Here is a 288,358-nt window from a genome sequence, read left to right as displayed (position 1 = left end):
TCAGAGAAATGCAAATCAAAATGACCCTGAGATTCTACCTTACACCAATCAGAATGGCTAAGATCAAAACCTAAGGTAACAACACATGTTGGAAAGGATGTGGAGAAAGAGGAACACTCCTCCACTGCTGGTGTTATTGCAAACTTCTACAACCATTCTGGAAATCAACTTGGAGGTTCCTCAGAAAATTGGAATTAGGTCTATCTAAAGGCCCAACAATACCACTCTTAGGAATATACCCAAAGGATGCCCTACAATGCCACAGGGGAACGTGTTCTACTATGTTCATAGCAGCCTTATTTGTGATACCCAGAAGCTGGAAACAACCCAGATGTCCCACATTAGCAGAATGAATACAGAATGTGGTTCATTTAAACAATGGAATACTACTTAGCTATTAAGAACGAGGATATCCTGAGTTTTGCAGCAAATGCATGGTACTAGAAAAATATCATCCTGAGTGAGGTTACTAAGACCCAAAAGGACATGCATGGTATGTTCTCAGTTTAGCCAAAAAGAAAGTACAGAATACCCAAGATACAGTCTACAGAACTCAAAAAGGACAACAAGCTGAAGGGCCCAAGTGAGTATGTCTCAGTCCCACTTGGGAGGGAGAAGAAAGTAACCACAAAGTACAAGGAAGGGAGAAGTCTGGGAGGGAAAAGGGATGGGGTAGAGGGGAACATGATCTGGTATTATGTGGAGGAAAAGGACTGAAGCCCTGAGGGCCAGTAGAAAGAATGAAAACAAGTGACCTTCGAAGGAAGACGATTAGGAGGACCTTCCAGAATGAACCAGAGACCTGGGAAATGAGAGACCCAAGACTCAAAGGGGGGACCCTAGATGAAATGCCCTACAGTGGGGAGAGGAAACTTATTGAGTCCACATCCAGCAGAAAGACAGGGCAACAAATGAGGGATGGGGTTGCTATCCCACAGTCGAAACTTTGACCCATAATTCTTCCTGTCTGAAAAAAAAAATCACAGGGATGGAAGTGGAGAAGAGCCTGAGGAAAAGAAGTTCCAACAACAGGCCTTAAATGGGATCCAGCTCAAGGGGAGGCCCCCAGACCTGACACCATTACTGAGTCTATGGGGCACTCACGAAAAGGGACATATAGTGATTGCCCTCTGAAAGACCCAACAAACAGTTGAAAGAGTCAGAAGCAGATATGTATACCCAATCAATGAACAGAAGCTGCTGACCCCTGTGGTTGAATTAGGGAAAAGCTACAGGAGGCTGAGGAAGAGGTCAACCCTGTAGAAGGACCACCACTCTCAATTAACCTGGACCCCTGAGATCTCTCAGACACTGGACCACCGAATAGGCAGCATACACCAGCTGAGATGAGGCCTCCAATGCATATACAGCAGAAGACTGCAGGGTCTGCATGTACCTAACCCTCAAGAGACTGGCAGCCCCAGGGAGTTTTGAGGTCTGGTGAAGTGGTTGAGGTCAGGATATCGTCATGGAGACAATGGAGGCAGGGAGGATGTATGGAAAGTGGAACAGTTGGAGAGTGGACCGGGAGGGAAATAAAATCTGGAGTGTAAAGGGGAAAAAAAACGTTAGCATGTTTTTAAATTAATGATTGTCTTCTCTTTTTTCTTAGTGATTTCTCTTGGTTATTTTCTCATAACAAGGATAACGATGAAGCTGCCATAGATTTTCAGCTAGAGAGAATATTCAATGGTTAAGAACCCTTACTGCTGTGTCAGAGAACTGGAATTGAGATATAGGCTCCATATCAAGAAGCTCACAACTGAGTATAATCCAAGTTACAGGGACTCCAGCTCCACGGTGGCCTCTGTGGTACTCTCCTAACAAAGTTCACATTCAAGTGGGCATGTGTATGCACACATGCACACATACATACATATTTAAGTAATATAAACCTTTAAAAGGAACAAGAGCCTACCACAAATTCTAAGACTTTCTGTCTGCCATTTTATCAATCAGGACCCTGCCAGAAAAGAACTAGCATCCTTAAGAGCAATTGAAAGGAGTCAAATTGAGAAGCCATTTATACATGTGAACCAGGCTGGTGGGATGTCATCTAGGATACTCCAGTACTCTCCTGTGAGTACAGTGAGAAGCTACTCCTATCCCAAGTTGTTGAAACATAAGAAGAGCAGAGCTTAACAACATAGAGGTGACAAGGGGCGGTACCCTTCCTTAATAGACATTAACAGTTAATCCACAGGGACCAAGTACTTTCATTCCATCTGCCAGTTTTCTGATGGTTCATCCAACTGTGCAGTTCAAATGAGCCAGCAGCTAGCAAACCAATCCGTGTAGTTCTCAGTCAGGTTTTTTTTTTTTAAATTGGACTTTTTAAATTTACATTTCAAATGTCATCCCCTTTCCTGATTTCCTGTCCACAAACCCTCTATCCCACCCCTCCCCTCCCCTTCCTCTATGAGGGTGCTTCCCACCCACCCACTCCTTCCCACCTCCCTACCCTTACATTGCCTTACACTGGGGATCAAGTCTTGGCAGAACCAAGGGCCTCTCCTCCCATTGGTGCTCAATAAGGCCATCCTCTGCTACATATGCAGCTGGAGTCATGGATCACTCCATGTGTAGTCTTTGGATGATTGTTTAGTCCCTGGACTTTCTAAGGGAAAGAGTAGAGTAGGAAACGGTGAATTTGGATTTGGGGGCCATTGAATACCTAGAAAAAAGGGAGGTTCCAGACTGCCCTCTCTCCTCTTATATTTCTGAACTCTCCCTGTGGGTCCTGGTTCTCCTATCACTTGTAAATGCTGTTATAAGATAGTATTTGTTCCAATAGATTCTACAAAATTTTATATATATATATATATATGTGTGTGTGTGTGTGTGTGTGTGTGTGTGTGTTTTAAATATGTTATATATTGTTATATATTTGTTACAACATCAAGAGTGATAGAGCAAGAACATAAAATACGTTATAAAATATTTTGTTATTTTTATAAATCAAAGTATTTTCAGACTGATTGTCACTGAAGCATTGTTTCTCTTCACATAGAAGGCATTAATGTCTTGCGAGGACAACTATAACACTCTACATCAACATTTTAACTTTATTTTGCCACATGCACATGGATATTGTCATGATAAAGTTTTGTAAATCACAAACCATTGTTTTCCCTTAGCATTTATATTGAAGACACATGCTATACTATCTAAAAGCTTTAACAGGAGCATTACAAATTTAAATAGGGTAAGGGAACATGAGGGAAGTTAAAGACCTGCGAACAATCAAAGAGTTTATATCATTAAAATACTGGTTTTCCTGGCTCTTGTGCGTACAATTTGGTATTGTGGACATATTTGACCTCTGTTCCTTAAACAAATTCAATAAATACACCAGCTTTTTCTGTTGCTTTGAAAAAGGGTCACTCTGTGTAATACAATCTGCTCTGGAATTAAGAGTCCTCCTGCCTCAGTCTACCAAATGCTTCAATCACAGGTGTGAGCCTCCAGGCCCACTTGCTCCCACTTGCATATGTGCATTCTACTGTCTCTGGTTTTCTGAAGATCCCTACTACTATGGTAGGGCCAAGATTGCTGAATCTTTAAATGCATATCAATTCCATTACAATGCAAGAAAGAGCTTCAAAGGGCAAAGCTTAACTCTGGCAGCACTTCACTAACATTTGTTTTCTTGGTTGCTGTTTCCAGTATCAGCCATACAATAGGTTTGTAGTTGCCCATTGTGATTTGAATCTCTATTTCTTTCATCTTCAAAGAAACATAGCCCATATTTTTCTATTCAGATGCCACTCTTACTTCTTTTTTCCTTTTTCTTTTTTTATTGGTTATATTTTTTATTTACATTTCAAACGTTATTCTCTTTCCTGGTTTCCTATCCATAAGACCCCCCCATCCCCTGCTCCTCCCCCATAAGGGTGTTCCCCCCAATCCAACCCCTACCCCAACATTCCCCTGCACTAGAGGTCCAACATTGCCAGGAAAAAGAGCTTCCCCTTCCACTGGTGCCCCAACAAGGCTATTCTCTGCTACATATGCAGTTGGAGCCCTGGGTCAGTCCATGTATAGCCTTTGAGTAGTCGTTTAGTCCCGGGAAGCTTTGGTTGGTTGACATTGTTGTTCTTATGGGGTTCCAAGCCCCTTCAGCTCTTTCAATACTTCCTGTAATTCCTCCAACGGGGGATCCCAGTCGCAGTTTCCTGCTAGCATTCACCTCTGAATTTGACATGCTCTGGTTGTGTCTCTCAGGAGAGATCTATATCTGGTTCTTGTGAGCATGCACGTCTTAGCTTCATCAATCTTATCTCGTTTTTGTGGATATATATATATATATATGTATATATATATATGTATATATATATCTGCTCTAAACTTTGCCTTCTTATCCCCTCCTATGGATACTTTTGTTTCCCCTATTAAGAAGGAGTGGAAGCATTCACATTTTGTCAATCCTTCTTCTTGAGCTTCCTGTGGTTTGTGGATTGCATATTGGGTAATTCAAGCTTTTTGGCTAATATCCACTTATCAATGAGTGCATACCAGGTGTGTTTTTCTGTGATTGGGTTACCTCACTGAGGATGATATTTTCTACTTCCATCCATTTGCCTAATAATTTCATAAAGTCATTGTTTTTGATAGCTGAGTAATATTCCATTGTGTAGATGTACCACATTTTCTGTATCCATTCTTCTGTTGAAGGGCTTCTGGGTTCTTTCCAGCTTCTGGCTATTATAAATAAGGCTGCTATGGACATAGTGGAGCATGTGTCATTTGTTGTATGTTTGAGAATCTTTTAGGTATATGCCCAGGAGAGGTATAGCTGGGTCCTCAGGTAGTGGAATGTCCAATTTTCTGAGGAACCTCCAGACTGATTTTCAGAGTGGTTGTACTAGTTTGCTATCCCACCAACAATGGCAGAGTGTTCCTCCTTCTCCACATCCTTGTCAGCATCTGCTGTCACCTGCGTTTTTTTATCTTAGCCATTCTCACTGGTGTGAGGTTTTTTTCAGGGTTGTTTTGATTTACATTTCCCTGATGACTAAAGATGTTGAACCTTTCTTTAGGTGCTTCTCGGCCATTCGATATTCCTTCACTGAGAATTTTTTGTTTAGCTCTCTAGCCCATTTTTAATAGGATTATTTGGCTCTTTGGAGTCAAAATTCTTGAGTTCTTTGTATATTTTGGATATTAGCCCTCTATCAGATGTAGGATTGGTAAAGATCTTTCCCCAATCTGTTGGTTGCTGTTTTGTCCTAATGACAGGGTCCTTTGCCTTACAGACGCTTTGCAGTTTTATAAAGTCCCATTTGTCGATTCTTGATCTTAGAGCATAAGTCATTGGTGTTTTGTTCAGGAAATTTTCCCCAATGCCCATTTGTTTGAGACTTTTCCCCACATTTTCTTTTCTTTTAGTTTGAGTGTATCTGGTTTGATGTGGAGGTCCTTGACCCACTTGGACTTAAGCTTTGTACAGGGTGATAAGAATGGATTGATCTGCATTCTTCTACATGCTGATCTCCAGTTGAACCAACACCATTTGTTGAAAGAGCTTTTTTTTCCATTGGATAGTTTTAGCTCCTTTGTCAAAGATCAAATGACCATAGGTGTGTGGGTTCATTTCTGGGTCTTCAATTTTGTTCCACTGGTCTATCTGCCTGTCTCTGTACCAATACCGCCACTCTTACTTCTATTCAAGTCTTTCACCCACTTTGTTGTGCTGATGTAGCGATGATAGTAGATGTTTCTAGTCTTGTTTTAGGCAATTTTTGTAATATTCCCTTTTTACAAATCGTCCATCACCCATACAAATGGGAGATATTTTCTACCCTTGTGTGTCTAAATTTCAAATTTTAACTACTCTATTTTAATTGTTTCAATCTACTTTGTTGCCCCATTTACCTCCATCACTAGTAGTTTTGGTCTAGGAATTAATATGAAGGGACCCCTCAGTGGCAAACAAACTTGAGTAAGTGTGAGGAGATGAGTTCAGATCTCCAGAACTCCCAGAATCAGAGTACAGTACTTTGCCCTTCTAGTCCCAGCTATCCCATATCAAGATTAGAGGATGAGACCAGAGAATCTCTGGAAACTTACCTAGTAACTAGCATGGCATAGTCAGTGACAAACACAAGGCCCTGTCTCAAATAACTGAAACCCAAGGCTGTCTTCTGTCCCTGATGTGTGAGCATATGGGTCACTTTAATTACTTTTTTCTCATTCACTAAGGGTGTAAGGGTACATTTCATTTTTGTTTTCTACACTTATTTGGCACATATTGAATTTTTAAAATGTTCTCTCTCTCTCTCTCTCTCTGTGTGTGTGTGTGTGTGTGTGTGTGTATGTATGTGTGTAGTATGTGCATGTTTCTGAACAAATGATTTTTTCCTCTGTGTGTACTTGTGTATTCCTATGCCAATTGTTTTTTTTACTATAGCAAATGTTAACTAATTCATAAAATTGGATATTTTTAAGTCTTTTTACATGTTCATTATTCCAAGGTTGCTTTATTGTCACTATTTAATTAAAAAATATATATCATAGAAATAAGTTTGTCAGTTTCTATGTTGAAGGCATTTTGGGACCTTTATTGATATTATTGATTGGAAATAATTGCATTTCTGCTAACATTGTCTCCATTTCTTAACCAAATACTTTTTAGTATGCTGTGTAGTTAACCTTTACAGTGTTGAAAGATTCGTGGACTTTATTAGTAAGCATATTTTTATCTTCTGTATTTATATGTGTGAGTATGTATGTGTGCATGAGTCTGTGTGTACACATGCACATGGGATGTGACTGCCTATGAAGGCCAGAAGACACAGACCTTCTGCAGCTGGAGTTATAAGGCAGCTGGGAATGCCAGGATAGCACACTGGAAATTAAACTCCATTCTTTTATAAGACTTTCACATTTAATTAACCCTTATGTCATCTCTCTAGTCCCAGTAAATATATATTTAAAACAAGCTAAGTATATTTTTAGGATTTCTACATTTTTCAATCATGTAACATTATGTAGAGGAGGGGAAATTTCATTCTTGTGTTTTGTTTTCTTTTGTTTTGTTTTTTGTTTTTGTTTTTTTGTAAGCAAGATAGAAGTACTTTTAGTTCAGGTATACTTTGGAAATTACCCTTTGCCTTCCACATAAGCAATGCCACCCATTAGTAAACAGACATTTCTTTCCTATCGTTGTTTTTTCTCTTTTCATTGTAATGATACATTGACTAAGCATTACATTTAAAAGACTAGAAGTTATAAATACAGAAACTTCCCTCTTTTTCCTTAACTTTTAAAATTATTTATTTATTTATCTACAACCCAAATGTTGTCTGCCTCTCAATCCTACCTCCCAGAGTTCCTCTCCCCCATGTGCCATCACTTTCACCTCTGAGAGGGCAGCACCTTCAACCCCCCTTCCCCTGGTATATCAAGTCTATATGCGTTTTGGTTGGTGGCTAAGTCTCTGTGAGCTCCCAGGGGTTCAGGTTAGTTGACACTGTTGGTCAGCCTGTGGGGTTTCCATCTCCTAGAGGGTCCTCGATCTTCCCCTAACTCTTCTATAGGGATCCGATGATTCATAATTCAGTATGGAATATCTGTAAGATTTTCATATTGAACATTACTTTTGGTATCTTATTTTTCTGATGTCATACTTAAAAACGACAGTAAGTTTAGTTAATTACTGAAGCATTCTTATAATTTTGTTCTTGTTTAGACTGTTATGGTAAAATAAATTGTCAAACTCTAACATTGTCAACTGAATTTCATTCATGAAAAATTGTACTCTTTATTGAAATACAATATGCATATTCGTGCTGTTGAACTTGATATTGCAATGAATTGGCTGTATTTACTATGTGCAGTTGATCATGGGTGATTTCCTGAATATATGGTACAAACTTGAGGCTACCTTCTCACTTTTTGATAATGCACCATTGTACATAATCATTGAGAATCTTCTTTTGTTAACCACTGTCTTGAATCGTGATAATACATTTGTTTTCTTTTGGTTTTGGAATTCAAGAGCACGACAGAATTGCTCAGTTGGCAAAGTTATTTGCGTATAAGCAAACTGACCTGAATTTGATCCCTGTAACCCAGGTAAAAATAGGAGAGACAATAACTACCTGTAGGTCTTTATCTGAAGTGGAGTCTTGTGAGATTCCTTACATCAACATTGGGGTGTCAACTGCTGTTATCATTGTCTAGGTCTTTAGGTGAGCATATTTTTAATATTTTATCATTATTAATATTTTATGATTTCATGGGTTCAGGTTCCCTGTCATATATAGAGGAGGCTATTTTGGAGCATATACCATGATCATCTGGGTCTTACATTTTCCTTCTTCAGTGATAGTCCCCGAGACTTAGGTGTATGAGTTTTACTCTAAATGTATCAACTAGCACTGGGCAATACATAGACCCTTGTTCTGTGCAATTTGACCAGTTATACAATTCTAGGATAGTTTTCCTTTGATGCAAAAGAAAACTTCTTTGATGAGGGGTTTAATACTGTCTTAGAAATATGGAAGGAAAGAGAAGAAGAATCAGTCTTCTGATTTTACTCCAGGAAGTCATCTCCAAGCATCCAGATTCCCCATAACAGATTATCTAATACAAAATGTTCAGCCATAAACACACACATACACACACACACACACACACACACACACAGAGTGTGTGTGTGTAAGTACGCATACATGCATACAAACCACTAAATGGTTTCAGCTGGCTGATTTATGTGCATATGTATGCATGTGAGTATACAGTTATAATAATTAAAGAAGACTCAGTCATCAATTTGCAAGGGAGTCTAAGGATGCAGCAGGAACTGAAGGGGTAAGAGTGTGCAATGCACTTGATGCAAATACACTACTTCTGTATGACGTTATAAGGATAAATAAAATTAATTGTATTTTATAAATATATAAATATATAGTATAATATAATATAATATAAATTATATTATGTAAGTTATTAGGATAAATAAAATAAATGCAAAAAATAAAGTGGAAGAAAAAAACTAACTCCACAAGATTATTCTCTGACCTTATATGATAAGACCAATAATAATAATAATAATAATAATAATAATAATAATAATAATAATAACAGTAATAATAGATACGACTATCTGGCCTTGGAAAATTCTATTTATCTGAAAGTAAACACTTCTATGCATTTTCAGATGTGCATGTGATATTTTTATTCATACAGAATATTCTATAGAGTTCCAGAAAATGGAGGTTTTTAACGTCAGGATCTCTACTTCTAGCAGTTCAGCTATGATTAAATGTTCTCTCTTTTCCAATTTCAAGAAAATAATATTTTTGTTCTTTATGCTCACTACCATTTTAAATGTTTAAGAGATTAATGAGCATCATCTCCTCATGGCCTTCGTTAAGACATGTTTTACTTTTTAATCTCCCTTCATAAATCTATCAGAATCCAGTCTTTAATCACTCTCACTACTTTTCTCTGAACTTTATCCAGTTTTTCTGCATATTTCTAAGATGGTGACCTCAGAAATGAGTTCTGTAATCCAGGTGTGAGTTCAGCATAGTCCTGAAGAAGAGTCTGCCATTTCCATACTTTATGGCATAAGTTTTTAACCAAAGGAGGGAACCCCATTTGCTTGCAGCTGATGTTTAATGATTTTGTCTACCGTGATTTGACAACTGTGTTCTTTCACCTCCTCCCTCTGACCTCTACGTCACTGTTGCCTTTTGTGCCTCTCAACACTGTTTATAGGATGTCTACTAGCACATTTTATGTCTGCCATCACGTCTATCTTTATGTTTTATATAGCAAACATAAAAGAAAGTAAAGTAACTGTAACAACCTTTATTAGTAATTTATATGTATTAATATCAAATAAATAGTAACGAAGACACTATTATTATTTTATCATATTCAGGGAGGAATCAACAGAAAATTGAGTAACATTCTTCATCCCTACTTACTCACAAATAATTTTATGGGCTTTTAAAAGTACACTTAATGGAGAAACAGCTGTCTCATAAAAAGATAGTCTTATTTGCTTGCTATTCACAGTGCAATGATTTCCTTTTGCTATTAGGCCATACTCCTAAAATTCTTAACATCTTGTACATAACCCGAGAAGCACCACGAGAATGGGATTTTGTGTCTCTGTGTTACTGTTACATCCCTAGGGCATAAGTGGGTGTGTCAGCTGAGTCCGGATTTTCCAGTCTCGACTTTCTTCCTAATCTTTAAGCTCTGGCTAAATTCACTTTTTACTGTTCATTAAACACTGCAGTTTGCCCTAGTTTAGCAATTTTGTCACTCTGGCTGCTCGTCTAGTAAGAAGTGTATTCCTGTCACTCTCTAAGTTAGACATGTATCCATCCATCCTTACTCAAATTTTTAGCTTCCCAGAGAAACCTAAGAGTATATAAGATTCTTTGTTTGTCATGTTGAAAATGTTGACTATGTACTTTTCTTTCCACTTGTTTCCAAAGGCATCACCATATCATAAAATTTATTACAGTAGGTTTATTAAGCTATAGGAATAGAAAAACTCTGTAAGTTGATACTAATTAATTTCCTTCTGCCAAGTTCCTCATGAAGCATAGATGACAGAAGTTTTCCAAATTCTCCTGGTCAAGGCAATTCATGTCCTGTTTGTTTAATATAATTTTAATATTATAATTAATAATTGATGACTCTTAGTGCCATTAATACATTTCCATGTTACTGATAACATACACATTTTATTTTGTGTGTTTCTCTCTGAGTCCTTAACATCCAGAACAAAGATCTAGCAATAAAAAAAGATTTATTGCTTATGAAAGTAAATCAACATGTTATCAAGAGAAATGAACATTCTAATGTGGGGTTTACAAAGGTTATGACCAAAAGGTTGCTTTCTTCATCAGCTACCTTCTGTTACACATCGAGTTATTACAAGTTGAGCAGCTTAAAACCATGTTTACTCTCACAAAGCTAGCTCAGCTGAGTTTTCTATTTAGAACTATACAGGCTGTAGTTGAGAGTTACATTTCCAGGTTTCAAGGGAAAGTTTCCAAACTCCCCTACATTTCTTGCAGAAATCATTTCCCAGTGCTGATAGAACTTAAGACCTCCAACGTATTTCTTGTTATGAGTCAGAAATCCTTTCCTACAAATCTAAGGTCTCCTGCGATTCTTTGAAGTTATGTGCTATATGAGTATTTTTGACATTCTCTCATATTTTATTAAGAAAGCAAGCAGAGTCCCTAGAGTGAGTGCATTATCAACATAGCGTTTGTAGTTTCTGAGGTGATTCCAGTAGTGGCTTCCTTCTGCTTTTCTGATTCAACTCATTAGAAGCAGTCACAGGTCCTGTCTATCTATATTAATGGGAAGAAACTGAACAATGGAGGACAAAGGTCATGAAGGAGGAAGAAGGAGGCATTCAGAAGTAGAAGTGTTACTATAGGAAAGAATAACATTAATTTATGGGGTAAAGAATTTTTTAAGTTCATTATTGACTATACCAGGTTAGGTAACAGGTGGCGCAGAATTAAAGAACCTATCCCCTGTGTCAGTCACAGTTGCCTTTAGAATTGTTTATTCAGTAGTCCTAGTAAAGAAAGAAACTGATGCACTTCATTTTTTTCTCATGTGATTTTCATGGGATGGATAGAAATATATACTTTTAATAATTTAACACAATATCCACTCACTGTTTCAATTTACTTTTACTAAAATAATAGCCTTTTAAATTTTATTGTGTTAATTTTCTTTTTGTAGCATTAACAATAGGTTTAAGAATTCAATATCACATCTTTGTTTTCACAGAAGGAAGAGTATCTAGACAAGGGGCATATCGTCTTCAGGGTTTTTATTACACTGGATTGTCTGGTAAAATTAACAAATTAGAAGAAATAAACTTTGGCAAGAGATGCCTGACTTGTTCACTCTAAACTGAAACAGGGATTCTGATTTTACTCAGATTCTTGCTCCTTGTGCTTATCCACATTAAATGAATAAAAAGAGCAGAACTATTTACAGCATGACTGTTCAGATGTCATCAGAGCGATTGGCTTTGTACCATTCTTTACCACAAAACTTTTCTTGTTGCATGCATTACTCTCGAGTCTAAAAAAAGGTTAGAACAAAAAATCAAAACAAAGTAAAAATCAAGAAAGTAGTATGTCTTTGACTCATTTAGAATTGATAGAACAAGTCTATCTCTCTCTCTTTCTGTCTCTCTTGCTTTTTCTTTCACTCTCATCCTCTCCCTGTTTCTTTTCCTTCTTTCCTCTTCTCTTTCTCCATCAAGGTGTCATTATTTATTTAGATTTATTTAGCCTAGTAATCATTATTGTTTGAACTGGCCTCAAACAATACTCTCAATTTTGACTAACAAGCACTCTATGTTTATTAAAATCACATTTTAATAACTACTTTATTTTTCTGGAGAAATTATAGAACACATAATAATATTCTATGTGCTGAAGTTGTGGCTTATTTGGTAGAGTACTTGCCTAGTATGAATGAAGTCCTGGGTTCAATCCCCAGCACCTGTAAATCAGGCATAGAGGTACACAGCTATTAGTCCAGCACTTGGGGAAGAAGCAGAGGGCCAATATTCACAGTCACCCTTAGCTATATACAAGTCTAAAGCAAGTGTTGAAGGCAAGACACCTTGTCTCCTGAAAATTCTAAACTCAATGTTTGGTCCTTTTTATGCTTTCTGTTTCTCTAAAAAACGTGGTATAAAAATCCTCATTCTGCTTTCCTACACTTAAGCCAAGTAAATATTTGTACCTTATCAGAACTGGCAAGGTCTGAAAGCAAAGGACTATTTTGCAGTGAAACCAACCAACAAAGAGAAAACCACCATGATAATTCCAGCCACACATATCAAAGAGTAAAAGTTTGTAGTAAGAAATTTGAACTTGAACCTAATATGTTTTCAATCATCCTGCCAGACCCTGTTAACATTCACCTTGACTATTAGGTATTTGTGAAATTTTCATTGGCTGGAGTAAGTTGATAACCATGTGCTAATGAGCCTGTCACCTGATCAAGCTGTGCAGGTCAGCAGATGAAAAGGCTTTGCAAAGCCCAGTTACTATGTGTGTTTTCCATGGTTGAATTAGAAAGCAATGTTTCATTTGCTGTTTTGTTTCTTTTCTTCTTCTTCTTCTTCTTCTTCTTCTTCTTCTTCTTCTTCTTCTTCTTCTTCTTCTCCTCCTCCTCCTCCTCCTCCTCCTCCTCCTCCTCCTCCTTCTTCTCCTTCCCTTCTCCTCCTCCTCCTCCTCCCCCCCCCCCCCCCCCCCCCCCCCCCCCCCCCCCCCTCCCCTCCCCCCCCCCCCCCCTCCCCTCCCCCTCCCCCCCCCCCTCCTCCTCCCCTCCTCCCCTCCTCTCCCTCCTCCCTCCTTCTTCCTCCTCCCCCTTCTCCCTCTCCCTCCTTCCTTCTTCTTCCTCCTCCCCCTTCTTCCTCTTCCTCCTTCTTCTTCTTCTTCTTCTTCTTCTTCTTCTTCTCAAGGTGTACTTCATCTGTTTTTATATCATTATGAAAACAGACATTGTTCAAGAAGAGCCCTGTTTAGGCAACATTCTGTGCTTTTGACATGGTGCTGAAGCTCCTGTTCTACACCTGGTGATTGAGTGACCATTGCACAGTAACTTCTGTTTCAACGTTGGTGGTTTTTAGTTTTGTGTTTTTTTTTTTGTGAATTTGAGTTCCTAAAATGAACTGTGAATCATGGAAGATGCCAGAACATGGATCATGCAAAGATCCTTCCTTGCCTTGTGGTGGGTGACTTAGAGAGCTTCTTTCCATAAAGGAAGAGCTGACTGTGGCATGGATTCCTGTTGCCCTTCGAATAATTCCTCTTAGGAAGATGGTTGATTGCACATCTCTTTGAGTACACTATTCAATTCTTATCAAATTTGCAGCACAGATGATTTGCTGGTGTGTGAAAAGAAAGCATTACTGAATTATCATAAACAGTCTAGCTCTTCTGAACATTGGATTATACTAATGCTGTCTTCTCCTGTTCTATTTTGTAAAATTTGATTGTTTCTCCTACTGAAATAGAAAACTGCTACTGTCATTAATTTAAAATCAGTGTTTGGATTAACAACATATTTTGTTCCTTTGCTGCCTTAAACAATGTGATACTATGAGATCCCCACCCAACAAATTAAACTATCAAGCCAGACACTTGATTAAAAGATTTTTTTGTTATCAATGGTCTTGTATTTTCCACCCCTATTTTCTCCAAGTCTCTTTTACTTATCCATTTACCATCCCTCATCAACTGCATTTGCCACCGCCTTTAACAGCATCTAGAGTGGCACTCTGTTAGCACTGAAACCTCCTTTCAAAAAGTCGAATAGAAGAGTTCTGTTTAGGAAATCATTTGAAAAATGTCAGGAGCAAGCCTTTGCCTGTCTCCCCAGTGCTCTGAGCAATGCCAGGTACCCTCGCTGTGGTTCCCTAAGCAGACCACAGATTCAAGTACTGAACTGTAGACCCTTGTTCAGTATCCCCCACTGAAAGTCAGAGTAAACAGTGGAGATCAAAATGGCTTTTCTGAACTCGCTTTTCAGCATGTTGAGCCACCACTATGGAATGTTTGGGATTCTATTAATACAGAAGCTTTATAGCTTTAAAAGAAAGTATGCTTTCAGTATAAAAAGGTGGCTGCTGTATTTCCAAGTGGTGAAAACGGTAGAGAAATTTGGTCTAATTTATAGCAATGGAGTGGATAATAAATTTTGTTGTAAATAAGTAAGAGACTATTTTATAAACTCTAATTTGAGAATATATGTTTAGATATAACATTATAAAAAAGGAAGAAACACTAATGAACACAGGAAAGTGCATTTGTGAATCCATATGAAGTCTGTATGCTCTGGGGGTCCTCAGATAGATTATTTAGTGTGTTCAAAAAGCCTGATGGACAAATGTGATAACATCATCAGTTTTGTAGAATTGTTCAGTTAAAATTATAGTTCTGATTAAATCTATAACTACTCAAAAAGTTTCAGTAATGCACTTGATCAGTGAAAAGTAGCAGTATTAGCTTATATGCTTTCTTTTATTTTACTTTAATCTGTCTTTCTCTCTTTCAAGACAGGGACTTGGGTGGCCCAATATGACCTTGTACTCATTGTGTAGCTGAGAATGACTTTGACTCCAGAACCTCTGGCCTGCACTTTGCAAGTAGTGGAACACCATGCCTGTCCTATTTTGCATTGCAACGTTCCTTTCAGGCATTCACCCCTGGAACTCTCAGCCCTATGAAGACTGCACTTTGCCTGTATAACCTTTAGCTTACTTAATATAGATTGCAATGCACCATTCTGCTACTCTTACTTCCCTCACCAGTCTCTCTGGCTTCTTGATGGACAATCCCACTTACCCCTGGTTTATGGGCTCATAATGTCTGAGGCAGAGGTTTGCTTTGAATCTCATCTGTTGAATAAATATTGGGTCCAAGTCAAGGATTAGCCAGGATTACAGGCAAGCAATTGACGGAGAAGGAAATAGAGTCCTAATCTTCCCTTTATCCCTCTTTCATTGCACAGGCACACTGGCCACCCTTGAGCAGATGTGCATTTCTAAATTCGGAAATAGTAGAAGATAAAGTCAGGCATCACAATAGTGTAAACAATAATATAGGAACACTGTGTAAGAGAGTTCTGAATGACATGCCAAAAATATTTGAAAAAGTCACTTTCAGACTTCATTGATTGTGGTCCATCAACAGAGGGTGAGAGATGAAGCTGAGAGTAAAATGCTCAATATTTGAGGCACTAAGACTTGAGTTTAGATGCCTACCACCCATGCAAACCCTAGTATGGCTTATCTGTAACCCCAGCACTTGCACACACTCTAGCCAAAATAATAAGCTCCAGTTTCAGTGAGAGACTGTGTCAAATAACACAAAGATAGATAGATAGATAGATAGATAGATAGATAGATAGAGATAGATAGATAGATAGATAGATAGATAGATAGATAGATAGATAGATAAGGTAAAGCGCAATATAGGATGACGCAGATCCAGTTGTGGTCTCCAGTCACATATTCATAGGTTAGTTCAGTTCCATGTTACATGAATAGAGTGCACACACACACACATACACACACACACACACATACACACACACACGTGTGCATGCATGCACGCACACACACATGTACGTGTACACACACAAACACACTTACACACACCATTAAAAAACAATAATGTGTTGACAGAATAATTAAAAATTTAGTTACAATGGAGTGAGTGTATAAGCATTTTCTTTAACCCATGATTTGAGTTATATAGGTCATGTGGATGAAGCTCAAAGCCATTGTAATTGACTTCAGAAGAGAGAGTGCTGAACTAGGGTTGAGTCATTGCTTAAAATAATTATGATAGGAGAAAGGACGTGACATTTTGTGGTACATTCCTTAAATTCTCATGCCAAAACTTCTAGTTGCTCATTCTGTAATGTTAGGCACTATGTACTCTTTCTACATCTGAGGCACAGAGAAGAGGACACAATGAACCAGTCTATAACATTTCATCCCAGAAACCTAAATATAGTCAAAACAGTAAACGTGGCTGGGAAAATGAGTCAGCATTATTGGAAACATAGGTGGAGTCTTTACACAAAGCACTAAATGTCAAATCATCTTTCTTCTTTCATGTGGAGTAACAAAAGGTCAGTGCCCAGATTCTTTGTATCTTACAGTACCATACAATCTTGGCTACTCTACATATGTTCAATTTGAGGAAAAAAGTAAGTGGAAATTATATATATATATGTATGCTTTCTTGTCTCAGTGTTAGAGAGCAGGTAGGCATTGATTTATTTGTTTTCTACAAAGCTCATAGTTCTTTCCAGAGTAGAAGTGGCTATGGATCTTCCTTTGCATGATGTACCCTGTTTGTTTATCTTAGTAGTTAATGCTTGCCCTTCCTGCAGTTCAGTGTTTCTCTATGTTTAATGTCTTCCACTGACTCACCATTACCACATCTTTTCAGTTTTATTTGATTTTTTTCCCTCCAACAAGACTTATTTTCCCTGTGATTCTCCTCCCAGATGAGGATGTCCAACTGATTAATGTCACCTGAAGCCTTTATCATATTAGAAGCAGACAGAAGACAAATCATTTGTCTTTGTCCATCACGTCTCCATGATGGTTAATGCTATCAGGAATTCCAATGAGGCTACTCAGACAGAAATGAAAGGTAGTTTGGGCTGGATTGGCAAAGCTAGAAATACCGTCTTGTTATTAATCACGAAATGTACATCCTGTTTCAGAGTCTTCTTTTTGAACAAGTGTTTGTGTTCACTCATATTAATTTCCTATTTCCTTTCCAACTGAAATAAAATGGCTGACATTAGCGACATCAGGGACTAGCAGCTGGAGGAAGACAGAGAAAACTAAGCCACGTTTCTTTCTCTATCACTTATTTTTGGTGTGTCAACCTTATGTAATAGAAGGAAAGTACCTGAGCGTAACGTCCATCCATCTAAGAGTCTCTAAATCCACTCTTCATCAAACACAAGCTTTCATAAAAATCAACAAATGAGCATGTAAATTCGGTGGGCACGCCCATTTATCATTACTTTGAAAATAACTACGGTTTAGAAATCCTAACCAGATTTACATTCTTGGCTACAGAGAGCCAGTTGGAATGTCTAGCCTCAGAAAGCCACATTTTGTTCAGTTATTTCTATCTCATGTATTTAACCCACAAACTGAATGTAGTTGAAAACAGCAGCAAGTCTGTTTCAAATTAGATGATACACTTGGGATCATAACAAAGATTGCAGAAATAGTTCAGAGACAGAGCGCACTACTTAGAAGTGCAAAATCGGAAGCACTCTAGCAGGGGTTACCTTGAACTTCCAGATACTTTTTAAGAGAAGCTTATAAATATTCAAAAGTCTTAATTAAAAACATACTCAAATGATTTTGAAATCAAAATGTCATATTTAATTTATAAATGCATTTGTGAATGGTAAACAACAATATTTTCTTATACTTTCTAAGGATTCAATTCGTTTTTTTACCTGATGGGACATGCATTATACATTTGAATGTGTATATGCAAGCCCTACCACAAACTACACAAGAACTTTTTCCCACATGGTATAAGTCTGAGTTTAAAGTAAAATATTCTTCAAAAACAAAAAAGAAGTAGGAAGTTAAGGAATCTAGTAATATAATTCTCTGTGATGTGCCAGTCAGCTAATTTTAAAAGAGTTAAAGTTTAATTGGGCTTGATCCTCCCCATGAAAAAAAACATCAGAGAGTTCTCCATGATTCAGAATAAAAGAATCAAAACCAAAAGTAGTGGATCATACCTATCTTGGATAACAGAGGAACAACACTGGAACTGGAGACTCAAAGTCTCAGAGACCTAAGGCTGTTAATAAAAGAAAATCATCATAAACTCCCCTTAACCCGTTAGCCATCTTCATGTGGTACTTTGCATCAATTTAAAAAAAAAGGGGGTTAGGGATACAGGGCTGGCAGGTCTCTGCAAGTTTCCCTCAGTTTGCACCCACATTGCTCTAGGAAACAAGCCAAGGGGACATGCATTTGTGTAATGGAATGTGGATTTTTCCTCTCCTCTTCTGTGGCTTCTTTGTGTAGATGTTGGCTACCATTGCTCATAAGTGAAATATCACAAACGCAATACTATTAAAGACATATAAATAAATCACAGTTTTGACTGAACCAATGTATTACATGTGTAATGGGAAGACTCCCATTGGCTATTTGGAAGTGATCCAGAAGTCTTTGTTGCTTATGGTGGATCATCTAAGTTTAGCTTCTTAACTTTTATTATTTTTAAATGTATTCCAACCATTCACATAATTCCCCTCACAAGGTATGGTCTTCATTATATACTGGGACAATTATTTTTGTTGGATCCCATTTATTTCATATAGATGGACTATCAGACCATACTAAAGTAGTTGGCACAAAACTAAATCCATAGAACTGTACTTTCTTATACATAAAAATTCTTTCTGTGACCTGATTTCTGCACATTACAAACAGATATGACTGCATTTTTCTAGAAGTCAGATAATCTAGGAATTCTGCAAAATGTCTAAAACCAGCAATGTTTTGGAAGTTAATAAATCCCATATGTTTTGATAACATGTTTACAATTGCCTTAAGGGTTCTAAAGTTCCATTTTTGAGACTCTACATAGCAGTGAAATAACAAAACAAAACAAAAATCTGGAAACAAACTATTTTCTATTCTAGAAATATTTTGATTGATCAATGAATAATATATTACTAAAATACATATTTGTTGAACAAGAAAGAGAAGAATTTTCATGAACAATAATATTTGGAGCGAATAAGAAAATCAAAAGGGAAAGCCAAACTCTGCAAGGTTAAATTCCTCATTTTAAAATTCATTGTATTTGTCCCTTTTGTAAGAGTTTTCATAGTGTGTCCATTAATGTTAACATCTAGGTTTTTATTAAGTATTCATTTTGTCTGATAAGAATTTACAAAATATTACATAAGGGTACAGAAAAATCAACTTAATTGAGTATTACCTTCTTTTAAAATGGAGTCTGAAGAAATAACTAAACCTCTAAGGTACTTGTCACAAAAAACACAAGGACCTGAGTTTGGATCTCATATACAAAGCTGGCACAAGAGTAAATGCTTGTAATCCCAAGACTAGAGACATGGAGATAGGCAGATCCTGCAACTTCCTGGACAATCAGTATAGCACCAGGTTCAGTAAGAGGCTGTCTCAAATCTAAAGTGGATAGCAACTGGGGAAAATATCTAACATCAACATCTGGTCCACATACTCATATGCATGTACACAGAAATATTTTCTCGTATTACTGGATCCATGCATACTTCAAGTATACACAAGAACCTTGAAGGTGTTGATCCAGATGAGAGGAGCAGGTATTGGGGAGTAGAAGGATGTGTGTGTGTGTGTGTGTGTGTGTGTGTGTGTGTGTGTGTGTGTGTGTGAAAATCTATTTTTAATAAAAGGAGGGGAGAAGTTCAGGACTGAAAGAGATATATGCTGCAGCCTGCACTATCAATGAGAAGAATCTTCCAGAGCAACTACTATAATCCAGGAGGAATAAAAATATGTGAATTTGAGAGATCATTAGGATTAGTATAACCACACATGGAATTAAGCTTTTCTTTGTTTTTTGTTCAAAGCTGTCTAAGGAAATATTTGAGAGAGTGTTCACTCTCTGTTATAAGTCAGAATACATGGTCTATAAATTTCCATGAAGTATAATATATCCTTGGGATTATATTGCTTTTTCCACTGTCTTCTAGCAGGTATAAACCCAGAAATATTAGGTACAGAAAAATCAGAAAATTTACATAATAAAATACGGTGTCACATAAATGTTCTAAGATTATATTCCTACAAAATAGTCATGAGTTGCATTCATATAAAGGACAAAATAAAAATTTCGCCAATTCAACTCCTATAATTATTTTGTGCTTACTGGCCTAGTGTCTATCTAGACTGTCTGTGCGTAACATTGATTTGTGGAGTCTTAGAAAGTTTTTCATTTCAATACAGTGGTCATACAAAGTGTATGTCTGTGTACCAGAACAATGATAAGTACTGTTGTAAAAGGCATGATCCTTTCAAAAACTGCTCCGCTATCAAATGGAGAAAATGTCTTTTTAAAGTCTAACGTGAAGCAGGTGAATATTGCATGAATGTTCAAATGATATGATGCTGTGGCTACAGGTCTGTGAGAAGTAAGAAAGCATCACAGGAGAAATGTTTTGGAATCGTTAGGGATGCCCAGAAATTACCTTAAAGGAAATTGTTTTCAAAGAATTGATATAATGAGATGTTCTCTGAAGAAAGGAGATGTCAGAGAATAAATTAGTCCATATGAATTTATTAGAAAAACCTAGAAGAATATAAATGTGCATATTTAGTATCGGGGTACTAGGGCTACACAGAGATACTGTAGAAAAATAAAATCAAAAACCCAAATGAAAATGAAAGAAAAGTTAACAGATATGTGAATTCACATCTGAGTGGGTTTCCATGAATTTTTTCTGAGCAGGATATATTGACTAGGAAATTCTCTGAAGTACTCTGGATAGGAACAAGAGTACCAAAGCTCAAAGGAGGTGCTTTGAACCAGAATATAAAATATGACTCTAAACAAATCTTTTGGTTTCTAGCTTCATTGTTACCACTTAATATGTGGACGGGGACCACCCACCCACCCTGTAAAACACACTCTAAAGTGTTCCACAGTGAATATTTCTGTATCATCCTTACTCCAGTTTTCACAAAATGCCAGTAACTGAGTGTAAAGAAACAATCAATATATCAAGTCTTTCCACTTACAGAATCTGATATATGTTGTTTTTGAATGATAAATTAACTTGAATTGCTATTATATATTATTTAGAAATTATTGTGGAATTAATAAAAGCTATACTGTGAAACTAAGCATATCCTTTATCTCTGAAGAGAGAATTGAAGCTGAGCTTGGAAGCTATGCTATCGGAGAGCCTGTTTTAAACATGCAGGCTCCATACTTTTCTCCTTTGGATGGTCCTACAGGAGCTCAGTAAGCACAGCCCTGGTGAATGAGCCTCATTATCACTGGTTGTGCTCTTTCCTGGCTTCTCTGCCTTCATTACAGGGTCAATTTTGGAAACATAGCTTTATTCAAAGCTACTGACTAATTTGGTCTTTGGCCAAAATACCAAACATTCTTCCTGGGAGCTCAGAGAGCTGAAAACAAAAACTTCAGAAGCCTGTTAGGTCGCATAGGTACTGTGTGCTCAGAATTCCTGTAGTCCACATCTCTACCACACAGATGAACAGTTGTTTAGTTACCTCATAACTGCTCTATAAATGTGTAATCACTCATTAGCTGTGGGTGACATTTCATCATCTGTCCTCTGTGTCAGACATATTTTCTCAGATGTAATGTTCACAATGTTGTGGTGAGGACAGTGATTTAATACTTACCAGTCTTTTCTGAAGTGTTCGGGAAGAGACTGCCTATTTATCTTCCACTGGGATTTTTTCCTCTCAGTACTGGGTTTGAACTCAGGACCTTGTGCATACTACGAGAGTGACATAGGATTGACCTCTACCCTAGCCCTCTTCTGTTAATACACTACTTTTGAGAAAGATAGCTGGAAGAATGGTTCAAGCTGGCCTTGGATTTGCTCTGAGGCACAAGCAGACCTTGAACGTCCTCCAGCCGAGCTTCCCTGGTAGCTGAGATTGAAAGTCTGCACCACCAGGCTTGGCTCACTGTGACTTTTGGCTCCATAAATTGCAAAGAAATGTTGAGTCAGGCAAACTTCATGTAAATGAATTGGCAATTTCTGAAAAGCCTTCTGTTCACCAGCAGAACTCACTTTTATGTCTCTTTAGAAGAAAATACACAGTTTAAAAAGAGAAAGACGCATGGTTTCTGGAAATACTCTGATGTGCATGTGCTTGAAGGAGGGAAGGAGGAACTTGCTACATATTCTGTTTTGATTGATGGCCACTACCTGCCAAACTGCTTGATATCTACAGGTGGCATGGGCCTTGCAATTTAGTCAGACATCTGCTTTCCTTAAACTGTGTGAAATAAGTTGGGCACGATATTTTACACTTTTAATTCCAGCAAATGGGGGTCAGAGGCAGGTAGGTCTCTGAATTTGAGGCCAGCCTGGCTTATGGATCAACTTCTAAGATAGTCAGGGCTACCTGGAGAAACCCTGGCTTAGTGTGTTCTTGGTATGGGAAATGTAATCTGAACATGACCAAAGAAGAAACATAAAGACTAACCTGACACAAATTCTTCACTACACACTGGTGCCCTGCTTGAAAAGTGTGCTAATTTAATGATGTCAGAAAACTCGGGTAAGAAACCAACCAATAGTGGATTTGACATAATGCTTAATATGAAGAAAACCATGCTTAATGTTGATACAGTGACCAAGAATCTGAGACTAGATAATCCATGGATGTACAGTAAAACCAAAACTGTTCATCCATTAAAGAAGATAGTGATAAAATAAATCCTACATTCTGCTGTACTCATAGATCATGCCTAGTCCAGATACCACTAGAAAAGCTTCCTCCCACAGAAGATAGGATCAAAATTAGAGACCAACACTGGACAATATATTCAACCTTAACATCATATCATATCCCTCCCCTCAGGACTCAATAGATTCTAGGAAGTGGAGACTGTCAGATACAAGAGTCAGAGGGGCTAGAGGACAGGAAGGAAACAAAGCCTTCTAAATGCAGCATGAACTCAAGGTTAAGCCAAAGGATGCCTCAATCCCACTAGGGCAGGAGAAGATAGCAATCATGAGAGACACAAGGAGGGAGCTGGGTGAGAGAGGGGACAGGGAGGGGAATAAGGGAACATGATCAGGTATTGGGGGGCGGGGGATGGCAGGAGTAAAGCCCTGAGGGCCAGCAGAAAAGAATGGAAACAGGAAACCTTAGGAGGTAGAAGGTAGGGGGACCCTCTAGAATTTACCAGACACTTTGGAGGTAATAGAAGCTCAGGACTCAAAGGGAGGACCTTAACAGGTCCCAACAGTAGGGCAAGGAAACTTGTAGAGTCCACTTCCAGTAAAAAGACAGGGCATCAAGTGAAAGGATGGGGCTGTCATCCCACAGTAAAAACTTTGAGCCAGAATTGATCCTGTTAAAAGAATTGCAAGGACAGAAACGGAGAAAAGATGGAGGAAAAGTAGGTCCAGTGGCCAGCCCAACTTGGAATTGTGATTCCCCAGACGTTCTTTTATTGTTAAGAATTATTTTCGCTATCCTGGGTTTGTTTATCCATATGAAATTGAGAATTGCTCTTTCCATATCTTTGAAGAATCCACATACACATAATATCACTTACAACAGCAAATATAACAGGGAATCTGACCAATATTCTTTAAAACTCTTATTACTTTCTTAACCTAAGTCTTTATTTTTACCAATCATGGTATTTTCATTAATAACTTTTTAAAATTATAATATTTGTTTAAAAGAGTAAAAAAGTACTCTGTATCAAGTATTTACATATTTGTACAATTTGGAAGCATAAATTTAGTTTCAAAATCTAGTTTAATTTCAAAAACGGAGCACCCCAGAAGCAATTTACTTTCAGTTGGTCAAGCCAGTATTATATTTGTAAATAGTTTTACCTCAAGTATATATTAACTCTCCAGCCCTGTTTCATAACATAGTTAGAAAGGATCTTGAACACTTCTATAGTGATTCCATAAAATATCACACTTGTTAACTATGTTGACATTATGTTAATTAAACGAAATGTGCAGGAGTTAGAAACTATGTTGACTTGTTAATAACACATATGTACATCAAAGGATGGACAATAAATCCAACCAAAATTCAACAGCCTTCTACCTCAGTGAAATTCTGAGTTCAGTGGTGTGGGGCATGCAAAGGTATTCTAAGATAAAGGAGAAGTTATTGCACCTGGCCCCTCTTACCATCAAGAAAGAAGTAGTCAATAGGCCGGTCTATGGCCTTGGTATCAGCTTCTGTCTCCACGATCTGTTGCTTGAGGTTTCTTCCCTGACCTCCTTCAATAATCAACTGTGATATAGAAGCATAAACCCTTTTCTCCCCGAGTAGCTTTGGGTCATGGTCTTTCACTCATCACAGCAATTGTAACCCTGAGTAGGACAGTTATGTTATATTGGATATTTTATAAAATGTCATTATTATTAATGGATTAATCCATTTAAATTCATCAAAATGACCTTGATAAGACCTTTTTTCTTTTTTGCAATGCAATGTCTTTACAGCTAAGGAAGTCTACAGTTAATATTATCTGTCGTGAAGGGAAACGGATACCAGAAATACAGCCCAAATCCATATTTTTCTTTCTTCAAAATGCACATTTTCAAGATCTTATTCTGCCTAAACTGAAGAATGTGTAGCCTTCACCCCTGTGGAGGAACCTCTTGACAAGTGATCTTCCTTTAGAAGCTCTACTCACAAACCCTTTCATTATTTCCTTAAAATTTAAAATCTTGCTTATGTTTACATGGTTTTGTCAATGAGAAAAAACAGAAAAATATAGTATTGATAACTTTCAGTAAGTGTTCACTCAAAAACAAAAGAAATTAAACTAACAAAAATATCAAGTAGTGATGATTTTGCAACTGTCTAGATTTAAAGAATTTTTGTTTTCAGAGTCATTGTATTTTCCCATCTTAATGAAATTCATACTGTGAGATCTTGGAATAGAAACTTTCCTAGACAAAAGCATTCCTTTCCTCATCAAACCCTGCAGACAGTCGTCCTTTAGACTTAGAAGTTTGGCTTTTTGAAGATACCCTGAATTTTGGGACAGATTGGTGATCAATTAAATGCTTAGATTTTCAACCCTTACTAGAAAACCCTACTTATACCCTTATCTTTGTGGCAATGACCTTTGACATTACTAAAGCCTCTGTAAGGACACAAGTTTGAGAATACAATACATTAATCTTTTAGGTCAAATATTATGGTACAAAGCTCAAAAAGTAAGAGAAAATAATCTACCAAGGAGAGAGCATCTTGCTGGCCACTGTATTTCTCTACTGTTGTATGTGGAAACAACTCTCATCTTAGAGAAATATTCTTAATAGCCATTAATAACCTCTAGATTTCATTATATATCACCATACTTTTAGAACTGAAGATAGTTTTGAATAGCCTCCTTCTTTTCTCTGCCTACAGGATGATGGCAGCATCACAGTTACTGTCTCTCTCATCTGAGAAACTAGAAGCACACATTTTCCTTGATATGCCTAGTGTATAAAATAAGACAGTATGCTTTATCGTGCTTGTAGATTCAAACTGAAAATGCAGGTGGATGGGGGTGAGAAAGTATTCACAAGTGGGCATTCCTTTAGTTACAAAAGAATTCACCTCAGAATCTAGCAATATTTATCATTGGTTTTTTTGCATGTAATACTTTTGAAAATTAAACCTTACAGATCAAATCCAAAAGAAAGGGTCAACATACAATTATCCATTGAAAACGACTGCAAAAGAATTCCAAGCAAACCTTTACAGCGAGAGATTTTATTTATTATTGCAATGAAACTATTCATGGTAAATCTGTAGAATGCCTTATAGAAGACATCTGTGAAGGAACAGAGAAGCACTGGAGTTAGAGCAGGAATCTGCTCACTGTGCGGAAGACATGTGCAAACCTGGATAGCATTGACAGTATTTACCTTATTCCTAAATCTGTGTGAACTATAAGACAACTAAGATATACTACGCAAATATTTCCACATGATATCATTATTAAAGGCAATATTCCTTCAAATGACATAATTACCTGCAATCTATAATTTATTTTTGAGTGAATATTGAACTAATTCCAATATAAATTACTTCTTTTCAAAGGACAAAATTACTGTTGATTATGAAATGGTTTGTTTCAATCACTTTCTTTAGTCTCAATATACTGTGAACATGATGCCTAATCAAATTATCCCCTTGGCCCACTTCATTTTCAGCACTGGCCAGCATATGCTCTCAGCTTCAACTTCTACATGTGAATTTACAGCCAATTGTATGCTTCTACTTTGTTATATTTTTAATTTTTTAACCTGCCTACCATTTAGCGCCCACACGACACTGCATGGCTGAGAAGGAAACAGAGGCTTAATAGCCAAAAGTCTTATGACAGAAAAATAATCATAAAATTCCTAATGATATCCAGAGAGAGAGAGAGAGAGAGAGAGAGAGAGAGAGAGAGAGAGAGAGAGAGAGAGAGATATCCGTGCCTAACTAAATCACCATCAGAAAGGTTTCTGCTAGCCCCTGACAGAAACAGATTCAAGAGACCCATAGCCAAAAATTAGGGAGAAAGAGCTCAAATTGGAAATGGGGAGGAAGAATTGTAGGAGCCAGAGGAATAAAGAACACAGGAGAAACCAGCCTCCAGAATCAACCAAGCAGGGCTCACAAGAACTGAAGCAGCCTCCATGGGACCTGTATGGGCCTGTGCTAGGTTCTCTGCATGTAGGTTACGGTTACTAGCTTGGTGTATATGGGACTCCCAACTTTGCGAGCTGGAGCATAACTGACTCTATCCCCTGTTCTTGGGACCCATTTCCTCCAACAGGGTGGCCACTCCCATCCTTGATACAAGAATTTATGCCTCATCTTATTGACTTGTTACATTGTGTTCAGTGGATATCCATGGGAGGCCTGCTGTTTTCTGGAGGAAATGGAGGAAGAGTGGAACTCAGGAGAAGGCTGAGGAGGAGGATACAGGGAGGGGGCTGGGAGGAATAGAGGGAGGGGTAATTCTGGTCAGGATGTGTTAAAAACTGAATTTTTTTATTTTATTTAATCTTTTGTTTTTACAATCCAGATTTTATTCCCCTCTCGGTCCACCCTCTGATTATTCTCCATCCCATACCTCCTCCCGACCCTCCTGTCTCCATGAGGATGCCACACCCCCTACCCCACCAGACCTCTAAACTCCTTTGGGCCTCCAGACTCTTGAGGATTAAGTGCATATTCTCTGACTGGACCTAGATCCGGCAGTCCTCTGCTGTATAAGTGTTGGGGGATGTCATATCAGCTGGTGTATGGGGCCTGGTTGGTGACCCAGTGTCTGAGAGATCTTGGGGGTCCAGGTTTATTAGGACTGCTGGTCCTCCTATTGGGTTACCTTCATCTCAACTTCTTCCAGTTTTCCCCTAATTCAACAGAGGGGTCAGCAGCTTCTGTTCATTGGTTGGGTGCACATCTCTACATCTAACTCTTTCAGCTCTTTGTTGGTTCTATCGGAGGGCAGTCTCTATAGGTCCTTTCTTGTGAGCACTCCATACTCTCAGTAATAGTGTCAGGTCTTGGGGGTCTCTCTTGACCTGGATCCCACTTTGGGCCTATTGCTTGACCTCCTTTTCCTCAGGCTCTTCTCCGTTTTTGCCCCTACAGTTCTTTCAGACAGGAATAATTATGAGTCAGTGTTTTGACTGTGAGATCCCTCACTTGATGCTCTGTCTTTCTGTGGGAGGTGGGCTCTACTAGTTACCTCTCTCCAATGCTGACATTTCCTCTAAGGTCTCTCCCTTTGAGTCTTGAGATTCTCTTACCTCCCAGATCTGTGGTACATTCTGGAGGGTCTACCCACATTCTACCTCCTGAGGTTGCCTGTTTCCATTTCTTTCTGCTAACCCTTGGGGCTTCAGTCCTTTCCCCCTACACAATACTTGATCATGTTCCCCCTTTTCCCTCCCTGTCCACTTTTAGACACAGATCCCTCCTTCTATCCCCCTTGTGATTGCTTTATTTTCAATCTCAAGTGGGATTGAGACTTCTTCCCCTGGGCCGTTCTGCTTGTTGGCTTTGCTTTTTGTTTTTTGTTTGTTTGTTTGTTTGGTTGGTTGGTTGGTTTGGTTTTTTGTTTTTGTTTTTGTTTTTTTTTTTTAGTTCTATGGGTGTTCTGTATATATCTTTGGCTAATATTCACTTATAAGGCTGCTATGGACCTAGTAGAACACATGCCCTTGTGGCATGGTGGGGCATCTTTTGAGTATATTTCTAAGAACTGCTGGGTCTTTAGGTAGATCTATTTCCATTTTTCTGAGGAACCTCCACATTGATTTCCAGAGTGGTTGCACCAGTTTGCAATCCCACCAGCAATGGAGGAGTGTCCCTCTATCTCCACATCCTCGCCAACATGTGCTGTCAGCATGTCCTATTGACTATGCCTTTGCCTTACAGGATCTTTCCAGTCTCATGTGGTCCCATTTATCAACTCTTGATCTTAGAGTGTAAGCCATTGGAATTCTGTTTAGGAAATTGCCCCATGTGCCAATGAGTTCAATCAAGGTTCTTCTCCACTCTCTCTTCTATTAGATTCAGTGTATCTGGTTTTATGTTGAAGTACTTGATCCATTTGGACCTGAGATTTGTGCAAGGTGACAAATATGGATCTATTTTAATAGCACAGTTGATTGAAGTTGCTTTCTTTTTTCCATTGTATATTTTTGGCTTCATTGTCAAAGATCATTTGTCCATAACTGTGTGGTTTAATCGCTGGGTCTTCAATTCTATTCCATTGATCAGCCTCTCTGATTCTGTACCAATACCATGCATTTTTTATCACTATTGCTCTGTAGTAGAGCTTGAGGTCATGAATGGTGATTCCCAGTTGTTCTTTTATTGTTAAGAATTGTTTTTGCTTTTCTGTTTTTTTGTTTGTTTGTTTGTTTGGTTGGTTGGTTGGTTGGTTTTCTTTGTTTTTTGTTTTTTGTTTTTTGTTTCCATTCCAGATGAATTGGAGAATTGTTCTTTCTATGTCTTTGAAGAATTGTGTTAGTATTTTGATGGGGATTGCATTGAATCTACCATTGATAGGAGGTCATTTTCACTACGTTAATTCTGCCAATCCACGAGCATGGGAGATCTCTGTATTTTCAGAGATTTTCTTTGATTTCTGTCCTGAGAGATTTGCAGTTCTTATCATAACAGATCTTTTGCTTGTTTGGTTAGAGTTACCCCAAGATAGTTTATATTATCTGTGGCTATTGTTCAGGGAGCTATTTGCCTAAAATCTTTCTCAGACTGTTTATCATTTGTATAAAGGAAGGCTACTGATTTATTTGAGTCAATATTATATCTGACTACATTGCTGAAGTTGGTTATCATCCATAGAAGTTCACTTGTAGAATTTTTGGGGTCGCTTATGTATACTAAATTGTCATCTGCAAATAGTGTTACTTTTCTTTCTTCTTTGCCAACTCGTATCCTCTTGATCTCCTTTTGTTGTCTTATTGTTCTAGCTAGATCTTTGAACACTATATTGAATAGATATGGAAGAGATGACATCCTTGTCTTGTACCCAGTTTTAGAAGGATTGTTTAGAGTATCTCTTCATTTAATTTAATATTGGCTATCAGTTTGCAGTAAATTACTTTTATTATGTTTAGGTATGGGCCTTGAATTACTACTCTCTCCAATACTTTTAACATGGAAGGGTGTTATATTTTCTCAGATGCTTTTTCTGCACCTAAGGAGATGATCTTTTTTTTTTCTTTGAGTTTTTTTATATTCTGGATTACATTAATGGATTACATATTGAACTAACCTTGCATCCCTGGGATGAAACCTTCTTGATCATGGTTAATGATGGCTTTGATGTGTTCTTGGATTTGGTTTGCAAGAATTTTATTGGGTACTTTTTCATCAATATTCATAAGCAAAATTGGTCTAAAGTTCTCTTTTTTGGTTAGGTCCTTGTGTGGTTTATGTATTATAGTAATTGTGGCTTCATAGAATGAATTAGGGTAGTGTTTTTTCTATTTCTATTTTATGGAATAATGTGGGGAATATTGGTATTAGGTTTTCTGTGAAGGTCTGGGAGAATTCTGAACTAAATCTGTCTGGCCAGGGGCTTATTTTGGTTGGGAGGTTTTTAATGACTTCTATTTCCTTATGGGATATGGGCCTGTTTAGAAAGTTTACCTGCTTTTGATTAACTTTGTTATGTGGTATCTGTCTAGGAAACCATCCGTTTCAACTAGATTTTCCAGTTTTGTTGTGTATACGCTTTCGCAGTAGGTAGGGTCTGATTTTTTTTTTTTTAATTTCTTTAATTTCTGTTGGTATGTCTCCCTTTTCATTTCTGATTTGGATACTGTCTCTGGGCCATTTAGTTAGTTTCCCTAGGGGTTTATCTATCCTGTTGATTTTCTCAAAGAACCAGCTTTTGTTTTTGTTGATTCTTTATATCATTCTCTTTGTTTCTATTTGGTTGATTTCTGCTGCTATGTTTGACTATTTTCTGCCTTCTGTGCCTCTTGGATATGTTTACTTCTTTTTGGTCTAGAGCTCTCATGTATGCTTTTAAGTTGCTAGTGTGAGATCTCTCCAGTTTCTTTCCCAGGGCACTTAGTATGAATTTTCCTCTTAGCACTGCTTTCATTGTATCCCATAAGTTTGGATATATTGTGTCAACATTTTCATTAAATTCTAGGAAGTCTTTAATTTCTTTCTGTCCCCGCCAGCGGGGACCCAGTTATTCAGGGTCCCGAAGAGGCTTTCTACCTGTGGGCCAAATGAGGGTGAAGAGAAGAAGGAGACCAAGCAAGACTCTATTGTCAAGGTCTCGTTTATTGAGAGAAATGTACAGCATATAAAGCTCTGAGGCAGGAATAGAAGCGGGAACTGAAGCTTAGGGTGGGGGAGTTTGGGAAGTGCCCAAGGATATAAGGTGAATCACTACACTGCAAGATATCCTCCTATAACAAAGAGGCAACAGTCTTCCGGGGACATGTTCTTTGAAAAGGTCGAACCCTTCTTAGGAATCTGCTCAGGGACATCCAGTGTTTTGCTCAGGCTGAAACATCCTGTCATTGCTCCCAGGGTCTTCCTGGGAGAGGCTTTAGTTCAACAATCTCATGTCTGTATGGCAATCATTTCAAGGTTGAACCTCTGTGGCCATGCAGCCCAGAGTCACGTAGCCACCTTGAGCTAAACAGTCACAAAACGGCCAGGCCCGAATCCAATATGGCTCACTACATCTTTCTTTATTTCTACCTGACCAAGTTATCATTGAGTAGAGAGCTGTTCAATTTTCATGTGCACTTTCTGTTGTTTTTGTTGTTACTGAAGACCAGCATTAGGTCATAGTGATCTGATGGGATGCATGGGATTATTTCAATCTTGTTGTATCTCTTGAGGCTTGTTTTTGGCCAATTATAAGGTCCTTTTTGAGAAGGTACCATGAGGTGCTGAGAAGAAGGTGTTTTCCTTAGATATATGCTAAATTCATTTCGTTCATAACCTCTATTAGTTTCACTGTGCCACTGTTTATCTTCTGTTTCAATGATCTGTCCATTAGTGAGAGTTGGGTGTTGAAGTCTCCCATTATTATTGTGTGGGGATCAAGATGTGTTTTGAGCTTTAGTAAAGTTTTTCTTTTTTATGAATGTATATGCCCATGCATTTGGGGCATAGACGTTCAGAATTGAGACCTTCTCTTGGTGGATTTTCCCTTTGATGAATATGAAGTGTTCTTCCTCATCTTAATAACTTTTGGTTGATAGTATATTATACTGTATGTTAGGATGAAAACTCCAGCTTTTTTCTTGTGAATATTTGCTTAGAATACCTCTTCTACTCTTTTACTCTGAGATAGATGTCTGTTTTTGTTGTTGAAGTGTGTTTCTTATATGCAGCAAAATGCTGGATTCTGTTTATGTATCCAGTCTTTTAGCTTATGTCTTTTTATATGTGAGTCGAGTCCATTAATATTGAGAGACATTAAGGAGAGATTGTTGTTAGTTCCTGTTATGTTTGGTTTTGTAGGTGGCATTATATGCTTTGGCTTTGTTGGGAGGTGATTAATATCTTGTATTTTCTATGGTATAGGTACCCTCCCAGTGTTGGAGTTTTCCATCTAGAATCCTCTCTACGTCTGGATAGGTAAATAGATACTATTTGAATTAGTTTTGTTCTGGAATATTTTGGTTTCTCCATCTATGTTGATTGAGAATTTCGCTGGGTATAGTAGCCTGGGCTGATATTTGTGTTATCTTAGAGTGTGTGTGACCACTGACCAGGCTCCTCTGACTTTTATTGTTTCTGTAGATAAATCTGGTGTAATTCTGTTAGGTCTACCTTGGTATGTTACTTGGCCCTTTTCTCTTGCAGCTTTTCATACTCTTTCTCTGTTCTGTGAATTTAATGTTCTGATTATTATGTGACAAGAGGGTTTTCTTTTCTAGTCCCATTTATTTGCTATTCTATAGGACTCTTGTACCTTTACAGCTATCTTTTTCTTTGGGTTGGGGAAGTTTTCTTTGATTTTGTTGAAGACATTTTCAAGTCCTTTGAGCTGGGGATCTTTATTCTTCTCTTTTCCACTATTCTTAAATTGGTTTTTTCATTGTGTCCTGAATTTCCTGATTGTTTTGGATTAGGAGTTTTTTATGTTTTAAATTTTCTTTGACAGTGTGTCAATATCTTCTACATCTCTCTTCTATCTCTTGTATTCTGTTGGTGCTACTTACATCTGTAATTCCTAACCTCTTTCCTAGGTTTTCCATTTGCCTCCTTTTGTGTTTTCTTTATTGTTTCTACTTACACTTTTAGCTTTGGGATTTCTTTATTCAATTCCTTCACCTGTTTGATTTTTTTTTCTTATATTTCTTTAAAGGATTTATTTGTGTCTTCTTTAAGGACTTCTACCTGTGTTTTCCTGTATTTCTTTCAATGAGTTATTTATGTTGTCCTTAAAGAACTCTATTATCTTCATGAGACAAAATTTTAGGTCAGCCTCCTGATTTTCACGTGTGTAGGTGTATTAATGGCTTGTTGTGGTGGGAGAACTGGGTTCTGATGATGCCCATGTGTATTGGCTTCTGTTGCTTATGGTCTTGTGCTTGTCTTTTGCCATCTGGTTATCCCTGGTGTTTGCAGGTCTGGGTGACTCTGTGTGGAGCCTGCCTCACCTGTTCCTGAGTTGCTTCAGCTCTCCTGGTAGGCCTGCAGCCCTGGATGCAATAGACCTCCTGTGAGGCCTTCCAACTGTGGGGTTTTCAGAGGGGCAGAGAAGCTGTTGATCTGTTGCCTTGGCTGCAGCAGATCTCTAGGGAGGCCTTCAGATTGTTGGGTCTTTGGAGGTGCAGTCAAGTTATTGTCCTATGTGAAGCTGTTCTCCAGGGAGGTGGGGGAAGGGTGCTACTGATCGTGGTTTCTGTTTCCCTGTATACAGAAGAACTCCAGGAAGGATTTCAGTTTGTCGGGTCAGTTGCCATGCATGCTGAGGAGTCCCTGGGAGCAGGGGAGTTCTTCAATATATCCTGTCAGTTGCCCTGTGTGCAGAGGTACTCCTTGGATGCCTTTAAGCTATGGTGTCTTCAGAGGAGCAGACAAGCTCGCAATCAGTTGCCCTTTGTGCAGTGGATCACCTGGGATGCCTTCAGTCTGTGGTGTCAGTTTTCCTGTGTGCAGTGGATCTCCTATGCTGCTAGTTGCCCTGTGTGCTGATCTCCTGGGATGCCCCAGGTTGTGGGGTCAGTTGTCCTGTGTGCAGTGGATCTCCTGGGCTGCCTCAGGCTGTGGTGTCTTCAGGGGAGCAGACTAGCTAGCATTCTGCCCCAGCAGAAAGGACTGGTCAGAAGCGAAGTGGAATTCACCAGGCAGGGGTTTGGGAGGATCCTTATTAGATGCCCCAAGTACACTGCATCTCCTGGGATGCCTCAGGCTGTAGAATCTTCATGGAAGCAGACTAGTTATATCATTCTGTCCCAGCAGACAGGACCGACCAGAAGGGGAGTGGAATTTGGCCTGTGTAGCTGTTGGTGGGTGATGGGTCACAAGTCCACTGGGCCCTCAATGGCAGCAATGAGATTTCTGGAGAGTTCTTACCAGATCCTCTGAATGCAGTTGATCTCCTGAGTTGCCTCAGGCTGTGGTGTCTTCAGGGGAGCAGACTAGCTAGCAGTCTGCCCCTGCAGAAAGGACCAGCTGGAAGGACTGAAATATCTTAATTATAAGATTATTGAAATACATATAAACTGTAGAGAAGTCACATGTACTTTTCTTCTACTTTCACCAGTGGTAATACCTAATTTATTTAATTTGTTATACTATTAAAATGAGAAGATTATCATTAGAATTATCATTGTAAACAGACTATATAATATTTTGAAGATTATTATTTCAATTGCAAGTTTCTATTACAATTCCACTACTTTTGTTCATTTGCTGTTATTTATTTATTTTGTATGCATGATGTACTGTGTGTGCTCTGTATCCATGCTAGTACATTGAGGCTAGGGGACAAGTTAAATGTTTTGCTTTGTCTTATTCTTTTGAAAAGGATCTCTCAGTGAACCTTGTTTGGCTGACCAGCAATGCCCAACATTCTGTATTCTGTCTCCTCTCCCAAGTGCTGAGATTACAGTAATTCATGGCCATAAGTAGACTTTTACCTGGGTGCTAGGGATTCAAACTCAGTTCCTTCTGCTTGTATAGCAAGCATTTTTAACCTCTCACTCATCTTTTCACTCCCAGATTTCACTTCTTTTCTTTCTTTTAATATTTGTATTCTTTTAAATTAAAATATAATTACATCATTCTATATTTTCCTCCCTCTAAACCTTCCCTCACAAACTCTGCTTTGCTTTCCCTCAAATTCATGGCTTCACTGCAGTTACACACACATGTATGTGTATATGCTACTAAATATGTTAATACAACCTGCTTAGTATATATAATACTGCTTGTATGCATATACTATCAGGGCCAGCCACTTGGTATTAGACAACTAATTTAGGTACTTTCCTTTCTATTTATTTATTTTAATGAGTAATCTTACATGAGTACTTCATTATATATTTAGTAACAGTTTATTAAAATATATATTTATTTAAAATGTAGCTTTGTATAATCACTATAAAAATACAATAATAGAGTTACCACAGAAAAAATAGTTCAATATTTCACATTGTATCTGCAGTCATCTTTTCCACAAACTTTGTTTCTAATACTCCCAACAATCAATCTGTTTACATCTCCACAATGTCATTAAGAGTGAAGAATACTATGTTAATGAACCTGTATGGTATTGATCATTTGAGGTGGATATTTTCACTCAGAATAATTTCTTTGAGATCTGTTGGATTTTCAACATTAATTGTTTACTTGCTTATAGTACTGTATAGTATTTCATGACATGGATATACACTATATATTTAATTAATTTTGATTATTTCCTATTTTGGGGTTATTTAAAATAATTAACCTTGCACACATATCATAGTATAGATACTTCTTGATACTTTTTGCTCTCTGAGTTTAAGACAAGACAAAATAAAGTGACTTGGACACAGTTACCACTAGATTCCATGTGTCTGTGTTTGCCTTACCACTCATTCTGCCCAACTTTGCCTCTCAAGAATGACTAAAGTTTAGTTCCAGCTCGATTCCTCCTGGCTGTCAGTATTAAAAGGAGACCATGAGATGCCAATAGTGACGAACAATCTTAGCCTTATCCTATTGTAAGCCTGTGAATTGCAACAGTGACTGAATTTATAAGACATCCACAATGGTGGAACAGTAGCATTTGTGAAAAATCAACAACCTAAGGCCCAGTGAAGCAAAGGAAACTGATTAGAAGAAACGTGAGGCTAGCTAAGTTTCCATGGCTGGAAGGTGGTAGATCTTAGAGGAGAACCCATTACTGTCATTTACCTAAATTAATACAATTTTCAATATATTCTCAATGCATATCCTTATATCCAATGATACATGTAGCTTTGTTGTCATCACAGGATCTTCACTTTGCAGCAAATAGAAACTATTAGGCAGATCCACATCTGGACAAAAGCCAGGGAATAAGTGGTCTTGGCATATTCAATCCCAGTTTTCTGTATTTGCAATGTATCCCTTACATGGGGAAAATCACAAATCACAGAAGAGAAGGCAGAATGACTGTAAGAGCCACAAGTCCAGGATGCCTCTCGTTTAATAATATCTCTTGCAAAAGAATCCTGTTTTCTGATACACATTATAATGCTTTGATCCTGGTAAACAGCCAACAAATACACATGTAGTGAGTGAGTAGTTACTATAGTCATAAATAGTGTAGGTATAGCACTACACATTTTCCCATTATAAGAACTGTTAATCCCTGCTATATATAGTGGTCTTTATCTATATTTTAGCACATAGGAGACTGAGGCAGGAAAGTAACAATCTTGGGTACATAGCAAGACCCTGTCTCAAACAAACAAACTTGTTAATAATTGAAAATTCTGTATTGAACAATCTAGGGGCATAGAACTTTAGATATCAGAATATTTTGAAAGTTATTTATTTTTGATCTGAGAGTAAAAAGAGATGAGACAGAGTAGTCCCTGTGTCTACTAATAAATAATTATAGGCCCTTGGGCAATAGATTTGTTTCTCTAAGTTTAGTCCTCAAAACATCTTTTAAATTGAACTGTAAAATGTATTGTTCAAATTTCTTCATTTGAATTAATAATGAATGCTTTGTTGTATAAAGATGTTTTCCACTAGACTTCATGAATCTGGAAAATATCCAGAGTATTTCAAAGTTGTAACTTCTAGCGTCTCTGACTAAATTACTGGGTCTTGTGTTGGTTCATTGTGGTGAGTCATGGTGATGTTGCTTTAAATACTTAAAATTAAAACAGACATTTTCTGCACTTTTAAAATATGTGCACTGAAGAAATGTAACTTGATAGACCATAAAGTAGCTACGAGCACTTCAGCTCATATATGTTTTCATCCTCACTTCATACTGTGGTTGCATACCCAAGGGAATGTCGTAAAATGTTTACCATATGTTAGGAACAGTATGCTAGCAGCATCAAGTATGCTAGTACAGGATCCTTAAGAGCACTGTGGTTGTCACTGTGCTGCAGATCATTTTCCCCCTAGACTTGTGGTAGGAATTCTTTTAAACATCCCCACTTTGGGTGGAGCTCTATGAGGAGTTTCAACTAAAGTGTTGCTAATAGAAATGCCATGGGATGTCTGGACTTAAGTATTTATTTGTGGAAAATCCCTTGACTTCAGTTAATCACACCTTTTAATATAGTTGTTTCTCCCTCCACCTGTGTCACAGTCACCAGATGTGATGGAAAGTCTAGACAACCCATGACAAATATAACCAAAGTAAAAAAGAACTCTTCTGTTTAAACGCCATGAGGCTTGTATATCATTGCAGTCTAACCAAGACAAATATTATCTATCTCACTTTAAAGATGAAAATAACTTCCATAGCTGGGACTAGCTGAGGCATAACTCTAGTCTGCTGCCAGATTTGAGCCTCTCATGCAGACTACAGGGTCAGCCTGTACTCGATATCTCTTTTCTCAACTCTTGGACTTTGAGGAATGTGGCAATAAAATGACCCCTAATGGCATTCTGCGATAGTCATAGATCATGCTGAGTCACCATCAGAGGAGTTTCCTCCTGCGGTAGATGGAAGGAAATACAGAGACACACATTCAGACAAAGTGCAGAGAGTGAGAGACATTGGAACACTTGGCTCTAAATGGGATGCCTTTATTAAATCTCTCCACTCAGGGTTCAGGTAATACAGAAGAGTTGGAAAGAATGCTCGAGCCAGAGGATGGAAAGACACTAAGGAAACATAGCTTTATAGACACAGCAGGAACATCACACATATGAACTCGTAGAGAACTTGGCACCATGCACAGTGCCTACATATGTCTAAGCCAGATGGGGTTCTGGTGCTGATAGAGAAAGTGGAAACAAGCCTCCATCCCTAACCCTGGAACTCTTTCCAATTGATAACCACTCACAAAGGATAAAATTAGTTTTCTGTAGTAGAGTCTCACTGGTTATACAAACAACACTTAAGGGCTGGCCCATGGCCAATCCAAAATGAATTCAATGCTAATGTGTGTGCGTGTGTGTGTGTGTGTGTGTGTGTGTGTGTGTGTGTGTGTGTGTGTACTAATGCTTTGATGCTTTGTCTGGGCTCTTTTTTTAACTTTACAGGACATTTGCTTATATAATGGTTTTTAATTCTGGGTCTTTTGGGGACTTCATGTGACTGTGAATGTGTGTTTCTCTCTGTGTCTATGTGTAGTCCTTGTGCTTTTACTTTTCCTTTGACTCTCTTTTTTTCTGTTTATTTGTTTTTTAGCTTTCCTATTTATATTTGTTTGCTTTTTCTTTTCTTTAATGTGATTTTTTCTTTTTTAGATGCCTAAGCATTTTCTGAGAAAGAGCAAGAAAGGGCATGGATTTGGATGGGTATGTAGGTAGGAAGGGGAGAGAGGGAGGGAGAGAAGGGAGATGGTAGAAAAGGGAGAATCTGGGAGGATTTGGGGAGGGACTGTAGTCAGATTATATTTCATAAAAATATATTTTCAATTAAAAGAAAGTAAGTCAGATGTTTGATATTACCGAAAAATACAAAGGCATTTCTCAAAAAGTACATTAAAATGTATAATTTATCTAAGACTTAATTAAGCTCATAGCTCTGCCACTGTGAGAATCTGCATAAGAAGTATATTGGGAATTATGCAGAAGCACATTTCATGGTTTTGATGTTGCATAACTTCCAGCTGCTGCCCATATGAAGGAGTCTCACAAAACAATGGCAAACACATAAGAGAGGACTCTGAAGAAGTATGTAAGGTTTGCCACTTGAAGAAACTCAAGCTATTTCTATGTCTTAAAATACACAATAAACCTTAATATCAGTATTTTGGTTACAATGTATGATTTGGACTCTTTTTGCTTAAACAAATATTTTCTTTAATGGAGACATATTTCATTGTTGTTTTGATTTGTTTTCTATTAAAATCAGAAGTTAGAAAGAAAGTGCATTTTTTGTGGTACATTAGTTAACTTAGTTAATACACAGACTGTATTCATTTTATGTTAATGATGCTGGTTTGAATAAATTAAGATCCTGTTTTTACTTTACCTTGCAAAGTAAAAATGAAAACCAGAGAATATTTTACAGACTTCTAAAAGACACAGTGATGAATCAAATTTATGTTCTCATTTAGTTTTTATAACTATACCAAGTATATGTGTTTCACTGGTGTTTGGTGGGTTTCGGGTGCAAAGATACATTGATTTTTGCATTTTCTAGTGCCAAAAGCCACTAAGGACATCTCAACTCAAAATATAGTCAAGAGCCCAAGATGATGAACTATAAAAATGCTAAGTAATCAAGGTACCTTATGTACAAGCCTGAAGACCTGAGTTGAGATCCACAAAAGCCATGTGACATAATGCACATATCTGTAATACTGGTGCTCCTACAAGGAGATAGGAATTGGAGACAAGAAAATCCCTTGGAGACAGAAGTCAGCTAATGCAGTATATGCAGTGTCAATGAAACCATATATCAGAGAATGAATCATAATTTGAAAGTTCCACTGACACCCACTTGTGCTCCGGCCATAAACGAATATCCCCAACAGTTTCCACACAAGAAAATATCACAATTTTAAAATTAAATGTTCTAAAGGACTGAAAGAGCTTGAAGTGGCTTAAGATTCCATATGAACAACAATGCCAACCAACCAGAACTTCCAGGGACAAGCCACTACCCAAAGACTATACATGGACTGACCCTGGGCTCCAACCTCATAGGTAGCAATGAATAGCCTAGTAAGAGCACCAGTGGAAGGGGAAGCCCTTGGTCCTGCTAAGACTGAACCCCCAGTGAACGTGACTGTTGGAGGGAGGGCGGTAATGGGGGAATGATGGGGAGGGGAAGCCCTTATAGAAGGGGAAGGGGAGGGGTTAGGGGGATGTTGGCCAGGAAACCGGGAAAGGGAATAACAATGGAAATGTAAATAAGAAATACCCAAATTAATAAAGATGGAAAAAAAGATATAAAAAATAGGTTGATAAAGGTTGCAGGAAGAATCATGCTGAATTAATAAAATTTTTCTTTGATTCAAGTTCACAATGAGTCCCATGAAATACATAGAAAGATCAAAATTTTAAATGGATTCTATCTGGATGTGATCTGGAAAATGTAGAAGCCAATAATATTAGTACAAAAGGAGCATATATCAAAATCACAAGATCCCTGCCCTGAGACCTCCATCAGGATTGTGGCTAAGGCAGGTAATGCCATCTTAGGACACAGAACAACAGCATCTCATCTGTCTTAAGTTATCGAGGTCCCTCCACTGTGGGCTAAAGATAGTGAGGTTCAAAGACTTGCCTCTCAACAGAGTAATTTCAGTGGCATGTGCAAGGTTTTATAAACTCACTGTGTGAATTATGGAATGTGCTAGGATTGTTGATATATAGTATGAGTATGGACAAAGACAACAACTTCATAAAATGCTCAGTACTCAGGCACAATTCAGGTTGCAGAAACGCAGAAACAGCTCATGAAAGCAATCTACCTTGGTCAGCAGTCACGACCTTGTGGGAAATTTTTAAGAGGAGATCCTTGACTTAAGGGGAAAGTAGGATGTGGGGATGAGTTGCTGAATCCTTCTTGGGTCTCCTTTTTTACTCAGCAGATAGGTTTTTATTAACTCTTGGGACTCACCTCTGTTCTAAACCTTCCCCAAGCCTTGATTTTTTGCCAAAACCATCCAAATGATAGAAATCTTGTCTGTGCACTTTAAGTCCAAAGTGGATAAGGTACTTAAAAACTCAAACTAATAGGAGAAAAACTAGGGAAGCATTTGGAACACATGGGCACTGGAAAAAATTTTGAACAAAACACCAAAAAATAGTAATTTTCAAATGTATTATTAATTTACATTTTATATCTGATTCCAAGTAAATTCATCATTCTTCTTAAAAAATAAAATTAAATGTTCTAAAATTAATATGGTTTCTAAACTGATCAAGAAAACCCTAGCCTACAAAAATCTTACTGATTTTTGAAATGAAATTTCATTTAACTAGTATTTTAAGATTTAAAGAGTATAAAACATTATAAAATATTATTCAAATTTTTCTTTTGTCTTTCCTATAAGCATCAGCTGGATGTTAGGAAGAATATTAAAAATAAAACATTATTTATATCTTCTATTTTTATAAATTTTAAAACAAAAGGCCCTAACCCTCACTAAAAAAAAGGCATGTATAGAACATACAGGAAAAAGTAGATTGGTAACACTTAGGATATCTATAAATGAATATTGTAAAACATCAACTCTTAAGATGAAGGAAATCTAAATAGTATGTATAAGAGAGAAAAATAGATGCTACTAAAAACAACTGTTGGATTTCAAAATAAGCCACAAGTAGCTACATTTTATACTTGGAAACACAAGAATGTGACATTGACTAATATTTAATATACATATAGATATGAATAATAATTGATGCACTTTGTTACATGGCTTGAGGAGTTTGATAGTGATCCTATAAGAAAAATAATAGTTCAATGAAGTGTGAAGTTGAACATACACATATCTTATATCCAGACAATGTCTCTCTTCTACTGCTGTTATTATGGACAAACTGAAAAGCAGTTTCTGAAATTATTGGAGTTTAGATAGTAGAACTAAAGCCCAAAGAAAGAGAAGTTGATCTCACACTCAAGTTTAAAAGTATTATCTTGTCTGGACATATTTAAAGCACAAAGTTCCTATGGATATAAAAGTCACAAACAATGTGATATTCTGATAATTTGTTTCATAACTTATCCTAAAAATTTTGAAAATCACACTTTTAATTAGATGTATAGATATGGGCTCTATAAATCCATGTAGATTATGGAGTCAGAAGCTAAATTTTCAAATGTATTGCTAACCTTCAGCAGTCAATGTGAATTGTCAATTGGAATGTACCAAAGTAGATTGTCTAAGGTAATGACTTTTCTTACATCACCCATTGACATTGACTACAAACCTCTCTTCCCCCTCTCACTTTCACTCTCTGTCACATGTGTACATTATAAAAATATCCATATATTTTTAATTTACTCTATTACTCTTTTCCATTGATTTTTAGAACGTAATATTTTAAATGTCTCTCCATCTCTCCCAGTGTCATCAGATGCTTATTTCACTGACAGACACATGGTCATAATTTTTTCAAAATAACCTTTTTCCAAAAGTTCTTAAGTTAGGATATTCTTCATTTTGATAGTAAGTTAGGTCTTCTATATATGACCATTATAAAAATCCATAATACAGAATGAAGAGAGGAGTGTATGACTTACTTTCTCTTGATTCTTGTGATTCAAAGAGGGAAAACATCTTTTGGGTATAATGACAGTACATCAAAGTCATCCAATATGCATGAGTTCAATGAAGGGATTATAGTGTAAAAGGGAATTCTAAAGTAAGGTCTAACAAGCCTATAATTTAGGGAGCACACAACAGGACACTTAAAAGACTGGTTTACTTATGGTAGACCTATTTTAAGTTTTGATCCAACTATACTACTTCTGCTCATATATCCCAAAGAACTATGTTTTACTTCAGAGACAGATGTTCATCTCTGTTCATGGCTGTACTTTCACAAAAGCTAAGGTTTAGAAATAGCTTAGATGTTCATTAACAGCTAAATGGATAATAAAAATGTGATATGTGTATACAGTAAAATTTTATTTAACTGTAAATCAAAATGAAATGAAATCTGCAGGTAAATAGATTAAACTGGAAAACCTTATACTGTGTGAAATAACAGGGTACAAGAAAACAAACATTGCATGTTTTCGATGATATGTGGATCCTACTCTAGGATATTTATTTAGATTTGTGTGTTCAGTTTGGAAGTCAGGAAACTAAAAGAACTCCAGTTGGTGGTTAAGAGAAGAAGTATCTTAAGTGAAGGGGATAGTAGAACACAGAGCATGTTAAGGGAAAAGATAAAATAATGGGGACACAGATTTAAGTGTGAGAAGGATTGGAGGGCAAGGAAGAAGAAGGGTTAGAAGGAGGGATCTTATAACAATGATGTTTGAATAATCTATGTATGAACTTCCTATTTTCTGAGTCTTTTATGTATGTATCTCTCTCTCTCTCTTTCATACACACACACACACACACACACGTAAATAAATGAGTTGTCATAAATGTCTCTCTTCAAGAAGTCACAGGTGGCCAAATAAAAAGTACAGCGTCAGGTTTTGGCTACCTCCATTTGAGTTGTTGGTCAGTATTCCAGGTGTTCTTCAAACAGTATAGGCTATTGCCACTGTTCTTGATGACAGGATATTGTTATTGAAGATCACATACTTTGGTCACAGGACATGGAAAAATTAAGGTAATTTTGACCAAGAAGTGTCTTGTCTGATGGCCTGTTTTCATAGTAGTAGAAGGTGCCATGCAGTCGTGTATGAGGGAAAAGTCAACAATCTCACTTAGTTATGGACCTTAAGAGGTAGAGCAATGACCAGCTTGGAAACATATGACCATAGGTACAATAGTGGCACAAGCACTATGAGTGTAACCAACTACTTTGCTTGTTTTTAAGGCCCACTCCACAAGGGAAAATGAAGGAAATGCATGCCTGATGCTGTAAATCTGCCCAAGAACTGATGCATAAGAGCCAGTAGGCCTCATAAGTGAACATACTATTATTTTGGTAAAGATGAATAGTATCAAACTTCCTTATAGAATTGAATGTCTCTACCAATAAATCAGTGGAGATCTCAGAAGAGAAGTTCATTGTACATGGGGTGGTGGTTAATTGAGAAATCTAAAACTGGTCGATGTATGTAGAGTAAGATTGAGTAGAACACAGTACTAAGTGGGACATCTGTATCTACCTTCTTCCCACAAAGTTCAGGGACCATTGTGGAAGTGTTGATGGGAAGATTATAAAAGTCAAAAAATCAGGGGAAACTTAGACAAAACAATGTCTCCTAGACATGACAGGACCACTAAATTCATGAATTCACAATAGCTGTGGCTGTCTTCATGAGATCATGACAGTCAAGACTCATTAAGGAATGAGGACAGGACTCTAATCCACTAACATTCAGCTGAGGGACTGCAAGCAGTTGACTGCTGCAAACAGAGGAATAACCAGCTTTCTTTAGGAGCATGGTTCCTGTTAAAGTTGTTATACTCCATTGGATATTTCCACACCCATGGGCATATGGGCAGCATAGTACATATTTGCTCAAGTATGAGTTTTTTTAAAGAAAAGGGTTCATAAAGATGGGAGTTGTGTAGGAGAGGGTTTAAGAGGAGTTGTGGAGTAGGGAGGGATGGTATGAGGTGAATATGGTAAAGTCTTATTCTAAGCATATATCATAATAGCCTCAAAGAATTAATACAAACAATATGTATATAAAACAAATAAAAGCGACAAATAGATCTGTCATTTAATTCATTCTTTTTTATAATTTAGGTATATGTATATGTAACACTTCTGTTACATGAATTTTGTTATCTCAGAGACAGACGAGTTTCTTCTCTGGAAAGTAAAGTAATTAGTTCATTGAAAGCAACATAATTGCTCTTTCCTCAAGCACAAGAATACAAAATACCTGTAAATAAAAGGCCTTATGCTTTTAAACACACACCACTCTTGTTTCCTGTAACACAGAGATTTTCTTATTTTGTTGCTGTAAAATTATTGTGGTGCGCTAGATCTGGCACCACAATGCCCCAAGATATCTGTTAGATATCTTGGCAGAAACACATTCCAACTCTGTGGTGGCCAAGTGTCTCTGCCTCCACCCACTCTTCCAAATTCTCCACAAGAAAGAACGAACAAACAACACAATAACCTCTGATCCAACTGATAAGATATAATTGCCCATCTAAACATACAAAGCCCTATATAGACTCATCCTTTAAGCTTCTCTGCTGTCCCTCCAGTCTTCCATCCCCCCTGTTCCAATCTCCTCCCCTTCCCTCAAACTTTTCTCCCACCCATCCTTCCTTCTCATCCAATGACAGGCTTCATTCTGTCCTGTACCCGCTCTCACCTAAATGACATCCTACATTATTTAAATTTAAGCTTAAAAAAAGTCAGGGTGGGTTTTTAAGTATCATTGCTGGTTATATACTTATCAAGTATTATTATTTTCATAGACATAGAGTTGAGCCTTTCTATGTATAATGCTTGAGAACTGTTATGGAATTTTATATTTGTAGACTGTGAACCATTTGCATAAGTGAAATGAGGACTTTGGGGAATTGGCCCTAAGACAGAATACATAATTTACACGTCATGTATATTTTGTTGTTTCTTAGATTTATATCCTGCAGCCAATTTTGCCCAACTATTTTAGGTTGTTTGCCACTACTAGAGTTCAGAAGGACAATTTTACATTAAATAATAGGTAAGTCCTCAAAAAAGTATTGGATATTAAAGAATTTTTAATTTGGGCTTTTCAGATTCAAGATGCTGAACCTGCATTTAATTAGATGTAGGTCATTACCTCCATGATAATGAAGCGCTACCTACATGGCTCACCAGCCTTATAAGTAAATTTGTGACTCAGTGGTTTCTATGCAGCCATAGGTTTAACTTGCACACATATGTACTTTGCATGAGGATTGTTGGTTATTCTAAGCAATGCTGAGCTCTGCTTCTTAGATTCTGCTGGGCTTACCTTCTTGATCTAGGATTGAAAGATACACGAGCCTTGTCTCGATTTCAAATGCAGAGGCTGGGAATAATTTATTGAGTAAAGAGTTCAATGCATCTCTCCGATGACTTACATAATTGGATCACCCACTATTTTTTATCCAAGTCATGTGGACAAGTCAGTCTCCCTTATGACACATGGTCCATCTGAGCAGGAGCAATTCTTTTTTACAGGAAGAATGGACAAATAGACATGCCACTATCTACTATGCCAATTCAATTCAAGCATTTAGAATGAGGTTTGTCAAGTAAATGAATATTCAATGAACGTTACTAAAAATTGATCTAACCAAGGAAATGCATAATATACTAAACAAGAGTATGTCCTTATTTTAGCATACATGAAAGCTTTGTAGTGAACTCTGAGGATACCAGTAGTTTTAGACAGCCCTGGATTCAAATTCTCCATTTGTGGGCAAATTCTTTCTTAAGAGTGTTCCTTCTGAAGAAACATTTCCAGTCTAGTCTTCGTAAATTCTCATTACAAAATTGTTCTTCCTCTGTGTCATAAAAGCAGGCAAACTTCCACTCATTTAGAATCTTTACAGCCACCAAGTCCAAACTTCTCTAGGATACCCAACAAAGTTGTGGCTGCTCGTCTAAACAAGGGAAGGTTTGTTTCATGAAAACGAGAATTATCACTCTTTTCTACTTTGGTGTGGTTCTCTGCTATTATCTGTTTTTGTCTCACTTTCTCCCATAACTATCTATTTTAGGATTAGCCTGAGGTTTCCATATGCATGTGAGTATTGATGCACACATTTTAATTGAAATAATCTTTACCTTAACATAAAATTAAAATAAATAACATCTGGTGTTTTTAACAGAAAACAAAATAGATTTTGCTCATTGGTTTGAAAGTGAGTACTGACAGACTTTGTGAATTGCATGATATTGGAGAATTGTGTTGTTTAGAGAATGAGTTAAATATATTACTCTGGGAATATATGGATGTACAAGATACATATCCTTCATCGCTTTCCAGATTTTTAAAGAGAAATTTATATTAAAATTTAACAAATGGTCCACAGTTTTTGCAAAATTCCTTAAGAACATATGTAATCAAAACTATTTCACTTTGAAGTAGAATGGGGGGTAACAACACTGAAGACATCGTCTTTTTAATTAATGATTGCACAAAAGGCTACCCCTGTAAACTAACAAAAGGCTGTGGCTTACAAACCTCTAAGGTCTTCACACACAAAGACAAACTGCTTGGTTTTGCGATTGATACCTTTCAAGGCTTTATTTTGATGAGATGTTATAAGAGATAGTTATCCAGTTACTGTAAAATAATCACAGGAAACGCAGTGTAATGATAAGGGTCTAGGGCCATAATAGCTATTCTTTTGCACCTAAATTACGTAGTCACAAGTCCTTCAAGAAGTTTCCATTCACACATGCCAAACCACAACTGAGGAGCTGCAGAAGCTTGTTCTGAGGGTGTAAAGTCAATCATTCCAGGGCTAGAGTGACGGAATGGTTAGGCTCAGCATCAATTGTCGTAGTTATCAGAACCAGAGACGTGACAACTACACACAATGTCTGCAGCACATAGAAACATAAAGAACTGTTCGAGCTCACCTATTTCTATCAGAAGAACCCCACTAAGCATTTCAGTATATATTCATTTATAAGAGCATTGACCAGCTGGATTACTTTACTCATATATTATTGAGTCCACTTACATAAACTAAAATTGCTTGCTGAATTCTGTAAGATTGTTGCTATCTACATACAATCTAAGAAACATGGCATTTTGATCTGTAGTTGTCAGGCTAACTTGAATTTGTAATAGTTTTCTTTTTTTTTTTATTAACTTGAATATTTCTTATATACATTTCGAGTGTTATTCCCTTTCCCGGTTTCAAACATCCCTCCCCCTCCCCTTCCTTTAGGTGTTCCTTTTTATTGCCCTCCCCCAACAGTCTAGTTCACTGGGGTTCAGTATTAGCAGGACCCAGGGCTTCCCTTCCACTGGTGCTCTTATAGATATTCATTCTGTGAGGTCAGAGTCAGGGTCCATCCATGTATAGTCACAGTGGAAGCTCTTTGCTTGGCAAAAGGGGTCTCGAGCCCTTCAAGCTCTTCCAGTTCTTTCTCTGATTTTCAATATTCTCAGTTCTATACTTATGGCTACTCCACCTCCTTTTTTTATGTTAATATCATATTACAATTTTGTTAAAATATTTAATCTTTTATAGCACATTTGGTTAAATTGCTCAATGATAGCACAATGCTCAATATTGAATTAAAAAAGGAAAACTTGCTGCTTTTGAAAATTGTGGTTCAGAGAAACTTTATATGAACTGTTATTTCTCTTGTTGGTTTTTGCTCCTTTTGTTGTTACTCTTGTTTGTTTGTTTGTTTGTTTGTTTGTTTGTTTCTGGAAAGTGAGATAACTGGCACATCTATCAAGACAGCAAATCTGTATGTGTTTCAACACAATATCCAAATCAGGTCTCTGTTAAAAAGATGGTATTGGAATAAAAGCCAAAACAATACTCAGTAAAAGAGATTATGCACCTTAGCAGGTATCCATCTGAGCAATGGAGGTTCGAGTGCAAATGTGTGGCATAAGTGACTCAAAAGACCTTCACAGTTCATCATGCTATCATAAAGAAGCTAGACAATATCATATGATACTTTATACCTAGCCAGTTAGCAAATATGGTAAGTCTAACATTGTGTCAAGTGTATCTGGGTTAGTCTCTAAAGTGTCCTGTGAGTAGTTAGGATATATTGAAGTTGTCCTTGAAGATAAAACAAAACCAATGAATGTAACGAGTAAATTATATTGAACTTAATAGGTAATGATAATTTGCTAGGTAACCAACTCCTTTTTAAATGTTGAGAATACATCAGTAAATAAATAAAGAGTTTAGGTGAATATTGTAAACATATTAATGGATATAATTCTTCAATTTTCTACACATTGCCATTCTCACCAGAAAAAAAAGAGAAAGAAAACTCAGAATCATTGTTTTAAAAGATTTCGTCTGACTTTAATTTGTTCTTAAATAGTGTCTTAGTTAGAGTCTTATTGCTGTGAACAGACACCATGACCAATCCAAGTTTTATAAAGGACAACATTTAATTGGGGCTGGCTTACAGATTCAGAGGTTCAGTCTATTATCATCAAGGCAGGAGCACGGCAGTATCCAGGCAGGCATGGTACAGGGGGAGCAGAGTTCTACATCTTCACCCAAAGGAAGCTGAGAACAGACTGAGCATCTTCAGGCAGCTAGGAGGAGGGTCTCCAAGCCCACCCAACAGTAACACACTTCCTCCAACAAGGCCACACTTTCTAAGAGTGCCACTCCCTGGACCAAGCATATGCAAACCATAACAAATAGTTCTGTCCATTTTTATTTTTTTCTAATTTTGTAGAATCAGTATGTCTACACTTGAAAAAACCCCAAGTATGTAAAAATTGGGTTTTGGTGTTTTTATTAGTATTTGAAGTTTTTTTTAAATTTCAATTTTCACAAGGTATTTTCTAGTGTATAAACACTCATGTCATATGGTTGAAATTGAAATTTTATATAAATGTTGCCAAAATTATTTGAGCTCAGAGTGATTCTCAAATGTAGGGTTTTTTCTAAAGAGATATGTTGTGGAAGCTCAACCCAGAAAATTAAGAAGTGAGATTTATAAGCCAAACAAGCAAAGTACAGGTCATGCTGGAGTGACTGCAGCTAGGGTATTTGGCATACTAGGGCATCTTTCATGAATTGAATGCTTCTGATTGATGTTCGTGTGTGATGTTGTGTGTGTGTGTGTGTGTGTGTGTGTGTGTGTGTGTGTGTGTGTGTGTGTGTGTGTGTGTTTAACTTAATGGAAACATATCTCTGAATACATTCTTATCTATGCTCTATCTATCCATAACTTACCTTCTATATTTCTGTAATTTATTATCAATCATATATCAACCTTCTATCTATCATTTAACTGTGTGTTTCTAATTGAAAATGAAGCCAGGAGACTATTTGTTATTTAGAAACTCAAAGAGCAGAGATAAGCTCATACATTTAATTAATCAAATAAAAGGACACATCAAAATCAGAGGGAGAATAGGCTTCCCTTATGATAGAATCTGTCACTTAAGAACTAGATATTATCTTTATTCTAATTGTCTAAAAAAAACGAGTTGTGAACTAAGTTACTTTCTTTGAAAAATATACCAAGAGAATACTATTTATGAGAGCCTCTAAGGAAATTATGAGAAATGGTGTTGGGCAATTTGTTTCCTATACTTTGTATGTGATAATCACATGTTGTCTGCTGCCTGCTATACAACTTCATGGGATTCTGCTGACCAGGCATCTTAGGGAAAAATTCAGAACCCATTAAAGAAGAGTGAAAGTCCTCTGAAGGTGAGGTTTTCCAGAACAGCCCATTAATTTTGTGGCAAAGATTACCATCCTGTGTCCAGAGCTTTGTTTGCCTGCAGTCAATTCCTGTGGTTCCCACAGTTGGCAGGCTATCAGAAGAAGCAGGAAAGACAGATGCTGGGCAGCACTAACCGGCAGTCAGCAATAGCAGCTTCACATGTTTGAAATCATGTTGTGGTTTTTTCTCCTTGATTTTTATTGTCTGTTTGGACTACAAACTTGCCACTCTTGTGAAGCAGTGTTCCTTAACATCACACTGCTTTAATACTTCACTCTCTTGGTAAGTGATATCTAGCTGGTTTTCTCATGAAGGAACACATTGCAATGAAACTTAGGAAAAAGTCATAGCTCCTGTGGAATTCTCTCATCTCCCCTCTTTCCTTACCTTTTTCTGTTCTCCATTTCTTTCTTCTTACCTCATCTTTTCTTGTTTGTTTGTTTTTTAATGTGAGACCATACTTTACTATGTAACCAAGACTGATTAGCATTACCTCAATATGTAGCCTAGGTTAGCCTTACACTCACAATGATCCTCTTCTCTTATCCTCCTATGGGCTAAAGACTGGTTCATCCTGAGGGTGTCATTTGCTTGATGAGAAATAATATTATCTAGAGCCTAATATTTTGTCTTAATTTCAAGCCAACATGGCATATCTCCTTGCCATAGATGCTGGCCAAATATATAAAGCAAATGTTCAGAAAGAAAAGGAAATTGGTTTGTTATAGCACCAAGAGCTGGAAATTATCATTTTATTGTGTTATTTCCCAAGTCTGAATTTCCACAGTGAAACTCAGTCTGTGATTTTGAAAACCATACATAGCAGAGTCTTTGATGTTGACATTGACTCAATAATCTGATTATTTTGCATACAAAAATTTTTCAAACTATTTTCTGATCATGGTTTCTATCTTTACCATATCCCACCAACCACCTCTTACCAACCCAATCTCTCCTCTCTCTCTCTCTCTCTCTCTCTCTCTCTCTCCTGCAAACAAATGGACAAACAAACAAATATCAGAAGATAAAGGAACAAAAGACACAAGAAACACACAAATTAAAATATAAAAACACAAAATAAGAAACCACACTGTATGAAAAAAAGACCAGTAAAACAAACAAACAAACAAATTGCCCAAGCAAAGCAATATGAGACAAAAAAGATATAGAAAAACACCATTAATTCGGTTCATGCTTACCAAATAGTGCTGAACATGGGCCTAGTAAAAGCCATATACAGCAAACCAGTTGCTAACATTAAACTAAATGGAGAGAAACTTGAAGCAATCCCACTAAAATCAGGGACTAGACAAGGCTGCCCACTCTTTCCCTACTTATTCAATATAGTTCTTGAAGTTCTAGCCAGAGCAATCAGACAACAAAAGGAGATCAAGGGGATACAGTTTGGAAAAGAAGAAGTAAAAATATCACTATTTGCAGATGATATGATAGTACATTTATGTGATCCCAAAAGTTCCACCAGAGAACTACTAAACTTGATAAACACCTTCAGCAAAGTGGCTGGGTATAAAATGAACTCAAATAAATCAGTAGCCTTCCTCTATACAAAAGAGGAACAAGCCAAGAAAGAAATTAGGTAAATGACACCCTTCATAATACTCCCAAATAATATAAAATACCTCAGTGTGACTTTAACAAGCAAGTAAAAGATGTGTATGATAAGAACTTCAAGCCCCTGAAGAAAGAAATTGAAGAAGACCTCAGAAGATGGAAAGATCTCCCATGCTCATGGATTGGCAAGATTAACATAGCAAAAATGGCCATTTTATCAAAAGTGATCTACAGATTCAATGCAATCCCCATCAAAATACCAATCCAATTCTTCAGAGAGTTAGACAGAACAATTTGCGAATTCATCTGGAATAACAAAAAAACCAGGATAGCTAAAACTATCCTCAACAATAAAAGGACTTCTGGGGGAAATCACTATCCCTGAACTCAAGCAGTATTACAGAGCAAGAGTGATAAAAACTGCATGGTATTGGTACAGAGACAGACAGATAGACCAATGGAATAGAATTGAAGACCCAGAAATGAACCCACACACCTATGGTCACTTGATTTTTGACAAAGGAGTCAAAACCATCCAATGGAAAAAAGGTAGCATTTTCAGCAAATGGTGCTGGTTCAACTGGAGGTCAGCATGTAGAAGAATACAGATCGATCCATGCTGATCACCCTGTACAAAGCTTAAGTCCAAGTGGATCAAGGACCTCCACAACAAACCAGAATCACTCAAACTAATAGAAGAAAAAGTGGGGAAGCATCTCAAACACATGGGCACTGGAGAAAATTTCCTGAACAAAACACCAATGGTTTATGCTCTAAGATCAAGACTTGACAAATGGGATCTCATAAAACTGCAAAGCTTCTGTAAGGCAAAGGACACTGTGGTTAGGACAAAATGGCAACCAACAGATTGGGAAAAGATCTTTACCAATCTTACAACAGATAGAGGGCTTGTATCCAAAATATACAAAGAACTCAAGAAGTTAGACCACAGGGAGACAAAGACTACTATTAAAAAATGAAGTTCAGAGCTAAACAAAGTATTCACAGCTAAGGAATGCTGAATGGCTGAGAAATACCTAAAGAAATGTCCAACATCTTTAGTCATAAGGGAAATGCAAATCAAAACAACCCTGAGATTTCACCTCACACCAGTGAGAATGGCTAAGAGCAAAAACTCAGGTGACAGCAAATGCTGGTGACGATGTGGAGAAAGAGGAATACTCCTCCATTGCTGGTGGGACTGCAAACTGGTACAACCAGTCTGGAAATATGACTGGACGTTCCTCAGAAAATTGGACATTGAACTACCTGAGGACCGAGCTATACCTCTCTTGGGCATATACCCAAAAGATGCCCCAACATATAACAAAGACACATGCTCCACTATGTTCTTAGCCTTATTTATAATAGCCAGAAGCTGGAAAGAACCCAGATGCCCTTCAACAGAGGAATAGATACAGAAAATGTTCTACATCTTCACAATGGACTATTACTCAGCTATCAAAAACAATAACTTTATGAAATTCATAGGCAAATGGATGGAACTGGAAAATATCTTCCTGAGTTAGGTAACCCAATCTCAGAAAAACACACATGGTATGCACTCATTGATAAGTGGCTATTAGCCCAAATGCTTGAATTACCCTAGATGCACAGAACACATGAAACTCAAGACGGATGATCAAAATGTGAATGCTTCACTCCTTCTTTAAAAGGGGAACAAGAATACCCTTGGCAGGGAATAGGGAGGCAAAGTTTAGAACAGAGTCAGAAGGAACACCCATTCACAGCCTGCTCCACATGTGGCCCATACATATACACCCACACAATTAGATAAGATGGATGAAGCAAAGAAGTGCAGGCTGACAGGAACTGGATATAGATCTCTCCTGAGAGACACAGCCAGAATACAGCAAATACATAGGCGAATGCCAGCAGCAATCCACTGAACTAAGAATGGGACCCCTGTTGAAGGAATCAGAGAAAGGACTGAAAGAGCTTGAAGGGGCTTGAGACCCCATATGAACAATGCCAACCAACTAGAGCTTCCAGGTACTAAGCCACTTCCCAAAGACTACACATGGACTGACCCTGGGTTCCAACCACATTGGTAGCAATGAATAGCCTAGTAAGAGCACCAGTGGAAGAGGAAGCCCTTGGTCCTGCCAAGACTGAACCCCCAGTGAATGTGATTGTTGGGGGGAGGGTGGTAATGTGGGGAGGATGGGGAGGGGAAGCCCATATAGAAGGGGAGGGAGAGGGGTTAGGGCGATGTTGGCCCAGAAACCGGGAAGGAGAATAATAATCGAAGTGTAAATAAGAAATACTGAATTTAATAAAGATAAAAAATAAAATAAAATAAAAAGTGTGGTTAATATACCCAGTGAGACTTCATTGGAGTAAACAAATATGTTTTTGTAGAGGATGCCCATTGGAGATAACTTCTTGGTGAGGGATGAAAGTCCATGTCCACTTCCCCGTTAGTACTGGAACCATGTCTAGCTTGAATCTCTGCAGGCCCTGTGTACGCTGCACAGTCTCTGTGATGTGCGTCACTGCTGTCCTGTCTAGAAGACACTGCTTCTTTGGAGTTCTCCATCTCCATTGGTTCCTACAATGCTTCTGCCTCTTCTGCAGTTCTCTGGGCTCAGAGGGAAGGGAAGCGGATGATGAAGAGATTCCATGTAAGACCGACTGTTCCCAAATCTCTCAGTCTCTGCACATTGTCTAAATAATCTTCTGATTTTTTTATATGAACATTGCTTAGTGCCCTCTCTCAGTTTCCACTTCTGTCTTTGGGTTAAAAGATGACCTTACTCAGGCTTTTCGTGTTCTTTTGTTGGGCATGGTAGAGAAACTTGTCTACATTTTCAAACAGAAGTAAGACCCATAGTGTCTAAATATATCTTATGGAACTGAGAGCTCTTCCCCAGTAATGCCCAATGCCTCTGGATTCCAAGATCTACTGGATTATATGGTATAAAATGTTTACTTCCTGGATTCCTCCCTGTAGAATTAGGTTTTATTTTCCATTTATTTTCTGACTTTTAGGAGCTTACTGACATGACATGGTTCTTCCATGATCCTCTCTTTTAGCCTTTCTTGGCTCTTGTCTGTATACTTCTCTGATTCCCCTTGAAATCAATATGCAAAAGAAAGCACAGCTTATGGACAAAGATGCTGACAAGCATTTTTACCGAATATGTTTCTGGATGTTGCTAGTGTTTTTGTTTGTTTAGTCCCTGGAAGCTCTGGTTGGTTGGCATTGTTGTTCTTATGGGGTCTCAAGCCGTTTCAGCTCTTTCAGTCCTTTCTCTGATTCCTCCCATTCTCAGTTCAGTGGTTTGCTGCTGGCATTGGCCTCTGTATTTGACATATTCTGGCTGTGTCTCTCAGATCTATATCTGGTTCCTGTCAGCCTTCACTTCTTACCTTCATCCATTCTATCTAGTTTTGGTGGCTGTATATATATGGGCCAAATGTGGGACAGGCTCTGAATAGCAGTTACGTCAGTCTCTGTTCTAAACTTTGCCTCCCTATCCCCTCCTATGGGTATCTTTGTTCCAATTTTAAAGAAGGAGTGGAGCATACCCATTTCGGTCATCCTTCTTGAGTTTCATGTGTTCTCTGCATCTTGGGTAATTCAAGCATTTCGGCTAATATCCACTTATCAATGAGTGCATACCATGTGTGTTTGTCTGTGATTGGGTTACCTCACTCAGGATGATATTTTCCAGTTCCATCCATTGGCCTACGAATTTCATAAAATCATTGCTTTTGACAGCTGAATAGTATTCCACTGTGTAAATGCACCACATTTTCTGTATCCATTCCTCTGTTGAAGGGCATCTGGGTTCTTTCCAGCTTTTGACTATTATAAATAAAGATGCTATGAACATATTAGAGCATGTGCCCTTGTTATATGTTGGGGCATCTTTTGGGTATATGCCCAAGAGAGATATAGCTGGGTCCTCAGGTACTGCAATGTCCAATTTTCCAAGGAACATCCAGACTGATTTCCAGAATGGTTGTACCAGTTTGAGATCCCACCAAAAGTGGAGGAGTGTTCCTCTTTCTCCACATCCTCCACAGCATCTGCTGTCACCTGAGTTTTTGATCTTAGCCATTCTCACTGGTGTAAGGTGGAATCTCAGGGTTGTTTTGATTTGCATTTCCCTGAAGACTAATGGTGTTGAACATTTCTTTAGGTGCTTCTCAGCCATTCGTCATTCCTCAGCTGTGAATTCTTTGTTTAGCTCTGAACCCCATTTTTTAGTAGGGCTATTTGTCTCTCTGCAGTCTAACTTCTTGAGTTCTTTGTATATTTTGGATATAAGGCCTCTATCTGTTGGAGGATTGGTAAAGATCTTTTCCCAATCTGTTGGTTGCCGTTTTGTCCTAACAACAGTCTCCTTTGCCTTACAGAAGCTTTGTAGCTTCTGTATCTTAGAGCATAAACAAATGGTGTTCTGTTCAGGAAATATTCTCCAGTGCCAATGTGTTCAAGATTTTTCCCCCACTTTTTCTTCTATTAATTTGAGTGCTTTTGGTTTGATGTGGAGGTCCTTGATCCACTTGGACTTAAGCTTTGTACAGGGTGATAAGCATGGATCGATCTGCATTCTTCTACATGTTGACCTCCACTTGAACCAGCACCATTTGCTGAAAATGCTATCTTTTTTCCATTGGATGGTTTTGGCTCCTTTGTCAAAAATCAAGTGACCATAGATGTGTGGGTTCATTTCTGGGTCTTCACTTCTGTCACACTGAATTATCTGCCTGTTTCTGTACCAATTCCATACAGTTTTTATGACTATTACTCTGTAATACTGCTTGAGGACAGGGCTGGTGATTCCCTCATAAGTCCTCTTATTGTTGAAGATAGTTTTAGCTATCCTGGGTTTTTATTATTCCAGATGAATTTGCAAATTGTTCTTTTTAACTCTGAATAATTGGATTGAAATTTTGATGGGGATTGCATTGAATCTGTAGATTGCTTTGGGTAAAATGGCTATTTTTACTATATTAATCCTGCCAATCCATGAGCATGTGAGATCTTTCCATCTTCTGAGGTCTTCTTCAATTTCTTTCTTCAGGGGCTTGAAGTTCTTATTGTACAGATCTTTTACTTGCTTGGTTAAAGTCACACCGAGGTACTTTATATTGTTTGGGTCTATTATGAAGGGTGTCATTTCCCTAATTTCTTTCTCAGCTTGTTCCTTTTTTGTGTAGCGGGCGACTACTGATTTGTTTGAGTTAATTTTATACCCAGCCACTTTGCTGAAGATGTTCACCAGGTTTAGTACTTCTCTGGTGGAAATTTTGGGGTCACTTAACTATACTACTATATCATTTGCAAATAGTGATATTTTGACTTCTTCCTTTCCAATTTGTATCCCTTTGACCTCCTTTTGTTGACTGATTGCTCTGGCTAGGACTTTGAGAACTATATTGAATAAGTAGGGAGAGAGTGGGCAGCCTTGGGTACTCCCTGATTTTAGTGGGATTGTTTCAAGTTTCTCTACATTTAGTTTAATGTTAGCTACTGGTTTGCTGTATACGACTTTTACTAAGGTTAGGTATGGGCCTTGAATTCCTGTTCTTTCCAGGACTTTTAGCATGAAGGGGTGTTGAATTTTGTCAAATGTTTTCTCAGCATCTAATGAAATGATCATGTGGTTCTTATCGTTGAATTTGTTTATATAGTGGATTACGTTGATGCATTTCTGTATATTGAACCATCCCTGCATACCTGGGATGAAGCCTACTTGATCATGATGGATAATCATTTTGATGTATTCTTAAATTCGGTATACCAGAATTTTACTGAGTATTTTTTGAGTCAATATTCATAAGGGAAATTGATCTGAAGTTCTCTTTCTTTGTTGGGTCTTTGTGTGGTTTAAATATAAGAGTAATTGTGGCTTCATAGAAGGAATTCGGTAGTGCTCTGTCTGTTTCAATTTTGTGGAATAGTTTGGATAATATTGGTATGAGGCCTTCTATGAAGGTCTGATAGAATTCTGCACTAAACCCATCTGGACCTGGGCTCTTTTTGGTTGGGAGACCTTTAATGACTGCTTCTATTTCCTTAGGAGTTATGGGGTTGTTTAAATGGTTTATCTGTTTCCTGATTTAACTTTGGTACCTGGTATTTGTCTAGAAAATTGTCCATTTCCTCCAGATTTTCCAGTTTTGTTGAATATAGGCTTTTGTAGTTGGATCTGATGATTTTTTGAGTTTCTTCAGATTTTGTTGTTATGTCTCCCTTTTCATTTCTGATTTTGTTAATTTGGACACACTCTCTGTGTTCTCTGGTTAGTCTGGCTAAAGGTTTATCTATCTTGTTGATTTTCTCAAAGAACCAACTTTTGGTTCTGTTGATTCTTTCTATGGTCCTTTTTGTTTCTACTTGCTTGATTTCATCCCTGAGTTTGATTATTTCCTGCCTTCTACTCCTCCTGGGTATATTTGCTTCTTTTTGTTCCAGAGCTTTTAGGTGTGCTATCAAGCTGCTGATGTATGCTCTCTCCTTTTTCTTTTTGCAGGCACTGAGAGCTATGAGTTTTCCTCTTAGCACAGCTTTCATTCAATCCCATAAGTTTGGGTATGTTGTACCTTCATTTTCATTAAATTTTAAGAAGTCTTTAATTTCTTTCTTTATTTCTTCCTTGAACAAGTTATCATTGAGTAGACCATTATTCAACTTTCTTATATATGTGTGTGTTCTTTCTTTATTTTTGATATTGAGGAATGGCCTTAGCCCGTGGTAGTATGATAGGGCCCATGAGATTATTTCTATCTTTCTGTATCTTTTGAGGCCTGTTTTGTGACTGATTATATGGTTAATTTTGGAGAAGGTACCACGAGGTGGTGAGAAGAAGGTATATCCTTTTCTTTTAGGATGGAATGTTCTATAAATATCTGTTAAATCCATTTGGTTCATAACTTCTGTTAGTCTGCCTATGTCTCTGTTTAATTTCTGTTTCCGTGATCTGTCCATTGATGAGAGTGAGGTGTAAAATTCTCCTACTATTATTGTGTGAGGTGCAATGTTTGCTTTGAGCTTTAGCAAGGTTTCTTTTATGTATGTAGGTGTCCTTGTATTTGGAGCATAGATATTTAGGATTGAGTGTTCATCTTGGTGGTTTTTTCCTTTGATGAATATGAAGTGTCCTTCCTTATCTTTTTTGATGACTTTTGGTTGAAAGTTGATTTTATTCCATATTAGAATTGCAACTCCAGCTTTCTTCTTCAGACCATTTGGAAAGTGGTTTTCCAGCCTTTTACTCTGAGGTAGTATCTGTCTTTGTCTCTGAGGTATGTTTTCTGTAGGCAGCAAAATGCTGGGTGCTCATTACGTATCCAGTCTGTTAATCTGTGTCTTTTGATTGTGGAATTGATTCCATTGATGTTCAGAGATATTAACAAATAGTGATTATTGCTTCCTGTTATTTTCATATTTGGAGGTGGGATTGTGTGCTTCTCTTCTTTTGGTTTTGATGCAAAAAGATTACTTTCTTGCTTTCTCTAGGGTGTAGCTTGCCTCTTTGTGTTGTGCTTTGCCATTTATTATCCTTTGTAGGGCTGGATTTATAGAAAGATATTGTGTAAATTTGGTTTTGTCATGGAATATTTTGGTTTCTCCATCTCTGTTAATTGAGAGTTTGGCTGGACACAGTAACCTGGACTGGCATTTGTGTTGTCTTAGGGACTGCATGACATCTGTTCAGAATCTTCTGGCTTTCATCATCTCTGGTGAGAAGTCTGATGCAATTTTGATAGGTCTGCCTTTATATGTTACTTGAGCTTTTCCCTTACTGCTTTTAATATCCTTTCTTTATTTTGTGCATTTGGTGTTTTGACTATTATGTGACGGGAGGAGTTTCTTTTCTGGTCCAATCTATTTGGAGTTCTGTAGGCTTCTTGTATGTTTATGGGCATCCCTTTCTTTAGGTTAGGGAAGTTTTCTTCTATGATTTTGTTGAAGATATTTACTGGCCCTTTTAGTTGAGAGTCTTCACTCTCTTCTATACCTATTATCCTTAGGTTCGATCTTCTCATTTTGTCCTGGATTTCCTGTACATTTGAACTTTTTTGGTTTTACATTTTCTTTGACAGTTGTGTCAATGTTTTCTATTGTATCTTCTGCTCCTGAGATTCTCTCTTCTATCTCTTGTATTCTGTTGGTGATGCTTGCATCTATGACTCCTGATCTCTTCCCTAGGTTTTCTATCTTGAGGGTTGTCTTCCTTTGTGCTTTCTTTATTGTTTCTATTTCCATTTTCAACTCCTGGTGGTTTTTTTCATTTCCTTCTCATCTTTGGTTGTTTTTTTTCCAGTAGTTCTTTAAGGGATTTTTGTGTTTCCTCTTTAAGAGCTTCTAGTTGTTTACTTCTGTTGTCCTGTGTTTACTTAAGGGAGTAACTTATGACCTTCTTAAAGTCCTCCATCATCATGATAAAACATGATTTTAAATCTACATCTTGCTTTTCTGGTGTGTTTGGATATCCAGTGTTTGCTTTGGTGGGAGAATTGGGCTCTGATGATGCCTAGTAGTCTTGGTTTCTGTTGCTTGGGTTCCTGTGCTTGCTTCTCCCCATCAGGTTGCCTCTGGTGTTAGCTTGTCTTGCTGTTTCTGATGGTGGCTTGACCCTCCTGTGGGCCTGTGTATCAGCACTGCTGTAGATATGTTTTCCAGTTTTTTTTCAGCCAGTTATGGGAATAGAGTGTTCTGCTCTGAGGAGTGTTGTCATTCCTGTTGGCTGACTTTCTGTGGGGGAACCAGAAAGGCCCTGCCCCTACTTCTCCTAGGTCCCTGTACACAGGGGGCACAGATAGAATAAGGCATTTTCCTCCTGAGTCGGGAATGTGGGCAGAGAGTAGTCTCCTCTGGTTTCACAGGAGTGTCTGCCCCTCTGATAGTCTAGCTCTCCATCCCCCATGGGATTTAGGTGCAGGGAGCTGTTTGACCAGTTCAGTTCAGAACCAGGTGCCTCTGGACCACAGGGCTCCTGCAAATTGACTGCTCCTATATTCCTGTGTCCAGAGGCACTATGCAGTTTCCTCTTGGGCCAGGGATGTGGACAAGCATGGGCAGAAGTGGCAGTCTCTCCTGCCCTGCAGTCTCAGGGTTGCCTACACTTCTGGGTGTTCAGCTCCCTCTCCCATGGGATTTGGGAGCAGGGAGCTGTGGGCCAGGATCAGAGAGGTCAACCAAATTCTTCAAAAGCCCAGCCATATCCACTTTCCAAAACATAAGAAAAAGTGGTCTGACCATTCAAATGCTATTTTCACTAACTGAATATAGCAGAATATGTTCACTGAAACTTTCTGTGTTTCTACCATGTTCAGAAATCTAAGTGTCTTCTCATTAATTATGTCCAACAAGTTACTCATTTGTGGAAAAGGGAACTAAAGTCAGATTCACTGACTTCAAGAAACCTGTGTTTTGCACTTGTGATTGCTGATCCTCCAAGTTATAATCTAGGTATAAGTTAATTGACTGTGAGCTTAAGCCAGAATGCAGGGTAAAACCAGATTGATTTTAAGTTAGCATAATTAAGTTTTGATTGATGGAGAATTCCATACATGTACACAATGTACATTGATCAAGTTCATGCCCATCCCTTCCACTCTAATAACCCTTCCTACCATCATTATGCTCTCTAATTTCATGTATTTTATTTCTTTATTTGAAACCATTGAGTTCATTCAGTGGTATCAATAAGAATGTGAGTGTAGGGCCATCTACTAAAGCATTGATAGCCTCTCAGAGTCTGCATCCTTGAAGTTGACTATCTCTCCAGCAGACATCATTGCCAAAAGCTCCTCAGAAAAAGATGGAATTTCCTGATCATCCCTTATCTCTTATCTAGGATTTTGTGTGTGTGTGTGGGAGAGAGAGAGAGAGAGAGAGAGAGAGAGAGAGAGAGAGAGAGAGAGAGAGAGAGAGAGGGAGGGAGGAGAGAGAGCGAGCAGGGGTTGGGTTTTATGTAGGTATTATATTGGGAAGTACAGAGTCACTGTTACTATCAATCATGTGCAACTGACCTTTCAAACCCTCAAACCATCATTTTGCTTCAGTTAGTCACTACTGTGGACTCTTAAGTATGTCACCCCCTGTTCTGAAATAATACCTGAATCTTGTTAGGGACAGATGTGATGTAGATGTCAAATTTAGGGCTGAGCATTCCTTAATCTTGTATTTTCCTTATGTCTAGCAATTGTAGGCTAGTATGCTAATCATAATCCACTGTAAAAAGAAGTTTATCTAATAAGAGTTTAGAGATGCACATCTCAATGGATCTGATATGGTTTTAAGGAGTTAGTTTAATACCTTGTCCACTTAGCTCAAAATCACAGTAGGTACTCCCTGGGGGTCCATATTCTACCAAGCCTCAGAATTTTGGCCCCATTAATAATGGCAAGTATGAGTTCTGTCTGATTGAGTGGGCCTTAAATCTATAAAAAAAATGACCGGTTATTCACATAATGTCTTTCTTTCACTAGTGAGTATATTTTGCTATGCCAGTTATGGTGGGTCACAGTGTTCACAGCTAGATAAGACTGATAATTACTTTTTCCACTTATAGCATGCTTAGAATTTCCTCTCACTATGAAAGCTAGACACTGGAAATGAAGCTTCAAAGTAATACCAACTTAATTTCTCCATGTTCTACAAGTAAAGCATATGCTATCTTTACCAGCAGGGTTTTCTTTTTCCAGAAAGATTCAATGTTGATCACTAATACAGACTCTACCCTCTCAACATTGGGAGCCATTGTCATTGCTCTTGGTTGCTCTCAAGTTTATTTTATTTAAATCTTTTATATTTATTTATAAAACATATTCTTTCTTCATTATTCTATCTCATTCCATGTATTTTATATTTGCTTCCCAGATTTCATATGAGCTTAGTTTTTTTTTATACATTTCGCCTTTTCCCCCATGGTATAGACCTAAATTCTTATGCTTGTAATAAATATCTGACAGGATGGTATAGGGAATTTGATTCCTAAAAAGGTTTACTCTGTGGACGATAAATTACATGTTTATGAATATAAAGTGAGTTAACATTGTCAATTTTCCCTTCAAAGCATCTCTTGAATCTAAATCATTTATCTTCATGCTTCGCCACCATTTACCTCTAAGCTCAAAATCTCTCGGATGTACATTCTTTTGTTGCTCTTTTAATATCTCCAGAAACCCACAGGGGTCTGTGTCTAATTTTTCTCACACCTCCAGCAGGGAAAAGTGCTTGAAATGTAAACATAATCTGCACATTGTGTCTACAGCTTATTTCTGTCTTCTCTCTAGTTCACCTTCCAGGTATAGGCAAATTCACTTTTTAAGCCTTTTAAGACAGAACTTGAAAATTAAAAATAAAAACCACTCAACAAAATTTACCTGGAAACTTAGAGGTGACATTCTGAAACTGTAGAGCCTTGCGATGAATTTTTCACTTCTCTGTGCACTATATATTTATGTGCTTATATCAACCAAACTAACAAATAGATTGACAGGTTATTCTTCCAATTTAAGACAGATTAGATTATATTAAAGGCAGGTTTATTGAGAAATTGCTCAGATGGCCCTAAGAATTGAGTCAGGGGAGACTACATGGGGAAGGGGTTAGGGAGAGGAGAAAGAGAGAAAGGATGTGTGTGTGTGTGTGTGTGTGTGTGTGTGTGTGAGAGAGAGAGAGAGAGAGAGAGAGAGAGAGAGACAGAGAGACAGAGAGAGACAGAGACAGAGACAGAGAGAGAGAGAGAGAAAGAGAGAGAGACAGAGACAGAGAGACAGAGAGAGAGAGACACAGAGAGACAGAGAGAGGGAAAGGGAGAAGAGGAGAGGCACAGAGGTAGAGCATGGAGGGAGTGATAGAGGGAGGGAATGGGGAGAGAAGGGACATAGAGGGGAAGAGAGTAGGGGGGTAGGAGGGTAAGAAGTGAGAAGGGGGCAAGCAGCCTCTTTTATACTGAGTCAGGCAAGCCTCGCTGTTGCCAGGTAACTACAGGTTGGAGCCTAGAAGGAATGGTAACAAGAGAAACTGCACAGATCTTGGTAGCCAGAAAGAAGAAATAGAGAACCTAATATCCTTTCTGAGGATGTGTCTTTGGAGACCTAATGTTTTTAAACCGAGTCCCTCCACTTTAAATTTCCACCAACCCAAGTAGTAACAAAGGCTGGTATCCCATGAGAACATTTTCTTTTTTCTAATTATTATTTTTTAATTGGATATTTTCTTTATTTACATTTCAAATGTTATCCACTTTCCTGGTTTCTCATCCATAAACCCCCTATTCCCTTCCCCTTCCCCTTCTTCTATGAGGGTGTTCCTCTACCTTTTCCTACCTCCCCACCCTGACATTCCTTACACGGGAGGGGGAGGCTGTCCAGCCTTGGCAGGACCAAGGGCTTCTCCTCCCATTGGTGCCCAGCAAGGCCATCCTCTGCTACATATGCAGCTGGAGCCATGGGTCTGTCCATGTGTCCACTATTTAGATGGTGGTTTAGTCTCTGGGAGCTCTGGTTGATTGGCACCGTTGTTTCCATGGGGACGGCAAACTCCTTCAGCTCCTTCAAACCTTTCTCTAACTCCTCCAATAGGGACCCCATTCTTGGTTCAATGCTTGGCTGTGAGCATCCACCTCTGTATCTGTCATGCTCTGGCAAAGCCTCTCAGGAGATAGCTATATCAGGCCTCTGCCAGCACGCACTTCCTGGCTGGGCTTGGTGACTGTGTGTTATGAGCCAGTTCCCCAGGTAGGGCAGTCTCCGGATGGCCCTTCGGTCAGTCCCTGCTCCAAACTTGTTTCCGTATTTTCTCCCATTAATATTTTTGTCCTTCCTTTTAAGAAGGAACGAAGCATCCACACTTTGGATGTACTTTCTCCTGAACCTCCTGTGGTCTGTGGACTGCATCATTAGTTAATCTGAACTCTTGGGCCAACATCCACCCATCTGTGAGTACATACCATGTGTGTTCTCTTGTGATTGGTCACCTCACTCAGGGATGATATTCTACAGGTTCATCTATTTGCCTATGAATTTCATGAAGTCACTGTTCCCAATAACTGAATGTACTGCAGTGTGTAAATGTATCACAACTTCTATCCATTCCTCTGTTGTTGGTGGGAATTCTGGCTCTTCCAGCATGTGTTCTTTCTGTTATTATAAATAAGGCTGCTACAGTGAACATAATCAGGAGCTTGTGTCCATTTGTTATATGTTGGACCATCCCTTGATCAAATATGATTTTTGCATGATGGGAGGGTACAGTTTTCATCAGATTCTTCAGGTAGCACTATGCCCAATGGCCCCATCCAAGGACCTCCAGACTGGAGGTTGCACTTCAGCCTGCAACCCACCAACAATAGATGAGTGTTCCTCTTTCCCCACATTCTCACCAGCATCTGTTGTCACCTGAGTTTTTGATCTTAGCCATTCTGACTGGTGTGAGGCAGAATCTCAGGGTTGTTTTGATTTGCATTTTCCTGGTGACTAAGGATGTTGAACATTTCTTTAGGTACTTGTCAGCCATTCGATATTCCTCAGTTGAGAATTCTTTGTTTAGCTCTGTGCCCTATATATCAATAGGGCTAGTTGATTCTCTGGAGTCTAGCTTCTTGAGTTCTCTGTATGTATTGGATATTATCCCTTTATCAGATGTAGGGTAAAGATTGTTTTCCAATCTCTAACCCATAGCACTCTTGCCTGTGACTTTCCAAAAATTGTTTCCATCTCACAATTCAAAAATACAGTTAGTCCATGTTTTGTTGGGGACACTCTCTCACCAGCCCTGTCCCCTAGCTAGCAAGTCTCAAGGCATCAAGAGGAACAACCCACAACATGAGAGGTAAAGAATGAGACTTGGACAGTGCCATCTTTATGGGTTCTGGGTTGTAACCTTCAAGAGACAAACCTCACAATTTGCTTTTTTTTTTTTTTTACATATTTAAACATAGTAGAATTGTTTGGGCCTCTGTTAAACTGAGCTAGGGCCTAAAGGAAAGATCTGTGGTGATAAGCACAAGAAAATATTTTATTACTAGAAGACACAAAGTATGGAGGCTGGGCAAGGGTTCTTTCCTAGTGATACATTCCATTCCCTGTAGGATTATGGCCTAAATAATGCTCAGGTTACAGAGTAGTCAGATGGAGGCTGGCTCATCTTAGAATAACAAAAATCACCAGTTTGAAGACAAGTGTTCAAATCCGGATAATTAGCATCATTCATTTTATCTATTGAAGAAAATAGGTCCCTGGAGTTGACAATTCTTGTTTCTCTAATGCTTACTCTAAGCTGTGCTTCATATGATTTTCCTCAGAGTTCTAACAATGTAGAGAATATTTGTGGCAATCGTGACACTCTTTCTCCCTGTCTCTGTCTTACCTGCTCTCCCCACCCCTAAGCACACATGCAATCCATTGCAAAACATTGCAAGGACACAGTGTAACAGAAACTGTCATTTCTCATTAATAGAAATACAGTGATATACACATGGAAATACATCCTCCACCATTAAGCACTGGAATCTCCAGAAACTGTGGCCCAGACTAAGTCTGTTTTCTCTTAAGGTATTTCCGTCAAATGTTTTTGTCATAATACAGGTTCATAAGAACGTAAGGCTATGAAGAAGAGAAGGCATTAAAGATCATGCAAGAAATGTCAGACGCTCGTGCCTCAGTGATGCAAACTAAAGAACGATAACAAACAACAGTCACTCACAACAGCAAGTCCTTAGGTAGACAAAACAGTCTATAAGTATAAGAGAAACTACTCTAAACCACAGGATTGCCAGAGGTTAAGACAGAAATAGAACTCAAAAAATTAAGTTACAAATCCCCTTCCCTAACCACTAGTGCCACACCCTTCCTACAGTGCGTGTAGTGTGAAATAGTTTTTAGGTTTCCATTCATGCTTGTAGGCAACTGAAGGAGGGTGGAAAAAATTAAAAACAGACTCTACATTACAAATTCATTTTTCCTTTCCATTTAAGGACCTTGAATCTAAAACAAAAATAATGTCAAAGATTTCATAGAAATTAGAGTCCAAAAATGTAGTTATAGTTTAAAAGATCCTCTTTGAAAACACACTGCAGCTGCTAAAACTAAGCAAAGAAACTGTTCTGCTGAAAGAGGACATTACAGCTTTCTACTCCTGAGAAGTGCTGAGACATTAATAAGGACTTTATTTCTTCAGACAAACCTTGACAGCAGAAGATTATTCAAAAGATGAAGCTACCCTTGCTGCTTCAATTATATTAGAGTATTAATTGGCTGCATGCTTTCATTTTTCCAGTGTAAAGGTTTATTGGTATATTTTCATGCAGAGAATTCAGAGGTGAAAAGAGCCTGGAGTCTAGAGACCTAGTAATTCATGAAAGGGCCTCTTTTTTCCCCTTCTATTTCCTGTTTTCCTACTCCTTCCCCGAGCACAAGTCAAGCTCAGAGCGACACTGTGCTACAGCGAGAATAGCTGAAAGCGACATTAATTATTGTATTTATTTACTTTTTGTCTTTTTTGGGTGGCCTGCCTGGAGACAGTAATGTTGGGCTAGCGGTGCTGCCTTGCACATGTGCTAAGTTTAATTTCTTTTCTCTGACACAAATGATAGTTTAATGATACTAATTTCAGTTAGACAGGAGATTTGACTCCTGAAGCACAAATTGGAAATTTTTGTCCAACTCAATGCCAAGCATTCAAAACAAGAATTTTTGTGGCCATATATTTATCATGTATTTAGTTGGAGACAGGTGGTTACGTATACAATTTTGAATTTCAGCATCGTGCCATTTAGTACATACCATAAGAATTCATTTTGTTCACAAAGACTGAAATTGCAAAGTGTTTCCGATGTTACTGGATGACTATCTTCTTAAAACATGTATTACACTTTCTCACATAGGTATGCAGTAAATTAGTCGTAGATTCTGATGAAATTTCTCTTTTAAACAATGAAGTCTTTTTAGACTAAATACGTGTATTAAAGAGATTTTAATGGAGTAAACTTGTGAGTAAGGCGAATGAAACTGAAGAGTCATGAATAGAAGTATTCAGAACATCATGAGTCTGAAAAAACGGGTTGTTTTAGGGTACCCATGGCTTTCCCAGAGTTCACGCCTAGACTAATTTACTTTGGTATTTCAAACCTCACATTCTTTTCCTCACCTCAGACTCTGAGCTCTCAATTCTTCTTTCATAATTTTAGTCTTTCGTGTCTCTTTGAAATGCAAAGTTTCCAGAAATAGCGTATTAGTACAAAGAAGGAAGTCAGTTTGCTTTCATCATCAGACCTCCCCCCCTCCCACATTTCAGTTTGTCTCATAATAACTGATCTTTAAAGCTAGGAGATCAAATTTGCAGGCTGGCTGGAATTTTCCACATTGCTTCCCTGCTCAGGTTTTAGCTTTGGTAACCACTCTACTTTGTTAGTTGTAAGGCTTACACAGATGAAAGGAAACATTTCATTCTGAGATTAAGTAATTTTCAAATGCATTTTAAAATATTCTGGTGTTATATTTTATAACATGTTGACAAATGTCTTCTGAGCATGGTCAAAGACATTGGACAAGCAGGGTGCCATGAAAATATAAACTTGGTAATGGTATGGCTTTTCTCTCCCCTTAAAAAAATGTTCTAGGAGGCAATGCAAGATGTTCCCTATAGTCAATTTTCAGGGAATATTTGTTTAATATTCCAGAAAATTAATCAGCAAACATTTTTCTGACTTTGCAAAGCAGACGCTTTGAGAATGTAGCTCTGGTGGCTATTAAGAACAGTTTTCACACAGTCTTAAATTTAATGAGAATATGTCAAATTTTGAAAATCTAGTTAACTGAATTTTTGAATAATGAGTAGATCAGTTACTGATGTTGGACAAATTCACTTCTATGACATTTATTGGTGAATTGAATTGGATTTATCTCTTGAAAGCCATGTTGCATAACTTCTACCATGGTAAGTTGTTTTTGTTTCATGGTTTAGATGCTTGGAAAAACATAAACTTAATTCCTCACCACACTTTTCTGCACACTTTAGTACATGAGAAGTAAAGGAATTACTTCCTTTTGAAATACTATCTTATCCATTGACTGTATTTGAATGAAAACCTTAAAGAAATATAATTGTTTTATATCCTATTTTCTCATATTTTTCTTTGATGTTTTCAGTCCAATATTTTCATCTTTGAAGTTGTTAAGGCAAATCAGAAAGAATGATTTTTCTATTTTAATTCAATTAATTTGTTTTCTATTAATTAAATCTGGTTTAGATAATTTTTGACAATTTCTCAAATTCATACAAGCCTCACCAAAAACTCATACCCCACCACCACTCTATCATCACTTCTTACTCACAAATTTCTCTCATACATTTGTGACTTGTAGAAGAATTTTAATCCAGCAACATGAATGCTTTGACTGGAATACAGACACATCCTTAACATTCACCTTTAATCCCAAACAATATAGGTAAGATTAGTTTGCAGAAGGAAGCAACCATGTTTGAAAGTGACATTTAATCGAGGGACAGACAAAGTGTGAAGAGTTGGAGAAAGATTTGACAAAATGAGTCAATACACACAACTCTCACGAGAACAACAGAGGGAAGAGTCTTTCTTTAAGAGCACATAGAGTCAGGGAGACAGAGTCAGTCAGATCTGTTCAGTCAGTTCAGTTCAGTGCAACGAAGTTGAGTTTCTTCATGAGTTCATGCTCTATAATGCAGGCCAACAAAGGCAGTTAATGCCAGAGAATAAGTGGGAGCCAGTTTAGAACAAATTGCCAGAGTTAGTTTGAGGTCAAGCAAAGCAATTAAGTGAGAAGTCGAGAGAAGCCAGATTGAATCAGTCAGTTCAGAGAAGAATTTGAGCCAGACTGGCTGAGTTGGACCAGACTGGTTGAGAAAGAAATAGAAAGGGTGAACTGATCCAGCAGTAAACCTCTGAGACAATAATTGCATCAGGTAAATAAAAGTTACTTTTACAATGAAGATTCATGCTGTTTTTTGATCCACAGAAATTAAGCAGGGCTGTCTGTGTGGTCATTGGTTTGGAGTATCTGTTGGAACCTGGCAGGCTCAGCAATGGGGACATAAGTAAAGGCAATGAATCTCTTCTTTTCTCATAGCCACTATATAAGAGGTAAAGAGCGAGCCCTGTGAGCCTCACTTATTGTTGGTAGGGTGGGCCTTGTTGGTAGGGTAAGTAGTGTGTGAGCCCAGAGCACAATTTTATTACTCCATCATGTTAAAAGTGGGTATAAGTGTGGAAGTTCCAGAAATAAATGTATTCTTAATGCAGCATCACATCCCATGTTCATTCCCATAAGTTTCCATCATAGTCTACAGCATTTTTCCATTTCTCCATTAAAAGCCCATGGCAAAGTGTGTGACACAAGACCTTGATGTCACTATGAGCAAGTGGACTTCAGGATTTCCACCCAGTGCAATTAGTAATTGCTAACTCCAGTGATTAAGCTGGGATGTACTTTGACCCCAACAAAGGAGGTGACCTTAATTTACACTGTAAGAATGCCATAAACTTTTAAGTATATTCATAAAAGAAATACGAATATCTCCTGGTAAAATAATTTAAGTATCACCATATTTGATTTATATCCAATAAAAATATACTTCTCTTACCCTGAATCTAGAGACACATTTAGTTTTGAATGAGATCTTTGTGGACTTACAAAGATCATTTTGTTTAGGACTTTTTTTGAGTCTCTGCTGGGATCCAATTATGTAAATTAGCAATTCTCTTAGAAAATGCTAAGTATTTAACATAAAGTTTATAATGTTTTGGTAAGTAGTTGTGTGAGGATTTTAAGGATATCTGTATTACACACCAGTAGTATTTTAAAGGATATTTGACAGGATTGATTTATCCACAGGGGTAGAACTTTTTGGTGTATTCTAATGCCATCTCTACATGTAAGTCACAAAGTTCTGAAAATGGTTATGATGGAATGTAAGATTGTAAACATTGGAAAGTATATCATAATGTCTTACTACTTTTCTAACAGGTTTGAACACAAAGAATAGGTTAGTTTTATAATAGAAAGTTCCCAAATCTTACTGACCATGTACGCTTTTATATATATATATATATATATATATATATGTATATATATACATATATATATATAAACACAAATAAATCCCATTCCTTGAATGCATGGATGGAACGACATGAATGGAGAGACATTCTGAAGTGTGGGATGAACAGGATAGAATGTGGTTGGTGCACCTATCTTTTCATTTCCCCAACTCTACAGCTCTCTCACTGTTCTCTGGAGTCTCATAGGACACCCATGCTGTGGCCTTTCTGCTTATGGAGCTCATGGTCCCTCAACAATCCTTCTCTCCATCTCTTCTATGATCAGCAAGAATGCTATGCAGTCAAAGTTGCACATTGCACACCATTGCCTTTTGCTGAAATTTTAGGCTACTTTCATCCACAGAAATATCATATTGCCTGATATTATTCAGTTTGTTGCCTATCACACCATTGTGCAAGATCCCATGCCTCTCCTTCAGGTGTCACTCAAGTTTAATTTCTATCTAATGGCCATGCAGGAACACCCATTGCCATCTATCTATAAGTCATGCAGATTGAACTAAGATTATATCTGTTCTTTTGTCTGAATTATATCAATATGCCTGAGTTATTGAAATTAAACTATACCTACTATACCTACATGGATTCTTCTTTCAAAAGAGAATTTACTTAAGCCAAAAACAAACAAACAAACAACAACAACAACAAAAACCAAAACAATGACAAAAACCAAAAAATTCCAAAAAACAAACAAACAAAAAACCTATGAACTTGCTAATCTGAATATTTCTTATTGGACCATACACACAACCAGTTAAGTGCTGGTTAGAGATTCATAGAACATGTATAACATTCATCAGCTACTAATTTCAGTTAATGACAAAAAAGAAAGGAAATATTGAAAGCAGCTAACTCATGACAAGGTGCGTTAACAGAACATGCAGATCCTTAGTTTGAATTTTTCCACATTTTATCCAATTATTTTAGATGCATACTTACTAAATTGCTATTTACTCATCTGTTGTTAATATCTGATATATTTTTGACCTTACATTTAACTACTTTTATATAAAACTATTTCTATCTCTCTCTCCCTCTCTCTCTTTTTTTCCATTGGTTGGTTTTTTGAAACAGGATCTCTGTGTGTGTGGCACTAGCTATCCTGGAACTCATTCTGCACACCAGACTAGCTTTGCACTTATTGAATCTGATTCTAGATTTCTTAGATTAAAGGCATGCATCACCACAACCCACTTATAAATAGAAGTTTCTCAGTTTGTAGTCTATAATAAAAGAGAGTTGATTATTAACATTGATAAAACAATTCTATAAGTCATGTAATCCATAAATTATTTTTTGCATAAAATAGGCAGCATTGAGTCTACTTGAAATCTTATAGTTAGAAATTAAGAATGTTACAGTATAGCACATCAATATAATAAGGAATTCAAGACTAATGGCGACAAGTTATAAAGGTAAAGAGAAAATGATGGATAAGTGTAATTGACTAATCTCAATCATGGTATAGGAAGAACATTATAGAGAATACTAATAACACAGATAAGTCACAGGGAAAGTGTAAATTTTAGGAAAGAATACATGAACTTTCATTTACAAAGGTTTGGAAGTCAGGCATGGTCATATGTACCTATGACTCCAGTATTAGGGAACTAAAAGAAGGAAGATCAAGAGAACATCCTTGACTACACAGTGAATTCTCTACCAGCTTCATGACTATGTATAACCAACCATCCCTAACAAACATTGTGAATCAACAGGATAAGCATTTCAGAAAAATAACTGGGCAGTAGTTGCAAAGAGGAAGCAATTTTATAACTGAAAATACTCAAAGAATCTATGCAAAGCTCTAGTGCTTGTAAATTCACTGCTAATTAACATTGGTAAATTAAAACAATAGAGAATTTCTCTCTTAGCAGTACCAATAGACACGTGGCATACCTACTTTTGTTGTGAATAGAATAAACAGCCCTTGCTTACATAATTAAAGTAGAAGCTATATTTTCATGTCTGGGAAGTCTTGGTAAAACAAATGCCTGATAATCTTTCCTTTAGACCTATGACTTTCAATTGTATAAACATGTTTCAGTTAAATACGATTTAGAGGGGAAATTAACAAATATGAATCAATTCTGATACATGGAAATAGTAGAATACTGTACAATAATTGAAATATCATTGAAGAAAATTGATAGAATGGAAAACTATGTTGATTAGTTAAAAAAAAAGAAAAGGAAAAATAGGTCAAAGTAAATTTCAGAACATCTTTCAACATTCGTTTTAAAATACTTTAAAGTTTAATATATATAGGCATAGAAACAGCATTCTAAGGGTCACACTAAAAGTTTAACAGAATCTGGAATTATAGGCCATTTTTACCTATCTATCTTGTACTTATGTATTTTCTATGGTAAGTAAATATACTTTAATCACTTGAAATGTTACTTCAGATAAGCAATAGGATAAGTGCAAAGGCAATTAAGGAAACAGAGCCTCAGTAGTCCACTGGGATTCTGAGAGTGTGAAGGTGTTAGGAAGCATGTTATTTTCTTGGTCAAAGAGCAAGGCTCTGAACGTTTTACTCAGAAGTAAAGGTTTCTTTGCTGAATCAGTATTGTAACACTGTAGTTGTTAGAAAAGACTCAATAGCCTTGCTGTTATCATTAATGTGATAAGAAACTTTATTTTTTTTAACCTGCACCCTTTAGGTTCAAAACTCTGTGTGTAATGTATGCATTTCTGAAGTAAGAAGAGAGAAGAAAGAAATCTATTTTCTTCTGATCTCCAGATAGAAAGTGATTTGTTTATTCTAGACATGCAGGACAATTATTGTAACCATAAACACATCACATGCTAAATAGATATTAACCATCTTTTGAAAATAACTTTTCTGAATTACACTAAAAGTAGTTATAACCAGAAAATTTAGTCAAAAGAATTCTGACTACTAATAACATTTTCATGCAATTTATTCTTATTAGTCATTCAAAAATAGAGTGATCATATATTAGTCATTAGACATGTTTAAAACCTATTTAAAAAATAGGGAGAGCAGATATATATATATATTACAAATGCTGTAAGTAGGAGATGGAAAATAGCTTCTCTACAGGAATGTGACCTATAGTAGGTTGTCTAGCACCACCGAATATCTGTATCTCCATGCATATACAAGTGACACTAATAACACATGGTGGGTTTTTTCTATAGAAAAAATATAAAGAACATTTATATTAATATATTATATATTATTATAATAATATATTAATATATTAATAAAAATTAACATTTTACTTTCCAAAATACCAGAAAAATGAATAGCCACATCTAGCATCTTAGAGAAATTGTATTTTGATTATTATTAACCTATAATTAAAATAAAAGCCAAAGATGCATGGAAATGTGGTGTAAAAACTAACCTAACTTTTCTCAATAATTAAGTAGCCAATATGGAGAATGGAGCAATTTCCCATTAATTTTATTTGAATTGATTGAAAAACTAGGACATGTATCTAGAAAAAAGGATGATGTAACACCACACAGGGAATGTAGATATCAAGAAATCATGATAAGATAGGGATATCTTGGAAACCCAAGTCCTGGCTCTCTTATTTGAAGAGTAGGAATATGAAAGAGCAAGAGAGTACACATACACCCTAGCCTTGGTCTACCCTTCTATGGACCTTACCCAGAGTCATTTACTTTGTCCTTAAATGAGAATTATAATGAAAATACCAGGTCCTTATCACAACTAATTTATATTTTCTATGCTGAAGTACAGAAGCTACTGTACATTAACCAAGGTACATAGTTTAAGACTCCAGAACTAAGGCCTTCTAAAGATTTTAAAGCTAAACATTATTTCAGTAAGAGGTTGTCAATACTGCACTATCATTAAAACTCTCATTAAAGGCAAAGTGCACAAATAGATCTGAGAAAAGGTTGCACACTCACTCCCTGCTCCATTGGCTATTTCAGATACAGTATTTTTGTGACTTTGGCTTTGGGTATCTGGGTGTAGCCATTGATCTCATGGGACCTTTCTTTACATCTTATTGGAAAGACAGTTAAGAATTCATTAATAAATAAGTATGTATTTAAACTTTATTGCCTCTCCTCTTTCTAGTTTAAGAAGAGGAGGATTCTATGTTATCTGGACATTCTATATAAATACTACATTGATTCATAATATTGATAATGTTGTATTAAGCTAAGTAACCATGGAGTTAATTATACTGAAGGTTTTGATAAGGCACAAATGCATATGATGCGCAAGTTAGAGAATAAAATGTAAAAATTGAGATATCACATATCAATATGTTACATTATGTCAACTATATGCTGAAATACCTTTAAGTGTAAGAAAGAATTACACATTACATCAAGGATGATATTGAACAGGAGGTGTATTCCATAATATGAATATTGAACTAGTCTATTGGTGATTTGAAAGACTCTCTTAGCTTTGAATAGAGGAACAAGAAAAGGCTCTATAGTGGATCAAGGATCTGCTATCTAGAAGTCCTTAATGTATTATAGTATCAACAGTGCCAAAAAATTTCTGTGAGAATTTTATGAAATGGATTATCAAAGATTCTAAAACTACTGAAATAAGAATGGAGTTTAAATCTGTTTTGTGGGCATGAGAACTTCCACCATGAATAAAAAAGTATAAACATAGAAAAACTGAGACTGAGGCCAGCATCTGTAATTAGCTACCCTGGGGTTAACACAGTAAGCATAATGTAAGCATTATGGTGAAGAGGCTGTGTGTAGGTGCAGGATATAAAGCTATCCATATTCAGGATGTCGAACCATGTCAATATCAGTGCTGACTGACAGCACTGATATCATCATTCTAAGAAATGCAATGGACTTTTTTGACAAACCCATGACATTATACAGTTGGCTACCTTTCACACTGCCAGCCAATCCCCTTGACTATAGCTCGTCACTACCACAGGTATGACTTTGTCTTTGCTATCTTGTTGGGAGCGATGCCCTTGAAGCCCTCCATTATTAATGTTATTATTATGGTTAGAATTAAGTATGACTGGGTTCATGGAAAATCCCCAGCCAGCTGCAGAATACTAATACAAATCTGGTGGTCAAAATAATAATAATAATAATAATAATAATAATAATAATAATAATAATAATAATAATAATAATAAACGTCAAGATAACCAATGTGATGACTTGTAACCTTTCTGAAAAACCAACATCCTGCTGACTAATAGATATGACAAACCTGTGACCTTTCTGACAACCTGTCAACATCAGCCTACTCCCTGACCACATGAATATTGTGTCCTTGGCCTGGGTAAATGTTTCTTACTTTCCCCCTCCCTCTGTTACTCATGTAATGGTATGAATTCAGCCTTGGGGAAAAATAAAATTGTTGCCTTGATCAGACTCTTGTCTTGGCGTCCTTCTTCATGTTTCTTGTCCCCCATTCTCTTCCAGGTACCATCAGGACCCATCGCTTACACTACCTAGATTGCTTCCACCTGATTTTAATGTGCTTGATCTATGAGATCACTAAGAGCACATTAAATTTGGCCATAAAAATACACTTTAGTAGAGTAAATAAAATTTACTTAGCAATAAGAACATGGTATGGAATCTATTGTTCTATCATGTATTATATGAACAGCTTTTGGCTTGAGAGAGTGATGGAGTAATTTTGTAAATGTAACAACTTGGAATTGACCTCTGATGTACCATTAATATATACTAATATAGAGATATAATTAACAACATATCAATATATATTAATATATAGGCTCCAGCAATGTTTACATAGTCAGTTTCCTAATACAATATACTGATACATAAAATGCTATATAATAACCTAATATCAACTATACTAATGTTTATTGAAAATTAGCATAAATGATAAAATGAATTTCATTATAAATATGTTTTATGCCTTTAATACATAAAACTAGCTTAACATTTTTGTATTTTTCTATTTTAAACCAATCTATTATAATTTGTTTTGTTTAACCTGTGTCTGTGGCATAGACATATCTTTAAATCCATCTTATATTCTTTTAAAGCATTATTATTAAAGTTACATATATTAATATATGTGGGGCATGCACATGTCACAGCACATAGGTGGAGATCAGCAGACAAGTTTGTAGAGTTTTCTCCTTCTGTGTCTATATGGGTACTGAGAATTGAACTGGGGTCATTATGTTTGTGCTTCAAGCTCCTGCACTTATTGATCCTTCTTGCTGGGCCTAAAAATTCATTGTCATACTTTTGTTTATATTTTTAAATTTTGTTCTACTGAAAGAATCTTCAAGCTTTCAGACTGATGTTATGTTCTTTCTTCCAACTACCATTGTTTGGCTTTGTTTTTCAAAACGACTATGATATAAATCTAATATTTGTATAAATAACACAAACACATATTAAACTTTAAATGGGTTTAAACTCTATGTGTGGGTTTATGTGGATAATGTCAATGGTGAATCTTATCCTTTTGGACAAGACAAGATGGAACCCAATAATAAAGTGAGATTTATTCTTTCTTACCTCTGAAAGTGAAGAATCTGCTGTCAGCTCACAGGTCTCCATAGTATTAATAACTTTGTGTCACATTTTCATTAATAATTATCCCAGTCTAATGTGATATTAAAACTATAGACTCCTTTCCACTTTAAGACTAGTATGAAATATACAGCAAGAGAAAGACAACTAGGTTATAACAGAGTTTCTATTCTCTTGCTGCCCTACCCAGCAGTTATTGCTTTTTGACTTCAAAGGAGAGGAAAGAGAAGGAAAATATTTTATATAATTGAAAGTTGTCAATCTTGCCCTAGTGATCAGTAATTGGCTGATTATTATTGGCATTTGTAAGTGGGAGTAGAGCCTTGGCTCTGGACCCAGCCCCCATCACAGTTGGCAGATTGACTCCCAAGAAGACACATCCAGGTTCACAGGGGAGAATCAAAACCTTGACCCAATACCCAGCAAACCTGGACCCCTGCAACACAGGAAAGCAGACTTATTGCCCACATGAAGACCTTAGCTTCCCAACTGTATAGGAGCAGAGTCCCTGCACTGGATCCAATCCCACAGGGCCCATACCCAAGTTGAAGCTCAATTCCCATTCCCCAGGTATTTTGAAACATACGGGATCACAGGATCACAGAATAGCAGGCTTACAGGTTCCAGGCAGAGACAGGGAGGCCAGATAACACTAGAGATAACCAGATATTGATAGGTAAGCTAAGAACATAAGCAACAGAAATCAATTTGACTTGGCAACATCAGAACCCAGTTCTCCCACCACAGCAAGTCCTGGACACCCCAACACACCTATAAAGCAAGATTCAGATCTAAACTCTCATTTCATGAAGATAATAGAGGACTTTAAGAAGGACATAAATAACTCCTTTAAAGAAAAAGAGGAGAACACAAGTAAACAAGTAGAAGCCCTTAAAGAGGAAATGCAGAAATCCCTTAAAGAAATACAGGAGAACATAATCAAACAGGTGAAGGAATTGGACAAAACCATTCAGGATCTAAAAACGGAAATGGATTCGTTAAAGAAAGCAGTAGTACAGAGCAATGGTGATAAAAACTGTATGGTATTGGTACAGAGACAGACAGATGGACCAGTGGAATAGAATTGAAGACCCAGAAATGAACCCACACAGCTATGGTCACTTGATTTTTGACAAAGGAGCCAAAACCATTATCATTTTCAGCAAATGGTGCTGGTACAACTGGAGGTCAGCATGTAGAAGAATGCAGATCGATCCATGCTTATCACCCTGTACAAAGCTTAAGTCCAAGTGGATAAAGGACCTCCACATCAAACCAGATATACTCAAACTAACAGAAGAAAAAGTGGGGAAGCATCTTGAACACATGGGCACTGGAGAAAATTTCCTGAACAAAACACCAATGTCTTATGCTCTAAGATCAAGAATCAACAAATGGGACCTCATAAAATTCCAAAGCTTCTGTAAGGCAAAGGACACTGTCAATAGGGCAAAAGGGCAACCAACAGATTGGAAAAAGATCTTTACCAGTCCTATATCTGATAGAGGTCTAATAGCCAATATATACAAAGAAATCAGGAAACTAGACTCCAGAGAATCAAATAACCTCTATTAAATGTGGGGTACAGGGCTAAACAAAGAATTTTCAAATGAGAAATATCCAGTGATGGAGAAACAACTAAAGAAGGTTTCAACACTCTTAGTCATAAGGGAAATGCAAATCAAAACAACCCTGAGATCCCAACTCACATCAGTCAGAATGGCTAAGATCAAAAACTCAGGTGACAACAGATGCTGGCAAGGATGTGGAGAAAGAGGAACACTCCTCCATTGTTGGTGGGATTGCAGACTTGTACAACCACTCTGAAAATCAGTCTGGCAGTTCCTCAGAACATTGGGCACAGTACTACCTGAGGATCCAGGTATACCAGTCTTGGGCATATACCCAAAAGATGCCCCAACATATAACAAAGACACATGCTCCACTCTGTTCATAGCAGCCTTATTTATAATAGCCAGAAGCTGGAAAGAACCCAGATGCCCTTCAACAGAGGAATGGATACAGAAAATGTGGTACATCTACACAATGGAATACTACTCAGCTATCAAAAACAATGACTTTATGAAATTCATAAGCAAATGGATGGAACTGGAAAATATCATCCTGAGTTAGGTAACCCAATTATAGAAAAACACACATGGTATGCACTCACTGATAAGTGGATATTAGCCCAAATGCTTGAATTACCCTAGATGCACAGAACACATGAAACTCAAGAGGGATGATCAAAATGCGAATGCTTCACTCCTTCTTTAAAAGGGGAACAAGAATACCCTTGGCAGGGAATTGGGAGGCAAAGTTTAAAACAGAGACAGAAGAAACACCCATTCAGAGCCTGCCCCACATGTGGCCCATACATATACAACCACCAAACTAGATAAGATGGATGAAGCAAAGAAATGCAGACCGACAGGAACCGGATGTAGATCTCTCCAGAAAACAGCAAATACATAGGCAAATGCCAGCAGCAAACCACTGAACTGAGAACGGACTCCTATTGCAGGAATCAGAGAAAGGACTGGAAGAGCTTGAAGGGGTTCGAGACCCCATATGAACAACAATGCCAAGCAACCAGAGCTTCCAGAGACTAAGCCACTACCCAAAGACTATACATGGACTGACCCTGGGCTCCAACCTCATAGGTAGCAATGAATAGCCTACCTAGTAAGGGCACCAGTGGAAGGGAAAGCCCTTGGTCCTGCCAAGACTGAACCCCCAGTGAACGTGATTGTTGGGGGGAGGGCGGTAATGGGGGGAGGATGGGGAGGGGAAGCCCATATAGAAGCGGAGGGGGAGGGGTTAGGGAGATGTTAGCTCGGAAACCAGGAAAGGGAATAATAATCAAAATGTAAATAAGAAATACTCAAGTTAATAAAGAAAAAAAATTAAAAAAAAGAAGTTAATTAATGTTCACTCATATATGATAAATGGTATCATAATAGTTACAGTTAAACAGGAAGAAGTCTTTTGCTAATAGTCATTTTTCTTTTTCCTTTTTTCTCTTTTCTTTCTTTGTTCGTTTCTTCCTTTGTTTATTTGTTTGTTTCTTTTTTTTTTACATTCTCACAAAAACTCAGCCATATCAGAAGATAGAGACTCAGCTGGAGAATTGTCTCCATCAGATTGGCCTGCAGGGAAGTTTACAGTTTCTAGACTAGTGATTGAAGTGGAAGAGTCCAGACTACTATGGGTGGTACCATTTCTGGGCAGACAGCTCTTGAGTGGGTAAGAAAAAAACCAAGGAAGCCATGAGAACAAGCCAGTAATCAACATTCCATCATGGCCTCCACTTCAGTTTGTGCCTCCAGGTTCCTACTTAAGCTCCTTCTCTGACTTCTCTCAACTCAATGGTAGATTTTGATGGGGCAAATGTAAGACAAACCCTTCTCTCTCTCTCTTTCTCTCTCTCTCTTTCTCTCTCTCTCTCTCTCTCTCTCTCTCTCTCTCTCTCTCTCTGTTACTTTTGTCAGTATTTTAACATAGCAACAGAAGACATAGTAGAGCATGGTTATAGAACAATATATAGGGAGAAGGGTTGTACAGCTCCTGTCTTCTGTCTCAACTTGTATTCCTGAAAGGATGATCTGTAAAACAAATGACATTACAAAAATAAAAGAAATAATACAGCCAGTATAAAGTGTACATCAATTTTTGTGGTACCTAGAATATTCTTCTTGAAACCAGGAAAATTTAGGACATGCTTTATTTTATATAATCCCTTGTGCCTCTTAGTGTGTTTTGTTGTGGTTGTTAACTTCAGACAAACTAGTTTATCTGGGAAGAGGGAACTTCAATTGAGAATGCATCTATATCTGATTGGCTTCTAGGCAAGTCTGAATTTTCTTGATTAATGAATGATGTGGAAAGACCAAGCCCACTGTGGGTAGTACCATCCCTGAGCAGGTATAATAAAAGTAGATGAGCTTAAAAAGCAAACCAATAAGCATGATTCCTATATAGTTTCTGCTTCAGTTCCTGCCTCTAGGATCATGTCATGACTTCATCATCAGCAGTGATCCATAAGCTAGAGAAACCCCTTTCTCCTCAAAGTCAGTTTTAGTCAGTAGTTTATCATGGCAACTGAACAACCTATCTTGGATAGTTATCAACTAAACAGTAAAGTTTATAAGCACATCATCTCAAAAAGTAGAACCTCCTATTCAGATAAAAAAATGCTGGAGAAAAATTGTCACTATGACTATAGAATCTTATGTAAGAGTCATTAAAATATCATTTTCCCCTTTGATACGGGGTTTTGTAAGGGAGCTGTGTGAGTCTCAAACTTGTGCAGATCTAGACATAGTCCTCAAATACTGGGATCATAGGTATAGGTATGTGCCAAACAACCTCCTTTCCACAACATTTCAAAAATAGTCTCAGCAAATATGCTACTAGCTGAACCAACCCAATCAATACAAATACAGATGAAAAGGAAAAGAGACTGCAGAAAGCATACCTAATGAGCTGCACATAAAGATAACTAAGAACTGTATATTTTAGGAGAATATAAGCATAATTCAGGAAGCTATACTCAGAACTAAAAAGAGTAAAATATCAAAATTTCACTAGATAACATCATTGGGTTAAAAGGAAAAATATTTCTTGCTTTGAGGGGATAAAAACCAGACTCTTGCCAATTCAGCAGATGCCTGGCAGTTTCTGCTGGATCATGCCACCATTGCTGATTCATGTTTCCTAACCTAATATGACTGAACTGGACTGCTGTTATCCTGACAAATGGAGATTGGAATCGTTTCAAAGAACTACTTCTAAACAGGTCCACACCACTTTGTCCTATTTAGCATTTTTCTCCCTTACCTTTGGATGGTGGGATAGAAGGGAGCTCTAAGCGTTTGAGAACACTTATTAAAAGTAGGTTTTGAAAAATTTAAGCCTACAAATAGGGCTGAACTTCAAATTAGTCATTTCTCTATTTCAATGAGAATGTCCTGTGGAGGAGCGATAGCTTGCCTTTTGAGTTTGTGCTTTTTTGGATGAACAAAAGTGTAATGGTGGTTTGAAAGAAAATGGTTCCCACAGGATTACAGGGAGTGACACTATAAGGAAGTGTGACCATATTCAGAGTAGATGTGGCCTTGTTAAAGAAAATATGTCACTAGGGGATGGGCTTAGAGATCTGAGTGACCTGTGAAGCCTGGCCAGTGTGCCTGTCACTTCTACCTGTAGATCCAGATGTAGAACTCTCAGCTACAGTTCCAACACCATGTCTGCCTTCATGACACCATGCTTTCTGCCATGACAATAAGGGACTAAACCTCTGAACTGTAAGCCAGTTCCAATTAAATGTTTTCTTTTGGAAGAGTTGCTTTGGTCATGGCGTCTCTTCACAGCATTAAAACCTTAACTAGAACAAAGAGGATCATTTCAAACCTTACGTGTGTGTGTGTGTGTTTGTGTGTGTGTGTGTGTGTATTAATTATTCTCAAACTTTGTAATATTATATCAAACAGAATAGTGTTTGAAGGGAAGGACTCCGGGGGCGGGGGTAGTGTTTGCACAAGTAGCCAGAATGATGGCTGTGCTAAATCACTTCAAAAGAGAACTAGTGGTAATTGCTCCTACACCTTCCTGTATACATTAGTATTTTCCTTCCAGTGAACCACAGCTTGCCTCATTATTGGTTTGAATAATGTAACAGAGGTGAGACTGTATCACATGTGAGCCTGCCTCTAAGATGTCCAAATGTTCCAAGCCTATTGTCTTATATCCCTGAACAAACACCTAGGATGACCATCTAGCTGGCTGTAGAAATTCCAGTCAGAATTCAGCATTTCTAGCTTCCTCAGTTGAGGCACTAGTCATGAATAAATCCATCTTTTATGTCAGCTGTAGCCAGCTCTCAGGTCCTGCTGTTGTGTGAAGGACCCAGGCTGATTTTTCAGTTCCCCCACAACAGTCCAATAAAGCCCAACAGACCTATAGAATCATGAGAATTTAGTTTAAGTGGTTGAAGTACTTAATTATAAGTTGGTTTGCTTTGCTTCAGGATAATTGACATAAGATGCTAATGGCATTTCATTTATAGTTGGGGACACTGGAATTTCCTCAGCTGTAATTTCCTTACACAGTAGGTCATTCTTATCTAGCTGAATGCCAATGGACAACTAACTTAGCTTTTGTGTTTTATAGTACATTCTCAGACACCTTTGTCAGCTCCTTCTTTCCCACAGAAATTCCCCATGTTCTTTTGAGCATAAACTTTTCAAAAACTATTTCTCCTGAAAGTGGGGGATGATACCATCAAGCGGCATTTCCTAGACACTGTCTGGGCTTCTCTTCCTCCAGGGCTTGTTATTTGTACATGCTGCTACCAGGGTCTTCCTGATCCCACATGCTCTCTTCTTTTCTATTTCTCTGACTGTGCCCTAGCATTTTCTCTGGAGAACTGCAATTTTCTCTCATGCTGACTGCTTTTCTTGAAAAATACCCTTTTATCTTTGTCCTAACCACTGAGATTGTGAGGAATACAATCTTCTCTGAAGTCAAGACACAGTAGACTATCTTAGCGATACAGCTGGAATGCAAGTTAAAAATGCCCATATGTTAATACTCTATAGAGTAAGGACTAAGAGACATTCCTTGTGAATCTCGAGTTTAGTAGAAAATTACTCAGGTTTAAAAATATATATCTTTTCTATTCTGCAGTTAGAAGCTAAATAAAACACACATTCTATATATTCATTCCAGCCCCATATATCCATTACCCAAAATTTGAATTGTATTTACTTTAATTTGGGTATTTATTTGAATTTGATATATATATATATATATATATCAAATATATATATTTGTGTGTGTGCATGTGTGCTTGTATATCAAAAATACATTTGATTATCAAGTTATTAAAATAAAATTATGTTCTTATAATTCCAAACAAAGTTCCATTTAATACCTACAGAAAGGAATTGTTTCCTGGTAGTTAATTAATGCAATATTAAACATTTACTTCCTTGAAGATAAGTAAAGTTATAGGATTCGGGCCAGTATAAATATTTATACATAGTATGCTGCATAGATAATTCATGGCACTGCTTCCTATGTTGCCTTAAACATACTGTGTTAACACAATAAACAATTTTTATTTGTAACTCAGTGCTTGAAACCTTAATAGGAATCCTCTGATATTTTCTTCCTTCCATTTGAACAGTCAATTAAAATGCTTGCAACACTGCAGTTACAATATGTTGAGTAAAAACAACAAAGAGGTACTTGGCAGTGGTTATCATTGTGTTCCTGTGAACATATGCACAACCTACACAGAATCTGTATGTTGGGCAGGAGGACATTGGGGTTTTAGGGTATCGTAATGGGAAGAACTAATATTTATGATTCTTTTTCTGCTCTGATACTTAATTATTCCAGTAAACTTTGACCAATGCAATGTCAAACTGTTAAACTGTCTCAATTGTCCTCGTTTGGAAAGTACTGTTTCCATATGACACTATGTGGGACTAGCTGTGATAATTATTTTATATGTGTGTTAGAAGCATGGCATATGGCATCCTGAAATGATGTGTTCACATATGTCGTTGAGCAATGAGCTTTCTTACTGTGCTTATGTAGATTTGTTATTCAAGTGCAGCATGGAGATATGACCTGTCATGTTTTTGACTGACACAGAGTGTAAAAATTAGTATACCCAGAATTTGCAGGCAAGGTGATTCATGCTAACACTGAATGTTTTACATTGGTATAGGTACCCTGTTAGAGTAGACATAACCAACTCTCAGGCTGTAGTTCTCAAAGGATTTGTAAAATCCAAAGACAGGAAATAAGGTTTGTGTGTGAAAAAAAGAAAAGTACTGTTTCCTAGGTGGATAGTTAAATGGCAGGATCTCCACAGCACTTAGCTATTACAGTACTATTGTTCAAATCTAAGCCTCAGAGAGAACGAGACAGTGATTACTATATAAGAAGACATAGTTCTCTTGAACAATAGTAGAAAAAAATCAAACTAGCTCTTTTGTGTATCATGGAACATGTTTAAAAGGGATAATTATTTAAATGTCAGCAAACTCTTAGGACAGAAAATGAGAAATGGAGATGACATTGAAGATAAAATGAAGTTTCTGTTCATGAAGTTTGTATTATGTAACGAAACCGTTTTCAAACACTTGATGTCATATCTACCTTCAAATTTAGTGGTTTAGATGAGCTCACACTACTTTTTGATTTTGAGAATGTTCTAGTTTCATGAAATATTATCGGATTTCTTCTTTAATTTATGAAATCTTCCTTAAAATATATTAAATGACTAGAATTGACTTCAGTGATTTATTATGGACTCACATGAAACAATTTTACAATCCTGTAAATGAGTAAAAACTGAAGATAGATTCTCACAAAAAATTTTCTTTTCACTGATAACGTTAAAACTTTGTGGCCTTTTTATTTAATATGAATATACTTCATAACAATTGATTGGCTGATTGTGTGCAGCTGTCTATATGTGGACTTGAGCCTGTTGTGGATCATGTGGGAAGATCAGACAAGTTACAGAAGTCAATTCTCTGCTGATGATCACTCTTAGGTTGTCAGAATTCATACAAGGTACTTAATCTTTTCTTTTCACCTCACCGGTCCAAAGTTATGTGTTCAATTAGATTCTCACATAACACCAAAGCTTTAAATGATTCTGACATTATGTTCCCTTTACTATCAGAATGATAGACTTACACTGTCAGTTATTTTAGTATTTAATGTGTAAGGCATGAACTATATTCTAAAGATGCATCTTTTAACATAGCAGAATTAATGAGACTAGAACTGTGCAAATTCAAATGAGTTTCACATGTTCCATCTGTTTCTGTATTCCTAATTTGAACTTTGAATGTCCCAGATCTTAAACTTAAAAATGAAAGCATTTAAGTTGCTATTTTTTTTTACCTCATGAAGATGTTATGAAGATTAAAGAAAACATTAAGGACTTTTCAAAAATATTATACTTACAATAACAAATGTCTTCCACTTTTGATAAAAGAAATCTTTAAGTTTAAATGTTACTTTGCAAATTTGTATGTCTATATGTGGTTTCCAGTCTTTGCAGGATAGATTGTAAAAACTTTTGAAATAGGATCTATTGTTTGTCCAGCATTTGAATGTGCAATAATTTGACCATACTGGAACTGGAAGAAGATATATTATTGGGAGGAATTTTAAGCACCGAGGAACTGTAAAACAAATTAAGTTGAAGTTATTCAATACAGATGTTTTAAGAATCAGATTGATTTCAAATTTTTAACCATATTTACCTGTTCACATATTTATCTCATATGTGGTATCTGCTGGGAAACATATAAGAAGGAAATTAAATACAATAGACTAATTGAATATTATTCACAAACTTTCATGTGATTCTTCAGGTTTTTGAGCATATTTTTAAGGTTTAAGAAGTATTAATAATTGCTTTTATTTATGTAGTTGTAATGAAACCAATAGTTGTCTGAAAATACATTGTTTTTCGCACAAGTTAGCAGTGCTGACCAGTGACATTGTTGGACAAAGTGTGAAAATAAGACAGAGGCAAAAGGGGGAATTTTTTTCTTTCTAATTTTAGTGATCTACTTGGCATTTTATGCTGTTTGTTGTTTATGTAATGAAATATTATAAAAGAAAATACCCTAGGTTATCACTGCCTACCAAATGAAGATTTTAAAATGTGTCTATTTTTATTGGTTATTTTGTTTATTTACATTTCTTTTTTATTGGATATTTTTTGATTATACTTCAAATATTATCTCCTTTCCAGGTTTCCCCTCCAGAAACCTGCAATCTCCCCCTGTTTCTATGAGTGTGCTCCCCCATCCACTCACCCACTCCCTCCCACCTCCCTGCCCTGACATCCCCCTACACTGGGTCATTGAGCCTTGACAGGGCCAAGGGCCTCTCCACCTGTTGATGCCTAACAAAGCCATCCTCTGCTACATACAGGACTGGAGCCATGGGTCCATTGCTGTGTATTCTTGGGATGGTATTTTAGTCCCTGGGAACCCTGGGGGTCTGGTTGGCTGATATTGTTGTTCTTCTTATGGGGTTGTAATCCACTTTAGCTCCTTCAGTCATTTCTCCAACTCCTCCATTGGGGAACCTGTTTTCAGCTCAATGGTTGGATGTGAGCATCTGCCTTTGTATTTGTCAGTCTCTGGCAGAGACTCTCAGGAGACAGCTATAGCAGGTTCATGTCAGCATGCACTTCTTGGTATCCACAATATTGTCTGGGTTTGGGACTGTGTATGGGATTGATCCCCAGGTGGGACAGTCTCTCTGGATGGCCTTTCCTTCAGATGCTGCTCCACACTTTGTCTCCATATTTTCTCCTGTGAGTCTTTTTGTTCCCCCTTCTAAGAAAGCTGAAACATCCACACTTTGGTTTTCTTTCTTCTTGAGTTTCATGTGGTCTGTGTATTGTATCTTGGGAATTCTGAGTATTGGGGCTAATATCCACACATCAGTGAGTACATATCATATGTATTCTTTTGTGATTGGATTACCTCACTCAGATTGATATTTTTCTAGTTCCATCCATTTTCCTAAGAATTTCATGAATTCATTGTTTTTAATAGCTGAGTAGTACTCCATTGGGTAAATGTACTACATTTTCTGTATCCATTACTCTGTTGAAGGGTATCTGGGTTCTTTCCAGCTTCTGGCTATTATAAACAAGGCTGCTATGAACATAGTGGAGCATGTGTCATTGATATATATTGGAGCATCATTTGGGTATATGCCCAAGATTGGTATACCTGCATCCTCAGGTAGTATTGTGCCCAATGTTCTGACTAACTGCCAGACTGATTTTCAGAGTGGTTGTACCAGTCTGCAATCCCACCAACAATGGAGGAGTGTTCCTCTTTCTTCACATCCTTGCCAGCATCTGTTGTCACCTGAGTTTTTTATCTTAGCCATTCTGACTGATGTGAGTTGGGATCTCAGGGTTGTTTTGATTTGCATTTTCCTGATGACTAAGAATGTTGAAAGCTTCTTTAGGTGTTTCTCCACCATTGGATATTTCTCATTTGAGAATTCTTTGTTTAGCTCTGTATCCCACATTTAATAGGGGTTATTTGATTGTCTGGAGTCTAGTTTCTTGATTTCTTTGTATATATTGACTATTAGACCTCTATCAGATGTAGGATTGGTAAAGATCTTTTCCCAATCTATTGGTTGCCCTTTTGCCCTATTGATAGTGTCCTTTGCCTTACAGAAGCTTTGGAATTTTATGAGGTCCCATTTGTCAATTTACATTTCAAATGTTATAACCCTTTCCAGATTCCTCTCCAAACTGCCATCCTATCCTCCTTTTGCCTGTATCCATAAGGGGGTTCCCTCACCCTCCCACTGACTTGTGCCCCAGAGTCCTAGCAGTTCCCTACACTGGGGCATCAAGTCTTAATGGGACCAAGGGCCTCCCCTCCCTTTAATGCCAGACAAGGCCATCCTCTGCTACATATGCTGAGCCATGGGTTGCTCCATGTGTATACTTTGGTTGGTGGTTTAGTTCATGGGAGCTCTGGGGCATCTGGTTTGTTGATAGTGTTATTCTTCCTATGAGGTTGCAAATCCCTTCAACTCCTTCAGTCCTTCCCCTAACTTCTCTGCAGGGGTCCCCCTGCTGAGTCCAATGGTTGGCTTCAAGCATCCATATCTGTATAGGTAAGGCTCTGGCAGAGCCTTTCAGGAGATATCTATATTAGGAGCCTGTCAGCAAGCACTTTTTGGCATCAGCAATAGTTTCTGGGTTTGGTGGCTGCATATAGAATGAATCCTTAGATGGGTCAGTCTCTGGATGGCCTTTCCTTCAGTCTCTGCTCCACTCTTTGTCCCTGTATTTCTTTTATAGCGGAGCAATTCTGGGTTGAAATTTTGAGAAGGCAGGTGGCCCCATCCCCCAGCTGGTGGCTTGCCTAATCTCTGGATATGGTCTCTACAGGTTCTCTCTCCCCGTTGTTGGGGATTGCAGCTAATGTTATCCTTGCTGGGTCCTGAGAGCCTCTTGCTTTCCCAGCATCTGTGGCTTTTGTTGGCTCACTCCAGTTCCTCAACTCACATTGCTACGCACCTTTGTTCAATTTCCTGACCTTCAGTATATCTCCCCAGTTGCCTCCCATACCAGATTCTGCCCCCCTTTCCTCTCTCTCTTCAAAATGTGTCTATATTTTGAGCAAAATTTCCCCCTAAAATATTTTCCATTCTTTCAGAGTCTCATATGCATGTCCAATATACCATGGTGTGTTTGCTTCATCCAAAATACCTTGTAAATAATCCCATTTAACGATGCTAAAATTCTTACATAACCAAGTCCTGGAATGAAACTGACAACTCTCAAGTTTAATCAGAACACCCACCCTTAAGTAGAAAATCAGCATTGTAGGTCAACAGTGGGGTATTACCCTTTGAAAGGTCATATGGTCGACAGAAAATTACGATGCTGTATTTTCCTTCTAATGATGGAGATGTTGGCACTGTTCTGTCATTTTGTAAGCTATTTCATTATATGTTTGAACACTCACAAATTCCCATGATAGCCAAAGATCATAATAAATCCCAAACTCACTCACAAATGACAAAGATTGTTCTGTAAAGCATTTAAAAGAAAAAAAAACATGTAGTAATCATTTAGCCTGAGTCAGTTCTTTTTCTTTTCTTCCCTTCTACTGTCAATTAGAAAACTAGGAAACAGACCTCTATTACCTTCCAGTCAATGCAGTGTGTATGTGGTGTGTGTGTGTGTGTGTACACAAAGACTATAAGGCCATAAAATCTGTAGCAGGGGTTACTGTTGGTTTTGGGCACCTCTTAATGGTGTTGAGAACTGAACTTTGGTCCTTTGGAAGAGCAACAAATGCCTCACCATATGTTCAGCCCCACTAAAGCGACTTAAATAATGAAAATATTAAGGAGTTGAAACGTGCGAGTGTACACAATCAAACCCTTTGCTTTTTGAGGGTTCACTTGCCCTTGATTTTACATTAGACCTTTTCCGACAGTGTGGACCTGCACTTTCTCTCAATTGGCTCATCCAATGTTGCAAATGTTAAGTGTTTGTTGGAAAATTCTGATGGAAATTGGCCTAAATTTGAGTTCCTTTGAAGTTCTGTGAACAATTTCATAGTAAAATGACAAACAAAATACTCAGTTGCCATTGTGAGTTCTTGTGAGTATGTTATGCTATAGAAATAAACACCACTGGTCTCTCTCAGTACCCACTTCCTACAAGACAGTGACCCAACTGTGAGAGCAAAGGAACTAACTGCATGTTCAAGAGACTAAGTTCGTCCACTCATGTAAGAGCAAAACTATAAAGAGGATGACAAACTACCTTTTTTCTCTCCTCAAATAAATGACCTGAAGTCCAGAAAACAATATGAAAGTCTAACCATTAGATTTTTAAGAGAAAGACCTGATTAAAATCACTTTAAAAATATTTCTGAAAAGTTCTTGTTCTCTTAGTAATTAGTAAAATATGGTAAAACTGTAGAATTTTTTAATTTTTGTCTGGATATAAGTGCGTGTATTTCTGTGTGTATATTCCTATTCCTCTATTAAAACTAGGGGTGTGTGTGTGTGTGTGTGTGTGTGTGTGTGTGTGTGTGTGTATTCCTATTCGTGTATTAGAACTAGGAAGTTAGGGCATATATAGAGATATAGTAGTACAATATTTGTATGATATACAAGGGCCTGATTCTGTTTCCAACACCGCAGGAAGAAAAAGGAGGAAGGTTAACACAGGGTCATGGAAAAAGCAGAATGAATGCCAAATGTTTTAAAAGATGACATGCTTTTATAGCATCTACTTCTTTCTGTAATTTTTACCTATTGAAATTTAAGGGTTATTGAATAGCTCTCTACCTCTGATTTAGCACTGTTTGCATTAGGACACTGATCTTGGATATTGTGTCTTTAGTGTCCGTGTTATTAAGGTCTCAGTACATGAAACCTTGGCTCTGAAACAGGGATTCCTAGAATTTTTGAGGACATTAAGGAGAAGCTGTGGGTTTTTCCCAATATTTAATAAAGATCCATGGATTCTGAAGATTATCTAAGACATTCAATTTCCTTGTCTGACTTGTTAATCCGCAATTAAAATTGCTATATTGGTTCTCTTATAAGGCGATACAGTTAAATTATTTAAAATATCATTGTAAAGTCAGTAGTTATTCTTTTTCTGGCTTTACATGTTTTTTAAATGAGATGTACATAGCAGAATTTATGGTACAATGTTAATAACATGCCTCAAACATGTCTTCATTGTCACAATATGCGAGTATATTACTAGCTATGCTTCAAACCTAAGACGCTGCATCAATGAAACTGTCACATTCTATTATATTTTGAATGTTTGCATAAAGAATTAGCAGTGTCAGGCTGAAAGGTCACCCAGGAAATAACTCTACTGGACATTTCTCAGCGTGAAGCTGAAGGCAGCTTGGATGGATCACTCTGGATTCTCCCTGTTTGCTGCTTTTATCCATCCTTTCATTGAGTTCATCTGAAAGTCCATGGGCAGGTTTCTGGGAGACACACTATCTGGTGGTTAGCTACAGGCTAGAGAGGTTAGACATAATTACACCTTACTGTGATTCCAGTATGCTTCCTTCCAGACGCATTAATTCAGACCCAGGTTATGGCTAGTTGGGTAAAGGCCAGAGGAATTCAGACCACAGAGTACAGACGCATAAGACAGCAATAAGTCTATTCACTCAAGACATTTTGCCTGAAAGAACCCTTTCACAAGCAATGAGGTCTGAGATGCGAGCAGAGGGCAGTGCCTGAATCCTTCTCACCTAGAATAGGACCATGCCACAGAGCTCTCAATACACAGGAGAGTGAGGGAAAAATAATTTAGAGCACTAGATATGTTGCCGTGAGCTTTGTAACTGACCAGCTCACAGGTAAATATTCCTAAATTAATATGTATTCATTTCACTGTTTTATGTTTAAGTGAAGACCTGGAAATGATTTTTACATGCAAAGAGAATTGGGCAGAAAAGGCAAGTATAAGAGAAACCAAAAATACATACACAATTTCCATCTAAAAGTATGAGGCATAAGAAAGGTGCAGAATTACTTATATTTTCAACACAAGATCTTTAACTTGGATTTAGACATTCCAGGTTCAAATACCACATGTTGGTAAACTATATTGGTTAAATATGTTAATAGATGAGGTTATGATTTGAAGAGCTCGCCGTTGGCCCCATTTCTCTTATAAATGGCATCCCAACATTCTGCTGGCCTCATTATGAGAAATAAGTGGCTCTTTTTGCTTGTTTTTTAGTTTGTGCTTCAAACTGTGATCTCAGAGAAACTTCATGATTAGGAAATAGTTCTTTGGTGCAGAAAATGGCATTTATATGGAAATATTTCTAGTTGCTCTTCATATATTCCCCTTCCTATTTTTATCAATTCCAGCTAGTTTGTCAACCATTAAACCATATGAAAACATTTTATATGGTCCAATTATTCCTATTTTAATGAATCATTTAAAAAAGACTCCGTGGTTTAAAGATTAGCATCAAAAACGAATGGAACACGCAAGCTTGATAAGTTTAATTAAAGGCTCTAAAGTGTTGATATGACTTAAACACTCACAATGGGTCCTGGTTTCTAGTCTCTGTTGAAAAAATAGTATTCATTCGAAACATCTCCATTGAGTGGCTAATGTATGCTGCTACACAGTTGGACGCTGTTCCTACTTCTGTTGATTGCTGGATATTGGACGTGGCCAGTTCAACACAACTGTTGAAGAGACATGTTTCAGAAATTATTAAAACCAGAAAAGACAATCAAAAGGGTGGAGTAATTCAAATATGCGAAAACTGACCAGACACTCTAATGTGTAGATATAAGAGAGATACAATGAGGAGGAAATGGGTTTCTTAGAAACATGTCACTCTTGTTAGGCTTTCCTTGTGGAGTGACCAAGTTTTCAGACTTTAGGCTCAGGGTCAGAACCAGTAAAGAAACGACGCTCTACTGGTTAGAGTTCTGCAGATAGCTTGCCTGTCTTCTTTTCCTTCTGTTTCCCTTTTATTCCGGTATCAGGATTTTCTGGGAAAGTAAATGACAGATCCCTTAATTTGTGCTGCCATGGGTTCCTGCTTTCTCCAGCTTTCTCAGAGAGAGGCAAGCACCTTAGTGAGCTCTGAGTAGCCTTCGAACATTTGCTAAGCTTAACTTTCAGCTCTTCAACTAGATTTTGCCTACAAGATGAGGATTTTGATCTTTAGAGTTCTTTCATGACACCTTTCATTAGTCTCTGGGTGAAATTATTAGTAAAATACTTTTGTGCCGGCAGCACAGAGCCCACTGGTTCCTGGTTCTGTGGCTGCCTTAGGAAGTAGGGCTTTTGGAAGGGGGATAAGGTTACCGCTGCCAGTCCAGGACTCCAACTGTGGGGCCAGTGGAACTCTGGCCTTCTCCCCTCTTTCCCTTCCCCCCTCCGAAGAAAGAGGGGCTCCCAGACGGTGCAAGTAGAGTACTTGGTTTTTACTGAATACAGAAGCTACTGGAACATCCCGTGTGCTCCAGGGCTGTCCTGCAATTCCTTTCATTCCCAAAGTGCAGGAGCCCAGCATTGGTCCCGCCTAACTCCCTCCCATTTCTTTTCGTGGATTTGGGGAGAGGGGAGGAGAGGGGAGATGCAGGGTGGCTGGTGGGCTGGGCCTGCAGAAGTCTGGATCCTCCAGGGAGAGACTGGGCGGGCTCAAGGCTGCGGGGAGGCCTGTGATTGGGTATGACCTTCAGTCGGCTTGTCAGTTTCGCGGGCACAGGGGGCGGGGGGAGTGGGCGGAGGAGGGGGCTGCGCGAGCCTCTTGTCCAGCCCACCCACAGCATGAAGCCTTTAGTGGTGCTCAGTGCTTTCAGCTTTTTTTCTTGAAACCCTTCATCTACCCTCAGTCTGAAGGCAGGGTCAGGCGTAGGACGGGTCTCAGGGTCGCAGTCTTCTGCGGGCCACCCCAGAGGGAGAGGAGGGGGCGAGAGACAGGAAGGAAGCAAACCATCAAATTGAAAAAAAAAAAAAAATAGAGCCCTTTGACTTTTTTTTTCACTCCCTCTCCCTTCCGGATGGCTGTGTAGCAAACGTAGGCGACACCTTGGAAGGGACGAAGTTGGTGTGCACTGGCAATTTCGTGGGTTCACAGTTGTGAGCGCCGGGCTTGGAGATGGAGCCCTGGTCCAGGTGGAAAACGAAACGGTGGATCTGGGATCTCACCATCTCAACCCTCGTCTTGACTTTTCTCTTCCAAGCCAGAGAGGTCAGAGGAGGTAAGTAGAAAAAAAAAAAAGTTTGGGGAGGGGGGGTATTGCCACCTGGCTTTCTTCTTTTGGTGCCCTTCCCCCTTGTCTTCTCCCTACTTCTTTTAAATAAAATCCAGATTGTTGCTGCTACCAGGTTAAGAATGGAAACTGGACAGACAGCGAGATGGATGTAGGCGGGACAGTAATGGGCAAGGAGGTAGGTGGTAGGATTAAAAGATCTGTCAGGCACCCAGCAGACAGAGAAAGTCAATCATCCCTTTTCATTTTCTTTGCAAAGAGGAAAAAAAAATATTACCTTGAACAGGAAGGCAGTCGTATAAAGCTAGAGCTTTTGTTTTGAGAACAGTCTTTACTCAGAGTCCTCTGTCCTTTGAACCAATCTTTGTGTTTCTTCTGGTTCTAAAGGGAATATCTTTTGAAGGGTGAACTGAGGAGAAAATACAGAGAAAGAGTATAAAGTGAACTGTGATAAACTTCTTTGTCTGCAAGGAAGTGAAAAACGGTCTGTTTTTACTTTGGGGGATATGAGAGAAACCAAGGGGGATGAAGCTAGAAGATTGGGAGCACTTTGTGTGTGGCATTTTGAAATGCTTCTCAGTGGAACACATTTCACAGATGATAAAGTGGTGTTCAGGACTGCTCCGGGCCGGAGGCGGGGCAGTTTCTCCTGATGTTTGGCCCCCTTCTCCTCTCCATGAAGCCTTCATCCTCAGTCTCTTGCCCCCCTCAAATAGCTCCTTCTTGCAGGTTGGACATACAACTCCTTTGGAGGGTGATGAAAGTCTCCAAGCAAATGGGGTTGGGGGCGGACGACTAGAGAGTGGGAGGAAGAGGAGGGGGCCTGGGATGGGAGGAGGAAGGTAAAGAAAAGTTCCTACGTGGCACTACCAAATATTGAATGGCCAGACCTGTGTAGCTGACTGTAGCCCTGTCAGTACCGGAGGAGGGAGAGCGACTTCACTCCTCCCTCCGCCTGCCTCCTCCCTCCCCTGCCCCCGCCCTTTTCCCGAAATGGCATCTGGCTGCTGTGGTCCCTTAGGCGCTGTAGACTCGGCTGGCAGGAGAAAGCCCTTTGAGTTGGTGAGCCAGAGCGATTCACAGTAGAAAACAAGCTTTGTCAGGACTGCAGAGAGAAGCAGGGGAATAGGTAGGAGAGGAGAGAATGGGGGTTGGAAATGCCAACCCAACTCTGAAAGCACAGGTTTAGTAGAAATCTGAGCCTGGCCTTTGGTCTTGCTGCCCATATCTGAGCTCCCTAAACGGAGTTAGCACATCGGGGGCCCAGCCCTAACTTTGGTTCTGATGCTTGGGGACTTCACACTCCTCACGAGTAGACAACTTCTCATTCATTCAGTGATGAGCTCTGGTGAGCCTATGCCATAGAATGGCACAAAATTCTAATTTTGTAGTGATTTAGACTACTTACGTCGATTCATTTCAACTTCAAGGATAAATATAAGCATCTTTGAAAGTAGACTACTTCAAAAGTTGGCAGTTTACTTCTTGGTATTCTGTCGCCTGTTGGGTTGGGCAGTTTGATCAGCAGTTCTGCCCTCTGCTGGTTTTCTACAGCAAAGGAACTTCTATTAGTGATGCTGAAAAATGTCACTTGCCTAAGGAATAATAGATTGCTGTTTTATCCCAGCTTGTCCACATACACGTATATTTTAGTGACAATTATTTAAAGGTACAGAATCTGAGACATTCTGTAGTGATTACCCATATATAGGTAACCTGAATGCCTTTTCTGCCCCGAAATAATTTACTTTTCTTTTCCACATTGGGGTTTCCAGCCAATCAAATTTCTATGTTTTTAGGCTCTGATTTTCTATGTGCACTCTTAACTACACATACTTTTAGCAAATATCTCAATACTACATCACGTACACTACACAAAATGTTTCCTATTGCATAAAACTAAAGAGTATGAGAAAAATGGAAGCACAAGGCCAACTTATTTCTAATGAAATATTTTGAAAATTGTAGAAGCCACTAGACAGCTTCATGGCAAGGTTTGGGTGTTTATTTTTAAGAAGTTGGCAGGTACTCACTATATAGTGGAAAACTACTTTTTTAATTAATTCAATCTTGTAGGCCTTCATTCTTTAAACCTGTTAAAATTCATAAAAGAAATAATAGTCAATAAATGATTAAAAGGGAAACACCCTCTCAAATTCCCAATCACCACAGAAGGAGAAACTAACTTTGTCTTTAGTATTTAGGATTGTAGCTGAAGGGCTGAGTGAAATTTAACGTGGCTTTCTAAATGCAAGCATCTTCTTCTAGTATTAACCTGACTTAATGGGTTTCCCAAAGATGTATGCTTCCATGATTTAACCAGAAGAAAATTTAAAGGGGTTGGGGATTTAGCTCAGTGGTAGAACGCTTGCCTAGGAAGCGCAAGGCCCTGGGTTCGGTCCCCAGCTCCGAAAAAAAAAAATTTTAAAATGGGCTGCTTTTTATATAAAATTATAAAACTATTATAAACTTGGTAAAATATTTCATAATGAAGTTAGACTCTAAAAAAACAATGCATACAAGAAGGTTTTTGTGGATTTTTTGGAAGAGAATAGATTAATGAAGTTGGTTTTATATATTATTTTACTTTGAAAATACCAAGAAACTTGAAAGTCTTCAATACACGGTTTCTACTATGATTTCACACACACACACACACTCACACACAGTCTCACACACTCACACACACACTCACACACTCACACACACATACATATGCACACATACACACACATATCCACACACACACTCACATACACACACACTCACACACACTCACAAACACACATACATATGCACACATACGCACACACATGCACACACACACTCACATACACACACACTCACACACACACTCACACATACACTCATAGACACACACACACGCTCACACATACACACACACACACACACACACACACACACACACACACACACACACACACACACAAGGAGAAAGAGATGCCGGGAAATGCTGTTATTTAAAGAGTATCCATTGACGTTAACTTTTGTTTTATTTTTGATATATTTGCCTATGCTTCATCTCAGGAATTCCAGGATTAGTCCATAACTTACTATAAACAGGGCCTGGGATTTATGTGAAATTTACAGTTACTGAGCCATGCCTGAGTTAAAATCTATACCTTATTGTGTGGACTTGAAATGACAATCTCAAGAAAAACTGTCTAGCGCTTAATACTGTGACTGAACTAAAAAGAAACTAATTATAATGGCTTTCTGCCTTTACCTGTTAAGCCAAATGTGTGTTGTGAACTGTTGATAAGTTCTAAGAGGAATTTTAATGGCTTGCCAGCAATGGGTAGCCAGTGCAGGAGAAGTGCTGTTTTGAGTGCCCGGGATCAGCAGGTGAAATGGTGCTGGCTCTCACAGTGTGCTAATTCAACCTATGAGGAACTCAAACTTGTCTCTGTAGTTCTTCAATTAGAATAATTAAAATAGCAGGTCTACTCTTGCTAATAAGTGCAGTATTTGGTAGGATAATTAATATCGTGTCTCTTAATAAAATGTGAGAGCTCATGAGTGGAACCTTTTTGCGTGGATTATACATCAAGGATTTGTTGGGTTGCTGCGTATTTATTTAGTTAACAAGGGTTCTTTCATCTACTGCCTGTTTGCTTTAGTACCATAACTTATAATTTACAACAGTTTGAAACAAGGTTAAGTAGAAATGAGGAATATACGTAAAAGACAGCATGCTTGTTTATGGTTTAATTTTTCTGATTCCTTATTTTTTTCTGATTGTGACTAAAATCAAAGGGCAACATTGTTTAAATTATTCTTAAAACACAGCAAGGGAAATGACACTGAGTTTTGTATTGGGTGGATGGAATTTATTTTCTAAAGTTTTTTTTTTCCTGACAGAGATTTTACTCATGTTAACTTTTTAAGCCTCTAGTTTTGTTTTTTTTTTTTAATCATGGTGTATTTTAAAAAGATTTCAAGAGTGTTTTTTAACAGACTGACTTATTTAAAGGAGGAAAAAGTGCTCAGATAAGATTTCTCTCCTGAGAATTCTAAGGTTAGAATTTGCAGAAAATGCTAATCAGTCCTCCTAGTGCATTTTATCAAGAGGAAATGGAGGCACGAAATGGTGCTTTTTATATAATCCTTCTCCTTAGGAAATTAAATGTTGTAAAAGAGATTTTTGAGTGTGTAGGATGAAACTATATAATATTGATATACATTTATTTTATATATATCTCAGACTTGATGACATGGCCAAGTCAATGTGATGTGCTGGAGTTTTCATTAGCAAGAAGGTACTTGATATGATAGTGTAAGAAAAGTAGGTAGAATGCATGCATTTTAAAATTTCAGTTTTCTAAGTTTGGAGAACAGCAATGTCTTATCATTTGATCATGAACATATTGCTAATACTCCTAGTGAAGTGAACATCAGCTTACCAGCACTGGAGTGCTATTAAATAATAGTAATAGAAGGCATGATTTTAAAATTTAAATAACCCAAGAATGTTATATATACATATTTGTATGCATGTTCATGTATGTGTAATATATATGTAATATATCATATATACATATATTTTTTCAAATGAGGGTATGCCCTTTCTGCTCTTTTCCTAACAATTCTAATCATATAATATATATCATATACATTACAAGGCTTTTATCTATGTGTCAGAATAATTATGTTGCACTTTCATACATGTTAATCATTTTCTAAATATATTGTTGACTTTAAAAAATAAGAGAATGTGGTAGATAAGATTCAAATGAAAGTTTTTATTCTGGATTGCTAAAATAGTTGAAACTGTAGAACTAGCCTTTAAATTGAGAATAGCTGTGCAATTAATTAAGGAAAGACTGGGCTTGAGTGGGTGGCCATGATGTCTGCTGAACTCTGTATTTCTAGTGTCACATGAGTAATTGTTAGCAAGTAAGAAAAAGAATAAGTTGTTGCAACATTAAGTTCAAGAAATACTGTCTTCAAGAACTTGCATATTTTCTGAGTGAAGGATTGTTCTTTCTTTCAGGAATCAATGTTCCTAGGGATCCAAGTCTGCTACAATGGAAGGGTTCATCAAGCGTCCCTATAATATTATTAAATAGTACTTAGGTATATGAGGGTCATAGTCTTAATTCTAAATAATTTTGAATAATTTATTTTTAGGTACTTTGAAGGCAGATTTCATTGTATTGAAAGCATGCTGCTTTTTTCCCTCTAGTCTCCTATGGAGAAGTAATTGAGGGCAGTTTATGTAACCATTAAGAATTCAAGCTGAGGGCTGCTATGTAGTTCTGCCTTTACTTCCCTAATTTACTCCTGGGGAAATGTGACCTAGGCTGAAGTGGAAAGAGGCAACTTGATCCCTCCCTCTCCGTTTTCCGCCCTCCTTCCCTACTTCTTTTGCTTGCTTGCTTTTTTTTAGTATTTTCAAATTATAGTAGTTTTAGTTCCTAGGAAAAAGGACAGAGAGAGAGAGAGAGAGAGAGAGAGAGAGAGAGAGAGAGAGAGAGAGAGAGAGATTAGAAATGTCACAACCTTCCTTAGATTCTCTTACTTCAGTCTATTTAAGTGAGATTCAGGGTCACTTCCTGTATCCTCCCTAAACTGAGACTTTTAATTTTCTTTGCAATTTAATTAAAAAGTGTATGGTTTTTCTTTTAATTTAAAATCATGTCTATATTATTAGGAGGCACAACCGTAATATGGTTTGATTTGTAGGGGTAAGAGGTTTTCTCTCTAAAATTATTCTCTGATTTTCAGTTGTGTCAGGATAACATGAATAATGAATGCTAGCTTGCAGAGAAGATGAAAAGACAATTTAAAGTGATTTAGAGAGTAATATCTATTGATCAGTTGCAGGCTCTGGCTTACTACTGACTTGGCTAATGGTTCTTTAGACATTGGCTGATCACCAGACCTACCGTTATCTGGTAAAACAAACTCATTGCTTGCCGCGTGTGGAATTAGAGACAGTGCTATTAGTTTAGCAGAAAGAACTCGGAGAAAAGAAAGGTTATCGGATTTCAGAGTAAGAGAGCAGCTTAAATACAGCTTGACAACTGAGAACTAAACAAACCTGTGTAAAAGTGCCCTAGCACAATCTACTTATGCAATCCCCTCAAACGCCCCTCTTTTCTTTTCTCCCCCGCCCCCTTAAAAAGCATTTCTTTCTTATTTTAACCAAATTTAATTGCTCTTGAATGGCCCTGGACTGTTCAACAAATGAAGGTCCCTATTCACAGAACCCGAGCTCATAGAATATCAGTAGAGGCTTCCTTCCTCTGTCTCACTGGTAAACTGACATCCCGGCTTCAGGGAGCGAACCCTAGACGGCAGGCATGTGCTGGTTGGCTTTGCTTCCTCGCTGTGATTTCACATACAACTTCCTGAAAGAGTGACTGCCAAAAAGAGCCCTAGTTGCAGTTTTGGACAATGCTAGCAGGAACTCTACTGCATTTTCATACCTGGTGGTCTTATCCTCTGCAGGAAAACAATAAAACTGGTGTTTGCCTTCTCTCCTTAGACTGCAGTCTAACAGATAAGTCTAATAACCTACAGCCTGCTGTCATAATTCCTTTGAAATGTTGATGGTGACTTATTTTCATTGAGAACTAAAGTGACTTTCTAAATGACTTAGTGTTGTATAGAGTGGCCCTGCGTGTCCAGCCTATGATAGAGCTTTCCTCATCTTTCTAGTCACACCCTCATTGACTCTGCATTTGTGCCATGGTAAGGCTCTTGCCTTCATTCTCCATGTTATGGATTTGGTTCTTTAAATAATTTGTCTTCTTCTTACTCATCACAGATGTCTCAAGCCTTAACTTAAATATCACAGAACCACAAAACTTTCCTTCAGATTTTCTAGCCCATATAATAGTGAGAATTGACACTACATACTTGCTTGTTACATACCATGCGTGTTGGGTGTGCATTATGCAGAATCTTTCTTCCTTATGATCCATTTCCCAGGAACAAACTGACATAAAAGACCCAGATTATCTCTGAGGTAACTGGAAAACAGAAAATAATTATAAATTGTCTACTCAAGTGTCAGACATGGTCTTGTATCAAAGTCTTAGCATTTGTCTTGCCTACTTCAGTGGGTATTTCCTGTGTTTCTTATGATTATGGTGCACTGATGCCTAAAATTAATGTGCAAATTTACAACATGTCAACTGTATGAATGCCCTGAGCGTCGCAAAGGGAACTAAAAAGAGCTCTTGCTAAACTACCATCTCTGTCTATGTTTCAGTTTAATGCTCTTACTTGTGTTCAAACCTAAGTCACAAAGTTTTGGGAAACCTAACAAGATTGCTTTGGAAGCTGTTGAGTGTTATTTTGGTTCTCACTAATATAATAAACTTTATCTGTTAGGTTCATGATCTGATTGGTTTACTCAGCTAACAATGGCGCTCAGTGATTTTCACATCTCCTAAGCTATAGCAATAAGCAAGAAGACATTTTCAGGGAATTGATGGTTGTGAACTGGTTTATTACCTCCAGTGTACAAGTGTCACCCCATAATATTCAAAAAGATCTTTTGAATATAATCAACATTAGGAATACAGAAAAAGAAGGACTATCAAAAATTGAAACTCGTTATTTTGAGATTCCTCATGTGCCAGTTTTCTTCCAGAAGTTGCTGTATAACTAATAAGTGGTACAGTTTATTTGTGTTCCTGTTCTCTATCATGGTGATGGAGAGAATGTATGTATTCACAATCTGGTTTGTAGCTATCATCCTCCATCATCCAGAAGACTAGAAGAAGATAAAACGTTAGTTGTTAGTCATGTGAAGTGTAAGTGCGAGGACTTTCTCATGTAATGGTCAGCAATCAGTATATTGCTCCTCTTCCCCTCTTCCCCCACCTTCTCTTTCTTTCTCTATTCCCCATCCTCTCTCATCACTTTATTTTCACTGCTCCCTCCCTCCCTCCTTCCTCCCCTCCTTCCCTTCCTTCTTTCCTTCTTTTAGGAGACAGGGTCTTTCTATGTATCTTACTGACTTGAAACTCACAATGTAGACAGGCCTCCAGCTTAGAGATCCACATGGCTTTGTCTAACAATTGCTGTGATTAAAGGTGTGCATTACCATGTCAAAATATCTTTTCATTGTTTGTCTGTCTGTGCATGAGAGGACATCCTAAGCTATTATTTTTAAGGCTTCATTCATCTCAACTTTGAACTCCTACCCAAGGGTCTCTTTCCAAGGAGCCTAAGCTGGCTGGGAACTCCAAGTTATCCACTTGTCTCCACCTCTCTCTTTGTGCTAGAATTATAAACACATACCACCATGTTTTGCTTTTTCATGGGATTCTGAGGATTGAGTTCAGGTCCATGGGTTACAAACATGGACGTCATCACCCTGGTTGTCTGCATGGCATTTACTATTCATATATTCATTCTACAGTAACAGATACGTCAGATCTTGCTTCCAGTATTTGAAAAATCATTCCTCACAGTCAATCCAAAGATGTCTCTGAACATCTTCAGCTACTGATAGTCTCTACTGTCTTTGTGCCTATAGCTGGCTTGAACACCTAGAGCGATATGTTTGCTCTGTTGGTGGTCATAAATACTTTTTCTCCTTGAGTATTAAAAAGGAAACTTCAATAAAACATTTGTTATTAATTTGTCTATAAAAACATTTATTATAGATATTTGTTATAAATGTTCCTGCCCTCTGTTTGGCAAATTATTGGGGATTAATTGGCTTTACAATTAATTGGCTTAGCAATTAGAAACAGTGGTTTGTCTCTATGTAATCAATTTAATAAAATAAATCTTTCTTTGAATTATAAAAGTAACATATATATATACATATATATACTTATAGTTATTCTACTAAGAAACATACTCAAATAAGACACACGGGAATATTAAAGATTAATAAATGAAAATATTAAAGGTTGATAGATAGGCAGTCACATAGTTTTAGAAGACACACATACACACATATATGAATATAGATATACATTCACATATTGCTATCTGTTGTACATGTCTGTTATACTGAAAGCAGTAAGTAGACTATCAGTCCGTTTTATTAAGCATGGCAACAGAACCGGGAAACGGGAAAAGGAAATTTGAGGAAAGGTTGTTGAATAAAGCGGAGGTGTTGACTACAACTCAATAATCTGGAAACTCAGATGATTTTCTATGTTCTCATCTACAGATAGCTATAGCAATTTATAGAATTAAATAACCTTTGTGATTTATAAATCGGGAACACTGTATCTTATAGTTGTTACACATTCTCAGATTGTAATTTTCATTCATTTCTTCACCATGCATTCAATTCAGTTTATGTAAGCTTGTGTGGTATGAGAAGGTAGAGGATTCAGTCTACCCCAAAACATCAAGAATTAAAGTTATTTCCATTTCTATGTATAACTGCTGTGTATAGATGCTACAGCTACAGTTATAGGCACTATGCCAGGAGGTGTTATGGTGGGGTATGTGTGTCACTCCAATGGTGATAGTGAAAAGATAAATACATTCCATCAATTTGTTCACTTAACAAATACATATTAAATCTCTATTGTGTTCTCATGCTATACTAGGCTCTAAGATGATTCATTGATCATAAATTTAATAAATGCATCATCCATTGATACACGCTCATGTCAGTAGCTAAGAAAACATCGCAATCATAGAATCAGTGGTCTACTTGACAAGGCAGGAATCAACCAGTAGTCACATACATAAATGTATGACAATAGTAATGGTATGTGGTATGAAGCACCTGTGCAGAGATGTGAAAAACAGCATAGAAACACAGAAAGGCCAAAGGAAGACAGTTGAGAAGTAACAATTTAGCACCAAGTAACCAAGTGAGGCTATTCCCAGATGTGACATGAAAGCCCAAAACAGAAAAGTAACTGACGCTACAAAGGACTTCAAGGCTACAAGGAAGCCTTTGAAACCAGGCATTGTGCAAAAAGGCAGATGACATGGCTAGGGAGGAAGTGATGTGAAACACAGACACAAGCTCTTAAGCATGTACTTTCCTTAATATTTCCTCGATAACTCTGAGTGCTGCATAGAATCATGTAACTAAACAAAACTTTTTAACTTTTGCTAAGTTTTGCAGGGTCAGTGAACACTGGATATCCGCGCATGGGTCGAGAGCCAGTTGCTTGCTACTGTGGGGTCAAACAATCACGGTAGAGGGGAGACATTGCTTTCTTGGTAATAGCTGGACTAATAAAAAGCCACCTAGGATTCTCAACAGTATTAGGTCTGTTTTGAAATCACACCTCATATACAGTTGCATCCATAATGGACCTGAAAATATAAGAATTAATAATTTAAGTTTGTGCCTAGACATTTATAAAAACTCTTTGTAAGACAAGTAACTTATATCTCTAAATCTTGTGAGATTTTTCATGCAGTCACTCATATTATAGAATCATTATAGCATACAATTACAATAAGGTTTTTAAAGAATTCCTGAAAAATTATACCTTTAGGCCCACTTTGATATAAAGAACATCTTATTTATTATAAACCTTTGTTGTGTTCCAATGATTTCCTGCAGGTGAAGTTATATTAGTATTGTTTAAAAATAACAATATTATTAACTAATATGGCTTTGAGTGATATTGGTAGACTCTCAACTCCTTGTTTTTTTCTAACCTCTATTTCTGTCCTTAGTTAAAGGTTTATAAACCTGATTGCCTGTTCATCCACTTGTAGTCCATTGAAGGAAGTACAAAGTTTTTAGTCTCTCAACTGAATTGTCTTCCTATCCTGTTCCTCTCTTTAGTTTTCTGAATCTCAGGTCATAGCAGTGTAATTAGTTGTGATGTTCAAGTTAAACACCAACTCTCAGAATTTGCCTTTTGGGTTTTGATCCCTTGCCCTCCTAGCCCACATACAGCTCATTCCTATACTGGTCGCCCTGTGTTCCCAGGGTGTCCAGAATCTGACACAGTAATGCAACTGCTATCCCCAGTTTACACCATCTCGTACCTGCAGGATTGCAAATGCTTCTTTATGACTGTCTGGCTGGGCCTCAGGGCTCTGAATTTTCTCAGGGTTTTCTCAACTCTGAAGTCTTAGTAGTTTGAAAAAAGTTACTTGAATGGAAGATCTTTCTGTCACCTTAGTTTTCTGTGAAATTAAAACTGACTGGAAAATATTCACAAAAATTTTTGTATCCTATCACTTGTCTCTAATGTAACCTTCCAATGGGTTTCCAAATCAGTTGCAATAAAATTCAATTTCCATGGACACTTCATAAAACTTACACATCACTCTTATGTCTCTGACCTCACCTCTTAAAGCCCTCCTATTCTCTTAGCAGGAGGCTTTGTTTTATCCCTTTTCCCCCACAATTCCGAGTTATTTCTTGCTTTGGGTTCTTTATATGCATTCCTGTTGCTTCTGATCCAGTTAAGCCAAAACAACCAGGCAGAGTGCTTTCTCTGATTTTTCTGTATTAACCAAAATATCATTTGCTCTCAGAAGAGTTTCTTGTCTTTTTTATTTGAGGCCACAATTCATGCTACAGCAAACTTTGAGAAAGTCTTTTCCGTATTTGCTGACTTTCTGAAACCCTGTGAGTCTGAAACCTGTGTCATGTAAGAAATTAAGTAATAATAGTTAAGGATGGGGATGTTATTTTCTTTTCCATAAAATATAGGGCTGATAATTTTGATCCATACTATAAATTGTTTCTGCTTTTGAGTCTTCATAGAATCCAGGTGTCACAGCCAGCAATTCCCATTGTTGATACCACTTCAGCCTTATACATTCTCACACAGTTACAATAAGCAGTCAAATGTCAAACAAAGTACAGCCTTTCTCATCTGATGCATGCAATAGCCATCTATTCATGTGTTCAGAGGGATCATACTGTCTTAAAATGCATTATTATCTCTATTTTTTGCTCAGGGCTTTGAGCTGCGATGGCAGCTAGCTTCAGATATTCCTACTCAAAGAACTAGAAATCAAGTTCTGTCAAGGATATGAAACACAAAAATTATTCTTTTTATTGGATTTATTTTATTTATTTTACATTTCAAATGTTATCCCCTTTCAGTTTCCCTCCACAAACTCCCCTTATCCTGCCCCACCCTCCCCCCCCCACTCCCCCACCCCTCCATCCTCCCACCCCCCCAACTCCCCACCTTCGCCTCTATGACGGTGCTCTCTCATGCGTCCAGCCATGCCTGCCTCAGCACCCTAGGTTTTCCCTACCCTGGGTCATTGAGCCTACACAGAACCAAAGGCCTCCCCTCCCAGTGATGCCCGACAAGGCCATCCTCTTCTACATATGCAGCTGGATCCATGGGTTCCTCCATGTGTACTCTTTGGTTGGTGATTTAGTCCCTGGGAGCTTTCAGGGGTTTGGCTGCTTGGTATTGTCGTTCTTCTTCCTCTGGGTTTATGAACCCCTTCAGCTCTTTCAATCCTAGCCATAACTTCTCCATTGGAGTCCCCATGCTGAGTCTCTTTGACTGCAAGCATCCTCCTCTGTATTAGTCAGGCTCTGGCAGAGCCTCTCAGGAAATAGCTATACAAGGCTCCTGTCAGTAAGCACTTCTTGGCATCAACCATAATGTCCGGGTTTGGTGTCTGCATATGGGATGGATCCCCAGGTGAGGCGGTCTCTGGGTGGTCTTTTCTTCAGTCTCTGTTCCACTCTTTGTTCCTGCATTTCCTTTTGACAGCAGGCGTTCTGGATAAATATTTTTGAGACGAGTTGTGGCTCTATCTCTCCATCAAGGGCCGTGCCTATCACTGGATATGGTGTCTCCAGGTTCTATCTTCCCTTCGTTGGGTGTGTCGATTAATGTCCTGCCTGTTGGGTCCTGGGGACCTCTTGGGTCCCTGGAATCTGGGACTTTACAGTGGCTACCTGGTAGTTCCCTCTTCCCCCATTGCTACACAACTCCTTTCGAAATCCTTACCCTCTGAACTTCTCCCCCATCTCCTCCCCTATCTGAACCCACCCTCCTTTTCCCCCTCTCTCTCATCTCTCCCTCCCAGATCCCTCTCTCCCTCTACTTCTCAAGATTATTTTCTTTCCCCTTTTGAGTATGAGTGTAGCATCCAGTCCTTGGTGTGCTCTTCTTTCTTCTTTGGTTTTATATGGTCTGTAAGGTCTATTGTGAGGATTCTGAGCTTCTTTTTGGCTAATAGCCACGTTTGTGATTGTGTTACCTCACTCGGGATGATATTTTCAAGTTCCGTTCATTCTTAATTAGGATTCAACTCAGGTTTTGTATTTTATAAACTTTTTTCCATCTCTAGATTCCATAATTAGAATAATAAACAGTTACTAAGGGAGTATAAATACATTTCATTTTTATGAGAAGTATTTTGTTTTGTTTTTTCCATATATATATATATATATATATATATATATATATATATATATATATGGCTATGGGGTGGGGCTGTAGTTTTTCTTGGCATTAAAATGAAAATGTTTGTTGTGAAATTGATTAAAATATTTTAAGAGGCCACATTTGCATTGGAGCATTTGGGTTATTTTTTCCAATGAGATTGGCAAAATAGGGTTACATTTTTTAACTGACAAAATTAATTATAAAATTCAGAAAACTTTAGTTAATCAACTTAATTTTTTTTTCGTCTATGCCATTTTCAACTTGAAGCTTGTCATTGTTTGAATATCAGATACTCATGCTTTTCCAGGATGGTTATTATAATCTGTAGTCTTAAGATACTTACAATTATTTTTATTTGTAGAAATTGTGTATATAAGTAAATATACAAACATAGTAGGGTGAATGGTGATATATTTAAGATGATAATAGAATTGTTTATGGAAAACTGAATTTGAAATGATATTTTTGACCTATTATCATTCTCAAGAATAGTTAATACAATCTGAATAACTAATTGTTTTTAAAAATAATTTATTTTATTTTATGTACATTGGTGTTTTGATTTCACGTATGTCTTTGTGTGGGTGTCAGATCTCCTGGGACAGGAACTAAAGACAATTGTTAGCTGCTATGTGGGTGTTCAGAATTGAACTTGGGATCTGGGGAAGAACAGCCAGTGGTCTTAAATGCTAACCCATCTCTCTAATATGCCACTGTAATTTTTTAAATATATTACAATATGCTACTATTTATAAGCTGCCCCTTCTTGCATATACACAGCACATCAAACAGATTAGCAGTAGGAATGGCTAGTCTTGGCAATCAAATTGATGTTGAAAGTTAGATCCCCAGGAACCAGAGTAATAGATTATTGTAATCCTTCATATGGGTACTGGGAACCAAATAGAGTTCTCTCCAAGAGCAGCAGGTGCTTTTAGCTTCTGAGCAGCTCTCTAGCTGAATCCTCCTCCTCTTGTTCAGGCACGATCTCACTCTCTAACACAGGCTGTCTGAAGTTCATTACATCATTTAGACTGGCCTCACACTCGAGGGACTCCTTCTGCCTCAACTTCTCAAGTGCTGAGATTACAAAAATGAACAACTGTTACAATATTCAATATCATATGTTATATGCTATAAAATATATAAATATTAATGTTATATGTATTAAAACAATAAAATCAGTATTTTAACTTCATATTTTGCTGTGGGGTGGTCAAGGTGACCATGAAATTGTAGCTTATGTAATCATTGATGTATTCGCTAATTAATTGCAAATAAGACAATCCCAAAACCAAAAGAAAACAAAAGACAGCAAAAAACTCTTTGGGGCATTGTGTATTTCTAGAATACAAGTACATGATTTTTGTTTTACTTTGTTTTAAATTTAATTTTCTTCTGAGAATTTTATATATGAATACAATATACATTTTCGTGCCTTACTCCCTTATCTCCTCTCTAATTTCTCCTGTATTTCTCATAAACCCCTCATACTCATGAATTCTTTTTCTTTAAATAATAAATATTAATATTTTTATATTTATTATCTAAAGAAATATAAACATTATATTAAAGAAATACAGAAGTATTACACACATACACATACCGCAGGCAAACAGACACACACACACACACACACACACACACACACACACACACACACACACGCAGGGAGTTTGTTTTGTGTTGGCCAAATACTCCTCAGTGTGATTGATATACTCAGTGGTACTTCATGAGAGAAAACTACTATCCCAGTAGGTATAATTTGAAATAGCCTCTTGGTTAGATATAAGATTTTGTGTCCTTTTTCTCTTCATGTCCTGGGATTTTGTCTGGTCTGAATGCTATTGCAGTCCCTCTGAGTTCAAATATATAGTGCTCCTGCTGTGTTGGGAAGACATTGTTTCCTTGAAGTCATTCATCACCTATAGCTCTAACAATTTTTCAAGTCCCCTGGGGGACTTGAGAGGAGAGGAGGGGTCTGATAAAGTCATTCCATTTAGTATGGATCGCTCCATATGTGCATGTGCTCATGTATGTCAGAGTGTGTGTGCATGCATGTGATATTTATTTCTTTAATAAAATATTTATATATTTCTTTAGATAATGAATATAAAATATTAATATTTATTATTTAAAGAAAAAGAATTCATGAGTATGAGTGAGGTTTTGAGAAATACAGGAAAAGTTGAAGGCAAGGTAAGGGGGACAGGTGTGAAAATGTACAAATATTCATATATAAAATTCTCAGAAGAAAATTAATTTAAATTATAAAAACAAAAAGCCTGCACTGGTGTTCTAGAAATGAAAGCTCCAACTCACCTTGCTTTCTGCACATCGTTCCCTTTTGGGTCGCTGAGTTTTCCTCTAGGGTCGTGACATATCCAGTCTTGCGGTCTTGAGCACATTAGCCATGTTGGCTATGGGTTGCATCTTATGAAGTGGGCCTTACATCCAAACCATATGTGTTCAGTTAGTCCTGCCACATATGTGCTACTGCTGTACCAGCAGATCCTGCATTCAGGTTGCTGATGTTAACTGTAAGGGTTTGTGGCTGGGTAGTATTAACCATCACTCCCCTTCTCTGGTATATGCATGTAGACTGCCTTCCAGCACCATGAAGACTACTCAGAAGGCATGAAGTTTCTAGTCAGGCAACAGAACATTCATGTTCTATGACATTAGTAAGTGCTGTCTTCAGTCATAGGGCCCTACCATTGGGTTATGGAGAACAAGTACCGCTGGCGATGGCCTGTGAAGAGAGTGATTTGTGAAGCATTCTGGTAAATGATTCAGCAAAATTTAACTCGTTCCTGGCCCTGGGGGTTTTACTTGGTACATAAAATGTCTAATTAGAGCTATATTTCCTCCATTATATAGTGACTCCTTTACATATGAGTTTTCAAATGTTCTTTAGTGTTAGTTGTCCCTTCTTTTAGTCTCTCCATTACTGTGACATCCCATCCTCCTCCCAATTGTATCCTTCTATTCTAGTTTCCCATTCTCTTTGTAACGCTATACTTTACTTCCCCTTTCTTGGAAGGTCTCCCTCCCTGCCCCGATCCCATACCAGATACCTAACCTCTGTGGTCATTTGTCTTTAAACATACACATGTAAAAATTAAAAGGTAGCATTTATATGTAAAATAAAATGTGAAGTATTTGTTGTTTTAGTATGGGTTACCTCACTCAGGATGATTTTTCCTAGTTTTGCAGTTGTGGATTTCCATGTGAGCTCTACCTGCACCAAAAAAGAAGCTTCCTTTATAAGCTGTGAGAGGTACTCTTTTCTGTGGGTCTGTGGCCTCACGAGCAATGGGTCAGGTTTAAAGCACTGGGTATGAATTCCCTCTTATGGAGCAGGCATTAAGTTCAGTTGGTTACCCTCAAGGGTACAACTGTTGCACTAATGGGAAACTTGCTCCTTGGTCATTTTCATGGTCCTAGGCTTTACAGCTGAGCAGGATGGCTGATTACATTTTAACCTTGGCAGCTTGTGTACCCGAATTGACTATGAGAGCTAGGTCATAAGACCCATTCCAGGTTAATTCCTCCTTGTCCTGTGTCCAAAGTATGTGGTATGTTCTCCAGTAGAGTTCTACTTTCAAGTTCTAGGAAGGGCATAATTTTTAGGGAGGTTTGTTGTAAATATTTAGCAATATTAAACTACTTACTATTCTATTGTACTGCAAAAGGACTTCTAAATTCAGTCAGTAAAAGAAGATAACAGGAACCAGCTTGATTATGGCTTAGGAAAACATGGATTGTGTTTAATAGAGTTGTTAGAAATGTTCAGGAACTTTGGAATTTTCAGAAAGCAATCATTGTCAGAAGTTATTTTTTGAGGAGTATTTATATATTCTAGCTTCTTTTCTCTGGGATTAAGAATCATTATAATGTTAAATTCTCAAAAATGAGGCTAAATTGGATAAGTGATTCAGGAAGGGTTTAAGAGGCTTACACAAAGTCATTTCATTGTTGCGGTTGTAGACTTGGTGAAGAGAGTGCTTGCTATACCAGGGTGAAGTGTTCAGATCCCCAGCAGCCATGTAGAGTCTGAGTATGGTGGAGTGTATCTTTGACTCCTGCATTGGGTCAGGGTGTGCAGAGACAGGCGGGGTCTAGGATCTGAACTGCTAACCAGCTTAGCTCTGAATTGGTGAGCTCTCTGTTTAGTGGGAGATCTTGTTTGCAAATATAGTGAGAGTGTTAGAGAAAGTCACGCTGTGCTAACTAACCTCTGCCACACACATGCATGCAGACACAGCTGCAAACACAAGTATGCACATTAACATATACACATATGTGTACAAAAAGATGAGAGCTTCTAAGCTTAACTTAGAACTTTGACAATATCACCTACAGAAATTGAGTTAATAATTACCTGTATGGTTCGCAGACAACTTTTGTTAAGGACTCTCATGAATTTTGATAACTGTCATTATATTACCAGTCAGTAAATTATAAGGTCATTGTCTCTTGTGGTTCAATACTATATGTTACATTCATTGGAATTATAGTTTTTAAAATTTATTTTTTATTTAATAAGTTTTACTTATGTGGGATATGTGGGAGAGTGAGGAGGGAGAAGAAAGAGAAAAGATTTAGCATTTTTTCGAGGAAAATGATAATGTGACATATAATACAGAGTCACAGTAAGATAATTATACAAACACAATAGAGTGTGTTGCCTAGGGGAGCAAGAGGCATGACAAGAGTGTCACATAACCTACATGAAGGAATAAAGATTCCCTGAAGGATTCTGTGGTACACATTTTAATAAAGATGTTTACTAGATCTTAGTTTACCAGATTTCATCACTACTGTATGTTAGATTTATCTGAGTAAAAAAAAAGTGTGTGTGTGTGTGTGTGTGTGTGTGTGTGTGTGTGTGTGTGTGTGTGTGTAAGGTCCAGTATTAGGTAGCCCTGGTGTTATATGCCTGTAATCCCAGGTATGCAGTAGGCAGAAGCAGGAATATAAATTGAATGCCATTTTGTGCAACAAAGTACTTTCAAAGCCAGTCTACACAAATTAGTAAGGTCTTGTCCAGAAAAAAAAATGTAAAGAGGAAATGATAGGCTTATAGGTCAGATGAAAAGGACTTGACATATACACGAGGCCCTAAATACAATCCCTAGTTGAGCACCCTCAAACAAAACGAAACAAAATAAGAACAGAAACAAAGGCCAGAGCCAAACAAATAAAAAAAAAAACCCAAAGAAAACAAAGCAAAAGACTCCACTCACGTTCATTTTTATGATCTATATAGACTTTGTTTTAGCCTTGGAAAACTGGCTGTGTGTGTGAAAAACAGCCAATGGTACCCAATAAATGTATGTAACTCTTCCCCAGTCTTCACAGGTGGATACTAAGTTTATGTTGCATACAGTTCTCAAGTCCAAGAAAGCCTTCTACCTTTTAAAAATGCAAAACTACTTTTATATCAATAACAATTCAGGTAGGAAGGAAAGCAGTACTGCTTCATTAGAATACTGTTCCAAGGTTCGCCCTCCAAGGTGTGGTAACAAATTCAGCTGGGAAAAGGTCTCTGAGGTCAAGAGTTTTATCAGTATCATTTTATTGGTTTTGAAATTGTGGCCAGTGTAGGGGAATGTCAGAGGGTGGATGGGGAGGGGAGAGGGGGCTTATGGACAGGACAGGAAACTGGGAAAGGGAATAACATTTGAAACGTAAATAAAAATATATGCAATAAAATTAAAAATCACACACACACATACACACACAAAGAAGAAGAAAAAGAGGAGGAGGAGGAAGAGGAAGAGGAGGAGAGGGAAAGGGAGGGAGTAAGGAGGTGGGGAGGGGGCAGAGGAGGAAATTGTGGCCCAGACAGGTTGATATATTTCCCTGTGTTCATGCCACACAGACACTAAATGGTAGAGTTGAAATTCAGAAGCAGTCAGAATTTCCAAACCTGCATTTTACTGGCTTTCACAGCTTATGGAAAAGCTTGCGGAAAAAATACCAAAAGAACATAAGACTCAAAATATTGGGTGATATTAGGTGATCCATTTGGATTTTGCAGACAGATTCAACAGAAAAGATCAGAAACCTAGGACCAAACTTCTGAACTGGTGTGGATATCTAAGAGGCTCCTCAAACACACAGAAAGGCCATTAAGGCCTTCAGAAGTCTTATTTCTCGAAGAGAAAGTGCATGGCATATTTTCACTTGTGTTTTGCTGATCTGGAGTGTCGTGTGTGTGTGTGTGTGTGTGTGTGTGTGTGTGTGTGTGTGTGTGTGTTTCTTTACCAGTTGTGTATGAACGTATGAACTCATGTGTGTGTGAGTATGTGAGTGTGGTATACATTTCTGTGTATACATCTTTTATCTTCTACTTTGGGAATACAAATCAAAGGATAGGCAAATAACTCGACATGTGTGAATGGTACAATGCGAGTATAAGCACACCGGACAAAGGTTCAAGAGAGAGACACTACTTTTTATGGGTATATCCTACATCCTACATAGGCAAAGTGTTAATTTGGTGATCTATATCTATATCTATATCTATATCATTCTATATCTCTATCTATATCTATATATCCCCAAAGTAGACCAAAGCATTTGATGTATTTCTTTTAAGTTCCAACTAGTATTTGTCAAGCACTGACTGTGGTAATATTTCTGGGACAGCGAATATCAGAGTAGACATGCACTGGGGTGGAGTGGGGGGTTGAAACTAGGGAGAAAATTAGGCATGACCAGATCATCAAGATTTTTCTATGCAAGGAATGTGGAATGTGGATGGCATCTGGAAGTCAGTGGGGTTCACTGAAGGAATTTAAGCAGCAAGTTGCTTGAACCATGGAATTTAGGAAACTCAATCATGCAGTGGAGTGCAAATGGACAGGGGAATTTATGAAAGCACTTAAAGGGCTTCTGTAGTAATGATCAAGCTCTCGTGTCCTATTTTCCTGTTTGGTAAATCCAAAGTATATAGTAGAAGATAAGAAAAGTAACTGAATATAATACTGTACTGAGTTTGATATGCCTGAAAATGTTTCACAATGGGCATGGGAATAGAAATAAACACCAAAGTATCCCAGACTGGCTTTGGAAAATAGAAATGTCAATATTTTCAGATTTGCTGTAATCAACCACATTAAATCATTGCTGTCCATTTTTAAACAGTTGGAACTAAGAAAGCCAGATGAATTTTTTTTACACATACTTATACATATACGTGAAAAGCAACAGAAACTGTTTGAGAGTTTAATAAATGCTGTAGCCATTGGGATGACAGCATGAAGCAACAGGCAGAATTTCAAAATAATTTACCATTTAGTTCCATAGAAAGAAAACAGAATTTGTTAATTGAATTTTACTTTTAAAAAAATAAACAAAACTTGACATCCCTTTTTAGAGAATTAATTTAAATTGAAACTTAAAACAACAATAACAACAACAACATCTCGGAATTAGGGACTGAGTGATTATATCACACACTGTCCCTTTAAAGACATTTGTCAGACTTTAGGGGTAGAGCCTCTACCTTGAATCCAGCAAAGGGAGGATACTCTTATCACATTCACTTCAACCTGGAAGGGATAACTGTCCTTGTAGATGTCTTGCATTAGAAGTCACTGCTCTGAAAAGGAAGTTCTGCTTCATCCTGAGCATTGGTGATGGATGTTCAGTTTTGAACACAACCTGAGCTTTCTCTTTTGATCATTGAATTACAGCTTCTTAGACTCTGTTCATGTCTACTCTGGAGTCTTGTTCAGTTTAGAGCAAGGAGATAAAATAAAATAAGCAGATAATATGTTGTGGTTTTTCAGTCACATTTTTCCTCAGAGTAATTTATATCCTGAAACGTGAATTGAGCTTAATTTAAAATAAATATCAGCATCAGGAATCAATTAACTGGCTTAAGATAATTTCAGACTATTTTCAGTGCGTTTTAAGTTTCCTTTTGTGGTTTTCATCTGCGGGTTATTACAGCAACAGTGGGGGCGCAAAAAGCAGGCTGGATATTTACACAGACCCTGAGAGTACCCTTAGCTTACTCTTTGATGCTCAGTTCTCCCTTTTGCATGGCAGGAAAAGAACATGTTATTTATGAAGGTTTGTACCTTTAAAGAACCAAACCTGGTGACAAGATACACATTAGGATCTTTGTATGTGGCTGTTAGTGTATTATTTTCTTAGTTTTATGACACGAGAAAGTAAGATAGCAAGAATTCTCTAAAAGTAGTCTTTTGAAGCAGGATTAGTGAAAAATCAAGTTTTCAAATACTACTCAGATTTTGAAACAAATATTCAAAGCCTCAACTATAAGGCTACTATATTTGATCCCTTCAGCCTTTCTGATTTACACAAACATTATTTTCAACACTATATGTTATATTGAATAGTTTATGGATATTCATTTATCAGCTACATTCCATAGGTGCACAAGAGTTTGTTATTAGAGGAAGTCGTATTCATTATCAGAGGAAATTACATAAAAGGCATGGGCATTAATGATCTACCTAAGTGTATCTGCAGAAATAGAAGTCAGTTTTCCTTGAATTAATAAACTAAGGGATGAATCATGTGCACATTTCCCACAATTTGCATTCAGTTGCTCATTCATACTTTCTGTGAGAAATTGAGTGTTCTTATAAGTAAATATTTATTGAAGCTATCTCCCAAAGAGTCAGAAGCTGGTGAGTCTGTCCCTTGAGAAATGGTATTATGATGCTGGCTTCTTGTTTCTAGAATCAAACCCAATTTACTTCTCACCAAGTTCTTGCATAAATAGTATACTAAGAGGAACAGTATGGTGGCAGTTCCTGTTAACTCACTATATTGGAGAGAATTTTCAGTCATAAATGAACAAGATAGCAGCTTCTGTATACTCTTAAAAGTAGACATGGCTTCTTTCCTCGTTACCAAAGCATTTTAGCATTTCTCAGTTAGAATCAAAGTGTTTTAAGGGCTATATCTCAGGCACTGTGAATAACACATTGGCCAGCAAATGGACCAATTGGAACATTTCATTTATTTTGAAGACAGACAGAAGCATCGTAATGTATTCTGACACGATGGGCCCTAACATTCATTTGTAACAAGTGCTACTCCACTTGGTTCCTGTATTGACTCAGAGACATGAATGCACTGTTTTGAACCAGAGATTTTTGAAGTCCAAAGCAATGATATATGTCTCTGTCTTTGTGGTTTATTCCATGTAATGATCCTTCAAAACGTTTGTGATCATTGTACTCAGAACGCCACAGAAGCAGTTAGATGATTTCAGGGATCAGGCCTTCATTACTTTTAATGACTGAATAGAATTCTTATTATATGTACCACGTGAGGTTCATTCATTTAATTCTTACTTTGTTTCAAAATTTCGCTACAATGGACAATGCCAGAGTGGACACTGAATTTTTTGGACAGGTAGCTTTTGGGATTTTGGAGTTATATGCTACTTTGTTGTTTTGAGAAAATATGTGATCTTTACTTAAAATTCTTAGAACAAGGAACTTCATAATACTACAGATTGAAAATGCGTGTTAGGGAATGTTGGATACTGATAAATTCAGGATGAGAAGAAGGAACGTTGCAGGCAATTGTGTACTCACCAATAATTCAACTAGCTAAAATGGTTATAGTTCAACCCAGTAGTTTAGTTAACCCTGGTTAAACTAAACAGGTCGCAAAATCTGAGAGACTGGTAGTGATGAAGGCGGCTTGTTAGAAATAGCAGATAAAGGAAAGTATAGGGAGATGTTAATCAGAATGCATCACATAATATAGGTATAGAATTGTGAAACCACCAACCAAAGAGTACATATGGAGCAGCCCATGGCTCCAGCTACATATGTAGCAGAGGATGGCAATGTCAGGCACCAATGGGAGAGAGGACCTTGGTTCTGTGAAGTATTGGTGCCCCAGTGTAGGGGAATGCCAGGGAGGGGAGACAGGAGTGGGTAGGTGGGAGCACCCTCATAGAAGCAGGGGGAGGTAGGATGGGATAGGAGGTTTCTGGAGGGAAAACTAGGAAAGGGGATAACATTTGAAATGTAAATAAATAAAATATCCAATAAAAAGAATTATCAACAATATTTAATAATTAAAATACGGAAACTAAAATGGTATATTAAACTACTCAATTATTTTAATTTTTCTCTTATTTTTCAGCTGCTCCAGTTGATATACTGAAAGCATTAGATTTTCACAATTCTCCAGTGGGAATATCTAAAACAACAGGATTTTGCACAAGCAGAAAGAATTCTAAAGATCCAGATATCGCTTATAGAGTTACCGAGGAAGCACAGATCAGTGCCCCAACGAAGCAGTTATTTCCAGGTCGGTTCACTTTATCTTTGCCCCTGTGGCTGTTGCTGCTATTGCTAATACAACTTCTGGTCTTTATTTGTTTACTAGTCTTTCTGTTGTCATGCTACATAATACCCAGTTACAGAGTGAAATATAATTTTTTCATATAACAACAAACAAGGGAATTGTAATCACCAATGACATGATGAAAATATCTGACAGACTGATTCAATCTGGTAACAATATGCTTAGTTTTAGAAATTAAACAATTTATTATGTCTTCAATAAAATACCCGAAGGTGGTATTTTGTGACTATTCCATATTCATGGGGTGGGGATTGGAGAAAACTCTTACAATTAATAGTTGATAATTTAACAGTCATAGAGATTGAGACAAACTGCACATTTACCTAACATTACTGCAACTATTTACTTTTAAAGTCTCTCTCTCTCTCTCTCTCTCTCTCTCTCTCTCTCTCTCTCTCTGTCTGTCTCTCTCTTTCTCTCTCTGGTAAAGTTTCATTTTGAATGTTTTACACAATACTCTTATGTGAACTTTAATACAGTGTGGTAACTTGAGTATGAATGGCCTCTATAAATATTTGAATGGTTGTTTCCCAGTTAGCGGAACTGTTTAGGAAGGGTTAGGAAGTGTGGCCTTGTTGGAGTAGGTGTGGCATTGTTAGAGAAGGTGCATTACTGGTAATAGGCTTTGAGGTTTCAAAAGCACACCAGGCCTAGTTTCACTCTCTTTCTTCTAAATTATGGATCAGATGTGAGCTTTTAACTACTGTTCCAGTGACATGTCTATTTGATGCTATGCTACCCACCATGATGATCATGAACTGTGAAACTAAGCAGCTAATTCCTTTTTGTTATAAGTTCCCTTGCTCATGTTGTCCCTTCACAGCAGTAAAATAATAACTGAGACTAGTCGCTTCTCACGCATACTCAAAATTCTGGTATTAGAGATTTTCTAAGACTTTACCTGGAAAATTTTCATGTAATACTGATGAATTTCTGGGAGAAATTTTTTCTATGAGAGACAATTAGATCCAAGAGTGTAAAATCTTTTAAAATAATAACAATGCAGAAAAAGATCATTGAGTTCAGAAATGAGAATTCCTGATACCACATTGCCTAAGCAGGCAGCCAATCACGGATGCGTGCAATTGATGGATGCCAGTTATTCAGCCTTTACCTCATGCTTGTTCCTATTTAACAGGAAGGTAAACTGAGCTCCACAGATGTTCTTTAACTTAACCAATTATATTTAATTATGGGGATGCAAGGTGATATAATATTAATATTTCATACATGATCAGATTTCATTTCTATGCTTTATGATCTTCCCCAAAAGTTAACATTTCAAAATTCTACATTGTCTGTTCTTTTTCACTGTCTGAAGAGCTCACTTCGGATTCTCTGCATGAGTTTTAAAAGTCAGAAAACATGATAAAGGAATTCAATATAATAAGCAAAATATTTTCATGGGACATTAGCTCCTTAGCATCTTTCATTCCTTCGTTTCTTCAGTCCTTCTTTCCTTCCTTCTTTCCCTTTCATTCCTTCCCTTTTTCTTTCTGTTTCTTTTTTGCCTTCTTTGTTTTATTTACTTTTTTCTTTCTCATTCTTTCTTCAGCTCCCTTGTTCTCTTGCTCCCTCTGTCTGTGTGTCCCTAACAACACTTCCTTCCTTCTTTCTTGCTATGAGGGTCTCACCCTGTAGTTCAGGATGGTTCTCAAACGAATGAACTTTCTGTCATAGCCAGCTAAGAAACTACCATACACCTGCTCTAAAGTATTTTCAAAACATTTCTCCTGGGATTCATTCAAATTTCCATTATATTTTCTCATTTAAATTATTTTTTGCTGGAGAAAAGCAATATATTAACACAAAATATTATGATGCATCTTTTGTACTGAAAAGTTAAAGGTTGAAAGTCTTTAACATATTAAGTCCATACCATATTTCAAAATTTAATTAAAATACTTAAATAATAATAACGTCACCTTTACTTTTCATTTACAGATATAGTTTCTGTATCTAACAAGAAGAAATTTGCAAAGAAAACAAAACAAAATGTGAAGTAGTGGAACTGTTTTAGAAATAGTGGTTAAGGGATAATTTATAATATTTTATAATTGGCTCATTATCTCAAAGTCATAATAGTTAATTTAATTAATATGGCGTTTGATCTTTTCTTCACAGAGAATTACTACAATGGATGCCTGTGGAATCTTTTTCCACTCCAGTTAGCAGACCTTCTCTGTGTGAATGTTTTACCCCAGTTAGCGCTCTTGTGTTCTGGCAATGCTTCTTGAAATGATATTTCAGATAAGAAACTCTTACGATAGGCGTCTTATTTCAGAAAAGAGAGTCCTCTGATAGGTAATTCAAATAAAACCTTGTTAGAGAGAACTTTCTGAAAATATTGCATACATGATAATTTAAAATAGCAATAATAATAATAATATGCCACTAAAAATATCAAATTTGTGAGCATTATTTAAAAAGTGGTGCATTTTCTGATGAACGTTTCCAGAGAATTGGACCCTTCAACAGTCATGATTGATAATAGCCATCATTCTCAGTAAGAAAGATTAGCGTCACGTTGCAGAATTTAAATAGATGTCCTGCAGCAGTCTAGGTTGAGACTTTAAGTGGAAAAACCTCAAATGTGCACTGGAATTAAATAAAGCTCCTGTTTTAAAGTCTCATTGACACCTTTGGAATACCTGATATAAATTTCTTTGGGAGGGGGGAACCCTGTATATTGACTTACGTCCTCACAAATATCAAAGGAAGAGAAGATTTCAGCTCAATTCATGGATGAAGAGTTGAATAGACCGAGTGTTTTAGTTGGGTACCAATGCATAGCCATCTAAGGCACCCTATTAAGACAAATGAAGTACCTAAGCATGCTCGCCGAACCGGTAATTAATGGAAATGGAGACAAATTCTCTTTTCTCTGACTAAAGTATAATTTTCTATATATATTAAAATGTAAAAATTAAAAGAAATCATCACCATAAAAATACTTTTGAAAGATATTTTTGCTTGGAAAAGTATTGAACAAAATTTAAATTTCGAAAATTATTGTTATTGTGAGATTTCATATACTGTTTACTAATGGAGGAACATCTATTAAAAACCCATTGTAAGAGTAATGACATAATCTAAGATACTTGTCTGTGATAATCATGTTAGTTAATATAGACACATGTTTTTTGAAATGAAAATAAAATATAAATATCAGCTATGGTCACTTTTAGCAAGAGTCTTTTCGCTTGTCTTAAGTTTATGTTTATATTTTAAACTATGGATATTTAAGATGTTAAACTCTACATTTCATGTCTCTATTACATGTTGATAACTGTTGTTTCATACATTTAATAGAGTGTATGACTAGTACTGTATTAACTTTTGTTAAGTTATAAAGTTTTCAGAACTTATATTGCTCAAACTCAATGGTTTATTAAATTTTTATGATTCCCTCACTCTTATATAAGTATGATGTTTTCTGATGTCTCATCTCTCCTAACTATCTCTCTGTAATTTTTTTCAAAAAATTTTAGGAAAGTGAACAAGTTATCTTTTTGAAGCTCATAATATTTTAATGTCTTTTTCTTTCATTATGAGATCATGGAAAATTAGAGGTAATTTACCTTGGGTCCACTTCACTAAAAAACTATGTTACTTAAGAATATATTTCAATAGCACATAAATTACAAAGCATCTTGTTAAGTAATGTTCTTTATAGATTTTTTCTATCTCACTTCTATGATTATTTCTCTCCTAGTGATTTTCAATATAAAATTTCTGTTATCTTTAAATCTAGTTAGAAGACAAAGATATACAAAAGAAAAATTTCTTGACTAGTATGTATGAAGTCTTGGGTTTGAGCATCATACTAAAAGTTGCGGTTGAACAATATATATCTATATGCCTAGATGTGTATGAGAGCCAGTTAGTCAATGCTGACTTCTTTTTGGTGACATGATATTTAATTTCCATAGCAGCTCTACAATTTAGTCTATATCATTAGCCTAACTAAAGGAAATTACATAGTTTTCTAAGAGCATATGGCTAGAATATCTTGTGGCCAGTGAATCTGACAAGACATAGGATTCTTTTTTATGACATTTTATTTATTTTTAGTTCTGTGAAAGTGTACATTCATCTGTATGTCTGTGTGTTTATGTGTACCTTTGTGTGTGCCTCTCTATCTCTCTGTCTCTGTCTGTCTCTGTCTGTCTCTGTCTCTCTGTTTCTCTCTGTGTGTCTGTGTCTCTGTCTCTGTCTCTGTCTCTATCTCTATCTCTGTCTCTCTCTCTCTCTTCCTCTCTGCCTCTTTCTCTCTCTCTCTCTCTCTCTCTCTCTCTCTCTCCTCTCTGCCTCTCTCTCTCTCTGAGACAGAGGACAATTTCTAAGTATTGATTCTCTTTTTTCACTATCTGGACCCTGGATATTAAACTTTTGTCATCATCATTGGCAGCAAGTTTCTTACCTACTGAGTCATCTCAGCAGCCCAAGACCTCATATTATAGTGAGCTACCATATTAGTTCTCACTCACCTAGTTTGCACATATACGTGCAGGGTAATAAAACAAAAACATCCATACTCCCTGTCTCTGTTCCTCTCTGAATACATCAAAAGGCTTCTTATTCAGGAAATGTCTTCCATTCATTATTATTCTCAGTGGATTCATAGAGTTCGTTTGTGAATGATGCTTACTGAGCCAGCCGTGGTCTTTCCAAAGTTTTTAAAAGTGTTTTTGCCATAATAAATAGTGCTATGATGACCGTTAAATATAATATCTTTACAAAGAAGCATCTCATAATTTAGAGAACTGGAACTGCATATCTGCATCATCTTTGGAATTTGTTCCAGTGATAGTCATATTTACAATTCTGTTTTAAGAATCATTTTATGTTACAACTTGTAATTGAATTAAAAATGAATGGATTTAATATGAAAGCACTTGATATTGGCCAAGATATAATCTATAACAAAAACATTTATTTGTGAATGGATAATATCTTAACTGTGGTAATAAAATTCTCCTAAATGATATCACAATACACACACACACACACACACACGCACACACACACACACACACACACACACACACACATATATATATATATATATATATAGTTAGTTAGTGGTTATATATCATATATTATTACTTTGAAAAATAAAGCCTACAACTTGATATGTAGTGTTTCCATAGTGATATTAGCAGTTCAAATATAAGAAAGGTATATTGTATTTGAGGCAATATTCAAAATGACACATTTAGCCATTGTTTGGTAAGCACCTGTGTAGGACAGGTGATGGTTTAGGTACTTGAGACAAAATCAGAGAAAGAGGAAACAAACATGACATTGTACCTTCATACTTAATAACTCTGATTTTAGTGCCATGCTTTTCAATAATGAAACTGAACTATGTGATCAAAATCTCTTAAGTGTTTAGAGGGATATTGAAGATAACTCTTTTTTATTACTTTATTATTGCACCTTTTCACAATGAGCATGTAAGGGAACAGTGTAGACCAAGTTGGGTAATACAATGTCAATAGGAGTGGTGAATAAGATGGTTCTGGGGTTGGAGAGATTCCTCAGGAGAACCCTTACTGTTCTTGCAGAGGATTGGAGTGTAGTGCCCAATGCCCATGTCAGGTGGGCCATAATGCATGAACTACAGTTCCAGATAATGTGATGTTCCTGACCTCCACAGACATCTGCTGTCATGGAACCACATACACAGATCCCATACTTTAGAGAATGAAGGAGGGCCTGCAGACTGACTCGGTGCTCAAGAGTTCACACTGTTCTTGAGGACCCAAACACTGTACATCTACATTGGACAAGTCACAGCCACCAGTGAATCTATCTTTAGGGTTATCCAACCTGCACTAACATGCACCCCATTTCCTGTCTGTTCGCATATGCATAACTAAACAATGAAATATATCTAAAATTAAACCATTGAAGGAATCTTAGAAAGGTCTGAAAGAGCTTGAAGGGGTTTGAGACTCCATATGAACAGCAGTGCCAAGCAACCAGAGCTTTCAGGACTAAGCCACTACCCAAAGACTATACATGGACTAACCCTGGGCTCCAACCTCATAGGTAGCAATGAATAGCCTAGTAAGAGCACCAGTGGAAGGGGAAGCCCTGGGTCCTGCCAAGACTGAACCCCCAGTGAATGTGATTGTTGGGGGAGAGGGTGGTAATGGGGGGGGGAGGGGGAGGGGAACACCAATAGAGAGGGGGAGGGGGAGGGGTTAGGGATGTTGATGTTGGCCCAGAAACCGGGAAAGGGAATAACAATAGAAATGTAAGTAAGAAATACTCAAGTTAATAAAGATGGGGAAAAAAAGAAGCAAAAAAAAATGTTTTTAAAAAGGACTCTGTTGTGTTGGAAACTGTACTGTCATCAAGATATTCTTTTCTGACTGTTGGCTCAGTTTCTTGTAATCAGTATAATAAATAGCGTTCAGGCTTAACATGGGTTAATATACAGAGAAAGCTTGATAGTCATATGCTTCCCTCTTCCACCACACTACTAGTTTAACTGTTCCTGCTTGAATTTAGTTATCAGGGCCCCATAAATGGTTCAAGTACAGTGACTGAGGAACAATTTGGAAATATGTAATTTCTAACTCATTTTTGTCTTTCCAGGAGGAATTTTTCCGCAAGATTTTTCAATACTATTTACAATAAAACCCAAAAAAGGAACTCAAGCTTTCCTCTTGTCTCTCTACAATGAACATGGCATTCAGCAACTTGGTGTTGAGGTTGGGAGATCACCCGTTTTTCTATTTGAAGACCACACTGGCAAACCCACACCAGAAAACTATCCTCTCTTCTCAACAGTTAACATCGCCGATGGGAAGTAAGTCCTACAGTGACCAACTGAGGAAACTGTGCTGAAAACGATTCCCATTAATCATTCTACAGTCCTTGTGATGTGCCTTTTTCAGTGGCTATTGATGGAAAAACCCCAAAGAAAACACCCCAAAATTGATCTAGTCTACTTCACAGTCTGGGAAAGTAAAGGCAAAAATAAGTGTAAGATATAAATAAATCAGTATGAATGAGATAGAAAAACAGGACAGTAATGAGAACAGGAAATTAAATGGTGGTGAACTTTAAAGAAATGAGAAGAGAGAAGCCCACTTTCAGAATGGAATCCGAGGCTAGGGCTTCTCATGGTGCAGTGGGTGGAAGGCACTTGGGCCAAGCATGTCCATCTGGGTTCAGTTGTTGGACTAACATGGGAGGAGAGAATTAACTTCCACATGTTATTCTCTTACCTCGCCATGCACCCAACATGTGGGTACTCCTCAATCAATCAATAAGTGTCTCAAAATATTAAAACCAGCCAACTAAAGAGCAACAATGAATTAGCATGAGGGGATGGAAGGCACACCGGGCTGAGACTTGCATGCCAACTGCTTTAGCCAGAAAAGAAACAAAGGCAAATGATCCTGATCCAGACATCCTGACAAGCAAGGCAGGGGCAGAGCTTGTCGGGAGGCCTGCAAGGAGGTCACACTGAGGTGTTTGGAACAACTTGGAGTTCAGTTCTGGGTGAGATGTGACCACATTTAACCATTCTAAGCAAAGAAGTGGCTTGATAGGAAATACATTTTTTTTTATTTTTTTATTTATGTGTGTATATTTGTGTGCCTGGTTTTCTGTATGTGTACCATTTGAATATATATGGAGGTCATAAAGGGCACTCAGGACCTTTGAACTGGAATAATGAGCAGTTGTGAGGTGCTCAGTAAGGGTTCTAGGGACGAAACGTGGGTTCTTTGCAAGAACAGTAAGTTCTTTTAATATCTGAGTCATTTTTCCAGCCTCAGTGGTACTAATATTGCATATTATAGGAGACGTTATATATATATATTTGACATGTGCTGTGTACTGTTTTAAGTACCTAATACATTGCTAACTCAGTTAATAAAGCTTATAGATTCTGGGAGCTGAAGTGCAAAAAGTTCAAATGACTTAAATGTGACAGAGATGGCATTTGAAATTAAGTTCATACTATACTCTTGTCAATCCTGGAGATCATGTTATAATCATTTCCTTTTACTTAGAGACTCATTAACCATAAGCAAATGTGTGCTAAATTTGCATGATGTTTTAATATCGAATGCAGAACTCTAAAATCAACTTTACTAGATACATGGCATCTGGCTGTAGGGGTTGAAGACAGTATAGATATAAAAATAAACATTCATTTTTTCCTTTGGTAGAATGATAGAACTCTAAGTTTCAGTTATAGGGAAAACTAAGCTTCTATAGCAATTTGTACTATGATTCTATGAACATAATACACTCAAGTAAACAAATATAAAATGTATATTTAGTTTTTTAACATTTACGCAGGTGTGTATGTGTGTATGTGTGCATGTGTGTGTGCATGTGTGTGCATGTGTGTGTGTGTGTGTGTGTGTGTCTGTGTGTGTGTGTGTGGTGTGTGTGTGTGTGTGTGTGTGTGTGTGTGTGTGTGTGTGTGTGTGTGTGTGTGTGTGTGTGTGTGTGTGTTACTGTTTTGAGAGTTTCATGCATAGGTACTCAGGTATTGTATTTACATCATTTCTAAACCACCTTCTTACTCCTCCAACCCCTCCGCCATCAATGGAAGAACTGCACTGTGTGGTGTGGTGTTTCAGAGTGGAAGACTCTTATGAAGAGGTTATTAGGAAGAAAGTAGAGGAGCACGTGTCTGTTTGCATGGGAACGTGAAGGGAAGAGTGCTCCTACAGAGTGTGTTTGCAGGGAGCAAGGATGTGATCAGCTACAGAGAATCACAAAGCAAAACTTCCAGGAGGCTTCTAGGAGACAGAGAGTAATGTTGAGCAGCTCTATGGATAGTTGCTAGATTTCACCAACACAAAGAAAAGAGTTAATGTGATTCTTATTTATTTATATTTTGGCCTTATTTATATTTTATTTACTCATGTGTGTGTGTGTTGTGTGTTGTGTGTGTGTGTGTGTGTTGTGTGTACGTGTTGTGTGTGTGTATGTGTTGTGTGTGTGTGTGTATGTGTGTTGTGTGTGTGTTGTGTGTGTGTCTGTGTGTGTGTGTGTTGTGGTGTGTGTGTGTGTGTGTGTGAAAGAGAGTGTGAGAGAGAAAGAGAGAGTATGTGTGTGTGTGTTGTGTGTGTTGTGTGTTTATGTGTCGTGATTGTGTGTGTGTTGGTTGTGTTGTGGTGTGTGGTGTATGTTGTGTGTTGTGTGTGTGTATGTGTGTGTGTGGTCTGTGTGTGTGTTGTGTGTGTGTGGTGTGTTTTGTATGTTGTGTGTGTGTGTGTCTGTGTGTGTGTGTGTCTGTGTGTGTGTGTGTCTGTGTGTGTGTGTGTGTCTGTGTGTGTGTGTGTGTGTGTGTGTGTGTGTGTGTGTGTGAGAGAGAGAGAGGGAGAGTGGAGGGTGGATCTTTGTGCACGATGATGTCCGTGGGATGGTGCATGTGTGAGTATGCACTTGAAGGCATGTGCATGTGGAAGTCATGATAACTAGGGAAACCTTGGGTATTGGTCCTCAGTAGTCACCTGCCCTATTTATTTATTGACATTCCAAACACTGGTCCCCTCTCTTGATTCCCCCTCACAAATTCTCTCCCCTATAATCCATCCCCTTCAGGGACCCCTTGAGCAGCTACCCACTGTCAAGTTGTTTGGTGTGGGTCTCTGCATCTATTTCAGTCAGCTTCTGGGTAGAACCTCTCACAGGACAGTTATGCTAGGCTCCTGTTTGCAAACATAGCAGAGTATCATTAAGAGTGTCATTAATGGGACTGATGCCTCCCTGTGTGATGGGTCTCAAGTTGCGCTGGTTATTGGTTAGCCATCCCCTCGGTCTCTGATCCATCTTTGTCCCTGAATTTCTTGTAGTCAGGACAAATTTTGAGGGAAAGTTTGTGGTTGGATTGTTGTCCTTATGCCTCCACGGGGGGTCCTTCCAGCTATAGGAGGTGGCCTCCTCGGGTTACATATCCCACTATTAGGTATCTCAGCTAAGGCCACTTGTGTTAATTCCTGGACGCTCCCCATACCAGGGCTCTGGGATTTCCTAGAGATTCCCTCCCAACCACCAACAGTGGCAGATTTCCGTTCATTTTCCTGACCCTATGACCCTAACTCTTATATCTTTCTACACCTTATCATGCCCCTGCCCTGTTCTGCATCCCTTCCCCGCCCCCATCCAGGTCCTTCTCTCCCTCTGTATCCCATGACTATTTTGTTCACCATTCCTGCTTGGGCCTTCCTTCTTGTCTAACTTCTTTGGGTCTATGAGTGCATCATGGGTATTCTGTACTTTATGGCTAATATCCACTTATCACTGTGTTTGAGTTACCTCACTCTGGATGATATTTTCAAGTTCCATCCATTTGCGTGAATTTTCTTCTCTGAGTCAAGGTCTCACAGTGCTATGGAATTTTACTTTGAGGATTAGGCTAAACTGGTTAGCCATAAAATACCAGATAGATGCATGTCTCTGCCGTCTTAGCACTGGAATTAGAGGTGCATTTCTCTATGTCCATTTCTTTACAAGGAGCTAGGTATTGGACTTGCATCTTGATTGTGCAGCTAGCACCTTATTGACTAATGGTCCTAGCCCCTTCATTCATGTTTTGATGGTTGCTGTGGTCAAAAATGCATAGAAGCACAGATCAAATTAGTAATATAGGTGAGAGAAATAATGGCTTCTCCTAAGCCAAGAATCACCAGCTTTTGTTTCACCATAAAAATCTGTGATATTTTATTGATGGTATAGTACCATGAGAGAAAGGGAGCAGTTAAGCACTCAAAACTTGGCTAATCTAGTACTATTTAAATGATTATTATTTTGCATGCTATACCTAATTCTACGATTTTGGTCATCTTATTATTAGGACAACTTAAAGTAATTAAAAAAATAAGCAAGTTTAGTGTTCAAATGAGACTTTAGCAACTAAAATGACTTTTATTTCCTGCTAATGAGAAGAACATCCCTCAAGACAAGGAATGGCTTAAGTTAGCACACAGCCTTCTTGGCATAAAGTATGTGTAGATTTTGCTCCCAGTGTATGATGTTTCTCCAAGGCTCCTTATATAAGTCTTCGCTCAGTTCAAACCTTTGCTAGTTGAATGTGCTAGTGGAAATACCAACGATAAAGTATGGATGGAAATGTACTTGGTCACCACCCCTAGCCATGCCAAGTATCATGAAACGGACATTTGGGAATGCTCAGGCAAGTTTCTGAGTATTTTATTTTATGGATCTACTCCTAGACACTTCTGGAATATTAATCTAGCACTTTGATTTGGAAGAAAATATAAACCACAGTGGCTTAAAAAATCCAAGCGAGTTTCACTTAGTGGTTTCTGTTAGCACCAGACATTGTTAATAAAACCCTTTCTAGGATGCAGGGAGAGCATGCATGCTTCCAAGGGCTGGCCACATTCCCCGTTCTAAGCCTGTCATCGCCACCCCGAATTAGCTGGGGCAGTAGCTGTAGAGTGAAGTGAGCCTCCTACTCCACACATGCGCTGACTCTGCTTTCTCTCAGTGTTTCTTCCTCTTGCCAGCCCTGGAAAGAAGGAAAGATATTGTGTCTCAGTTTTGGATCCTGCCCACGGTGGTGATCTATAACTGTCTTGAAATTAAAGTGGAAAAAGAACATGAAAACACTTGAAATAAATGGAGCTCGGGACAGAGTAGCACATTGTGTTTTACAATTAGAACATTCAGCGGCTCCAGATGGAGCAGCCATTCAGTCAGGAGACAGACCCTTTTATAGCCACTCTCAGGGGATCGCCGGAGCAGAAGTTTTTCTCGTGGAATTCCACTTCGGAAGAAAGCGTTTACGCACAGAGAAACAATTGCGTATCCATATCTATCGCAATCTCTGTCAAATGTGCTCATCAGAAAACAGCGAGATTAAGCTTTTGTTTCTGCTGCACAAAGTGAAGCAGAGGATGGGCAGTTCTTATCGGCACAGGTGCCTAATCCTTCCTCCCATCTTAGGAAACTGTGTCCTTTTGAGTACTGTCCTGGGTAAAGAGTAAATTGTCACTAGCTAAACTACTGAGGCACAAGTGTGCCTCTGTGTTAGTAGCGTTTCAGCTCACCGTTGACTTTAAAGCTCATATTCTAATGGGTCTCTCGATTTGGCAGCCAGAACCTTTGAAGCTTACAAAAGAATTGCTTTTTTTTTTTTCAGGTGGCACCGGGTGGCAATCAGTGTGGAGAAGAAAACTGTGACAATGATTGTCGATTGTAAGAAGAAAATCACAAAACCCCTCGATAGAAGTGAGAGATCGATAGTCGATACCAACGGAATCATAGTATTTGGAACAAGAATTTTAGAAACAGATGTTTTCCAGGTAAAAATAAATCAAATTCATTTAAACTGGCTGTTGTTAGATCAACGGGGTTAAGAATTCTAGCCATCCCTACATTGTAAAACAAAGTTCAAACTCTAAAGAGTGACCTACTTTCTTCCTCTGTGAGTGGAGTGGTGATGTTTTCCATTGTTGGGCCAAAGGATGATTAGACAATGGTGACTGCAGGCCCTGGGAAGCTTTATTTGAGCACAAACATCCAATTCTCCTGGCAAGGACAATCCATTCCGCTCCTAAACTTTACGGTTCGTACTTTAGCTTACAGAAAAGACCTTGACTTCTTTTTCTAGAAGATTAATTCAGAGAAATATCCCAGCCATATACTCTGCCTAAGTATCTTTTTGTGTTAGAGTGTTTTCTAAGAGAGATTATGTTGAGTTATGTATCTAATAAAGAGATAAACTTTAGGCTTTAAAATAGCCTTTTACAAAATAAAGGGAAAATCGTGGAAGAAGCTTTTCCAATTTTATTTTGCTAATTATCACTATGACACTCAATCTGTCGGTCATTGTATTTGGTAAGTATTTTGATTCTCTGTCTTTTTATAGTATAAACAGAACTGATTGCTGACTCTATTAAGGGATGTACAGAAGTGTTATTGACACAAATTCTGACTTAGTTTTTGGGATATAGCAGCATAGAGCTATATAATGTGATTTTATATATTTTGTTTATGTGTGATACACATGCCCATTTATTAATGTGCCCATATGTCTACAAATACAGAGAGTATGTATATTTAAAGATGGCAAACTACTGCATCTGTGTTTATATGAATCATATGTGGCACAGTACTAAATAAAATGAAATTTCATGACATTTTTAGGTTCTATATTTGGGATAATATTCATTTGTGGCTTTTTCAATTACTGTAGTCTTAAGCCTTTGACTATATAAGTATTTTTTTTTTTTTTCTTTTTTTTTTTTTCGGAGCTGGGGACCGAACCCAGGGCCTTGCGCTTGCTAGGCAAGCGCTCTACCACTGAGCTAAATCCCCAACCCCTATATAAGTATTTTAATCTGTGTTATTACGATGAATTATTTTATGGGTGAATTGTGAGGATACATAATGATAATATACTTTTTGTTCATTGTCATGTATTGACTGAGTGTGCAAGGATGACTATTTACTTACTGGGTGTATGGATGTCGTAGAAAAGTTTTATAACTTCTATTTTTGCAGAATCTTATTTCACAAAATCATGAACAGTTTCATAGTCTAATTTACTTTTGCTGCCCAAACAAGTCTGATTTCCTAGTTTTGTGAGTGAGCGATGTGTAAGAACGCTAATGAGTTCCTTCCTCCTTCTCTTCTGCCGTTCCTTTGTCTCCTCCCTGCTTCCGGTGACTGATTTTATAACACAACATTTAAAATCTCAAAGAGACACAACTGTTAATTTCAAGAATGTATTAAAAATTAAGAGCAATAGTATAGAAGAGATTCTTTTGCGAAATTTCTAGTTAATATGACAATGAGCTGTGAGAAATTACTCTTCCAATCTGTGTTCTAGTTTGAGCATTTTGATGGTACTGCATGAAACTTTAAATATGGCATTTACTTACTGTTAACTTTTAAAATGTACATGGACTTAGAGCTTTTGCACCATAAGTTTGTATCATACCACTTTTTTAAATCTATGCAAAAAGAGAAATCTCTTAGTCTTACTTAGTAAGGTCATTGAGCAACTTTGGGTGAAAAAAGATGAATCAAATGAAATTTCATATTGGTCTAATGCAAATATCCTCAGCCATCATCTGTGAGGCTTATATTTCCTTTTCTTGCCAAATATTATTGTCTGGATATATTAAACTTCAAACTGGGCTCTTTTTTATGTGTGAAAATAAGGAATGAAGAAAATAAATGCAGCAAATAAATACACTTGTTTAACATTGAGTTCAGTCTACCATATCTAAATGTGTGGTCACTGATGTTGTTTTTCTAAAAGATTACTCAAAACTCTTTTGTGTTCATTTTTATTTATACTTTGGTACTTCTATAGGATTTCTAGTCCGTTGAATTTTTTTGTGTGAACCATATATAGTAGAACATGTATTAATTTAATATTTGATAAATAATTACAATGGCACTGCAGCTGTGGAAACAGAAGACACTGCTGGGTCACTTTGTCAGAAATATTGTGACGCATCGTTAACTGGAATTGACTTAGTGTATATAATTTCATGGATACACCCCACGTTTCTGGAATGATACTGTTATGCTACAGTAGACTTTACATATGCCTATTTTTGCATCACAATATGATTTTCTACACAGGAATTCAAAGCACACAGGATTGAAAATGATTTAAGTTCCTCTGGAATGGTTTCCATGCACACTCAGTGGGACATATGTATTTACAGTCTACATGGTGTGGCTTTGGCATAGCAGTAGAGTGATTCTGCAGATGTATTCTAGAATGAGGACATTCTGATTTTTAGCCCTAGGAGCTGGCTTCCTATGCAGCTCTGTCTATGTTTCAGTTCCCCATTTTTCACTTGAGAAGTATAAAAGACAGTCCTTCACAGTAATTGAAAAAAAGTCATGCAGCAGGTGCAGATAATGTCTTTGTATAACAAGAGTATGAAGAGTATGTATAACAGGTGTGTGTGTGTGTGTGTGTGTGCGTGTGTGTGTGTGAATTTGTAAATAATTATAGCTGTTCATTTACTCTTGAACTAATGTTCCGAAGAGTCTTTCATTATGATTTCATGTCTTTTGATAACATGTAACTTCAAATATCTTTGTATATTTTTTCATTGGTATAACTAGCAGTGTGTTAGGTCTTTTTTTTTGTAAACATTTATTTATTATATATAAGCACAGTGTAACTGTGTTCAGACACACCAGAAGAGGGCATCAGATCCCATTACATGGTTGTGAGCCACCATGTGGTTGCTGGGATTTGAACTCAGGACCTCTGGAAGAGCAGTCAGTGCTCTTAACCACTCAGCCATCTCTCCAGCCCCCCCCCTTTTTTTTTAACGAGTCTTAGGTCTTAATAGAAATTTCTAGTTGGTCTTTTTGTTTGTCCTGAAAAAAGACTTCTTTTCTGGCCTACTGCTCATGTATAAAGCACTTTGGACAGGTAAAACCTATCTATTTCCTCTGGTATAACAGCAGTTGAACTTAGGCCATATCAAGAGGAGGCTGATATGGGTGGATGTAGACACATAGTACACAGGGTCCATCCATCAGGAATCCATAGGCCTGGTTGGTTCACCCTAACCATAAGCTTGAAAGACAAGATGACTTATCAGGAAAGCTCCATCGTTAAATCAGAGCTTAGAGCCATGGTTTCTTAAGTTTTCAAAGCACTATCAATTTAATCATCAGTATTTTAAAGTTTGTCAATCAAAGACTTTTAGTTCTAAGAGAAACTGGTTTTGTGATGGTTGTCTCATGATCTGTAAGTCAATTGTGATAGCATTTTGCAAAAGCAGTCAGAAAAATTCTCAGAACTCATTCTGAAAGATTTACAGTGTTGTTGTCACTGTTTTATTATTATTTAATTCATACTTGCCTGTGAGGGTGATCACAAAAGACAGAAGTGGCCAGCTATGAGCTACTTTGTGGCTGGTGCTACAGCATTCCGAGTTGACAGGCCGAGTGCTGGGGTATGAACTCGGTTCTCTGTAAGAGCAGAAACACTCCTAACTGCCGAGCAACTTTTGTATCTCCTCACAAAACATTCCAGGTTTTCTGTGGAGAAATCAATCGATGACAAATTTAAAAGTTATAATATTTTGGTAGTTAATGGAAGGTGCCTCAAATGTTAAATAGTAACAAATGATTAAATTACCTTAAAGCCATTAAGGGCTAAACAGGTGGAAAACTTTATGCTTTCTTTGTGATAATTTCTGAGATGCACCTTTAAGGAACTGTACCAGAGTAGACAACATTTTCCTATAGAGCAATGCAATAGAATGAAGGCAGTGTTTCTATTCACCCACCTGTTTTGTTTAGATGAGCTTAGATATAAATCACTAAAGTGTTACAGTAAATTTTGAATTATAACAGTATGACTTATTTGCCTCTTTTGGAACTCCTCCCTCAGCATGTACAAAACACCTCCCTGGGATTGTATTAGCTTTACAGAGTGAATCGAGGAGACTAGCATCTGGGCACTATTGACTATGCTTCCCCTCCATAAACATGGATGCCTGTTTTAGGGAATTTTTCTTTTATAGAGTTCTTTGGTTATTCATATTTTTGAATACCACTTTTACCGCTTATTGATAGGAAACTGATTGACTTTTTATGTAAAATTTATATCTTAGAATGAGCATTAATCCCCTCTGAGTTCTAAGTTTTATTTTGTTTCCTCTTCTCTTTGATTAAGACAAGGATGATCATATCGGTTACGGATAGACAGTAGAACTTACAGATCTCTGTGCATTCTATCTCTTTTCTTCTTTATTGGATTATCAGATGAAATGGGTTGATTCCCTGAGAGACACAATCTAAAAACCTCACACAGAAAAAAAATAACAGAATTGAGAAAACATATATCCAACATAAAATATTGATAACTTCCCAAGTGCTTATAAGAAATGAAAACAGAGGAATATTTCTTTTTTCTTAATTTGGAATTCCTTCTATCTTTTTGAGTGAGAGTCTAGTCATGCAGAATTCTAACATAGAGCACTCCTAAATTTGTCAATGCAAAATATTAAATGCCAATCTTAAAGAATCAGAACCCTATAGACCCATCTGAACAGACGCATCTCCCCCCCCCCCTCATCTTTTCCTTTAATTCTTTAAGGGAGTTTTTTTACACTTGATCTTAGCCAAAAGGCCGAGAAGCGATAAAGGGATTTTTTATTGGATATTTTTTAATTTACATTTCAAATGTTATTCCATTTCCCTGTTTCCCAGACATAAGCCCCCTATCCCATCTGCCTCACCTTCTACTATAAGGGTGTTACCCTCCCCCCTGACACATTCCCCTACACTGGGGGTCCAGCCTTGGCAGGACCAAGGCCTTCTCCTCTCACTGGTGCCCAAGAAGGCCATCCTCTGCTACATATGCAGCTGGAGCCATGGATCTGACCATGTATAGTCTTTGGGTAGTGGTTCAGTCCCTGGGAGCTCTGGTTGTTTGGCATTGTTGTTCTTGTGAGGCCATAAGCCCCTTTAGTTCTTTCAATCCTTTCTCTAATTCCAGAGGAATACTTCTTACCCTGTTATGTGAAATTACATCACCACAGCACCCAAACTGCATGAAAAAAAAATCCCAAAAAGAGCAGCAATGTAGCTGTAGTTCAAACCACATAATTTTATGAAAATAACTATACACTATCACTAAGTATAATATTTCCCAAATTCCTCTCAACAGTTAAAAGCCAGTTAACATAATCCCACTGATTTGCTAAAAGAAAACAGAAAAGGGCAAGGTATAGTGGTGCACACATTTAAATCCACTGGAAATGGAAAGAGAGAAAGATCTGTGTCAAAATCAGTCTGGCCTACCAAGAGAGTCATGCCTTACTTCTAATTGGAGTTGGAAAGTTATGAGTGTGTCACTGTGAAGTATGATATCATTTGTAGATTTTATAAATACTCTTGTCAATTTGGGGAATATTTTCTGTATTTATTGTGCTGAAATATTTCTTTAATGACAAATGACGTCCACTGTGTAGCCCTAGCTGGTGCATCAGAGCCTTTTGTAATTTCTCGTCTTTCAGTTATTATTTACATTTTAATTCTATTATTATCTGAGAGTTAAAATTCTCTAATTCATTTCATTTAAATTTTAAAGAGAATTTGGTCCACACCATGGTTTATTTCGATGTGAACATTTGTCTGCTTTAGGCTGATGTAAATTTTACTGTTGTTGGATGGAATACTAAGGAAATGCCAATTATATCTAATTGATTAATAGTGATGGTTAGTGGACTCAGGTCTTCCCTAGTCTCTTCTTGTTGTATATGACTGATTTTGATGGAGATTTGTTTATTAAGAACCCAAGAGCATTAGATTCATCCATTCATTCTTGAAGTTACAGTGCTGTTGCCTGTATATTTTACACATATTAGGATCATGAATTGGGGATTTCTTGGCCAGATTATTCCCCAATTTATTTTTATTTAATATTTAGTCAATGTCAGCAATGTGGAGCAGGAATCAATGTCAGAGCCAGAGCAACAGGTTGTTGCTATGTGATTTTGTCTCCTGGGAATGTCACAAGCTAAACTCAAGTCTCACCAACATAACTACCTAAACACAATCTTTCCCATTGTTCTTAAATATTTTGTTCTAATTTTTGTGTTACCTGGTGATCCCTGTGGTGCAGTGGACACCCACCCCCCAACCTTGAGTCTCCTGCATGCTACTATAAAAACTTTATACCATTATACCACACTCAAAGTTTTCTCTTTTTGTTAGGTTTTTTGGTACTCTTTGCATTTTAGTCTGGGTAGCTTTTGTTATAATTGCTTCAACTGAGATTCTCTTTCCTGTTGTTTTTATGCATTGGATATTCTTATAAAGCTACACCATATATCTGTTAGTTTCATTGGTGTATAACATGTTTTTGAGTAACTATTTTATATTTATAATTCATCATCCATCTGTGCTTTCTTATTGTGCTTTGTTTTATTAAAGTTTTAAGCATAGTAATCAGACATACAAAAAATTCCTGTAATGTCAATCTGACCTTACTATATCTGATTCTAGTTTTGATGTTATTTCTTCTGTATAAATTATGTGTCTTACCTAATAATGTGTCTTGTAATTTTTCTATTGAAAGGCAAACACAGTAGACTGAGTAAAATGATCTGTGGGTGTCAAGAGGAGAAAGCAGTCAGTAGTCATAGTAAGGGTGAACTGTCTGGGGAGTCTGAGCTTGCGGAATGTCTGCTTTTTCAGTAGTTCTCAGTTCTGTATACTTAGGTGGATTAGAAGACTCAGATGGGCTAGGAAGTACGCATTTTTCTCCTTCTAATTAGAAGGCTGAATTTTGATGGCCAGTTCCGAATATTTTAGTAGATTTAAAGACAATTCTTCTGCACTCTCTTTACTAGACATCTGACAGAATTATCTCTCTGGTTGTTACTGTAAAAGTGTCATAGAACTCTTAAAGATAACTTACAGATGAGTACCGTGACTGAGTTCCAATGGAGCATTTAATTCCTGGGTCAGTCATATAACCTTTGTCTGTTCCACAAAAGGAAGGTGCAGGAGGCATGTAAACACTTTTATTTTCTGTTCATTCCTTTTTATTTTTTATTGGATATTTTTTATTTATGTTTCAAATGTTATCCCCTTTCCTGGTTTCCCATCCATAAACCCCCTATCCCATCTCCTCTCCCCCTTCTTCTATGAGGGTGATCCCCCACCCAACCACCTACCCAACCCTTCCTGCCTCCCCACTTTGACATTTCCCTACACTCAGGTTCAGCCTTGGCAGGACCTCCTTCCATTGGTGCCCAACAAGGCCATCCTCTACTACATATGCAGCTGGGGCCAGGGGTCTGCCCACGTGTACTGTTTGGATGGTGGTTTAGTCCCTGGGAGCTCTGGTTGGTTGGCATTGTTGTTCTTATGGGGTTCCTATTCCTTAAATTGGTTCCAATATGTGATACATGATGTAGTTTTGGAGATAGATTAAAGTTTGTGTAATTCCAAAAAATTTAGGTGTTTCTCTCGTTAATTTTTCTTACAGCACATTCTGTTCAGTCTTTAAATCTTCCCCATGTTCTATGAACAGACTCAGAATTTCTCCCATAGTTTGAGCCACAACATTTCCTACCTTTTTATCCGATTTGGATTCTGGATTCTATTCAGGTAACACATCACCTTTGGATCTGAGTGTTATAGTTTGACTCTCCTCCACAATGTGCCCATCTTTTCGGGTCTTAGACTATTTTCTATTTTACTTATTCAGCTGTTATCATCACTGGTCTAGTTGGGGTATATTGGGATTCCCCTCTCATAGCCTTAGTGGCAGCACTAACGATGAAATTTGAAGCTGTAATTCTTCATGATAAAAACCAGACACCACGGAAATTGCACATTAAGTCTTTGTCTCATTCTCGACCTCCAGAATTTCATGATCTTAGAATTCATTACTAAAACAATATTGTTCGGAGTTCTCTGCGAAGTGTCTCTGAATACAAAATACAAATGAAAATTGTATTTTACAAAGTCTTCTCTGTGTTCCATCTAGGTTGAGGAAGTATTTTATAGAGTCTGACTCTCAGGAAGGCGAAAGTGAATTGAGTATGGGTGATAACCACTTCAGATATTTCACTTGGGAAATTAAAAGGAAGCTACAGACATCATTCGGTATCTAAGCAGTGAAATAACTGTTGAGGAAAAGGAATTATGATGAGGATAATCCAGTGTTTTAATTTGATAACTAAGTGCTATAATTTGAAGGGATCAAAGCTGTTTCCCCCTTAGTATTCTAAACATATTATTTCACACTGAAGTCATTGGAGAAACTTATTTAACTGAGGACCATTTGCAGTTCTTTGAGAAACATATCTTTCCCAAGTTAAGGTACAAAGTGGTTTTAATCACCAGAGATGTATAGCTGCAGCTTCAGTGAACTGAAATAAAATCTTTGTCTGTTGATAAGTTTTACACCCTCCCACATGTCTAATGAAATCTATAAAGTTTACCCTAGTACAAAGACCTTGTACTAGGTCTTTCTTGTGAACCATTGCTTCACTTTTTCTTGAGAACTGCAAAATAAATAAAGAATGATTCTATCTTTCTCCGCACAACAGGTAGGTTTTCCATGCTCCAGTGCAGGGGCCCCTACTCTTTACTAAGGGGCCACACTAATTGAATTTAGTGGGTTATTAAAAACAAACATACAAAAACAAAAGCAACACAAAACTGAAACAAAAAATTGAAAAGGAAGTATTGTGGGATATATATATATATATATATATATATATATATATATATATTATGATCAAATTTCATATACATGTGTGAAGTTCTCAAAAATAGGGAAAATGTAGGAAATAGCATCTTAGCCAGTCTCTCCTTTCATTATTTTATTTCCTTGCCCTTATTTAAGCTACTTTATCAAAATTCACTCTTCTATTGTTGGGTCTAGCATATCATATACCTAGTTTTAGAAGAGGTAAATTGACTGACAACAAATAACAGTGATTATGTAATTAAAAATATCTTTTTGCTGTGGTCTCCAAGTATAGGTAAATTTATATCTTTTTTCTTATCAGTTTGCATTTATTAATTTCTAGCTCCAGAGATATCACAAAAGTTTTAACAAGTAGTAGAGAAATGGTTCTCAACCTGTGATTCAAGAGTACTTTAGGGAGGGGGGGTTGCTGAATGACCCTTTCACAGGGATTGCCTAAGACCATGGTAAACACAGATGTTTGCCTTAAGCTTCATAGGGTAGCAAAATTCCAGTTATGGAATAGAAACGTTTTCACTCTGGAGTCACAAAGACCTGGCTTGGCCTTCAAAATGAAAAAACAGAGTTGGGAACATGGCTTTTTTCATTTTTCCTCAGCTACAAAATTAGGAGTCTTATATGTATTACTGAATGAAGATTAAGTGAATTACCATTTGTAAAGACGCATTCATGTGTCCTATCAGAGGGGTTTTTGCAAGAATTGACCTAATTTCAAGCGTTGTTGATTACCTTTGGAATTTGGTGGGGATATAGTTAACATAGGAACTATATATCATTTTGTATGATATACAGATTTATAATTTATTCTTTTAAGGAAATGTACCAACACCTAAAAAATACCAAGTGTTTTCTTGACTGAGATTTATTGTTTACTCTCTCAAAGGAACTTAGAATGTGTACATAAGAAAGGGAAAGCAGCTTTGCAGTAATGTAGGGCTCTTTGTTTATGCTTGCCTGCAAATATTTGGTCAACTGCATTTTAGAATATAGCTCTGGCTTTGAAAACAATGATGAAATTATTAATTAAAATCAGCTTTCTGATTCTTGTTTGGTGTAATATACTCCAAGGCTAAAATTCTTTCGTAAATGCAAGGGGATATATACTTGCAAGAGAAACAACAAGCTGTAGTTGACAACTATGAGGCAAAAATTAGTTAAATTTGGTATTTCCACTTAAAGTGAAACAGTATTTTAACTGAAGTTTAATGGAGATTTGTGTTAAAATCTCATCACCCAACCCAGAAAGTCTTAAGGGTCCTTTGGGTATTCTAGACTCAGTGGACTCATAGACATTTAACTTTTTTTTCTAACATTGAAAAATAAATGAATTTATTTTCTTGGTGGAGAAAAGCTTCTGTGTCCACAGTTAAGTATATGTACACAGTAGTTTTCTATTGCAGTTTTTATAAAACAGTTTTAACTTCTTCATGTGGATGTGTGGACATGCTTCTTCTGTGTGTGGGTGTGTGTGTGTGTGCATACACCTGTGTACTTGTGAGTGCATGCATAAAAAGGCATGAGGTGGACATCAGGTGTGTTATTCAGTGTCTTTATGATTTAGTTTTTGAGACAGACTCTCTCACAGAACTTACTGTCACTGCCTGGTTAAACTGGCTGGCCAGTCAGTTCCAGGGTCCTTCTGTCTCCACTTACTTGGTACTAAGTTTACAAGGCACATGCCTCCACACTAGGCTTGTTGGTTTTTTAAGTGGCTTCTGGGAATTGAATTCAGGCCCTCATGCTTATACCACAAGCAAGTAATCAACAAAGCCATCTCCCTTTAGCTACCCAATCTTGTCAGCTCCTAGTCTAGCTCATCAGATTTTTGTTTAGAATTGGTGTGGCTAATTAGTCATTTTCTCCTGGGTTTTCTGTTTTAGGAGGCTCTTAAGTGTGCTGTGGGTCAACACTGGTTTTATCAATTCTTTAGAGTTTTCTCTCGTCATGGCTTGAAGGAGCATCTGGTTTTGGCTTTTGAATGTGTAATCACATTCCTGCGTACTGCAGACTGAGTTAATGTGACATGTGTGGTGAAGAACAACACACAAAAATGTACTACATGAGTTACAACCAGCCTTGGGGGAACGGGTGGGCACTCCCTCTGTCTTTGAGCTGTGCCTGTTAGTCAGAAGAGGGATGTGTGGTTTCCCACCTGCGTGTGGAATGCCTGCCACCTCAGTGCATTCTGATTACTAGATGGGGTGTGTGTTTTATATTTTAGGGCTTTATTGACTTCATATTAAAAATTTCAAGTTAGTATACGTTTTGACTGAGATTGGTTGTAGGAGAAACATGAAGAATTTAAGGTAGAGTTAGATTCTAAGACTCTGTGCACACAGTACTCATTTCTTTAAGAGGAACTCAATTATCTCCTGTCATCGGGTATAGTAAAATACCAAATTTGTCTGCTCTCTCCTTTTACATGTTTGTCCATGTATAATGTATAGATTACTCTTAAAAATGACTCTGCCTCTTCTCGTCTTTATTTTAAATGTTATCAGCTATTATGATTCAGCATTTTGTTAACTGTTAAAAATTGTTGAAGAATTGTATAGCCTGTATATAATACGTTTTTATTAAATTCACCTCCTATTCCCTCTCTCCCATTATCTTTTCAATGGCTCCTCACTACCATTCCCTCCTGACTTTATGTCCTCTGATTTTCTAAGATCACATCAATCTACTTTATGTTGTTTGTATGTGTGTGGGTGTAGTAGCACCATCTCCTGTATTTAGCCTCTCATGTGCTACAACCAGGTGGAAAACGGACTTTCCCTCACTCAGTAGCCACTAGTTGCCAATATATCCTCAGTTAGAGTTCAACTTCATGAGCCTCTCTGTCCCCCATGTTGGAATTTTGACAAACTTGATCTCATGATGGCTTTGTGCTGTAATTACAACCTCTGTAATTTCAGGTCAACCATGGCCCTATCACACCACAAATAAGTGTTTCACTGCAGATATCCACTACCCCCTAACTCTGACCCCTAAGGATTTTCTCCTTTCTCTTCTGCAATAATATTCTAGCCTTAAGGAGAAAGAAGGGGGTGCGGTGTATCTGTCTAATGGTTTTTGGTCAACTTAAGGACAACTCAAGATATCTGGGAAGAGGCACCCTCAATTGAGGGTTCAACCCCATTTGACTGGCCTGTGAGGCATTTTCTTGATTGCTGATTGATGGACGAGGGTTCAGCCCAGTGGGGTTGGCACCACCTTTTCACAGGTTGACTTGAGCATACAGAAAGGTAACTGGAAGCAAGTCATTATTTGTTTCTCTAAGTTTCTGCTTTAGTTCCTGCCCTGACTTCTCATGGACTGTATTCTAGAAGTGAAGTGAAGCTAAACAACATTGCCACTTTCTGTTAATTTTGGCATTTGTAAATCATAACAGAAAGCAAAATAGGCCAGCACTGCACAGGACTTCTTGACTATGTGGGGCTAATGGTGAGTGGTTTCTAACACTGCTACTCTGACAGTAAATATCTTTATAGACATTAACTAGTGAAGCTCAATGAAAAGAGCCTTACCTCCCTTTTTATGATTTAAGGCTACAATTACAAAGTTTAAAACAAATCTTTAAACATTGAAAACCTAGAGGGCTATCCAGAACAAAATTTTACTTCATCTTTTCTGTTCTACATTTTGTGGCAAACACACCATTATCATGAAATTATCTCTTCACTCCAAGGAGTATACAGGGAATGCGATTACTTGCATTATTATTGACTTGCTTTTAGAATGTGATATTTTAAAGGCATAGTCTAGTTCACGTTCTAGAAATGGTTGTATAAAGTTCTGGTATGAGTGAAAATATTTGGCAAATCTACTGAAGTCTTGTCTACTAGTTTCCTCTGTTCAGGTCTCTATGATTGCAGTCACTGTTGTTGGCATGTAGCTCCTGAAGGAGAGAAAGAATGAGAGAGTGACCGATGGCACCTTTTGCTTATGATATTCCAGGGACTTTTCTTTTCATTCAGAGCATAAGTTTTGTCTTCTCACATGTCTGCAGGTTACAGCTCATCCTGTGCAGTTTTCTGGCTTCATCGATAATTCCTTTTCTCCGTGCTCCTTCATATCCACAGAGTGTTCATTTCTTCAAACACACTGCTCACAGCATAGATCCTACCTATGCACCCACTAGTCCTCGTGTTTCAAGGGTTCTGCCTTAGTTTGATTTTCTCCTCTCTCAGTTCATTCTCAGTGTCCTTTAGTCAGTAAAACTTTTCCTCCTTGAACTTGCTATATAATAGCCTATTTTTCTGATTATCACCCTTATTCTTTTTTGTTCTATTTTTGCATTTTTTTCTGATCTTCTAGCATTTACTTATTTCCTGTCTGCCTCTAGAATACAAACTTTGTGAGGGTGGAGGCTTTCTGCAGTATTAGAGAGCATAGAGTCATGCCTGCCATGCAAATTATTTTATTAATAAAATTTAAAAACTAAATGTACTCTCCAGAAATTATTAATTTAAGAAATATAGAAGACTTGTGGCTTCAAGGATGCTGTGTGTAAGTCCTGTTAGCCTTTTACTAAGTGTTGTATTTATTTTACTTATTCCCTGCAAAATGTGTTTCCATATGAGCACTTACACTTTAATGCAATAACCCTTCTTTAACATCGAGAGTATAGAAATTATAAGATAAATATGTACTTTTGTGGAAAACTGTTCTATACAGTCTGGTAAATGTTCCTTGAATTAGACGTATATTTAAATAATGTAGGATACAGTTTGTTTTCATAAAATTGGTTTCTTAAGTGCAGTGTTTGCTGCACTGTCAGGGCTGTGCGAGCTGTAGTTATGAGAGTGATTCTGTGGCATCTCCCATTCTTTCCTTTGAATTAAGGTCCGGATCCAATTGCTGATATATATTTCAATCAGACCAAAGCTGTAAGCATTTTGGCAGCTTTCCTTTACCCCACAAAATACTGGAGAAAGTATTATTAATTGTATGAAATGCTTGAAAAAAACAAAAACAGGTACAACATCAACAGCAGCAGCAGTAGCAACAACAAAACAACACTGTCATGAGACTTACTGTCTTGACAGATGCAGAGGTCTCAGTAGGTCAGAAGTACATTGTTAACTGATGCAATCTGTAAGAGTTTTAAACCCAAGTAGGATTTGGTGTCAGGCTTCTTCCTGGTTATACAATCAGAAACACTATCAAAACATACCCTGTTTTTTACAGGAATTTCTAATACTAAATTTGAATAGATATTTGGGGCTGAAAGGAACATCTGTTGGATAGAGAGTAACGTTCAGCTGTGTCTTTTTTTCTCTTTTATGTGTTTTTATTTATTTTGTTCTCTGTTTTCTCCTGGTGTGCTTGGCTTGTTGATAATTATTTTCTTGGAACTTTTTGTGGAGCATTTACAAGTGAAATCTATAGCCACATTCCTTAAACTTTATACTGGTATTTCAATTGCCTCCAAAATTTTGAAGGAAAAAATTGGCTTTTAACATATGCAATTTTATGTTTACAAATAAATTTTATTGATTATTTTCAGGGTGCCTTGGGGAATGCAAGAAAAGTAATGCTACTATCTAAATATTTATAATTGTTATTTATTATAGAAAAATGATTACAGATCAATACCAGAATCAGCGAGGCTGGAGAGGTGGCTTTATGGTTAAGAGAACTCACTGTTATTGTGGAAGAGTTGAGTTCAAATCTCAGCACCTACATAGAGTCTCAAATCTGATTATAATTCCTGTTCCAGGGGCATCCAATGCTCCCTTTTGATTTCTGTGTCCTCTAGGAACATTCATGGTATGTGTATGTATATGTACACAAAACAGTCACCTACATAAAAGAAAAAAATTAACATCAACAGCAGAACAACAAAAAGAAAAGCCAATGGCAAGGTCCAGAAGAGGAGAAACTTGTTCTTGTGGTTCTTAGTTTACAAATATTGAAAATGAATCTGTTTCTGGGGAAAGAAATATTTGCCTGTAGATCCATATATTTGGTGCTTACTAAAAACCTAGACCGTGCAAGCTGAGTGTGGACACTATGAAGACCACAGAGAGCAAGACTCCTGCTTTTCTATTGTTTATATTCCATGAAACAGAGTCTCTTCTAGTAATAGCCTGGATCTTTGCTGGCAAACGACACACCTACTTTTTATCTTTAAAAGTTTTGTTTGTGTGTATGTATAGTTAAAACATCAAATCACCATCTTAGAACCATTAAACACATGGCACTCCAATAACATTAGGAAACAAAATCCGTGCTTGCGAAGATGCAAATGGCAAAGCTGAGGAATCTACTGAACATCATCATTACCTTTTTGGGGGCTTAAGGAGAAAGAGAAGAAAGAGCGGTGTAATGATACATCAACTAATAAATACCAGCTCTGTATTATAGGAGCAAAACACCCTAGATACCTCACACAAACAGGAAAACCTTATGCACCTCAGAGACCCATTTGGCAGCCTCCCAGCAAGGACAGTGGATGACAGCACATCCTGATAAGAATGTATGTAGCAGCTTATGAGTGGTTTTCAAGCCAAAGCAGAGGAAAGGAAATTGACCATGGTCCCACCATTTCTCTTGGAGTGTTCATACTAACCCGAGTAATTACACTGGTTCTCAGCAGCAGAGGCAGATGTCTTTCTAATGTTAGGCCTGTTGAAAGAATTGAAATACTCAAAGCATATTATACCATCCCTGCTTTCCTTAAATAGTGATGTTCTTTTAATAAAATAAATTTATTCACATAAGATTAAAAGTGTCTTCCGGTATTGCTTAAAACTGAAAACAAAGGTGTCTGAGACAGGGAAAGTTTCAGCTGTAAGCCACTGTTAAAGTAAAAAAATGAAGTTACGTGGTTCTAAGATATGGCAGTATCTTCTAAGATATGACAATATCTCTGTGGGCTAAATAGCCCAATTTCAGAGGTGAGCGAGTGGCCCAAAGCAAGACTGGATTTTAACAGCACAAATGCTTTGTCCTTATATTACACCTGTTGCACACTGGAGACAGAGTGGCATGAGGTGTGTACCCAAGGACTTGTAGAGCCCTTTCTATATTTCTGTGCTAAGTCCAGGTCATGTGATCTTCTGGGCTATTTTCTATTGGTGTTTGCAACTTTCTCTTGTAGCCATTAAAAGCTTCCAGAATCTCTGCTGTTACTTTAGCTTCATGTCCTTCACAGAGCTCTCCTGGGCACGACCCATCTAGACTTCCCAGTGCAGAGTCCATCCTGGCACGATTCTACTGTATTCCTAGGAGTAAAAAGAAACAAAACACTCAGTAAACACTTCTATCATCGCAACTCTTGCATTGTCACCCAAAAAAACTAGATTACATGGTGTATACTGAGACTGGCCACCAATATCACCAGGCCCAGTAGTAACAGTCATGCTGTTCTTAACTGCCCAGTGAATAGTGGAAGATGCATAAAATAAGTTTGGTTCTCTAGGCTCTTCTTGTCCTACAGTGGGGACAGGGGCCTTGGAGATTTTTGGGATTCCTTCCATTGCTAATGGTTAATATCCCAGTACTTTCTTTGGCAAGAGACTGCTTCCCCACACCCTGCTTGCCTACCCATGTCCTATTCCAGTAGGATTTCTCTGTTCTCTAACTCTGTCCAGGCTGTAATGTTTCTCAATATATTTGTCCTGCTTCCTGTTTGTCACTGCAGGTGACTTAAACAAGCCCATTGTCCCTGTGCTATTATCAGGATACTTTGCAGTATCCAATAGTCTGTTGTTTCTCAATTGAACCTTGGAGCACACTTAGAATGTCTCTAAATTCCTTGGCAAGGAGTATAAGGGTGACCTTTGTTCTAATGCCTGAGAGGATTCTCATTTCCATATGAAATCTAAGCAGTGATACCTTCACGGTACACATCTATGGTGTTTACACAGCACATTTTCTTCATTCATTTGTCCACTGAGGAGAAAAGATGAGTCTGTAACTTGGTTGTTGTCGGTAGTGACAAGGTGTGTACATATTCCGGAACATGTACTGTTTTTTGACTTAAGAGCATCTCCATATGCATCCCAAGTGAGGATTTTGAGAAAACGCTCCAATAGGAAGAGTAATAACATTTACAACAGCTATGTAAACATTCATCTCCCACCACACATTTGCCCTCTTGGTGATTCTTACCAGGGTGAATTTCAGTTCCGTTTTTGGTTTGGCTAAGAATGTTGTATATGTTCTTTTCATACCTTTATTGATCATTTATATCTTTGAGAGCTATCTGTTCAATTCACCTGACCTTTATTGGTTGGGTTACCTATTTTTGAGGGGTATATAAGTCTTGAGTTTTTTAATATGTACTGACTATTAATCTCCTGTTTAGTGAACACTGGCATAGAATCCCTCCTACTCTGTAGGCCTTTTTTTTTTTTTTCCAGAGCTGAGGACCGAACCCAGGACCTTACACTTGCTAGGCAAGCACTCTACCACTGAGCTAAATCCCCAAACCCCTCTGTAGGCTTTTTACTCTGTTGTTTCCTTTGCTGGGCCGAAGTATTAAGCTTGCTGAAATTTTTTTGGTATAGTCTTAGAATTATATTTGGAGTTCTATGCGGCCTATTTTGGAAGTAGCTTCCTAGTTGATATTTTGAAAACTTTCCTTGAATAGTTTCACAGTTATATTAGAATCTTTGATTAAATTATAATTAATTATTTTATAAAACAAGGCATAGACTTCTACTTTGTTATTCTACATCTGGATAGCAGGGTTTCAGAGCACCATTTGCTGTAAAAATTGTTCTTTATTCAAACTCTTCAATGTCCAGTCAGTGGACATCACTAGTTTGGCCTTTGATGAAGAGAACAGATGAGTACACATCATACTGGGACTATGTATTGAAGGTGGGAATAGTGGCAGTGGCACAAGTCAAGAAGGGTACCCAGAGTCCTTAATCCAGTTTGAGAGTTCACCTACCCCATGGCCAAAGTATCAAACACTTCTCTACCTTCTAAAATTCTACCTCTCTCTAATATCTCCCACTCCCTGTAGGGACCAAATTTAAGCATAGGGTCTTTGAAAGACATTGAACATCCAAACTATGACAAGAGTTCAAGAAAGAACTGAATAGTTTCCAACAGTAACTCTAATGGTAAGGAAGAGAGACTCCTGTGTTAAGCCAAAGGGTATGGTGGAGTGAAGCATTTCTACCTTTCCACCCCTCGGGGTTGTTTTCCATTTTCTGTACCTGTAAGAGTCTAGTGAAAGAGTCTAAGAAAAATAGTTTTTGACCATAAAATAAGAGATAAAAATTCTAACAATATGGTTTGGAGAGACAGCCGACAATCTTTCTCTGCCTCCTCCTCCTTCTCCTCCTTCTTCTACTTCTTTCTTCTTGACACTAACTACTACTGCATTAAAAGAAGAGCATTTCCCCATAATTATCTTGTTTACATAGTACGCCACTGCATATTTCCTCTGATTTCCCCAATGTAAAAGTTTCTTCCTCTTTTCCTCCAGATTTCCATCTTCTTTAGAGTTGGAAATATGAAGCAATAAATAAATGTATTTCCTATAATTATTTCAGTGCCTAGAAATATCGAGAGCAAGATGGAGTAGTTTTATAAGAGCAGAAATTCCCTTTCTCTCTTTCCCTCATTTGTTACCTTTCTGTACCTAGAGTCAGTATGTCACTTAGCCTTCAGAGCATTCACTGTTGAATGGATTCAAGATCGATGTACAAACAGCACAAAATTCAGAAACTGGATACTTTCCTGTTAAAATCATTGTATAAATTTTATTTAAAATTATTAGATAAAATAATATTGTTCTTTAGTATCTATCATTTATTGTACTAATATCTAAAAAGAGGAAAAGGGTTTCTTTACATGGGGATTTAATAGATTCCTTTTTCATTTACTAATTAATTCACTAATTAATTAATTTACTCTGCATCCCAATTGTATCTCCCCCTTCCTCTTTTCCTAAGAGTCCTACCTTCTCCCCTGTCTTTCTTCCGTGCCCCCTCCCTTTGTTCTCGAAAAAGACAAGGCTTTCCAAAGACATCAACCCCCTTTGTCATATCAAGTTGCAGTAGGACTACGTGCCTCTTTTATTGAGGTTAGACGAAGCAGTCCAGGGAGGACAAAGGGATCCAAAGGCAAGCAAGAGAGTCGCAGACAGTCACTTATCCTGCTGTTAGGAGACTCACACGAAGACCAAGTTGCACACCTGTTACGTATGTGTAGGAGGCCTAGGTCCATCCCGTGCATGGTCTTTGTAGTTTGTGGTTTAGTCTCTGTGTGCTCCCATGTCCCAAGGTTAGTTGATTCTGAAGGTTTTCTTGTGATGTTCTTGCCCTGTCTTGCCCTTGAATCCTTCCTTCTCCTCTTCCACAAGCTTCCCCAACTAGCTACTTCTTATTTGCTAAAAATAGTTTATAAAATTTTTATGGACTATTTATTTACACTGAGATACCTTGCTATATGTTGCACGCTGATAGAGATGGGGATGTGCTATGGGAAATGTAGATGCTAGATAACCTTGTGGAGCAAACTTGCAGCAGAGTGATTCGTTACACTATGAAAGTATATACACTGTTTAATTCCAGAAATTTCCAAAAATCCCTGAGATGCACAATGGTTGCTTTGCTTCTTCCCTTTAAGATTTTAACAAAAGGAGATGGAAATTTTAGAATGAAACTTACTGCCAAGTTTTAACATGAGAACTTTAATCTAAGACTTGGAGCAAACAGAAAACCTTGTGAATGGTGCTTGCCATTCAGGAGGTTATCCTATGTCAGTTGTAATGGAACATCAGCCTGGCATCCCAGGTAGCTATCTGGTTATACGTGAATGTGTGCTGCCGTTCCTGTAGTTCTTTTTGAAAGCAAATATTTTATCTACAGGTCATGTCATTCACGAGCCATGTATTGTTATGACAGCTTAGCTGAGCCTGGATTTTCATTATTTATTCTATGAGGATCAATGCTGTATGTCACAGTCAGTGGGTGGTCAGACATAAAGTTGAAGTCAACCAAACACTTGCTGGTCTCACACAGACTGGCAAGTTGGAACCAAAACCAGACTCTTAACACATATACATTAGATTGAATTTATGTGATTAACCTCTATTTTTGAAAAAAATCAGTATATAGAATAATGTATGAAATGTTCAAAACAATATCCTATCCCTCATTTTATTTATTTATTTATTTATTAAATAAATGAGGTGTGTTTGCCCACATGTGTATGAGAGAGAGAGAGAGAGAGAGAGAGAGAGAGAGAGAGAGAGAGAAACAGAAACAGAGATATATCACATAAAATAGTAAGAGTCTGTTAATGTCTGCATTAAATTTTGTTGTGGAAGAAGCTTACATAATTATGTATATAACTGGTAGTGATAGAAGTTTCGGTGAGATTCTTTTGCAATGCATAGTGCCATTCAATCATTTGTTCACAAAGCTTTTTTCCCTACAATCATTTTGCTCTCTCTTTTGGTAAGTCTCTACGTTCTATGTAAAAATACCATGTTGTGTAGCTAGTTGACACAGCTGTAGATCATGAAGTAATTCCATGATTTCTCCCTCGACCTTGGCTTTCAGACCATTCAAGAATGAAGATGTCTTTTTCATGCCTGAAGAGCTGCAGGAGTACATATGCCAGGTTTACTTGGTAATTTTATCCCTCTCCAGCTCTGGAAAATATTATAGCATCAAAAATAATATTTACAGCTCATTACACTTGTTACAATACTCAGGTTTATTTATAGACTATACTCACAACACAACATATGATTAATATAAAACAGTGTGTGATGCTTTCTGGGAAAATTGGAATTTTACAGATATTTCCAATATTTTCCTATATTATATTTTATGGCCAACTATTAAATACTGAAATAAGAATTTATAGTGGAAACATTAGCAACACCTCATTAGTGAAGTAAAGTCCAATAAACAGAATAATAAGTGGTTGGAAAAACAATGTCCCTCTCAACATCTATTTTACAAATAGAATTTTTGTGTGAGGCACTCCATTTCATGTGTTTCAGTAATTAAATACAGATCTTGATAATTTGTACCTCTGGAATGGATGCTCTCAATAGGATTTCTTAATTTGTTCATTTTCATTCAATTAAATGGACTCACTGTCCCAGATATTTGGGAAGGAAAATTTGGAGTTAGAGGTTCTAATTATAACCACTGGTGACATTTCTCTTATGTGCCCAGTGATTCCCATTTATTATTTTATGAGGTACCAGAATAGAGAGCTAATAATTCACTATTCTCCTCTTTGGGTAAGTCTTTGTCTCTGACAGTCCAGTTGCAGCTACTCTGTGCTTGATTGAAGAGTTTTGGTACATGAAGTGCTGACAATATATTTAGCTACTTGTATGCATTTTTGAGCCTTCAACAATCATTGCCGTAATTTACCTATATATCCAGAAAATATTGAAAAGTCACTCAGAAAAATGTTTATTTGGCCAACTTCCTATACTGCTTCATGATATGGTCAAGTAAATATTTTAGATTGGAAACATTAACCATAGTCTGACCATTAAAGTTCCTATCATATTTTTAGTTGGATGTTAACTGTGCTTGTTGTATTTCATGTTTCAGTGGAAATTAAATTTGCTTTTTTTCTACTTATTGGGATACTGCCTGATCATACATACATACACACATACATACATAAGCATGTTCAAAGAATTTTAAGTGAATCAACTAATGAATTAACAACAAAATGAAATTACTAAATAATTTGAATAAATGTAACAGATACAGAATTTGGCATGTCTCTGGTTGTAGAAAACTGTGTATAAGTCCCAGAAAGACCTAAGAAAGGTCTGCATAGCTCTTGTACTGCTGAGCCCACTCACCAAACAGAAAGTTAAAATTCATAGGTGTGATCCAATAGACAAAAAGCCTCCTAACACACTTGAAAGTTCCTACCTTTGAACACAGCAAATGGTAAATCCTCGTTGATCACCATGTAATGGAACAGACATTTCTGTGTCCAAAATCAAGAAAAAAATTACAGAACTACAAGCAATTAGTAACACCAGCAACTACTACACAGAAGCCAATAAGCCCTGACACATAGTTTTTACCTGGTATTGAACTTCAGATATAAGCAAAATCCTTAGAAAATTATGACATAGGCAAAGAAACACACACACACACACACACACACACACACACACACACAAAACAAACAGAAACTTTTCTTGCCGAAGAAGGACATTAAATTAGCAATTGTGATGCTGTATATGAGCCCCTTTTCAAGCACAGTTTTTTAAAAATAACATAATTTTTAGAGAATTTCATGTAACATTTTTATTTTATTCACTTTACTTTTCCCTTACGTATCATATGTATACATATGTGTGTGTACATGTGTGTATGTGTCATTCACATAGTTTTTTTTAAAAAAGTCAGTTTTTAAAATGTCTGAAATAACAGGAATCAGATTCATTAATTGAACACATGATCAACTAAGTATATTTTAAAAGTTCTCATAATCATTGAACACAAATTGATGTTTTTAGATCCTTGAGTGACTCAGCTTGTGCCAAGTTTCATGGCCTGATTTCAATGCCCAGGATTGAAAGTTCCCAAGAGTTTCCCCCATGCATACAATCCTTGCACACTAAATAAATAATACTTAATAAATAAATAATATTATATGATCAAGAAGGCACAAAATAGCAAATGTTAGGAGAATGTGGAGAATACTCAAGTACTATGAGTGAGGACGTAAATCAGCTTCGTCATTTGGGAAAATGTTATGGCATGTTTAGATTGGTTAAAAACTGAAATATCGTGAATTTATGTTTTTAGGTCTGTGATAGTTAGACTCTCACTATTGTGGCCAAGTACTTGGCAGGAGAGACTTAAGAAGAATTTTCCTCAGCTCCCAATTTCATGTTCCAGTCAGCCACAGGTGGGAAGGCAGAGCATCAGGAACCTTAGGCATTGGCTTATTTTGTTCACACGCATGGAGGAGAGTCCCGTGAATTAAAGTCCTCAGCATGCATCCTTCTTTGTATTCAGTTCAGGGCTCAAACACTGAATGGTCCTATCCTCATCTATGGTGACCCTTCCCAACCTAATAAATGAGTAGAAACGTTCTGCAAGATGTTGTCAGAGTTTCATCTCCTGGTGATTAAAGATCCAGTCAGTCAAAATATCTCTTCATTGTTTCTAATGCTGTATTCAATATGTTGTATGTAATATTTCCTCAATGAACATATATTAATGGATAAATGAGTGTTGTGTTGTAATTGTTATAAATTCTTTCTTTGTTCTTAATTTTCAAGATTTTTATAATTAATGTTTATTATTTCACCTAGTTCTAAGTAATTCTAGGTGATAAAATTTCAACAAAGATGGATTAATTTTGAAATGATTCGAAGTAAACTCAGGATGTCCAGTCAGACCAAGCTCTCAAATGTAAACTTCAGTCTTCAAATTTACAGGGTTTTGTCAGGGCAAGTGACTTGTGGGCATAGTTATATTTTCTAAGATTGTTATAGCAATGATACACAAATTCATTTTACATTTTGTTCTTGATAAATTAGATGTTTCTTTATTTATTGTGTTGTTTCTAAACTTTATGAAATTTAAAATTTTTAGGTACTCTTGTTTTACCTCTAAAGTTTGTTTCTATAAAATATATACAGATTTTTATATAAATGGTTTCAAGTATTTGCCAAAGTATTTTTCAACACTGTAGCAAATTTATGCTTTTGTCTTTATAAATACTTTTTTTTTATTTTTGCTCTATTTCTCATTCTTCTTTGTAATTGAGCATTATTATTCTTCTGAAACTGATTGTACTGTGGCCTTCACTTACAGGTTTCCCTAATAATAGCATTTCAGTGTGAACTAATCTACTTTTTTTTGCCATGGAATTACATATCCTTTGCATGTATTTCATTTGTCTTCGACTATACATATTTAATTATGAATTCTGTAAAACTGAATATTAATAGGTTGATTAATATATAGTATACTTTCTCTACCAGACAGTAAGACAGAGCAGTGTAATTGATTATTGCTTTCTCTCTCAGTCCTATAAGACTCATCTTTATAATGATATGTATTTATTTATTTCCCTTCTGCATATACATAAATGCAGGCCATTTGACCTTACAAACAGTCTGCAGGTATCTGTATTTTCACAGGTTGACTTTTTCCATGCCTGATTCTTTGCAGGGTGATATTCAGCAGTTCCTGATCACTGGTGACCCCAAGGCTGCATATGACTACTGTGACCATTACAGTCCTGACTGTGACTTAACATCCAAGGCCGCTCAGGCCCAGGAGCCGCACATAGATGAGGTAAGATGCAAGGCACAGGAGGCTTCGAAGTCCAGACGTTTGGCGATGCCCTCATTTATGGCACAGTTACTCAGTTTTAATTAAACTGTACTTTAAAGTGTGAGTCTTTGAACAAGAATGTGCTAAAAGGAAATTTGGTATTTTTTTTCTCTTTTTCAGGGTTGATTCCTTAAAGCTATATTTCCACCTTTTTCTTTAAACAGTTAAAACCACTTAAATATGGAAAGAGTATGTCTTATGCCATAGCAGCCATTTCCCAAATTTGGACATTACTTACTGGAGAGAAAAAAGTTCTGAAATTTGTCTTAAAGAGTTTAGGCTCTGTTATGTAATCAAGATTTTCTTCAGTTTTAATTTTCAAAAGTATTTTTTTCTTATAGGAAAGTAAACAATTTAAACAGGAAATAGTTTGTGAATTAATTTGTAATAAAATTTTTGTTTTAAATGCAATATAAAATATCTTAAGGTTATCCAATTACATCGTTTCTTGCCTTCCTTTTTCTCCTTCCAAGCCCTCCTGTGTCCTTCCCTCACTCTCTTTCAGACACATATACAACCTGATTACTCCTTATGTTACTTGTACAAATACATTTTCAGGGCTGAACATTTGGTAATGGATACCAATTGGTGTATTATTTTTCCGAGAAAACTGTATTTTGACATTCTCTACTTTTTAATTTTAATTTTTATTTTTTATTACTTTTTTACAGTCTAGTTGTTACTCTACCTCCAACACCCATCTATCTGACCTCTCACAGTTCCTCATCCCATCCCATCCCATCCCAACACCCCCCCTCCCCCAGCCATCGCCAAGAGGATATTCACCTTCCTACCTGTCCTGGTCAGGCCTCCTCACTCCCTGGGGCCTCAAGTCTCTTAGGAATTAGGTATATCTTCTCCCATTAAGACCAGACCAGACAGTCCTCTGCTGTGTATGTGTCTAGTGCCTCGGACCAGCTCAGGTATGCTCCCGGGTTTTGGTGGGTCCGTGTCTGAGAGATCTCAGGGGTCCGGGTTAGTTGAGACTGCTGGTCTTCCTATGGAGTTACCTGCCTCCTCAGCTTCTTCCAGCCTTTCCCTAATTCAACCACAGGGGTCCATGACTTCAGTCCATTGTTTGGCTGTATCTGCTTCTGTCTCCGACAGCTGTTTGTTGGGCCTCTCTGAGGACAGCCATGCTAGGCTCCTGTCAGTAAGCACATCACAGATTCAGTATTAATGTCAGACCTTGGAGCCTCCCCTTTGTGCTGATCACTGGGCATCCCTTCCCTCAGTCTTTTCTCCAATTTTTGTTCCTGCAGTTCTTTTAGACAGGAAGATTTCTGGGTCGAGATTTTGACTGTGGGATGACAAGCCCATCCCTCTACTTGATGCCCTGCCTTTACACTGGAGGTGGACTCTACAAGTTCCCTCTCTCCCCTTTTGGATCTATTTTCTTAAAGACTGAGAGTATCAACATTTAAAAGGGTGTTTGAATGTTGACAAAATCCCATTTTAAAAAACAGGTCAAACAATATATATGTCTTTTTAAAAATGCACTATTAGATACTACGTTCAAGTTTCAGCTTCTTAGAGTGAATGGATTTTTTTGTTTTATTATTATAACTGATACAAATTCATGTTGGTTTTTATAACTTAAAATTGCAAATTTTTGACATGATTTTAACTTATATGTATCCCATTGAATTGTGATACCCAATTCTGCCCCACAGTTTGGAAGCAGTATCCTTCTTTGAAATAGTGTAATGGTCTCATGAAGTCAATATGAAAGAACTAAGAAAAATTGCCTGAAGGTTTCCTTCATTCAGTTTTCAGAGCTCTTCGTTATGCGATGGATTTTATGGAGAAAAAAATATGGGTTAAGTGTAGGTTTCTATAGCTGACAGATCAAATGTATGTCACTAGTTCTGTGTTGAAAACTAATGATACTTATTTTGCATTTGCCACTTTTATAGGAAAAATAAAATCTCTTTCCTATAGCAGATATATGACTCTGCTTGGTGGAAGAAGAGAAGGCGGTGTTCTGTGGAGTATGGTTGAAAGTTATTATTCACTTTTTAACTAATGCGGCATATAAAAGGTTTAACTTTTAATTATTCAAGAAGAATTGACTCTAGTTAGCTACACTGATAGTTAAAAACAATAAACATTTTATATTAGCACTAAAGCATTTAAAAAGTGTGAGCAGTTTTAAAAATAATTTTAGATGGTAGCCATTAAATGTTTCAGCATATATTAAATGTATGTTTTAAGTTAATTTTCAGATATCATGCCAAAAAATAAAAAGCAATGATATTTTCTCAAGTTAAACACAAAATATAATGTGGAGCATGAGTTAGCCACATTGCTTAATATTCTATTAATATCTTACATAGGTAAACTTATTCACATATTCATTGTTTTCTAACACCTTTCTTCTTCACGTAACTTACCTAATCCACTCTAAATTCAGTTGAGTATAATGCCACAGTAACAGCCTCATCGTGGAATGAGAGACGTATGCTCTAGATAGATTTTCGTTTGGTTCGAACAACTTCATACATCAATGGATAATTTATCTGATTCAGCATCTCAAGTAATATTTAAATTATGGCTCTGGCCTATTTGTACCATGTTAATTTATTTTCTTAATTTATAAGATATTGGTTAGTGAAGTTCTGTATAAAACTTTCTTAAGCTCTCGTGCATGCTCTATCTACCTGCAAAGAAGAGAGACAACTGACATTTTCTTTTTAATGACTAAAATAGAAGGTGAAGCCAAGCAAAGGAGATCGTCAGTGAAAGAGTATGAGAAACCTGGCTTCCTGCCATGGATGTCATCCACCACTGTCTGTCCTTGTTGTCAATGGCAGGTCTCATAAAAGCACCATTTTGTTTTTGTTTTGAACTATTTTTTTAAACAAACAAGTGAAGGAAGCATATTTTCCTATTCAGAAGATTCATCTTCACCCCATTCCAAATTTCTGCTGGTGTGCTCATGGAGCAAAGATTAATTTATGTCATAGCACACTCTCCCATTTGTTTTTCTTTTGTTGCAAATATGGATTCTTTCCCCATAAATATACTCTGATTATAGTTTCTCCTCCCAGTTCTCCTAGTTTTTCCCTACTTCTCCTTCCTTCGTTTCTGCTCCAGATACACACCCTTTCTTTCTCTCACTAGAAAAAGACTCTAGAGAATAACGAAAAATTACAAAAGAAAAAAAAAAAACAAACGATGAAGCAAAAACTTTCATATAGAGTTTGGATGCAGCAACCGAACAAGAGGAAAAGAATCCCAAGAGCAAGCACACGAGTCAGAGACCCACTCTATGTCACAGTCAGAAATCCCATAAAAACACCAAGCTATAAGCTCCAGGGTATATGCAGAGGACCTGGCACAGACCCATGTAGACCTGGGCTTGCTGCCTCAGTCTCTGTGCGCTCCTATGAACTTGTCTTAGTTCATTCAGATTGCCTTGTTTTTTTCTGTGTCAGTGTGCCCCAGGTCATCTGGCTCCTACAATCCCTCTAACCTCCTCTTATGCAGGATTACATGAACACTCCGGGATGGGATGGGACCTGATGAAGGCCTAACATTTAGACTCTTTCCAGACATAATGTCTGCCTGGGGGTCTCTTGCTCCCTTCGGCTTCTGGAGCTATCACTCCAATGATATTTGCCCGGACACTTAGATCTGTCTTATCATCAGAAATCATTTTATTGATATATATTTTTAAACACCAATAGTATCTAGTCTTCCCTTAGGTCCTAGTTCTTGGTCATCAAAGCAGTTTTGGGTAAGGGCTCCCTGGTGTTGTAGATTTGGCCTTAAGTCAAACCAGATCTTAGTTAGCCACTCACACTGGGTCTATGCCACCATTGCCCTAGCATATTCATCAGGTGGGACAGATTTTTAGGCCAAAAGTTTTGCAGCTAGATTGATCTCTAATGCCTCTGCCTTTTTAGCCTTCAGGGTACCCTCTCCCACCAAAGAGACAAGAACATAAAGGAGAAGGGTGCATACAGGCAACAGATGGCCCTTTCCATGGTCAATGAGTTGCATAGGTGTTGTCCTCAGAACAACCCTTTGTCTTAGCAACTGCTTGTGTTGTTTGGGGGTTTCCATGGGACCCTCTTGGCCAAAACTTCATTTGAGTAAAACCTTGTCCCACCATTGGAAACCTAGCCTGGCTACCTGATATGTCCTGCTGAGAGTCTACCTCCCCATGTCCAGGGATCCTCATTAATATCACCTTCTTACATTCTAGGAAGTTTCCGCTGCACTAGGTTTCCATGTTCCTAGTTCTAGCCATTGCTTGCCTCATTCTCTCCCTCCATCCCATTCCCCCCAACTCCTGATGCCCCTGTTCCCATCCTACCTGCCCTTAGTCTACCTAAAATCTATTTTTATCTTCCCCTCCCAGGGATTCAGAACATTATTTCTTTGATTATTCCTGTTCTTCCCTACATCGATTTTCAGAATATTTTCAAAACTCATTAGTGAAAAGCGAAAACGTCCTCCAAAGTATAATATCAACTTCATGTTGGAAAGATTGTTTTGAAATCTTTTTAAATCTTTGTTTGCAAAGGTTGTTTTAGACAGAGAGTCTAAAATAAGGAGACTGCAAAAAGCTGTCCTTGTGGTGAGAAAGAAAATAAAGCATATGGACAAACGGAAGGAAATGAAAAGATAAAAATGGTCAGCTTTCAGACTGACTCTGGGTAATCCGTGAGGAAGATGTGGTCCAGTGCCTGACAGAGCATCCCTGCCATTTCCTTCACCTCCTCTCTGGGCACTCTGGCAGTTCTGCATTTGCAGAAAGATCCCATAATGCATACAGTTATGACGATTGGAAGACATTTTCTTCTACCAGAAGAAATGTCACATAGAACTAATTCTGTTGACACTTTTACAATTGCATCTCCAAATCCCAGAACGTAACCTGAATACTGTTTTTATTGCTTATGTTTCAAACTGGCTCCTCAGTATTTTACTGATTTTTTGGTAACTCATAGTTTACAATTTGATAACATTTAGAACTGTAAAAAAAATACAATCCTGCCAATATTTTTTGTTTTCCATATTTTATTTCTAGTCATCAATGAGTAGTTATAGATATTTACTGTTTCTCATTCCCACATGATGGATGGTAGCTCAGAAACAACTTTTTGGTGCATTGTTTTTAATTCGTATAATAAAGACCAACATGGTGGTTCCATGACTATAACCCAGGACTTGCATGGTGGAAGCAGGAAGATCAAGAGTTCAAGGCCATATTGTGGCAAATACCAAGTTAAAGGCCTGGTGTGTCAAAAAGGACATTCTCTCTCTCTCTCTCTCTCTCTCTCTCTCTATATATATATATATATATATATATATATGCATACATGTATACATAGAGAGAGAGTTCCCTAGTAGATATAGATATTTTATTTAACTGATGCAGTTACCAAAGTAATTAATATGTTGTCTGTATACAGCTTTGTTTAAACCAAATTCTATTTTTTTCCATCTTTATTAACTTGAGTATTTCTTATTTACATTTCAATTGTTATTCCCCTTCCTGGTTTCATGGCCAACATCCCCCTAACCCCCCTCCCCTTCTGTATGGGTGTTCCCCTCCCCATCCTCCCCCCATTACCACCCTCCCCCCCAACAATCACGTTCACTGGGGGTTCAGTCTTGGCATTAAACCAAATTCTAAATAGTCTCTATTAATCTCTATTTATATTTTAACACTCAAAAAACACTAAAGGAATTGTCATGTTTATATTTCATATTTGTCATTGGCTACGTCATCTAGAAACATTCACTCATTTTGATTGAAAGTCACAAAATACCAAGTATGCAATTTTAGGTTTTCTTAGGTTTTGTTTAGAGGCAATGAGTGAATTAAGAGTAAATTTTTAAGTTAATATTTTTCAAATATGTTCATATTTATTCATGTTACTAACATTTCCCCACATAGATGTAAATATGTCATCATATCTTCATAAGACTCTTCCTCCTATTTTATGTATTGAAAAGCCATACCTATTTAAATGCTGCCATTTTTAGTTTCATTTTTTTCTGTGCTTGTGATTCAAGCCAGTGCTGATATGCATTAGCTGGGTGTTTGTCCATTAAGCTGCAGCCCCAGAAAAATTAATATTTTCATAGGATGTTTCATAGCAGATATTTACAAATTGAAATTAAACAATTAATTAAACTGACCAATATTTACCAACTATTTCCAAAACACAAATCCTTCTTTTAAATTAATATTCAAGTTTTAATAAAAGTTTGACTCATGATTCAAACTTTTATTTTTCTTACAGCCCTAATCACTTGTTCTGTTCTTAGAAAGCTTGCTTGATAACTCTGATGTTATAAGCTTCTGTATACAATAGAATGATATTTCTGCTTCATAAATGATCTCTCTTAACATTTACTTTGTGTAAAGGTTAAGGAGATAATTTCCACCCTGTGGATAATAGTGCTTGCAACTAATCAAATTGCCCAATATTTGTTCCTCTGCAACGTAGTATGCACCTGAGGATATAATCGAGTATGACTATGACTATGGGGAGACAGACTATAAAGAGGCTGAGAGTGTAACAGAGATGCCCACTGTCACTGAAGAAACAGTAGCGCAAACTGAGGTAAAACCAAGAACTGTCTGTTGTATGTGGTGTCCGCTGTTTGTTGTCCTTTAAACTTACCCCACATCTATCACTCGCTTCTGTGAATTAATAACATGTTTTCTTTGACAGAGATACCTTGCGGAGAGCCGACCAGTTTTACATTTTCATTTCCTTTCTTTTTTCCATACGCTTTACTTTCTTTCTCACTCCGTGTTTTCCATTCCGTCTTTCATGACGTTTTACAGAAAAAGAAATCCAATTACACAAAGAAGAAGAGGACATTGGCCACTAACTCAAAGAAAAAATCTAAAAAGTCCACATCCCCCAAATCTGAAAAGTTTGCATCCAAGAAGAAGAAACGTAACCAAGCCACAGCCAAAGCCAAACTAGGGGTCCAGGTAGCCAGAAAAAGCTATCAAGATCTGTCCTAGACAAGATGGAAGATCTCTGATGAGTCTTAGTTTTAACCCAATTAGATCAATTCCAATTTGGCTAACACTCTAGTGCAATTAAATCATGATTTTCACTCACTTGAGGTTACATTACAGGTTTCTTAACCCTCGTTCTTCTGAATTTATCATCAGGCAAATATTGTGGATGACTTTCAAGACTATAACTATGGAACCATGGAAACTTACCAGACTGAGTCTCCTAGGCGGGTATCAGGATCGAATGAGGTAATCCAGCAGTCACCTCACTGTGGCTTTCAAAATGTGTAACATATTGGGTTAGATTTCCTTGGAGAAGCATCTCAGTCACTGAGTCCTTTGAGATGCCACTGATAGAGGAACAGAAGTCTTGGCTCATAATTACAGAACACCTGTTGATGTCGGTTCAGAATTTGCATGACACTTTGGTCCATGCAAATTCCATACTTTTCAAATGGAATTGGCTGCTATCATTTCTTTATTGCTCCTACAGTGGAGTAAGCTTTTTAACATGCCACCAAGAGTATTCACGGCATGATTCTTCCTGGGGAAGAATCCTCTGACGTGATAATTGTATCATCAACTGATACAATTCACATTTTATTGCACAGGAACATTCATTTTAAAGGCAGCAAACATTTACATTTTACAATTCTTTAAATTGTTAATTATGATTAAAATAATATGGTTTAAATGTCCAATTATTTGCCATGTAAGTGTTCCAAGAGAGGTAGATTTGAGAAGGTCCTCGTAATTTCATATTTCATATATGCTTTGATCATGAAATAACAATCAGCAGAAAATTCAGTTTAATATTGTCAAATATCTCAGGCCCATTATTTATGTTATCATCATCAGTAAATTAGCATAACAGTTCGATTATTTGAAACTTATTTTTTTATTGGATATTTTCTTTATCTACATTTCAAATGCTACCCCCTTTTACAGTTCCCCCTCCGGAAACTTATATCTGTTCCAATAAAATATAGTTGTAATTCAATCACACCCTTTAGAGTTATAAGCATTTAAGTTATGAATAGATTAAGTTTCCTACTCTGAGTCCTTTCTTACGAGAAGTTACAACAGTTCAAGGTGTTGACTTTCATTTATAAATTCATTCAACTATTTACATCAGGGTTGAGAACATAAATTACATCATAGGCAAGATATAACTTCCTTCTTTGTGTTTCATATTTAAGACTAAGATCTTATAATTATTAACCTCTTTATATACCCATTACAGAAGTTATATTAGTGACTTAACTATGTATTTTCATTCACATAATTTTCTATAATGCTGCCTATGTAGTCTATATTTCCTTGCTATTTATCTTGTTTGTCTTTGAGGACAACCTTTCAAATGTAATTCAAAATGTGACAAGGAAGATTATTTGATTTTAGCTTGATTGCAGTCATAGTACATGTTAATAATGGCGTTTCTTTATGTGCATAACACTCTGAATAGTCATCAAAAAGAATACTTTTCAAATACTGGTACTAATATTTAGCTGACAATTTTGAATATCAAATTATAAAACTTACCTTTGTGGCAACTGTATTTTTCTCTATTGTCCAATAATATTAGAAAACTAATCAAATATTCATAAAATTTATATGAATAACAATATTCATAAAGTATTCATAATACTGAAACATGCATACTTTATTTGTTCAGATCTTGTGCTATAAAGCTTCCCTAGTGAGCAAATTTTCCCCAGGGAGAATAAACATACCTGTTGAATCCTTGTGAACATTTGCAGTTGATGGGGAAAGGTGCTTTGAAAGTAATATGTCTTTGTACATATGGGTGTATGTACAAATATATTCCTTTCAGTGATACTGAACAAACAGCCTCTCTCCAGGCTCTTGTCTTGCTTGAGTAATGAACTCCCTTCCTATCTCATACCATTAAGGTATAGTTACCGATGCTCACCTTGCTTCACTAACAGTAAACTTCATATTCTCCAATTCCCTGCAATTTACATGAATAGCCAAATCCAGTTGAAGAAGGTTTTACTGAAGAATATCTAACCGGAGAGGATTATGATGTCCAGAGAAACATTTCCGAGGATATTCTGTATGGAAACAAAGGAATAGACGGCAGGGATTCTGATCTGCTGGTAGATGGAGATTTAGGTGAATATGATTTTTATGAATACAAAGAATATGAAGAAAGGACTACGACCTCCCCTAATGAAGAATTTGGCCCAGGTGTCCCAGCAGAAACTGATTTCACAGAAACAAGCGTAAGTCAGCACTACGCTCTGTGCCCTGCGCATGTCTTCTCTTGGGAATGTTTCTGCATTCATTCTGATGTGTTTTCAGGCTTAAAATGCACGTAAGGTCTTATGTTCGTTGTGGACACTGACCAAACCCTAGAGAACCACGATAGTTTCTTCCCATTGGGAGTTGACCGTGGTTGTATCTTGGGCTGTCTCTGTAGTCTTCCTTTTAAAGTACTTTAAATAGAATTTTACCCCAAATTTCTCATAATTGATAAATGTATATGAACCTGTAATTGTTTTTCTGACTACCAGCTCTAGTATTTTATTTCAGATTATTTTCTACATTTTATTTGGTGATATTTCTTATGTATTCAAGATCTTTTTGAGACTACAAATCATTTAACTTTCTCTAACACAAATAAAGAAGCAACAGTTTGAATTTCAATAGTCCTCTTGCTCATCAGGCATTATTGAAATCCTTAACTTTTTTTTTTTTTTGTGAAAGGAGCACATTCTAAGAGGTTGCTTTACATGTATTTAGGCGGTTAGATAATTTTTATTAAAGATTGAAATATCACTTAACTTACTGAAAAATGTTTAGCCTGTTTTTAACTTTTGCTCAATAGATCAATGGCCATGGCGCATATGGCGAGAAAGGGCAGAAGGGGGAACCTGCTGTAGTTGAACCCGTAAGTGCTTTGTACCATGTCGTAAAGATTGCTACAATTGTCTAATTGATGAATTGCCATTAAGTCATTATAGAGGACCATGCGTTTTCAATGAAAACTCTGGTGTTTATAATTTTTCACAAACAGGTGTGTGGGCTTTCCGGAAAGCAAAATTTCAGAAAAATAAAATTATCACACGTTTATGGAACTTGGAGTTTTGAAAATGACTGACTTTCTTTGGTTCAGTTCTTTGTTTACAAATCTGCGTTTACACATTTTATTCTTTGATTTCAAATGTTCGGTGGTTGAGATACAATCGCTTTAGGTCTTCAGTCTGTGATTTTTACGGATAATTTATTGAACTGTCTTATTAGAAATATCATCCGAAGTACATTAAATAAAGTGAAATAAGTAGACATGGCCTTGAGAGAGAGATTTGTGGAGAGGGCAGTCAGTGGAAAAGTGTTAAGGAAAGGGAGCAGTGACTGTGGACAGAATGTATGGCGTTTTCTTGTAAACCCATAAGACCAGAATATTCTCTAAAACTTCATTTTGTTTACTTGCATGATTATGTGGAACTATAATTTGTATTAAAGTTATGAGCTCTGAAGATATTGTTAATGGAGAAGCAATTAAAAAAAATCCATTAGCCAGTAACATGGAGAAAGCAGTGCATTAGGACTGTAGGCTGGCTGTTTAACTGTTCACTTATTAATCCTTTCAATAAACACAAAGAAATACATTTTTCTGGAATTAAAGTGTTTAGGTATTATTTCCTTTCATTGGTTCATTCCTCAATTCATCCACTAACACGGCAAATATTTATCATGCTCCTGTTTTCTGTTTATTTGTATTTTGGTTATAAATTAAGTAATTAAGTGCTAAGGAAGAGCTTGATAAGGCATCTCTGCCGTACTCTCTACAGAAGCACCTAGAATATTCTTTCTCCTTCCTAATATCATTTGTCTGAGTATCTATTTTACTTTCAATTAGTTCGTACATTCACTAATAGCATGATGGAAGTTATATCTTCTATTATTTTAAATTATTTTCTTTTCCCATAGAAACATATTTTGAATGTTTTATATCATATGAATTTAGACTCGACTTTAAAACTGTTATAGCTGGTGGAAAGGCTAAAAGTTTCATGGCTATTTTCTGCTACAGGGAATGCTTGTTGAAGGACCACCTGGGCCAGCTGGACCAGCGGTATGTAAATGATTTTTTTGGCTTGATGTTTAAAATGATTGAATATAGGATTTCTGCCACATACTTGAGTTGTTTATATTTTAGGCTGATTTGATTTATAGAAGAAAAACAGTCAAGCTTAACAGCTGTTAGACACGACCTATTTTTTTTTGTGCAAATGTGTATGTGCCTTATGTGAGATAGGAAATTTTCATCATAAAAATATGCCTTTATGTTTTTAAGTAGTGGCAAAACCAAAAATGTGAAAGTGCTGACAAGCTAAATGATTTCTTGTTCAAGTTTACTAGCACACTTTTGAGGTCTAGTCTTATGAATAGCCATTTCTTCAGGAGGAACTGGGGACCGGCCTTCCCCACTATTCATTGGCAAGCTTTTCTTCCTGTTTTCCTTTGGCGTCTGCCTCCATGCTGAGCACAGACTCATAGAGGAGCAGTTGTGCTGAGGGCAGACCTGTTTCCTATATGTTGTCTTTTCACAGGAAGCTAAATGGAGCAGTTGTTTGGGAGTCAAGGGCATATTTATAAAATATAAATGAGGGACGGTTTAAGTGTTAGAGGCATGCCTTTACTTGAATACTAATGAGGCAGGAAGTGGCTTCTGACCATGTTTTCCTTCTGTGCAGGGTCTTATGGGTCCTCCAGGGCTACAGGGTCCTTCTGGGCTCCCGGGCGACCCTGGTGATAGGGTAAGTCAAAAGGGGAAAAGGGGGATGTCACATGAGAATGTGCAGCACGTGGCCTTAAAATTAATGTTTTCCTTAAATTAACATGGTACCTGTTTTTTTTTTTTTTTTGGTTGGAAGAGTGGGATGAAAGTTCTACAAATTTAGGATTGTACAACATTTTACTTAACTTTTCAGACATGTTTGAGTGGGGATAAAATTTTAGGTACATGATTAGTGAGCCAATTTTGTTGTCAGGTCTCTTACGTACATGGGCAATTAGAGTAGAGGAAGCTTTTCAAATATGAACACAAGAAGTTTGATCTTGATATTCCTGTAGATATCCATTTTTCTAACCTCATCTGCATAAATTTAGATATTGAGTTTGACGGAGATGTTTGTTTGCTTTTTATTTACTGTATACATGAGTAATGTGTGTAAATATCTGTAGTCACATGTGTGTGGGAATGTGTGTTTGTTTCTGCCTGTGTGTGTGCACGTGTGTGTGTGTGTGTGTGTGTGCTTGTACATGTGTGTGTGTAGTACGTGCATGCACATGTGTGTCAGTGAGTGTGCAGGTAGACAAGTGTGGATGCCAGTTGTATTTATTAACCTCACTCCATCTTAACATTTTGAACTAGTGTTTCTAGTTGAACAAAGAACCTGCTGGCCAGCTTTAGCCACCTTGTCCAAGAGCTTCTGTCTTTGCCTCCTCCAGAGTTCTACTGTGTGTGTGTGTGTGTGTGTGTGTGTGTGTGTGTACATGCACATGTTTGTCAGTATGTTCTCAAAAAGGTGTTGATGTCAGGGCTCTTTGTCAACCCTACTCCATCTTATATTTCGAATTAGTGTTTCTAGTTGAACCGAGAACCCGCTAGCCAAGTGGTCGAAGAGATTCTCTGTCTGCCTCCTCCAGAGATCTCGAATTACAAGGCATCACGGACATGTCAGTTCAAGCATTTGTGTGTGAGCTGGATAGCTGCACTCCATTCCTCAAGCTTTCATGGCAAACACTTTCCCCAACGATGCATCTCCCACAGCCCCTCATATCGTGTTCATTTTAATAAGACTTCAGTCGATAGTTTGAATTGTATCTTTATATGTAGTTATTAATTTTTAGAATTTGATTCTTTTTAACTAAAATATGATTTACTAAATATGTGTAAAGGTAAGTTTCCTTTTACTTAAAACTGATGCATATATTCTTCATATATATATCATCCATTCACACATAACTTTATAAAGATGTATGTATAAATTTGATACTCTATAATCATGTATATCTGTGGCAAACATATGCAAATTTCTACACATATGTGCTTGCATGGATATACACATTCAGTATATTTTTAAACACAACTTTAAGACAATTTAGTAATAAAAATTTTAATGTCAGTTTATCATATTAACTTTAGCGCTTATACTAATAAAGTGCCTATATTATTGGTAGTTTAACATAGGTAGAAGATACACTTTAAATATCTATTTAAATATCTATGTTAAATACCTATTCCCTAAATATCTATTAAGTAATATTTAACCAAATTTTGTGAAAATAAATCTTTTTCAACTGTAGAAATCTTAATTTTCACTTTTTCTTCAGACTGATTTTCTTCCAGATTATATGTATGTATGTGTGTGTATATATATTTATATATGAATGATAGTTTCATGATATGCAATTTTAACTGTTTTATCAACCTTAAACGTAATTTGCATTGTGTTTTGATTGTACATTAGTAACTGTGCACTATTCAGGGTCTTTGAGAGAAGTAGAGTGAACAGGAAATCCAATCCTGTCTACGTGCATTTACCTAAAAGAGATTAACCAATTGGAGAGGGCAGGAGCATTCTCGGCAACTACTTGTTCACTGATGTATATTGTATTAATTGATCCTGTTCATTGTATTTCCTTCCCTAGGGCCCACCAGGACGTCCTGGCTTACCAGGGGCTGATGGCTTACCCGGTCCTCCAGGAACCATGTTAATGTTACCAGTAGGTTTTAAAAAATGTTTTCTAAAGATGAATTCTATATCTACTCATTATGTAAAGAAACAATACTGGAGTTGAATCATTGAGTAGGACATTTCAAAAGGATGGGAATGAAGGCCTTGAATCTAGGGTCATTTCACTGAACAGGACTCGGTAAATGGCTCTCTTTACCCTAAACCAGTTTAAATCTCTGATTATTTTTCATTCAGTGAAATGTACATAGTCTGTCTAATCACGTGAGCAGTCCGGGACGTAGATTAATTAACAACAGGTTATTTACCATGCTATTATAACATTTACCCTAATATTGACTATCACTGAAACATTAAGTCTTTAGTGTAATCATCGCTCAAAAATTATTTTAATATTGAGTGTCTTATATATAATATTACTTAGCTGCTACACATCTAGCATTTGCCAGCTTTTGTGTAATGAAATTCAAAGAAATTCTTATGAACAGTGGAAAATTACCTCAGATGATATCTCAAGTCAGAAATCCAGGCAGACATTGAGAATTTCAAAGAGTAGCAATAGCAAACATCTGCTTAAGGGTGGATGAGAGAGACATTTATATTTCCTTATGGTCTCGGAGATTCCAAAGGTTTTGGTTACCAGAGCAGAACCGTTCTGTAACTTTTGCTCAATTTAATATACTTGCAATTGCTATGAATGAATTGTGAGAGTGGGTAGCATTCCCACAGATTAAAACAGGCATGATTTTCTTTTTTTGAAGAATATCAGTAATAAACTGGGAAATAAAACATATATCCACAGTTTTTATGAATTGATAGAGGGGACCTGTACAACAAGCACTGTCATAGAGACTAAGACAGAATTGCCCTCAAACAGAAACATGATTCTAAAGTGACCTTGAACTTTTGTAAATATCAACCTTTTATTTAATTTTTAACGCAATGGTTAAAGGACCTCATCCCAAATTTTGTCAAAAGCTGGTTTTGTGCTCGTCTTATCTTTTCTTAGTTCCGCTATGGGGGTGACGGCTCCAAAGGACCAACCATCTCTGCGCAGGAAGCCCAAGCTCAGGCGATTCTTCAGCAGGCTCGGGTGAGAAACCATGAAGCCCCGTTCACGTGACCTGATTCTGCATCGAACACCAGTGTGCAGGCCCACGGAACAGTGGTTCTATGCACCACATGGAATTTGTGGAAAAAATCTAAAAAGCATATTTATCTTTCTAGGAATAATAGTTACTAACTTAATATTAAATAAATGACCCTTGTATTGCCACATGCAATGCTGACATTAGCCACCATGGCGTACAAAGGTCCTACTTTTAACAGGATATTGAGAGCTTATATGTAGTATTCCTTACCTTCCACATCCTGACTTTTCTCTGCTAATTTGCAAGCCTATAATTATGGAAATAAATGTGAAAACACACAATGAAAGGAATATATCCCTCTAATTCACAAACCACGTAATTAATTTCATTTTTAGTTAGCTTTAGAGCATTAAGATGTAATATTAAAATCCAGTCAACAAACAAGGAACGAGTCAGATTTCATATAATGCTTTTGTTCATAATTTTATAGTCATCAAGGAAGAAAGTAAATAGGACTTAGGATTAGTGTCATTATGATAACTGTATTTGTATCATGTCTAAGATAACTTTTTAATTATAATCATAATTTACATATACATTTAAAATAGTGAATATGGAAATGAACTTATTAACCATTTTCAATATCAATTAATAATAAAACAATTATCCATCTGAAAAGTGACTATTTGATTGAATGATAATGAGAATATGTATTTATATAAACTATATTATTATTAAATTACTTAAAATAACTATATATTTTTAAAGAAATTTTATTGTTTTGAATTAGTTAAATAATTAAAAGTTTTTCAGGCTAGTTAATTTCTTGTTTGATTAGTCCTCTTTTTATTCATTACTGATCAAGCATTTCCCTAAAGCATATTATTAATGTCTTTTGATCAAGTCATCCCCCAGTCCTTCCCTTCAAATTCTTCAGCCCCACTTCCATTTTCTCTTGATTTTCTTGTTTTTCTTTTTTATATTTATTTATTTATTTATTTATTTATTTATTTATTCATTCGTTCATTCATTTACTTATTTTTTAAACCTGCTGTGTTCATTTATTCTGCTTGTACACTCATGGGTATAGTGTTGTGTTTTATAAAAGGAAAGGGAAGTCAGTTTGATAGATATGGTGTATGTGTGGGATGCCTCTGTGGGCCCATGCTGAAGCATCCTTTTTTCCTTACGTACCAGTCATGAAATGTATAGTATAGAATAGAGTTCATTTAGGACCTGGGAAGGGGAGTTGGGAAGGGAGTACAGACACAGACAGGCAGACAGAAAGGAAGAGGAGGAGGGGGGGGAGGAGGAGGGGGAGAGAAATAGAAGCCGTGAACACATGGAGAGGGTGGAGGGGAAATGGGGAGAGCAGGGACAGAGAGGTTAGAGAGTAAGAGGGTAAGAGAGTAAGACATTAAGAGAGTAAGAGAGTAAGCGAGTGAATTGAGAGCTCTCATTTCCTTTGATAGTAAGCTGGGCATTACCTGGCTGTTACCAGGTAACTGGGGTGGAGTCTAGAAGGAATGATAGGACCATCTCCTTGAGCTGGGTCAGTCAGGCACGCCATTTCCTGACAAAACTTGACAGTGGGAGTTCCTGATCTCCTTCCTGCTCCATGCTTTGGCTGTGTGAGGCTGGATCTTGTGCAGGTTGTGAGCACACTGTTCTAGCATCTCCCGGTTCGTATGTGCATCTGTCCAGCTGCATCCGGAAAGCACTGTCTCATCATAGTCCTCCATCTTTCTCGCTTGTAAAAAGCTTGTAAAAAGAGGGCCGAGAGAGTCACTAACCTAGGGCATGATGATGTTTTCACAGTCAGTTTATGTGATTTGTCATCTTGTTAAATTTAGTGTATTCTTACTAATTAAGAAGTGTGTTGTCCAAACACTCATGGTGAGTTATTGGTGGAACTTCAGAGATCTTACTGATTTTGTTTCGTGCATCATATTTTTTATGATTTTGCATATTTTCAGTCATAGGGTTATCTTTGAAACACACATTCATCTTTCACTCATTAATATTTAAAACAGTAGATCAAAGTAACTTAACATCTATCAAGGACTTTTTCCTCTGCTCTGCACTCTAGTTTTTCAAATACCCTAATTTCATATTTTTTTGACATGGAGTCTAATGATAAAGCACCCGATCAGTCTATTTTGTCCACAAAAAGAATTCTGAATTGTACTGCCACACGCTAATCACCGTAATTTATCTTAAAACTCTACTAGAAAACATTTACCTTTCATTGTTCACCTTTATTAAAGATCTCCAGCCAAGATCTTCACGTGCCTGCACAGTGAAGACAAAGAATGCTCTATCTTTTGGAGTGTGCTTCGTAGTAGAAAACTATTAGATAATCTATTTTTTCTGAAATCTCTTTTTTAACTGATTAAATTTTGGCAATGTATTATTCAAGACTCTATAAGTTTGAGACATGAACAGTCATTAAATAGAACGTTCTAGTTACGTGTACTTCACCACTGACTAAACTTTACTAGCATGTTGCTAGTATACCTTTGTTAGTTTATATACTACCCAAGGACATCCTGTCCAAATGACCTGTGCTACAACATACTACTAGGCAAGCCTTCCTAAACTTGATGGTTTTTGTCTTCTAGATTGCTCTGAGAGGCCCTCCTGGTCCAATGGGTCTTACCGGAAGACCAGGTCCTGTGGTATGTTAAATAACTTATATATTAAAAGTTTCCTATTAATATGTTTTCTCACATCAACTTCAAGTCTCTGTTTATTCCTCAGGCTAATAAACTTATTGTTTATGACTCATACTGACTCATTTAAATAGTTTTTTGTTTAATTTTTAGTAATTCTGGTCATAGATTTTTAGGGACGCTATCATCAAATTAAAGGAAAATTTAACAAATGTAATATAGTTACATATCTGCCATTTAAACCATAATTATATTTTATTTGAATTCTATTTAATTATCAAAATGCCACTATATATTAAGTCTTTATATTTATATTGCATGTGAAATCTTGGATAATTGTGCAATTTTTATATTTTATTTTATTGAAAATAATTTTTATATAGGATATTTTGATTATTTTCCTTTCCCATGCCTCCTTTAAATGTTATCTTCCTTATTATATTTTCATTATTTACCCAGTTTTTAAATTAAATTATATTTTGTTCATATTGTTTTCTTCCCGTAAGTTGGAAAGAAAGAACTCAAAGTATCTTTACTCCCAGAGAATAAAATAGTACACATAAATGACCCAGAAAATTTTCATCAGAGGAAACTCTTACAGCTGATCAAGTTTTAGCCAAGTAGCTGGATACAAAATTAACACACAGACATACAGACACACACACACAGACACACACACACACACACACACACACACACACCAGTTGGCCTTCTATACATAAATGAGAAATGAATGAGAAAGAAATCAGGAAAACACAACCTTTCATGAAAGCCTCAAATAATACAAAATATCTTGGGGTACCTCTAAACAAGCAAATAAAATATTTGCATGATAAAAACATCTAGTCTTTGAAGGAAGAAATTGTAGAATCTATCAGAAGATGCAAAGATCCCCATTGCTCATGGATCAGGAGGATTAACATAGTAGAAATGGCCAGCCTCTCTGAAGCAATATGCAGTTAAATTCAAAACCCATCAAAATTCTAATACAACTCTTCACAGATCTTAAAAAGGCAGTTTTCAGCTCATATAGAAACACCAGAAATCCATGATAGCTAAAACAGTCTTGAATAATAAAAGAATTTCTGGAAGGCTTACTTCTCCAATTTTAAGTTATACTACGGAGCTATAGTAGTAAAAATAGCTTGACTAATTAACTCCTGATAAAATGGTAATCCTTGGTACTGTAAAAAGTATAAATAAACGGATAAGTACCTTAATATAATACAATAAAAATTAGCAAGTTTTGCCGAATTATTGCTGCTTTCATTAAATATATAGTTCCTTAAACTAAATCTTAAATTTTCATTATATATGTATGTATATATAATTTTGATATATACTCCTGTATGAAATGTTCAGAAAACATATTCAATAGGACATCAATTAAATACACCTTCGAATAGATTATTAAAAGTCCATTTTTTCTTACTGTTCTGCTTTTCAAAACACAAGAAGGAGAATTTTATTAAGTCGCTTAACAAAGAAATAAGTTTTATTCACATGCTAGTGATACAAATAAATTATACACTCACAGAGGAATATGGAAATACTTTACAAAATCATAGGCAATAAAGAAGGTAGAAATGATATTCCTGTTCATCTTCTTTCCCATCAATTACACGGTAATTTTGAGTATATGTAAAAGAGTGTTACTACAATCTACAGAGCAAGTAATGCGTATGAACAGAGAATGAAACACAGCCCACTGTAGGGGAATGTCAGGGCCAGGAGGTGAGAAGGGGGAAAGAGGATAACATTTGAAATGAAAATAAAAAAATTATCCAATTAAAAAAAGAATCTGATTACTCTAACTGTATTCAGTTCAGTGATACATGGTCCTTCTTTCATTATAGGAAATTAGGTGCAAGAATTCTTTTTTAGAAACTTGGTTATTGTTATAATTCTAAAAATTTAAAAATACATTTTACTTCACTTCTCTTGGGAGACAGAGTAGGAGTTATTTCATGTTCATACCACTAGGCGGCACTAGAAAGCTTCTTTCAGATTTATCAAGTTTTGACTTGCTGGAACTCCGTTTAATTTAACGTATACTCATTAAAATAAACCTGAATACTTGTGAATACACTAAGTAATTTATAACAATCATATTAATTTTTAATACTATAAACTTTTAGACAGTATGGATGCATAGTATATATTCGTAAATTCTATAGCTCCTTTCTAAAGCAATTCATTTTCCCTTGCAGTTAATCTGCTTGGCATCTTTGTACTGTTTAAATTATATAAACATCTGTAAATTATATTTATTATAATGATTCATTTTTATAGAAAAAATCAAAACAATCTGAGGAAAATGCTTTGATGTTATTTCACAATAATAATAATGGTACCAATATCATCTTTCTAAAACAATTTACTACTATAAAATTCATTAGCTGCGAATTAAATGTTTATAAAGAGTTGGTTTTGTGCACCCCTTACTGTGTGAGTGAACCCAGTGTATGCCTGACTCTGTGGAAATTCACTGCCCTCGTGGTACCTCACAGTGCAATGGTTACTCAGGCCTTGTTTATCAGACAATGTTTGTTACAGTAAAAATTTTAAAGAAAATTTCAGCGTGATATTAATGTTGGCTTCTGTTCAGTTGTAAGCGGAATATAGATTTTATATATGGTTCATATATCAGTATGCATTTGATCTGACTAGAAGAACCACACTTTAGGTATAGGACTTTAATAGCTCATTGCATGAGAAATATCAAACTGATTAGCAGAGTATGTTTATTTCTTTCGAGTGAATCAAAGTCATCAGTGACTTAACATTGATTGGTTGTCTTCTTTGCTTTTCTCCTCAGGGGGGTCCTGGTTCAGCTGGAGCCAAAGGTGAGAGTGGGGATCCAGGTCCTCAGGTAAGAACCAATACTTCGTTCTCTTTATTTATTTTTATTATTTCTGCTTATTATGGAAATGTTAGGAGTAAAGAATGCTTGTTCATCACATTTAGGCCACACCATGGTTTTAAATGGGAAAAAGAATCTGATTGGACCGTTGATCTTGCATTAGTTGGTTAATTACACAGCATTTAAATTGTGGAACTGGCGGGGTTGAGAGTAGATAGCTTCACATGATGCTGTTTTCTAGAGAAGTGATTGCATCTGTGTTACCAGGCTCTCTCCTCCTTTCTTGAACCCAAACTTCCGCACACAATAAACATAGCATATTTTTTCATGAAGATTGCCTAGTGCACTTCATGCAAGCTAATGTCATACCTTTGTGTGTTAGATAATAAGTAGAGAGAGATGTTTTACAGCCAATGTATTCATGTTAGAAACAAGAAAACAAAAAAGAATATAACACCGTGATTTTAAAATACTCATTTAAAATGAAAATACTGTTTAATAAGCTGTAGAATGTAAATTCACATTGACTGTGAAGTTCTGTATTGTTTCCTCATTGTTTTCCTTCTTCATGACTTTGTAATCATACTTTAATTATAATAATATATTTCTATACCATTTCTATGCATGCCTATATTTTGTTAATATTCACCCACCATTACCCTCTCTGTAGTCTTTCCTAATGATACTACTTACTTAACTGTAATTAGATTTATTAAAAATGATAAGGAATAATAGAATCAGAGCCCATTATATACTTTTATAACTATGATTAAGATAAAAATGCTCTATAAATCCAAACAATTCTTTGGTTAAATCTTTTTTATAATGTTTCATTTCTTTAAGAGAATCAAAAAGGTATTTTAGTCATATTTACTGCCAACTTCTCCTAACATGAGCTATCCCCACCCTCAACCTCCGATCTCCCAACCTGATGTCCTCTTCTGTCCATGTTTTTCCTGTTCTCTTTTAAATAACCCATTGACTCCAGGTTGTGCTGCCCATATACTCATGGGTGTTGGGCTGTCCACTGAAAGGCAATCACAGGACTAGACGCTGTACTTTAAAAAAAATATTTATTCACTTTACATCCCAATATCAGCCCCCCCTCCTCCCAGTACCACATCATGCAGATCCTCCCCCAAATTCGTCCGTCCTCCACCCCTCACTAGTCCTCTCTTCCCCCTGCACATGAAATCACTGTAGGGCTAGGGACATCCTCTCCCAGAGGCCAGACAATGTAGCCCAGTTAGAGGAATTGAATCAACAGGAAGCAGACAACAGATTCGGGAACAGCCACTGCTTCTGTGGGGGGACCTGCACGAAGCTGAAGCTGTACTTTTAAAGAAAACTAACACTAACGCCCACACAACCTCAATTACAAGTGACGGTCACTCCATGCTAGAATGCTGAATGGCTTGATCATGTGCAGTCAGCCACAGCTGCTAGGAATTCATGAGTGCAACAGTCCTGCTATGTCCAGAAGGCACACAAGCAATTTCTTAATTTTCCCCCTTTACACTTACAACCTTGTTTGACCCACAAATGTCTGCTAACCACTAGCCTATTCTTTCTCACAGAATTTTGGACATTTTTCAGAAAAAAAAAATTACACGAAATTGTGTCTTATATAACATTTTATTGCTGTCTTTTTGATAAGGTCTTCAGATTCATGGCATTTGAGTGTATCAATGCTATACTCTTCTCCTTGGTTATAAATCTTCCATCGTGTACATACCATAGCTTCCTGCAACAGAACCCTAAGAAAGTTGGTAACAATATTTGACCAGCCCAAGCTGTGTGTTAACCTTGCTTTCTTTGTTTAATTAACATTGCTATAAAGAGATGGAAAACACTAACTTGGTTCACTAGGAATTTCAGAAAAAATATTAAAATACGCTACATACGAAAATTGAAAAATAATTGCTCATTAAAATTTGCAAAGCAGCATACATACTCATCTGCTTACAGAACTGGTGAACCTGAAAGACGGTATGTGTTTGGGGACATATAGTCTTTGTTGAGCCTTTAAGTCCAAAGAGTTAGGTGATATCAGAGAAGGATCTCTTTCTCTGACATCTGTCTGTAGTGCACAGCTGGATAGATTGTTCCTCAGCTAAGTGTATAACTTCCAGAAGTCCCAGGCTTGGTTCTCAGCACCCACAAGGCTGCTAACAGCAACATTTATGTCCAGTTCTGATGGCCTCCCCTGATGTCCGCAAGCCCATGCACATGCATGGTGTACTTAACACACCTAGGGACATACATGTAAAATAAAATTAGTTCATTAAGGATAAAAATCCAAACCTAGCAACATTCATTGAGTTGGTATTTCTTCTCTTCCCTTCTGGTTAGACTCATGACAGACCCCTCTCCAACAGTTTTTAAGCTGTACTCTCTGACTTCCAATGATTAGACACCATCATCCTTACATTTCCAGAACAAATATTTGTAGCCTTCGATGAGAGCTTGATTCTAGTTAGAATATGATCATCAGGACTCTGTGAATAGTTGAATAATCACTCACGAAGATTTAGTTGGAAACTTTAACAGATAATCAATCATGTTACAGGAGATTTCACTGTGCTTGAAAGGTGATTAAATCCAATGTGCTTAGTGGTTTGGGACATGGATCATCTCGGCAAGGACATTTAAACAATGAAACGGAAAAAGGTCAAGTTCTTGAAATGAGAACAGAATGATGGCATTGACATAGTTCCAGGACTGCTATGTGGAAACCACCTTTCTGACAACTGAACACATCATAACTGAATTGATCATAAAGGCTTATAAGTTTACCATTATATTTCCTTTTGTTTGACTGTATTCACATCCACATAAAATATTTTGCAATATAGTTGTTTATATGAGAAGCTCCTTAAAAATTTGCTCTTTTGACTTCTGCTGTGTCAGAATTTTTAAGCCTAAAAAATCTTGTGATTAAACAGTTGTGGGACACACAGAATACTGGTTTCTAAAACTTCTCTTTTGACTTTGACTGATTAAGATTTCGGCACTCTGCTTCTAATGTCTTCCCACAGGGTCCTCGAGGTGTCCAAGGTCCTCCTGGTCCAACCGGAAAACCTGGAAAGAGGGTATGGCTATTTTTCCTTGTGCATGTCAGCCATTGATGAGTTCGTTTCTTTGTATTTACTGCTATGTTACCGCTTTGCCTAATCTCACATTCTGCATTTTTAGGGCCGTCCAGGTGCTGATGGAGGAAGAGGCATGCCAGGAGAACCTGGATCTAAGGCGAGGACTTTATAACTTTGTATTCGGATCATGTTTGGCACTTTGTCCTTGACAGTATTGTAATGTAATATAAAATGTATTGAAATTTACAGTTCACACTGACATTAGAGTCCAGACCCGGAATGAGAATATACTGGTCATGATTATATGTGATTTTGCAGGGAGACCGAGGGTTTGATGGACTTCCAGGTCTGCCGGGTGACAAAGGTCACAGGGTAAGATACCTTTACTGCATTCTTATCCAAGATGTAATAGTAATCTTAAGAGCTTAGGTGGTTATGGTATACTTTGGAAATCAGAAGAAAAATATTAACACAGACAGTGGTGACTCCGTTTGGTAAATTTTTGTATTTATTGGACACTGAGAAAATGTAGATACAACTTTGTATATAGTGCCAGTGTGATTTTTCACTACGTATAGACTTTCAAATATTCCTATCTACAAAAAGATAGAGGCAGAATGTCTGTGCTCACAGTTGTGAGGGAGACCCTTTAATAGAAGAGTTGGAGAACTTAAATGAGAATATTATTTCTTGAGCATTGCATATTCTCTACATATTTTCCTGTGGAAATAACCGAGATGAGGACACCTGAAGATATCCTGGCAACATACTGTTGCTTTGTGATGCACACTTCAGTGCAAGAACTCATTAATGGTAAGGCTCGAGAAATCAGTGTGCTGGAGAGTCAAAACTGCTGGTTATCTTTTCGTGGGAAATTGGGAGGCGGTTTTAAAAACAGTAAGAATCGGTTGTTTGTATCTTTCTTCACCAGAATGAAGAACAAACCTAGGACTGTATTTAGGTAAATTGGAGAATGAAAAGGAAAGTTTAATCTCATAGTCAACCTAACAAAATAACATTGTACTCCTAACACGTACTAGGATGAACGTGCAATTTTGTTTTGTGAAATAAATCCTAAATCCCTTGAAGCTTTCACGAGTTGTGCTGGTTTAATATTGAATTATTCAGAAATTAAGAAACAAAAGGATGCACAAGTATACTCATTCTTAAGATAGTCATAAATAATTTTCTGAATGATTCATTTCTTGATCACTGCCTGGAAATATTTTGCATATGTTTTCTTTAAATCATTTTTATTAAAAGTTGAGAGGAAATTTTTCTAGCATACTAATTTGTAAATCCTGTTAGAGTTTAAAATTTTACTACTGAAACTACTTCAAGAAAGGTCAAGGCAAGGAAGATTTCGAGGACAAGTGTCCTGTTGTGCCTGGTTATATTGACAGTCGTCTATACTCAGAAACAATCACCTCGATCCCTGTATTTATCCTGTGTCTGTTTATTCCCTAGGGGGAAAGAGGTCCACAAGGTCCACCTGGCCTCCCCGGCGATGATGGAATGAGGGTATACTACGATTTTGCTTGTTTCAGACTTGTTTACAATTAGACCACCAAAGAACAAAGTCCTTTTGAAATCACACCCCTCTAACAGGACTCCATCCATGTTTGTCACCCATAGGGAGAAGATGGAGAGATCGGGCCCAGGGGTCTTCCAGGGGAAGCTGTAAGCATCTATTTCCTTTATTTTTAAATCCCAATCTCTTTCTTGGGAAATAGTGTCTTCCACTAGTTAGGCAGTGCTAAACTCAGAAACATTGCATTTCAGACAAATTAGCCAAGGAGTTTTCATATTAAAAACCAGTGTACACTATTGCCTTTTCTTGTGAAGGGAACCTTTGTGACTTGAGGAAAGGCTCTGTGGACTGTCACATCCTGCTGGTTATAATTCTTATTATTCAGGTTTTGTTGCAGATTTTTTTTTTCATGCACACTGTCCTCTACGATGGCTACTCCTTTTTTTTTCTTTATTAACTTGAGTATTTCTTATTTACATTTCGATCGTTATTACCTTTCCCTGTTTCCTGGCTAACATCCCCCTAGCTCCTCCCCCTCCCCTTCCTTATGGGTGTTCCCCTCCCCATCCTCCCCCCATTAACGCCCTCCCGCCAACAATCACATTTACTGGGGGTTCAGTCTTGGCAGGACCCAGGGCTTCCCCTTCCACTGGTGCTCTTACTAGGATATTCATTGCTACCAATGTGGTTGGAGCCCAGGGTCAGTCCATGTGTAGTCTTTGGGTAGTGGCTTAGTCCCTGGAAGCTCTGGTTGCTTGGCATTGTTGTTCATGTGGGGTCTCGAGCCCCTTCAAGCTCTTCCAGTCCTTTCTCTGACTCCTTCAACGGGGGTCCCAGTCTCAGTTCAGTGGTTTGCTGCTGGCATTCGCCTCTGTATTTGCTGTATTCCGGCTGTGTCTCTCAGGATCGATCTACATCCGGTTCCTGTCGGCCTGCACTTCTTTGCTTCATCCATCTTGTCTAACTGGGTGGCTGTATATGTATGGGCCACATGTGGGGCAGGCTCTGAATGGGTGTTCCTTCTGCCTCTGTTTTAATCTTTGCCTCCCTATTCCCTGCCAAGGGTAGCAGATTTTTTTTAATAAATTTATTTTCTAATATGATTAGTAGTTCCACAATTGATTTTTGTATGAAAATTATCCTTGTTTTCAGAAGAAGATACTAAGATTTTACATACCACCCATTGGATTATATGACTCCTCTCTACTAAATGTGATAATATAGAAGGTCAGTGGAGGCCGTTTACCCAGAGCCAGCTCAGGAAGAGAAGCAGACTTGAAGAGGCCTCCTGACTTCAGCTTTCATTTGCTTCATTAAAGCCGGCCATGTCCATTACAGTATAGAGTAAACTATTATGAGTATGTTTCTAAAGCTGGGAAAGAACTTTGAGAAGAGGACAGAAAAGGGATTTCAATGTAACTGTTAATAATTTAAAACCCTTCAATGTAGAAAATGGTTCTATAATCCGCATAGATAAATACCCAGCTGTTGGTTCTTTTTTTTTTTTTTCCCCCGGAGCTGAGGACCTAACCCAGGGCCTTGCTAGGGCCTTGCTCTTGCTAGGCAAGCACTCTACCACTGAGCTAAATCCCCAACCCTCCAGCTGTTGGTTCTTAAAAGAATGCTCACCTAAGATTTAATTTAGGAAGATGAATGAGAGTCCCACCTTTTCTGTTTGTTCAATCAGTGTCATCATAACAAAACTGAGTGTGCCAACCAAGTTAGAAAATGAAACAAAGGTGTCTTATTAAGAACATTTGACTATTTTGTTTTTTAAAACACATTACAAGTGATACATGTGTAAATAAATTGAATGTAAGAAAGTTTCTATGCTAAACACTGTTATCTACTTTTTCCTTTTGTGTCTTATAAACATTCAATATTTATATTACATAAAATGTTTTTTAAACACTTTCCATGTACTGATAGATGAATAAATATTTTAACTCACATTATATTAAAGTCATTCAGTGAAAGAGGCCTGTTCTGAGGGTATTTCTTATGCAAGCTTCTCTTTTTCTTTTATTCCTCTCAGGGTCCACGAGGCTTGCTGGGACCAAGGGGCACTCCAGGACCTCCTGGGCAGCCTGTATGTATTACTGGGAAATTCTGGGTTTCCTAGGAGAAAGCTTGTTGCCAAATGTATATGTATGTATATGTGTATATGTAATGCATATGTATATGTATATGTAATGCATATGTATATGTATATGCAATTCATGTGCATATGTATACATATAGACCTCTTTAGAGAAACTAGTTCACAGTCCTGCTGTACTTTTAGTTCTATGGATATTAGCTCTCAGGTTCATTGAATTATTTTTCCATCCTTGCTCTTTCTGTCCGTTTAGGTAGGTCTCATGCTTTTCATGATATATCATAGCACACAATGGAAAATGCTGCTAGACTGTCTTCAGGGTGGACATGGGTGGGAGGCACTATACAAGTCTTCCTTAATTTCTCTTCATTTCTAAAAGAATCCTCATTCACCAAGGCTACTGGCTAGCATATTATAAAAGGATTCATTTTATTTTCTTGTTTAATATTTAAAATTTTACATCTGTTTTGTTCTTCATTGAAGGGTATTGGAGGTATAGATGGCCCCCAAGGACCAAAAGGAAACATGGTATGTAGTTTATATCTATACACTCATGTCAATTTCAGAGCACTGGACTTAGTGTTATTAAATTAAAATATATTACACATTATGAAATATATTTTCCAGTCGTCTTGAATGAAAACTGATTCGGTGCTAACTATTTGAATTAAAAACTATAATGCAAAAGCCTTACTAATTATTTTATTTCTTCCTATGCAGGGTCCTCAAGGGGAGCCTGGACCACCAGGTCAGCAAGGAAATCCAGGACCTCAAGTAAGTCTAAGCCATTTGCCAAATATGTTTAATCTGTGAATATGAAAAACATTTCTTTTTAACATGTTCAAGAGGAAAATGACTTATTCAGCATTCATAGGGTGCCATGGTGAAAACCTACAGAAGGCTCTGGATAGAATTGCATTATAAGCTCTGGCAAAGAGGAGCTTGTGAAACTTCCTCAAACTGCTCTGTGACGCAAAGGAGGGAGTGTGTGTGTGTGGTGTGTGTGTGTGGTGTGTGTGTGGTGTGTGTGTGGTGTGTGTGTGTGTGTGTGTGTGTGTGTGTGTGTGTGTGTGTGTGTTTGAGTGAAGAATTGGGAAAGTGAGAGGGAGAGAGGGGGAGGAGGAGGAGGAGAGAGGTGACATAAATGAGAAAGCAAGATAGATAGATAGATAGATAGAGAGAGAGAGAGAGAGAGAGAGAGAGAGATTCTCCTGTGACTCAATCCAAGTACCATCGATTTAATTATCTATTGTGAAGATGTGTCCTTGTGAAATGATTCCTGACATTAAATAAATTCTTTCATAACAGGGACTTCCTGGTCCACAAGGCCCAATTGGTCCTCCTGGAGAAAAAGTAAGTTGTTCTCGTGTTCTCATAATCACTGGTAAGCTGTTTTACAGCAGGGGTAAAGCCTTGTCTTTTGGATAAGGCATCTCCATACTTCCCCTCCTTGTTATCAAAGTCATACAGTCACCTAAATTAGAACCACGGTAATAAAAGTTGGATATAATTTATTTAGACATTGGATAGAATTTATTTAAACATCTTTAAGGTGTAATTTTAAAAAGTATAAAGTTTCAACTTAGATTGCAGATAACATTATCGGTAATGATAATTTCAGTAACTAATTGGGATGACTGTTCAAAGTCTGTAAGCTCTGAACTTCATTACTGTTAGAGTTAGAAATTCAGAATGAAGCTGGGGAATTGCACATTAAGTTTGTACTTTCAATATCCACCATGTTTCATGCGCTTTTCTATCATCCAAAACAAGATATCAATGGCAGAATTATTACTACAAAAAACAGTATAATCTTTGTGCTTGATTCATTATGGTATGTGATGGTTTGATTTACTTTGAAGGATTTTTTTGTAAGGAAAGAAGTTTATGAAATATAACTTAAACTGTATTATTTGTAAATAATAAACTTTATTCTGTGTATGAATACTTTTCTTGTATAATTGTCTGTGCACCTCATGTGTGCAAAGCCTGTGGAGGCCATAGGAGGGCATCAGATCCTCTGGAAGTGCACTGAAAGATCATTGTGTGCTGCTCCTGGGAACTGAAACCAGGTCCTATGGAAGAGCAACCAATGCTCTTAACTAAAGAGTCATCCCTCCAGCACATAAAAATCTATACTTTTTTTGGCTGTAATTACATTTGCTTTCAATAAAACTTATTGCATGATCTGCTTAAAGGGTTCTTCTAAGTTTCCACTGACCCATTTTGGTGTAGGTGAGAAATAATATTTTTATTACTAACTCAGTGTCTGGATTGTCAGCAAGAATAACTGGAGTACTTAAAAGGGATCACTTTCCCCTGGTTTCCTTTGTGAGATTCCCCAAGTAGTACCTCCTTTCTGCCTTGGTTATAGTACAATCATTAGCTGGCTCTCTGAAGTGATTTTTTTCCTTTTTTTTTCCTTTTTTTGTGAATTTCAGTGAACATAACTGGTTCTTCTGAGAAAAATCAATATTTACTCATGTATAATTTACATATTATAAAGTTCACTTGTATAGCTTTACATGAGACAGTGATTTTTTTTAATGAATTTACAAAGTTGTACAAAGACTTAATTTTTAGAATATATCACCCTAGGAAGGCTTTCTGAGTCCCCTTTCCATCCTACAATATTAACCAACAGTCTGTTCGCTTTCTGTCTGTACAATTTCCGACCACCTGAATATTTTATAGTAATGAAATGTTGATATTTCAAAGCATAAATTTCATCATAGCACTGAGCATATGGTCTTTGTGCTTATTTTAGGGACTTAACCAAGTGAGATCATGTATCTATAATCTGATCTCTTTTTGCAATTGGTATCACATTCCAAATTCTGTCTATTCGTTCATCCGTTGATAGCCATTTTTCATCAATGTGGTGCCATGAGGATATACAGGATATGCAGGATATACAGGAAAATGTTTGCATAGACATAGCTTTACTCATTTCTTGTACGTAGTTAAAAGCATTAGATAGTATAGTAAGCATGGTATACTGATTTTTTTAACTTCTAAACTATTGATGGTTGAAAATTTTATTTCTTGTTTCCATCAGTAATACAATACATGGAAATGCTAGTTTTTCCACATCCACATTAATACTCGTCTCTCTTGTGTTTTGATCACTCTCTCACGGTATTCCAAGATCTTATCATCATTCTCTTAGCATTCCCTGAACTTGGCATCTTTAATTTTTAATTGTTGTTGGTCATTTCCACAATTCTTTCTTTCTTTTTACTTTTTGCCAGGGGTTGACCACATCAACTCTCTATGTGGTCCAGGTTGTCTTCTAACTCACTGGAGCCTGCCTGTTTCCACCTCCTTAGATCACAGTTGTCTAATTGCCTACTTCCTTTCTATAAGGACTGTTGAAGTTCATTGTTTATGGGGATGATTATATTGTGCAGTAAATTGAGGGTGTTGAAAAATACAGTATGAAGTTTAGGTATGCTTTGAAGATTATTTTAAGCCATTTAGTTTGGCAAGCAGCGTATTATTGACCGCACTGTTCACCTTGAGTCTCTGTTTTAGATCAGTATATTCAAACTTGACAACTATTGGCTTCTATCAAACTCTTCATAAACATCACATCCATTTTATAAATTACATTTAAAATATGTACCTGTTATATTTCAACAGAATCTTATTATATATTCCTTGGATTGTTAAGAGGAATTTTCTCCTTGGAAAAATGGCTATATTTGAATTCCTCTTTTAGAGCCAAAGGTAAAATATATGGTTTGGCTCACTGCAGCTTTATTCACATTGTACTCAAGTATTTTCTCTGTTCTGAGCATATCCACTTTCCAAATTCAAAGACAATTTTGTCCCATCAAAAAGACAATAAGCTCAAAAAGACAGATATTGAAAGACTGTGTATATGGTCTGTACTTAATATCTTGCCTATATCAGGTAGTGAGTATTATTTTATTTATTTTCTATTATTTTACTAAATCACTTGTTACTTTAAACTTTGTAACAATAGCTATTTCATGTGTAATTTAATATTTAGTATTATATTGGAATTAGATATTTTAATATCTAAAAACTTAAGTCTAAAACTTAATAACTGAAACCTTAACATCTAATAACTTTAACTTAAAATTATTTCAGCTTATTTTAATTATATTTCTAGCAAAGGCTACTAGTAGTCTGCAATGATGAACTACCTCTGCTATTTATTCTGACATTTTTGACAAGGAGAGCATTTCCTGTGATTTAATTTGTGAGTTTAGAGTTCATATTACTCACATGCTAATTGATTTACAGAAAACAAATGATGTGACTCTATGAGCTCAGTGAGAAACACCAAGACACAAAGTAAATGTCGATTAAAGACAGTGACTTTGAAAACTTGAGTGGCTTTCTACATGCATACAGACTATGACTATGTCACATGTCACATAATAACAGATGTTGATTTTTCCTGGGACTCACTCAGACAGAGTGGATATAAGCATATAAATTGCTTAACATAGTGCATAGAAACACTTCATAAATTTTAACTGTTATTAAAATATGAAACATATGACATTCACTCATCTTTATTCTCATCTCACCAGGGAAAGCACGGGGAGTTAGAAATGCAGATAAAACATTTTGTTGTCACGAAACTTCCATTCAAAAGAAGATGGATTGAATTCAGTTTCATTTAAATATCATCTTATTTTGGCAGAGTTTTAATATTTCTTGTCTTTCTTCAAATATATATCAATGGAAAAGTTCCATGTAGCATTGGGTGCCAAACCGTCGGCCCCTCTACTTGTAGCAATAATGCATGGACTCATTCTGTGTTGGTGTACCGTGTTTTGAAGAAACAAACCCAGTGTCTTGAAAATAAAGATTAAGTGACAGGCAAAATATTGCAATTAAGTATTCTGTGGCTTAAGGGAATGACTGTGAGATGTAATAGGGTTGCATATTGTTGGAAAGAATTGAAAACTTTAAGCCCTTCCAAAAGGATTCAAGTAATAAATGAAAGCCATTTTGAAAAGGTGATCTTCCCTTGTTTTCTGTTACATGTAATTTAATTGGTGCTTTCCTATCAAGCTTAGCAGTGCCAGTCAACATGGGTACAGTGCTTACGTTAAATGCCCTCTAACAGTGGAAATGCTGTGAACTGTCTGAGATTCAGGCTTGCTGATGACATCCCCTTTCCTCTACCAACTATTCTCAAGTCCTGGCAAGTGGAATGCATTCTAAGCAATACTGCCCAGGGCTTCATAAACTTAGTCTCCCCAATAGAATGCCTAAGTTTCTCTTAAGAAAGGTCCATGTAGCACTGGGTGCCAAAACCTCGGCCCCTCTACTTGTAGCAATAATGCATGGACTCATTCTGTGTTGGTGTCCTGTGTTTTGAAGAAACAAACCCAGTGTTCTACAGTGTTCTACATTTAGGCATGATAAGCTGACATGGAATTAGAAATTCTCGGTAGTTAAGAAAGGACCACCGAGCAGTTACGTTTTCATCTTTCGTTAATGCATATCAGTTTATACTCCTTTTATATCAAAATAAATGTACATTTAACAGGTCCTAATAAATCGTTCAGGAACTTGCAGTTACTAAAACAGTTTAAGAACCTGACTATCCATGTCTAGAACTCTGAATTGTATCCATGTTTGTTAATAATAGGACAGTCTTAAAAATATGTGAACAATGTAACAAGCATATGTGCAAATCTAGATCCCATTCATAGGTCTCTTATGCAGCCTCTTCAAAATCAAGAGAGGTAAAAAGATGTATATGGGCTGACAGAATAAAACCTGTTTTAGAGTAAACTTATTCTTCATTAAGTAGAAGTGTAGTGTAGTAAATGTATTAATTGTTAATGTATTCATTTATCACCATAATCGTGTCATAATATATATATAGTTATGCATGCAATACTTTTACACAACCAACAACACATTCATTTGGTTACATTACCACAAACACCTTGGCAATAATTGTCTCCTCTGACACTAAGAGCATAGCATTAGGAATATTTCACCTCTTTTTTTCGTCCTCAGGTGCCACCATTGTGTATTTGGTCTACTATTTCCAAAGCATTTGGTAGAGCCTATAATTGTATCTTTGGATATGTATTAATATAACATTGTCAATGTGAATTTCAAAGTTTTACTCTGAAGCTTTACTCAATGTTAGGAGTGAATGATTTCTGACCTGCATTATTTGCATTTTTGTTCTGTTGGTGACCTTTAATTGTATCACTTAAAAACTTGTCACTTTTAATAATGAAAGATTTAAAACAACCGTGCCAACTAAATGTAGCATATTTTGACATCTGTTGAGTTTAGTTTTCATTTGCTTTTATGTACTGTGTTTTTGGTTATCAAGTATTTAGGACACTGTTGAATACTTAGTGATGGAAGACACCCTCTCAAGGTCATGTTGCTATTAGTGTTGTACTGATACCCACCATGTAGAGCTTTTTATATATTTCCTCTCTTTTAAATCATATTTTCTTCTTTTTGCCTAGGGACCACAAGGAAAACCAGGGCTTGCAGGACTTCCTGGTGCCGATGGACCTCCTGTAAGTCAAAGCTGTCTGTGTTGTCACTGAGATTTCCACAATCAATTGTAGTAGCCTCTATATAAAGTGACCCCCATGCTGCACAGCAGAACCTGCCAAAATGTCTCCTTCGTAATTCCACATGTTCCTTTATTTCAGTCAGCTTGTATTTTCAGTGGCTATTACTTTTTAGTGTCTGTTTCTCCTCATAGAGAACATGAGTTCATCCATTTTAAACTTGCCTCTTAGTCTTCAGCCTTAGGATTTCAGTTAATAAAACCCCATGGCCAACAACAACCTGGGGAGGATAGGGCTTCTTTAGTTCCATATTATCATCCATCACTGAGAAGTCTGGACAGGAAATCAAGCAGGGTAGGAACATAGGAAGGAGTTGACACAGAGGCTGTGGAGGAGTGCTGAGTTGGTCTTGTCTCTCTTGGCTTGCTCAGGGTGCTTCCTTGTAACCCCCAGCACCACTTTTCCCATCTGAGAACCATACATAATGGGCTTGGTCCTCCCAATCACCAACAAGAAGATGCTTGTAGGCCAGTCTGGTTGGGCCATTTCCTCAACTGAGATTCCCGTCTTATTAAATGACTCTAACTTGTGTAAGTGAACATAGACAGACAGCAGAAAGAAACACCAGGTGAAATAACACGGCAGGCATTGCTTTTTTCCTATTCTGTCCACGAAAAATTTTCAGACTATAGGGGCATTCTTCCTCCTGTGGGAATATAGAAATATCTGTTATTACTCTTTTTCACAGATACATATAATTTCTGTCTTTATTTTAAAATTATCACTTATGTTGACTCTTCAAACTACTTAGTCTAGTCTCAAGCAAGATACCAGATTTCTTATTCTGTTTTTACCTGTGGATATAAAGTATACTTTATTTATATATATATATATATATATATATATATATTATATATACATCTCAATAGCATGATAATATGATTAGTATCTTTAGTTTTTCTCGGTATTTTCATCACATGCTCCTACTGACTTTTGAGGATGCTTTTGTTTGCATAAAAAGTATCAACCAAATGAAATTTGCTTTGTGTAAGATTTTGAGATTGAACTGTTAATAACAGGATGTATTATTTTATGTGCTTTCATTTTAAAAAGATTTCATATTCAATGAAACACACACTCATCAAATATAATGTTTTTCTTCAACTACCAGCTTTCAATGTTATTAAAAGCCATGACCCTTGTACAATATTTTAATAATATTTTAGAATAAAGCATATGATTTTGGGGGTTCAAGAATCACCTCACAAACCATTTGAACACTTATCTCAGTCAGAAAGGGATAGTTTATTGGGCATATGCCCTAGGACTTGTTGAACAGGTTGACAGGTCTAGATTCAGGAGTTGAACCATAGCATTGAGTTAATTTCCTACAGGGTTTTAAAACCAGAATCCACAAATATATCTGTGTCAATTTATTTCACCAATCAGGATTTAGGCATAGGAGGCTTCCCTAGGAGCATGTCTTTGTTGTACAATTATCCTGCTCTCATTGGTTGCGGCATTCAACTGCAGTAGACGACCTGTCTTGTCTAATATTCATGCTCCAATTTGTCTACTAGGATGGGACTTGTCCCACATTCATATCTTAACTTGTCAACCAGGATGTCAGTTACCCAATAAATGTCTCTTTTTGCCAAATAGGATGTCAGTTCCCAGGGAGGTCTTGGGAAGTTAAACTTTACTAGACCACTACTCAAAATGGAAGTCTTATTCAAACTGGTTTCCTATATTGGTGCAGGTGTCTCTTTTTTTGTTGGGGTGCATAGCAGAGGCACCTGATATCATAAAAGCTTATGCATAGGTGCAGTAGGAATTGTTGGATGGTTGGTTTAGGTCCAAGCCTATTGTGGGTAACTATGCAGTATAATCCGATTGACTTCTATCATGATTGGCTCCCAAAGGCACAGAACATAATAGAATATGTAATCTGTCTTGGCATTAGAAAGTTTCCTAGTAACAGCAGAAATATATGAGAAAGTTTTCTTTTAATGGCAGAATATTCAGGTAACAATGACCTAGGCCTTAACATTTTATCTAGGCCATAACATTTCACTTAGGTCTTAACATTCCATCTAGGACATAAGAATGATCTGATGTTTTTAAAGGGGTGGAAGGTATAACAAGGTTCACAGTTACCACTAATATCTTGTCTTTACCAGTGTATGTTTGCTCCATATAGGGTCATCCTGGGAAAGAAGGCCAGTCTGGAGAAAAGGGTGCCCTGGTAGGTTACAAAGAATCTATTGAAGATCCTGTCAAACTATAAACAAGTACACCTACAATACCTAATTTTACTTTTCTGATAATAAATTTAGAAAATTGATTGTGTTATCATTTTTGTATAAAGAATTCTCAGGGTGATAGCCAAATATTTAGTGTATATAGAATAAATTACCATAATTATGATGAATCTAATACGAATTACTGAATCTCTGTATATTATTTATGTAAATATTAAACTTTTACTTAGTATTTCTTGAAACCTTTATTTGACAAAACAGCAGTACATGAATGAATAGTTTTGCCAATGTATGTTACATACATTTAAGTCACAATGAATGTTTTACAGGGTCCTCCTGGTCCTCAGGGACCTATTGGCTATCCTGGTCCCCGTGGAGTAAAGGTAAATGCTAAGCTATTTGCAAACTATTTCATTTTACGGTGAAGTGTTGTTGTTCTTTAATGTTCCTTTTTGTTCCACAGGGAGCAGATGGTGTCAGAGGTCTCAAGGGCTCTAAAGGCGAAAAGGTAAAATATGATTTTAGATGATTTTAATTTCTCATCATCCAGTATATAAAAATCAAAGTATAATCCATGGGTTTTTTTTGAAAATTTTTTCTTGAAATGCATAGAATAATTTCTTACAAGCCAGACATTATGATTTTAAGTTTTTCTCAGGACCTGTATAAAGAATTTGGTGCCCCAGGGTGAGAGCTAAACTGTAGCACAGATACAAGAAAATGTCACAAGTACACAAAGCTCTTTTTAATTACATGTGTTTGTATTGATTAAATCTCAGGTTTGTCAGTCTGCAATGGGTTGGCTGTGACATGAGGATCATTTCCAGTTATATCGTAGTAGGGTTTATTCATTTTGTCTCTACTAGAACCCCTCAAACTCATAAGCTGAAATAAATAGAAAATATAAAACTCTCTCTCTCTCTCTCTCTCTCTCTCTCTGTGTGTGTGTGTGTGTGTGTGTGTGTGTATTTGTGTGTGTGTGTGTGTGTGTGTGTGTGTGAGAGAGAGAGAGAGAGAGAGAGAGAGAGAGAGAGAGAGAGAAAGGAAGGAGAGAGAGGGAGAAAGAGTGGAAAAAACAAATTTTCTTATCTAATACTGTATTGAAGCAAAAATATTATTGGAAGGAAATAAAATTAAAACCAACAGAGGTAGATAAGTGTAGGTGCCTAAGTCTAAGAGAGGTTATGGCACATTAATAGGACTTAGGAGATTACATTTAGATTTGTTTAAGTAAACATATTTCCATGTTCCTAAATTCTTTAAAAGTAAGTTTTCAGCAATAAGGAGTTATTTTAACAATCAGGATCAGGTCTAATTCTTATTAAAATTGTATAAATATTCGAACATAAATAACATACACAAAGTCCGGCTTATTGGTAGTTTTGTTTAAATAAGTGTAAATATTTAGGAGTGTTACTTCATTGATTTCAAGGAAATAATTTATGTTTGAAACATGATAAGAGTGTTCATTGAATATATTTGATTTTAATAGGGGATAAATAAAGAAATATAAATTTATTATACCTACCGATAGTTATTTTTGTACAGAAAATACTCCTAGAAGATAGTAAATGTGTGCAATGTATTATTTTATATGTGTAGTATTAATTTTATTTGTGGTGTGTTTTCAACTAAGTCTGCCACTTTGATGACAATCCCAGTTCATCTTGATCATCATAGGTGGACATGGCTGAAAACCTTTCTGTGGTCTCAGGGGCAGCAGTGATGAGTCCTGCGTGTTTTCTGTGCGGTGACATATGTACTTCTTCATGTTAAACACCAATTCAATTGTCCTCCTGGGATTAGTACCCACCAAGGATCTTTTAGTGGTCCGTGTTTAAAAGAAAGGTGCTTAATTTAGGTGGAATGTGGTAAGTTTCTGGAGGGAGAATCAGTTGCAAAGTTCAAACTAAATAAATTATAGATGTTAGAAAGCAAATGAGGAAACACTTATGCAAAGAATAAACAGCACACTTCTAACATCAAAGCACCAAGAAATCATTGGTTACCTAGTTGTTTGTTTCAGAGGAAATGAAATGGCCAATAATCAAAAGTTTAAATTAGAATCAACATTCTGAACTCTCATATCATCTAGAACAAATGCCAAAGGAAGAGACATTTTACATTTTTATGCTTCATCTGTAAATCTAAATATGTAAATGCCTTAACTGTAACCCTACCTAGGATGATAAACAAATGATCTAGGTAAAAAAATTAATTTTTAAAAATAGAATTAATCCTGTATGTGTTATATTGAAATGAATTTTAATATGATGCTTTCTTTTTAAAATATGAAAATGTAGCTTCAATAGCTCATAGCAGATTAAGAAGAGAGGGAAGAACGGTCAGAGGGAAATGTAGCTTCTGTGGTAGAAGCTTCCCTAGAACGCTACTATTAAGAAACTCCAATCACCAAAAGTTCAACAACCCCCAAGTAAATAAAAAATATTCCCCACACTCTGTAGGGATATTCATGGTTATCAGTTGGTGAAAGAAGGAGTTAGTACACACAAATGATAATTCTCCATGCTTTTGATTTCATATCTGCCCTGACATCTCCTGTCACAGCTAAAAAAATAACAAACAAAGAAATCATATAGGTGGACTATTTTGCAGCTGTAACCAAATTCAATATAGTCTTTTCATACTCCTAAAATTACGATTTGTTAATTTAGGAATTTGAATCTAATAACTTTACATGTTATTTGTTTAGTAATGGTGACCAATGATACTCATAAATACACTGTTGTAATTTTGTACTAATTAGAAATATTTAGAAGAATGTCAGAATAACTTTTTTTGTTTTGTTTTCAAAAAGTGCATGAGTAAATACATAAGTAGAAGCAAAACAAAATGAAAGTAAACCCACTAGGATTGCCCAAAAAATCCTCACAACTTTTACTGATTCTTAGACATAGCGCCCAGCTTTGTTTAAACTGAACTTGGCAACTCTGTAATTACTTTTGTCTCGGGGGAGACAGCCATGACAGTAATGGATAGGCAGTGAATGGCCAATTTCAGTTCTAAAGCCTCTTCCATTGCTCTCAAGGCATTCAGTACACAGAAGAGCCTGCTCTTTAAAAGCCCATGAAAGCATCATGATTTACTCCTTAGGAAAAAAAGTCTGCAGACTTTCAATTTAGACATTGTAAGTTTTTGTCCCCATTTTCCGGTTTAGTCTTTGCATTTCCCTGCATCAAAATATTTGATGCAACCATTCAAGGTCCTCAAATTTGTACAGTAGCTAAATCCTCCTTTCCTTTAAAGTTAAATATCATTTCATCACATATACCAGCTGTTTTTGTCTGTTCATTAGTGAATCAATGGATGCTTTGATTGCTACTATTTTTTACTAATTATGCCCACAACCATTGGTGAATAAATACATCTAGATCCTGCATCCATTTGTCTTGATCATATTCAGATCTAAAATTTCACTTTAATTTTATCATTTTGTAGCCCACCTACTTTACGTTTTCACTTACAGCACACAAACTTCAGATAGCTTTACATTCTCATCAACACATATATTCTTTCATTATATTTAACTGCAATCTCCCATTAAGTTTTATTTGCATTTTTTAATGATTAGTGATGTTGAGTATTGATGGTGATCATTCTTTAATGTACTTATTTTTATGGGCTTTTTTATATTTGTTTTCTAATATTTTGTGAGTTGCCTCTTTATTCTGTCTTCAATGTCTTTTGAGAAACATTAAAACTCCAACAATAACAAACTACAATAACAAAAACCAAGGATGAAATAATTAAGAGGTTTTGTTTGAAGCCATGATTTCATTAGTGTCTGTCAATCATGGTAGGGAAGCTATGGCGGATAGGACTCTATCTGTGCAGAGGGTATATGGTAGGAACGTGAGGCTGATTACAATGCTCAAATGCTGCCTTGGTGAACTCCTTCTGCCAAAGTGGCCACTGCTTCTGAATGACCACAGTCTTCAAAGCAAAAAATCAAACATTAAGAACATGAGCCTTGGGTTCACATTTCATGTAGTCTTTATAGTTGAAGCTGTGATATTTTCTTGGCCTTTTTTTAATTCATAAATTGCAAACTGAAACTTGAATATTTTTCCATATGTTCACTTAGTGATTATTGGATATCTAGGTTCCTAAGTAGTCAAACAGATCTAAAATAGACCTAATGCCTAATAGAGAATGATAATTGGTCCTCTTACTTAGTGGAAGCAATGGTCTATTGTGATTAACAGCCAAAAGATGTTTTTTTGTCATAATAGATATCTATTTTGGAGCACACACACACACAAAGTTAATTTTATGAAAAAAATTAACTCAAGAGAATATCAAATTGGAATTATGAGTTGAGTCTTCAGTTAAAAGTATGACTGGGTTAGAATACAAAGGAGTGAGTCCCAGATGGATATGGTACAACAACTCTAATCCCAGTCTTTGCAACTCAATCCTAGGACATGGATGGCAATGGAAAGATGGTTAACTTAAAGGGCAAAAGGAATGATTAAAGGTTAAATCATGGTGTGTGCAGGGGCTAACTTACATTCATCATTAAAATATTAATATCTTATTTTTATTTTATTGTTATTTGTTATTATCTTTAGAAGCTTCCTTCTTTTCTTTTCCTTTTAATTTTGTTTTATTCTTTTCTTATGCAATACACCCTACTCATATTTTCTCCTCCCTACATTTCTCCCAATTCTTCTCCTACCTGCCCTTTCCCCCAAATCCACTCCTCCAGTTTCCCTTTGGAAAAGAACAGACCTATCATGGATATCAGCAGAACATGGTACAAGTTACAATAAGACTAGACACCAAAACCCTCATAGCAAGGCTGACTGATGCAACCCAGTAGGAGTGAAAGGGTCCCAAAAAGCAGGCAAAATAACCAGAGAGACTCCCAACCCCACTGTTAGGGAGTATTTGGAAATTAAAATAGAGCTATTACTTTAGTATGTGTTTAAATGGTCATTTTATATATGTCCTAATGTCTGCATATATTCACATATTAATAATTGATGAAAAAGAGACCAAGAACTTGAAAGAGACAAGGAGGGGTATATGTGAAGATTTAGACGGAGGAAAGGGAAAAGGGAAATAAATAATTGTAGTATGATCTCAAAAATAAGAAATATTTAAAAAGATAAAATATAACATTGAATAAATAGGGAGGGTTCTGTGTCTGGGAGGTATTGAAGAAGGGCATAAATATATTGTACAAAATTCTCAGAGAACTAATAAAACTGTGTGGTGGACTATCTACAACTATTGTTGGTACCAGAAAAATTGTTCTCAAAACGCTTTACATGATTTTGAACACAATAAATTTCTATTTAAAATATTATGAAATTAATAATTGATGAAAAAGAGACCTTGAAATTCCTTCCTTGAAATTAAAGAAGCATTAAGACTACCTCTGAAACTTTCCAATTTCTGGATGAGTAGCAGGAAATGTTTCTGTAGTCAAACTGTCTCTTCCATCTGCATCAGGATGCCCGCATTCAGCATCATCTTTCTGAGCAAGGGATGGGAAAATTGTCAACCTCGATGTTTAAGGGAAATTGTGAATTTGCTTCCTCACCAAATAACACAACACAGTTCAGAGACCAATGGGAGACACAAGGTGTTTATTTGATGCAAACTGCATATAACCATGAATATTCTTTCTTTTTTTTTTTTTTATTAACTTGAGTATTTCTTATGTACATTTCGAGTGTTATTCCCTTTCCCGGTTTCCGGGCAAACATCCCCCTCCCCCTCCACTTCCTTATGGGTGTTCCCCTCCCCACCCTCCCCCCATTGCCGCCCTCCCCCCGACAGTCTAGTTCACTGGGGGTTCAGTCTTAGCAGGACCCAGGGCTTCCCCTTCCACTGGTGCTCTTACTAGGATATTCATTGCTACCTATGAGGTCAGAGTCCAGGGTCAGTCCATGTATAGTCTTTAGGTAGTGGCTTAGTCCCTGGAAGCTCTGGTTGCTTGGCATTGTTGTACTTATGGGGTCTCAAGCCCCTTCAAGCTCTTCCAGTTCATTCTCTGATTCCTTCAATGGGGTCCCGTTCTCAGTTCAGTGGTTTGCTGCTGGCATTCGCCTCTGTATTTGCTGTATTCTGGCTGTGTCTCTCAGGATCGATCTACATCGGCTCCTGTCGGTCTGCACTTCTTTGCTTCATCCATCTTGTCTAATTGGGTGGCTCTATATGTATGGGCCACATGTGGGGCAGGCTCTGAATGGGTGTTCCTTCAGTCTCTGTTTTAATCTTTGCCTCTCTTCCCTGCCAAGGGTATTCTTGTTCCTTTTAAAGAAGGAGTGAAGCCTTCACATTTTGATCATCCGTCTTGAGTTTCATTTGTTCTAGGCATCTAGGGTAATTCAAGCATTTGGGCTAATAGCCACTTATCAGTGAGTGCATACCATGTATGTCTTTCTGTGATTGGGTTAGCTCACTCAGGATGATATTTTCCAGTTCAACCATTTGCCCTAATTTAATTTCATAAACTCGTTGTTTTTGATAGCTGAGTAATATTCCATTGTGTAGATGTACCACATTTTCTGTATCCATTCCTCTGTTGAAGGGCATCTGTTCTTTTCCAGCTTCTGGCTATTATAAATAAGGCTACGATGAACATAGTGGAGCACGTGTCTTTTTTATATGTTGGGGCATCTTTTGGGTATATGCCCAAGAGAGGTATAGCTGGATCCTCAGGCAGTTCAATGTCCAATTTTCTGAGAAACCTCCAGACTGATTTCCAGAATGGTTGTACCAGTCTGCAACCCCACCAACAATGGAGGAGTGTTCCTCTTTCTCCACATCCTCGCCAGCATTTGCTGTCACCTGAGTTTTTGATCTTAGCCATTCTCACTGGTGTGAGGTGAAATCTCAGGGGTTGTTTTTGATTTGCATTTCCCTGATGACAAAGATGTTGAACATTTCTTTAGGTGTTTTCTCAGCCATTCGGCATTCCTCAGCTGTGAATTCTTTGTTTAGCTCTGAACCCCATTTTTTAATAGGGTTATTTGTCTCCCCTTGGTCTAACTTTTTGAGTTCTTAGTATATTTTGGATATAAGGCCTCTATCTGTTGTAGGATTGGTAAAGATCTTTTCCCAATCTGTTGGTTGCCGTTTTGTCCTGACCACAGTGTCCTTTGCCTTACAGAAGCTTTGTAGTTTTATGAGATCCCATTTGTCGATTCTTGATCTTAGAGCATAAGCCATTGGTGTTTTGTTCAGGAAATTTTTTCCAGTGCCCATGTGTTCCAGATGCTTCCCTAGTTTTTCTTCTATTAGTTTGAGTGTGTCTGGTTTGATGTGGCGGTCCTTGATCCACTTGGACTTAAGCTTTGTACAGGGTGATAAGCATGGATCGATCTGCATTCTTCTACATGTTGACCTCCAGTTGAACCAGCACCATTTGCTGAAAATGCTATCTTTTTTCCATTGGATGGTTTGGGCTCCTTTGTCAAAAATCAAGTGACCATAGGTGTGTGGGTTCATTTCTGGGTCTTCAATTCTATTCCATTGGTCTATCTGTCTGTCTCTGTACCAATACCATGCAGTTTTTATCACTATTGCTCTGTAATACTGCTTGAGTTCAGGGATAGCGATTCCCCCTGAAGTCCTTTTATTGTTGAGGATAGTTTTAGCTATCCTGGGTTTTTTGTTATTCTAGATGAATTTGCAAATTGTTCTGTCTAACTCTTTGAAGAATTGGATTGGTATTTTGATGGGGATTGCATTGAATCTGTAGATCGCTTTTTGGCAAAATGGCCATTTTACTATATTAATCCTGCCAATCCATGAGCATGGGAGATCTTTCCATCTTCTGAGGTCTTCTTCAATTTCTTTCTTCAGAGTCTTGAAGTTTTTGTTGTACAAATCTTTTACTTGCTTGGTTAAAGTCACACCGAGTTACTTTATATTATTTGGGTCTATTATGAAGGGTGTCGTTTCCCTAATTTCTTTCTCGGCTTGTTTCTCTTTTTTGTAGAGGAAGGCTACTGATTTATTTGAGTTAATTTTATACCCAGCCACTTTGCTGAAGTTGTTTATCAGCTTTAGTAGTTCTCTGGTGGAACTTTTGGGATCCTTAAATATACTATCATATCATCTGCAAATAGTGATATTTTGACTTCTTCTTTTCCGATCTGTATCCCCTTGACCTCCTTTTTTTGTTGTCTGATTGCTCTGGCTAGAACTTCAAGAACTATATTGAATAAGTAGGGAGAGAGTGGGCAGCCTTGTCTAGTCCCTGATTTTAGTGGGATTGCTTCAAGTTTCTCTCCATTTAGTTTAATGTTAGCCACTGGTTTGCTGTATATGGCTTTTACTATGTTTAGGTATGGGCCTTGGATTCCTATTCTTTCCAGGACTTTTATCATGAAGGGGTGTTGAATTTTGTCAAATGCTTTCTCAGCATCTAATGAAATGATCATGTGGTTTTGTTCTTTCAGTTTGTTTATATAATGGATCACGTTGATGGTTTTCCGTATATTAAACCATCCCTGCATGCCTGGGATGAAGCCTACTTGATCATGGTGGATGATTGTTTTGATGTGCTCTTGGATTCAGTTTGCCAGAATTTTGTTGAGTATTTTTGCGTCGATGTTCATAAGGGAAATTGGTCTGAAGTTCTCTTTCTTTGTTGGGTCTTTGTGTGGTTTAGGTATAAGAGTAATTGTGGCTTCATAGAAGGAATTCGGTAGTGCTCCATCTGTTTCAATTTTGGAATAGTTTGAATAATATTGGTATGAGGTCTTCTATGAAGGTCTGATAGAATTCTGCAAAATATTTTAAATTTAAATATACTTTGATCATATTCTTCTGCTACCCCAAGTCTTTTCAGATCCTTTCTTCCTCCCTACCCTCCTAACTGTAAGTTCTTTCACAAACTAACAACCCCACGAAACACATTAAGATAAAATAAAAAAATAGCCAAACAGAAAACAATATAAAACAAATCAAGAATTGTAAGTAATAAAAACACAGAGAACATTATGTAGACCATTACATGTTGGTCAACTCCTCCGGAATATGAGATCGTCCCTGGAGTGTTTTATAGTCCCAGTGTCACCCCATTGGAAAAAACTGAGCATCAAAAATATTCTTATGTACAAAGTGTAAAAACATATTCTCAAGATTATTAATTTGTGTTAACAAAAATTATTTAAATATTTATTTTGTTTCAAAAATTTGAAAGAAATGCTAGTGTAAAAGAATAATTACTTTCTCTAAGACACAGGAAAGAATTAATGAATATATTTGTGAAAATTTCTGTGACTTATACCCATTGCAGAAGGATAGTAGGACTCTGAAGATAATTGATTGGATCAGGGATGGAACAGAGGCGGGGTGGTTACATGACTGGAACTTATATTTCACAGGAGCTTCTGATTATTAATATTCATTTTATATAGGTTTATTTTGAGTGATTCTAATTATTGATTAAAGTTTTCCTTATTCATGATATTTTTAGGGTGAAGATGGCTTTCCAGGATTCAAAGGTGACATGGGTCTTAAAGGTGACAGAGTGAGTAAAAAGGAACTTTGCAATATTCTATATATTTTAACGCACTGTATCTTTTAGGTAAGGATTCTACTGCTGTGATAAAACACCATGGTCAAAAGAAACTTAAAGAGGAAAGGGTTTATTTTCCTGACAGTTTCAGGGAAAGGTCTGTCGCTGATAGAAGTTAGGGGGGAATCGAGGCAGGAGAGGAACTTGGAGGAAGGAGCTGATGCAAAAGCTATGAAAGATTGCTGTCCACTGCCTTCCTCTTAATAGCTTGGTCATTCTTACTTTACCCAGAACCATTGTTCCTGTCATCCCACAAACCTTCCACATCCATCTTTAATAAAGAAAATACACACCTAAAAGTGCATAGGCCAATCTGGTGGGGGCATTTCCTCAACTGAAGTTCTTTTTCTAGAATGTCATTAACTTGTTTCAAGTCAACATAAATACTAGATAGCACAATGTATACATATATTTTTCTTAGCATTAAATACAGAAAACAAAGGTTAAGTGAAATATTAGAGACAGTTGACTTTAGTTCTTAGGTAATGAGTGGACAATATGTTTATAGTGCCAGTGTTTTTCTATGTTATGTTACTTTTTATAGGAGCACATAAATGTATGAATTTATGTATGTATGTAACCTATTGGGTTGCTTTCTAATTAAACCATCATGTTAAAAGTATAGATTTCATGGGGAAAGAACTTAAAACATCTGACTTCCAGTAATTTGACAGATTTGTGTTAGTTGCTAGATGCTTTTATGCAACTATACATTAACTAAATACTCCCTATACATTCTTTTCCTTAAACTTTGCTTTTGTTATTGTTTTAAGACAGAGCCTTGCTTTGTAACCATAGCTAGACTTGCACTCATTATATTGCCCTGGTTAGCATCAAATTCACAAAGACCACTTGCTTCTGCCTTCTGAGTACTGAGATTAAAGACATGAACCACTCAGAATGTTTGACATGCTTGTAAAAAGAGCTATGCTTAATAGAAGTTTCAGAAGGATATGTGTACTAAATGCATTTTCCTAGTGTTGAAGATGTAATTCTGCATTTTGAAAATGCTAGACAAGCATTCTCCTACTGATCTATATACCCAAATACATTTTTGGCAGTCTCACCTCAACAATGGATTCATTAAGCTCTAACCTGAACAATATCTATATAAAATCGAATAGTATTGTTTATGGCAGTTTCAGAATAGCATGGTCAAAGGAGTAGAAGAAAGGAATGTGGTTTTATTTTAAATTTTGTGTACATATTATTAACTTTGATGTTTGAGAGCCATATTGTGCAACTCTCATGCATTTTAATTTTTTTATGATATTCAGAATTACAGAGTGTAAAGATAGTGTTTTTACACAATTTATATCTGGTAATAAGTTGTTTGGAAATGGAGTGACTGACCTGGTACACATTAAATACATTACAGGGAAGATTTATTTTATAACTCATATGAATACACAATCTATCTGATCAAAGAAGCAGACCTCAGAGTAGTTGGGATTCTGTGAAACTCATGTCCGGGGTTGAAATTGAGCTTCTACTGTGTTCATTACAATTTTAAGAAGTCCAAAGGGAAGACTCTTGTGTTCTAAATGATAGATTCCAAAACTGCTTTCAAATCTTTGTTCTTCATTCTTTCTCATCTCTTTCTCTCCCTTTTGCCTCCTCTTTTCCCCTTCTCTCCTCTCTCCCTCCCCCTTCCTCTCTCCTCTCTTCTCCTCATCCCCCATATATGAAACATTCTGGAAGTACACATGGTACCACCAAGCTTCTGCAGCTTTTTGAATATTAGGCCACATTCTGGTATTAATTCAATAATGAAATGCTTGTTGATGTCAAACTACTTCAACCCCCTTTTCAAATGCAAGCATGCGAGCAAACAAAACATGAAGCAACAAACCGAGAGTCATAAAACCTGATTCTCTAATAGATTAGAATCTCTACCTACATCTCTGTTCATGTTTTAAATGAATACACAATGTTACTTTGCATTTCAGGGTGAAGTGGGTCAAGTTGGTCCAAGAGGAGAAGATGGCCCTGAAGGCCCCAAAGGCCGTGCAGGCCCAACTGGAGACCCAGGTCCCTCTGGCCAAGCAGGAGAGAAGGTTGGTGGCCATTTATCTCTCAGATTATATCTATAGAGTGCTCTGGGTAATTATAAACATTTATATTATTAAAGCAAAGTACTTGTATTTAGGGTGAAGTACTCTTAGAGCAAGGGCAGGACACTTGCTCGTGAGTTGGCCACATTGGTCTTTATTCTCCTGTCTTAGGTAGGGTTTGACTGCTGTAAACAGACACCATAACCAAGGCAACTCTAATAAGGACAATATTTAATTGGGGCTAGCATACAGGTCAGAGGTAAGTCCACTATTATCCATGTAGGGCATCCAGGCAGATGAGGAACTGGAGGGCCTAAGAGTTCCACCTCTTGTTCCAGGCAGCTAGGAATTGGACCCATGCCCTGAGTGACACACCTACTTCAACAAAGCGACACTTCCTAAAGTGCCACTCCCTGGGCCAAGCATATATAAACTCTCAGACCTTCCATGGGGTTATCAGGAACAGATAGTTTGTAAACTTACCCATATTCGTTTTAGAGAATAAATGTGGTAAATATTAAAGAAACATTGAGTGATGGCTTACCTGTTGTTTCAGACCAAACCAAATTATATTTATATGAACAAAGTGGGTGTTTTTCTTTTTATATATTAACATATTTTCATGAGGTATTAGTTAAAGTATGTAGATAGATAGAGAAATATATATACATTAAGAAAGCATAAATAGTTTTTCTACCTGTGGATGTAATTCATATGATTTCTTTTCTTTGTATATATATTTTTCTCCAACAATAACGTGTTGTCAGGAAAATAAAGAAATCCAAGTCAACATAAAGTTGTAATATTTCCACCTGCACACTTTCTGACTTTGAAGGAAGATTCGTTGGTTTTGTGTAGACATTGTGAGGACAATAATGATTGTCCCACCTATAATCACTGATGTACCAGTTTTACAGTACACATGCTTTGAAAACCGTTGCCTCTGCTGAACTGATCACCACTGTGTTATATAGTCAGGGAGGAGAGATTCTAGGAAGCCAATGCTTGAAGCTTGAAGGCTGTTAGATCCTTCTCCTTCTCCTTCTCCTTCTCCTTCTCCTTCTCCTTCTCCTTCTCATTCTCCTTCTCCTTCTCCTTCTCCTTCCCCTTCCCCTTCCCCTTCCTCTTCCTCCTCCTCTTTCTTCTTTCTTCCTTCCTCCCTCCTCCTTCTTATTTTTCTTCTGATGTTCACTGTCATGTGATCAAACTTCTTTGATGACATTCTTCTCAGCTCTACTGTTATATAAAAATGGTCCCAGATATTATTCTAAAGCAAGCATTGCCCTATGATTCTCCACGTGCAGCATCTCATTGTTGCATGTCTATTCCTGGCATTTATAACATCATCATTTAAAAGAATATGTGTTATCTGGATTCATTTCAAAAGAATTCTAAAGTCAATACAGTTATACAATCTGATGTGGCAATTAATATAGAGTCCAGATTGCTTTGTGATCACTCGGGAATTCCATTTGCCTTGAAATTGGTGGCATAAAATCATGAAATAAGCTATGGTAGCTTAATATATCCAAGGGACATCATTAAAAGCAAGTTTTGTAGGGCTTATTTGCATATTCTCCATGTGGGAATTGCTTATCTATGCAGGTTCAGCTATAATTCATACAACTTTTTTCTTATCTGTAATGACAAGGTCGTATGCCATGCTCTTCCCTGATTTTTTTCCAGCAAAACTTTTGGTTTTCTCTAAATGTTTTGTTTATGTTTTAACATTGCATATATAAATTTGGGCTTTCATTTTCTTCTACTTTTTTTTGAAAATGTGCATTTTAAATAATGATACTGATTGTGCTAAAGTTTAAAAAATTAAGGAAAAACATTCTGTATTATTACTTATGATTTTGTTATAAAAAGTGATGTCCAGAACTCCACCAAATTTAAAACAATTCATTATTTTCTTACTTGTAGTTTTTGTCTTTTTTTTTATAGGGAAGAATTATTTGGGGACGAATTTATCAGAAAACCTTCTTAAGCCACAGTATTAGTTGCATATTTTTTGAATTAGTTGTAATCTAAATTTGTTTCAACAATTTCAAAATGAGGGATAAATTCATTAGACCTGAAAAATATAGTTATATATTCAAATACCCTTTAGTGGAATAACATTCCATGTAAACTGTCACCATTCACTATAGCTCTTAATACATCCTGAATATATTAACCCAGATTTACCCAGTTTTTATACAAATTACTTGTTTTCTTAAGATTTAATTAGGAGTTATCAAACACAATTATTTAGATTTTAGTTAATAACAAATTACCTAATTATTTGATTTTTAGTGAGAATATGATAGAAATGTTATCATAAAGATTTTTTTTAATTGGCATGGTAAGTTCTGAATGTATTCCCAATTATTTCAACTAACTTAAATTCATGCTTAATTAAAAAGTTAGTTGTCTTTGGTTATGCTTTAAGATTTATAAGTACATGAGAATGTTCTTCTCTTAAGTTACAATCATTTATACAACAGAGTTCTTAGGTGTTTATAAATATTTAAAATATATACATTGTAACAATTTTATGAAAATTTTCATGAAAATAATGTAGTGTAAATATCTGCATTATTTCAATTATTCAAATTCTTTGTTCAAATATCCAGAAAATTGTCACAGAAACAATTCTATATAGGCTGTGTATTTTTATTGTTTGTTTTTCATAATTTTAGGGAAAACTTGGGGTTCCAGGATTGCCAGGATATCCAGGAAGACAAGGTCCAAAGGTAAAATGATTTGAAATTTATATGTCTATGTGATAAACAGTTAAATTAACAATCTAAACTTAGAAACTTATTTTTTAGACCAGGAGAAAAGAAAGAATAAAATACAGTTTTCTTCAATTTAATACTTATCACCAAATAAAAAAATAAACATCCATGTATAATAAAACACACACACACACACACACACACACACACACACACACACACACACACTCACCTGGAGTGTGCTTGGAGAGTCTTGATTATGTTATGTCTTGGAGAAACTCTGGACACAGGATTTTTATGAAAGAAAAATTTTTTCCTTTGACAGTCGGAATAAGAACATATGAGGGAAGAACACTAAAATATTTTTAATTACACAGTAGATGTTATATGGAAAATACCATTTTATTTTATTTCTATTACCATTGTGGTTTGAGCCATTTAATTTATATTTATTTATTTATTTGTGTATGTACATGTGTGCTCACATCCAAAGGCACATACATGAGGGACAGGGGACGGTTCTCAGGGATGAATTCTTTCTTTCCACTATGTGAGTTCCAGGCATCAAACTCTGGTTCTCAGGTGGAAAGTGCCCGTAAGCAGTGAGCCATATAGCTGCCTCTGTTCCATTATTTTTAAAATAATTGACTCTCCATTATACCAACATACATTTCCTCAGAGTGTTGTAACAAATCTTTGGTGAGTTAGAACAACAGAACATTTTACCATCGCCTTTCTTAATAGTAGAAGTCTGTGATTAAGGTTCTGTTGGGACCAAACACTCTCCAAAAACTCCAGGAGAGAATGGGTCCTGGTTTCCTGGCGCTTATGCTACGTCCTGGTTTCTTGGGCTTGAGGATTCCTCCTTCCAGGACTTTCTTCTCACACGTTCCTTTGGTTGACCCCTTCCCATATGTTTCTCCTGTAGACACTTACTTGTCTTTGGACTCAGGAAATGTCCATGTAATCTAGGATTTGTGGAAGATTCTTAATGTATTTACATATTATCAGATGCTTTTCGGTCAATAAAAATGATGTTGCAGCTTTCAAAAGTTTTTCCTTGCTTTTATCTGTTGGGGTGCAATCAACTGTACTACTCAAATTTTAGTTTGTGATATTGAAATATTTATAAACCTTTTAACAATAAATAAATATAATTGTCTGCTTGTTTTGAAACATGGAATATTCTTCAGCTTATAAAAACTGTTACTGACTAGCCTTGATGTATTGACTAATTATTTTGATAGCTATAGAATTTATATGAAATCTTTAATTAATTTGGGGGTAGTTATTTCTTTTTTGAAAAGATGGTACCCTACTATACAGTCTATGGTGGCATAGAACTCCCAGTCCTCCTGATTCAGTCCCAGTGCACATGAACTAGAGGCATGTACCATCATACTTAGTGCATTCTTTAAGTATATGTGCGTGGGATGTATCGCTGTAAAATATGTTTTCTTAACTTTTCTATTTTAATAGCTAAGCATAGCAAGTGTAGGAGGCACAGGAAATTCTAATTATACTACAACCTTAAGCATGTGTTAATAAACTTCATAGATAACTTGTGGGTGGCAAAACTTCCATCCACAACTGAATGCCGGTTTTCACTCACCTTCAGACGCAGTCTACATTAGGCTTTCCACGTGATTTGGTTATTATGTTTCCAAGAAGCCATTTCTTTCTTATTCAAAAAGATGTATTTTTAAAGCGATGCAAGAGTCATTTAAATGTGTTTTAGTCTTAAAATGCTCATCACTTATTTTCCATCTGATTTGCAATATATTGCTCAGAATCACATTTGCACTCTTTCAAATATTAAGAATTCACAACGGTTATATCTGTAGAGAACCATTTGTTGCACAACCCAAATCCATAAACTATTTTTATTTTATGTTGTGAATTCTTTATCTGTTTACTAAATGAATAGCAATCATAATATTCATTCATTTTGACTTAAAAATGATAGGAAACAGTCGTAATGTCATTTAAATGAGCACAATTGTACCTTGCAAGTTTATATGAAATTATGTAATCCATTTTTTCCATTATGTATCAATTTTTCGATCAGTATTCTCTGAATTCTTACTATTAAGATGTAAAAGCTAACAAAAAGAAAATGTTTCTCCTCACAGTGAGCTGGTACTTTAACCTCATCCTAAACTTAGGCATCTCGATTTCATACCACTTTTATTTTGAGGTGATAAGAATAGTTCGCTTCTCATTAAAAAAAAAAAAAAATGGGTTGGTCGCATGGGAGACCAAAGAGAACATTAAGCTTTTTTCCTATATGGAAGCCAGTGAAGATTTAATAGACATTAGTGTTTCATAAAAATAAAAAATACAAACAACTTTGGATGCTAAATTTAAGTTCTTCAAGGCCTTTAGTTAAACACTGTCTGAGTAGCAAAGTCAGCTGGGAAGCCAAACCATCAAATGTAATAAAAGATGATAATTGTCTCAGAACCGAAGGCTTATTCTAAAGTAGAATATTTTTATAGTTAGTCAGTATACCAAGTAGTTTTGCAAACTTTTTATTTATTGATGGAATGTTTCAGCATTAACTTGGGCCTGGTCTTTTATTGACTGTTTTTGATATTTTAAAGGTAATGTTTACTTGAATGTGCATTACGGAGTTTGTTGATAACACCTTACATAAAAAAAGGGAGGGCTTGAACATTTTCTTGGGTTTTCCCACATACTATGGAAAAATGATTTCAAGACATATGTTAATATTAAGAAAAATGTTCATAGTTTATTTGTAAATAGGGTAGTTTCTTCTGATCAGAGCAGACATATTTGTTTACATATAAAATTTCAGTAGTGCATGTCATCTACATATCAGACCATACTTGCATGTTAAATTCTTAGTCACCCTGCAACTAAGGGTTATGGCTTCCAGTGCATTTGAAGACAAAAAAAAAAAAAAAAAAAATGGAAGGTTTCAAACTTTAATAGTAATGTGCCAAGTATTTCTTACCATTTAAAACTTATATATTATTTGCTCTCAAGTAAATCAAAAGCACTTCTATAGGAAACACAAAATATACTGAAAATCAAATCATACAAGCAGTAATCTGTACTCTTTATATCATTATTTGACTCAGTATTGAAGTGGAACATCACAATTTTCTTGACTCGCTTGTTTGCTAAACATGAAACATTTGCTGTCTTCAAGTGGCAACATAGCTCAGCACCTTCTTTATGGGTCTACAGGTGAATTTTCTCTTGTGCATTCAAACTTCTACCTTCTAATTTTTCTCCATAATTAAGTGTGGGTCATCTGTAGAGGCCACTGAAATGATTCCTAAGTGTCAGCTACAGGAAATCTGGAATGCTACTTCCAATATATAAAGTATTACAGTCTATTCCAATTTATGGAGACAATATTTTGGGGAGAAATCCAATGTAAAGAAGTTGATTTAAAAACACAAAAACAAAGAAATCAAAGAATATTGCTCTATGCCCAAAATATATGGAGATGTATAAAAATTATAAAAATCTGCATTCTCTCAGCTAGTCATTTACACAATATTGGATTTCATCCATACAATTCTTTATATAAGAAAGATAGATTTTTTTCGTAGCCCCTCCCCCATACACATACCATTTTAGGGTAACATTTACAAAATGTTGGAAAGGGGTTAAAATTCTATCTTCTCTCTTTATTTATTAAATAAAGACATAAAACTGCCTGGAAAATGTTGGAAAAAAACTCTGAGAAAAGTTTGGGCATTTCCCCAACAAGAAATGGAGGAATTTTATTATTGGGATTAACCTATATTTCACTAGTAAAATATAGCCATTTATATTAAATGCTCTTATGGGCTTATTACATTTCTAAACAATCACTGTTCACTTTCTAATATTATCACTTTATATCTCACATATCTTCATTGATGAATGCTGAACTTCTTTTTTTCATATCTCCCACAAACTTCAAAGTGTTAAGATGTCCTAATAGCTGGTTCCTTGATAAAATCAACAAGATAGATAAACCCTTAGCCAGAATAATCAGAGGACACAGAGAGTGTGTCCAAATTAACAAAATCAGAAATGAAAAGGGAGACATAACAACAGAATAAGAGGAAATTAAAAAACTCATCAGATCCTACTACAAAAGCCTATATTCAACAAAACATGAATAGGAAATGGAAAATTTCTAGACAAATACCAGGTACCGAAGTTAAATCAGGAACAGATAAACCATTTAAACAACCCCATAAGTCCTACAGAAATAGAAGCAGTCATTAAAAGTCTCGCAAACAAAAAGAGCCGCGGTCCAGATGGGTTCAGAGTAGAATTCTATCAGACCTTCATAGAAGACTTCATACCAATACTATCTAAACTATTCCACAAAACTGAAACAGATGGAGAGCTACCAAATTCCTTCTATGAAGCCACAATTACTCTTATATCTAAATCACACAAAGAAACAAAATAGAAAGAGAACTTCAGACCAATTTCCCTTATGAATATTGACTCAAAGATACTCAACAAAATTCTTGCAAACGGAATCCAAGAGCACATCAAAACAGTCATCCATCATGATCAAGTAGGCTTCATCCCAGGGATGCAGAGATAGTTTAATATACTGAAAACTATCAAAGTAATCTACTATATAAACAAACTGAAAGATAAAAAGCACATGATCATTTCATTAGATGCTGAGAAAATATTTGACAAAATTCAACACCCCTTCATGATAAAAGTCCTGGAAAGAAAAGGAATTCAAGGCCCATAACTAAACACAGTAAAAGCCATATACAGCAAACCAGTAGCTAACACTAAACTAAATGGAGAGAAACTTGAAACAATCCCACTAAAATCAGGGACTAGACAAGGCTGCCCAATCTCTCCCTACTTATTCAGTATAGTTCTCGAGTCCTAGCCAGAGCAATCAGACAACAAAAGGAGATCAAAGGGATACAGAGAGGAAAGGATGAATTCAAAATATCACTATTTGCAGATGTTATGATTGTATATTTAAGTGATGCCAAAAGTTCCACCAGAGAACTACTAAAGCTGATAAACAACTTCAGCAAAGTGGCTGGGTATAAAATTAACTCAAATAAATCAGTAGCCTTCCTCTACACAAAAGAGAAACAAGCTAAGAAAGAAATTAGGGAAATGACACCCTTCATAAAAGTCCCAAATAATATAAAATACCTTGGTGTGGCTTTAACCAAGCAAGTGAAAGATCTGTATGATAAGAACTTCAAGTCTCTGAAAAAAGAAATTGAGGAAGATCTCAGAAGAGGGAAAGATCTCCCATGCTCATGGACTGGCAGGATAATACAGTAAAAATGGCCATTTTACCAAAAGCAATCTACAGATTCAATGCAATCCCCATCAAAATTCCAACACAATTCTTCATAGAGTTAGACAGAAAAATTTGAAAATTCATCTGGAATAAGAAAAAACCCAAGATAGCTAAAACTGTCCTCAACAATTAAACGACTTCCAGGGGGAATCACTATTCCTGAACTCAAGCAGTATTACAGAGAAATAGTGATAAAAAACTGTATGGTATTGGTACAGAGACAGGCAGATAGAACATTGGAATAGAATTGAAGACTCAGAAATGAACTGACATACCCATGGTCACTTGATTTTTGACAAAGGAGCCAAAACCATCAAATGGGGAAAAAAGATAGCATTTTCAGCAACTGGTGCTGGTTCAACTGGAGGTCAGCATGCAGAAGATTGCAGATTCATCCATTCTTATCACCCTGTACAAAGCTTAAGTTCAAGTGGATTAAGGATCTCCACATCAAACCATATGCACTCAAACAAATAGAAGAAAAATTGGGGAAGCATCTCGAACACATGGGCACTGGAGAAAATTTCCTGAACAAAACACCAATGGCTTATGCTCTAAGATCGAGAATCAACAAACGGGATCTCATAAAACTGCAAAGCTTCTGTAAGGCAAACGACACTGTCGTTAGGACAAAATGGCAACCAACAGATTGGGAAAAGATCTTTACCAATTCTACAACTGATAGAGGCCTTATATCCAAAATACACAAAGAACTCACGAAGTTAGGCTCCAGAGAGCCAAACAACCCTATTAAAAAACGGGGTACAGAGGTAAACAAAGAATTCACAGCTGAGGAATATTGAATGACTGAGAAGCACCTAAAGAAATGTTCAACATCTTTATTTATAAGGGAAATACAAACAAAACAACCCTGAGATTTCACCTCACACCAGTGAGAATGGCTAAGATCAAAAACTCAGGTGACAGCAAATGCTGGTGAGGATATGGAGAAAGAGGAACACTCCTCCATTGTTGGTGGGATTGCAGACTGGTACAACCATTCGGGAAATCAGTCTGGAGGTACATCAGAAAATTGAACATTGGACTACCTGAGCTATACCTCTTGGGCATATACCCAAAAGATGCCCCAACATATAACAAAGACACGTGCTCCACTATGTTCATAGCAGCCTTATTTATAATAGCCAGAAGCTGGAAAGAACCCAGATGCCCTTCAACAGAGGAATGGATACATAAAATGTGGTACATCTACGCAATGGAATATTACTCAGCTATCAAAAACAATGACTTTATGAAATTCATAGGCAAAGGGATGGAACTGGAAAATGTCATCCTGAGTGAGGTAACCCAATCACAGAAAAACACACATGGTATGCACTCATTGATAAGTGGCTATTATCCAAAATGCTTGAATTACTCTAGATGCACAGAACACATGAAACTCAAGAGTGATGACAAAAATGTGGATGCTTCACTCCTTTAAAAGGGTAACAAGAATACCCTTAGGAGGGGATAGGGAGGTAAAGTTTAGATCAGAGACTGAAGGAACACCCATTCAGAGCCTGCCCCACATGTGGCCCATACATATACAGCCACCAAGCTAGATAAGATGAATGAAACAAAGAAGTGAAGGTTGACAGGAACCGGAGGTTTATGTCTCCTGAGAGACACTGCCAGAATATGACAAAAACATAGGTGAATCCCAGCAGCAAACCACTGAACTGAGAATGGAACCTCCATTGAGAGAATCAGAGAAAGGACTGAAAGAGCTGAAGGGGCTTGAGACCCAATATGAACAACAATGCGAACCAACCAGAGCTTCCAGGGACTAAGCCACTACCCATGGACTGACCCTGGGTTCCAAATTCATAGGTAGCAATGAATAGCCTAGTAGGGGCACCATTGGAAGGGGAAACCCTTGGCCCTGCCAAGGCTGTGAACGTGATTGTTGGTGGAAGGGCAGTAATGGGGAGAGTATGAGGATGGGAATACCCATATAGAAGGGGAGGGGAGAGGTTAGAGGAATGTTGGCCTGGAAACCGGGAAAGGGAATAACTTTAAAATGTAAATAAATACCCAATTTAATAAAGATAAAAAAATATAACGTTATTATGTTTGACTTTAAACACTTACATGAATGGTTCTTCAATGCTGTATTAGACTGGTCATACCCGACAGACCTAATCCATGACTGTGGGGTATTTATAATTTAGGAGTAAATTGATGATGGTATATTGTTTACAAGGATATTACAATTCCCAGTGTTATTTTTCCTCTTTGAATTTGTTTCCCATTTTCCAGAATAAAGTATTATTAACACTTAACAAAAAAAGTCCTAATTGATCTTTGCTCTCCCTGTAACAATAAATAGATCAGAGTAGGAGACATTCCCTTTCATTCTTGGATGCTGTTGGGAAGCATAAGATAAGAATTAGGTTCTTTGGATTTCCAAACACAGATTTATTTCTTACTTATGTGACCAAATGAATGTGATAATATTCAAAACCAGTTAGAAAATGTAAATAAAGCTTTTCTTCTCCATGATATAATACAGCTTTAAAGCAAATTTATTTCTATTAAAGAGGTACTTGTACAAATGTATTAACATTAATTAAGGACATACTTAAGCTGTTACTGTACTTTATGAAAATATGATTTTCTTTTAGAATTTGAGAAAATGTATGAAATATTAAATTGAAATATATATTCATAAAATATCCTTCAACTTCTATTTGAGAATAAAAAATGTAACTTAATACTTTGGTTTTAAATTTAATACTAAAATAGTTTTTATCAGTTCATGCCTGCAGGCTTTCAGATGTCACTGTAAGTTCGCTTTCGAATTCAAGAAGGCACCTTGTGTAGTGACTAAAATGCATTTGTTTTTAAATGTCATACTTTTTTATCAAACGCTTCCAAAGCAAGAACATGCTTCTTGCTTAAATACTACCATCGAAGACCAAATCCATGCTTACCAAAATTAATGGAACTTGTGACATGAAGAAAGAAATTATCATATTCATTGATGATTACTCTTCTTCTTTCAGGGATCCACTGGATTTCCTGGATTTCCAGGTGCCAACGGGGAGAAAGGTGCCCGGGTATGGTGCATAAGTATATTGTCCCAAGATCACTAGCGAGCATGTCCCTACTTGAGTCTCTGTTTCTCATCCCCATTGACTGTGCGTACTACACACTGAAATTCTATGAATTGTCTTTGTCAGGGAATTGCTGGCAAACCAGGCCCCCGAGGACAACGTGGTCCAACGGTGGGTACTTTGTTTTACTACAGCGATTTGCATTTTGGTGTTAGCTTCCACATGGTTTTGGATTTACTTGGCACTGGGTCAGTTTTTTCTTCTCATCTCTTATGTAGGGTCCTCGAGGTTCCAGAGGCGCCAGAGGTCCCACAGGAAAACCTGGGCCGAAGGTATCATCCGAACTTACTGTGATTTGTGTTGCACATCCCTGTAGAGGAACGAAGTCTGAGTAGCAGGTTCACCTTAGATTCTCTTTTCACACTTTTCCTTTGCTTTGTTGCCAGGGTACATCAGGTGGTGATGGCCCTCCTGGCCCACCAGGCGAAAGGGTACGTATAGCACAGCCACACAAGGCACAATGAAAATGAATACTTTAATAAATATTTAAATTCTACAAGAGGGTACGTAAGTCTACAAGACACAATCATCTACAGTTTCTTACTTTTTATAATTCCTTTCCCCTGCCAACTTAAAACTTGCTAGGTCAGGTGCAAAGAATTTTTATAGAAATTAGAAAAATAATGTGTATAATAGGCTGAAGGTAGAACATGCCAATAAAAATAGAGATTTTATTTGAAATATACTTTGGTTCCCATGCTTTCCCCTGAGTTCCATGTTTGTGGTCAATTTGTCTCTGGAGCTGGCAATAGCATGATGTTGGTAAAATGCAAGTACCAGTAGCCATTAAGTCATGATCAATATTGCATTCAAGTCAAGATAAAACATCTATTCCAGTAAATAAAAAAACTATTTAGTAAATTGATTTTCAGTTGATATGAAGTAAAGCCAAATACAGCTGAACAACCAGGACCTTGGTTTGAGTGCTTTGGCAAGAGAGAGCATTATTAGAGCAATGTTATTTGAAAGCCATCGCCTTGCAAGAATTTTGAATTTAAAAATTTATAGCGCATCAAAAAGTATTGTAATCTGTCTTAGTTTTATATTTTATTTTTATTGGCTATTTTTTATTTACATTTCAAATGTTATTCCCCTTCCCAGTTTCACCTCTACAAACCCCATCCCGTCTCCCTGCTTCTACGAGGGTGCTCCCCCACCCATTCACCCACTCCCACTTCAGCAACCTGGAATTCTCCTACACTGGGTCTTAGTTTTATATAGTGACTTCATGTATTATTAAATTAAGCTAATGTCATTTTATAGGTATTTCGGGTGTAAGTTGTACAATTATGCGTGAGTACATGGGCATCAGTGTGTGTGAATGAGAGTTCATGCGTGATATTAGAGGATAACCTCTGAGATGATTTCTGGCTTTCTACCTTTTTTTTTTTTTGAGTCATTTTTCGTTACTGTTATTCTACTCTGTGTGCTGTCTTATATGGCTCAGGAGAGTACAAGGATTCATCTACCTGTGCTTTCCATCTCCCCTGGGAATAGTGAGATTACAGATGCAGACTCAGGTGTCAAGCTTTTTATAAGGGGTTGTGTGGCTCAAACAGAAGTCTTTGTGCTTGTGTCATCTTCCCAGCACACATTTTCTCCATTTTCATTTGTAACTTGAAGGTTGATATGCCACATATGAAAAATGGAAACACCTATGATGGATAACGGGAAACTGATCATGAGAATTTGAGTTTCTAAACCAAAGGTGAAGTGAAATTTAGGTTCCGTTTGTAACAAAATTAAAAGAAAAGAGTAAGCATTTAATTAAAGTTTCTTTATGGTCTAGTTCATATTTAATTAAATTACTCACTACATGTTTTTCTCTCCACATGAATTATTTCCAAATTAAGTGGATTCCTCTCACACATTTTGAATTCATAAATAATGTATATATTTGATATATTTGATGGTTCAAGTAATGGTCGTAAAAAGATATATTTACTTTAAATGGATGAATCATTAAATTAATAGAACAGTTTAACAAGTCATGTAACGACCGAGTTTTATTATGCTTTAAAGCACCAATGAAAGTGCATCTTGATTTGCAAAACAGCATGACTAGGCAACCTGAGTACTTTCAGAAAGACATCAGCGACAGTGTACATTTTGAAGATAAGAATGAAGGGTTTGTTTGTTTCTTTGTTTTGCTTTTTCTTTATTTGTAACCTAGAATGACTTATTTCTAATAAAGTTATTGAATCATTCAGGTTGTACATAGGGAGAAAATAGCATTGCTACAGTATGTGGTAAATGCCACATATATTCATATTCTCTCCCCCGTTTTCAGGCAGGAACTTTAAATATGTTTCACTCGTTTATGTATGTGTTTTTTAAATTAGTTTTTAATTAGCATATAAAAGATCTATTTATGACATTTCAAAACATAGTTTGTTTTTGCTGACCTAAGATTTTTTACTTCAACTCCTGTTTTTCATCTGGTTGGTCCCAAGTGGCCAGTCCTGCATACATATACAGACAAGTAACACTAAATGGGCTATAACAAGTAAATAGGTTGTGTGCATGTGTGTGTTTGTGGGTGTGCATCTGGGCATTAGTGGTTATTAGTTGTTATAAGCTTGAAATGGACTGTGGGAAATGTGAGAAGTTGAAGAAGGAATAGAAAGGGCAAAATATTGGAATTACATTAATCATGTATGATTTACAAATAATTATCAACTAAATAAAATCTTAGTTTTACAATGAATTTCTTTAAATGTTTAAGTTCTCATGTAGATTTTGAAGAATAATGGTTTCATGTTTTAAGAGGGTAAATTATTAATTCTTAATACTCATTCATTGGAGATTTGAGACCATTATTTTTTCTTCTATATTTATTTATTTATTCATTTAATCATTTTATTTCTTTACATTCCATAAGTTCCCCCTTCCCAGTTCCCCTCCCATAGTTCCTCATCCTTTAGCTTTTGATTATAATATAGATGCTATAAATATCAAAGGCTTATTTGTAATGTAGTATTGGATTAAAATGCTATTGAAAGTCTCTTTGTGACGACATAACTGATAGCATAAAAAGTAAAGTACCCTGAGCACCTCCTTCAGTAAGCTGTTTTCTTGCTTTGCAAACAGTAAGTTTAACACTCATCTTATTACACAAGACATTTTATATAGATTATGTCCCATTTTGCATGTCTTCATTTCATAGATATAAATCATGTCCTTGGCAAGTCTAGCCTTAACTTTTAGCAATCCATTTTCTTGATACCAAAACAATCTCTATAACTGAATGGACTTTATGCATTTTAGAGATGTGTAAATAAGAACCTGAATGATATAACTAATTCCATATCAAGCTAGGAGTGGTATTATAAATGCCTCGTAGGGTAGCATGTTAATAAGAATAATTGTAGAGTTCATCTTGTCTTGTGTACTAAATAGTGTAATGCAGAGAACAACACTGACAAATGACAGAATTATTGCCCCAGCGTGTTTACTAGGGCTGAACGTACCACAATGCTTTAGTAATGATCATGTATGCTTCCTGTTATCTGTATATTACTAGACTCAGAATTATTTTGGAGTGCATTGGAGTTTTCAGTTTGGAGGTTGATTGAAACTTCATTTAATATCTCTCTTTATAAATGCTTACAACCAATATTAAAAGAATATGCACTGTGAAACTCCTCAGAGAGATGGACATGCTCTATTGCTTTTGTTAATTATATTTGATTACTTAAATTTGTTCTTTGACACGTTTCATATATGTGCATAAGGCATACTGACCATTCTCCCATAGCACTCCTCCTAACTTCATCCTACCACTGTTTATCACCCCATCTCCTCAAATTCCAGTCTCACTTTCATGTCTGTGCTTCCTTTGTCACCCACTGTGATGAACTAGCACATCTATGTGAAACTTGGTTTATAGCTGTCTCTTAGCACTTGTTGGACCCAGCAGGAGTTACAGTGTAAAGAGTGTGAATTCCAATCTCACAGATTCTCTCAGTAGCCCATAGTTCAGTAACAAGCCACCTCATGACTTTCATGACTGACTGTTGATAAGGCCAGTATTGTATATGCCAACTGAGGTGACCATACTTGCTTGTAAAGTTTGTGATGAGTCTACCTCCTGTTCTCTCTTCCTCAGTATCCCCCAATCTTCGAACCGGATGTATATATACATCTTGTGTAGGAATATTAGCATTTTATACAAACAGTAAATAGTCACAGTTCTCTTGAAATAATGTTGGTGTGTTGTGCAGTTTCTCATAGTTAGATGGCCCCACCCGGGATTCCATCCCATATACTGTCACCAAACCCAGACAATATTGTTGATGCCAAGAAGTGTATGCTAACAGGAACCTGTTATAGCTGTCTCAAAATCAGATGCTCTCAACCAACCATTGGAATGCAAACAGGATCCCCAATGGAGGAGTTAGAAAAAGGACTGAAGGAGCTGAAGGGGTTCCCAACTCCTAGGAAGAACAATATCAACCAACCAGACGCCCCCCAGAGCTCTCAGAGACTAAACCACCAACCAAAGAGTACACATGGAGGGACCCATGGCTCCAGCCACATATATAGCAGAGCATTGGGCATCAGTAAGAGGAGAGGCCCTTGACCCTGTGAAGGCTTAATGCCCCAGTGTGGGGTAAAGTCAGGGCAGGAGATGGGAGGGAGTGGGTGGATGGGTGGGAGAACACTCTCATAGAGGCAGGGGGCTGGGAGAAGCCAGAAAAGGGGATAACATTTAAAATGTAAGGAAAGAAAATATACAATAGAAAAAAAACAAACAAAAAAATTAAATCATTTCAGCTCTAAGCTAGACTGGTCAAAATATTATATTTCCATGCTTTCATGACTAAAATGGGGAAATTCATGAGTGTTTTGTTTGACCAAGTGAACTACAAAAGACATAAAGACATATCCTTGAAGATTTATTGTTAAATTTTCTCTAACGTTTTTGTGTTTTCAGGGCCCTCAAGGACCTCAGGGTCCAGTTGGATTCCCTGGACCAAAAGGCCCCCCTGTAAGTCTCACAGGTTCTCTTCTGCTTTATTGAATAATATTTTCATGCTTGGTAGTGATAGCTTACAACTTTAACATGTCAAAACTGTAATTATTATAAGAAATGCTTAAAAATATTGAATTCAAATATTAAAGAATACATTTGTAGTCTTTTAAGTTCTTACATATTTTGGAAACATAATTTAGATGTCACTTGTTAAGGAGTAGATTAAATCAAAGCTAGAGTAGTATAATTGTTATTTTTCAATTGCTTTTTACAATCAATTCATTTACAAAACTCACAATAATTGTAAAATAGGGAATATATTAAATGTTAGCATTTTCCTGTTTTCTTCCGCAATCAAATGGAATCTTCCATGCCTCTTTAATGGGTACATCCTAAGTCCCTCCCAACGTTGTGATGCTTCAGAGACCACATGAAGATTTATTTATTCATTTAGTGTCACAGTTTTATTTCTATGTTGTATTTGCTTTTTAATGTCTCACTATGTAGCCCTGGGTAGCCAGAACTTACTATGTAACCCAGGCTAGCTCTTACATAGATTTCTGTCTACTTCTGCCTTCTCAGTATTAGGGTTAATGGCATGTGCTACCATGCCAGAATTCATTAGATTCTGAGACCTTTCTATGAAATTTTCTTAGCTCAGTGCCTTTTGAATGTTCTTTATTAATCCTCACAAATTTATTGAGACTACTTTGTTTTTTGAACATAAATAATTAAAGGATTATCAGGTGGGGTCAGTTCACTTATTTTCTGCCTCTCTGTCAGTCAGTTTAATGTAAATTATAATGAAGTTATAATTCTGACCCCAGACGGAGCTGCACTTTGGACATTGTTGAAGATATAATTTCTCTCCTCTCTCTCTCTCTCTCTCTCTCTCTCTCTCTCTCTCTCTCTCTCTCTCTCAGCCCTAGTCAAGGTTTAACAGACCTTGCATGCCATCTGGCCAGTGTTAATGTTTGTTAACCATTGCTGTAATCTAGGCTAGATAGTCCTCCTCAGACTTTAATGCTTACATAATTGATTCTAATAAATTAATCATCTTGAAATATAAGAATAAATGAAATGCTAATTATGGACACCTTTTCTTAACCTTTTTTGGTAATTTAGGTGGTGTTAAGAGTATGTTTTAAAACTAAGTGAAGAGATATCACTTTAAGCAAAATTATTACATAATATTTTCTGAAAATTTTTAAGATTTGAAATGAAAGTATCTGCTATTGTTCTGGCATCATTGCAAAATGTTTTGCACAAAAGAGTTTTTGGAAGCAGGCATGCAGTATTTAAGATGAGAGATAAATTAATCTCCTACAAATAATTATTCAATATCATATTAATAAAATATATAGAAACAAAAGAGTTGGGGCTTGGGGTGTTTCATGCAGAATTTGTAGATTTCACACCAATTTTAGACTTCTGTTTTTTCAAGGTTTGTTTTTTGGTTGTTTCCTTCCCTCTCTTCCTCCCTCTTCCTCTCTTCCTCCCTATTTCCTTCCTTCCCTCTGCATCTCTCCTTCCCTCCCTTCCTTTCTCCTTTACTCTCTCCCTTCTTGTTTGTTAATCCTTTCCTTCAAGATGTGGTCTCAGTACAATAATGTAGGCATTCCTGGACTCCTCTCCTTCCTCCTTCTCTGTCTCCCAAATATTGTAATTCCAGGCTAAGAATCAACCTAATACAGTTATCTGATGGCAATGTTGCACATTTCAGTACTATATATTCATATCATTTAAGAACTTGTATTAAAATTTGTAACTTGACTATCATGTTGTATGTAATTCTACTTTTAGGAGGATCCAAACTCCTTATCAATTAGAAGGGAGAGACATCTTTAAGCAATTACTAGTGTTATCACAGAGGCCCATGATGAATCTGTAAATCTTCATGTAGATGAGTTTGCTCATTCATTAGTCTTCCAACTTCATTAAAGGATTGACCTCTTTTAATGAATAAAATGTTATTTTAAAATCAGTGTTATGAACCTGCTGGGAAATTAGTTGGTTTTATTTTATTGATTAGTAATGTAGACTCAAAATAGTTATTCAAATATATTGCATAATTTTGAAACATATACTTACTTCAAGGCAAAGCTTGATGGTATGACTCTTTGGCCCATTAACTCTGTTCCTCAACTCTCTAAGAACTCCATTAAAAGTCATGACGTGTTCAGTCCAAGATAGAATTATTTAAATCTCAGATCACTATTTCAAAAGATGATAATTTTGTTAATTGAAATATAATTTGTTCTAGTAAGGAGCAGGCTACTTACTGCTTACACTCATAGTTTTATCAAGAAAGAACTGGAGAAGAAACCAGTAACATGTATTATTCTTCATGTAACATCATATTAGTTTGAAAATTTTATAATGTCCTCAGATTGATAATATATTTTCCCATCTGTGTTAAAACAGTGGTGATACAGAAGTGTTTTAGTATTCTGTTTGATAAAGCTACAACTAGATCAATCTACCAGGATTAACTATGTGCTTCTGTGCCCCTCTAAGCTGTAGGTAAGACTTCATTCTTCATTACTATACACCTAATGACTAATGCAGAGGTAACTGATACATTTGAAAGAAAATAAGTTATTTTTCAAAATGGGCCCTTAAGAGCTCATCATTTATGCTTTGTGGATAAGGTTGGCAATGAAATCATCTTGCCGATCTTGGACACAATAAAAACAGTCAGCAGGCCTTGATCATATGAACCGTCATTCTAAAATAAAGGCGCTAACTCACACAGCATCTTATGTGTCAAGATGGAAGGGATCAGGTAGCAGAAATTGTTGGGAACACTGCCAGAAGCAGCCCTGAAGCATACCAGCCATTCTAGTAGTCAATTCAAAGTGGAAAAAAGATGACCATGAATGTGTTCTTTTTTGAGTCAAAGACTTTTGTTCAAACTGGCTAGATATTAGCATGTATAAAAATAGACCTTCAAAGATAACCTTATTTAAATAATTAACAGTAGCAAAGGGTGGTGTGCTAGGCATTTAAAATATCTTGATTAAATAGTTATATATCTCTATTTATTCATAATGGAGAGAATGTTTTTACATACCTACTAAATACATTTTAAAAAATGAACTGATGCTGAATGCCTTCTGAGGAGTGTAGTCTACAAGGCTGTTGGTAGAAGCAGTCAGGCACTATGAAATATTTAGAATGTGGAGTTCTTACAAAGCAGCTTTTGGGGAAAAAAAACCTTTTCATCGATTCTGCAATTTTTTACCCACTTAGTTAATTGCTTCATTTCTTTCTTCAGACATGGAAAACAGCCCTCTTTGCAGAAGGCAGTCATAGAGTAAATATTTCCCTAGCTTTCATGAGTATTTTAGTTCTTAGAGAATATGTAAAAATTATTCCTGATGACTTCTACAAGTGAACATTGGTGATTTTTGTTCGTTTGTGTGTTTTTGTTTTTGTTTGTTTTGTCTTTAGTGTACATGAAACAGTTTGACAGGTAAAATGACAATAGTTTCACAAGTTAGCATTTCTTCCTCATTTTTGTCAGAAGCTCAATGACCACTAGAGGACACTAGCTTTCTCTCTTATCCACATTTCAGTTACTTGGAATTCAATTGTGAATGAATCTCAACACTAGAAAACAGGGAAAGGACATTTTATGGTCTAGCGCTGGATAACTAATGTTTTTGCTGAAGCAACACTACAGACTTATGCATATGTTTTTAAAATACAGATTCATATGAAAAAATTTCATTGAAATGCAAAGCCCTGTGTACAGTTCTACAGAGTTCCCACTGTCTATGTTTTTCATTACAGAGGCAATTCTCAAACAAATATATATAAAATCAACTAAATCTCAATTTATATAAAAATAAAACTACCAAAATGAAGTTTGCTATAAATACAAGATGGTTATCTTTCTGGTTACCCTTGGGCTATAACATAGGAACAGTGTTTATGAGACTTGGCTGTTTAATGTTTGTTATTCCAGGGCCCTGCTGGGAAAGATGGGCTACCAGGACACCCTGGACAGCGTGGAGAGACTGTAAGTGACTCCAACTATTATTATTATTATTATTATTATTATTATTATTATTATTATTATTATTGCTGTTGTTGTTATTGTTATTATTTATATTATTATTTACTACTACTACTACTACTACTACTACTACTACTACTACTACTACTACTACTATTACTCCTACTACTGAATTGGAATTTTCTATATCTCAGAGGATATAGTTTTCAAAAACCCATTTTATTATTAACATTTAAATTGTCAGTTGAAAACTGGTGGAATGGATTGATTTTTTTCTTTTCTCTTTTCCTTTCTTTTTTGCTGTCCTGTGACATGATTTGTTATATACTATCACACCCAATTTTATTATGTTCTATTTATCCCTATGGTAGTTAACTCTTTTCTTTTTTAACTTTATTTTTTATTGGAAATAGAATTTTTTCTCATACAATAAATCTTAATTATAGCTTCTCCCATATTTCTCCCAGTTCCTTCCCACCCCCTTTCCCCTCCAATCCACTTCCTTTCTATTGCTCCTTAGAAAAGAACAGACATCGAAGTGACCACAATAAAACCTGACAAAATAAACTGTCATGAGATAGAATAAAAATTATCGCACAGAAGCTAGACCAGACAACCCAAGAGAAGGAAAGGAGCCGCAAGAGCAGGCACGAGATTCCTGTGTCATTCCAGCCAGATCGCATAGGTGTACAGATGTGATCACTTGCCAGAGCGTCCATGTTGCTGTATCTATCCATTCATTTACCCATCCATCCATCCATCCATCCATCCATCCATCCATCCATCCATGTATGTATCTATCTATCATCTATCTATCTATCTATCTATCTATCTATCTATCTATCTATCTATCTATCTATCATTTATCTATGTATCTAGCTGCTCTTAAGTAGTCTCTCTTTCCTGTTTCTTCTCATGCGAGTTGTCCATATCCTATCTCTACTTCTGTTTAATCTATCTCTGATCTGACACCTTGCTTCTCAATTACATGTAACTTCCAAATGTGGCTTCTATATTTACCTTCATTGTTTTGGATTAAAGGTGCCTACTAAGGGCATGTCTATATTTCAACCAGAGGGATTAAAGTTGTGACATTCCAGCCAGATCACAAAGGTCTATAGATGTGATCACTTGCCGGAGCATCCATGTTGCTGTATTAAAATTCCTCTACATTTGTTCTGCTGGTGTCCTTCCTCCTTCATTGTTTTTACAATCTTCATGGAATTCCCTGAGTCCTCAGAAGAGGGATTTGATAGAGACTCTAGACAATGTTTGACTGTGAGTTTCTACATCTGTTCCCATCTGCAGTCATTGAGCCTTTTATTAAAATATTTTAGCAAATGCATAAATAGACACAAGTGTTGGCCCTTTCAAGTCCACTTGAAAACTAGGATGTTCTTTATTATGATTTTTATTGTTGCTACTAATATTCTAAGAATGACCTAACAAAGATGATCTCATATCTGAATTGGTTCCACAAAACAGCCACCTGGACCCTTCCACTAAAGTCTGTTCATAGATCTATTCCACCAAAACCTCTCAGTACCCATTAATCTAAGGAGAGCATACTATCATAAATCCCATTCATAAAGCAATATGCTCTATCGGACTTAGAAGATGAGATATTTTCTGAAATGGGAATTGTAAGTAAATAATTGACTTCAAAATATGCTTCATGTCTAATATAAAGCATTATAATGTCAAACATTATAATTTGATTTGTATAATCTGTGGAAAATACAACTGCCACCTAATTGAATGGCTTTCTTTATATTGGAATTCTTGGGCAGACCAAAGTCCCTGGTGGCCTGCTGTGTTTGTTTATTTCCTTATTTTGTTACTCTTAAACTCCATGCCTATCTAGCTCAGTGGGTTGTTATTCTACTAAGAAATCTTCCCTGTTGGCCATGATTTCTTGGAATTAATCATTAGATCTCACAGTTAGTTAATTTTATTTACTTTTCTTGAGGAAACCAGGAAACCTTGACTAGTTTGTAAAGAACCACATTACTACATTCTGCTAACATTAAAACATATTTAGAATTGGATGCAATACATCATAAAAATTCTGAACTGTTAGTAATTTTCTGCAGGGCGAAAAGATTTCCATCAGAAGAAATCTAATTTGTGTCTTGTTCACCACCTCATAATTCTTGATTTAAGGAGTCTCAGCTTTTACCCAGAACCTTTAGTCTAAATTTTCCAAAAGCATATCAAGAAATACATATTTGGACCAAAGAAGAAAATTTACTCTTGGAAATACTATCTACAGAGTTAGGAAACTAATCTCTAAAAGTAACACTCAAATCTATCAAGGCACTCTTATTCAAATCTTGCAGCCAACAATTTTACCAAAGTCATGGACCTCCAGAGAACAACTCCAAAGCACTTCTAAAGTGTCTTTTGAAGAAGCAATAGCTCGAGAATTAATAATTAAAATCCTGCCATTTCTAAATTTAATCAAAAGTGGTAGTCTGAACATGATGAAAACATATTGTATGAAATTCTCATAAGAAATAATTTAAAAAGTACTTGCTTCTTGCAAAGAAGCCATATTATATAAAACGTTAAAAAGTGAAACAAGAAGAGAAACAGCACATTAGTTAAGGTTTCCAGGAAGTTTCTGTCTGGTACGCTTTCACAGACAGAAATAGTTTTTAGAGAATTGTATCAGGATTTCTACTTGTAAGATAACAGTGAACAATCCTACAGCTAGAAATTGATTTTTATTTTAAATTTTCAACTTATTTTGTTGACTGTAATTCAACAGTTTCCTGTAGAAGAGTCAAAGTCTAAAGTGGTGTTTCTTTGTTATATACGTGTTTTCTTATTGCAAAGAATAGCAACCTCCCTTCTTTCCTCACAGTGCCCTCTCCCATTCCCTTAATCTCAGAGAATGGTGACTGCATATCACCAGACCCTGGAACAAATAGCAGAGCGAGGCATTTCCTGCCATGCTGAGGCCCAACCAGGTAGTCCAGGTAGAGGAAGGGAATCCAATGTCAGGCAGCAAAATCAGAGAGAGCCCAGCTCCAATTGAACACATGAGCACTAAGCTGCTGTTCTGCGACAAATGTGCAGCAGGCTTAGGTCCAGCCTCTTAATGCTCTTTGGTTGGTAGTTCATTCTCTGTGACTCTCCATGAGCCCAGGTTCATTGACCTAACTGACGCCGTAGGTTTCCATAACCCCTCCAGCTTGCTTAATTCTATCTCACAATTCTTCCACAAGACTCCCTGAGCTCTCCCGGCTGTGAGTCTCTGCATCAGTTTCCATTCACAGCCAGATGAAACCTCTACAGTTAAATAATCCTTCAAATACATTTTGAGGTCTAATATACTGAAGCCCCCATTTTATTGTTGGCGGGGTTATCCAGTAAAACCTATACATAGTTTCTTATTTCATGAAAAGATACATATTCATGTGAGGGCCACTTTCAAATTCAGGATTGACCATAAGATGAATTTAATTCCTTTGATATCTCAATAAAATCTGTATTTCATCTTGCATTTGAAAAGATTTTCTAATTACTCATTAATGCATGAAATTAATGCTTATTTTCAGAGACTTTGGAAAATATTAGCTAAACTTAAAATACTCTATAATTAAAACATAATCAGTTTTATAGTATGGGAAGGTGAAATAAGAAAATTCTACCCTGAATTGTAATAATTTTGCTAATATAATTTTATTTACATGATCTCAATGTCAAATTCATTATTTGTACTCTCTCTGAAGTTTTGTACGGGCAGGCATATGGACAATACTATCTGCCAGCTGTCTCCAAAACCATTGTTTACGCTATTGAGCTAACAACCATTTTAGCTCAAAACTTGTATGTAAGATTTCAATTCTCCACTTTGTCCTCAGTGGAACATGGCCTTTGCTCAATTTACTTTAATCAGTTGTTACTCCATTAATTTTGTGTACATTAATTTTCTTGCATTACTAAGACAAAGCTTTCATAAAATGTTGTTTATACAGGCGAGAAATAATTTTTCCTTTCAAATCAAACTTAATTGATTAAAAATCTGGAGAAGGTAATGTAGACCTCAGAAATGGGTCTACTTAAACAGGCAGCATATGGTAGTTTCAATGAGGGAGAGGCCAAACCAACGTGGTTCGAATCTAGGACCGTTTCCAAAGAAAAGCTGTACTGTAGTACCTGGTTAAGTAGATACTATGTAGAAAATTTTTAATGATATGGAGAGAGAGAGAGAGAGAGAGAGAGAGAGAGAGAGAGAGAGAGAGAGAGAGAGAGCACACCTAGTTGATTAGATTAGCTTGTTCGTGGTGTTGGTTCTAGGTAATGTGGACAACTAAGTGAATGCTGGAAAATCACAGCCAGGTATCTCTCTCCATGCTGAAATGAAAAGGCACCAGACATTATTGGTAACGTCCAATTGAGACCTCTCAATAAGGACCAAGGTTCTGCACACATCAGCAATTTATAGTATGTGGCAGATGTTAGAGTTTGCCTGTATGATTTATATAATTGCATTAATAGAGGCTGTTGACATAATTCAGGGAATATTTTGTATATGCGCATATATGTATACATTTATATGTGAGCATATACTATATGCATACTCATACATGTGATATACACACATGTAAGTGTGTATTTATATATGCATGTAGAGTATGTATTTTCAAACTTTGATTTTCAAACTCACCAGTTGCTTCAATGTTATAACTAGAAAATATTAAGTATATTCTCTGATAATATTCTTCAGATGACTTAGTCTTGCCATTGAGAGTATAGCACAGGTAGAAATCTTATGATCTTAAGTCAAATTTTAAAATAGGAGAAATGTTCTTCCTTTCTCTGTAATATGATCTACTACAAAAAAAGTTCAGACTTACCTATATTTTTGTTGTGAATAATTCAATGGTAATCTCCCTTAAGTTGCAATTCAAAAGAAAGACCAGTTTCTGTTTGTTTCTCTTTGTTCATACTCTTTGTATATTTTACTGATTGAAATCATTATAAACACCATTTCCTTTTATTTGAAAGATTTTTCCCTCCAGTTTTTGATTTTTATCTTTTTCCTTTTTTTCTGTTCATATATCTCCAACTTTCACATGTAGATTGTATGGCTTTAGAAAAAATTTATCATAATAAAATCACATGTAAAAGGTAATCCATGGACCTGGAGAAATACATATCCAAGAACATAATCCCAAAACCAGCTCATATTTATTGATTGGATTATTTGACAAGTGTAAGAAATAGTACTGTTAAAGCTAACATGATTATTAATCATGCAAACTATTATCTTCATAAATATGTTTTACATATCATCTATAAACATTGTGTGTTTAAAATTCCGTATATTACTGGATAAATAAAGCAGCAATAAAAGTACAGTTTTCTTCCATCTCTGTTTTATAGCCCAGTGTTTTATTTTATTGAAAATTCTAATTACACTGTGATGTAAAAGAATTAAAGTAGAATATTTTGGACATTTGTGAAAATAGATACATTGTCTCATGATGATTGAAAAGAATAATTTTTAGCCAAAACTGAGACTTTTGCTTAACATGTTATTCAACTATTTTACCGATTTTTAATTTCTGCTTTATTCTAACTATAGCTTTTAAATATAATACTTTATTTTCTTAGGGATTTCAAGGAAAGACCGGTCCCCCTGGGCCAGGAGGTGTGGTAGGACCACAGGTATGGTCCATAATGCTTCTCTCAATTTTTCTCATTTTTTTTATTTTTCAGTAAGCTGACTGAAATGTTTAATATCTTAACAAAGTAATTTATTATTGTTATTACTATTTTCTCTTTTTATCTTTAGTTAGCCGACTGAAATGGTACATTTTTAACAAAATAATTTATTATTATTATTAGCATTATTTTGGTTTGGCTTAAAACAATTTCTCAAGCCATACAAACTGGCTTTGAACTCATTATATAGCTAAGAATGACTGTGGAAAAAATGTTACCATATTAATAAGTAAAAGAGTTTCAGTACTTACATATAAGGGAATTTAAACATGGAAATGTATGCAAGAAGTGAGGACACATGTGCTTTTTTCCCACATCAAAAACAAAAACATACTGCATTTTGGGGATGTTATCCCACAAGCAACCACAATAATGTGTTCTGATTTTTAGCAGTCTCAGTTTATAGAATTTTTCTCAGCATGTTTTTAATTATTCAATTATCTTTAAATGTTTAAAGTGTTCCTTTTGCTGTGACAACAGAGGACAACTCCTCGCCATGTCCTCTGTATACTGAAAGCCTTTCTTACCCCAGTTTTACAGGACAAATAGGTGATGCGGAATTTCCCCTCAGCCTTTGCTGAAACTTGGTCAAATGAATATGAATTAACTATTTCTAGGGGGGTGCATGTGTCAAAGAATTTCAAAGACACCTGGTTCATTTGTTTGGATCCCAGGGACTCTGAACTATTATCTAGTAGTGCGTGATCCCTTGAGTACCCTCCAGAGTGGCAACAGTGCCTCTAGATTGTAAAGTTCATGTGACATCTCATATAAAAGGGGAATAAGGTAAAACTGTCATTCATAACCTGGAGTTTTAAAGAGGGCTAGCCTCCCTCTCCAGTGATTCTAGTATTGGAAAAAGAAATTATCCTTGTGTACTTCATACAGTTCCTTGGCACATCTGGCTGTTCTCACCAAGACTACAGTGAGCTTTCCAAACGCTTGCCAAATACACTCCTTTCATTAAGTTCTGTTACCCATCACAAAAATAAAGGGAAATGATCTCACGGGGGAGAGGAATCTTTGAGTTTGCTTTCTATTTATGCACTCCAAATGAAGGACACTCTAATGTGGCTGTGCTTGTCCGATTTAGGGACCAACTGGTGAGACAGGCCCGATAGGTGAACGTGGGCATCCTGGCACTCCTGGTCCTCCGGGCGAGCAGGACTTCCTGGTGCTGCAGGAAAGAAGGTGCAAAAGGTACCCAAGCTCTGGACCTTCTCTGACTCAGAGCTGCAGTGTATTCCTCATCCCTTACCATGGGATTCCTGTGCTTTTCCATAATGTTCACCGTCAGGACAATATCCCATGGAGAAATTTAGTGTAAAGTCATTGTTATTTAAAGAGAGTATTGAATAATAACACAAGAATCATTTCACTGGCCATGATACCACCAGTTTGCGTATACCCTTACATCTGGGTGTTCGTCTTTATTTTAATACGCATGGGACTCCTCATGGCGGCCTTTTAAATAAATGACACTCACGCTCTACTTTCACATCTTCTTTAACTGTAAAACATACTGCTTTGTTCATAGAAACCAGTGTAGAACGTACACTTTGCAGATAACATGTATTACATCTCTTAGGGTGATCCTGGTCCTCAAGGCATCTCAGGGAAAGATGGACCAGCAGGAATCCGTGGTTTCCCAGGTGAAAGAGGCCTTCCTGGAGCCCAGGTAAAGTCAACATATATGTCAAGCATGTGGATAAAAGTTTTGGGGGTTGGGGATTTAGCTCAGTGGTAGAGTGCTTGCCTAGGAAGCGCAAGGCCCTGGGTTCGGTTCCCAGCTCCGAAAAAAAGAACCAAAAAAAAAAAAAAGTTTTGCTGAGAAGCATTTTTTTCTTTCAGAAGCTTTTCTTCCCCTCTGAGTTTAGCCTGAGAGTCATGAGTAAATAAGGCTATATATTCCATAACCTTAATATATTCCATAATCCTTCGTGAACTCATGGATTCAGTTACTGTGTTTTCACCTTTTCAGGGCGCACCTGGGCTGAAAGGAGGAGAAGGTCCCCAGGGCCCGCAGGGTCCAATTGTAAGTATGATGCTAATAGATATCCATGCTGTCCAGAGTCCTAAATTACAGCTCCTCTGTCATTACTCTCATGCTGTGACCCTATGGTGCCTGAGATAGAAAATAAACAGGTGTCAATCAAAGCATTCACTGGCTGTTTCCTGCTAATTGCAGGCACCGATGAGTGCAGGAGCAGACATGTTTATGGCATTGGAGGGGTCTCTGGCAGGAGATGAGGAACAGTCCCACCTCTTAGCATTTTCAACAAAATAAATCAGAATTGTAAACAAAAGAAAATCATCAACGGAAAAGAACTGGAGAGATTATGGTTGAATTTGTCTTCTTATTCAGTCTCTCGTTTAAGAATTAATCATAAAATGAGCTTTAATTTCATATACATCATATTCTGTCTGATTTAAGTGCTCGATGAGACTTGAATAGTTCGGTGATATAAAAATATCAAATAAAAATGAAAAGATGTCCTTTCCTGTGCTAGTGGTGACTTTACACAGCTCCGTCACATTCTGAAATAATAGGCTGTGAGCAAGGGCCAGTCCAGCTTTGCTTTCGTTCCTGAAGGTGTGTGTAAACTATAGAGAAACAAAGGGCAGACCTCATGCTTTTAAAGCCATCTTTGTTCTCTGCAGAGCTCTGAAGCATCACCATAGCACACAAGATGCTATGTTTAGAAGTCTATTTTCATTTTATCTTCTTCCTCCTGCTTCAGCCCTGTTAATCATCTTCACAGTACTTCATCTTCATTTCTACCACCATTTCCTTTGTTTAGTCCTCTTGCTCTTTTCCTGACAGGGTTTTGACGCTTCCCCTCTACCCCATTTATTTTGCTACCCTTCCTTTAACAGGTCATTTTCCAATAGTAGTAGAATAGGAGTTTAATATACGTCCTTAACTATGCCATAATCTTATGAACCATACTTGGGGGTCCACACTGCCTTCAGAATCAACTTAACGGTCATGGTCAACAAATCCTCTTCATAATGTGATTTTAGAAACAATGATATGCCTATATCATTATTGGTATTGTCCTTTGATCCTCAACCACGTGATGTATTAACATCCTCACATTGTTCAAGTCCGTAAAATCCTTGAGAATATTAAACAACCCGTTGCTCAGCTCCATGGGATCCACCACCTTCTTGTGGTCATCATTGAACTCACATTCACAAACCCCACAATGTATCTCTCTCTCTCTCTCTCTCTCTCTCTCTCTCTCTCTCTCTCTCACACACACACACACACACACACACACACACACACACACACCACAGCAGCCTTGTATCAATAACACAATTAAAGAATATAAATCTTTAAAACCAGGATTTTAAAAGTTATAATGTGAAGGTTGGCAAAAGCCTTTCCCCTGTGTTTTTAATTAATTTAATAATTATATGTTATTTTGTTTACTAACTCAGGGCTTAATGTTATTTTGTGAGTGGTAGAATTTTCTTTATAGATAGAAAGCGAGCACATGAGAGGAAGGAGACAGGAAGTTCCTGAAGTGTGCTTCCAACATTTTCCAACTTGTAATGCATGTCTTTATGCCAACCTTGTTGATTTCTCTTTTGTTACTAAACCCTAACATTTGGATTCTAATTTTTCCTTTGTGAATTTATTTCTCTTTGCCCTTCTTCAATAGCTTACATGTCTCTTTCTCATAACCCTTTCTTGTCTCATTTCCCCTCTTTATTCTGCTGCATTTTGTTTAGTTTTCAGATGAGAGAATAAAGATTTTAGAATATTGGCCCTGATGACTCTTGAACCATGTGTTCCACTTTGTTCTTAAGAAAAAAAGAGTGTTAATCTGTATACAAGTTAGTGGTCAGGGCAAAATAGTGCATCGAATAGTACAAAATTTGAGCTAATCACTTGAGATTTATATTACAAATTCTAATAATATTTGATTTACTTTTGTTTTATGTGATTTAAAGTATGTCACAAGGAGAGTATAATGATTTCATAATATTGTAATAAAAGTCACCTCATTCGCCATCAAAAGATGGAAATAAAGTTTTCTTTTCTATATATATCTTCGGATCACAAGAACTTGCTTGTGTTTGTTTTTCCTCAGTGGGCTCCATTTACACTGAATGCTGATGAGCTGACTTATCTGATTTCTACTTTTATATGCTTTACAAAATCTCCCTCAAATATGAAAGAAGCAATGGAAATAACTGATTATATTGGTTCTTTAGTGTTTTCTTCTGTGCAAGGTTAGAGAAACAGCCCCTGGCCTTACTGGTCCAAGAATACACACCAGGGCCAGAGCTTCTTGTTTTGTTACCATTACAAGGACTCTAGAAAGATATAGCAATATTTAAAAGGACAGGGTAGAAGATAGCATAGAAGAAAGAAAGTTAATAGAAGGTTTAAAGGTCACAAAGGGTAAAGCATTCTCTTTTAGAAACATGGAAATATGTTTTCTATAGTGGTTAATATCTAGTATGGGGCTTTGTTCATAGGAATAAAAAGGAGAAACAACCTTTGCAAACCTTTGAAACTGCATGGTCCATTGCTACCTATGTTACAAAGAAGAAAAATTATAGTTCTGCCATTGCTGTCAAAACTCAAGGATACAGTAGTGATCTGTGGAAAAAGATGTCTCCTACCTAACAACATGACCTGAGTGACACAATAGAACCTCCTCAACTTTAATGACTTCTATCAACTTTCAGTTTTGTTAATATGAAACATTATATATGTCTTTTAAGTAATGAGATGCCTGCGCATAGTTATCCAAAATCAATTGTATTCCTGTTGTCAGATATGCATTTCCTAAAGATCCTTAGGTACATCACAATACTAAACATTTCATGAGCTGGTTCACAGGCTATTTCTGTTCCTATTTTATTGGTGAATAAATGAGCCGAACACAATTTAGTCAAGATCAGAAAAGTATTGGTTCCTGGGCCAGAAAGAGAAGGATCACACTACCAATTGACACATTTACTTATGGAAAGCTTTGTTGGTCTGGTAGCTACCACAATTGATTGATCATTGTAAAAAATTTTGAGCACTATCAGTTTAACCTGCATATAGACATATATGTCCATTTTATACATAATTGTTTTATTCATATAACAATTTACCTTACTACACAGAATAATTGTATTTACTACATACACATTCAAAAGGTTTTACCAGTATACATACCTAAGCTGTATGAAAAATATTAAGCTTGAGAATGAGTTTCTCAAAGCTGTTTCCTAGTGTCATGTGAGTACAGATTCCCTTTGTCCTTGTGGTGAATGTGTACACAGGGCCTTCTAAAGTTGGCATGAAACTAAAGAGAGCACTCCGCTGCTGATAAGTTGGAAAGTTTCATTTGTTCGAGGCTATTCTGACACTATTTAATATTTTCAAATTTGCTGTATATCATTTGTTTAATCAATAGGAACCATCGGAGATTTTCACTTTGCATTTATTTGTAGATAAAATCAATACCGAACATCCAATTATTGCAGATAGCTAGGCTTAGGAAATTTCTGTAAGAACTAGTAGAAATAAAATGGATTGGTGTTGTACATTAGGACACAAGTATATGCCAAAAAAGCCCTTCTGTCTTTTCTTTCCATTATTTGTTTTAATGCTGATGAGATCTGACAAGTTCATGATAAATATTTTAACAATAAAAAAGCAATATATTTTGTTATTAATTTTAATGCAGCCTCCAGAAGGAAGATGATATTTTGAAACTTAATCTTAAGAATGCTTTAAGGCTGAAAGTAAACTAGTTTGCTTTGTAATAATAATATATAACATCTACACTCTGCACACATCCTTAGATTCAAATCAGCATTCCATCTCTCCTTGAGATACATGAAAATTGTATACAATATTTGGGTTAATCTTAAATATTAGGCTTACTTTACTTCTAACAAACACATTTTTCCTATATAAAACCCACAAGGATATGTCAATCATAATACATCCAAGTAGAATAACAACTGCATCTTTTCATTTTACTACACCATCTTATAAGGAACCTACATACAAAGTTAATGTTTGGCAAATTTCTGTTAATTGCATTTCAGTGATTGAGGATTCAACTATGTCCAATGATCTATCTAATTTATAAAAGGAAAAATGCCCATCATTAATATAATTGTGTTTTTATTTCTATTGCCTTTATGCTATTTGTGTATGTATATATATAGACTTACATGAATGTGCTTTATATATGTGAATATGTGCATATTTATATATATAGTTACATACATACCCATATATGTATATATGTATATATATATATATATATGAAGAGCATAGAGGCATAAAGATACATGCAAAAGTTAACACATATATAATATATACACTTTTTAAAAACATAAATAAATACACATATGAATATTACAAAATACTAAATGCAAATTTTTCTTGCAACTGGGCTCTCAGTTATGATTTGTAGAATTTGATTAATAAGTGGGTAGTTTTTACACAGTTCTTCACTGATTATTACATAACTGGCAAACACTTTCTGTAATTTTTTTTCTGTAATTCAATCTCATAAATGCTACTCCTTTAAATCCAGCTCTGACAAAGTTTTTCAAAATTATGTTTTCTGTTTTATTCAGCTCACAATTATAAAGATATCAAGTTCCACATCGACTTCTAAAATTATCAAGAGAAAAGGCTATGTCTTTGTGTTTTTTTCTATAATATCAAATTTGGTACTTTTACTTTTATTTAATAACTTTCTGCAATACTTGGATGAGAGTACTTTATCGCAAATGAAAATTGACAGAAGTTCATATTGAAAAATTTAAGTAACAAATTATCTATTATTTATAGTCAATGAGCACCATAGGGATATTGAGTGGGTATTAAATTCAAAGAATTTCCCAGAGCATAACCATTCAAGTGTTGATGTCCTCAGAGAGTAATAGTGGGAGGCGTCATGTAGATAGTGTTGAGAAGGTTCCAAGGTTAGAGACCCTGATTTTAATTTTTTTAAACCAAACTGGAAAATGAGTGAAAAAAATTGGTAAGTTTCAAGACACTATTGCTGCTAGTGTTATCATTGTTCTTCTAGTCTATATAATTAACTCCTTACCTAATAAAATATAAACTAGAACAACTTAGATAACCTATATTTGTTTAATAATATGAATACCAGCCTATAGAAATTATTATGTTAGCAAATCACTACTAATCTAATATGTATGTCTAGCCAATAAATCACTATTAGGAGTTTTGAAATATTATTTATATACAACTTTTAGTATTAAGGAAAGATGCCCTAATCTTATTTCTGTAATTCGCCTCTATAATGAAATAACATGGTAACCTAATGATCCATCTAGGGGTCCAATTCAGAGACAACACAGTACTGGGTGTTTTAACTGGATTGTACTTGAGCTATGCATAATTATATATATATATATATATATATATATATATATATATATATATAACATTTCCTGCATTCAATATTTTCTTAAATTGTTTCCTCACATAATAAATATGAAAACAGTGTCTTCAAGATTATGTTTCAAATGTTTATCATATATTTTAAAGCAAATTAGTTAAAGGATATATGGCGTGTTTCTTTAAAGTCAGTTATGCAAATCTCATCAGACGTGAGTTGTCTCATATTCTTAAAACAAGACCAGTCATCAGTAAGGCTGAAATAAATTTACAGGTTCTTTCTGAGCAAAAATTCCAAAGTCTGTGCTAATGGGTATTCACTTTATTATATAGTGTATATTTGAGAACACATAAGCTCAGCTTTCGGATTTAGGAAAATAAATATTTAGCAACTTTGAATTAAGACCTGTGGGCATTAATGGTGTGATGAGCAGAGCTGTTAATCCTTCACGATTTAAGAAGGAAACCATGCATGGTTCAATACATATCTCTTACAACATTGAATATAGTTGTGGAAACGAGTTTTCATAGTTAATATCTCAAGAACCAGAACTTTTGTGTATCTTTTAAATCATTTACATTTTTTAATATCAACATTTCTTCTTAATACAGGAATTAGAATTTAGCCCTTCATTTGGTTGGTATATGTAGTTTTGAGACCTTAAAATTCTTTCAAATTTAGCTCGATAATGTTTCAGTAGATTATATTTTTATTGTTAAGGAAGTGACTCTCCTGGCACTATTGTTTTCACTGTTAATAACAAGATATCCTTGTTCTCATGGTCTAGGGCTCTCCTGGAGAGCGAGGCTCGGCAGGCACAGCAGGCCCAATTGGTTTGCCAGGACGTCCAGGCCCTCAGGGCCCTCCCGGTCCAGCTGGAGAAAAAGGTGCTCCGGTAAGTAATGCCGAGGGAAAAATATACGACACTGCCAACCTGCACACATGATTACTTTTTATTCGAGAATATTAGTTCTTCACACCTCACTGCATTCTCCCTGCAGATGTGCCCGGCATAGGAAGACAGTTCCTTGTATTCTTACAATAGAGAAACTTTGAAATTCAATTAGATGAGACGGCATTTCCCCACAAGTTATGAAGCCCTGATATCTGCTAGGGAGTGGAATGTTATTAATGTAAAAGGCTTCTAATTTTGCTCATTTAAAACGAAAAATGGGAGTTTTGATTAAATTTTACATACCTTGCTGCTTTATATTAGAAAATGTGAACTTTTTATACCTCTTGGATCACGGACTTTATCTCCAGTGTTTCCATAGCTCATAAATGTACCCCTAAGGACACATTTGAGCTTCTCATGGAAGTCGGATTTTGCTCTGTAGTAACTGAGATGGGAAACATCTGATTAGTGCATGTTATATTTATTGGATTTAAAATTTTTGTATCTCAATTACTGTGGACTTCAGTCAGTTTATTAGTTTTGTCTCTTTCGTTTCTGTCTTGGCTTCAATCATATTGAATTTTATAAAGCATACTCTCGTCGTTCAAGATGAATACACAAAGTAATTAAATCAGTATAGATTAAAAAATGGGAAGATGCACAGAAATACAGCTTAATACTTTTTCTTGGAAGGAAACTCAACACAATTGAGTTTGAACTTTTATTTCAAAATATTACTGCCCTTTAATTACTGTCTTTGGCTTTAGAAATGGAATTGTACTCATTGTCCATACATTTTTCTTTCATTACCCTGCCCTGATATTTAAGTGATTCAGCTTTTTTGTCCTGAGATAGAATACCACCCTAAATAATTCCTTATGATCAGTAATATACCAAGTGCTAATGTGAAAGCTAAGATATCATAAAGGAAGGGTCTCAGGAAGCTCTTGTTTTATACTCATCTATGACAAAGAAAGACTAAGAGAGAGTGGAAAACCCCTTTCATATCTAGTTCTGTAACACTGAATCAAATCAATTTCTAATAATATTCATTTATCTTTAATCTTATGGAATGATCACCTTCATTAGACCCCACCTTCAAATCATTGCATAGACAGTGACATATTCAATATGCTCTGGGGGAAACAATTTCAAACCATGACAGTCCTGCTATTTTATTTGCAATTTATTCAGAAAGTTAGAATGGTACCTTTACACTATTGGATATAATTTTTGCTTTGAAGCAAGGCAAATTGTAGATTTTTGATGAGAGAATTTCTAAGGCCGTATGTTTTACACTCTATGGTTCATTGGGAACAGATGAGGGAAATGGGCTCAATGTCTTTGATTCCATTTAATTAAAAATGTAAGCCATACATAACTTGTGCATTGAAGGATGAATACAGATAAAAGGGACTTCCTTGCTTTTTATACAAATTGAAAATATAAGTTTTATGATGATAATGTGTTCAGTCCTTTGATTTAAATTGAATACATATTTGATTTATAAACTAAAATACTGAATCAAATACCAAAGTCAAAATCCCTGTCAGTTATTTTAAAAATTAATTTAGAGAGACTGATGGAAAAAATATTGAAGTAGACTAAGGTCCTACAAGTCTTGACAGTTAGTGATATCCTGGCTTGCAGACCATGAAATCCTTGCTCAATTGGGCTCTCTCATATTTCCATACCTACAGCTACCCGTATTCATATTACTGTACCTTAGTGCTGAGGAAAATGAACTGGTAGCTGCTGAATTAGTAATGTTTTAAGGAAGATTGTCGGCTTCTGTACCTTATCAGAAGGTAGCTCTGGCAGTGTTAAAGTACCCACAGATAGCTGTGGAAATGTTTTGCAAGAGCATGTGAAATTGTTGGCCAAAATGGTCATTATGTTTTCTGTTTTCCTACATTCAAATATCAGTTTTGGCTTGATTAAAAGTTTAAGTGGTTAGTTCTCTGAAGATACAGGTTTACCTGGAACAAAGGATGAGAGAGACTCTGTGGAACTCAAGCTTGTACTTTACCCCCACCCCACAACCACTCAGCATCCTGGAAGAAAAATAAACTGGAAAACAAAATTCAAAACTGTACAGAGTACCTGATGATGATGACAATTAGGGCTGAAACAGGACCTCCAATTTATCAGTCCAATTAGAATCCTCGGGAGGTAGGATTGGAAAAAGAAGATAAAACTTCTTTCAACTTACCACTGTGGAGAAATATTTTGATGGAGAAACTTATTCTTAAAGAAAACTAAGATTTCTAAAGATGAGTGCCACCTCTTTGGATTATAGACAAAAGCTCTGTTAATTATGTATCTTTTGACCTTGTAGTTGTAGTAATGTGATATATAAAAAAAAGGTCAATCTGAAGCAAAGTGAGGTCAATGCTTAATTAACTAAAAGAGAATTAGACAATAGAAATCAGGGATTTCAAGGGAAATAAGTTCCAAATACTTTTTCTATAATAGAAGTGTTTGTTTGACTTTAGAATGATGAGGGCCAGATTAGAAAATTGGGCTGTCATTTGGAATTATAGGTTCAGAACCAAAGCATTTTATTCACATGTGATGCAGTCCTGGAAGAGAACAGAGATCAAAACTCAAACTGGAGAAAATCAATATGTATAGGAAGTCGTGAAACATCCCTTAAAATAGAGTAAACAGATTATTTGTGATTATAAACTATTGCATATGTGAGAGACAAGGAAGAGTACTTTTGTTGAATGATTTAAAAGACAAAGAACAATGAAAACAAAATGCAGAAAGTAAAATGTATATTTGAAATGTTAGTTACACCCTTGAATGAAGAAAAATGGACTTTTAAGGTATATAGTCTGTGTTGGGGCACTGGGAAAGGGGATAACATTTGAAATATAAATATATAAACTATCCAGTAAAAACAAAGAAAAAATAAAAATGGCAAAACAAGATATATAGCCTCTGCATGCTGGTTACCTCAGGTTAGACATAAAGCTCAAAGAAGGATGCAGTATTTAAAGGCACAGGTAGGAGTGAACAGAATTCCTCTCATATTATCACACCATGAATACATTTCTTTATTTTCTAATAAAAATAAAATAAATAAAAAATGAATATATCAAAGAAAACAATGCATAAAAACTGCAAAACTTGAAATTGAATTATCTTCTGATGTCCAGCCAAGCAGAACTGAGTTGAGAGCTCAGATCTCTCATTTATTTAGTTCATGAAGATAATTAAGTTCTTAACATCGCACCTATTTCCCCATGTCTAAAACTAAGACAGTCATAGGATTTTGAGGATTGTGTGTAGTTAGTTCGGAAGCATCATGGGGAATTGCGACATTTTCACTGAATCACCATCACTACATTTGTCATCATCGGGTGAAACAGACTGTGACAAAAAGAGATGAGGCAATGACCATTGAATAATACAGGAGAGCTCTTGAGTGAGAAGAGGTCAACTCTAAGAATAGTTGAGTTGTATAAACTTATCAATAAAGCTTAACAAATTTAGGTTTGTAGCAGAAATATTTTGTGCCTCTTACCATTGGTTGTCTTTAAGTCCCAGTAGGAACTAAGTCAAGGTAGTGTCTTAATACTTTTCCTATTAGTGTCGTAAAATACTAAAGCAACTTTTAGGAAAAAGAGTTTATTTTAGTTCACAGTCCAAAGTATCCACAATTGTAGTGTGAAAATCGAGGTTGCAAGAGTTTGAGGCAGCTGACCACTTTGCATGTCTATTAAAAGCAGAGAGCGAAGATGAATGTCTGCTTACCGCTAAGTTACCATTCTCCATCTTATCGCGGTACAGAATGCAGCAACCCAGGAATGGTGTCCACCATAGTGGGCAAGTCTTTCTCCCTCAATTAATGTAATGAAGACAACCCCACAGCCATCCCAGAATGTTCTCCTAGGTGATTCTAACTTCTGTAAGCGGTCAGTTAACACTAAGCATCATGGTGAGGCAAGTGATAGCTCCTAAGAATGATAAGCAAATTAATTCGCCTAATGACATAAGTGATATGAACTGACTGGCTCTCTGCTTGTGGTGGAGAAACAAAGTGGACAGAAGGACAAGACATGATTATATTAAGGCAGTACATGATTTCAGTAGCTCAGAGAAAGGACATAATATTTGACAAGTTTCAGTGAAGAAGGAAATAGAAATGCTTTTATATTAAGAAATAAATTAGGAGATGATCAGAAGGTATCCTGGTGCTAATGGCTTTCCTCGCAGTTATATATCCCTGAAATTGATACCTACCTCTTCCAAACTACTGTTTTAAAGAGGTCACTGGAAACAAAATTAAAAAAAAAATCACATAAATTAGAATAAAGGGTCAGGAGACTGGGAAATGTGGTTGACACAGAGGTAAGATGATCACTTGTGGCTTCTCAGTTAAAGCAACACAAGAAAAACTACTAAACACAATGCAGAACATTGCCTTCTGTAAAACTGATGGAAATACTAGTATTGGGAAATATATTATTTTAAAATTCAAAACATACTTGTATGGTTATGGAGGTTGTTTTATCAGCAAATGTCTACCTTTTCATTATACATAAATTTACAAATAGAAAAAAAAGATGCTACTGTCAAAGAGACACAAAAAATAATTAAAAGAAAGAGAGACTCAACACATGTTTGCTGCTAGGAATAGAGGATATGAATTAACAAAATACTTGCAAGAATGGGAACTGGATGCATATAAGTCCTATCAAAATTTTATTTATGTTTGAGTCTAACATCATTAGTGCTGTGAAGACAAGGTTTAGATTTTTCCCACAGACAGTAGACAGCTGATTTGCAAATATTTGCTTGGGAAAAATATTTTTAAAGTATCTTCTCAGTTGCATCTAATAAATTTTAGAGAGTATAGCCAGAGACTGATAAATTATTAAAAGGGACATAAGTTTTCCTGTCATTATTAGTTACCTACAGAGTAAACTTTATTGTTTCTGTTTTTGTTGCAGCTTGAAATTTGTTTCTCAGAAAGATTAAACAATTTCTTTCAAGATTTGTAGTTGTGTGTATATGTGTGTTTGTGCTTACACACTCACCAGCATGCATGCTCATGTATATTTTATATATGTATGCATTATTTTTTAACTATATCAACCTTTATGGATTTCTTAGAGCAATTTAATGATATCTTGTATTTTCAATGCAGGGAGAAAAGGGTCCTCAGGGGCCTGCGGGTAGAGATGGGGTCCAAGGCCCTGTGGGTCTCCCAGGGCCTGCTGGTCCTGCTGGCTCTCCTGGAGAAGATGGAGACAAGGTTGGTGTTATTGTTCATGTTAGTGTATCCTATCAAAGCCTACTAAGTGTTTTCCCAGGAACTCTCCAATTAATCAAAAATTAAGTATAAAGTGGTAGATTTGCAGTTTTATTTATTTTTAGCTTCAGTATTCTTTTATATAATCGAAAATATAAATAGTAGATACATAAAATGTAATAAGAGAACAATAGTTTCATATTTTTAAAAACTATGTTTCTTAAAGAAGTGTAAATTGAAAATAATTATTAGTCTATGTTTACTCCTGATAATTTGTGCCACAAGAATAAAAAGCAGTCTGTAGATGCATTATTAATCCTTTTTAACAACATATAAGTAAATTTTCCCAATGTTTTATACGAAATGTGGGACTGTATTGTTTCAACTTAGTTTTTAACTTTGTTCTTATTTGTAAACAATGTGAAATAATATTCCTATCATCTTGCAAATTTGAAAACTGGAAGAAAAGAAAAAAAGAATATTTGATTACCATTTCCTTATAGGTATAGAGATCAATGTAATTCTGCTGTTGATTTATGGCAATTCAGGGCAAAGTCAGTTTTTAAGCTGCATTTCTCATTCTAGTCCTCAGTGTTATGCTGGCTTGGTCTTTCTATGAATTAATTGATCAGTTACAGAAAGACAAAGAGTCAGAAAGACTTCCATGAAAACCATGGTTTTTAAATTCTAACATGTAATTGCATTAAAGGTAAAGTGTTTGAGTTTAATGATAATAATGGGGTTGATGGTATGATAACGTGGAAATTAGCTTTAACATATGTCTTTTAAACACAGGGCGAAATTGGTGAACCAGGCCAAAAGGGCAGCAAAGGTGACAAAGGCGAAAACGTGAGTTCCTTACAATGTGGCGAGGGGACATCGTTCCTAATCTGTTTGTATGGACATGTCTCCATAGCAACAGTTAGCTGAAGCACATTTCTGTCATGGTAGTTGTTTTACTGTGAATTTAAGTAGAAACAACTTAAATATGTACCTGGTGATTTATCTGAAATAGCAACCCAATCAATTTTTATCCTAACAAAAATATATAGTACCAGGGCTTGGGGAGGTGACTGAGAAAGCAAGGACTCTTGTTGCTTTAGCATGCAGACCAAGGTTGAGTTTCCGAACCCATGAACAAAGCATGAAGAGCTCTAAGTCAGTCTAGGTTTGGATCCTGTGAGAGACCATTCCTCAGTGAAGTAAATCAAAGAGTGATAGGACATCTTACTCTGTCCTTCTCCTATGCATATATCCATACAACACACACAGACACACGGACACACGCACGCACACACATACACACACGCACACACGCACACACACACACACACACGAATGTGCAAGATAAATCAAATAAAACATATTGAGGAATGTATGCATCTACACAAAGGTTACAATTCTCTTGTATTTCTGTAGTTAGTTTTATTAAGACAACCTGTATTTTGAAAACTGAATTTTATTTCATTCTGTAATGACAAATATTGAAAAAAATCATGACATCTTACACTTCAGAATCGCAGTCCATCGTCAAAGGCTGTCAGGGCAGGGACTTAAGGCAGGACCTGGAAGAGGGAGCTGATGCAGAGGCCATGGGGAGGTGCAGCTGACCCGCTTGCTCCTCATGGCTTCCCCATCCTGCTTTATTTTACCATTCAGTAGCAGAAGCCAGTGCTAGCTCTCCCCCTCCCATGAGCTGAACCTTCCCTCATCAATCATCTCTCAAGAAAGTGTTTCACAGGCTTGCACACAGCCCACTTTTGTGGGGGAATTTTCTCAAATTGTGGTTCCCTCTTTTCAAATGACTTTAGCTCCTGGAAAGAATAGTATCTGCCTATTTATGGCAAGCTTGATTAGTTAATACAAGAAGAAAGAAATGCTTGTGCATGGATGACTCTTAGTACCTACTGAAATCTATTCACAATAGATTTAAGCACTTAAATATGTAATATGTATGTGCACGGAAATGCTTGATTTACATAAATCAATATATTCTATGTACAGTATCTTAAAATCCTGTTTATAATTTAAACAAAATTTTTCATGTGCTCCTTCTGATATACAACCACTAGAGAAATCTAATTTTTAAAAACATTTTAAAATATGTCTTGAAATTGATTTATGCTGCTAGGAGAATATATATAGATATCTATAACGTTCATATGTGGAGTATTTTCATGTTTTAATAGTAACAACTTAAACTTGACATACATAAATATGGCATACATAGGACACTATATGTCTCCAGTAAAAAAAAATACTTGATGGTTGCTATAGTAATTATAAAGCCATCTAAATAATAGCTCTAGTTCCAAAGTAATATAGAGATACTTAATAGGTCTTGGTCAGCTTTTGTGGGTTTGTTGTTTGTTTGTTTTTATTTGTTTGTTTTTCATTTGTTTTTGTTTTAAATTTGGCTGATGCCTTTGAAGTTTTGCTTATAAGATTTCTGACTTGTATGTCACTTCAGGGTCCTCCTGGTCCCCCGGGTCTTCAAGGCCCTGTTGGTGCTCCTGGAATTGCTGTAAGTATTCTTACCACTTTATTCAACAAACTTAGGTACTTTTAGTTCCCTGATAAATTTTATGAACTGTTAGTCATATATTTATATGGTGCTGTGTAGTAATTTTATTTGTATGCTAAACAGTAACTCAATATAACTAGCTGTGTTTTTTTTAAATGGTACCATTTAAATAAGAACCAGAAGAATGCCATTTAATATCTAATAAGTTTGAACATTATTTGTCTACTACCAAACTCCAGATACAAGTAATGCTTGTGAAGCAAACAATGGCTTATTTCCAGAAGGCAATGGGAATTGAGTTTGTTTTGTAATTATTTGGTAGATCTTTGAACAAATTAGCAATGGTTTCATTTTATAATAATGTATCATAGTGTTTATTCAAATACTGACCAGTATCTTGCTATCCTCTAGGGAGGAGATGGTGAGGCAGGTCCCCGAGGACAGCAGGGAATGTTTGGACAAAAAGGTGATGAGGGTGCACGAGGTTTCCCAGGACCTCCTGGGCCCATCGGTCTTCAGGTAAGAAGCCTCTGCATGATTTTCACTGACTTCTTACTCTGGATGTCCAGGGCCTGGTGGCGGCGGCAATGTTAGTGGCGACGGTGGCGGTGGCGGTGGTGGTGGTGGTGGTGGTGGTGGTGGTGGTGTGTGTGTGTGTGTGTGTGTGTGTGTGTGTGTGTGTGTGTGTGTGTGTGTAAGAGAGAGAGAGAGAGAGAGACAGACAGACAGACAGACACAGACACAGACACAGACACAGACACAGACACAGAGAATGAAAAGACGACTGCTTTTTCATTAGAAGTTACCCATGTTGAATATGTACTTGAATACACATTTACTTGATTCCTGCTTCTGACACATCAGGCTACTCCTAGATTATCATTTTGTTTTAAAAAGTGAACCAAAGCTTGTAGCTCTAGCAGTTAAAACACACCACTTTAAGGAGTCCTGCAGAGGAATTAGTACATCAGATGAATAGCAGGTCGTAAACGAGTTTGAAGTGGCAGACCAACTGCAGCAGTGCCTTCATAACAGACAGAAGAAACATAATAGATCGATGAAAGAACGAAGTGACGATTCTGTAGTTTGTGAAGTGTATTTAGAAACAATTCTTAAATTATAAAACAATAAAAGGATATAAACTTTTTATATGAATTCTATTATAAACTTTTCATGCAGAACACTGTGGTATCCAGTTTCTCCTCCCAGTTTTTTTTTCCCTTTCCACTTGGGGATTACAGATTTCTGCAAACCTTCTAAGCACCTGTCCATCTTCTTCCACTTGATTGTGATGACCCCCCTATTGCTTCTTTGAGTCATGTATGGATATTAATTGCTATATTAATGTACTGTGTGGATATTAATTTTGTCACACTAGTGATTTTACAAAAGTAGAATACCTACCTAAATCACAATATGTACAATTTTGTGCAGTTATAGACTGTTATAGGAAATTGAGATAGATAAATAAATATGTAGTTTTTATTTTTACAAATAAAATCATAAAAGTATTAATTTTTAATATTAAATATCTAAGGATAAATTCATGCCAGTTACACTGTGATACAATATTATAAATTACAAGTATTATTGTAAAATAGTCAGTGAATGATTGTTAAAATGATAAGACAATTGTTCTAGGTGTATAGTAGAAAATCATAAAATCTTTACTTTCCTGATATTTTTTGTTTAACTCTTCTAAATTTGTTAGGTAATTATAAATATAGCCCTGAATACTGCTTATCGACATGTGTGAGAAGTAACACATTTTAAAAAATAACAAGGCCCTGGGTTGGGTCCCCAGCTCGAAAAAAAAAAAAAAAAAAATAAGTTGGAATGAAAGCCACATTGCCAATAAATTTGTAACTGTTTTAATTTCCTTCCTTACTAATTAATTTAATTGATTCTTCTTAATCCTAAGAAATTGAACTTTAAAGCATAAATCTCATTGGTTGAAGATTTTGACTTATACTTGGTATTTTTAGAATCCAGAAGATAATCAATGAAATTATAATCAATGAAATATATAGAAATGTAAAAATGCTACACTTGCTCATAAATATTTTAAAAACAAATTTAAAAGTAGCTAATATAATTGGCAGTTAAAAATTGTATCTGTATTGTTAAATTGAGTCTTTATGGATGATTAAATATTAGCAATTTTAGTAAATATAAATAGCAAATATTCACCTCTAACTCAAATGAGTTTGATTTGGAATTTATTATTTATCTGTATAAAAGATTCATGTGTTTGTGAATATGATATATGTTAAATATGTTTACTTATAATTGTAGAAACATAGCAAGTGTATATTCTTGACCAGAATTCATTTGGTATTCATCACTTATGTGTCAAGTGATTTTAAATTAAAAATATTAAAACAAATCTGCTTCATCCATGTATCAGAGAACAACTAGGACACGTGAAGACTGAGTAATAATAGGGGATCTTTTGCTCATTTATTCTTTGCAACCAGAGGATTTCATTCATTATGTCTCCATTAACTCTAATAGAAAGAACATTCTGCCTAATTGGCTCAAAATACAGTCAAGCATGATATAACATAGTTTCTTTTTTTAAACCTACTCTGCTGAATTGATAGGATGATCATATGTAGAAATAGAAAAGAACATTTCAAATCATGCTTGTAATGTGAATTTAAAAAAAGCTATGCTACGATATTGTTCATCTAGATATGCACTCAAAACTAAAAGAGAATGAACCCCTGGGCAAAGATGAAAAGAATGTAATTATCATTTGTAGGGTTGTAAGACGTCATTATGTTTAAGTGTCAATGCACTCTAAAGACAGTGATCTCAAGTGAAGAGTTTACTCCATCTGTGTTAAATTGAATATTTAAGTGTTTAAGTCCTGTACTTCCTAATCTGGAAAATTTATGAAGTCAGAGCACTTGAATCTAAACTTTTATTTACCCCTGGCAAACTTAGGTAGAACGATGCCTTTCATACTCAACCTGATTATTTTTTTTAATCTAATTAAAATCCTAGAAGCTGCCATTAGAAAATGGTAACGATTTGGGAAATGTATAAGCTGATATCTTAAATATCATACTGACAATTGAGAAAGAAAAAAAGAACTGACAAAATTCACATTAAAGCATCCTTTTGAAAAACGAAAGTGTGTCACATAGGAAATACTTACAAATATGTCCACTAGAGCAATTTCTTTCCTGGGAGTCAAGCGCAATTAGTAGAACATAGAAACTGTTTAGAACAGGACGGTGTAAGTTAAGGAGAATGAACTTATCAAAGGTCATCTTGGCAAACGAGTAAGCACTGCTCTGTGAACCTCACTTGAGTTTACAGTGGAGCACTGTGGGAAGACAGAAGCATTGCTGGGAGTAATGGAGTAACTTGCAGCTCTTACATTGAAAGTCCCAAACTCAATAGCTTTATTAGAGTGATAGCTTTGAGCACGGATGCCATGTTTACTGCTGTATTAGAATTCATATGAATTTTATAATCTCAAAATTAAAAATATGTTTGTATAGTTTGTAGCATGTACATAGATAATTACATCGTTAAAAATTTTAAAAGTCAGCCACCGCTGGTATTATTCCTGCCAAATAAGAATCACGATTTTTCCCTTGCACATCCCCTTGTTAAGTTTCTCTTACGTGTGCTCATTTGTCAGTAATTGGTTTTGCATACTTTGTTCTTCACTATGGTATTAATATACCATTAATTCTTCTATATTTAATCCAATGTGTTGTGCTATTTTTCAAATCCATTTTTAAAGTTTAAATTATTTTATTCATTTACATTCCAGTCATTGCCCTCAGTTCCCCCTTCCACAGTTCCTCATCCCATTCCTCCTCCCCATTGCCTCTGAGAGGGTGCTCTCCCTGCAACACCCCGCCAGGCCTCCAACTTTCCTGGGGCCTCAAGGCTCTCAAGGATTAAGTGCATCTTTTGCCACTGAGTCCAGACCAGGTAGTCTTCTGCTCAGTACACGCCAAGGGCATCATTCATAGTGCATGAATGTAGGCTAGAGGAAAATATTGGTTTGGTCTTGCCTTTCACCGTTTGAAACACGATCTCAATGTTTGTTGCTGTGTTGCTACTGCCTAATAAGTCAACAAGCTATAAAGTGTGGTCCTGCCTTTGCCATCCATCTCTGTACAAACGCTAACGTTACAGATATGTCTGATGCTACATAGGTTCCGAGGATGTAAACCTAGAGCCTCATAATTGTGCGGCCAGCCTGTCAACGTCTTAGACATCTCTCCATCCTTCAAAAGCGTCTTTTTAAATACATGGATAACTATTTTTTAATTATATTTTCTTAGGGGTTGCCAGGCCCACCAGGTGAAAAGGGCGAAAATGGAGACGTTGGCCCCATGGTAGGTTTGAATTCTCCAGGGATTCTACGATGCTGTGCGTGCCCACAGTACACACTTTTTCACTACAATTTGTTACTTTTAACAGAACACTTTTTAAAATTGTGCTACTTTCCCTCTTAAATTCCAAATTTTGTATTCACACTTCATCAATAATAAGCAAATGTTGACACTATTTCAAATATGTAAGTTGTTTTTCTTCATCTGCTTCTATGTTGTATGCATACATGACATTCAGTGGTTCACATAGTTAATGAATCAGAATAATTTGTGTGACACAATGCCATACCAGTTGTGATTCTTTTTCCTTGGATGTTGATGTGGAATATGTAAAGATTATGGAGCATTCATGTAGGATTTCTATAATTACTAACTATGAAGGAGACTAAAATTTATTATACTTTGTCACAAATTCTATATTTAGTGAAAAATGTATTAACTACGGTATTGTAACAAATATTTGTATTTATCATTAGAATTCTTTACTTCAAGACTTCAGCCTAATCTTTCAAATATATTTGCCAAGAAAATAATTTTCCAAGTATTGGAAACTGAATGTTATTGTATAAATATATTTATTAATTGCTACCCATTGCAAACAATCTCAATTTACTTCAAAAGACACATTTTAGCATTTTTTTCTTTGAATGAAGACTTTTACACAATATATTCTGAACATACTTCGTCCAGCTTCACCCCATCCACCCACTCCTTGGTTTCTCTTACTCTTTTAAAAAAGCAAACATAAACAGTAAAAAAAAAAAGCAAGAAACTCATAAAATCCCACAAAATAAGAGACTAAAATATACAAAGAAAAGAACAATAAGGCAAAAAAAGAAAGTGCACAAACAAACCAAAATGAGGGGAAAAAAAACTCTACAAGAATGCACTTACATTTGTCTTGGGTTGGCCTGGACATGGCGGTCTTCTTGTATTTTGAAGTTGTCATAGTTGTTACTTCTATCGCATTCACTTTAATAACAATACCCAGATTTATTACTTTGAAATAATTTTAAATTATTCCTTTCATCAACAAATCTATCTGCCCGGAGGACACAGTACACATGACTGATGAGGCCCTACTCTCGACCAGCCGACGACACACTGTAGTCCTGTTCTTAGTTCTACTGATATGGTTCCATGAATCGCTCGTGCGTTCTCCATGAGCACATGGTAATAGGTCACATTAGAGAAAGCTTCAATTTTGGCATGAGGTTTAATGTGTTTTTTAAAAATACTAATGACTACATATTCACAACTGTCTATTTTATTTAACGTTACCTTATACTACTTTATTAATTTTACTTTGAACAGTCTTAATTGCAAACAAGACACAAGCGACTTTGGCCAACAGTGTTTTAACACATGTGTCTGTTGGAGCAATTTCAGTATATATCCATCACACAGAGGGTTCATTTTGGACATTTCACTCAATTGTTACTTTCAATTTTTAGAATTTCAAACCTAAGATTCCATACACACAATAATACACACAAATTACAAACAGGTTTTTTTTTTCATTTAATTTCCTTATTCTAAAATTGGTCCTGTACTGTGGATTTTCTTGGCCCAACTATGTTTGTTTTATGCTGTGGGATATTCTTTCATGAAACATAATTTTGTACATTTGTAAATTATTTGTGAATAATTTGTACTTCCTGGGTTGTTCTTCTATTCATTTTTTCCTGAGTGATAACCTCCTGTCAATGTGTAAAGGGTCATTTGCAGGTGTAATATTGTCTTCATCTTGCATGTTGATTACTCTGATGTGCTTCCATGACCGTGATTTTATAAACGCAAGCCTAACTGAGTTTCCTTAAAATATAAAAATGTTAACTGCATCTGTATATGATCTTGTCAAACTGTGTTATTTGTCTTTTCTAGGGTCCACCAGGTCCTCCTGGCCCACGAGGCCCTCAAGGTCCCAATGGAGCTGATGTAAGCATTGTGAATTGTACACTAGTTAATTATGAAGGACACTCTGTGTCTGCACTGTATTCTGGCAATTGGTTTATAAGATACAATGGAGATAATCATATCATGGTTTATTCTTAGAGGTGGACGGGAACTCAACAATTGTCTACTTGTGCCACTTCATTGTAGAAAGAAACAAATGGCATTTTTCATGAATGTATCACCATGAATATAAAATAAACTCCAAGTTCACACTTAATATATACTTACTTGTGAAAAATATCATTTATTTTATTATAAATCATGTTCAGTATGCATCTGCGTTTGTGATATGATAAACATTCTGGAAACGACTATTGAAGTCTTCAGTTTAAGCTTTCCCTCTGGCAATGATGTGAGAGCATTGTAATTGGCTTTGAATGCACCAGTCTAGGTGTGGACTCTGAATGCCTGTTACATATGAATCCATATAAAAGCCTTTTCATAAAGCTTGACCTCATTGCATTTTCAGTCTATCAAGCATTCAGGGAAATACGTGCATCTGCGCTCCCTTCTCACTGAAAGGGAACGGTTTCTTCTCGGCCCTCTAAAGAGGACATTCGCAGGGGAAACTGGTCCAACATTCTGAAGAAATATTATAAAATTTGGAAATGTAATCATGTCTCCGTGCTGCTATTACCTTCAATATATCTCGAGGCCTGTGTGAGCTACTTCTGACTCCATGTTTTACAAATGAAGCCACCTGTCGCCACATGCTTTTGCATAGGATTTATTTTTTATGCCTGCCTTTAATTTTATCAGATCAGAACTAGTAAAAGAGATCGGTAGCTGGCAAACTGGAAAAATATGCGGGGCTTTTATTTCCCTCCTTAACAGTTTATAAAGGGTTTGTTCTTCCCATGAATTAAGTCATTCTTACCTGGAGTCATGCCTTTGATTCAATATAAAAGCATATCTTAAAACTCCAGATTTTTCTATCGGCACAGACGTAGGAATTGTGGTTCAGCTACCAAATCCATGGTAGAATGTACGTGACGTTGGAAGCAGATGTAATATCTTAGGTTGTTTGTTGTTAGTAAGTGTGGCAACTGAAGAAATTTTTACTTTTTTTTCATCCCTCAACTTAGTATTTCTGCATATAACGCTTTCTTGAATGCTCTAGATATATGCCTGTGAGCTGAACATTTCATTTTAACAGTAATACTTTATTTCTTTTTCTACACCACAGGGACCACAAGGACCCCCAGGCTCTATTGGTTCAGTTGGTGGTGTGGGAGAAAAGGTAGGGACATGCTGGCTAAAACAGCCAGAATAAAGTAGCTTGGACAATTGTAGGACATATTTTGTAAGTTTTTGACATGAGTTTGGTGCTAAGTGTTGTACATATATTTACATATTCAGTATTATCTATTGTAGAACCTACACAGATAAGTATTGCTGCTCTTATGTGTTTTGTGTTGACACCTGTGGCAGCGATGAATGCTGGGTGTGGATTATTTCCTGTGGATGATTTCCTGCTCAGTGCTATATTGGAGTTTTCTGCTTTTGTGAACTGGAAAGCTGAGGCTTGGTTAATTACAGTGATTTTGTGAATGTTTCTTCATTAGAAAGTGACAAAGCCAATCTCCACTTCAACCACTGAATGTCTGATGAGACTACACTGTCTTTCATTAGTGACACTTGGTACTTAGAGCGGAGGAAACACTTTTCTACACCTGATCCGTTGAAGAAAGGAGTCTTTCACATCAGAAAACAATTAATCACTGATTTTTGTCACAGTTTCATTACTAACCCTTCAGCCTGTCTCTGGCACTTTTCAAAGCAGTTGGCATGTGCCATAACATCTGTGTCAGAACAGCTCCTTTTTCTGGTAAACATTATTTCATCTTAAAAATCTGTTCTTCCTTTTTGAAAAAAAAAATGTCAAAATGATTCTTTGATTTCTCATTTATGTATTCATTCTCACATCTTAATAGAATTTTAAAGAAAATCATCATTGATATTTGCCTCATTTCAGAAAATTTTTTGTCAGTTTTGAAGGAATAAAAACAAAATCATTCCATAAAATATTATACAGGAAAAACTATGTAAAATATTTTAGTGGTGGTGTTTTTGTCTCAATCTTGAAACATGATTATTTTATTTGTTATACATTCTTATTTACACATTGTGTTTTATAGTTAATTTCCCTTGCTTTCGTTAAATGAATTAACTCTTCAAAGAGCAGTGTAATGAGATTAGACTGTGTTATATTGGTGTTAACGTCGGCTTCATATTCCGGCTCTTGTATTTATAATTTACTGCATATGACTTGCTATTCAAATAGCTCATTAATTACTAAATTAGAAACAAATTACACTTTCTAGTTCTTCACGGATGAAGCAGGCAATTTCTTTGACAATTCTTTTAGGGGGTTTGCTTATAATCTTAAAGTGAAAGCTGTATGGTGAGGCAGATGCAATTATTGGAAGAAAAAGTTTCATCGAGTACCATTGTTCTAGCAAACAAAGCATGCCGAGGCCAGCATCCGAGATGCCACTATTTGAAAAATCCCTCAGGTTTTACCCCTATGCCTTCTTTCTTGAGAACATGTCCTAAGGACTCTGATGCTGCGCAGAGAGTTAGGAATATTCTGTAGTTTCACCAGACAATTAATCATGCTTCACCTATGTCCTGAAGATTGTAAGAACTAAGTGAAGAGTTTTAAGCAATTTTTTCATACATATTCTATGAAACTCAAAATGGGCACCTTTTCCCAGATATTTGGAGTTTGGGGGAAGTCTCATACCACTGAAATGTATTTTGGGTAGGTTAAAACAATTTCCTGGGAAATTGTTTTTTCACATAAACATTATAAACTGGACAATGTTCATAATATCTTCATTTAAGTCTAGAAGATGGCTTTCTAAGTCATTCTTTATTGGTTAGGTGACTTGGCAATTAGTCAACTCAATGGGAGATCATAAAAGCTATAAAATTTATAATATTTAAACACTCAAATTCAGGAATTTTCATTACTTGCACTCTGTGTCTCACATTGATTTCCACTACGCTCCTTCCATAGGATTATCAATATAGGCCAATGTATTTTGTTAGCAAGAGAGTGAATTTACAGTTTAGTAAAACTCAACTTGGAATTTTCCATCATTGATCCCGATTGTAATATGATTTTGATGCCCACAAATGCAAACTGTTGGAGGACATTCCAATTTTTGTTATGGCTTGGTGGTGATATGGGTTCATGTGCTTGACTGTATCTGTTGAAACTACATCCGCATTTAATGTGTTTCCTCACTGGAATTACTGAAATTAATAGTCCTCATTCTCCTCCACTCACGTTAGATTTTCAATGTGTTTCAAACCATACATTAATGTAGAGGGTGGTCTAAAATAAGAAGGCCATGATGAAGGTATTTTTGCATATAGAAAACGCCACTGCTGTGTTTTAAGACTCATGTGATATTTTCTTTGTAGGGTGAACCGGGAGAAGCAGGGAACCCAGGACCCCCTGGAGAAGCCGGATCAGGTGTAAGTCCTTTAGTAGTAAAGCTATTATTGGTCTCCATTAGACCTTTAGAAATTCTTTTTGAGTGTTTGAACATTTCACTCGAATCCTACAGTATTCTCTTTCTACTATCTCTTTCCACCTCACTAAATATAAAAATAACTCAAAGACAATATGTTTAATAAGTGAAAATCCTCCAGATACTTTAATTAGTATGTAAGGCTTGAAAGATTGAATTCGCATGAATGAAGTCATTAAAACTGTAAGGTGTTCCTTATACACATTGTGTTTGGTGAACTGTCCATAATAGAGACAAGGCAACAAACCTTGATGCATTAAATAAACATGTATTAATTAAAATTAATTATTCTAACATAAATTAAGCTGCTATAAAAATACTGCATTCCCTTTGCAGTCTGGAAGTTTTCTTACTGTCTAACTTACAAAGTTCATAACTACTGACCTTCAGTTGCTATAGTTCAGATTCTGATAGATACTTTGCAATGCAGAATATAGACTCTAACAGCAGAAAACTTTCTAGCCCATTGTACTAATGTGAAAACCTTGAAACTGAGCTTGTAAACTAACTCTTTCTTTTGTTTGTGTTCTGAAGGGTCCCAAAGGAGAGAGAGGAGAGAAAGGAGAAGCTGGGCCCCCTGGTGCTGCGGGTCCTCCTGGTATTAAGGGGCCACCAGGTGATGATGGACCCAAGGGGAACCCGGTAAGTGTGTCCCCTTTAAAGTGTTACTTGTACCCTTTTCATTTCTTAGCTTTTCATAGATAGACTAGAAATGTGGAGTTCTAGTGAAACAAATATCATTATATCATTTTATATTTTCTCATTCATTCCTAGTTTATTTCAATTTTATCCATCTATTCTTCTATCTGGAGCACACATCTAATCAGTCTTTGATATAATTGTAATCTGTTGAAATAAAAATACACCATGGTGAAACCTCACTTTTAATCTGTTTATTTTTCCTTTTGTAAAATCTCTCTAGGGACCTGTTGGGTTTCCTGGAGATCCTGGTCCACCTGGAGAACCTGGTCCTGCAGTAAGTGTCATGGAGGATATAAGGAGGCTTTGATGGGGCTGTTCCCTCACTCTTTAAAATATGTATTAAAAGTGAACTTCTACAGGCAGAAAGCCAAAATAAAGAAAGCAGTAGTCATATGGATGACCAGCTTTATCTAATTGACGATTCTTGCACCTTGGTTATATGGCTCTGCTTTTTTGGATTGCCCAACATAACCACAGAAGGAACATCTATACTTTTATTTACAAAGTTCAAGACTTTCCTTCTTAATCTTGTTTTCTATGTAAATCCTACCTAGAATGTCATCATGTCTGCTCCTGATGAAAGGAAGCACTAGTGTTCTCCCCTAATTATGTCTTCATACATTCCTTATATCAGCAGAACACTTTATACTCAGTTAAGTGTGGAAAGAGCAAGAGAACCATAATCTAAAAAATAAGTATTGTAGTATTGTGTGTCTAGTTTATTTCAACAGTAACCAAGACAGAAGTAGAAGTTTTGTATTTTTATAATAATAAAATAGAACAAGAAATATCTGGATTGAGTTTCACTGTCAATTACAGGGGCAAGATGGTGTTGGAGGTGACAAGGGTGAAGATGGAGATCCAGGACAACCAGTAAGCAAGAAACCGTACTTTTTGTCTAATCTTGCATAGCACTGTACATTTAAAAAGAGGTGATTCAAAGAGATCAAATTAAGTTAAATTCCGTTAAATGAATCATCTCATTTTATATATCGTGTATGCATTTTCAAAGGTATGTCATTACATGTTTATGAGCTTATCCTACTATATCAAATTTTACTAGTATTACTTATTCTATAAAACTTTTATCTATTCTTCTCTCATACAATATATCTAGACTGTAGGTTCCCCCCAACTCCTATTTGTGCCCTCCCCAACTTCCCTTCTTCTCCCAAAAGAGAACAGGTCTTCCAAGAACATCAACTGAACATGACGCAGTAAGATACTATAAGACCAAGCACAAACCGTCACATCAAGACTGGATGAGGTAGTCCAGTAGAAGGACAGGGGCTGAAAACTCAGGCAAAAGAGAGAGAGACACCCCACTGTCACTTGTTTATAAAAAAATACTTTCAAAATATAAACAAGAAATATAAAGGAAAGTCAGTCCCTCTAATAGCTTGCTGAAGTTTACAAGCTATTTTAGCCCAGACACTAAATGAAAGTACAATATAGATATCTTAATATTTTTGGAATGACACAGAGTGTTTAGCCAGGTGAGTTACTTAAGAAAGCAAAAAGTATGGATGGCATTAACTTAAATAGGTTTTAATACAGCTCTGTTTCTTTCAAGGATCTGTTCCTTAGGTGTTGGAAGTCTAAGGTTCAATTATGCACACATCCCTCATAATTCTCTTCACAGTGGCATAAAAGAACTGCAAATTTGTATGAGAAGCTTAGATACAATATGAAGCCATGCTCACAGTTTGTAAGATAAAACCTGTACATGTGTCTGCGGGGTGTCTTCTAAATAACTATGACCACTTTTTAAAGGAAATTTGAGCCACTTTCTTGTATCCATGAAGCGGTTTGCTGAATAAATCTATCAGCTCACTCTATGGATATCTACAGGCAATTCTTGTATCTGAGTGGTAGGCGAGGCTTTTAGGAATGATTGATGGGTGGACATGAGCCAAGACTCAGTTTCAGTTTGTATAGGGAGGAATCATGGTGATTATGAAAATAGCTAGCTTATCAAACCGTGCATTTGTACATTTATAGGGTCCCCCTGGTCCGTCTGGTGAAGCTGGCCCTCCAGGTCCACCTGGAAAGAGAGTAAGTTTCTTTCATTCTTTATTTGAATTATTCACTATGTGTTTAGATTGGTGTTACCCCTACAAGCTATAGGCAGCATCCAAGGAGGCTGGAAAAATAAGCACTTCCCTCAGTGTGGCAGAATCATCGCTAACTCAGAATCCACTTCAGCCATTTTACTGTCATAGTTTGAATGAATCAAACAGCTCCTCCACTGGGAGTTACAAGTTTCTCTGAACAGTGTTACTGCTGTTCAATAATTCTAACATATGGTTTTCTCCAAGGGGTGAAATATTCAAAGCTTAGGGTTCACACTGTGAAAGCATGCGTGCTTATCAGTACATGGAGCAGAGACATGCATCTATATTGTAGATTGTTTTATGCTGTCGAATTTCATGGACTTGGTGTCTTGTTGTGGGTTTTCTGCTGTGCAGAGACACCGTGGCCAAGGAAACTCTTATAAAGGCAAATGTTTAATTGATTATGGCTTACAGTTTTAGAGGTTCAGTCCATTATCTTCATGACAGGAAGTATGGCAGAATGGGGCAGACACAGTGCTTGCTGAAGGAGCTAAGAGTTCTACATCTTGATCTGAAATCAGCCAGGAGATTATCTTCGGCAGGCATTCCGGAGGGGTCCGTAGATCACACTGGCCACAGTTGAGCATGTATATGAAACCTCAAAGCCCCACCTTCACAGTGGCACACGTCCTCTAAGAAGGCTTGCCTCCTTCAATAAGGCCACGCCTCTTAATAGTGCCCTTTCCTAACAGCCAAGAATATTCGAACCACCACATTTGGAAATAAGGTTTTTAATGAAGTAGAGTTTTTATAAAGAACTATAACAAAATTAGTGGCTACGGTTACAGTAGTTGTTGGTCAGGTAAGATGTATATGTCTCGGTGGATAAAGGTGTTTGCCATCAAGGCAATGTTCAGTTCTCTAGGTCCACATGCCAAAAAGAGAGAACTGACTTCTGTAGTTTTCCTTTGACCTCCATACACATGCCTTGGCAGACATGCACACAAACACTAAACAAACAAACAAATAAAGTAAAATATTACAAACAACCAAATTCTGACTATAGAAGAATCAAAGAGATTTAAAGAATTTACCTTAACTGGAAATAATAATTTTGTGTATTAATGGACAAGAGGTTGATATTTTAATGCACATCTATAACTCATTGACAAAACAGGTTAATGACCTTTCCCTCTCTTTGGACTTCTTATGTTTGAAAGTTCTGCCTTTGAGATATTCATGCACGACGTATTAGATTATTATGGACTGTAGTCATTCCAAAAGTATAGTGTGGTCTATAAAAACTAAGGCTTTAAGCCTATCTGTGTATCTGCACCTGTGCACTAATGCTTTATCCTCCCCCCTCCACTCTCCTGAGTAATCACTATTCCATATTCAGTTATCTTTTACATATAAGTCAGAGCAGGAGCCATTTTCCTTCTAGGGTCCATGACTGCCTTATTTCCTATGACATAATGTCCTCTGATTTCATTCAGTCTCTCAGAAATGACAGGATTTCACCTTTCTTTATGGCTGACTAATATCCCATAAGATATAATGGCCACATTTTCTGTAGACATTGATCTGCTGATTCCATATTTTAGCAGTCATTACTGGTGTAACAATGAGCACGAGAGCTGGGAGCTCTGTGCTTGGTAGATTTAATTCCCTTTGCAAATACGATCAGTAAGGGGAGAGGTAGACCATATGTTAGATCTCCTTCCACTCTTTCCGAGGAAACTCCACTCTGCTTTCCACATCGATGCACTGTGTTTAGTTCCTGAAACAATGCATGGCGGTATCCTTTTCTGTATCTTCTCAGTCTTTGCTGTTTTGATAATAGCCATTACCTTGTGAGCATTTCAAAACTATCTGTTGTTCAGTTTTTTACTTCTTTTGACAAATGTCCACTCAGGCCGTTGGCCCATTTTTCATCAAAGCCCTCATTTGGTAGTTGTTGCTACTGATCTATCCAGTTCCTTTCATGTTCTGCACTTTAATCTTTTGTCAAATAGTTAGCAGAATTTTTTCCCCTCCTATTGATTTTCCTTCTCTGTAGGAGCCTTTTTATTTGACATTATGCCATTTGTCTGCTGCTGCTTTCCTGCGTTTTGGCAAGCATCGGAAAGTGTTGTTCATGCAGATGTCTAATAGTATTTCCACTATGCTTTCTTCAAGTAGTTTCATATGTTTGGTTTTATATTATGATCTGTAATCCAGCCTGAGATAATTTTATAAAGAATGCCACCTAAGGATCGGTACTCAATATTCTTTTTAGTACTGTTTAAGAGAAAATATTCCTTCTAAAATGCTTGATTTTGACCCCTTGTTTAACATTGGTTATCTGTAGATGTGTGGTTTCTTTCTGAGATCTCCAATTTAATCCACTAGTCTGTCTGTTTTTGTTTCTTTGTTGTTATTTTGTTATTGTTGTTGCTGTTTATTTTTGTTAGTGCTCTTAACCACAGAGCCATCTCTCCAGTCCCCCCAGTCAATAATTTTAAGTGTGATCACTGAGAAAGTCAAACAGATGGAAAGCAAGAGGAATTGGGGGAAAGTGAAAGAAATTACTTAGAGATCATTAGTTCCTTATTCAATTTTTCTTTACATACACGTTTCTATCACTTTTTTCATATAATCATTTTTGTCTCTAACCCTACAAGTTATAAAAATGACATTATTTTTAATCTTACATGTTTATACATTAAATCATTCCACAAGAATGAAACTCCTCTGTTGACTTTTATGATGGTGTAATTTTTTGGTTGGTGCATAATCCTAAATTGTGTGAGTATTTAAGTGTACTTAGAATGGACTGCTTCTGAAACATTTCTAAAGATAAAGGTGCAATTATCTTTTTTATATATATTGGAAGGTTTAAGTAATTTTAAAATAACAAATAACCTATAGCATTTACTCTCAAGTATTTTATTCATCGTCATCTTTGAGACTTGCTTTCAGTATGTAGCTCTGGTTCGCCTGGAACTCACTGTGTAGATCCTGCTGGCCTCAAACTCACAGCAATCCACCTGTCTCTGCTTCCTGTGTGGTGGCTTTAAAATCATTCACCACTATGACCAACATTCAAGAGCATTTTTAAAAGAGCTCTCTTTTTACTGTCTCCATTGATATTACATAAGGATCTTCCGCTTACCGGTGATTTATCTTAAATTATCTATATAGGAGTTTTTGAGATGATATTAGTGTTCAACTTGCTCATTGTGTTTTAAACAGAAAAGTAATGTGAAAGTACAACCTGGCGGTCTATCGACTGTTCCCACATTTGAGTACTGCTCTTCGGCAGCATTGCCTTTAAGGTGCCACGTACCTAAATTCAACTTTATGTTTACAGGGTCCGCCTGGAGCTTCCGGTTCGAGAAGGCAAAGGAGAAAGGTGCCGTGGAGATACAGTGTGTCATGCATGCTTAGCAATTCAAACATAAATGATAATATGAATTTATTATTAATTATTAGGGTTTCCTTTCACACCGCTTGGAAGGACCTCCTGGGGAAAACTGGCGGTCGGACCTCAGGGTCCTTCTGGAAAGCCTGGTCCAGAAGGTCTTCGAGGCATCCCTGGTCCTGTGGTAAGCAAGTGTACTAAAAGGGAATAACTTTACGTTTAAAAAATCTATGAATTAAAATGCCTGGAAGGTAGTTGCTTCAAAACTTATAATATGCTCTATGAGCATCCAATTATTAGTATTAAACTTATTATGTAACTTAGTTTAAATAACTTAATAATATATTTAAAATGCTTATCCTGTTTATTCTATTTATAAAATTCTAAAAATTTTAAAATTTATAATTAATTGTATAATTTTGTAGGAACATTCTCATTAGTACAGAAGAGAAAACTAAATTTTAATATGACAGCAATGAAAAGTTTCAGAAATATCTCAGACTATGTCTGTAGATGTTCATGTGCTTATATAGAAATGAGTGCATGCATACATGACTGTATATACATATGTAGGTTCAAAAATTAAAAAATTAAAAAAACGTACACTATTTGTATGTTTTAAGATAGCACAATTTACAGACGCTAATTTTTTTCTTTCTACATGTCCAACATTTAAAAGTAAAAGGTACCCTTTTGTTTGGCAAACAAAGTTGCATTTTCTTTTCTGTAGGGAGAACAAGGTCTCCCCGGTGCTGCTGGCCAAGATGGACCCCCTGGTCCTCTGGTGAGTAACATGTTTTTTCATTATATATAAAGAACTCCTAAAATAAACTTTTTGTAAGCTAGAATTTGTGAGTGTTTATCTTATAAAGTGGTTTGTTCTTTTCAGAAAGACTACTACACATTCAAGGAGAAAAGTAGTCCTGATAATAACATGGAAAGATTGCCAGTTGGCCCAGAGAATATTTCTTTTTTCATACCCTTTAGATGAAAAATATCTTTTTCACTCAGAATAAAGTGCTAGTGATGATACAGCTAGTCATTTTCTCAGTGCAGACAGTTCTACAAAATTCATGTAATTAAACTTTGTTTCCTGGTCATGTTGGCACATGAAGTTGGCAGCTGTCCAAGTAGATGGTTTTCTTTATAAAATAAATAGGACCCATTATCTTGTGCTCCATAAAAGCATGTTATTGTTTTTATGTTGAAGTCAGACACTACAATGACCTCCACATACAAACAGCACGCTTGATAAATGCAACAAAGCACGGGCTAGCCAACATCTTAGGCTCCCAAGTCTCTCTGGCTAATATGGGCAAGAAGTGAGAATGCAAACGTGTCCTTTAAAGTCATTATTTACCAGACCACTTTGCTTTACAAATCGATTCAATGTGGTAAATTGATTTTACATAACTATGTCTAAGGGAATCCAAAATGTAAACGATACTCATGACAATGAGGGTGCATGATGCAGTTTCCTTTAAATAACCACAGCCTTTCTTGAAATAATTTGAACTTCCTTTCCATTTCTCTTATCCAAAACATAGACAGCCCAGGACACACCAAGACCACGTTCTCATCACAGAGGGACAGGACAGGGCATAAGAGACAAAGACGGGAGATAGAGAACAAGGAAGAAGAGAAAAGTGGCAAAGAAAGGGGGGAAGAGATATTGCCCTGGAGGGACAAAGGCTGCTTCTGGATAGAGAGGAGACAGATTGGTGCTTAGGCAAATGACAGGAAAATGCATAGGAAAAGAAGAGTCCCTGTATTAGAGTTGGCATGACAATTAAGGTATATACAAGGAGCTTTTGATGCTGGACTTTAATGGTTTGATAGTTGGATCTTGGTAGTTAGCCTCAGGAGAAAGTAGCCAAATAAGGAAATAAAACTTGGTGGCTAGCTTTAGGAATATGATAATATGATATAATTTTTTAGCAACAGAGAAGGAATGGGGAAAAGGGAAACAAAGATAAACCCTGCTTGCTCCATATGTTGGTAACTGACTTGAAGCAGGAGATCACTATTTATCTATTTTACATTATCTCATTACCATAAAAATTGAGCCCTGAGTGAACCTAGGTGAGTTCCAGGTCTGCACTCATAGTTAGGAAATATTCTCCTTTTATGAGGTGAACTCCTAACTGCAGACTCAAGAGTCTGGTAGCTAAATGCTTTCCCTAAATATCTCCCTAAAATTTACCAGGGTTATTTTTTCTTTTTCTGTTAGATTTCCAATAAGTATTCTGACCTTTCAGCAGATGAAATAGAAGACCATTATTAGAGATTTCCTTTAGCTAATGTTAAAAATAAAACCATCAGACACAGAAGCTGATTAAAGTCTGCAAAGTTCGTATGTCTAATGCTTAAGCAAATTTACAGTATAAGAAGTCTGAACAATTCAAATTTTATTTAGAAATTGCAATTGTAAGTACCAGGAGGGCCCAGCATGGGCCTATTCATTCCAAAACTGCTGGTTTCATTGGGAAATGATACTATGTGAATATATTATATATAGCTTTTTCAATAATCTGGTATCTGCAGAGTGTTTCTTACTCCATTCTCAGGGAGATGAGAGGTAGGGACGGCATATATGGAGCTTTCTTACTCAGCTGCAGAATGATTTACTTTAAGGAGTTACATGTTTTAAACAGGTAAAGGGGAACATAATTGGTACAGGTTAAATTCACCCAATACAGAGAACTAAACACATTTAAAAGAAATTAGCTACTCCCTGGGTTTGAAGGATGTCATTAAGAACTTGTCCCAACTCCAGCTTTATATTCTTAAGAATAATGAGGAATCTGACCCTGTCCTATAAAGGGATATTAAGTTTAATTAGAGCTAATTAAGACATATTCCTGATGTGTTCTTGTATTTATTAAATGGATTCTTTGTAAAGCACTCATACAACTAATGGACAGCAGTGCCAATTGAATAAAGAATTGTCAAATGCAGAAGAAAATATACCTTTCAATAGATCACTCTCGTATCTTTTTGCGAGAGTGTAACTAAATTATTACCCAAATCCATCTATATTGTATAACCAATGCTCTGAATTAAAAATCACTGCAAGGCAAGCAGGCTTATATTTAGGGCAACTAGGACATAACTCTGTGACTCCTGTTACAGTGGCGAGCAAAGAATCCGATTCCCTCATCACCTGCGAGTTTGCTTCCTGATTTAGAAGTTACTGAGGAAGGAAAGAGGCTTAAGTGAGGAGAAATGCGGGAGGCGATGCTAAAACATTCGAAAGTTCAGTCAAGTTTACATTGGGGTTAAAAATTAATCCACTTGAAATTTATATGAATAATTCCTTATTCATAATATGCTTTGCTCATATTTACACATACGTTCACACTCACATCCAAGGCTGTTCTGTTAGATGTCTACAAGTACTCCTTGAAGTAAGGTATTTGTGTTTCTTCTTCAAGTTGCCCTTAGTTCCCCTACAGAAATATTCAACCACGGACTGCAATATAACATATCCGTTTTGTTTTTCTTAAAAATATTTGTGTTTTAATTCATTTGAAATGTGCTGTAATCTCTTTTATAATCAGATTTGGCCCTTGGTTTCACTATTTGAATCTTACCTCAACCAAACTGCACATTTCTGAACTGTCCCATCATGTAGCTGTAAAGTATATCTTTGTGATAATATGTAACATAAACATTTATATGTCCTCTCTATACACCTTTATATGGATTAACACATCACACACACATACACACATACATACACACATATGCACACTCGTACATACACACACATACATATATAAACACACATACACGAACACACACACATACACACCCATATATACACATACATGAATACACACATACACATATATACACACATACACACACATATATACATACACACATATACATGCACACATACACACATGTACACATCACAGACATAAACACACCACATATGCACATATACACACACATACATACACACTCATACATACATACACACACATACACGCACACACACATACACATATATACACGCAAACACATACATACACACATATACACGCACACATACACATATATACACATACACACACTCAGTTACTTCACAGATTTAAGGAATAATGGGTAGCATATATGAATTAATCAGAAAACTGAAAAGACAATGATGACTGTGTTGTTTTGTGAGTAGAACAATTCTCTTCTTGAGAATTCAAAGTATTAATGGACATGTCGCAAAAGATAAAGTTAATTAAATGCATATGTTGACCTCGAAAACACAGTTAACATTGTTGAATAATTTAAAAAGCATGCATTTGATATTTGTAGGCATAGTTAGTGCTGTACTTGTTTTAACTTTTTTTCTTTTATATTCTTTTATATTAAGCACCAACTCATTTTAATGTTGCTCAAAAACTACTATTGTCAATTTTAATATAAATACCTTCTTTTCAGAAAATAAATATATTTGGCAGGATCAATTTTTAAACATACAAATGTAAACAAGAGAAAAGACATGTTACTTAATTATAGTTCAATATTTTTAGTACCCCACATAAAGTCTGTAACAGGGTTATAATATATGATATTCTACAGTGATTAAATGGGTTTGTTAAGGTATCGGCTCTTTTGTAAAATCTAACAATATTTTTAATTTTACTTTCTGAGTTGAGTTTGGGGTGTACAGTTTTTCTTAAACCCAGTGCTATACAGTTGTAAGTTACAGGTCATGCAGATACTCCACAGGTATGATGGTGCAGAGAGGAGTATTTGCATCTGTATTTTGAATACTTATGAATGCCTGATTCCTGTTTTCCCTTTCTCTTTATTATTTATGAATTATGTATTTCCCTAAAGATTTTCGATTTACAATATCCTGAAGAGCAAATACCAAACATGAACCCTTAAAATCATATTTTTATATGCAGAGCTGAAGTTTTTAATATCTTCTATACAAAAACAGAAAGATCATAATGGTCTTCCCTTTCATGATATTACTAATTTCTGTTTCAGACAGTAAAACATAAACTGATTTGGATTAACAACATCATTCCATTATAGTTTGTAATTTTTTCAGATTTTATTGACTTAGAAAAATAAAGAGCCTAAACACCTAAACACCTTCATGAATAGTACTTATACAAAAAAAAATCCTTAAAAATAGTCTTGACACTCAAGTAATGTCTAGTATATATCTTCTCAACCCTGAGCAATTAGGAGTGATAGCATTTCTCCTTTTTAATTTTATCTTGTATTGTTATGGTGGAGAGATCAAGCTGGTATGTACCCATTCATCAGGAACATATTTACAAGTAGTGATAATATTTGCGGTGTGTTTTGTTATTTATTTGGCCACATTTTAAGCTAGATTCCCTTTTTTGTTATGTTGACATTAACATGTTATTATTAAATACTATGGATAGACTCAGGTGGAAGGTATTTGGAGTGAACATTTGTGACTGTAACAATAACTGAGATGTGGATGGTATTTTATTCTTGTGGTATGGTGGCCCTTAGGTCCAAGTACCCAGCTCTTCAGGGCCATTTATTGTACCTTTAAGGATACCTTGCCATACTGGTAATTGTTGTGATTCACAGATGTCACTGCTAGGTAGCACCGTCATTCTTTTCCCATTCTTGGCAATTTCTATAGTATTTTCTGGAACCATAGAAGCTAAACCAAAGGAAAGAGGCCGTTGAGTCAGATCTAGCTCTAAGTTTGAGTCATCTGAGTCTTGAATCCTTAGTGTTCTGTGTCTTCATCAATAGGGCTCTACCCTCTACTACTGGTAGACCATCAATTTCGATTATAGGTAGTCTGCATTATTTGAGGAGTTCACTTACACTTCTCTGGCAAACCATTTGAAAAGAGTTTGCTAATGCTAGGTTCTGGGGATTTTGTTAATCTATGGTTCTTTTTGTTCCAAGTGGCCTAACTCATACATACATACACACACACACACACACACACACACACACACACACACACACACACACACACACACATTATGATGGAATTAGCACTATACAGATGATATAAAGTGGGAAACAGAGTAACAGATATGAACTCAAAGTGAGGAGAGTAGAGGGAGGTCAATACAGAAGGAGGAGAGAAGTTACATGAAAGTTGTTTATAAAGCCTCAAGGAGACAAAGAATGATCTCTTCATTCAGTCCCTCTCTTGATAGCTTCTGCATTCTGAACAATTTCCCTTTCAATAGTTAAGAAAATGTATAGAATTTTATTAACACAAGGTGTAATAAAACCTATATTTTATGTGTATCCTAAAGGCATCAATCTAGATGTTTCTATGATTAAGCCGTATGGATAATATTTAGTTGCTAGCATGATGTCACAATTTTCTTAAAATATTATCTTAAATATATAAAGGTCATAGTTTTGTAGTATGGAATGTTAAATTATTGAATGAAACTATATTAATATGGAAAAAGTACATTTCTTTAAATTTAACACTAGAATATAAATTCAATTTGAAAATTATAATTTAATTGTGCTTTATGAGGAATAATTAAGTAAAGGCTAATTGAGCCCTCTTTTGGTTTAGCCTCTCTGGATCTGTGGATTACTGTTCTTTAATTTACATCTAGTATTCACTTAACAAGTGACCATATACCTAATGTTTGTCTTCCTAGTTCTGGGTTACCTCACTACCCACTACTACCTCACCCCTCTAGCATCTTCTTTCTCTGGGGCATTAAGCCTCCAGGGGACAAAGCAGATGCCCTCTCACTGAGGCCAGACAAAGCAGTCTTCTGCTACATATGTAGCAGGCAGGGGCCAGGGACCAGCCCATGTATGCTCTCTGGTTGATGGCTTACAACCTGGGAGCTCTGAGGTAGCTGGCTAGTTGATACTGTTGTTCTTCCTATGTGATTGCAAACCCCTTCAGATCCTTCAGTTCTTCCCCTAACTTTTCCATAGGGGTCCCCGAGATCAGCCCAGTGTTTGGCTGGATCTGTGTCTGTCTCAGCCAGGTGCTGGCAGAGCCTCTCAAAAGACAGTCATGCCAGGCTCCTGTCTGCAAGCACATCTTGGCATCAATAGTGTAGAGGTTTGGTATCTGTGGGTGGGATGAATCCCAAGGTGGATTGGTCTCTGGATGGCCTTTCCTTTAGGCTCTGGTCCATTTTTTTGTCCCTGCATTTCCTTTGGACAGGAACAATTCTGGGTTAAAAACTTTGAGATGGGTGGGTAGCCCCATCTGTCAATTAACACCATGTCTATACTGGAGGTGACACCATGTCTATACTGGAGGGGGTCTCTTCAGGTTCCATCTCCTTCTGTCGGGCATTTTGGCTAATGTCATCCTCACTGGATCCTGGGAGCCTTCCACGTGCCTGTTGTTGACTTTCTAGTGATTGCCCTGTTCCCCACTCCACACTGCTGCATATTTCTTCTGTTCATTTTCCTGGCCTTCTGGGCTTCTCTCTTGCATGACATTATTTTTTAATACCTGAGTAATACTTAATACGAGGAGAGGTGCTTAGTCTTACTGCAACGTGATAGGCCTTGTTTGGTAGATAACCTTAGGAGGCCTGGTTTTCTGAAGGGATTAGATACCATTCCAAAGCTATCCCAATATGGTTGTTATGTAAACACAATATCATGTTTATATGACTTTTCTGAGGTTTTTAAATACCATTTGATTTTTACAAGATCTAGATTATTTTTTAAATGTTACTGAAAATATTGTAACCTTTGAAATTAGAGCTTATCATTGAAGTGTGAAGTACTTAGGGACTGGATGTATAATTTGCAAATCGATTCTACTTTAATTATTAAAATTTATAGTTTATGCTTTCTTCTCAAATATGAATCCATATATCTTCTATCTTATTTCAGAATGCATATACTTATTTAATTAAAATTATCAATATCGTGGTTGGGGATTTGGCTCAGTGGTAGAGTGCTTGCCTAGCAAGCTCAAGGCCCTGGGTTCGGTCCCCAGCTCCGAAAAAAAAAAATTATCAATATCGTAAATTCCTCATTAACTCCATAACATTTTAAGACCATGAGTTTCTCTACAATCTCAACAAATTCCATAACACTCATCATTATTAACACTGATTGAACTTCATATTTCAAAGAACAAACTGCCTTTGTAACTCAAATGTGAAGTTTTAGTCCAGAGCCATTGTTTCAGTTACCTGACACTGGGACAAACTAATTGCCAGAAGCAACTTGAAGAGAGAAGGACTTACTTTGGCTCTAAGGTGCATGGCAAAGAAGACAGTGACTGGGACCAGCTACTGTCCCTGGTGGAGGAACTGTGTGCTTATATGAAGAGGGCTGTGCAGGAGGCAAAGAGGAAGTCCTACCTTCTCAGTGCTCAGCCATCTTGCTCCCCCCATATCATTCTGTGTAACCACTAGGTCTAGAGCCCAGAGTTCCTCAGCTTTCTAGAACATCACTACCAAATGGGAACACAATCAAACCCATAGACTTGTGTGGGACATTACACATAGAAACCATAATGCTTTTCCTCAATATATTTATTTCCTTTATTTTTGTTCAGGGACCTCCTGGTTTACCTGGTCTCAAAGGTGATCCTGGCTCCAAGGGTGAAAAGGTAAAAGGACGTCTTATTAGGATTCTAGAACACGAATAGCAGATGTGATAACTTTCTCAAGGCCACTTAAAAGGCAATTTCAAACGATATTTCTGTCTACCTGATTATAGGAAATGATAACAACTTTCAGATTCTCAAATGTTTTTAGAGAAGGAAAAGTGTGCAGATAGTTGTGAAAAAGGTTTCATCAGGAGAGCGATTTCTTAATGAAGCCTTTTAGACACCTTATGGAGAAAGCACGTGGTTACGCTAAGTAACTCTCCCCCAAAAATAGAATGAATAGCAACAGCGACTACTTTTCTGTTTTAAACATGAAAGCAAAAGTTTTAAATCAGAAATGTTTTTGAAATAATAATACGCTCTCCCAGATTTTATATTGTGTTTTACCACATAAAGAAAATGAGCCATTTCTATAATGGAATTACAATCCATTTACATCTCTAGAACTCTGTTAAAGACTAAACAGTCCCTAAAGAATATGAAAGACTTCAGATTAAATGAGATGCTTACTGAAATAATGAGCGCTCTGGTTTTTATCTTACCAACACGCCATTTGGACGTTATTGGGTTTTTTTTTTTTTTTCAGCTTATTGCAGACGAAGCACTAATGATTTTTTTTTTTTTGTAGAAAGCTCTTTTATTTGTACTACTCCATTCTTAATAAAGGCTGCTCTTCCTGTAAGCAGTAATGGTCCACTTAATTATATGGAGGTTCTAAACTCTAGATTTCATGAACAAGACTTATCGAAACCCCTCCATTTCCTTTATAATATGTTTCACGAATTCTACATTCAAGTGTTTTATGACTACAATGTCATCACGGCTATAACATATATTACTATTTTTTTTCTTTAATTTGTATAGGGACATCCTGGTTTAATTGGATTGATTGGCCCTCCAGGAGAACAAGGGGAAAAAGGTGACAGAGGACTTCCTGGGACTCAAGGTTCTCCAGGAGCCAAAGGCGATGGGGTGAGTATAATCAGATGGTTTGGCCATGTCATTACGTCAGCACAATATAGTTACACGTTCACACAGGTTTTTATGATGATCACTGAAGGGCTTTAGGGCACCCATATTCTTACCTGCTTTAGTTTATGCTCCTTTAAAAATATTTTAATAAATTAAAAATATGATTTAAGTTAAAATAATAAAAGACACAATGATGTAGATGTTTGTACCACTTATTCTTGATTCTACATTATAATCCAGTCTTATTTTGAAAGCTTTAGAGATGCCATAATGAATGTCTGTATAGCCCTCATAGCAGTGACTTAAAGCTATATATTGCAACGAATGGTAAAAGTCTTGGATTACTGAACAATAATTCATAACAAAAAATTATTCACTGTCCATAAATTTTCAGATTTTTGCAATATATGTAGCAAACAATGAAAAGGAAATGAACTAATATACTTACTAATTGGATACTCTTCCCCCCTGTAGGGCATCCCAGGTCCTGCTGGTCCCATAGGTCCTCCTGGTCCTCCAGGATTACCAGTAAGTACAAGACAATGGAAATATGAGGTAAACAGCAAGTGTGCCAATGTAACCTATTGTCCTCGTGTTTACCTGTGTGTGTTTCTTTGTGTTTTCTAGGGTCCTGCTGGTCCGAAGGGTAACAAAGGATCTTCTGTAAGTGCTTGTCTCCTTTGAATAGTAGTGCTTCAGTGAAGTCTGTGTCATTTCTCTCTCACTTCATGGCTTGTCATGTTTTCTTTTTAACAGGGACCTACTGGCCAGAAGGGTGACAGTGGTATGCCAGGACCTCCTGGGCCTCCAGTAAGTGTATATTAGCAAGAACGATACTCTTTTAACAGGCATATGGGTGCAGGAAATAGTTTGTCTGGACTTCTATAACAAGGGGAAGGGATATTCTGCCTAAAGTACTGATTTTGTAGGAAAATCCAACATGGTCCCTCAGGTTATCCACCTACATGTCAAGATTTGTTTTTTAACGTGTCATTTCTTACTTATAAATATTTCTTAATTGTATTCTACAATAAACTAATTAAACTTTCGAGATAATTATGTACACTTGGGTCACATGTAATGAAACTAAAGGAATGTATGCTCACAGAATGAACACACACACAAATATATTTATATGTATTTTTTTATTAGCAATGATATTCTTCTGAAGTGTTTGTATTAAACTGTAGACCTATATGTAAGAAATTGTCTTCTGTTTTTTGAGGATATTGGGTTTTTTTTCCTAGCTAAAGTGTCTCCACTATATGTGGGTTTATTTAGTCCAGTCATAGGGCAAAATACAAGCAGAGTGTCCCTGTAGAAGCTGGAAATCCTAGACCAAACTGTCACAGGTTTGGTTTCTTCTGAAAGGTGTAGGAGGAGAAACTACTTTAAACCTCTCAGGTTATACATAACACACTTTTCTTTGATTACTAACCTTGTCTAGATCTGTATCCACGTGACCATATTATTTTTCTTGTCATAAGAATATTAGTGATACTTCACTAGGCCTACCAAATGACTTCAGCTTACCGAATCATATATTCCACAATCCAAATTGTAAGAAAGTTTGCAATCTGAGTTACTGTGTTGAGGGTCAGAAACAGTAAGTGCATATATAGGCAAAAGATGATTTGACCAGTGAGGATATGAATTAACTGTTTAATGTGGTTGTATGATTACATATCAGTAAATTCAATTTATGGAATTTACTTCCAGAGTAATATAGAATAATGTAAGTTATGCATATTTTAATATGTTAATGGGGCAGATCATTTTTTTTAATCCTTCAGAAAATAAGCTACTATTGAATAAAGTTTGGATAACCTAAGAGCTTTGTAACATTATATCTAATCATGGATATAGGTATTCAAATCAAGATTAGTGAATAAATGAGAGTAACCTATGTAATATGTCGCCAAAAATTCATACTATGTTAATTTACAGAAAATGTACTAGTAATTATCTGCTTTGCAGACCTGCCTCAATTTCTCTACCATGTCTTTTCATATATTATATGTCATTAATTTAGCAACGGATAGCTAAGCCAATTAATTTCTAAAACGAGTATTACTAGTAAATAAACTCACAGAATACCTTCTTCTCTGAAGTAATGACACTCACATCAATTTGCTTGCAGGGTCCTCCTGGAGAAGTCATACAGCCATTACCTATTTTGTCACCGAAGAAAACAAGAAGACACACTGAAAGCATCCAGGCCGACGCAGGTGATAATATTCTTGACTACTCAGATGGCATGGAGGAAATATTTGGTTCCCTCAATTCTCTGAAACAAGACATTGAACACATGAAGTTTCCCATGGGTACACAGACCAACCCAGCACGAACATGCAAAGACCTGCAACTCAGCCACCCCGACTTCCCAGATGGTACGTCAGTAATGACTAAAGCGCATACTCTAAGCCGCCCGGCTACCCAAGTGACTTGTCAGTACTTGTTAATATAGTTAATATAGACTCTAAATAAAACTAAAGCAAATTACTATTACTTTTAGCCTTACAGATGGGGAAAAAAACAACATATTTATGCATGCATTCCAAGAAATGCTTTCTAAGGTTCTCTACAAAATCATGTTTTATTGAATTTCGATAGGATTATTTTTGGTTGCTTATTATTAACACGGATACATTTGTCTGTGCAAATGGCTCATAGCATAGTATTATATGTACACTAATATTCATATCACTACATTTATTACATGCTGACTTAATGACTAGTCTTATATTAAAATGATTATGGTAATATTAACTAATATGAGTATGTTAATATGGTTTAGTACATTAATCTTAATAACATGTATAAGAGTAAGTAGGTTAATAGTTGAATATTTGATACATGGGTTTAGTGAATACAATATTTAGGAATAATGATGACTTGTGGGAAAAATTTAGTTTTCAGGCTGGAGGATGTTAAGAAGACTGGGTGCCCTGGCAGAGGATCTAGGCTCAGTACCAGCACCCACTGGTAGCATTTGCTACCTTATCTGTAGCTCCAGTTTCCGGGGATTTTTGGTACTTCTGGCCTCCACAGGCATCAGCACACACACTATTCTCACACACAGTCAGACAAGGCAATCATAGATGTAAAATAAAACTAAACCTTTTTTAAAAAATCATTTTCCTTTTCCTTTGATGCACACATAGCCAAAATTAAATAGAACCAGCCCCCTTAATAGTAATCATACTTTACTGTGCCTGTAGCCTAAAAATGCCTTGTATTTTTTGTTATCTGAGGAATTACCAGAATCGGGTTTGATACATAGATGGCAAAGTCATCTAATTAGTTATTTAATGAGCAGTAAGTACTTATCCAAGTCTCAGTTTTCTAATTTATTCTGAAGTATGCCTCTCTCTCCTTTACTCCCAGGACATTATTGTTTTGTATCATTGATTTTAAATTAATGTTATGATTCATTTATATGTAACTCAGTACGTCTAGAAAAGTCAAACGTAACTCACAAGTAGCACTATAAAATAAAGGCATCACAAAAATGTTATTATCTTAAACATAGTCTATTAACATGAGCAAACAGTAATGAGATCCTGCAGCAATGTGAAGCTCTGATTGTTAAGTCAGTATTTATGTCAAAAGATACATTTAGCTCAGTGACTTAGAAGGAGATTCTAATTTGTAACTGGCATCATGCAAGCAATGAGATAGTGCCATTTAGCTTAACATATGCTACAAAATCACTTTTCCTACTCCAAAGTTTAAAATCCTTGCCAATCAATAGACTCCTGTTGGGTTCATATGACACTTAAATGAATATAAATGAATATGACTATGTCATGTGAGTTATACACTGCAGAACTCTATAAATGATTTAATCAGGCAAAACCGATCACCAGGTGTAAAAGATAAGAACATGCATTGAATTACAAACCACGTATGATGCAGAAGAGCTGAAATGAAAAAGGATGAACACCCTATGGAATGTACTTTCCAATAATCGGGACATAGAAACCCACTTTGCTAAATTTTTACATTACTAATTAATTGAGATTTTCATATTTGTTATATATTTATGAACATTGGTTCTACATACAGGTCCTCATAGTTTAATACAAAAATAACAGCCTAGAGACAGTCCTCTAATTATATGAAAAGGAAAACCCAAGATTGCATATTTTATGTGTTACAAAAATAATATGAATTTATACAATAAGAGAAAGGGTTGATTCTGATCAAAATAATGTCATTAACTTTGATAGTTATATTTCTTCTGAAATAACAAAGAGATCATTAGCCATGATAATAATCAAAAGATTATTCCAGGAAAGTGTGGGGAACATTTGCAAAGTTATGATGAAGCCAGATCCTGATGTTTGTGTAAAACCAAAACATAGCTCACTGAGAGTAAGCAGTCATGAACAGCCTGCAGAGTGATGTGTAGTAAATTAACAAAACAGAAAACCTTGTCAATAATTCTGGGTAAGGAACTGATTGACTATTCTACAGAAAAAAAGATGATGATACCAAGTTTACAATTAAAATAGTCTTAGCTGAGTGTGGAATAAATTAGTCTCTCTCTCTCTCTCTCTCCCTCTCTCTCTCTCTTTCTCTCTCTCTGTGTGTGGGTGTGTGTGTGTGTGTAACATGCATACATGGTGCCATGGAGGCAAAAAGAAAAAAAACAAAAAAAAAAAAAAACATACAATTATAGTTGTGTGCCTCCAGATGGGTTCTGAGAATCAAACCACCTAGAAGAACTTTTTTTTAATTTCATTTAATCTTTTTTTACTGTCAAGATTTTCTCCCCTTACTAGTTCATCTGCTGACTCTTCCACATTCCAAAACTCCTCCCCCACATCTCCACAAGGATGTCCCCACACCACATCACACCCCACACCACACCAGATCTTCCCCCTTCTTGGAACCTCCAGTCTCTTGAGGGTTAGGTGCATCTTTCCTGACTGAGTTCAGACCAGACAGTTCTCTGCTGTGTATGTGCTGGGGCCTCATATCAGCTGGTGTATGCTGTCTGGTTGGTGGCCCAGTGTCTGAGAAACCTTGGGGAGGGGCAGGTTGGTTGAGATTGCTAGTCCTTCTATAAGGTTGCCCTCCTCCTCAGCTTCTTCCAGCTTTTCCGTAATTCAACCACAGTGGTCAGCAGCTTCTGTCAATTGATTGGTTGTTAATATCTATATCTGATTCCTTCAGATGCTTGTTTGGTCTTTTGGAGGGCAGTCATGATAGCACACCATAGCCTCAGCAACAGTGTCAGGTCTTGGATCCTCTCCTTGAGCTGGATCCCAATTTGGGCTGTTGCTAGACCTCGTTTTCCTCAGACTCTTCTTTTTTGTCCCTGAATTTCATTCATACAGAAACAAGTATGGGTCAGAGTGTTTTGGCTGTGGAATGGCAACCCTATCCTTTACTTGATGCCCTGTCTTTCTGGAGGAGGTGGGCTCTACAAGTTACCTCTGCTGCCTGTAGGGCATTGAGTCCTGAGAGTCTCTGACCTCTCAGGTCTCTGGTACATTCTGAAGTTCCCTCCCCCACCTCCAGCCTCCTGAGGTTTTCTGTTTCTGTTCTTTCTGTTGGCCCTCAGGGCTTCAGTCCTGTGTCCCCCCCAACCCAATAGCTGATCAATTTCCCCTCTTCCCCTCCCCCTTCTCTCCCAGGTCCCTCCCTCCCTACCCACTCTTGTGATTGCTTTTATCTCTCTCCAATGTGGGATTGAAGAGTAGTTACTTGGGCCCTCAGGCTTGTTAACCTGCTGGAGTTCTGTGGATTGTATCTTGGGTGTTCTGTACATTTTTTGTGGCTAATATCCATTTATTAGTGAGTGCTCTTAAGCGCTGAGCCTCCTCTCCATCCCTGACGCTGTACCACTTTACCGAACAATTGTATCTTAAGAATTTGTCTATTAATACTTCATTCTGAAGGATATTTAAGGGCACTCTTATTTGAAATAATTGATACAAATTTATTTTTTATAGTGTACAAAACTATAAATTCCTAGAACATACAAAATAATAAAGATGGTGTGAGTGCCAATATTGTAGATTATTTTTATTTATTTATATGGTTTTTCTAAGAAGCTTGCTTAATATGTGAAGGTATTGATAAAAAATGAGAATATTTTTGTTACATAAGATATTCAATTTACACGAAATATATAGAAGACATTGAAATTTAAAGAATTTCTCCTGATTATATGCAGTATTAGGTATTAAAGAATTAGATGATACTGTATATTTTAATTTCCCAATACTAAATGAATTTGAGCTTTTTAAGATTTAAATGGGACTGGAGAAATGGCTCAGTGAGTAGGACTTTTGCATAGCATGAAAATATGAGTTTTGATCGCCAGCTCTCCCTCAAAGCTGGTTATGGATGTACACATCTATAATCCTAATTTTGCCAGAGAGGAGTTCAAAGGATCCCAAGAGCTCACCAGCCAACTCGTCTGTTTGAATGGATGAGTTCCAGTTACACTAAGAGACTCTGTCTCAAGACAAAAGATGCAGAGATAGAAAGAGCACCAAACATTGACCATTGCCTTCCATTCAATTACACACACATGTGCAGATGCAAGTGCACACATATTATAAGCAATGGTAAACTCTTTACATGCAGAAAATTTAAGCTCATAATCAGTGAATTGCTGTAAGTTGAGTTAATATTTGAAATGAAGTAGAAACTTATGTATGGCAGGAAAAGACTGAAGGAATTGTCCCATATGCAATTTATCTTCTAATAACCCTGAGTAAAAATTCATTGTTATTTAAAGAATAACTTTATATTATTCTCATTATTTACTATCTCCACTCACAAAACACCAAATATTAGTCATTAACATAACCAAATTTCTTCTATAACATTTCAGCAATGGCTTTAATAGCAGAGAGCAGTTCATCTTAGGATATCATTCAAAAAAATTGAGTTTATTATAAGAAGTTTTGTTATTAAATGTTATAGCCCCAGAGGCAACATATCAATCACCCTGTTTTGTTACACATGGAAAAATATTGAATTCAGCTCTGAGCTTACTAAGATACGGTGATATATGTGGGACTCGGGCTCAAGTCCACCCTATCCTTATTTGGATGGAGCTTTATTTTGTATGGGTAAACGGAAAGCTCATAGGTGAGAGGGTTACAGTTAAGTGGCAACCAAGGTATGACTGGAATGCTAAGAACTAAGGAGATTATTCCAGGGTGGTTATTTAGATCATTTACAAAGATTTTAAGCAAAAGAAACATAAAGTAACTCTATTCAAATATACACTGATATATGACAAAAACAGAGCATGAAATTTAATATCTAATGTGTTTCATTTTGATACCATTTGCTTTGTACATGAAGGTTTTTTTTTTAACTTCTAGGTGAATATTGGATTGATCCTAACCAAGGCTGCTCAGGTGATTCCTTCAAAGTTTACTGTAATTTCACAGCTGGTGGTGAGACATGCATCTATCCAGACAAAAAATCTGAGGGAGTAAGTACCAATCTATTTGGCAGTGAATGTTGACACTTCCTGCCATGTTTTTGCAATATTGAACTAAACAGGAAAATTATACTGTCGTATTTTCATTTATCTGCTTTTCTTACAGGGTAATTAGAATATTTCATTTGCATAAACATGAATAAGGCACCAAGCTGGTGCTCCTGGTTTACACGTACTTCTTTCCTTCATGTTGTTATCCAGATGTATTCTTTAGGCACCTGCTTGCTCTCAAAAATTCTATGGCTTTCCATGACACAGCACGGCTGAATCTCAGATCTTAGAGAATATATGCTATTCTCTGCCCATTATCACGTGATAAAACTCGCAACTGCATATTATGTTGAAAGTGGAACATTTTATAAACTATTAATCTCTTTTTTAAATGAACACATGCCGACTTTACAAATATTTTGCATATTTGATCTCGCCAAACAAATTCCCTGATTCTCGCTTCACGGTATTTGGATATTGAGGTTTATCTCTAGAGACACAGGCAGATCTTCTGTGTAAAGAACCATATTCAACTCACATAATGATATTGTCTGATATTATACAAGTAGGAAAATATCTATTTACTCTATTCAGTTATTAAACCTCACCTTTCCTATCAAGCAGTGTGGCAGACAGAGGGATGGAAACTACTTAAAATATGTTAGCTAACAATGTGTAGAAAGTCATATATAATTATATATAAACATAATTTATTTACATTTCAAATGTTATCCCCTTTCCCAATTTCCCATTTGTACACCCCCCATCCCATCCACCCACTCCTTCTTCTATGAGGGTGTTCCCTCACTCATCCACCCACTCCTTCCCGCCTTCCTGCCTTCCTGTCTTCCCATCTTGACATTTCCTTACACTGGGCATCAAGCCTTGGCAGGACCAAGGGCTTCCCCTCCCTTTGGTGCCCAACAAGGCCATCCTCTGCTCCATATGCAGCTGGAGCCGTGGGTCTGTCCATGTGTACTCTGGATGGTGGTTTAGTCGCTGGGAGCTCTGGTTGTTTGGTATAATTGTTCTTAGTCTTGAGAAGAAAAGTCTATGATTTAAGCTGGACGAGACAAGCATATTTCCTTGGAAGAAGCCATTTACATAAGACCCCTATTTCTGCTCCCTTATAGCCTGTAATATGCTTTTTGAGTTAGTTTCTCCCTTTTCTTTACTTTTAGCCAGAAAATCTATCAGGAAGGCAATAATAACTCAGTCTTCTGAGTCAACTTCATCCCATGACATTCACAGGATCTAGCTTGAAGGTTATTCATATCTCGTTCTATGCAATACAGGACCCATACGATTCAGAACACTTGTTGGCCTTCTAATCATACCAAATTTTTCTGATAAGCATGCAGACAATGATATTCATAATTTTCATCCATTTTTTAATTTTTTTCTATTCTCTCCCAACAGGTAAGACTTTCATCTTGGCCGAAGGAGAAACCGGGAAGTTGGTACAGTGAATTTAAGAGAGGAAAACTGGTACGTTGCTCCCTCCACATCCAACAAATTCTCTTAAACTCCTTAGGTGAAGCTCCAACCAAGTGTCCTCAGAAGCTGAATCAAATACATAAATAATGCCGTGCAAAGTTCCGCACGCTTCCATAGTTCCCAGCCTTCAGGTCTCAGACATCAGTAATACCTTAAAGCTTAAAGCATTGAATCAAAGTAACTGAAAGGATTTATGAAAAAGAAAGTATAATCAAATGAAAGATGCGGCTTAGCATCATAAAATAGGGGTTTTTTTTTAATAAAAGTAGCAAGAGTCAAAATACATCATCTACCTAGTATCTCTATCTCCATCTATTTGAATTTCTGTCTCCTTGAAACACAATTACTCTTTGTTCCTAATTCAACGAGAATCTGTAGAGTATGCAAGTCTTCCCTCCTTCTCGGTTTCATGAATATAATAAACAATTGACAGCTCGTGTTTTGTGTGAAGCCCATTTTACTTAACTATTTAAATGCAGTGACCAATTCCATGTAATAATTTGCTAGCGATAAAGTAAGATTAGAGCCCTAATTAAATTATATTAAAGGCTGTTAAAATGATTTTTTTCGCTAATTTCTCACTATTTCCCAATAACCCTGGTCATTATTTATTTATTTAATATTTTAAGTGGTATTACTTTCCACAGGTAATAAATTACAGTTTCATCCCCTTACTTATACACATACATCCATATTCAACAATGACTTCTAATGAAGCTTTCCACATGACTTAAAATTTTTTACTTATATAGATATACATGATGCTTTTTCATCTATTTCAGTTGTAATAAACATATATAGGAGTGTATGTTAATTTTATTTTAATTTATTTTACTTTGTGTAATGCATATCTAAAATACATTTCAACCTCACAAAAATCATTGTAATTTGTTACTTAGTAAGATTAAGTAAACTCCATTAAAAATAATAGGGAGATTACAGATTTTCATGAACTCAAACTGAATACTTTATTTAAATTTTGTACTACATACTTTCTGGAACATAGATTACGCCATTCCTGTCAAAATAGTTGAAGATATCATACCTTAGTAATTTGCAACTCAGAACATTTTACTCTGTAAGAACAACATCGTGATTGATATATAAGCTGACTAAAATTTTCTGGGATGCTCTGCTTGATGATGTTGATTTAAAAATAGAACCTATGCTTTACCTGAAAATGGACAAATTCCCATCTATGCTAAGAAGCCAAAACATTGTAGAGGACTAGGACAGTGTTAAAGATTCATGTAAAGTAGATAGATTGCAAGATTTCTGAAGAATCAAACCATATAGAACCCATCCACTGTTTACTTTGTGGCAAGATTCTTTTTTTTTGGTTCTTTTTTTTCGGAGCTGGGGACCAAACCCAGGGCCTTGCGCTTCCTAGGTAAGTGCTCTACCGCTGAGCTAAATCCCCAGCCCAGGTTCTTCATTTTTTGTTCAACAAAAAAATTACTATCTTACCATTTAAAAGATTTACAACTATGCTGAAATATCTCTTAGAGACAGAACATTTGCTTCCTTTACAGTATTTACTTGTTAAAATAAAACCTGGAAGATAAAGTAAATTAGTTTAAAATCTGAGCAGTATTTTAATAACTGAGGTGTGGGGGGTCCCAGTGCTGGGGGCAAAGCCCCTATCTGGCTTTTTTGACTCTTGCCACATTTCTTTATAAAATGATAGTATTCCCTTTAGGATCACCAAGACCTGGCAGTGTTATTCACAGCCAGTATTTAATTATCCCAAGAATGAAGAACTGTAAAAATATAAGAGTAATTGAAAAGGAAGAACAGTCCTGATGTGCCTTATTACTCTTTTCTTCCAGCTTTCCTACTTAGATGTGGAAGGCAATTCCATCAATATGGTACAAATGACATTCCTGAAGCTCCTGACGGCCTCTGCCAGACAAAACTTCACCTACAATTGCCACCAGTCAACGGCTTGGTATGACGTCTTATCAGGAAGCTATGACAAAGCCCTTCGGTTTCTGGGATCGAATGATGAGGAAATGTCCTATGAGAACAACCCACACATCAAAGCTTTATATGATGGCTGTGCGGTAAGTCCAGTCTCAGTCTGCTTCCTTTCCAGGGGTTCGGGCTTGAGAAGCAGTGTGGGCTACTTGGTTAAGGTGCAAATCCAGATGTGTTTCTTAAAGTGGATATCAGTTATTAGGAAGACTTAGTGCTCAGCACTGACATATTAAAATTTAAGATACAACGTATTAGAAACCACCTAGGCACATGGACACATGATACCCTGAAATACAGTCCTAAATATCTAGTTTTGAAGATCTAGCAGAAGGTAACATTAGACCATATGTTGTTATATATGCATCTGATGTTTGAAAAATATTAACAACAGTCACTCAAATTAAATAAAATAAAAACAGTGTACTAACCAACCCCTGAATCTAAGAGTTTAAAAATGACAAAGGAATTATATTATATTATTCATAGACCTTTTTTGTATGTCTTTTGAAAGAAACATCATACCAGCTTTTGAACAATTGTATATTTTTCCCTGGAATTTCATTTATTCTCTAAAATTGTTTTAACATGTGGGAATTTCATATAATAGCAATTGCCTTAGTTTAGAGTTAATGGCCCAAGTGATGTCAGTTACAAACAACAAAGTCCATTACTTTAGCAATCTGAGTTTTGGTACAAGAAAAAAGAAGAAGAGGGGGAAAGTGAGTCAGAAAAAGATCTAGAAAGCTCCCCGGTGTATTGCACTGTTGTGGTTATAAAATTAACCACTGTAGAAATATTTGACTTTTAACTAACTGATCTGAATTCCTACGCTTTTGCCATCAAAACTGGTGGTGTGAACCTGGAAGAATGGAACCTCGAAGGTCCATTAGGTGGGCTAAGGTCTCATGCAAGAGCCAACTTTAATTAGAGCATCAGACAATTTATGTTCTGAAGAAATAAAGAATACATGAGCTCAAGCAGAATAGAAATTCAAAGATGGGGCCTGCTTGAAAACACCTTTTGAATAACAAAAGCAAGCAACATTGTGTAATCGAAAGCAAACCCACTCATGCGTACTACACTTGGGAGGGGCACAGAAGCAAATTCCAAGAATAAACCCATGCTTAGGAGGACCAGAGGAAATTCTGTCAGAATTCTCATCACGCAGCTCAGTGTCTCATCACACATGGACAGTGTTATTCTGATTTCTCCTAAAATAATTTAATTTTGTTTTTGTACCTTTAAACCTAAATTAGTAAGAATTTCTTATTTATGTATGACTCAGTAGACACATTTCATATGGAGTTATATGTTTTCACTCAGATTCCTTTTAACCATGCATAATCAAACAATTGAAATCATACAGCAAAGTCTAATTGTCAACAAAGTTTAAATCTTCATGTGACATCATTGATTTAAAAAAAAGAATTTTTACCAAGTTATTGGTGATCTCTTCTCTTTCACTTTTATAGCTCAGATCAGATAATTAACTAAGGAAATAACATGTATTTTAAAAGTGATGAAATAACTTTTAATTTCTGCTTAACTTTACAGTCCCGAAAAGGCTATGAAAAGACAGTGATTGAGATCAATACTCCGAAAATTGATCAAGTACCCATCATTGATGTAATGATCAATGATTTTGGTGATCAGAATCAGAAGTTTGGATTTGAAGTTGGTCCAGCTTGCTTTCTTGGCTAAGATTAGGATGAAGACCATATGAAACCAACAGAAAAAATACCTTGGTGCCGCCAATCCATTTTATGCCACATGCAAGTTTTGAAGAAGGACGGTATAGGAAACCTGTTTAGGAATCACTGATGCCTGACAGAGGCACAGTCCGAGGAAAGAAGTTCTGGTAGTCATAACCATGTAAGGTAGTGGCTGAGATGGCAACAGGGCTGATTCTTGATTCTCAACCCTCATCTCTCCTTTTCCTATTTGGATTTTGTTGGTGCTGTAGAAAACAAAAAGAGAGAAAATATATATTCGTAAAAAACAAAATGGTGCTCATTCCCATCCATCAAAGATATAGTAAAAGTGTGTTTCATAAATTGTAATTATTTTATGTACAGTTCTACACTGTCTTCCCTGTGTCCATTTCCAAAACTTGCACGTGACTCTGAATCCCACCTATCTCGAATTTTGTGACAGTTGTGCAACTGTGATGACAATAAATATTGTGATACAAAATCTCAAGTTGTATTTCTGCTCACTCTAATTGCCTTTCTTTGATTGATAATAAAATGCCTTTGTATGTGTTGATGTTGAAGAGTTCAGTTATTTGATGTCACTGACGAATTTCACAGTGGTCAAACCCAGACATGCCCATCATCCCTGTTCTGCTAAGAGTAACTTTTTGAGTTTCAGCCAGAAACGTCACGCATTTTAAAAATTAATTCAGTGCTATACCTCGAAAATTTTCTTCTCAGAACCCAGACTTCACCAAATACTTGTATATATGGAAAACAAGAAAATTTATATTTTTGGACAGGAAAATATGTATGAGAAATTGTTCTTAACATCCACCCAGGAAATAAGTTTTTGTACAATTATTTCTCTAACTAATCTTCTTTCATTGTCTTCAGTGCGCTTCAGTAATGCAAACTGATATTAAAGATGGAAAATAAGCAATTGTTTATGAATTTGTGCAATGTTAGGTTTTTAACAATGGACTTTTAAAATCTGATACAAGTGGCATAGTCCAAAATATTATTTTACTTGCCCAATGAATACAGTTCCTTTATTTAAAAGTAATTATTTTCAACATCTGACCAACCTAGTAGCTAAATATATAGGGTGGACTGTTTCAAAAGTCATATTTGCTCAAGACAATCAATTCCTCTCTTTTTTTTCCACTAAGGTATTTTTCTTTCACATACCTTGGAGTAGCAATAAAATTTTAAAATCACCAACTGAATTTTGTATCTATTTTAAGTAATATATGTAAGACTTGAAAATAAATGTTTTATTATAATTTCTTATATGAAGTGTTAAATTAATTGATACCAGATACCACTGGAACATTTATCAACTGATAATTTATCTCAAAGAACATAATCTGTAATCTTGACATTTAAAAGTGAACATTTGTAATTCGGAATTTCTTTATTTCTGAAACCAAGTTTGTAAATGTCCTTTGGAGGAAGGAGATATGAATTTTATCAATAAATCAAGTCTTGTCTACCTGGATTGGTCATTTTCTTTCTTAAGCAGGTTGCAATTCACTCTTATCTACAAAAAGACTTTTGATTGTCACACTTGACCATCCAGAAGAGAAATCTGTAACCCTTGCATGTTAACCTTCAAAGATAAGTTCTCAAATATAGTTGATGATGGCATACATTTCCAAGAAAATGATAACTTATATTTAGCATTTCAAAATGGCCTTTACAGGTCTCATACAGGTTCATGACTTCAAAACTAAAAATATTTTCCCAGCAAATTATTAATTCTTTAAATCATACATGAGATAATGTTAGTTTAGGAAGAAAGTTTTCATAGAAGTTAAATTACATGCATTAAAGAAAGAATATGTTGTATATTAACTTATGCCAAAGTAGTTGTCTTTTTAATGAAATGAATTTGATAGCTAAGATAATAAATGCAGACACACTTTGTCCATTTTTTGTTTGGACATGATCTTTTATCTGACATGAGGATTTTTCTCTCTTTCCTTGGATGATTTCATCTGGACAATAAATAAAACCAGGAAAAATTAAAAGCACATTTATTAGATGATATTGGAACAAATCAAAGTTATTGGAATTAAAAGTACAGATGCTTTTTCGATCTTGCACAAAGAATGGGTCACATGATAGTACAAGGAATTTTTGGAATAATTTTCATTCTTAAATTATAAGCCCAAAGTAAACAAAATAACTTGAAAAGGATTATTTTGAGTGAATAAACATTTCATTATACTTCTTTTAATGGAAACCATCACAAAATGTCAGAAATTTTGGGAAGATGACTTTTTTTTATTGGGTATTTTTAATTTACATTTCAAATGTTTCCCCTTTTCTGGATTCCTGTTCATAAACCACTATTCTATTCCTCCTCTCCCTTCTATGATGGTGTTACCCCTTCTACCCACCCACCCCTTCCTGCCTCCCCAGCCTGACTTTCCTCTATATTGGGGCATCAAGCCTTGTCAGGACCAACAGCCTCTCATCCCAATGATGCCACCCTCTACTACATATGCAGCTGGAACCATGGGTCTGTCCATGTGTACTCTTTGGATGGTGATTTAGTCCCTGGGAGCTCTGGTGGGTTGGTATTGCTATTCTTATGAGGTTGCAAACCCCTTCAACACCTTTAATCCTTTCTCTAACTCCTCCATTGGAGACCCAGTTCTTAGTTCAAAGGTTAGCTGTGAGAGATTGTCTCTGTATTTGTCATGCTCTGGCAGAGTCTCTCAGTCTCCTAAGACAGTTATATCAGCCTCCTGTCAGCATGCACCTCTTGGCATCAGAAATATCGTCTGGGTTTGGTGGCTGTAAATGGGCTGGATCCTCAGGTAGGGCAGCCTCTGGATGGCCTTTACTTCAGGCTCTGCTCCCAGCTTTGTTTCCATATCTCCTCCTATAAATATGTTTGTTCCCCCTTCTAAGAAGGACTGAAGCATCCAAACTTTGGTCCTCCTTTTTCTTGAGTTTCATGTGATCTATGGATTGTATCTTAGGTAATCTGAGCATTTGAACTAATATCCACTCATCAGTGAATGCATATCATGTGTGGTTGTTTTTGTGATTGTGTTACCTCACTCAGTATATTTTCTAATTTCATACATTTGCCTAAGAATTTCATGAAGTCATTGTTTTTAAAAGCTGAATAGTACCCCATTGTGTAAATGTACTACATTTTCTGTATCCATTCCTCTGTTGAGGGACATCTGGGTTCTGTCCAGCTTCTGGCTATTATAATGAAGCTGTTATAAACTAAGCATGTGTCCTTGTTATATGTTGGAGCACCTTTTGGGTATATGCCCAGGAGAGGTATAGCTGGGTCCTCAGGTAGTACTATGTCCAATTTTCTGAGGAACCTCAAGACTGATTTTCAGAGTGGTTGAACCAGCTTGCAATCCCACCGACAATGAAGGAGTGTTCCTCTTTCTCCACATCGTTGCCAGCATCTGTTGTCAACTGAGTTATTATCTTAGCCATTCTGACTGGTGTGAAGTAGAATCTCAGGATTGTTTTGATTTGCATTTACCTGATGACTTTGATCTTGAACCTTTCTTTAGATGCTTCTCATCCATCTGACATTCATCAGTTGAGAATTCTTTGTTTAGCTCTGTACCCCATTTTGGATAGGGTTATTTGACTATCTGGAGTCTAACTTCTTGTGTTCTTTGTATATATTGGATATTAGCCCTCTATCAGATATAGGATTGGTAAAGATCTTTTTCCAATCTATTGGCTGCTGTTTTGTTCTAATGACAGTGTCCTTTGCCTTACAGAAGCTTTGAAATCTTATGATGTCCCATTTGTCTATTATTGATCTTAGAGCATAAGCCAATGGTGTTCTGTTCAGGAAAATTTCCCCAGTGTCCATGTGTTCAAGACTCTTCCCCCAGTTTCTCTTCTATTAGTTTGAGTGTATATCTGGTTTGATGTGGAGGTCCTTGATCCACTTGTACTTAAATGTTGTACAGGGTGATAAGAATGGATTGATTTTCATTCTTCTATATGTGGATCACCAGTTGAACCAAATGGTGATTTGTTGAAAATGATGTCTTTTTTTCCACTGGATGGTTTTTATCTCCTTTGTCAAAGACCAAGTGACCATAAGTGTGTGGGTTCATTTCTGGGTCTTCAGTTTATTCCACTGATCTACCTGCCTGTCTCTGTACCAATACCATACATTTTTTAAAACTCACTGTTGGTCTATAATACTGCTTGAGTTCAGGGATAGTGATTTCCCCAGAAGTTCGTTTATTGTTGATAATAGTTTTTGCTATCCTGAGTTTTTGTTATCCTTGGCTATATGCCAGTGACTTCCTTGGTCATCTGTCAAAATACACTTATGGAAGCCTACATTTATTCAACTTATACATGAAAATAAAGTGTTGAATAATTAATAGCTTAGAAATGCTTTTATTTTACATTACGTTTTCACATTTGAATCTATTAGGGTTGTTTGTAAAATGTTGGTAAACTCTATTAAGTTTTGTCTCTATGTGCACATAAGATTTACCACAATTTTTCACAAAGGAATTTCTGCTGTCCATTTCTCTATAGCCATGGATATTCTTCACACTCAGTACATGCAAAGTCATAGGCCTACTATGTTAAAACTCTGTCACTAAATCCTCTACTCTTCATGATATAGTTGGTAGTAAGATTGTTTAGTAAACCATCTCTATATTAAGATTAAAGCATCAATATATTTGTAATTTACTGAATGCCTAATAGCTATATAATACCCTGTGAAATTATTATATAATTGCCAGATGAATAACCCCTAATTGAACATCTTCCCTATGGCTACCTCTACAATAAATATAAGGAAGATTGGCAAAACGATATAAGGATGCTGAGGTAGTTTTCTAACCAATCACATGGTAAAATGTTTGATGAACATGTGATTTTTTCAGAATGAGGTATGTTCTTAAATGAAACAATGCATGAGAATGGCCCTGAAACTTTTAACTTGTTAATTTCATCTCATAATTTACTTCATGCAAAATAATTACAGCATATTGGATAAGCATCTACCCCACGCCATCTAAGTGGCAGTAGCTGAATATTTCCTCCTATTACATTATTACTATAATCAGCACAGTATTAATTCTTGCCATAAAGCCTAGAATGAACATACAGCACACACACACACACACACACACACACACACACACACACACACACACACATACAACACCTAGTTCAGAATTTCTATAAATATCTGGCTGCTCAAAAGTAGATCTTTACACCAACCACTTCATTACACAGACCCAGATTAGCAGGGTCTCACCTTGCAGATTAGGAACAATTTACAAACCACACCAAACTGTGTGACAAGCCATGTTAACATGCAGCAAGTCTAAAGTCTTCACACAAAGCTCCTCGCGTCTCTTTTTCTTGTACCAGGATGTTGTGCTTTACAGAAGAATGAGTCTAATAGGCTCAGAGCTCTCTCCAGTTCTACTTTGCTCATCCTATCTTCTGGCACTGGCTGTAAGATTAGCTATAGCTTGATGCACATACAGCCA

At 36.5% G+C, this 288,358-nt stretch overlaps 1 protein-coding gene across 1 annotated transcript; it reads left to right on the top strand.

Annotated features, from left to right (window-relative positions):
• Positions 1–94,468: 94,468 nt before the first annotated feature.
• Col11a1 (collagen type XI alpha 1 chain) lies at positions 94,469–284,337 on the top strand. Its single transcript, XM_032897445.1, is given in 69 exon segments — positions 94,469–94,917; positions 118,425–118,592; positions 125,259–125,472; positions 130,798–130,960; positions 155,022–155,147; positions 161,998–162,150; positions 162,337–162,429; positions 164,172–164,426; positions 165,032–165,094; positions 166,241–166,282; positions 166,905–166,967; positions 168,865–168,939; positions 169,918–170,001; positions 172,621–172,677; positions 175,490–175,543; positions 178,573–178,626; positions 178,730–178,783; positions 178,945–178,998; positions 180,094–180,147; positions 180,262–180,306; positions 182,193–182,246; positions 182,739–182,783; positions 182,976–183,029; positions 183,564–183,608; positions 188,738–188,791; positions 190,989–191,033; positions 191,379–191,432; positions 191,513–191,557; positions 200,510–200,563; positions 202,561–202,668; positions 205,350–205,403; positions 213,717–213,770; positions 213,894–213,938; positions 214,046–214,099; positions 214,214–214,258; positions 218,764–218,817; positions 222,773–222,826; positions 228,449–228,502; positions 229,653–229,719; positions 229,722–229,759; positions 230,148–230,237; positions 230,541–230,594; positions 236,747–236,854; positions 242,013–242,120; positions 242,913–242,966; positions 244,588–244,641; positions 245,053–245,160; positions 248,952–249,005; positions 250,887–250,940; positions 252,145–252,198; positions 254,391–254,444; positions 255,035–255,142; positions 255,423–255,476; positions 256,022–256,075; positions 257,204–257,257; positions 260,609–260,650; positions 260,731–260,770; positions 260,773–260,843; positions 261,390–261,443; positions 269,181–269,234; positions 270,099–270,206; positions 270,681–270,734; positions 270,834–270,869; positions 270,963–271,016; positions 272,347–272,596; positions 277,559–277,671; positions 279,091–279,159; positions 280,998–281,231; positions 282,700–284,337. Coding segments are annotated over 69 exon segments (5,439 nt in total). The 5' UTR covers positions 94,469–94,814; the 3' UTR covers positions 282,847–284,337.
• The last annotated feature ends 4,021 nt before the right edge of the window (positions 284,338–288,358 follow it).

The sequence above is a fragment of the Rattus rattus genome, chromosome 3 (assembly GCF_011064425.1).
Source record: "Rattus rattus isolate New Zealand chromosome 3, Rrattus_CSIRO_v1, whole genome shotgun sequence".
NCBI lineage: Eukaryota > Metazoa > Chordata > Mammalia > Rodentia > Muridae > Rattus > Rattus rattus.
Note: the sequence above shows the minus strand (reverse complement) of the source record. Positions and strands in the feature narration are given on the sequence as shown.